Here is a 288,358-nt window from a genome sequence, read left to right on the forward strand (position 1 = left end):
CTAATTAAGATGGTTGAATAAAATCATTAATATTTCCGCTACTACATTTGTTGGTAGTATAGTTCAGCCTAGTTTGAACTGACGAATACTGGAGTTTAAATAGGCTGAATAAACTGTTAATGTTTAAATAGTTCAGCGAAAGTATTATTCAGCTTAAATAGCCTTTAATCTGCTTTTAATCAGCAAGTAGTCTTATAGTTCAGCTCCTAATGTTTGTTGGGATTCCCACCATTATATTGAACCAGTCATGGAATCGTAGTTTGGACAAATGAGAAAGGCACAATTGAGCCACTTGGTTGACTAAAACAAGTTTTTTTTACGATAATTGCATATTACGAAAACGAATTTTCAATTTCGATTTCTGATATACACGGATCCCATTTTTGATATATACTGAAGGAATTCCTGTTATATCTTTTGTAATTTTAACTGTTAACGAGACCACTACATAGTATCTAACGAAAAATCTGCACAAATTTCCGGGGAATATCAACAATCTTTTAAATATACTTATCAACGTATTTCTAAGACTAATCTTGGGCGTAAGGTATTATACTCCACTAGACGTATTCAGTTAGGTTTTAGGCAGTATCAGCAGAAGGAAACAATATTAACATAAACATTCATCACGAACGTCAGCTTATGAGTATCGAACACTTCAAGTGCAAATCAAACTGACAGTTCTATCCAGCTAAAGACTCATTCTTGTATTAAGTATCATTGGGGAGAATTTTATGTTACTTTATTCCTCATTATAAGCAGATTAACTGCTGACACGGTAGGTTAAGTGTCATGTTTCATCAAATGATGTAGGACAGTACGTCTCGTCTAAGGATTTATCCAACAGAACTTAATGCAATGTTAGCACCATTAATAAACCCCAAAAAGCATGCGTTATGAGCCGAGCTCGTGTTACACTTTCCTTTCCTACACCTGCTGGCAGAGGGCCAACCGACATTCAGCCGGTATGGTTCTGGTGAACTGCACTATACGCCTCCGCTGTCGCTTCCTCGTGTATTTCCAAACTATTGGCACCAGGGAAGAGGAGCTAGGGTTTCAAGGTAAAATCCTGCCTCTAATGGAACGTGCCACGTATATTTTATTATGTTGATTCCCTTGTTTGTACACCTTTCACGTTTCGAGGCACAACGTGTTTTATTCTAGGGGCTCAATTCATGGTGTACATATGGCAAAAATGCATCAATTGTGTTTTCAACCAGACCAGCCGACTGCAAAGGAAGAACGGAAGCAACCTGGTAGGTAAAGAAATTTAATATTCATATTGTTTTCCGAAGGATATGAGTTTCCGAAAGCGAGAGTCTGTTTTATCGGATATCTTCCGTTTTATGCGGTGCTGCAGATTCGATCACGTATTGCAGGCAATGTCATTTTCGTGTTTCGAGGGTGAACGTAAACGATGATTTATATATTGATGAATTTAGTCAAACCTTTTAAATTGACAGCATGCGTTGCTACCGCATTAATAATCTAGCATGACAGGGTACAAAGCTACTAGTTTATCACAAACCAGAGCTCCGCATAAACATATCGCGAAACTACAGTCAAAAAGCGCCAATCCATAATTGATGATCGAAAGTTGTGCGCCTGGGCCTGCATTCAGAACGATTCGCATCATTAGTTTATTATAATCAGATTTGTATTTTTTGCCAGGTTCCTTTTTGTCAGCCAAAGAGAAATACATTTCCATCAGGACCTCCGACGAGGGTGCGTTAGTTCAGGTTCACTGCGAATTCGACCAACAAAGCGAGGAAAAACGAGCAGAATGAAGTCACAATCCCATTTAATTGTGGGAGCATCATCTCCATTTCAGTCGCTCCAAACAAGATGCCATGAGGAGCCGCTTTTTATGCAGGCCGCCAACGATCGTAATGTTGTTGACTGGCCGGTTGGTCTGGCATATCAGTGCCCTGTTCCCTGTGGCTGTTGTCGACCACATGTTTCCCACACAAACCGTGGCGATTCCCGTGACGCTCATCAAACGTGAGATTTATTCGAGCGAAATTGTGACGGTGTATAAAGGAGACATCATTGCATATTACTTATTCGAAAACTTTTCCGTCCGTTTCGAGCTTTTGTTGATCAGAAGCAGTCTGCACTTGATATAAGTTTTAGGAACAGTTTGGTTGGGTCCCATTTGGCTAGGTCCCATTTTGGCTGTCCAAAATCGCCACAAGGATAATTTTAATTTTCTGATATTGACTTTCAAGCGTGTTTACCCCAAAATAGAAACTGTATGTACGTTTAACTTCTGAAACAAAAGTTTTTGCAGTTGGCTCCGATATTTCTATCTCTTGATTCCAGTCGATTCAAGCTGATGACCGCTAGCTTACTAGATAAGCACCTAACTCAGACGCTACCAGAAAAGGGATACATGGAAAGTATGATACCATAAAACGTGCATTTTATCGACTGTGTCGTTTGCCACCGTAGCAATTCCTTTCCTACTAAAAACCCATTGTATTATTGCTTGTTTAATGTGCAAGCGCCATACTGCATACGCACAATCAGAAGTTGTCGTGTCTTCCGAGCGACGTAAAATTGGACATTTCCCCATTGATCCTTCTGTCTCAAGATATCGAAACAAGTCGTAAACAATAATTTTTATTGAACCAGTCTCATCGCACAAAGCAAATGACAATCGTCAGTAAACACGGAATAGCTTCAATTTTATTTTGCATTTTATCACCGGACACTGATAATTTCGATTCTGATGAAAGGACTTCTCATCATTATGTAGGTGCGGAACGGCTGGCATGCTCGGACTGGATGACAACATGTGGCAAATAGTTTCGCTTTCGCTGGAGACGGGCACCGACCTATCGATGCCAATAGGGACAGACATAATCGGCACGTGCTTCAACCCGAAAGCGACCGGGTCGTGGACATGAAGGGCAGGAGAGTAGTTTTTATTATTCCTATTATTTTTTGCTGATTTTCGGCTGATCAGGAAGCGTGCTGGAAAGATGAGATAAAACAAACATGGATGCAGAAGGCGCATAAGGAGCCAACCGTGAGCACATTAGACAAATGTCACTCGTCAAAACGTGACGGGAAAGATCATGTCTGGCATTTTGTCAAAAGATGAGAATCCAAAAACAAATAAAAACCGTTCGGGGTAGACGATCTCGGCCGGATTTGATCTCATTTCTCGGCAGCTTACGCGTTAGATCTCTCTTAGCTGTTAAGACAGAGTGTCTCGTTTCATTTTTGTTTCCTTTCCAATAGGCCGTCAGATCTCAACTCAGCAGTTGACGATTTCTAGCGTTGCCAGCATCAACACCCATTTCAAACCTTTTGTAAACTTTTGCCAATTCAACCTACTGCAAAGTATCAGATTTATTGCCTGAAGATATCGTTGCTAATTTACAGCTGTGTCTCCAGTCAATAAGCGAACTGGCCAATCATTGTCATTATTGTGTTAGTTTTCCAGTGATTTATGGCACAGATAATACTGGATTCAAAAAACTCGTGAAATGTATGGAAACATTTTTGTATGTGATGAAGGAAATGGTTAGCTAAATGAAGTAGGTGTACTAAGCGCTGAGAATTATATTGGACACATTCTTTCGTGACGTTAAAACGATTTGACGAATCTTCATTCCACATCAAGAGCTGCAATTCCAGTTCTAGTTCTCAGATTGCAATGCAAATTAAAATAAACGCTAGTAATGATATGTACTTCAAATAAGTGCAAAAAATGTTTACCTTTTTTGGGCCAGAACATATGTTCCTAAAAAGAAATTCAGTTTTTCCACACATAAGGCATTGAATGAAGATCTTAAATATTTCACACACACAGCATTAGTATAAAGTGGATTATCCGCTTATTTTAAAGGGAATTTTTCGTTTTACCTTTGATTTGATTTGACTTTCGAAAGATGTTGTCCCATGCTAAGATGTTGTCCCATGCTAAGATGTTGTTCCATGCTAATTTGATCGATACAATATCCGAAGATGATGATTTGAGTGTTTTTCAGAGGCCTATAATTTTTTATCATTTTGAGCTAGGTAGATTGTGTTAAATAACAACACGTTGCATTCAATTACTTCATGGGTCCTTATGGAACGTGCTGAATGGTTTTCAATCAAATTCCATCTTAACCAACATTTGCACTATATTTCAGTCTCAATACCCCGGCATTTTGACTTCAACGTGACTTCAACGCGTACTCCATATTCGAACGCAAATTTTCGATATTCTTCCGGCAATTGCCCGAAGTAAATGTCCCCTGAATTGACGAGATACACCAGAAAAAGATTATCTTAGAAATAAAAATGTTGAAGACTATTTTCGCCCTTTAAATAGTAACGCCAACTTGCCCCGCGTGCGACACCGCCAACTTACTCCATCAACATTTTCAATAAAAAAAACTATTTAAAAAACAACTTTTGTTTGTGGCTAGGTACAATATCTATACATTTGCTGAAAGCTCCTTTCACGTACTGTCGAAAAATATAATCATTCATTGGATAAACTTAAAATGACCTCAAACAACACAATATGTTTAAAAATATACTTGGTATGCTCGAAAAGACAACATCGCCCACAACTTCTACAAAACAAAATGTTATGCAACAAAAACACATTGGACGATGTATATCACAATACTTGAGTTACACACTGAGAAAAGGTGCCATATGTCTTATAGAAACGGAGAAAAGGAGACTCCGTTAACTTACCCCAATCGTCAACTAGCCCCGGGCTCCCCTATGTATTATCAAAAACATCATATTGTAAATGTGATGACCGTCCAAAGATATCCACAAATTAGATCCGGGAAAAAAACAACATAGCCGAGATATTTCACACTTCCTTCAATGCAAATAAGTACTTTGAAATCTCTACCTATTTAAATCACGAAGCGTATTCCCTCTCTGTTTCGCTCTCTGAATTCCAAAACAAATTGAATGTTCCAGTTCACTAATAACTAATTAAGGTCCATCAATACAGTAGAAATACCAGATAATCTTAAACAACGCCGTCAAGAAAAGAAGAACGACAACGAAAAGATGAAAACGAAAAATAATGAAAACACTAGAAGGGGTATTGTATTTGCATCCTAATTAGCCATTTTTCAAATAAAAAGGCTTTCACATATATTTCTGAACTTTTTAAATCAATGGTACTCGAATTTAAATAAATCGCAGGTAAAAATCATATCATTCATTTATTTCATTTAAATCATTTCTTTTAATTTCATTATATATACTCATTTTTTTATTTTATTCACTCCATGAATTTCATTCATTTTGTTAATTTTTTCGTTTTGGATATTTTACTAATTTTGAATATGTGTATGACCATTTCATTATATTTTATTCTATTCTATTCTAACCCTTACACAGCCAGTATTAAAAAGCATCCTGGAAAACACTGCAGTTAGTCTGTAGTGTTTTTCTTGTCAATATTAATATTTGAAGCATATTTTCATATGTCGCAAATATTAAAACGGCCAGGCCTACTGTGCAGAACTGGGTTTTGAAGTTGTTTCAAAATTAGACGGAAGTTAAATTATTCATTTAATGAATAATTTAATTGACGAATTGTTTCGAATCTTAAAGCAGGAAGAAACGAGGACAACCGTACCGACCGTTTAAGTTTAAAGGGAATGCAATAAATCGTTGGGAGTGACTTGGCTAAGAAGGTTAATATCACTCCGTTGGTCCTTTGGGATGGGACAGAGGTATTTACACCTTGCCCTGGCTAATAAGCCTAGGTTATAGCGCCTTTACTCGCTCTCAAACTTATCGTGCAGACAATAATTTTAACAATAACTTCATAATTCCGAAGAATTAGGAAGTAAGTGCAGATATTATTATCTTTTGACTAAAGACAGGCGATCCACGAACCTTATGGATATACTTCAGATAATGAAAATAAAAAGCAATGAAATACTTAGAAGGAATAAATCACCAGCCACTATACAGCCCATGATCGCAAATCAGTCCCATAAAGATAGGAAATCTCATAGAAAACGGAACAACTATGCGATCATGAGCAGCATAGAAAAAATGACAACAATTTTAAAGTAGAAACAATGTAATCAGAAGGATCTCACCGGTAATTGCAAATAGATCACACTGCGTTGTGGCCCTGTCGTAATATATTCGGACGTCGGTAGTGTCAGTTTTGCTGCTGGAACTTGCTAGCCGCAAAGTATATTGCAGACGCAGCTGGGGTCTCCATCCGTACCACGGACCAGCACGCTCAATCTGCTCAAATGCCTTTCTAGTCTCCTGTACGAAGACCACATATGAACACAACCAGCAGCGGTAGACCGGCGAACGTTTCGCTTCACAACAGCAGCACAATGACGCCAAAACCGTTTTGGGAACTCTAAACTAGCTATTAACTGTATAGTACTCCGTGTTCCACAACCGAGAATTCGTCTGAAGCGGCCCAGCTGATAAAAACTACTGAAACTGCAGCAAAATAGTGCAGAGAGAAAAAAACGACGGAAAAACAGAACTGTCTCGAAAAAGACCTCGCCTACTCTATATCTACTATATATGATCATTTCATTATAATCATTTCTTTCATTCCATTTTTTTCGTTAGCTTTCATTTAATATGTTTCATTCATTTCAATCTTTTGATTATTTCTGATCAGTTTGTTCATTTCATGCATTTCATTCATACAATTCATTTAACTTATTTTGTGCACTGTTCCTATTTTATGTATTTTATAATTTTTTCCAGTTCATATATTTCTTTCAGTTTTTTCATTTCAATTTTCTGACTAATTTTTTCAGTTATTCCGTTTATTAATTTTATTTATTTTTTTAATATTGTTAAATTTTGAATTTAGTGAGCTGAACAAATCAAATTATCAAAAAAAATTTATTTCGATATATAATAATCATTCTTGTCATTTGATGAACTTGATAACTTTTCTTTATTTTCTGCCATATTAATTTCATTTGTTCATTGATTTTCTATAATTTATTTAGTTTGAGTTTGAGACTCGAATCTGTTCATCCCACCTATTTTTGAGTACCTACTTCGCATGAGGTCTGCAAACTAATGAATAATCTAAAAGAAATGTCTCATATCACTGCTAGGTGGATTAAATCGGTTTTTTTCTAAAGTAGTGCCTGACACAATTAATCGTCCATTTTAAAAATTTCTCTTGAATCAAAATGTTAAAGTGATCATTTAGTAGCAAATAACTACTAAAAATACATTATCCACATCTTCAAAACTAAACCACAAAATTAAGAACTAATTACTACCATTCTGTCTTGATGTTGTACCCTTTCATTTGAGTCTAGTTTGATTGAGATCGTTTCAGCCTTTCATAATAAACACGAATAAGAATAGGGCTTTCTCATACACATGAAACATACACACAAACGAGCAGCGTAACCTATTCGTCGAGCTGAGTCAATTGGTATATAAAAATCAATCCTCCAGGACTGTGACTGTCATACCTTTTTTTAATAGAACGGTAAAATATTTTAACATTCGTGTTCACGAAATAACAGTAATATAAATGAAGACGCTTCTAATCAAGCACGTGCTTCTTAACCACCTCTTCAACGTATGTTTCAGATACTGTCAGAGAGTTTTGTCATTTTATGTTCCACTTATGTGTGTACCCTCCGCGCTTCATAAAAGCACCGTTAACCAATTTAAAAAAAGTCAAAACATTATCCACTTTGAAAAGAAAATACATACATCATTCCCCTTTGCTCTATTCTGTAGCAGGGAAAACCTGGTGACTACGAAAAACTTGCCATTCACTACAAAACTCGAGTGACAACTTGTCCCCAGCATTGCCGGAAGAACAGTATGGCTAATGGAGTTGAGTGTCATATCCATTAACACATTCGGAAAACAAATTTTTCGTCCTTGAAACAGTTGAAAATTGGATTGAGTATTTCGCTTGGGACGGCCTAAGTTGAATATTTAAAGGGCATTTAAAATATTCATAGTTAAAAGGCAACCAGATTCACGGTATGATTATAATTATTTCTTTATAGCTTTCTACAAGATGTGATCCATTGGTGAAGGCACAACATGATTGATCAGCGGATCCAACTAACCTTATGGCGGAGTTGCATCACTCCGTGTGTCGGCGAAATTCATGCACAAGCTAACCTTATGGCACTTTTCTTTCTTCTGTGTGTTAAAGGATCCGAAGTAGCACATTTTTTATTATTCACCTAAATACCCATCACAACCAACAGAGCACCCGGCAATAGGAAGCATGACGTGTGCCAAAAAGTTGAAGCAAACTGGAACATGTGGCGTGTTTTCGGCTTCCACAGTTTCAGGAGTCCAAATTTTGACAGGCTCTACTGCTTCTCGTTTCGAGTCCCGTTAAAACCGCCCCCTATTTAATCGAGAGCAGCAGGATCCTTTGGAGGAAACAAATATAACACGAAGCGTTTCTCAAACAATATCAACGTGTCTGCATCTGATGCTCCTTGGAATAATCGCCAGATTGCCGTCAATGACTCATGCAGTTTTCTTTTTACGTTCTACTGGATCGCAACGAGCTATTTAGAAAATATGGTAGACTGACGGAAGCAAGCGAGAATCAATATTAATCACTTATTAGGACGTGCTAGCACGTGCTGTATGTGGAGAGACTGTACCATATGATGCAGTTGTTGCAGTCTGGCGAATCATGAGCTTTAGAACATTTTTCATTATTTGCTTCCCCAACCCAAGTAACAGAACACACTATGCTATATTTCAGCTCAGTTGAGAAAGATTTAGGTAAAAACTATTTTTCTCTACACAACCTCTATCTAAATTTGCTATGAAATTTGCGTTTCGTTTTCGTCTAATCAGGGTTTGCTCAGGCCTCAGAAACACAAATAGTGTTTTCGGTTTTTGGAGCTGGCGTCAACCCGGCGCTAGCTTAATCCTGTCACTAAGTTATGCTGTGAACTATTTGGCGATTTTTTCAACTTTTAATTAAAATTTGACAGTTCGAAAGTTATTTTCTCTTGAATGGAAAAATTTTACCGAGAGAGCGAACCATTTCAAAAGTTGACTTATGGATAGTTATTTAGAATTGACAGCTGCGATGACCACAAGTTGGTAGAGGTGTGAACATTTGTCGATATTTTAAAATTAGTTTTTTTCTTATTACATTAAGTATGACAGTCATAGCCTCGAAAAGTAAACATCCACATCATGAAATAACCCTAACAAATCTTAACACAACACGTTATCGTTTCCATCTTTATCCCTTAATTTTGTATTGAAAAATATTGACAACCTCAATTAGGTTCAGAAAATGTTTCAACCTTTTTATACTGCATCATGGGCAAAATTTTCACCATCGAGCTGTCAAATTTAACTATCGCTCTGTCAATTTTAACCATGCTCCAGAGTAGGGTTATTTTGCAAATAACTTTCGAAGTGTCAGCTTTCAAAATGGTTCACAGCCTTAGTGTCGGACGTTGATGAGACGAAGTCGAAACGCAAATTTGATAACTAATTTATCAAAATACAATTTTAATACAGACTCGTTCCCTCCCAAGCAACAATCAAAAGCTAAAAGGGTTTTTTTCATGTTGAATGGTAGTTTTGATATGACTAGTAAATCTGCTTTAACAGAATTTTTCGAGTAAATGTACTTTTGTTCAATTCAGATATTTAAGAAATATTTCAAGAAAACGCTTGTAGAAACTTCTATAAATTTCATCTTTAATCAGAGAGATTATAAAAATTTTAAAAACATTAATGATGCTGAAGTTTGCATGAAGCGAATTGACCAAAACTTTTGTGTATTATAATGTATGATTTCAATAAAATTCTGTGATTTTTTCGTGCAAAAATATCGACAAGTGACACGGTGATGAAGCTTTTTGTTGAACGTTTCTGATAAAAACACGATTTGCGGTTTTAACTGCCATTCAAAAACTACTTAACCGATTTATTTCAAATTTTGCGCTAAACGAAAAACTGAAAACATGACGTGACAAAAGTAGTTTAATAGTAACACGATTAATAGATTCAAATGACAACAGAAAACCCCTCTCAAATTACAACTTATTAGCCATACTCTATTATGTCCTCGCATTCTAGACTTGCCAACTGTTTTAGAAGATCCCAGTTTGTGGTTCGCATCCATTTAACCTTTAGTTCTTGCAATACAAAACATCTGCACAGCTTACACCATACAGCTTTCCAATATCCTTCACCACTAATGATCACAATCTTGTTCCTTTCTTCAAACGTCGTATCATTTTCATAACTTATAACCAAAGTTTTCCTCGCACACGTACTGTGAAACCGCGAAGGAACGCCAACAGCATAAAAAATAATAAAAATCAAAAATGGGCATGACGACTGTGCGTAGTAATTTCTCCCCCAAAGCCCATAAAACATATCCTTTCCAGCAGTTCTAAGCGTGTAAGCTGCATCAATGCACCAGAAGCAGTAGAGGCATGATTTCCAGAAGTTGAATCGGATGTAGCTTCTTATCGCGTGTGCCACTGAATGCATGCTGACTTACAGATCGAAGGCCGCGATATCCCGTAGCGCCTGCCACGGATCTCGGATAGTCGAGATGTGCTGGGTAGAGAAAGCAAGAGACAGGTAATAAAAATTAATTATTTAATTTTATTTCTGCTCTTTGCTAGCACCTTTTCTCGACAGTTTTGGGTTTCTTGCGGTTTTTTTTTCGTTCTATTTTCAATGAACATTTCTCTCGGCGGTCATAATCATAAACCTTTCCGGCAGTTATCGTTTGTTCAGAAACTAGAACACGCGCATAGCACGTATGCCTAACAGACACACACCGTGGTATTAAATTATACGCATGTGGTCCTGCATCCTTTTTCTGGGGAGGTGTACTGAAACGCAATACAAGAGCTCCACGTCTAGTTACGAATTCGTTAAATTTTACAAACTGCTTCTTTTCTTTATTCTATTGAAGTGAAGGATGTACTGTACTTATTAGCATCCGAAGTAAGAGGATTCATTTACATGTAAGTTCATGCAATGCACAGTAACATTACAACAATGTTATTGTAATAAACATAGTCTTTGCGCAGATATTCAGGTTTGAATTTGATACAAAATCAAGAAGGATGTGGGACTCAGATTCGTACGAAACTACTAAAACACCTCTTACTATCTTTTCTGTCATGCGGCTGTGCTTTTTCTCACTTCATTCTTTTGATCACGATTTTTCCACAGGTATCTCAGAACCTCACTTGATCCATTGTATTTTTCGTCCTTTGAACCATTTAGATCCTAACTTCCCTCATCATTTTCTGCATACGTTTGGCGGTTTAGTTTCAATGTGTACATGAGCCGTTAACCTCCGAACTTCTACTCGGACGGTTCCGGCGATGAGACTACCCTACTCGGGCGGAGAGTTCCCTGGGGCACAACACGATACACTGGATTCTGTTTTTGCACCATTTTCGAAAATAAAGTGTTCATGCACCCAAAATCCGACGGGTACGTTTTTATTACTTTGGGTAAGATTCTATTGTCTTTTCGGTAACATACCACGCAATTGCTCATTAGAGTGCCCTAGAAAAATAACGAATTTTTGAAAACTAAGTCGGCCCACCCCTGAGTTGATTCCTAGTCCCACCAGGAGTACTTGCTCCAAATTTGAAGCAAATCGGACAAGTCTAGCTACCGGACCAACGTGCCTGAAGTTTGTATGGGATTTTTCGACAATTTACATGGAGAAAACCCACTATCTCACAATTTCGCCGCTAGGTGGCACTATATGCATCGTATCATCACTGTAAGTGAAAATAATAAAAATAATTTAACTGCCTACAACTTTGTCGAAGACTGTTAGTCAATCCGGCTTTGGTAAAAGAAGTTATTAAACTTTTAACGAAGTGATGCCTGAGTCAGTTTTGCATGGGGCCTAGCAGCGCATAGTTGTGGATCGGTACTCGATTACCACCAACTATACATTTTTGTGAGATAATCGGCCCTATTCTGCGCGGCGTGTGACGTGAGACGACTAATCTCACCTCACTTTACGTGACTTTTCTCACCCTATTCTGAAAGTCAACTCGGGTGAGGTGAGATTCCCCATTGCGGTTAAATGGGCGTCTCACGTCACCCGAAGTGACTCTTTAGAATTGGGTGAGAAAAGTCACGTAGAGTGAGGTGAGATTAGTCATCTCACGTCACACGCCGCGCAGAATAGGGCCGAATGGTTACATTTAGCTGAATAGTATATTTACAAGAATTGTAGTACATAATACGAGTTATGTTTTGGTTAGAAAATTTTAGTTCCACCTGTAACCGCATAGAGGGCGCTAACACTAACTTTTCATAGGAGTGAGATAGAATATCAAGATGTTCGGAAGAATTATTTAAAAATACTTGCTCTACAACTTTGTGGAAGACACCTAATCTCTATATCTTTCCGTTGAAAAGTTAGTATTGGCGCCCTCTATGCGGTAAAATGTGGAACTAAAATTTTCTAACCAAAACATGACTCGTATTACTTACTATAAATCTTCCGAACATACTATTGACCTAAACCTAACCATTATTTCACAAAAATGTTTTGTTCGTGTTCAAGTACTGATCCACAATCATGCACTGCTAGGCCCCGAAAATATTTGAACGGTGACAAATTGTTGCACCATTTGGGGAGATTTTTTCCAAGTAGTCTAATTATAAGTAGGAATATGATTACATAATACATAATTATTTCACAAATTCATTACTTTAACTCTATCGCTCTGGTTTCAGAGGGAAATGTATAGTTCCTATACGATTCTGTATAAATGTGCCTGCCACGAAGTAGTAAGGATTTGTTAGGTTAGGTCGCAACAAATTTCCTTCGCAGGACTCGGCGAGAGAAATTATTCGTTATATTATCAATATACCTTTTCAACGATATCATTAAAGCGATCACGAATAAAGCGATCACGAATAAAGCACATATGGCCTATTTTGTTCCAAACGACCTGATCCTAGTTCGTCTAATCTAACGTGGTTTCGATTTACTTCAGTTAGTCTGCTGTCTCATTACCGGAGGATCGCACAGTGACGGCGCCGCGTCGAAGTAGCTTTACACCAACGCATCGCTTTTCAGAAAACAAGGGGCTTGATAAAGAGTGCCCTAACAAACTGTAAAGCTTTAGATTTGTTGCTTGGGTGCGGTGTTAAACTCATATTCCCGCATAGGCAGTAAACGGTGGAATGACGAATTTCGGTTGCTGACAGCGTTGCCAATGTTCCAGATTTTTCTGGAATCTTCCAGATTTTTCCCAACTGAACAGACATTTATTCAAGCCAGACATTGTGCCAGATTTTAAAATTTTGCCAGATTTTTCCAAATATTCTGAATTCTACGTTACACCCCAGCGGGGATACCATTATACCAGATTTATCTGAAACAGCCAAACAGCCGGAGTTTTTTAAACTTTACATCTCTTATTCTATCAGATTTTTAAATTATAGAAGTTGTTACACACAAATTTTGGAAATCTGAGTCATATTCGATAATTTCACGTTCTATGTAGACCAAAATGTATGCCAAATTTCGATGACTTTGAGGTCGTCGTCAAGTGACAGATTTCGCCGGACATTTGTAGTTGAATTGCCAGATTTTCTTCGGAAAATGGTGGCAACCCTGGTTGCTTTTCATGTATGTGCATCACACAACCAAACACTTTTTCATTATGTGCCAACCTCGGCTCTGTTCGTATGTAGGATAATTCGGTGGGTTTCTATGATAGTACTAGTATCGAGTCAAACCAACCGGAATCCTGACGGATTTCTGCCCAAATTCAGGTTGGAATCTCCCCAATATTGGCAGAAACCAGCCGGAATTACTAATATTTTACTGGGTAGGATAGTTCCCAATCCGGACCAGCTCCCGCATCTGGACCAGTACCCGGATCCGGACCAGTACCCGGATCTAGCCCATCCCCTTTTCCCTTTACCAGGTCTGGACCCAAACCAGACCCAGACTTGGTGCTTAGATCCAGATAAGTGTCTGTACCCGGACCCCGCTTCGCTTGACGCGCAATACAATGACAAGCGAAATGCTACACACTTTCAGACAATCCGACGCGTTAATATTTATTGTATAAGAATTGATGAAGCATGAGTGCGACGCAGAAAAGATTTGAATGTGTTGGTATTGCTGTGAGGGGAATTTTTTGTTTGGACCATTTTAGTATTAAACGTCTTTCTATGAGCATTTTTTTCTTATTACCGTAAAAGTATTACGGCCGAGTTTTGGGTGAAGAAATATATATAGTAATCATAGAAATCACAATTACACTACATCGGTATAAAGCTGTTCACACTTGCTCAAATGTACAGCTAATTAATCTTTTTATCTACAAATAGCAAGTTTTATACCACTCTGAACGCTTAGTCGCTATATTATAATTTACGTGTTTATCTAGGTGCTATACCTATAGAATGAGAAACAAAAGAGGTATATACACTAAAGTTTGGGAAAGCAGAAGAAATCCTAAACCAAACTAAACTGCACTGGTTGAGTGCTATTACCACAGGTACGATCACTGTCGCCAATGCGATAACCATGTGTTCTTCCTGAGATGTCACCATAATTCAGAGATAGCATAATGGTTCGTGTATTGGGCCGGAGTCCCAGGGGTTGCAGGTTTGAATCCTGCTTCTGGGGGGACTTTTTTACACTTAAATGCTTTCGTTCAACTCACATTACAACATTTCGATCTGTTTTCCCCGTTGGATACCATTAAAAAGTTTTAAATAATATATTGGAACTTACGCCAAAAACCAAACAAAAAATTAGATATTTGTCAGAGAATTCTTACAAATGAAAATGACCAAGGTACAGCGAGAAAACTTTGAATTGTTCGGTGATTATTTCTAGCGGTGGTAGTGAGAAAAATCAAATACAAGAAATGCCCCGATATCATCTTTTTCCTTTTATCGCGAAATAAAATTCGGTGGCTTGATTTAAACAGATCATTACTATACTGGAAATAGGCGCCGAGGGGTCATCCTCAAATAACATGCTATAACAAATTCAAGTAATTTTTCACCCATTATAATATGCAGGGGAAACTGGGCCAATTCGGACTTAGTAAGGGCTTATGAGCTATAGAACTGGAACGTGTTAACCGATTTACAAATAAAGACTTTTTCCTGAAAGCCTGATCAATTGCGCACTTTTTTCTAAGACGACTTTTTCCGAAATTTTACCGTAGGGGAATTATGGTTAAAACCGACACCTTAAGCTTAACACTTTTTCTAAGTTGCCACAAAACCAATAAAATTATAATTTTTATGCAGAATTCTTCTTCAGAAAATTCTTAACAAGACTTAATTTTTTCAGCGCTTCAAAAAATAAATTTTATTAAAAAATATTGGTTGTAAAACTTGGAAAACAAAGTGACTTTTCGTAAGCACTGCGGGTAAAACCGACACCCCATAGGGGTAAGATCGACACCCCCTTTAATTTATTTTCTCTCCACTTTATTAAAATCTCTATCTTTATTAAAAATGAGATATATGCATGATTAATAAAGTGTGAGTATGTATGATGCAAATATGTGCTTTTTATTGCTTCATCATGTAGTGAGGGGAAGAAAGTTCGAAAGCGTAGTACTATAAATAAGAGTATTTTATGCTATAGGATTATTTATTGATATGAGTATTTCCAAATAATCCTTGCGCACATCATTGCAACCTCCAGTGTCATTTTATTTCATAAGAGAAGATTTTCAAGTGTTCTACGTTCTGCTAATTGGATTCATTCACTTATAAGTGACACACACACTTCTTAGTAAAACTATCTTTTTCAGATTTGATTTTTCGGACTCTGATCATCAACGATCTATTGGAGTATACATAATATCATTGTCTCATTGTGATAAAATTCGTCTATGACAAACCAAGAGAACACTAGAAATTCGGTTTGATGACCTTTTTACACAAATAGCAAAAGCTACATTAGAATCAGATAAGCAAAAATTCCAATTTTTGATTTTTAAAGAGACTTACAAGAAATAAACACAATAAAAGTATTTCTGTGTTTTTCTGCTAATACTATAGTGTTCTAATAGGCTAATTGAAGTGTCACAAAGATCCCCAGTATTTTGAAATGAATCGCAACTATACACAACCATCTTAACAGGGTGTCGGTTTTACCCTAACCATAGGTGTCGGTTTTACCCCAACAGCGCACATTTTTTTATAAAAGCAATTAAAAATATTGAATTTTTCAAACTCGTCTTCAATGCACCTAGTTGATCATAGGACAGCCCGATAATAATAGGTACTGAAAAATGGGGTGATTTGAAAAGCTTTCGTTCGGTTAAAACCTTAAAATCTACCAACGAAATTTTACATCCAGACGAGTCTGAACGCTGCTGTCGAATGTTTTGTTAATTTTTATGACATTCGGCGCACTAACGTAAATCCAATTTTTCTTCAAATGCTCTAAATAAACGTACTAATAATATTGTATCAATATGAAATGAATAAAAATTTGATTTCTAGGAAAAGTTGTGGGGTGTCGGTTTTACCCACAGTGTCGGTTTTTCCCACAATTCCCCTATTATGTATAAACTGTTCTGCGCAAAAGTACATGAAAGGTCCTAATTACCCCAACCCTGTTCCAATTAGGACAACCCATTTTTTCTCATTTTTTGCAATCGGAATGAATTCTTTTTTTGGCCTATGTTATTCCTATTTGCTTTTCGCAATTTTTAAATGAAAAGTTCTCTTTGATATATGAAACTTTGTGGTAAATATACAATAAAAAATAAGAGCTGGGCCAGATTACTTATAAATAGGTTATGAGCTATAACGCCGAAAACCGATATGCGAAAATTTATGTTTTCCTGAAAGCTCGACTGACTGCGCACACTTGCTTATTAAAGGGTTTTTCGCGATCGCGTATCAGATCGTATACGGCAAAGGGTCCGAATTGGACCAACCTCTATTCTATAATTCCACACCGATTAAAAACGAAAAAAGGTGAAATTTTGTGAGATAAAACAGAGCAACATGACAGCCATGAAAATGATATAAAAGGGTCATCACTGTATATAATACGTGAAAAATCGTAATCATCGGAGTTGTTTTTCGCGCACGGAAGCAAGTGATGTACCCTACTTGGGATAATATAACGAATTCTCTTGGTATGTGTATTATATTTAATCAGCTGTGAAGACTTGCATGCAATGTTGCAACATCGGAGCAGCTTGTAGGCAATATCCACGATCTACGAGTTGGATTCTAATTATTGAGCGCAAGTCACTTGCATACTAGATGCAATGCTATGCAATGTATAACTTTTTCATTCCGTTCAGCAGGGTGACCAGAAGTTCTACTGATTTTTAACTTGCCAATCGATTCACAGACAAACGTCAATGTTATTTTATTATCTCTGCGCGAAAAGTCCAGGTAGTTATTGATTTTGGGCACAACCTATATTAATATTCAGTTTTTCTATATACGCATTCTTTTGGGTTTGGACTAGAATCCCAAGAGTGATATGGTGGGTTATGAGTTATCCAATCTTTTGTTACCCTGTTTCAATTTTTTCGGTGCATCATTTGTCGTTTCTGTGTTTCAGTGTTTTGCAATGGAATGTTAACCACTTTTTTGGAAAACTCGTAGTGAAGCTACAGATACACTGAAGTGTTTGTCGTGACTACACTTGCTAGGGCCCTTATAGAAATTTCGGAAGAAAGAGGAAGTAGTGTTTCTATACGTTAGTAACTTTTATGGTACTGAACGTAATCACACATTATTTGCACTAATCAATCGGAAAAAATGTGCATCAATATTGTATCAATTTTCGAAGTAGGTGTGACTTCTATAAACAACGCAAATGAAATGTGGTTTCATGCGGAAAATAATTTGCAAAGTTATACGATTTTTGGCGCATCCCTTGCATAAAAACCACCAGTGTATTAAGGTTCAAGTTACCTTTTTGCCTTTCTCATATAGAAAGGCTATGCAATCACCCTGAAAAACGTCAACCTAATCCCGGCCCGGAGGGCCGAGTGTCATATCCCATTCGACTCAGTTCGTCGAGATCGGAAAAAGTCTGTATGTGTGTGTATGTGTGTGTGTCTGTATGTGCGTATGTGTCAAATAATGTCACTCATTTTTCTCAGAGATGGCTGGACCGATTTGCTTAGTCTCAAATGAAAGGTGCAGAAAGGCTATGCAATCACTCTGAAAAACGTCAACCTAATCCCGGCCCGGAGGGCCGAGTGTCATATCCCATTCGACTCAGTTCGTCGAGATCGGAAAAAGTCTGTATGTGTGTGTATGTGTGTGTGTGTCAAATAATGTCACTCATTTTTCTCAGAGATGGCTGGACCGATTTGCTTAGTCTCAAATGAAATGGAATTCTGGTTCCGGAATTACGGGTTTAAGAGTGCGGCCACACAGAAATTTCTCATATAAACTAGAGGAAAAATTAAAAATAGAATTTTTATTTTTGATGCTAAATGTCTTCAAGGAGCATGAAACGTCGAGATTTGATGCAAACTCGAAAAAAATTTGACGACGATTCACTTTTTTGGATTTTGGCACTTTTGCCTTTCTCATATAGAAAGATTATGCAATCACTCTGAAAAACAAATAATTTTTTTTTTGACTCGCATAAGGTTTCTGATTTTGAACAGGGGCGTAGTTGATGGTTTAAGGAGAGGGGTTACACCCCCCCCCCTCTACTGTTCACTCCCCTCCCTTCAAAATCTTCTTAAATCACCCCTCAAACCACCACACCATCCAGCCCTCATACCCCTCCCCTTCAACCCCATCAACTTTAAACCACCACTAAATCACAAAGCATACCAATTTAAGCTGGGGAGTCGTTCGTTCATGGGACTTTCGCTCTCCTCACATACCCACCCCCGCATGACAAAATGAGTTAGCAAGCAGATAACATTGATCTAATGCTGATTAGGCTCATCAAGTTCGTGGCTGGCAAGCCATTGTGTATAAGTGCAAAGTGTACTAAGAATGTAATGGACATTTCCACAAATATGTTGAACATAAAAAGCCTCCGTGCCATAGTTTAGAGAAATGAGAAAGGCACAATTGCACCGCTAGGTGGATTAAAACAGGTTTTTGAGCATGTGCTACATTTGAACGCTGGGTAGTATGGGTAGGATTGTGTTCAGCTTTGCCATCGGATTATTCATTTAAACCTTTTCAAAACTCTAAAAGAAGAATATCAGCCGATTTATTAGATCACAACGATTCAAATCATACAAAATAGCTGCTGGAAAAACTATCGGTTTAGCTAAATGGTGCTTTTGAAAAAATGGCTGTGATTTTTTGTCCCACTACCACACAACTGCGCAATGAAAAAACCACAGCCACTTCTTCAAAAGCACCATTCAGCTAAGCCGATGGTTTTTCCAGCAGGTATTTTGCATGAATTGAATCGTGATGATCTAATAAATCGACTGATATTCTGAACACAATTTTTCTTACGCATACTACCAAGTCTTGAGGTAACTTGAGCCTTAAAAATACTATATTGTTAGGGTTACCACCTCCGGTGAGGCTTTCACTCGGAATTTTTTTTCTGACCTAGGATCCCGTATAAATTAATACCATTCCAGGAATCTTCGGAACCATTTCCTAACTATTCATATAATACTCACAATATTGGGAATACTACTGATACATTCCACCATTATAATTCAACTATTATACTACCATCCTCATTTAGTAACCAATTCCATTGCTTTCCGTGTATTCTATATTGAAGATTTGTACCTACTTTATTGTACTTTTGTGCCAGATGAGGATAAATTAAGAGTTGGTAGTCGGTTGGTAGTGTGTGAAGTGAAATCCCCAAATTCTTGGCATTTCGGGTCGTGTTTTGGGTGTTTTATCGCTGGAAAAGTGCACAAAGGGATCGTCGGATAGTCGGAGATTATGGAGTGCGCCGGAGATTCCTGGAGTGTGATGGCCCGAAAAAGCGCTTCTCGAAGATTTTCCTTTCCCGTAGAAGCATCGTCAGGAGCGAAAACAAGCGGGGCGTACGAATTCATCTCCGTGCCGACCGCTCAGCACTACTCTACGAACGCTGTTGCTGCGAACGAGAGTGTGAGGAAAACAAAGCTGTTACGAAAGCGAGACGGACAAACCCGCTGTAAAGTGCGTGTGCACACTACATGGAGAGCTTCATGGACACAGACGGCATGTTTTTTCTGCCTGTCTCTCGCTATGGAATTTGTGCGTTGGGCGTTTTCGGTCTGTTCACTCGTTGAGTGCTGTCTGAGAGTGTATTCTTGGGTGTGCATGGGAATCGTGGCAGAGTGCGAGCGACGGGAGTGAGTGATGATCGAGCTCTGTATGTTTTTGTTTCTCGGTGCACACTGCGAAACAGAATTATGGAGAGTTTGCATGTTTTATATTTCCGTCTCTTTTATTCTGCTGTGATTTTTATGCATTCTCGGGAGTGTACTTCTAGTGAGTATTCGGCAGTGTATAGACAGATTATGCCCAATATGTGCGGTTTTTTGGCACGGCGGACGAGGGGCGGATGGAGGGATATGCTGCCGAAGACAAAATGTAGTTCTCTGTGTATTATTGAAAAAAAACATAAAAAAACTGGTATATTTTTCTATAAACATACTCTAATTTATATATCAATTATATTCAATTAAATACACTAAATACGTGTCGATTTCTTAATCGTATTAAGTCTTAGTGTAATTTTATAATCCACTTGATACAAACATTACATTAAGGCGGGGCTGGGTAATGGAACGATTACCTCGGAAGACGATTTGCCCTGTATGCGAAATGGGTAATCGGAAAATTAATTGAGTTAGCACCCACCTAAATCCTGGAATCAAGTTATTTGCAGGTATGTATATAAATATATCGAAATAACTTTTTTCTGTAAACTGCTGCCGAACAGTGGAAGATAGGATGGTTAACACACACACATTGTACTTTTGTGCCAGATGTTAATATTGTTCTCGGGGTCTTTGCTATTCTTATATCTTTTTACGCTGCTCCAAAAATCTGCAGTTTAACATGGTCAAAAATCCTTGTCTTACAATCTTGCGGCGGTAGCTCAATTGGATAAAGCGTCAGTCCGCTTAGTGTCAACGAAGCTTTCTTCAGAAGATGGCGAGTAACAAAATGAAACTTCATCAATCGATAGAATCTAAATGTGAATAAGCAGAGCTTTTTTTCTCCACTGAATATTTTATGCATCGCTAGATCTAAAATATTCATGTCATCATATTCTGTTTGGTTCTTGAATGGTATGTTGTCAAAATGTATACGGAAAACAGTACATTTTGGTATGGTGACCGTTCTTAACAACCCGTTGTTTGTATGGTCGAGTATGGAAAAACGACACTGGTTATGTTCGATATTATACCGGGCAATGGTTAATCTATTGTTGAACGAACCATATTGAAAATGGTTTTTCAACGTTTGATCCAATGCTTGGTATATGGTACACATTGTCGAGGACTCGAGGTATTAATTACCAGAATTGTGTCACATTCACCGTTTAGTGCCTTGTTTTGGTGAGCTTTTCGCGATAATATGTAAATTTTTCGCGTGTAGGGGAGAGTGGGTACGCTTGAACCCACTTTTGTTTTTTACTCATAACTTTTCAATGAAATAAAAATTTCCATTGCACAATTTGCCATCTTGTAGTCAATTCGAATTGTAAGAGCTGTGAATGTTGTGTAAATCGGAAAACTATGTACTGCCAGTAATATGAACAGTTTTGTAAATCATGCCAAAACGAAGTTTTTGTAAAAACGTGTGGTAACTTGATCCCCCGCCTACTAGGGCTAAAGAAACAAAGCCCACTAAGACCTATAGATACGAAAGTTCAGCTAACCACCTATCCTGACAAATTAAATAATAAGACTACCATTTTAGATGCTCGACAAGCTTTAAACACAGTAGAAAGTCGAGACAAGTATTTGCGGTAGATCAATGCTGTTTATCTGGCTTTTTCAAGCTTCAATAACTTATACAATCATTTGTTCACGAAAAAAAAACATTTTAGATCAATTAATAGTGTCAGGTACGTTAAGAAAATGATGTTTTTCTAATTCTATACATTACGGAAGTGCTCAAAGGTACCTGTTGTATGAGGTGAACAAAATTTAATTTTTTTGCACGTAAAACGTGTTTTTCTAGAAGTAAGTAATTAGAAAGTTATTATACTTGAAAATATTCATAAATAATTAGTTCGACGATCTCATACAACCGTTCAAAAAATTTGTGAAAAGATGTTATGGTGAGGAGTCTATTACTAGGGGTTGCCCCATTTTCACAATATTAATGTGTGTTTGTGCAAATGGAATAGTTGTACAACGATGTTTTGAAATGTGTACCCGAGATACGTGCGTTGCAGATTCCACATTTTTGCATTGGTTTAAAAATTCGACTGGGTAATTACCCACTCGGTTATTCTCGAGTGGGTAGTACTACCTATACTACCCATTAGACTGCCCTAGAAAATAATGAATTTTTGAAAACTCAATCGGCCTACCCCTGAGTCGATTCCTAGTCCCACCAGGAGTACTTGCTCCAAATTTGAAGCAAATCGGACATGTCTAGCTACCGGACCAACGTGCTCGAAGTTTGTATGGGATTTTTCGACAATTTACATGGAGAAAACCCACTAGCGCGCATTTTCGCCGCTAGGTGGCACTGTATGCATCGCATTATCACTGTAAGTGAAAATAAGAAAGATAATTTAATTGTCTCCAATTTTGTCGAAGAGTGCTAGTCAATCCGGCTTTGTTAAAAAAAGTTATAAAACTTTTAACGAAGTGATGTCTGAGTCAGTTTTGCATGGAGCCTAGCAATGCATGGTTGTGTATCGGTACTCGATTCCCACCAACTATTATTTTTTGTGAGTTTATGGTTATATTTAGCTGAATAGTATGTTCAGAAGAATTGTAGTACATAATACGAGTTATATTTTGGTTAGATAATTTTAGTTCCACCTGTTACCGCATAGAGGGCGCCAACACTAACTTGTCAACGAAGAGAGATACAATATCAAGATGTTCGGAAGAATTACTGAAAAATATCTGTTCTACAACTTTGTAGAAGACATCCAATTCCTATCTCTCCGTTGACAAGTTAGTGTTGGCGCCCTCTATGCGGTAACAGGTGGAACTAAAATTTTCTAACCAAAACATAACTCGTGTCACATACTACAATTCTTCTGAATATACTATTCAGCTAAATCTAACCATTAACTCACAAAAATTAATAGTTGGTGGGAATCGAGTACACAACCATGCACTGCTAGGCCCCATGCAAAACTGACTCAGACATCACTTCGTTAAAAGTTTAATAACTTTTTTTTAACAAAGCCGGATTGACTAGCACTCTTCGACAAAATTGGAGACAATTAAATTATCTTTCTTATTTTCACTTACAGTGATAATGCGAGGCATACAGTGCCACCTAGCGGCGAAAATACGCGCTAGTGGGTTTTCTCCATGTAAATTGTCGAAAAATCCCATACAAACTTCGAGCACGTTGGTCCGGTAGCTAGACATGTCCGATTTGCTTCTACTACCCATGCTATCCGCCGGCCCTGATGGCCAGGGAATCAAATATCTCCAAGGATCAAGTGTCCTCACTCTCCCCTACTGTTTTGTTGATTTAGATAGGTGTGGAACTCTCGCTGTGGAGGATAAGTCGAACAAGGATTGCCCTCCGGTACACAGACTTGTTATAAACACTTCAACACACAATGAGGGCTGCTATCCCTCCCTCAGGATGAGGTAGAAAAGAATGATGCAATGGGAGCATCTCTACCGTTGTGTGTGAGGACCCGAAAAATGAGAGAGTTCCTCTCTTGCTCAACGAAATGATGTGGAAAAATATTTTATTACGCATGGGATATTTGCTCCGTGGAGGAGAGTGGGCTACACCTCATGATGATTCAAGAGGAGTTTGTGATGTCCTCACACGCCTTGTGAGGAGGTAATGATTAGTTGCTATGAGGTTTTGTTATATGGGTTTGATGCGTGTGCAAAGTTTATTTCTGATATATATTTTTGTTTTTGAAATGAATGTATAGTTAAGCGTTGCATGAAGCAATTCAACTGTTTAAATATATACATAGTTTTCAAATATGTATAGGGTCATGAGCCTCTTTTCGCCCTATTACAATTAGATCTTAACCCATTTGAAACCATTGGTTAGAGTAGCGTTTGCCATATATTTGTACTATCTTTTGACTTAAATGGTAGTGCGATATTTTGGGCACCAGATTAGAGTTTTCGTTGCACTCAAACAGAAGTATCCCACCATTCTCGGGCCATTTATTATTTTACTAGTAGTTCTTAGAAACGAAGCCAACGTGTTGGTGCCAATTTATAGAAATTTCATCGATTGTAGGCTTCGTAAGTGATAAAATAGTACAGTACCCTCCTTAAGGGGCCATAATTTGCCAAGCGATATATTATTAAAATATAATACTCGTTTAGGAAGAAGTAGTTAGGTATCAAAAATTGCTACGTTTTTTGACGTATAGCACCTAGGGTTCGTCGCGGTTGCGGTAATTACCGCAACCGCGCGGTGTTTACCGCACCCGCACCGCAATAACAGCGGTGCGGTGAGACACTTTTTCTCGCGGATGCGGTGCGGGAAATGAGCTTTTACCGCGCGGTATTACCGCAACCGCACTTCAAAAAATAATTGATAAAGTCTGCAGTCTGCATTAAAAAGTGGATTAAAGCTATGACTTTTACCATTTAAGAAGGACGCAACTAGATTGACTTTCTGAACGAATACTTAGCAATGTCATTATTAGGAACATCTCTCTCTCTCTCTCTCTCTCTCTCTCTCTCTCTCTCTTTCAGAACGTTGGAGTTTTATTTATTACCCTACAATAGAGAAACATGATAAACATTTAATTGCTCTAATTTCCATAGACTTGACAATGATTTGAAAAGAAATCTGAATATAATCTGTATTCGACCCATCGCTACTTGATTTTTTACATTTTGGTCATTCAAACATGATAAAACATACTGTTACTAAGAAATAAAATCTATAAGCTGTGTCCAATATAATTTGGCACCATTATTTTAACGACATATTTTGAAAACTATTTATTTTATACTTCAAAGAAAAAAATTACAAATAAACCTCTTCAAATACATAAAACGCAAAATCCAATCATTGAAAAACAATTGAATTTTACTGTCAAATCCAATTACAAAATGCATCATTTCTCCTGATTCCTCTTAGAAATCGTGGAATTATGAATCGTTTTCGATGACATTGTCTCAACTGTGAATTTTGGTTAATTTGGAGAATTTAGAGATAGACTAATGATAAAAACAATCCAAAGAATGTAATTATCATCATCAAACCAAACGAATTCGAAGGAATTTTTTTCGCGTGCGTCCATTGTTTGTCCAACTGGGAACATTTTCTACCAAATTAACAAATAATATTTTTCAGTTAGGAGTATTTTGTAACATTTTGAAAGTAAAGCTTTCGAAGTTAGTGTAGGGCATTGCGATTTTTTTTGTGTTTCTCAAAGTCTCCCTCAAGGTCTTCCTTCATATTGTGACAAGTCAAAGTTAGCCCAGATGCCAAATTTTGCATAGTTTGGAAAGTTTTTGTCTTAATTGAAAATTTATCTCGAAACTTTAACGTAGGGGTTTTTACATAGAATCTGTATACAAAGTTTGAAAGAAATCGGTTAAGTAGTTTTTGAATGGCAGGTAACACCGCAAATCATGTTTTTTCAGAGACGTTCTACAAAAAGCTTCGTCACCGAGTCGTTTGTCGATATTTTTGCATGGAAAAATTACAGCATGTTATTGAAATGATACACTATAATGTACAAAAGTTTTGATCAGTTCACTTCACTCAAAGTTTTAAAAAAATCGAGAAAAAGTGTTTTTTCACGCCAAAACCCTCACCCCTCTTAATAAAACTTGCAAAGTTGAATATTTTCATAAAAGTTACATTCTGAGGAGTCCGTCAAAGATAATTTTCGTGTAAATAAGAATAACATTTTACTATATATGGCTACTCAAAACAAATGAATAATTTTTCAGCACATTTTTAAAATACATGATTTTTACCGCATTACCGCGCGGTGCGGCGCGGTAAATGCAATGCGGTTGCGGTAAGCGGTGCGGTTTTATTTTTTTTTTTTGCGGTTGCGGTGCGGACTATCCATTTACCGCCCACATCCGCACCGCGACGTATCCTAATGGCACCCATAGCTAAGCTAAAACGTGACACACATGTTTCTATTGAAGCAACCCGTTTATTCGTTACGCACTGTCCAGGTGGATTAAGAATTTGTTACCAAAACTTCATCATAACTCATTTCACGGTGCTATAGTGATTTTTTAACTTTTCAAGTGAATTAGCATAGGTTATAGTGCAACACAAAATGTTTTGAAAAATGTTGCATGCCCCCAAATTGATTTATAACAGAATTAAATGTTCTTCCGAATTCTTATTAGAACCATAAAGGGCCTTTGGAAGAATGTTGAACCATTTGCATATTTGTCATGAAAAAAATGCAAAACATGACAATTTTCTTATTATTGTCGCAATTTAGCACAATATTTCTTGCATAACAGAATAATACAGCATACCTTTGGAAAGGTGCAATTGTTCTCTTTAGAACTTTCTAGAAATCGGCTAAGTCTGGACAACGTAACTAATGTTTTGGTGCCAAAGGTCTCAGAAAATGTTTTTTGCTATAAGTGAAGATGATAAGGAGTAATGAGAGCAGCCTTTATTTTTTCAAATTTTTCATTGCACTTTGAAGGCAATACATTCGTTAAGAAATCGGTTAACATGTTATTTAAAAAATAATAATGATGTTGTAAAGCACTCCCGTAGGTACCTGGGCAATGATGTGAGAAAGAACTCTGCGAAATTTCTAAACGATTAGTATAGGAAGTTTTAAGTTAGTGTGTACACCGCATTTTTTCGAGTTTCCTCCTGAAAATTCAATGCCACTCACCCAATTTTTAATACTTTGCAATGAAAATTTACAAATGTCAATCAATCTGTTTCAAACATTATTTCTCTTCTAGGGGGGATTATTTAGTGAAATCAGTATCAAAATATGAAGCTTCGTCTTCTGCTCCGAATATAGGGAAAAGAGGTAAACCTCTTACAAACCTATAACTAAACTATTTATGGAGAAGCGTTTCGAGTACGAAAACAAAATTTGTGAATCTGATTGAATTGGTATGAAAGCTGTAAAATGTTCGTATTTAAGCGCAACGAAAACTCGAATCGAGTGTTCCAATTATTGCCTTACCTTTTAATCCAATACGTTGAACAAAGATGGGAAACACTGATCTAACCAACGGCTACAAATTAGTAGGGTGATAATAGAAACAGGCCGAAAATAGGCTCATTACCCTAGCGTTGAAAGATGATCAGAATAGCATAAAATTTTCGACTATATATAATTTTAAATATTGCTGTCGATAAATATCTCATTTTAAAAATGTATAGCCCATTGGAAATTTATCCGCCCAAACTTTCTACTTTGACATTTAGTAATAAATAAACACAAATAACTATTTTTTAAAACTTCATTACTTGGAAACTAACCGGCCAAAACAATATATAATAGAGATAAAAACGAAACTATTTGATAAAAACATTTTTTTTTAAATTTTATTGAGAAAGAACGCTAGAATAGAATCGAATATTTTGCACCCATTTTACTTGGAAGCGATTTCATGTTGTATTAGATTTCAAAATCAAAATATTTATCTTCTATTATGGTGTTATTGAGTTTGATGAATAGGATTGATTTTAAATTTTCCGAGCTTAGTGTTGTCTGATCGTTAGTATTTTAGTTAGGCCACTGAATCCTCGCTGAATTGAAACCTGTGCTCAAGGCCGCTTGCCACAGTAGAGTCAAAACTGGGTCCTCCAGCCTCTTACATTCCCACCACATGATGATATCCATATTCCACGAAGCACTGATCTACACCACGAAAATTATACTTATATCCCCATCCTACGCAGCAGACAAAATTCCATTAAAACAAGAGAGGGAAACAGTCACTCTCGCGCTCCACACTCTCAGCATTTTGGAAGAGGGATTCCAACCCATCTTCAATCAGTTTTGCGTTCTCGCCTCTCCTGTGTGATGCACATAACATCCTCTAATAATTGAACAAGTCATCACCTCTGATGATGAGTTTGCTTGTTGAGTGGGAGAAGAGTTTTTTTTTCTGCTATTGGAGAGGTGTGTGAAGTCCTCCTCAGAATATTGATACCTCACCTCATTTTTGCATCATGAGTGATGCTCCAGCAAGCCAGGGTACAGCTAACAGGAGAAGTAGAATAAGGCGGTCACGAAAGCGGTAATGTCTAGGAAGCACATTGTGGAATCTTCTGAATTTTTTTGCTTGGGCGGGAAAAAATCGGTTATTCGTCATCGCAGTCGCTATGGAGGTTCCAAGAAAGTAACAAAAGTTTTCTCCTTGGCCAACTGTTAAGGACAGCTGCAGGAGCAACCAACATTAACACCGGAAGATCTCGTTCGAAACAAACAAATTCTGTTCAAATTATTCATCGTCTCACTGGACCCGGAGAAAATGATGTAAAACCGACTCCAAAAACCGGATTCTGCGGATTAAATCGGGAGGGGTGGCAACCCTATATTTGGTCAACCTGCCGTTTACGAAGTCACACATTTTTCTATTTCTAAAACTACTAGTGATAACGGGGAAAACTAATGATCTGAACTGAAGAAGTACAAACTCGATTTATCATATGAATTATCGTTATGATTTCTACTAAATCAGTGATTATCAACTTGCGAAGAAAAATATATTTTCCGAGTGGGACCATCCATAAATGACGCAGCATTATATGGGGGAGGGGGAGTTTTGTATTTTGTGATGATGTGTGACGACAGGGGGGTAGGGGGTCATGTCATGCTACGTAGCTTTTTTAAAGGGGAATAGGGGTTGACCTAATGTCACGACAATCTTACCCGTTTCATCTAACTAACATCGTTGTTGATTTTTTTTAAATCTTTTACGGGGACAACGAGGGGGGTGAGGGTTACCGTCAAGCTACGTAATTATCAGGGGGGTATATGGAATTTTGTGACGAAATGCTACGATGGGGGAGGGGGGTGTTAAAAATCACTCAAAAATGCTACGTCATTTATGGATCATCCCAGTGCATATTGGAATTTCAAGTCTTGTTGACTAACAAACTGAAAATAACATATTGATAGCATAAAAAATCGATGTTTATCTTTGGGGGTCCGTGATTTCTAAGGGGTCCGTGGTACGAAACAGGTTGAAAACCGCTGTACTAAATAATTAAAAATGAAATAAATTAACGTGAAATATTGGTTCGTGTTGGTGTATGGTGGAAGAAGAAAACACATTCAATTAACTTGATCACTTTTATTACACGTCAATTTTGCTGTTACAATAAGTATGCTGTGTTTTACAACCGTTTGCTTTTTTTGCTTTACGATATTTATCGAAACTTGGCAACTACTTGTTTATTTAGGCAGAATATCTGCTCTATTGGTAACAATGTAAATGGGACTGTTTGAGCGGAGGTTACATAATGTTTCAACATAAAATAAAAAGTTATGTATCCTAAACCTATGCTATAGGTTCATATAAATTACTATTTCTCTGAAATATATAAATATGATTGAAGCTAAACTAAAGAGAATAACTTAAGCAAGATAACAGACAGTTGTCAATAACAAATGGTGTAAGAAGCTGTAAGTGAGCTGCTTTGAAATTATACGGTGGCGTAACAACCAAGACAATACTAGTAGCGTTCGTTGCGCTCTCTGTTTACAACCGCGTCAAGTTAGTTATAATAGACATCAAATGTGGTAACGAATAAATATTTTTAGAATTCATAGTCGTTTGTTAGCTTAAGTTTAATTCAATATCTGAGCGATGTTTCGTTGGACCAAAGACGTCCTAAAAATTGAGCCGATTGTTTTGTGACACTAAAGTATGTACAGAAAAGCTACAGTGCAACTTAATAAATATGGAAAAAAATAATAATTTGGCCACCTCTATTCAGTAGTCACGTACGACTTTTCTCAGTCATTGAAAATGGGATAACTATAAACATTTGCAATTTTAACGCTTCCCATCTAACACGAATTAGAGCCAGTTCTAAAAAATAAGAGCTCATGCAATCATTGACATCATGTTTACCGTATAGTTCTCGAATTTCGTGCATCGGAAATTCTCAGAGATTCACTGGCGTGCAAAATTGCTTCATTCTTCAGTCGGAGCGGTCCACTCATGAGAATCGCCTTTTTTATTCTCGGCACCATCATCTTGCACTTCCGCCGCTACTACTGAAAATTATCATACTGTGATGAGACTGAAATAATGTGCAATGGTAGTATGTTACCGTCATTTGATTTCTTGCTGTTGTCATCCAGTTTGACCAATGAAAGTTTCATTTTTCCGCTGAGCACCACCTAAAACGAAAAAGAAATGTATTGTCAGATCGAACTTAAATTATTTGGTACAAAATATATGTACAAAAAATTGTTAGAAGAGGAGGAATTAATCTATTGTTGTTACTTTTTCGGGAATCATGTCGTTTGAAATGAATATGGCCTTACTGATTAACGGTTCTACTTTTCGGATATTCGATAAAGTAATTTTTTCGATGCACATTTTTTTCAATGTGGAGACTTAGAGTCTGAAAACAAAGCTGTATTTATTTGATACATGCAAACGTATATAAAAATTAAATTTTGTCTGTTCAATACTAATTACTAGTAAAATTTTTAATTTTGATTTAATCCTGTCTTTCACACAAAAATTTACCTAGGGCACGACATCCGACGACGGTTTTCCTTTTCTCCCGATTTTTTTGTTATTTCGAAAAAAATCGCTTACAATCTATTGATAATGCTGTTTCGATACGGTACAGATTTCTGCCGATGAAGGACAGATTTGTGTCGAAAATCATATATCTCTCTCATGACATGTACATATTTATGCAATCATTCGACTGAGCTGTGTAAAACAACATTAAAATTGTACTATAGAGCTTGCATTTTACATACTTGTTTTACTGTATAAATAAATAGTTAATTTTGTATCAGTCTAATGTATACATTGGACTGACACAAAATTAACTTTTTTCCGAAACACCGCTCAAACTAAAGAAAACTGGTTCCACAAGACTTATGCCAAATATGAACTTGATCGGTTGGTTCTGGTTTACTCACAAGTATTTTCAAATAAGTGCGTGGAAGTATATAAAAAATCGGGTATGAAATCAATCAATTCAGTAAAAGAAATGTCTTTATCATTTTTTACTTCCCAAAATCATCTGATATCAAGTTTAAGCTTTAAGGTCAACATCGTCAAAGACTCTCATTTGATCAGATTTAGCAGTGGCGGCGCGAGGTTTTTTGCCGCTCAGGGCAGAAAGTCTATTTTTCCCCTTTTATCACGAACGTATTAAAAGAGTTCGATTATTTCTCACCTTTTCATATGTGACAAATGTGATGAACGGGTGCCTTTTAGCCGATTGACTGAATGCTTATAATTATTAACCGAATGCAGATTAGCCAAATGAGTAATTAGGCCGAATGCTATTTTATTTATCTGAATAATCAAAATGGAAATCCATAGATACGTACCTACTTAATAATAACACGGTGCTACAAAATAAAAAATATTTAAAGTACTTTTGAAGTGGTCTGTTAACGGTTGTAGATCTCGTCAAATACAACACAAATCCACGTTTGATCAATTTAATATACCCTCAAAATCTTGATTCATAGCAAAAAAAGAATTTTCAGGATTTTCTGAACGAAATTTTTTTCTACGCGATCATTTTTCAACAGATTTTAAATTTTCTAAGTGTTTTTGGAAGGAAGAAGAAATTACTTTTCCAACGGTATGCAATGTTATGTTCTTTTGTTAAAAGTACTATGCGGTTTTGAGACAGCAACAGGAAAATTACCAACCATTATTTTGCGATGTTTTCATTAAAAATATTAAAATAGCTCTACATTTTTATTAGGAAGCGTTTGTTTAAATATAAATTTAGGGAGAACATTTATTTCCGTGTCCAACGACCTATTTATGATCAAAAACGGTTGAATTGAATCGGATGAACGTTTCATGTTCTTGGTTTTCTGATGGATTTTCCGGATCATTGTTCCAGTATTAGGGTATGATTAGTAAATTTTAATAATATCCTAGCAATATGGGTATTAAAACTTTTCAAGTTGTCTCAGAAAACTGTTATTTATTGTTTTGGTCCGGCAATTTGAATTCGGAATGACCACTCGCGGCCCCACGGGAACCTGCTCCGGAATGTCCGTTCCGGGGTCAAATCACCAAAACCATAAGTCACAGCCTGCTGGTGCAATTCCAAGAATTTTGGTGCCCATATTGCCAGTATTCACAAATAGTATCCCAGTACTGGTACGTGTCTCCGGAAATCCGGATTTCCGAGAACCGAATGAATTCGACCGATTCTTTTTTACCAATTCTAAAACTGGATGAGTTCCTGAAGCCAACATCGGTTGTAAATTACCTTAGTTATTGGTATTTCAGTTTTGTGAGTACACGGGCACCCTTGTCGGCCTGTTACGTAGTAAAAAATTCAGGAGCCCCTCCTCATTACCCCCTTAACTGCAACAACAATATTTTAACCCAAAATCTAGACTTAGTGAAGTTCTAAGATGTCACATAGTTCCAATTTCCAGCTATGAATAAAACATTAAAATTTAATTAATTGAAACCTGAATAAAAATGAAGCAGGAACTAATTTCTTACTCATAGAGCAATAAATTAGAGTAGTTGATGCGAAGATCATAGTGAGGAATTCCACGAAGATCCGTCCGAAAATTTTGATTAGATTCCGATGAAACTTTACAGGTTTAACCGGCATGGAAGACTAAACTTGTTGTATAGTTCAAGTGGATGTTTCCCATAATCCCTCCGTGGATACGTGGACGTTCTCGTGCTCCTTACCATCCCCTAGATTACTCAAGTAGTAGACGAATCGCCCCTAACGATAGAAGACATTTTCCCGAAGCATGATATGACCAATTATACCATAGGACTAGGAAGACCGAGATAGTACTGAAGCGATACAACCCTGCAACGAGAATTCAGTAGGAGAGGGTCAAGATTTAAAATGAAGAATGTGTCCGGATCAACTGGAATCTCCAATGTTATTTCTAGAGCACAAATTCACTCCGAAGTAGAAGGTGGTCCTAATACCCTAACCTTTCATTTAAGAAGTGAGGCCAATGACTTTTTTAACGTAAGGGGAGTAAAATTTGGACAACTCTTCCAGCATTAAAATAAAAAAGCACCATACTAAACGTCATACTCTAGGCTCGTATTGATTTCTACCTGCTAGTACATACCATGTATGTAAACAAAATGGCAGCAAACACCCAATCACAGACCTACCAGACATGACACTGACAACAGTTCACTGAATAAAACGTGATCATCATTTCAAATTCGAATTCGCTTGGCACACTATTGCCGCCTCGTGGCGATTCTTTGAACTATATCATCTGTTTGACACATGTGTCCATTTAACATGACGGTACATTGGTGTGCCTAAGTAGTTATTATGAGTAAATGCACCTAACAACAAACATCAATTAAACGAAAGTCAGATTATACCTTTAAATTTGTATTCCGAAATGAATGAATTCTAGGAAAGGTAGAGGCTTCTTTACGGGCAACTCCACTATATAAGGAAACTGAGCAATGCACACAATGCCATTTGATTTTCATTATTTTATTTTCAACTGGATTAGTTTTAACTCTTGACAATGTGTCAAATAATTTCCTAATCGACTCTCGTTTGATGGCCAGCAGAAAAACATGCTGAATTAATTGCGAACTCTGCCAAAATCATCGTCTTTTCGGTGCATTGTGATGAATGATGGCCACTGCTTCCTGCATACATTGCTCCTTGTTTACCCTCGTTTTCTTCATACAGAAAGCACCTTAAAGCTTTGATTTCAAGCAAACGGATACTACAATCAATTGTAGAGCACCAATTTATTTTTGTTTGTTCCTAACCTAGTTCATTTAGCACAATAACGGCAACAACAAAACGCGGACGCTTAATGGTATGTGTTTGGGTATTTTTGTCAATCATGTCATACGGTCGCGCGCCTCTTGCAGTGAGCACGGAAAGCTATGGGAATGGTAATCTAACGTTTGAAAGGGCCGTTAAATTTTTGCAACACTTTGGTGATCTCGAGTGTCATGTCTGGTAGATCTGTGGCCTAATCTTGTACCTAGCTATTATGCCAAGCAAATTTTGGACGCAATGGAGGATTATGGCATACCTTTTATACAAAAAGCTGATAACCCTCCAAATGTACAACAACTGCGTCCAATTAAGGATTTCTTGGTTAATTTAAATCGGAGGGTATATACCAATAATTTTTGACTAAAAACTTTAAAACATCTGATAATCAAAATTAAGAAAGAAATCAAGAAAATGTCAACATCAACTTTTTCGATTGCTTTGCAAAAAGTTCCTGCAAACTGCCGTAAAGCTTCTCGAATGGGCTCAATTTTTTAATAAAGATTTTTCTACAAAAAAATGCCTTTTGAATTTTATCCAAATTTTATTCCGCTTACGTTAACATGATGAAATTTTGGGACACGCTAGAGACCACGGGTAAACGGAAAAGTTTAAGAACTGGCTTGATGGCTAAGAGCAGTAGGCTTTAGCAGAAAAACATAAATGGAAACACATACCGGTTTCCTGGATCGGAGTAAACAAAAAGCATGGAGCAACCTTTCACCTGAATCAGTTCCTGTTCGGTTATAGTTACTTCAAATATTACATCGATCGGTTCAGACACACTACTAGAACTAGAGTTAATGTGTTGAGATCTTATTGTTCATCTCATCTATCTTTAGACTCTGTAAAAAGAAACTTGATGAATCCCTCTGGTTTCTGGGAATTTAGATTTCTGAAGGTGAATTTCAATGGAATGGATACCAACATTCATGTTTCCAAGCGAGTCTATATCTATTGATGACATGTGGACCTTAGACCGACAACGGCTTGTTGCTATCAGCCTTCTGCCAGAAGTAGCAGAATGAGAGGGTGCGAACAGGTTTAGCCATAAAAACCCCGCCGTAAAAATGAGCAGTTAATGAGATCAGTCCCAATACTATTTTAATCTGACTAGTGTCGATTATCTCGGGATAGATACTGAAAATTCGCCTCGTATGCATCTATAAATCTAATCTCAAATTTCGTTAACAAACCCGTGCAATATGCTACACACCAAAAAAATCTGAATTTTATCGTTGACGTAATTGTTTACATGACACAAATCAACAAACCGTAATTTACGAAATGACAGAACATTACCGTGTTCCATTTAATTTTACATGAAACATATACTTTACATGCGCAATGACATAAAATTACACTTCCTACCATTCAGAACAAACGCTGTATGTGGAGTAAAATTACATGATTTACGAAATTAAACGTCATGTAAAATTAAAATCAAACGTAAAACTAAGTTATTTTTGATGCTCGTATATGTCAGGGACAGGAGACGTAAATTTACATTATTATTTCTAGGTGTGTATCAATACCTTCACACCAAAAAAATCTGAATTTTATCGTTGACGTAATTGCAAACATGACACAAATCAACAAACCGTAATTTACGAAATGACGGAACATTACCGTGTTCCATTTAATTTTACATGAAGCATATACTTTACATGCACAATGACATAAAATTACACTTCCTACCATTCAGAACAAACGCTGTATGTGGAGTAAAATTACATGATTTACGAAATTAAACGTCATGTAAAATTAAAATCAAACGTAAAATTAAGTTATTTTTGATGCTCCTATATGTCAGGGTCAGGAGACGTAAATTCACATTATTTTTTCTAGGTGTGTTGTATTTCCTTTCAATGGTCGTTATTATTGCTTGTATACGCGTATTTCACAAACAATCAGTTATGAAGAATTGGAACTATTTTCCTTGATTTATAATATTTTGCGCTAACATAACTATTTTTCTATCTATACCCAATAAATATATCGTAGAGAAGCATTAACAACAGCTACCTAAATGCTGCTGCCAACAATAGTGATCTTGTAAATTACGCAGGTACACGGAAAACCCCGCAATCACAAAAAATGAATATTGCAATTTTTGTCTTGACTGTTTCAACTAAAAATTGTTGATTCAACTAACTGTCCTGTTGATTTTCGCATCATCAATTGGCTGAATAAATTAGTTGTTTTTGAAAGCTGTCAGTTTTCAGAAAATAAAGACAGCAAAAAGGAAACAAAAATTTGCAAATTTTATTTAACCATTCTTTAGTTGAAAAGGATACGTCAGTTTTCTCGCTATGTTCATTTTGTAAAATTTTTGAGGCTAACATAAAAGAGCTTGATTTTGAAGTTTAGATTAATAAACCAGTTATAATACTTAGAAGTGCCTACCTAATTTAGTGATATATATGTGAATTTATGGAAGTATTTTTATATAATACATCAGGTAGACAACAAATTGCATGATTCGACTGATGTTCGAACGTGAGCAAATCTTCTGGAACCAGGTGTGTATGTTTCATGTGTTTTTACAAATCAGCCATCCAATTTTCTCACATGTTAACAAATGTTAGACATTAGAATAGGACATTAGTCTCCATCAGTAAATTGATCTGTATATTCTATCATTGCATAAATAATTGTTCCATGCAAATAGAGAATCTAGTGGAACATGGAACCATAATTCGTATAGAAAGTCAATGCTATATTTTTTTTATAAAATAGAATAATTGTAAACGTATTGGCGCTGAACAGTGTTAATATTTATATTTTCTAGTGATACAACGCGTTTGGATAAATCAAGCCATTGATATGATAGCAATAAACTTCTTCGAAGATAATTTGGCTTTTTATTACTGGGTAACAAATCCTCCTTATAATTAACAAAATCGTTAGCTGTTACAACTGGTTGGGATATTTTTCAATAATACAATTGATTGAAACAACCATCTTGGTTTTTAGTTTCAACACGCACCAATCTTGAAATCAACAATTATATTAGTTGTTACAACTGGTTGGGAATTATTCCAATATTACAATTGACTGAAACAACCATCTCGGTTTTCAGTTTCAACTCGCACCAATCTTGAAATCGACAATTATATTAGTTGTTACAGCTATTTGATGAGCTGATTCGGATGGTGTGTGTCTTTGCTAACTGACAGCATCACATTTTCAACTAGATGATTTAGTTGTTTCAGCAACTGTTTTGTTCATTCAAAAACAAAAATGAAAGTTTAGAAAAATCAACAATTGTTTAGCTGTACCAAATTTTAACCAATCGATTTCAGAAATTCGACTAATATATTAGTTGCTATGCGATCGGGAGCGTTTCCGTATACGATTGGTTTTTCTAGGCAGCTGGCACGGCCGTCTGTTTGGATTTCAATTTGTCTTTGCTTAAAAATCATAGGATACTCTCGATAGCCGGCTACCCAGAGTTTAAATAATATCTCAAAAACTAAACTAAATCTTTAATTTTTTTAGAGTGATCGTGTACTCGAGGACTAACTAAACAACTACCTAATAAACTATGCTTTACAGGTCGCATCGCTTGCTTGGAGTGAATCCTAGACCTTAACCCTTCTAAACCTCCAACTCCGCGACACCTATGGAAGAGTCTGATGAGTCGTCGTCCTTCCGTTAAGTAGGTGATGCATCAACACTTCCCGTCTACCCTATCTTTTACCCTTTCCCGTGAACGTCGGAGATGAAGGCGGCCAGAAATGGAGGCTATCATGCTGTTGAGGTTTTAATATGGGTCGGATTGATATGATTTCCTATTTTCGATTCCCTAAGTAACTCTTATTGGATAATCAGCAGTGAAACAGGATGAAGTTAGTGTGCAACCCGCCAAAATCATTATCACAATGAAACGCAACGCTACGCTTCCTTGTATTTGGGTAAACCATCCTAAAACATCCAAATCGGTTAAAATGTCTATTAGCGGGTTCCCTAGAACTGTTGTCGGCTTGTTAAAGGTGTTGTTGTTGGACACACAAAGGTTAAAACAAACACCCACTCAAACAATTTTCTGGCAATTATAATAGAACAACTTATGTAAAACGCCAGAAAGGGTTGAGCAACATTTTTTTGGCATTTCTAAGGTCACATCTGAGCTAACTGTTATAAAACTGCCAGATATCGAAAAAAAATTGTAAGCTAGGCAATGTACGTTATATGGAAGTATAAATAACTGTTTTTTCCATGCCATGTATTTCATCGCATACTTTTATACCGATACCCCGATAGTAAGAAGTTTGATATTAAAGAACACTGGCAGGAAGTAATCCGCGTAAAGTAGACCGGACTATACATGAATTAATGATTCGGTTCCGAGGCGATGTACCATTTCGTAGAATGAGTGTACTAAGCATCTATGAATCGTTAGTAGAAGACATGCACTTGGGACTAATCCAACCTAGTCTGGTCTTGATATTGGTTTTATCCCAATGAAGCATATTATTGGCATGTAGGTCGCAACATAATGTGTTATCTGTACTAAACATTTTAAGAACGCTTTTCTATTCAATGGCATTTAGTAGGAGAAAGAATTATTCCATGGACTATCAATTCAACATTTCTTCCAATTCAATGTCACACAACATATGCAAGAGCTTGCGACACATAGCAGCCCTACAGTTTGCAGCTTACCTCCCTCGTTGGAGATGCCACTCGGGTCGCTGCTGAGGGTTGTACATTCGCAGTTGGTTCAGATCCTAACAGTACGTTAAGCTCCAAGCTACGACCTTGGTTCAGATTTGACACTGACTCAAACACGACTATCAGGTTCAAGTCGAACTATTACCAGCAAACAGACGAGAAAGTAAGTGTGGAGTTCAAATCAAGATAGACGAGTAAATTACTTACCGGCGCTTCCTCACAATGTTTGTGGGTGGCGTCTAGTGTTTCGATGGAGAGATCGGAATCAGCTACTACAACCTTCGATGCCGGTGGTGATTTTGAGTCTAGTAAGATACATTTAGAATCTGCTGTGTCGGCTTCGGGGTGTGACTAAAACAAAGAATGAAAACGTTAGAAAGTGTGCAAGTCGCAAACGCGAACGTCAAGGCGAAATTCTTACCGCATCCAGTATAACAGACTGCACCGGTGTAGCAGGACGGTTGGATTGCTGCCTACCCGTTTCATATTTGGCTTTTTTCTCCATCGGTATCACTTTCATGGTTCCACGATCTACGCTGGTTTCACGTTTCTTCGGTACCGCGCCGGTTTCATATTGCTTCTCGACCTTTAGCGCATCTTCAGCCGCATTTGGTAGTGACTTGAGTGTCTCTTCGGTTGCCTCGCTATCGCTGCTGTCTGGTGTTTTGACTACATGACCATTGGACTCGGGGAGCCTTTCTGCAGTCTCGCTGTTTTCGGTTTCTTCTGTTTCCTGTTATATTGGATTGACATCGATGGGGATTTCGCCGATCGAAAGGGACACAATTAGAACAATGTTCCAAACAGACTCGAGAGGCAAAAATAGAAGCCAAACAAAGATGTAATTGCCAAACAACTAAGGGTTTAGGGTCACAAAGTTTATTTATACAAAGAATCAAAACAGACAGGAAACAGTAGATACATAAACTGCAGGGTAAAATAGTGTAAGGAATTGTATCAATTTACAGACAGAGTATTGTGTATCAGTAGTGGTAACAAAAAGACAATTCACTCTAGTATTAAATACAAGTTTCACGTATTATTACTACTGGGGTTAACTTAAGATGCTGTCCAGATCAGGAAGAGCCTTCAGTTGCTGACGTTTTGTTTGTTCTATGGTACTCGAATGACTCGATTATAATTATTTTCCACGCTGGAGACTCTTTCCAAAACTATACCGAATAATTTTGTTTGGCAGAAAAAAGAAACTGGAGGTTCAAACTGTTGGAACAAAAGAGCGGGCTATTAAAACTTGATGAGAAAAGATAGGTGCAAAACTCTTGCAAAACATTTCTATGTTGAGCTCTAACCTTGCTTAAGTTGTTCGCCGACTTTTTAATGCTATCTATTTTTATTAACTGCTCATCAGCTGCGCTAATCAGGCCGTGAATAGCCGTGACGACTGTTAATGAGATAATCGTGCGCGATTGTATTTGTCGCAAGAAATGAGAGAGTGACGTATTTCATTGTGTTATTCAAAATGCATTGCAAATGTGTGGGTATGTGGAACGAATGTTGGGGAGTCGATTGTTTTTCACAACGGTTCGGAGTGTTCATTTCGAGAAATATGGAAAAGAAACGAAATAAGTAACAGTTTTAATCGGTTAGTTTTTCGTTGATTTATTGGCTATACAAAATAAGAAACAAATGCCTCCAGGATTGAAACATAATTGGTTGGTCAATGGAGCGCTATGTGGGACGTGGGAGGGGTTTAAATATACACGAAAGGGGTTTGTGTCAGTACTACTAATCCAGAGTAACTAAAGGTTGAAAACAAAATATCCAGAAATATGTCCTTTTCGACTACCTGATAAATAGTAGCACTCACCTAAATTACCACTTCATAACTTGCACTCTTTTGATTTTGTTTTTGTACAGGCATTTTGATTGTGATTGCAGTGGATATTGTTGATAAAACTATATAATATTTATGAGATTATGATAATGATGATCGGAATACCCTTCGAAATATTCAAGTATCTACAACAATAATAACGTTGCTATGAATTCTTTGGTAAATTCGCCTAAACAAAAACCTATTTTAATCCACCTAGCGGTGCAATTGTGCCTTTCTCAATCATGAATCACGAGAATGTGTGCGTTGTTTATATTCATTAAAAACTTTTAAATGCATATATTACATTTTATTATTATACATCACATGACAACTATATACAGGAAAATAAATCATTATTCGAGTTCTAAAATTTTGAAAAAGAAAAAACAGCCACGGTAATATTGAACTGAAAAAAGGTGCGAAATCGGCAAAGTCCCAAAAAGTCGATTTTTACAAAAAAAAATTTTTTCGAGATAACATAAAATCTCGACGTTTCATGCATTTTAAAGATGTTTGGCATCAAAAATACGAATTCGATTTCTGAAATTTCATGGGGTCCCCACTTTGAAAAAAATTTTTAGTTCCGGCTTATATGGGAATTTCATATGTGACCGGACGATTTAGTCTATATTTCCGGAACCATATAAGCGATCCGTACGAAATTTTATAGACATCTGTGGGGATATTATAGCTATCATTTGGGACTAAGTTTGTGAAAATCGGCCCAACCATTTCAGGGAAACTGATGTGAGTTCGTGAATTTTGAAAGATGGCCGCTTTTCCCGGGCACTTCTGGAACCGTGTATGGTGGTCATTGTAGTCAACGAAAGTTTGGTTGGCCGTCGGTGACCTAGAACAGCAAATTTAAGTTGTTTGAGAGACATTTTAGCGAAATTTTTACCTTTTTTGCTTTCATCGGAGTATCGGTTTGAATCACAATTTGCTATGTGATCGCACGCCACAACCTGTAACTCCGGAACCGGAAGTCGGATCGGGATGAAATTAAATAGCCATTTACGGGGACGCAATACCTTTCATTTGAGGCCAAGTTTAGTCGAATCGGTCTAGTCTCCGAGAAACCGATGTGAATGTTATTCTGAATTTAGATACTTCCGCCGGGGCTTCCGGAACCGAGGATGGTGGCCAATGTGGCCAAATAGACTTTGAATGGATGTTAGTGACCTAATACTACAAATCGAAGCAGTTGTGGTCATATTTTGGAAAAATTTTCACCTTTATACATTCATTGCAGAATTTATTAAAATCGACATTTTCTGCGTGTTCGTACTTATCACCCTATAATTCCGGAACCGGAAGTCGGATCCATTAGAAATTCAATAGCAGCCTATGGGAACGTTGCACCTTTCATTTGAGACTAAGTTTGTCAAAATCGGTTCAGCCATCTCTGAGAAAAATGAGTGACATTTTTGGTCACATACACACACACACATACACACACACATACATACATACACACATACATACACACACAGACATTTGCCGAACTCGACGAACTGAATCGAATGGTATATGTCACTCGGCCCTCCGGTCCTCCGTTAAAAAGTCGGTTTTCAGAGCAATTGCAATACCTTTCTATTGAGAAAGGCAAAAAGGTGCGAAATCGGCAGTCCCAAAAAGTCGATTTTTATAAAAAAAATTTTTCGAGATAACATAAAATCTCGACGTTTCATGCATTTTAAAGATGTTTGGCATCAAAAATACGAATTCGATTTCTGAAATTTCATGAGGTCCCCCCTTTGAAAAAAATTTGAGTTCCGGCTTATATGGGAATTTCATATGTGACCGGACGGTTTAGTCTATATTTCCGGAACCATATAAGCGATCCGTACGAAATTTTATAGACATCTATGGGGATATTATAGCTATCATTTGGGACTAAGTTTGTGAAAATTGGCCCAACCATTTCCGGGAAACTGATGTGAGTTCGTAAATTTTGAAAGATGGCCGCTTTTCCCGGGCACTTCCGGAACCGTCTATGGTGGTTAATGTAGTCAACGAAAGTTTGGTTGGCCGTCGGTGACCTAGAACAGCAAATTTAAGTTGTTTGAGAGACATTTTAGCGAAATTTTTACCTTTTTTGCTTTCATCGGAGTATCGGTTTGAATCACAATTTGCTATGTGATCGCACGCCACAACCTGTAACTCCGGAACCGGAAGTCGGATCGGGATGAAATTAAATAGTCATTTACGGGGACGCAATACCTTTCATTTGAGGCCAAGTTTAGTCGAATCGGTCTAGCCATCTCCGAGAAACCGATGTGACTGTTATTCTGAATTTAGATACTTCCGCCGGGGCTTCCGGAACCGAGGATGGTGGCCAATGTGGCCAAATAGACTTTGAATGGATGTTAGTGACCTAATACTACAAATCGAAGCAGTTGTGGTCATATTTTGGAAAAAATTTTCACCTTTATACATTCATTGCAGAATTTATTAAAATCGACATTTTCTGCGTGTTCGTACTTATCGCCCTATAATTCCGGAACCGGAAGTCGGATCCATTAGAAATTCAATAGCAGCCTATGGGAACGTTGCACCTTTCATTTGAGACTAAGTTTGTCAAAATCGGTTCAGCCATCTCTGAGAAAAATGAGTGACATTTTTGGTCACATACACACACATACACACACACATACATACATACACACATACATACACACACACAGACATTTGCCGAACTCGACGAACTGAATCGAATGGTATATGTCACTCGGCCCTCCGGGTCTCCGTTAAAAAGTCGGTTTTCAGAGCAATTGCAATACCTTTCTATTGAGAAAGGCAAAACACGTACAATGGGTAGTTTTTCCCATTCGGAATAACGAACCATGAATTGTAAAACACTTATAATCTTGCGTGGACCGTGGAAAAAATCATTTGAGTAACAGTTTTCATTTTCAGCCTATTCGTTTTGCTTGCTGTGAGCTTGTGCACAACTTTGTGAACGTTATGCAATTTGAGTTCTTTGTATAAAATTGTATACGATATGAACTATACGATAAAAGTGGAAAACTGTTTCATGGTTTTGCGAAATATTTCAGGTCAACGTATAGTGAATTGTGATCAATATATTATAAATCGGGCCCAACTCATGACTGAATCCATGAAAAATATTCTGGATTCTGTTAAATTGTCCTCCAATAAATATTAGGACTGTTTTGATTTTGTGAACTAATTCAAAACCACACAAACCAGTTTATGATCAAGATATTATGATTTATGAATCAGTTTGCTTCTGACCAGAAATAATTTTCATAAATCTATCAATAAAATCACGAATCAATACTTGATCTTCGATGGTATTATTGCTTCGGGAACTAGTTCTAGATTAACAGTATATTAATCAAAATTTATTTTACATGCTCGAGAATGAGTTTACTAATTTAGAAGATATCATAAAGTATATTCACTTTCGTATTATATATTATTCATGGATGTAACTTTTCTCGGTGGACTGGTTCCTGGTTCATAGTGTATTGATCAAGATCTGACATTCGTATTTCGTCGCTGTTGTGCTATCTTATGACAAGCGCCATTTAGCATATTCCGAGAAAAACGATTTTTAAAGTTTGAGATTGAATAGCTTGAAACTTATAAATGGTATAAACAATTCAAAGAATACAATTGATGCTTCTATCTATTCTGTATTAATCTCTCAAATATTACGAAGATCGGTTGATTATGTTGCGAGTTTTTACTATAAACGTAAACAAAAGTCGCACTCACACGTGTCATAGGTGTGCATTGATGGCAAAATTTGTATGGCGTGTCATAATCGCGCATGGAAAATTTTTCATGGAAAAAATTCACCAATTATGAACTTTTATTTATATCTTTGGCTTCATTTGGTCTATAAACAATCTGTTAGATGCATCTTGAAGGAAATGAGTCAGGGAATCTAGAAAAAATAGTTATTTTTGGTTACAGTGTCGCCAAACATGCTATATTTCCAATTTAAAATTTAAGCTGCTTTTTTCACACAATGTGTGTATTTTTATTTTTCAAAATTATTATACCATTGTGTTTCTCGGATAGTTTTAAACATAAAAACATCTTATACATCAAGATATCTTGAGCCAATCCCCATACACAGTTAATTGAAGTAAAAAATTGAAAATTTCTCAGCACGTTTCTCGCTATATCTCAGTAAGCAAGCAGAATGTCAAAATTCTGAAAACGCCACTTTGTAGAGATTTTTTAGCCAAATGATGTGGCATATCTAACTCAGTTTACCCCAAAATGGCGTTTGTCATAAGATAGCACAACAGCGACGATTTATGAAACAGTTAGGAAGACCATTCGATTCCGCCACTTTCATGATCTAGATCAGCGGCTCTCAATCTTTTTTCTTTGCAATCTGTTGCAGACCCCCACGGTTTAGCATCGATTTTTATACTATCAACACTATTTTCAGTCTGTTGCAAAAAACCAAAACTTTGACTTTCAACATCTATCCGCAAAAGATATTCTTCTTCGCGAACCCCCAGGAACTATTTAACGGCCCTCTAGGGGTTCGCGAATTTCCAGTAGAGAATAGAATATCACCGCGGTAACGCAAAAATAAATTATGAAAATGGTGACTGAGTTTATGAAATCATGAACATCGTGGTTAGGCTTCTAAAATTATTCACTTGAGTTACAAAAACAATGCCTGTCAATACGCTTACGCCTATTTTCGGCCTTAAACATTGTTCATGTTCGGACCATGTTACGTTGTTACCATGTTCGTCGAAGTGATTCAAAAAGCCCGCTGATGCACTTTTTGATAAAAATCGAGGGAACGTCATTTGGGCCCGGGGAACCAGCCGCTTTCAGCTTGGAATTGGCAGCAAGAATGGCAGCATTATCGACGCAAATTCGGTTGATGGGTCGTCCTAGAAAAGGAGTTAGATTGGCGGCGACAGCGACTTAGTGTAAAGGAAGACTCTCGTCGGAAAAAACGTTTGAAAATTTGTCGGAGAACAGTTGGAAAATTTCGTTAGTGTCGGAGTCTAAAACTCCATTAAATGACATGCAAGATGGTCAACCGAATTCTTTTCGCTGCTCGCTCACATACTTCCAGAACTAGTTGGGTTTAGATTGTCTGTTGACGCTCGACGCTCCGCTGGTGTCTAAAAAGGCGTGACTGCTTTGCTGTTTGTATTCTTGATTGAGCTGAGAGCAATGGTTCCGTAATGCAAGTGTCTCATGTTTTGAAAATATTGAAAATAACTGCAGCTGGTTTGGCAGTCTTTAATCGTCTAAGGACGGTTGATTGCTAAAGAGGGTGTTGATTGGTACTACTTGTTCGTTTTAGCACATGACGGTCGATTAGGTAGTTAAGAATACTAGAAAATATCATCAGTGCATCGTTCTCGTCATCATTATTAAGATTTTCGTCCCAGTTTATATCCAACAGCGTGCTAATGATGCTGCCGTAGTCAGCGATAGAGCTTGTGACGCCTTCAAAGTTCACTCCTAGGTTACCAGCGAGTACAAGATGTAGTGGGGAATTATGACGCACATGCTGGACTAAAGGAGTTGGCGTAGTGCAGCAGTACAGAGCGTAGTCCCGGGCACTTACAAAGCAGAGGTCCAATGTCCGGCCTTTTTAAAGTCACGTAAATAAAACAAACAAACAAAACGATGTACGTCCATTCTCGCTGATGACATTATTGATTTGCCGAAAAGTTGCGCTGCCGTAGCTTTCCAGAATACAACTGGCATTGTTGATAAGCGCAGATTTGTCGTAGAAATCCTTCACTTCCCTTGTACCACGTCAAGCCAGGTACGTTGTATTCGCCCAGCATAACAATATCATAAGACGGCGGCAATCGAAGTCATGAAAGAAACGGAGGAAAGATGTACATCGGTCAGGCTGAAATCACGAATTCTGTCAGGTGGAAAATACACGACACACAGGAACAGATTGCGATCGACAAAGTTTCACTGATATCCACACTTGCTCGGAGCTCGTTGATCACTTGGGTTTTTATACCATGGTCATCGTTGATTATTTGGGTTTTTATACCACGGCAAACGGTGATAAGCACACCACCACCTGATGTCTTGTGGCTGTTGAGAGCATTGCGGTCACAGCAGTAGACATCGAATGTTGAACCAAACATCTGGCGAGACAGGGTTCGGTTGTCGAGGCACGTCTCAGTCAAGGTGGTATCGTCATAACAGCAGCCCGTGATCGCCAGCAAATAGCTGTCCGTTGATGAATTTAAGCCACCAACATTCTGGTAGTAAACCTCGATGTTGTTGGAGGACGAATCAGGTTCAGCAGAGAGCGAAGCCATGTTACCGTTTCTTTCGTCAACCCCACGAACAGTATTGGAATGGCTCACGATCGCTTGGTCGATTGTGGTGGGGGATTCGAGGCATCCCGAATCAACTGCGTCGCGCCCCAGAATACGGCGATCGTCATCGGCGGGAGAAACAATGGATATCTGGTCACAAGATGTCTGAGCAAAATGCAAATTATCTGGAAGCGAAGCTTGAAATATTCGAATCAGATGCATACTTGCTATTTGTGGCGGGTTGGAAGACTCTTTCACCCATCCCACACACAGAAGCAGGACGACTGATGATCGCTGGCTTCAATTGCTCGACTGTGGCGGGGGAATCGAGGGCTTCCATAGCGCCAACTGCAATGCGCTCCAGTATGTGTTGAACCACGATGGTGCAATGTTGAGTGCAGAAACGGGACGGTAGTAGCTTACGGCGATAGTCAGACGATGAGCTAGACGCGTGAATCAGTTTAACCATTGTATCGTTACAATACTAATAGTATAATACTTGCCGAGAAAAGCCTGCTTGGAAGACCCCTTCTGCTCCCTCACATACAGGACCGGGACGACTGCTGAACGTTGCGAAGTCCTTTGTAGGGTCGTTGGTGAGCCAGCTTGCATTAGCGGAGTACATGCTACTTCTGGAGGTGGGGGAAATTCAGTCGGCGGGCACCAAATGTTCTGGGAACGGCTATCCTAAAATTCCCTGAGCAGTATGCCTTACGGCCATGTATCAGGGTTATGAGTTGCATCACGGTACTTTGGGTGAACTCCAACTTTGAAGGATATAAAGTTCAAAGTACTGACTTTTTTAACAAGCATCTTTGGAGATTTTTTCGACAATCTCCTTGCTAACGCTGGGATGAAACCGGGAAAGATACAATTAGAGCAACGGCGGCAAGGTGGAACCGTGACAATGTTGCTATTATCGACTAGTTTTGACCACCAACAAGAATATTGCTCGGATCAGGGCTATCCTCGTGACGACGTTTCTGAAGCGCGAAATTTACTGGTTATTTTTGAATAACTCGGCTCTCAGTTCAGAACAGTTCCCAGCGATAGCTGCGAAAACACACCCAGGCGACGAAACGGTGTCGCGAAAGCAAGTAAACCTCATCAGCTTGACACATACATTGCACATCCAAAGTAAATATGGGGTTTCGGCAAGATTTTCAAGAACGGCTCGTTAAGTTGTTTCCCGCACTACATATGCACTATATTTTTGCAAAATGCATTTGCATCGCCATAATGCGTACCAATCTGAGAATGCAGACACTGATATATAGATGGCCCTGCGTTCGGTAGAAATTTTTGGTGCTTAAGTCGCAGATGCATCATGTTCACTCGATTGCGTTCTTCGCTGATTTTTTCACAACACAAAAGCAAACAGAAGACGCTTTTACACTGTAAGAATACACTAAAAAAGTAAGAATACACAAAGATACACAAAAAAACAGGATTTAACAACTTAATAGAGAAAACAATCTATCGACCGGCCCCTCTCCAAAAATTGTCTTCTCAGGCGGTGTTAATATGTATTATCCCGGAGAGATGATCCATCCGTCGCCTTCGAGCAGCTGTCTTCGATTGGTTTAACAACTATTTAGCTTATGGTTTGAAGTTGAATACATTAAATAACCGGTCGCCAAACACGAAGGAGGCTTGGTCGGATGTTTTAAAGGTTTTGTATTTGTTTATGTTAATTTCCAACTATAAGACACAAAAGAATAGATCGGTAAAGGCAGGGCTATATCCGGAATGGAGTAGAATACATATGAAACTGTTAATTCGAGCGCAGTGATTTTTACTATCTTCCGAAAGTTTGTACTAAAATGAAATATTTCACGATTTCCATAAACAACGGATTTTAATATAATTTTAAGCAAGTGACAATATTCGAACATATTCATTACAGTCCGATATAGTGACCTGAAAAGTCAATGGCAATAAAACATCACTCTACAACAAAAGATAATGCTTTATTATTTCGATTATATAGGTTTTAAACTTCAGGTCATTTGCCTCTTCGGATTAGATAAATCTTTTAAGGAAAAATCTCGAACCCCATGTGCGGAAACTGCTTCTTTATTACGAACAAGTCAAAGCTAACCACTATTATTGCTAGTAAGAAGCAGGATCGTCTCTGTTAAAACTCTAGTAGAGTATTGTGTAGTGGTAGAATGGAAACTTATTTCAACGGGGTTTATCAAAGTTTACCTGATTTTAATGCAATGTTTAAGAAAATGATAATAAGCTTAGCATACGATTTAAAAGTTGAAAATATATTCTTCTTTACTCCGGTTGTGTCTCTGACATTACTTAGTAATTCTTCTTTAGGTGTGAACTAGTTTTGTGGAAACACAAAGTTTCAGGAATACGGGTTTCCATGAATTTAAGAACAGTTTTTTATTACATCTTTACCATATTTAGTAATCAACTTTCAACTACAATTCAGCTTAGCTGATGTACTAAAGCTCACGAGCCTTTGCTGATCTATGCTTGTAATGAGAGGTTACATACGTATTTGGTTTTCTTCGTCTCCTTTTACTGTCGTGATATATGAGAAAACTAAAAACGCATGCTTCTAGTGGCTACTACAATCACAATCAAATGCTTTATTTTGAATCCTCAGCTAGTTGGCCACATTTCTATAAGACGAGATACAAGTTTAGGTTGAACCTACGTGAAGTTCAGTGGTAAATTTACTGATTTTTGCAATAGTTCTAAACATACCTTTTTCCTACCTTATCAATCGAGTGCAAGTATCTATCAAGTGGGATACCAAATTTACAAACCAACACCGATATATATCTTCTTTTCGTAATCGTATCGCAAAATGTCGTAGTTTCATATTTTCGATAATTTTCTGTTTTTTTTTTGGAAGGGAGATGCCAAAACTCGTCAAAGCATTTACAAACTTCGTGTGAAAACGGAAACAATAATAATAACTAAGGTAACAAAATGTAAGGGAGGACAACAAAACCAAACAAAATCAGCTAACCTGGCCCTTCGGGATGGCACTTATCTTGGCGATTATTTTTGTCATGGCCTGTTCCGTTTCGTCCAGTTTCCTACGCAACAGATCGAGTTCCATGAGTTGGTCACCACTGTTCGTGGAGACGGTGGCGACATCAGCAGTTCCCGCAGCATAAGGCGACACATTCAAAGCGGATGTCGAGCGATTGCTATTGTTACCACTACTATCACTAGGACTATAGTTAACTAGATTCAGAGTAAGAAATTTGGGATTAGTAACGTTGCTGACACTGATCGGTACTTGGTCAATGGCGATCGCACAGCTGCTGCTTCCGGGTTGCTCCTGGGATGTGATAGCGAAGGAGGTGCTGCTACTGGATGAAATAGTGCTGTGCCCGGGGCTGACTGGATGTGCGAAGATTTGACTCTTTTCAATTAGGATAAATTTTTCTGTGCTATTTGATGTAACACTAACAGCCGAATCATCTTCCTGTTCGCACTTGGATGAGTTAAGTTGAATGGCGGGTGATGAAGATGATGGTGGTGCTGTTTGTGACTGATTCGAGGGACTAGCAGGTTGATTAGTATCAGAACTCGCTTTCAATTGGTTAATGCTGTTATTGGCCATAGCCGGACAGGAACTACTGGCAGGGACCGTTGGCGTAATGCTGCTCGTCGCCGAAAATTTGTCTTCGACAAGGATACTTTCAACTACTTTAGCAGCGGAAGCAGATAGTCTTTGTGGCTCACTTACTGTCTCTGGTGCAGATTGGTACGTCAAATTGGATGCATTGACCACTTGGCTATCGGCTTTCGGCGGAGTGGTATGCATAATCTTTTCTGAGATGATTTGATCAACAATTGTTTCAATTTCACTTGCCACAGCCGTAGCCTCGGTCAGCGTGCGATCAATTAGTGCTTCCTTGGCAGCATGCTCTAGCTTCTCAAGACTACAATGGTTCTCCTCAGTTCCTACCTGTTCACTAGGAATGGCTTCAGGGTTGACTTCCTTCGCTGATTCTATGAGCTGGATATCTTCTTGGTGCTCGTTTATAACATCCAAGAGAGGCACAACAGTCACTGCAGAAACTGACACCGGACTAGGCGTAGTAGTAGTAGTAGTAGTAATTTTAATGGTAGTAGTAGTAGTAGCAGCAGGAAATTCGTCAACTACTTCCGAAATTAATTCTGACGTGTTAGCTTTCTCCATCTCAATTTTTATGAAATGTTCTTCACTGGTTTGGCCCTCATCTATCGCTGTAACACTATCATCAACTATCTCTTCTATTGTTGGTCCTCGACTAGAAGATCCTGCTAATTGCCTATAATCATACTCAGGTTGTTTCCCTTCAGCACTTACATCACTTATAGTTACTACTTCGATGGAAGACTCATCGCCATTAACAAACACTGGTTCATTAGAACCGGAATCATTCCGATCTTCGGTAGTGATAATGGCTTCCGAAACAGTATCAAACTCATCATCTCTGGATTGATCGATGCCTTCGGTAAGAGGCGTGTCAATTACCGCTTTCATCAAAGTTTCCGTACGCGATTGAGAATCTTCAACGGTCGTTGTGCCGCTGTCGAGTCCAGTTTTTATAGTACCGATCAATTCTGTTTCCTCGTTAATTAGTGGAGAGGTAGACACAATCGATTCAGTTTTTAAAATAGGAGGTTGTATAGACTCATCGATTGTAGACTGAAAATCACTACCAACTATTGTTTCTTCAGTATCCTCTGACATGGTCGACTGTTCTAAAACTGCTGAAATTTCTCTTTCACATTCCTTCAACACTATATCTTCTACTTCGTTCTCGTAGTCAATTTGTACGATTAGCTCATCCGATTTTCCATTTTGAGAGCCATTAATCACAGGAACGAGTGTGTCTTGTGTGTGTGATTTTATTTCCGCTTGTGTAGAATCGGTGGGTTCTGCTGGCGGTTCTTCCTTTAGTGTCGCATCGATGTCTTCCACTGATTCAACATTTTCGTTTGGGGTTTGTTCTGAGTAATTACTGACTTCGGCAACAATAACGGATGGCTCCACGAAAGGGACCTCCGACTGATTTTCAGTTGCAACTGTAATCAATTGGGGTGTAATAGAAGAAGCAGGAGGCTGATCAATTATGAGATCCTGAGCCAAATCAATAGAATTTCCCTTGAATTCCGAGTCAGCCAATGAAGGTTCGACTTTCACTGGTGCTTCAATATCTGAAGCATCCACAATAGGTTCAGGATTATCAGCTTGTTCAATTACTTCACGAACGTCGTCTACATACTGCTCCGATTCAGGTTTTCCAATTGAGACTTCTTCGTGTGTACAATCAGTTACTACATCCAACTGAACTGGTAAAGCTGCTTTACATTCTTCCCGGTACTCTGGTACTTGATCTACGATGGAATCTGCTACTAAAGGAAACTCACCACAATTTCCTACATCTAGATCAAATGCAGGTGGATTTTTGATATCAAAAACTTCTGTGCTATTCCCTGGTAAATTCGAGATGTGTGCATTATCTTCCTCGTTGGTGTATACAGATTTTTCTTCGTTGTAAGCAGGCTGCTCTGTGCATTGTATTAAAACTGTTTCCTCGGAGGAAAATACAATAGCTTCTTCGACATCCTCTGCTGATGAGGTCTCTATAGGGCTACCAGACGAATCTTCCGATTCATACTCAGCCACTATCATAAATGAAACGTGCTTCTTAGTATGGCTTTCAGGAGTGGCCACGATTTTCTCAACTTCGGCAGGTTCAAAATTATTCACTAGTTCCGAAGAAGTGGAACCGTATGTCGGTGGTTCCGCAGATTCCAAGACGTTCTGCACCATCTGAGCAGATTCATCGATCAATTCAGTCGTTTGGGAAGCTTCTTCTACTAGCGAGATGATAGATTCTACAATCACGTCACAGGTTTCAGCTACTTTCAAAGATGCTTCTGCTGCTTCTTCAGAAATAGATACTTCTGGCTGTTCCTGACTTTCTTCTTGTTTTTTGAAAACATCAAAATCTTCTTGTACAACCTGATTCTGCAACTGCACTTCAATGTTTTGATTTGGTTCCGATCCCTCGAATACTGAACTACTAGTCTGACAGATAACTTTTTCTACAATTTCTTCAACAACTGGTTTAGTAGCGGATGTAGAATCTCCATAACCCTCTGCATTCGTATTTTTGAAATCATAACGATTAATAACTTGACCATCTACTAGTTTTTGGCTAGTAGGATCGAACCTTGGCAACACATAGGACTCTTCAGGAATATCTTCATTGGCGACTTCCTGTGCCTGCTCCACTACTTCACTCACCAGCTCTTCCGCAATTGCTCTAATCTCTGCTTCATCTGCTTCCTCTGCCTGCTGCGCTATTGCCTCATCAATTGTCTCCGCAATTGTTTTAATTGCAGTTTCTTCATCATCTGGGGTAGTTTCTAACTCGATCTCACAAATGATCAATTTCGTCGCATCATTCGTTGCCAATTCATTTGCTGCTGTGCTTGCAATGCCCTCTGCATTTTTTTCAATTGGCAGTTCAACGACTGACTCAACTTCTTGACATGATTCGGCATCTACCTGCTTTTCAAATTCTTGTGATTCGACGCTTGCCGAGGCTTTCACTAATTCAACTTTTTCGTCAGCAACATCCCTTTGAATGTTTTCGTTTGCTTCCTTAGCCATTGTTGTTTGATTTTCCAAATCTGGTGATTCAGTGCTGTGTTCAATAATCTCAGGCATTTCACATGGTTGATCTGTTGCATCTAGTAAGATACCGTCCTCAATAGGACTTATTTCGTCAACTACTACAATTGATACTGCCTCTTCTTTTCCAGAAACATGAGGTTCGAGATGCTGCTGAACTTCTATCGCTTCCAATTGAGTTCCGTCATCGCAAGAACTATCTTTCGTCTCAACTTTATTAGCAATGTCTTCTGCTTGCTCCAAAATCTCTCCAACAAGTGCATCAGCGAGCGTTCCAATTTCAATCTGTTTACAAAGGGTTTCATCTTCCAGTTGTACAGCAAGCTGCTTCACGACAAATTCTTCATCAATAACTTGTTCTGTGATATTATCGTGAACTTGTTCCACTGGTTCTGCAGCAGTTGTGTCAATCTCTTTACAACCTATATCATTTAGTTGTGTTGCAAGGTTCTTGATGACAGATTCTTCATCTAAAACATGGTCAACGGTGTCAACGGAAACTTGCTTCACTACTTCATCTGTAACGATTGTATTAATTTGTTTACAAACAGTATCTTCCACTTGTGCCGCAGGTTTCTTGATAGATGATTCTGCATTTGAAACCGTGTCAGCTATGTCATCTGAAGATAGTTCTTGTGGCTCATCTACATCAATTTCTTCAACAGCAGCCTTGCTAATTTCCGCTAGTTCAGCGCAGGACTCCAAAGGCACCATCTGGATACCCCTAGCTTCCACGAGTACTTCAGTTACTAAGTCCTCTGCTTGTTTGAGTACTTCGGTATCATCACATTTTGATTTCTCGCTCTGCACTTGTATCGCTTCCAATTGAGTCTCATCATCAAAAGACCTATGTTCCGGTTCAGCATCTTTGCTAATCTCTTTTAATTCATTACATAATTCCGATGGCACTTTCGAAGCATCCGTAGTCAGCTTCTCCGTATGCTTCAATACTTCAGCTATGAAATCTTCCGGTTCGCTATGCTGGATTACTAACTCTTCCATTTGAGTTGCAAGTGATTCAGTTACAGATTCTATATCCAAATCTTGGATTGCTTCGTCACCAGAAGCACCATCTTTCGTTCCAACGTCAAGAGATTTGTCAAAAGGAACAACTGATGCAGCATCAATTTTAGAATCTGATTGGGATTGTTTCTCAACTCTAGTAGCTACCAATTCTGATTCAAGGTCTGTTGGACAAGTTTCCCTCGCCATTTCTTCGTGCAAAGGAACCGATAGTTCCGATGTCTGTTGAGCAATAGCTCTTATTGCATCTTCTTCAGCAGTGTCATCGGTTCCTACTTGATCGAGCTCAGAAACAGATTCCAATGTTGGTGATTCAACTATTTCAGTTTCAGCAATCAGAGAATTATCCTTATTATCAGCATATTGCGCAGTCGCGAGTTCTTCAACGATGTCTGTATGCTTTGGAGTAATGTCCGAGTCTGTTTTCGACTCATAAATAAAAGTTTCAGCTTGCTCAATATTTTTTTCAACTAGCTCGACAGCTGCAGCTTCTGCTGCTTCGTAAATTTTGTCGTCCACTTCCTGTTCATTCGGTTTAGCTACTTGTGTAGCAATGCCACTACTTTTCTCTTCCTCGTCATTCCGTACAACCTCCTGCACAACGAATCCATCAACTACCTGATCGGTAGTGGGATCGTTGCTCGGCTGTTCAAAGTCATCCTTGGCGATAACATGCTCGTTGCAGCTCTCTTTCGGAGCTAGAGTAATGTGCTCCAGCTCTACTACGTCAGCGTCTGTCGTTGCAGGACGTTCCGGCTTGGAAACCAGCTGCTCATAGTCGCCACTGATTTCCGACTGTACCGAGTGGCTAACGTTACTACTGGGCACTGGCACTGCTGAAGCTGGAACACCGTTCTCTGCGTTGGTGATCGGTTGTCCTAGAATGAGAAAAGGTAGGATATCCAACAACAAAAACTAAACAAACAACAAACAATGGGGAGCTGGGGTTTAAGGGGGTCAAGGGGGAAACTATAATTACAATCGGTTAGTCTATTGTTGAAGTTAGAGGCTTCACAGATATAGTTCTTAATCACGAATGTTAGGTTTACGAGTTAATTGCTGTGGCAGAGATAAAAGCATTGCAGTAGTTAGAGGGCAAAAGCTTAGGTATGAATGATGGTTCAATTACACACATAATCTAAAAACCATATCTAAATAATAGAAACTTCCAAATCCATTTATTAATAGAACGTTGATCAATGTCCTTCATTTCCCGTGATTTATGTCTCTTTGATCGTATTTGTGTGCATAAATGGTCTAAAAAGACCATTTCACTATATTTTTACCACCTCTCCTTCACCACCCAGCACAAGTTTGATGTTCCGAAGGAAGGAGGGATACAGAAACTTTCAAAGTTTGCCAACAAATATATGATTTGGCAAGCGATCTGTTCTTGTGGCAGAATGCGCCGTTTATGACTACCGGGACCGTAAGCGCGAGATCTACCTCAAGGAGTGTCTTCAGGAGCGTCTGCTTCTTTTGTTGAAGCAATACGAGAGCCCTTCGCTCTTCTGGCCGGATATGTGCCACTAGGGTTCGTCGCGGTTGCGGTAATTCCCGCAACCGCGCGGTTTTTGCCGCACCCGAACTGCAATATCTGCGGTGCGGTAAGACACTTTTTCCCGCAGATGCGGTGCGGGAAAGAGCTTTTACCGCGCGGTTTTACCACAACCGCACCGCAAAAAAAAATTGATAAGGTGATAATTTTGATTATTCTAAATTGGTATACAGACTGCTATTACGGAAGAAAATTTAGCTGTGTCCGAAATAATTTGACGCTATTATTTTTACTATATCTTTTGGACACTAGTTATTTTATACTTCTAAGTAAAACTTCACAAACTAACCATTTCAAATACATAAATTGCAAGATCCAAATAGAGACAAAATCATTAGATCATTTAAAAACAATAAATTTGTACTCTTAAATCCAATTTAAAAGTGCATCACTCAAATATGACGACGTTCTTATTGATGAAATACAATATGTTTTTATTTCACTGTATTGGAATATATGCGCTACTTTTTTCCGTTTTTTATTTCAGATTTTCTTTTTTACATTTTAACGACATTCAATTAGCTAGAGATTACTGGGTAGGGAAAGTTATGAAAATTAGAGCCATAGTACTCAAGTGAGAGCAAGGATGAGAAGTACACAGATCGGAAAACTCGGTTGTCACGGCAAAGATAGACACGTCTACCTTTATCAGGACACATGTTAGTGAACTCGGGTGATTCGTAGTTATACTGCCCAAGCTCGACCCTCATTAACAGAAGACAAAGATTAAGCCCGTACAATATTAAACCTGTTCTAATTAACCTGCCACTTCTAGTTTTCCGATCTGTGTACTTCACATCCTTGCTCTCACTTGAGTACTATGGCTCTAATTTTCATACCTTTCCCTACCCAGTAATCTCTAGTTAATTGAATGTCGTTAAAATGTAAAAAAATATATGCGCTACTATAATATAGAAGTAATGGTATTTCGACTTTATTTTTTTTATGAAATTCCTTTAAGAATGAAAGGTTGTTTTTACTACGTAAATGCGAAAATCATCCATTTCATTTTCATATGTCAAAAACATTGAAAATATGAAAATTTAAAGAAAAAAAAAATATGCAACTTCATTTCTTATTACATTTTTATTCCTCTTTTTTCAATTAACTGAAGGGTTGCTAAAATAAAAGTTTTCGTATTACTGCAGTAGTACGTTTTTGAATGTATAATGTTTGCCTTGAAATGAACGGAATTTTATTAATAGAAAATGCAAAAGTTGATTTTATTCATAAACATTACATTCTGAGGAGTCTCTTAAAGTTAAATTTCGTGTGAATAAGAAAAACATTTTATTATATATGGTTACACAAATGAACAATTTTTCAACACTATTTTTAAAAATATAAAAATTTTACCGCATTTACCGCATTACAGCGCGGTGCGGTGCGGTAAATAAAGTGCGGTTGCGGTAAGCGGTGCGGTTTTATAATTTTTTTTTGTGGTTGCGGTGCGGACAATCCATTTACCGTCCACATCCGCACGGCGACGAACCCTATGTGCCACTATTAAAATGTTGTACTGACATGATACGAAGCCAACGGGGTCACATTCGTACCCAAGGACGTCAACGCATGATGCGCATCTACATCATATTAGACTTATTGAAAGCAGTTCCTGTACTTGTGATCATGGTTATCCCAATACAGAGCCCGTTGTCTGGGCATGCGTTAAATATTGTGGGGTCAGATTTGATTTATTGGGTTCATTTCGGGTCTGAATAGAATATTCCATAATTGCAGCTCAGAAAGTAGTTGCAAACCGTGATCTGCCCTATATGTCCCTTATATATCTGTCGTTAAACGTGTTCAATATCCAAATTTAGCCGCTCTTTTTATTCCCAATTCCCTGCCTATGTCACTTTTATGTGTACTGCCGATGATTTGGAGTAAACTTGAGACATCATAATACAGCTTCGTCATGTAAGCCAACCACCCTACAACATCATCATCATCATCATAGCTACTCGGTTTGATGTCGACCCGCACCAGACGCCTACTACGTGATTGTATTCATTCTTACCTCCGTGCCAACTAGCACTGGACGGATATCTGTAGCAGAAAAGTGCATATTTTAGGCTTGAAAATGAGGTTTGAACCCTTTTGAAGCATTTGGACAGGAAGAGTGGAGTAGCCAGCTTCCTATTGCTAACATTTCGTGGAGATTGGGCTCTTCTCCACAACTATTGGAGCTACCGTTCACTACAATGGCTTGCATTGCGATTGACTTATATGATCTTGTTATTGGAAGGAGATTCTCCTTCCCTCTTCGAATGCTCCCGTGGTACGTGTAAGCGAAGTTGCTTACCAACCACCTAACTCCTTTTTGGCACTTCAAACAGTAATATGCTGATTAGGGTCAGTGAGTAATGCTTGATGAAATTGTTGTGTTAGGACTGCTTAGTGCTGAGGGCGATGGTCCTGCAACAATAGGTGGTAGAAACACATCACATCACACAATTTTGAAGCATTTTCGGTTCAAAATGTTTTGACAGCCCAAAACTGTGATTGTGAGGGGTTAAGAAATTTTGAATATAAAATAACAGCGTTGCCGCCTTCGAACTAACGCAACATAGTGAATCAAATAGACTCCTACTTAGCGCACCCGACTGAAATTCCTGAATAACTTGAAACTAAGAATTGACATTTAATTATGTGTGCAACTGAATAAATTTGTGTTAGTAATGTATTATTCAACTCCATAATTATTATTGCTGATGATTGTAGGAGACATTCAATTTATGGACTTAGGATAAAAAACTATTTCAGAACGTTATTGATTATTCAAGATTTCAAAATAGGGACAGTTATGAACGAAACACGTAAAAATCAGATATTAACCACTATTAGTTTTATTCTACGGAGATTTTTTTGTGCAAAGAGGAACCAAACATTCAACAGTCCTTGCTTACGTTAGACATTAGTTCCGCTGGAAAGTTATTTGAGTACACAGAATTCATCATAATCTCCTTCATCTAAATATTTTGTACGAAACATTTCGAAAGGACATTTCTAGATATTTTTTCGGAACTAAAACAAATCATGGAAAACATACTCGCATGAAAAAGAGCACTAATTACTGTCGGATGTAAAATAATTGTAAAATAAAAACATTTCATGCTTCGTCAAGTTCGCTAAACGGTCCCCACTAGTAAATTTGGAATAACTATTTTGGAGTGGATAGTGGTTTCGCCCAGATGTACGTTCTATGGGTACGTGGAGAAACAGGTACAAGTTCTTTTTTTCTTGAAATGTCTTTATTTGTTATTGTTTGTCTTGAATCTGGATTCAAAGAAAAACAAAAGCTAAGATCATCTTACTTGCGCTGTGATCTTTCCAGGCTATGCATGTGTGTAAGGTAAGTAGTATCGTATTAATGAACGTATACGTTGTAACTATGGTTTTTTGCGTTATATTGAATGAAAGAGTCATGTGAGTGCATGGCATTAGCTGAATGCAAATTTATATGTACGACTGTTAGCTCTGAATTGGTGCATTTTATGTGACTGGGTGAAGTATGGGAAACTTCTAAGAAGAACATACCTAGCTTCGTGTTTCCACTTTCGGGTCGCTTGATGTACTGCTCTGTTGCGAATACCTCATTTCTGAAGGTCGGGTCTGGTTTAATCTCCGGATAAGGCGCGGTTGGCGTTTTCTTGAATACGAGCTATTGCGTAAAACAGGTGAGATGAAACAGTATAATAAATTAGCTGATCCGATCGCATATAATCATTATGATATCGAGAAGTGCCGAAAACAACCCCCAAAGTGCTTACTTTCAGTATTGTGTAGATGAAGAATGAGACAATACCGATGGTGTAGAGTGGCATTATGAAACCCATTGAGTTGGCGGATTTTGTAGGCTGATGAGATCCAGCTCCCATAGGCGGGCGCATACCAGGTATGGGACCGGGCTGTAAAGAGAGAGAGACAGAGACAGAGATTGTGCAACGATTTCATTAGAATTGCCGAAAGCTTTTACTGGCAAATCATGAAGGTGCTATATTGTATATGTTAATGACTGGCTATACCAACTCCAATAAAAATACGATTTAGTGTGTCTACTAGTGAAACTATTATCATACACGCGCAAATTCTGAAATAAGCGATGGACCATCAATGAATAACTTGAAAAAATGATTGGTGAGACATTCAATTTTTGAGGCACAAAATATATGTCGTTAAGTATTAAAATAGTCCTGGGCAATGTTTACGTTACGTAATTCATGAATGGTCGCCAATGGTGACTGCAGAATGAAAATTGCTGGCGTTAATTTGAAACCAGATATTATTTTCTTGGCGGGAGTGTAACCCAACAAGTCATGACATTTTTAGGCGTGTGATAAATAAGAGCGCGAGTTCGAAAATGGGTCGAATCATTATCGAAAAGGGATAAATTTTCGCTCAGTAATACTGTAATACTGTTCAAACCACCCTTTTGGTTTCTGCACACTTCATACTTCATAAATTTTTGCCCATCACCAGATGGCTTACAGTTTTTACAAGGATTGCATGCATTAAAATAAAGGACTCTTAAAATTAATTTAATTTAATTCAATTTTGTTAGTAGATATTTTGTTAAATTCTTTCTCTTATACTTTTTTGAGCAGCTTGCAAATATATAAAATATAAAACCATATAAAATTATAAATAAAAAAATTAGACCAGCATACTGCAGTACTGTGAAAAATTATGTGTGAAAATCCTATAACTGGTGTTAAATAATATGGTCTTTGTTTCTTATTAGCTCTTGGATTTTTCTATACATTGACTGAACCAAATGCCGACATATATGAATTACGTAATATTTTCATGAATGTAGTTAAGAGATGCGCTGCTTAGATGGTGGCTAACGCGAATTAAAATGTTTGGGAATGATTCGAAAATCTGAGTTTTTCAAGAACCTATTATACTATAGTTGTAAAATAAATACACGTTCGCTACAGAAAAAATATTAAAATAGTTTGTTTAGATACTAATTTTTAATATTTCGAATTACATCTGAAAATAAACTGTTAGCGCTCAAACATTATACCCATTGCACAGAGGTCCAGAATGTAAATTTAGCAGGAATTTTAGTTTTTTGCTAAAACTAAATCACTTATCCTTTTAATTTGTTTAGGGAAGCTGTTGTACTTTGGCTCTTCTTTTCGTTTAAACGGAAGCTAGGGTGGTTCAAATTATAGCAAGATTTAAACTTGAGCTTTTTAGCCGTTCGAAATAGAACTTGACCGTCTTCGATGAAGTTGTAGAATAACACATTTTACATAAATTTGCTGAAGACACGCAAGTTCTATCTTTTTTATTATCCATTGCAGGACAAATTCAAATATCAACTTTAGGGTGTTCCTTAAAAAACAGTTTTTTCTATAACTTCCGTAGTTTTATTTTACACTAAAGCACAGACTGACAGACATAACACTATGAGGAAATTCCCTCAAAAAACATCGATCCGACAATTTTCCCAGAACACTAGCTCCACCTTTTATTCACGGTCCCAAACACTCATTTACTGGTGGGTTACCCCTCAGGTTTGGGAGCAATTTTTCACTAGTGGTCTATCCCCCGTATGTTTCTTCATATGACAGTGGCACCATAATTTCAAATGTGGCCACAGTCCCAACTACAAATATATTTAAAATGACCGTTAAAGCGTGCGAAGCTTGATTTTAAAGTGTTATGTCTGTTAGTCTGTGACTAAAGTACCCAATATACAACTTTAATATTGTGTTTTGGCGCATAATTTGCTTTTAAACATCAACTACTAAATATTTTCATTTCAAGGTTAAATATCTTGTAATATTTACCAAAAAAATAGTTTGTTTTTAGTAAAAAGAGTATAAAACTTTCTAACGAACGAAGCTAGAGGTTCGGTATACTAAGACAAAATGTTCTCCTTCAAAATAGCTGCAAAAGTTATATAAATAAATCCATTTTTTAAGCAACACCCTAATTTTTTGGTAAATTTCTTGTAAAATACAAGACAAGAAGTTTCAGTGTCTTCGAAAAAGTTTTTAAAAATTTGATTTTCTTGTTTTTGCCTTTCTCAATAGAAAGGTATTGCAATTGCTCTGAAAACCGACTTTTTAACGGAGGCCCGGAGGGCCGAGTGACATATACCATTCGATTCAGTTCGTCGAGTTCGGCAAATGTCTGTGTGTGTGTGTATGTATGTGTGTATGTATGTATGTATGTGTGTGTGTATGTGTGTGTGTATGTGACCAAAAATGTCACTCATTTTTCTCAGAGATGGCTGAACCGATTTTGACAAACTTAGTCTCAAATGAAAGGTGCAACGTTCCCATAGGCTGCTATTGAATTTCTAATTGATCCGACTTCCGGTTCCGGAATTACAGGGTGATAAGTACGAACACGCAGAAAATGTCGATTTTAATAAATTCTGCAATGAATGTATAAAGGTGAAAAATTTTCCAAAATATGACCACAACTGCTTCGATTTGTAGTATTAGGTCACTAACATCCATTCAAAGTCTATTTGGCCACATTGGCCACCATCCTCGGTTCCGGAAGCCCCGGCGGAAGTATCTAAATTCAGAATAACAGTCACATCGGTTTCTCGGAGATGGCTAGACCGATTCGACTAAACTTGGCCTCAAATGAAAGGTATTGCGTCCCCGTAAATGGCTATTTAATTTCATCCCGATCCGACTTCCGGTTCCGGAGTTACAGGTTGTGGCGTGCGATCACATAGCAAATTGTGATTCAAACCGATACTCCGATGAAAGCAAAAAAGGTAAAAATTTCGCTAAAATGTCTCTCAAACAACTTAAATTTGCTGTTCTAGGTCACCGACGGCCAACCAAACTTTCGTTGACTACATTGACCACCATAGACGGTTCCGGAAGTGCCCGGGAAAAGCGGCCATCTTTCAAAATTTACGAACTCACATCAGTTTCCCTGAAATGGTTGGGCCGATTTTCACAAACTTAGTTCCAAATGATAGCTATAATATCCCCACAGATGTCTATAAAATTTCGTACGGATCGCTTATATGGGTCCGGAAATATAGACTAAATCGTCCGGTCACATATGAAATTCCCATATAAGCCGGAACTCAAATTTTTTTTTCAAAGGGGGGACCCCATGAAATTTCAGAAATCGAATTCGTATTTTTGATGCCAAACATCTTTAAAATGCATGAAACGTCGAGATTTTATGTTATCCCGAAAAAAATTTTTTTTGTAAAAATCGACTTTTTGGGACTTTGCCGATTTCGCAATATTACCGTGGCTGTTTTTTTCAAAATTTTAGAACTCGAACTCTTTTAATGAATATAAACAACGCACACATTCTCGTGATTCATAATTGAGAAAGGCACAATTGCACCGCTAGGTGGATTAAAATAGGTTTTTTAGGAAGACTTCGAAACTTTATTTCAAACCATTAAAAAAGTTATTTTCCGATTTGAATAAATTTAGAATCACCCTACCCACCACTTAAAACAATTGAAAAATCTTGTAAAAGGCAAAATTTTATCATGAAAACAAAGCTACAACAGTAAAAGTAATTTAAACATACTACCATGGGTCAATTTACCAAAAATCGAATTTTTAATACAACTTTTGCAGTATTCATTTTTTCAACATATCTTTTAAATATTTTTCAGAGTTTTGGAGGCGAACATTTTTTTCTTATACTCAAAAGTCTAGCTTCTACTATTCAAAAGTTATAAGTACTTATAAAATCAAAAATCGATTTTTTTAAATCAATTTTGTGAAATTTTAAAAAATTTCGTTCGCCCTTTTTTGCTCAATTAAAACTCGAAATTTTACCTTATATGTAATTGAAAAAAAAAATTATCTTTTGTTTGCACCAAAGAGTGATATTGGTATACCAAAGAATCCCATTTTTGGCTAAAAAGGGCTCATAGCTTTTCAACCATAATAGTTAGATATGTGGTGCCATAAAACAAATAATTCGCCTCAAAACAATTTTAAAGTTGTCTGAAGACTACTTCAGTTTTTAATCAATAACGCAAAAGTTATTTGAGTAAAACAGTTTTCCTAAAAAACACCCTAACTTTTGGCTTTGCATTTGTTGAGAAATGTTAAAAATGTGACAAAGCTTCAGCAAACTTTTCTAAAGTTGGTCGTTCTACAACTTGGCTGAATGTCGTTTGGCTAGAATGATCAAAAAGTATATTTTTTTATCTCGGAAAATTAGAACCACCATAATTATTGTTTTAGCAAAAAGAAGGGATCCACAAACTGTGTTTGTAGTTTGTGGACCCCTCCAAAGACCAATAATAAGGTTAAGTGGTTTAGTTTTAGTAAAATCACAAAATTCCTACTAAATTTACCTTCTGAACCATGCATTGGTTTTCACCAAAAAAAAAAAAAAAATTAAAATTAAAAATTTACTGGAAAGTGATATGCGTAGGATTTCCAAAAAAGCAAGAGACACCCTAAGGTAGAGTTACTAGCGATGAAAATGGAAAAGCAACATATCATAGAGAAGATTCATGTTTCAATCTATGCACGGTGTCTCTGGTAGAAAAAATATTTATGCAAAAAATCAGTATCGCTGAAGTACTCACTAATCGAATGCTAAGATGCTTTTCTTTCATCTGAGATTAAATTTAAAATGTTGTATCGGGGGGTCTAGAACACTTATTTTTTAACATTTTGATATTTATTTTTGAAGATTTCTTTTTAAAGAATAGTTCTCAGAAGATAACTCACTTTTAAGGGGAATGCATTTCTAGACATACAGTATCAAAACAATGGTGTTGTTACGTTATTAAGTAAGATCTACTCAGAAGCCCAAACAGCGTTTCAATTGTCGAAGACCCTTCATCTTGAAATGCATACATAAATGCGCCTTCAGTTTTCGTTTCATATTCCGGTCGCTGATGACACCAATGACTGACATTTATCCAATTTCGCGTTAATTCAAATTTTAAATTTGAATAATATTTATACTCGGGGTCTTTTTGTCTCTGGTAGAACAATATTACCACAAACAAATCAATATCGCTGATGTATTAACTATTCGGAAATTTGCTTTTCTTTTAAATGAGACAAGTTTTTAATTGTTTTTTCTAATGGTTTAAAACATTTTTTGAAATTTGATGAATAATTGATATCATATAACATTATATAATTTTCAGATGTCTCAGACCTTTGAGCCTGTACTTGGAGTATTTTGATCCTTTTTATCGTAGAAATGAAATGAAAATCTGTTTAATTATTTTTGATAAAGTGCACTTTAAAATTCAACTTCGGGATTCGAAAAGTAGGCTTTGCCTCAAGCGGTTGTGAAAATTTTTAGGCTGTCACAATTGTAGAAGATTTTTGTAACCGTAGCTTAAAAAGAATTTTTAGAAGGTTCATTTGCGAAAAGTTGAGTGCTAAATTTCATCGTGATGAAGGATTATTTGTTTAATCTTTCTGGAAGAAGTAACAGATTTCACTCAAGCTGGAAGAGGAACTTCAAAAGATCCGGTAGGATTACTTCAGTGTTTCGATTAATGGCGGACGGGAAACGCAGTCCGCTCGGATTGACTGAAAACAGCTGTTTCGAATAAACTTTCGTATCGAAATGGACCACTAATATTGCTAAGTATCTGTACCGTTTTTATTATTTATGAGTTTTTTTTAATATATATTTAAATAGCGTACATTATGGCACCGGAAAGAGCAACGACTTGTCCATCTCAGAGTCAGTTGTATTTTGTATATCTCCTTCCGCATTTGCCCTTGATTCCTTTGTAAGAGTTTATATTACCGCATTCGATCACTACACCGCAATAGTGGGACAAAGTTGGAAAACAATATTCGAATTAACGTGTAAAATTAATTAACCGACACAGAACTCCATATTTTTGCGATCTTTTTGATAGTGTAGTCGATGTGTTCTTTGAAATTTAGATTTTCAATTATCATTACTCCTATTTAATTTCACTGACACGTTCTAACACATTATTATACAACTTAAAATTAACCCAATCACTGTTCATTGGGTTTTTCTCAATCAATAAATTTTAACCAAGTACTCAAACTTCCTAGATCACTATTCAGTTTTCAGCAACAGCAGTAGTATTGTAGCAGGCAATAAATATCACACAGATTAGGGTACGTAGATTGGCGTCCCTAATCAGAAGATAATAATATTTGCAATGACTTCCTAATTCTGAGGAATTATGTACTTATTGCTAATATTCCCAGAGCGAGAAAAGGCGCTTTAACCTAGGCTCTTTAGCCAGGACAAGGTGTAAATACCTCTGTCCCATCCCAAAGGACCAAAGGAGTGACATTAACCTTCTTAGCCAAGTCACTCCCAACATTTTATCCTAACCCCCAATAATCTGAAACGGTCGGTACAGTTGTCCTCGTTTCTTCCTCATTAAAGTTTCAAAACGATTCGTTGGTTGAATTGTTCATTAAGTGAATAATTCAATTGCCGTATAATATTGAAACATCTTCAAACACAACTCTGCACAGTAGGCCTGGCCGTTTTAATATTTGCGACATATTATAATATGCTTCAAATATTAATGTTGACAAGAAAAACACTAAAGAATAACTGCAGTGTTTTCCAGGACGCTTTTCAATACTGGCTGTGTAAGGGTTAGAATAGAATAGAATAGAATAGAAGTGCACTTTAAAATTCAACTTCCCCATATTTGCTACAATAGAATTGCTACGTATAAACAAACCCTACAACCAGGTAACACCTCAAGATAGACCTCTCTGCTTTCAAACATTTTCCCGCAGACTAGATAACAGATAGCATGAAATGTTTTTGCGGAAAATATATGTTTTGCTAAAATATGGACCACTGCGCTTAAATGTGTTTTTAAAAGGAAAGTCTTTCGATAGTGTCAAAACTCGTAGTTTTCAATGAAATTAAAGACTAAAACCAACTAACACACTGAGGTAACACTGTACGAAGATTTCATAGAACAATAATAGAAGTTTGTATGTTATATAGGAATCTCGAGCAAAAATATATTTTGTTACCGTCCCTTTTGGTTTGTAACTATTGAGAGGCATATATGTTGGAACTTGTTTGTAGTATGTACTGCCCATGATCGCATATTTGTCCCGTTTTCTATGGGATTTCCTATCTTTATGGGACTGATATGCGATCATGGGCAGTGTAAGTATTAGTGTGTAAGCGTAAGTAATTTTGTGTTTGTTCATCTGACTCTGTAAAAATTTATATTATTGTTAGTATAATTTTGTTGTTGTAATATTTTCTGTATTTTTGTTTAACATAGAATAAGGTTACTAACTCCAATAAAAAAATAAACCTCTAATTAGGTAACGTAAAGAAGAAGAAAAAATTGAATTGAGCTAGTTGGGCCGAGTGTGTTAACCCGTACTTACAATTTCGAAAAAAAAATTGAAATAAACATTTCGTTTATTGAATTTAAAGGCACTTAATTAACAAAGCGAAACTGGCTAAATGGTGCAAATGATGCCTTTGATAGATTATTTTGCCGTAAGATGTGCATTCTCGTGACACTGTGTGTTCACTAATTTAACCTCCTAAAAGTTATATATCTGTTTAGAAGGTCGTCAAACGGTGGGATAACAAAATTCTCACAAGTTTCCTATCTCATGCCTCCACGCGAATCTAAGTCTATTGATGACATTTGGTCCTTAGACCGGCGACGACTGGGTGCTATCAGCCTTCTGCCGATAGTAGCAGAATGAGAGGGTCCGAACAGATCTAGTCGAGAAAACATTGCCGCAAAAATAAATAGTTGATCGGAAATTACCCATAATAAGACTTTAATCTGACTAGTATCGATGATCACGGGTCAAGACGTATTGAAAATTCGCCTGTCTGTTTTTATGAACCTAATTTCAAGCTCCGTTATTGCTAACAACATCAGGTTAACAATCCTTCATATTTCTCTTCAGTGTTCGTATACTTGTATTAAACAAACAATCCGATATGGAAAATAATAAATACTTTCCTTGATTTATAACATCTCGCGCTATCATAACTCTTTGCCTGTATGATGTGTTATCACTCGGTAGTTTTCAACCTAATAAATATATCGTAGAGAAGAAGTAGCGAATTCTGTCTAAATGCTGTTGCAATAAATAGTGATCCGGCCCATTACGCAGATAAGATTAACTTTTTAGGTAATACTTCCACGGTCGGCCGTGTGAAGTTCAAATTGCTTTTGTTTACGGAACATAGGATACTCTCGGTGTCCGGCTGCCCAGAGTTTAAAAAGAACCAAAAACTAAACAAGATCTCTTCTTTTTCGGGTGATCGTGTACTCAAAGACTAACTAAACAACTACCTAATAAAATATGCTTTACAGGTCGCATCGCTTGCTTGTAGCGAACTTAGATCTTATACCCTTCCAAACCACCAACTCCGCGACACCTATGGAAGAGACTGATGAATCGTCGTTCTTTCGTTAATTAGGTGGAGCATCAACACTCCCCCCCCCCTTATCCTTTATCCTTCCCCGTGAACCATGGAGATGGGGGCGGCCGGCAATGATGGCTATCATGTTGTTGAGATTTTAATATGAGTCGGATTGGTATGAATTCCTACTTACCATTTTCTAAGCAACTCTTATTAGATAATCAGCAGTCAAACATGATGAAGTTAGTGTGCAATCCGCCAAAATCATCTTCACAACGTAACGCCACGCAACGCAACGTAACGCAACGCAAAAGTGAGATATCTGTTTAGCAGTACTCATTGAAAACTATTTAAAAATGATCATCAAAATGTAAAACAAAAACGTTCTAGACCCCCCGATAGAACATTTCAAATTTATACTCAGATGAAAACGAAGCATCCAAGCTTTCGAGTAGTGAGTACTGATTTTTTGTGATAATCTTTTCTATCAGTGACACTGTGTAAGATTTTCAAGAAGATACATATTATAATAGCTAATTGGAAAGATAACAGGAAATTTGAAGGCTATAATTAAAAAATAATGCCTGGCGTTTCTCCTTAAAATTGTGCACCTTTATACAAGCGCTCGAGAGCCACGAACCTAAGGGTCACTATACTAATTACGTAAAGGCATATGGGGGGAGTTTCAAAATATGTTACAAATTCTTTTTTAAGGGGGAGGGAGGGTTCGTCCTTTCTCACATAATATCATAAAATAAGTATGAAAAATGAAATCAATAAGAAAAATATTCTTTTCGTAAGAAAGGAAGCTATTTCTAATTTGTGCCATGAACATTTTGAATATCAAACAAAATGAGCACATATTGAACATCATGGTCAAGGAAGGGCAGACCTCGAATTGCAGTGTGTTTGGAGCGCCAGTAAACCGGAAGCAATGTTCCACCAGGAATCGGACAGACCTCGGCACCTAATAACTAGTCCGTTCAGTGTACCTAGGTCCACTGCACTGGACTAGATCGAGTAGATTAGGACAAAGCGGGGATCTAAACAACTCACGGAAACAAGCATAGGGATCGAGATAAATCCACCGCCGGGGGATTCTAATTGGCTGAAAGCAGAAACAGATATCGGGAACGCTAAAAATTCCGCCGCCGGAGACCTCTCCAGAGAACTAGGGTAGATTCACCGTCAGGGACCGTCCGAGCACATCGCGAAAAAACCTGGAGCTAAGTGCCTCAATGAAATGGGCATCGTCATAGGGAGAAATTCCGCCGTCGGGAAGCTCTCAGTCGGTGTAGGGTAGTTTTACTACCAGGGACTATTCGAGTCAGGGATGCGAACTTTCAGTTCAATCTACCGCAATCAAGATTCAAATTCAAAACCTCCCTTGATCATTCACTTTGAAGTTAGCCAACCGAACGCCTTCATTTCAAATTGATGCTTTTTCATTCATCAACAAAGCCGATATCTGCTTTGTGGTGACCAGTTTAGATTAATTGTTGACATGTTTAGCATTTTCAAGCATAAATTAACAATGCAAAGTACGTTCAGGCAGTTTTGGTTGAAAATGCTAGTCAGTATCTCAGTAGAGAGATATTCACAGGACCAATGAAATTGAAAATGAATGGAAAATGATTGAGCGGCGTGGCTGTTTCAATGAATGATGCAACTAACAACTGCAGTTTGAATATAGTATGGCATGATTTGAGATTTGTTCCTTCTTCAAGTTCAAGCAAACCTGTCGAAAATTTTCAGCTCTGATCCGAGTAGATCGCGACAAAGCTGGGAGCTAAATGGCTCAAAATACTTTTAACCTTCCTCCGGAGCAAACGTAAATTCATAATTCCCCCATACTTATGGTCCAAATTAACCCTCACTGCATGGTGTTTTGATAGTGTTTGGAATGGGTTCAACCCATGAAATCACTATAGTCCAGAGGATCCCATTTAAAAACCATATTCTGGTGTATTGGTGGGTTTTGATACCATTTCATGGTGATTTGGTGGTTGTAAAATTTGGTGTGGACCATATTCATGGTATTTTTATGGGCTTGTATGGTGTTTGAACCAATTAGAATTTGCTCGGGCTAACAGTGTGATAAGACATTACTTATAATATGCCAAAGTAAAAATATGCCAAATTATGCCAAATATAAACTTGTTCGATTACTTATTAGAATTATTAAGTTTGTTTGTAAAAATATATGAACAATCGGCTATGGTAATGGCCCAGAGTTTAAAAAGAACCAAAAACTAAACAAGATCTCTTCTTTTTCGGGTGATCGTGTACTCAAAGACTAACTAAACAACTACCTAATAAAATATGCTTTACAGGTCGCATCGCTTGCTTGTAGCGAACTTAGATCTTATACCCTTCCAAACCACCAACTCCGCGACACCTATGGAAGAGACTGATGAATCGTCGTTCTTTCGTTAATTAGGTGGAGCATCAACACTCCCCCCCCCCCCTTATCCTTTATCCTTCCCCGTGAACCATGGAGATGGGGGCGGCCGGCAATGATGGCTATCATGTTGTTGAGATTTTAATATGAGTCGGATTGGTATGAATTCCTACTTACCATTTTCTAAGCAACTCTTATTAGATAATCAGCAGTCAAACATGATGAAGTTAGTGTGCAATCCGCCAAAATCATCTTCACAACGTAACGCCACGCAACGCAACGTAACGCAACGCAAAAGTGAGATATCTGTTTAGCAGTACTCATTGAAAACTATTTAAAAATGATCATCAAAATGTAAAACAAAAACGTTCTAGACCCCCCGATAGAACATTTCAAATTTATACTCAGATGAAAACGAAGCATCCAAGCTTTCGAGTAGTGAGTACTGATTTTTTGTGATAATCTTTTCTATCAGTGACACTGTGTAAGATTTTCAAGAAGATACATATTATAATAGCTAATTGGAAAGATAACAGGAAATTTGAAGGCTATAATTAAAAAATAATGCCTGGCGTTTCTCCTTAAAATTGTGCACCTTTATACAAGCGCTCGAGAGCCACGAACCTAAGGGTCACTATACTAATTACGTAAAGGCATATGGGGGGAGTTTCAAAATATGTTACAAATTCTTTTTTAAGGGGGAGGGAGGGTTCGTCCTTTCTCACATAATATCATAAAATAAGTATGAAAAATGAAATCAATAAGAAAAATATTCTTTTCGTAAGAAAGGAAGCTATTTCTAATTTGTGCCATGAACATTTTGAATATCAAACAAAATGAGCACATATTGAACATCATGGTCAAGGAAGGGCAGACCTCGAATTGCAGTGTGTTTGGAGCGCCAGTAAACCGGAAGCAATGTTCCACCAGGAATCGGACAGACCTCGGCACCTAATAACTAGTCCGTTCAGTGTACCTAGGTCCACTGCACTGGACTAGATCGAGTAGATTAGGACAAAGCGGGGATCTAAACAACTCACGGAAACAAGCATAGGGATCGAGATAAATCCACCGCCGGGGGATTCTAATTGGCTGAAAGCAGAAACAGATATCGGGAACGCTAAAAATTCCGCCGCCGGAGACCTCTCCAGAGAACTAGGGTAGATTCACCGTCAGGGACCGTCCGAGCACATCGCGAAAAAACCTGGAGCTAAGTGCCTCAATGAAATGGGCATCGTCATAGGGAGAAATTCCGCCGTCGGGAAGCTCTCAGTCGGTGTAGGGTAGTTTTACTACCAGGGACTATTCGAGTCAGGGATGCGAACTTTCAGTTCAATCTACCGCAATCAAGATTCAAATTCAAAACCTCCCTTGATCATTCACTTTGAAGTTAGCCAACCGAACGCCTTCATTTCAAATTGATGCTTTTTCATTCATCAACAAAGCCGATATCTGCTTTGTGGTGACCAGTTTAGATTAATTGTTGACATGTTTAGCATTTTCAAGCATAAATTAACAATGCAAAGTACGTTCAGGCAGTTTTGGTTGAAAATGCTAGTCAGTATCTCAGTAGAGAGATATTCACAGGACCAATGAAATTGAAAATGAATGGAAAATGATTGAGCGGCGTGGCTGTTTCAATGAATGATGCAACTAACAACTGCAGTTTGAATATAGTATGGCATGATTTGAGATTTGTTCCTTCTTCAAGTTCAAGCAAACCTGTCGAAAATTTTCAGCTCTGATCCGAGTAGATCGCGACAAAGCTGGGAGCTAAATGGCTCAAAATACTTTTAACCTTCCTCCGGAGCAAACGTAAATTCATAATTCCCCCATACTTATGGTCCAAATTAACCCTCACTGCATGGTGTTTTGATAGTGTTTGGAATGGGTTCAACCCATGAAATCACTATAGTCCAGAGGATCCCATTTAAAAACCATATTCTGGTGTATTGGTGGGTTTTGATACCATTTCATGGTGATTTGGTGGTTGTAAAATTTGGTGTGGACCATATTCATGGTATTTTTATGGGGTTGTATGGTGTTTGAACCAATTAGAATTTGCTCGGGCTACCAGTGTGATAAGACATTACTTATAATATGCCAAAGTAAAAATATGCCAAATTATGCCAAATATAAACTTGTTCGATTACTTATTAGAATTATTAAGTTTGTTTGTAAAAATATATGAACAATCGGCTATGGTAATAATATATTCAGTACAAAGCGCCAGAATCATATTGTGTATCACAAAAGTCTCAAATATCCAGTTTGAGGTGTAAAAAGGTTTTCTAATACAAAGTTATGTATTGCCTCTCTTTCTCACACATGTTCTGAAATTTATATTTTTAAAAATTAAGCATAATAACTTTTTTAAGGATATCGAATCAATATTAAACCATTAACAAAGTTGTTCGTAATAAAACAAGCCATGTTGCATTAGGGTTTCAAGTAAGCAAAGTCACTGTGGGATTTTTACTGAATTAAAAGTTTTCAATTTAAGATTTGCCATATATATATATATATATATATATATATATATATATATATATATATATATATATATATATATATATATATATATATATATATATATATATATATATATATATATATATATATATATATATATATATATATATATATATATATATATATATATATATATATATATATATATATATATATATATATATATATATATATATATATTACTATACAAACATGAAATCTCTTTGGGGTGAGCTAGAGCTACCGGAAAATAGCATATTTGGGATTTGGTTAGTGGAGTCAAATACCATTTGAATTAATAGTGTTCCGAAAAAATAATGAAAATTGTTGACGGTCTAATAGTCATTTATAGTCATTCGATCGATTTAAAGCCGTGTGATGCACACTTTTCCCTAATAGAGCCTAAATAAGCACATTGCCTCATGTCAAAATGCAAGCATATACTATATTGAAAGGAGCATAGGGAACATTATGCTACTGGCTCATTGGCAGCAGACATAATTTGACTCGGTATTTTACTCACGCAGTCCACAAACGTGCGATAAAAGAATCAATAAATTGTGCGAAAAAAGGTGCTCGTTTATACGGTTCGTTAACCATCTACAGTAAACAGTTATTCACTTCCATTCGATTTTACAGTTAATAATGATCACATACAGCTACTTGTTCGCACCCTTCTTCATGACACCTCTTTTACAGGTGTTTCATGTTGTTTAGCAATGTAATTTTATTGAATAACTAATTAATTCGCCAAGCACTCACTCTGACTACAATTTTTACTTTACTTTCTTCTAAAAGCTTTAGCGACACGCAATAATATTCTGTTTCACTTAGCACGCGCTTTTGAACTTAGCTTTCACTGTACAAATTGCCAAGTACACGAAAACGTGTATCACTAATTCACGATATTAGATCTATAATCTAAAACAGCATTCAATTTGATTTCAATGGTTCACTTGATTCGCGTACCGCCGCTGCTGCACAATTGCACTCCTTCGCTTCAAAAAGATCGCGCACGATTGAAATACATTTTCGTCGATTGCTGTTTTCCTTTCCCGGCACATGGCGTTGAAAGGGGAAAACCGGTACACGAAAAGGCAAAAAGAAAACCTCACCAAGTCATCACCTATACCGCGCCGATCACCTCCGTGGTCAGCTGCAGCAGCATAATGACAGTTAAACAATTGGTGATTTGCCGAACAAATTTAGAGCTATTCAAGCAATCAGCGTAAGTGCCTAATGCAAACCAATCTGCCTGTGGTGTCTGGTTTGATTGACGGTGTGATTTGGAGAAATCAGTTATTCAATTATTTCCCGATTTATCAACCCTCCGGAAGTCGCGTTGTGTACTTAGTTTTAGAGCTGCAGGCGATCGCCTAAATGTGTATAATGATGCGACTGCCGGAGGAATAACCGTTGTGAGAGAATTACACGTTAAATATTGAATCAAGTAATTGATTATTTTCTTCCAAACGATGTGACCGTTCAATAGAAATTCTTATAAAATAAGTTAGTTCGAAAAAAGCATTGATGTAATTAATAGTAATATACCCGATAAACAATTGGCGTTAGCTGATCTGGAGATCAAACTGGCACTATATTGAGCAGGCCTAGATATCCCAAGTTGATTGACTTTTGGCCCCAGTACTGAGACACTATTTGTGAATATCAGTAGAACACAAACAATATAAGCGCAGAATGAATTTTAATTTCTTCGGAAGTCGGCTTCTTACCGTAATGAAACCTCTTCAGAATATTTTATCCCGGAACGGTCGCTCTCGATAAGATAGCAGACTTCTTATACAGTTTCAAGATTTTCGACACCCATATTACTGGGATACATTGAAAATTTACAAATAGTATTAGAATCCGAAATCCAGATTTCTGGCATAAAGACGAACAGTTCCGTTGAGCAGTTCAAAAGTTTATTAGCTACTGAGTCCAAAACAACCAAATGTGTCGAAATGAGTTATGAATTGACATAGTAATAAACGGGAACCTTTTCGACATGGTAAGGAGCAAAAAAATTTCATCACACCTTCTTCATGTTCATAAATCAACTATATCGTCAAGTTTATTCCACTCAAAGCTATCATTCTTAGTGATTTCTTAAGATGTCGTAAAATTTTAATTTTCTACTTTAAAACATTGATTTGTCATAAACTGGTATTAGAAAAGATACCCTCTCGTTCACACAGGACTTTTGGTTCAAGGTTAAGAAAGTTTGGGGAACCCCAAATAGGTTAAGAACTATTTGGGGAAAAACCTGTTCTATATATAGGTACCATCAAATCTCAACCATTGCAGAATTATTGAACTTTTTATGTAATTGACTTGTTTGTCTTGAAATGCTTCTATATCTATTGGGATACCGCAAAAAAAAATTTTTTATTCCTTCATATTGTGATAAATGTCAATAGTGGCGTAGCCAGCGGGGAGTTTTGGGAGTTAAGCCCCCCGCCACCAAACCAAAATTAATTGGGTTGAAAAAAGGTAATTGATGCTGAGTAATTTAATTAAATATGGTACAAAATGTTTTTGGAAGAACATTGTCTGATCACTACATTGAGAACCTAATGTTTTAAACATCATGAGAACTTTCGGAAAATTGTGAGTAGGGGACCTTGTAACGTATCTCTTAGCCGAGATCCCATAGTTGTCAAATTACATCAATATAAAATACAATAACTGCGCGTATTATTATGAGCTCTTTTCCGAAGAGATGCTCAAAAATATGGATTAGTGACAATATTTTGAATGGGAAGCTAAGTTTGAATAGGTCAATTCAGGCCCGCACACAAGGACAGGGTTTTAGGGATGCAAACCCCTTCCATGAGGGTTTTGAATTACTTTTTAAAATTTAATAATTTCCTGTTCAGAAAAAAAAGATATATTGCGAGCCGTTTTGACACATCAAATGTCATTTAAGTTCGGTCACTCTAGATACAAGTCGTTGAAGAAACTAAGGAAACCTTGCGATGGTGGCTGGATGGGGATATAAGTCAATTTCGTCGGCTTCTCTGAATCGGTCCATGTTTCTATAAGTTCCGATATTGGCAACAATTGTGAGTAGACTAGTTACACAGCGAAGGTCGGTCAGCGGGAGGAAAGGAAGTAAAACACGAAATCGGAGAAAATCGGAATATCGTTGGCTGGAGAAATTTTACCGCCGATGATCTCTCTATCGAAGTTTCTGACAGCTAAATGGCTCGCGAAAACGGACATCGGTATCGGGAGAAATACCACCGCCAAGGAACTCTCAGCTCCAGTTAGCAGATAAATAGGAACGTGTAGCGCCAAGCAGGAAAGGAACCCCGGGGAAAAAGGGTGTAAAGAGATGTAAATCATTATGGACCTCTGGATGAATTTGTGTCTCAACCGGTGATGATATTTGCAGTAGATCTGAAAAACTCAGATATACCGCGTATGTTGGACAGGAAGCAAGAAAAAGCAACAATGGAAAAAAAACATGAACGATTAACACAAAATAAAAATAGCAAGAGCACAGTCTCTACTGAAGTAGCACCTAATAGTTGCCCCGGATAGATGAGAATTGCGAGATACCAGAGGTTTAGGTTTAGTCAATAGGTTTAACTACTAAAAACCTATCCGACACTACCACGAACCAGCAGTTAGCGGTGTCTGTTGAAAGTTTCTTCTCGATAATAGACATTTACTCAATTTGCTGCACTGAGTCGATTAGCACACGAGACTTGGCCCTCCAGCCTCGGCAAAAATCTTCAACGTTTGAGAGCTTCTCTATACCTTTCCTTTAAAAGAAATGTAAAAAAATCAAAACCCACCCCTTGAGAAGTTTCTGCGTACGGGCCTGGGTTGATTGTCTATTAAACATAAAATTGCTCACCGAAAACATGCATACATTTCTAAATTTGCTAAACATATTTTTTGAGATTGCGTAGCGTTGAGATAAAAACTCAATATGCTTAATAACAAGAATAACGTTTCGGAAAGTATATGGAAGTTGATGAAAAAAAACGTTAATTAATAAAATTAATAAAATAAAAATTAATTTTATTAATTAATTTAAAATTAAAATAATAATTAATAAAAATTTCAATATTTTTCAAGTTTGTGGGCAATAGTGGTTAAAATAAATTCTTGATAATTTTTTTACGGTAACGATCACATTCATTCGAAACTGTCAAATTTCGATGTAAAATATCATTGAAGAATTTTACAACGTAAAACAGCATATCTTCTGAAAAAATAATTTTGATGGTTAATCCTTCTTGAAATAATTATAGAAAATTTAGTCTTCAAGCAAATTTGGCTTTAGACTTAATGTCTTCCGCAAAGTTTTCGGGAATGCTATTTGGAATAACTTTGTTGAAGTCATGAATACTCCATATATTCAGAGCGAAATATAGTTAAAGTTATTCTGACTATACTGTATTTGATAAATCTCTTCTGCGGTTTATAAAACATAAAATTCACATTGCATTCAAGGTACGAATCTCAGAAGCTTACAAAAAATAGTTATATTGAAGAGAACTGGCTTTAACCCTTTATAAGGCAGTGGCAACTGTAAAGTCATCTTTTCGTTTCGTTCATAACGCAGGAATATGAAGTGAGAAGTATTCTAATCTTATGGAATCTACTTGTTAGGAGTCTGGCGACTCTACTTATTACTTTTTATCGAGATACAGATTGGCGAAGAGTGTTTTTTGATAAAAATTCGGTAATTCTCTTTTGGACAATAGAATTAGCTCGATTTTGGAAAAAAAAAACACTAGACCCTATAAGTTGGTGATGCAAATTTGTAAAAACAACTATTTTAATCCGTAACTTGGTTGCAAGTGGTAAAAATTTTAAAGAAAAAAAAATGAATAAATGAACGTCTGTAATCTGCGGTCTACTTTTATCAACTTTTCCTTACTATTAATCAGATTGTAACCAGTAACCCACCTTCATTTCTTTCTGAATTTTTGAACCAGCTCGATTTGTCTTTAAATTCGCACCAATCTCGTAGGAAACGCATCAAACATTAGGAAGACTGACATTTTCTAACGGACGGTAGCAACTATATTTTCAAAACAGTTTTTGTTACGAAATAAATGTAAATATATTCTAAACTTAGTGAAAGAACCGTGTTTCTATTAATATAACATTCATTAATAGCCCCAAACTCTGGGCCTTATAAAGGGTTAATCAAAATTCCTAAATATTGTTTTATATTCCGATATGCTGTATTCCTGTAGCCTTCATATTTTCATCAAAATTGTTTAAAATGACATTATTAACTACTTTGCTGAAGGTACCAAGTATTTTACAATTTTTGAAGATGTAGTATCTTTCTTTATATTTTTGAAGAGTTAATTCTCCACATTTACTATTAGGAGAATTAATCACTAAAATTTGTATCAAATCATGCACAGTTACATGTTAGAAAACTTCTTCGAAGATATTAAACCTTCAAAGTTAATGATTTCAAAGTTATGTGATCTTGACCGTCGAAAAATTGTTTTCAAAGATGGCTGTTTTTCGAGGCTTACTAAGTTGAACCTTAAGGCACTCTACCTACTACCTACTAAGCTGAGTATTGGAACTTTTCTAGATTTTAGTTTTAGAAAATAAAACGTATACTACCCTCGCTAGACAGCTTGTCACGTTTGCTCCAAATACTAAAATAACAGGTCCCATCTCCCACCTTCACTTTCGAGAGACTCTCCTATCATCTGCACTGTGGTAATGCTCGACAGTTATATATTGTGAGTTACACAAGGTAAAAGAAAAGCGAGAGGGCAACCAGCAATCGTTTTCGTGCAATTTCCGAAACAAAATCAATCAAATGTGGCGATACTCCGTGGAACAGTAAAATCTGGCGTGCAGCATCAATCGCTAATTTATCTTTTCTTTGCTCGTTTCGCCGCTGATCGCATTTACTCGCAAGCTCAGTTCAGCGAAAGGTGCCGTTTTATTTCGGTTTTCGTTTCATCTCAATTGAGCAGGCTTGGAGGGGTTTTATAGTTTATAGGTGGACGGGTAAGATTCAAAAAAATAATTAGGGTAAAAAGGTATATAACCCAACAAGAATTCAAAACCGCAAACCTTATCATTTCGAGAGGCAGATTGCAGAAATAGTTTCCATGTGTTGTTAAACGAACAACTCATGACGATTTCGTTTGTATATTAGTGCTACATCATTTGTTTTGTTAGGAATAGCCGAAATATAAAGTGCAGCATCTGTCTTCTCTTGCTCAACTCTACATTTGCTGCATGTGCTCGCGATGGAGAATACGAACGAAATGCAATAAACATGACGTTTTATAAAAAAAATAATAGTTCACCTATTCACTCAAAGATACTCATAAATACATGTATTTATTCATGCAAATGGCTTAGTTCCAGGCTTTGGGTAGGTGTTAGCTCGATTGAACTCCGGTGACCCATTTCGTATACAGGGCAAACCGTGTTCCGAAACCATCGTTCCATCAAGCAGCTCCGCTATAATATAATGTTTGCATCAAATGGATTTAAACATTAAAAAAGACTGACAATTGAGGGTGTCGATCGATTTTTAACCGAAATACTAATGATGTGAACATTAAGAATACGCCAAACAACCACAATTGACCCTCTTCGATTTTTGGCCTTACCAACGCGGGTGGCGTAGTGAAAACTATCAAATAGGAGTTGAGAACAGCTGCATCTTGGATCCGCCATCGAGACCAGTTTGTATACCGTACATAACTAGACTCACTGTTCATCCTTCACCTGTGCCAACATGCGATGGAATGCTTCGTTCAAAATAAACTGCTATGGTGATAAAAGCATCCAGAAAATTGTGGAATACTCGTATTTTGTAGAAAATACAAATCGAGTCGAGTGTTCCAATTAGTTCCGGTGGAATTCTTGTCTGTATTTCTACCGCATATTGCTTGCACCATCATACAATGCCTTGTTTTCTTTGCATGTATGTATGCTGTAACTCATACCGTTGAAAGCTGTGAATAAATGAGAACGATTTTCTTAGGTTGAGAGTAGAAAGATTTTTCAGTCGTAGCAGAAGTGTCCCGGTAGAGAGTGAGAAGGGTTTAGACCGAGAAAAGAAAGTAGCACTATCCACGAAGGTGTCCATAGGTCATCCGAGGTCAGCTCGAATTCCGAGAGTTATCGTTTACATAAAAAGTAAGATTCGGGCAAATCCCATGAGGAAAATGGCAAAAGAATATGAGGGCAGGGATTTTACGACACAGAATATCGTAACAGAGTTTTGTGGGGCGAAATCGAGGGCACAGAAAGAACGCACATGACAACTAACTGCATCCGGGAGCTACGAGTCGAGCGTAGTAAGAATTGGAACTTTCTCGAACGAAAAAATCCGGTGATCCTGTTCGCACCTAAACTTCTGGAGTAAACGTGTTTAATACGCACGTTCTAAAAGCGGTCCTTTATTCTCGCGTTTCAAAAAATCGATTTTTTTAATCTTTAATTTCAAAGTATATGTATCTGAGAATACGCCACAGAAAATATTTCTCTGCGGCCTCGGTATAGCAGTTTAACTCATAATTTACTACATTGAAGTTATACATCATAATTTATCTTTAAATGTATTTATCCAGAAAGTAGTGTTATTTAGCTGCCGAGTAAGACTTTTGGTTCAACGAAATGATACTTTTATCACTCATTTTTACGCGTCGGGCACCATCTTACTCTAACGATGTTTATATCAGTAGATACCGATAGATAAATGCAAAACCTGTTTTATTCCACCTAGCGGTGCAATTGTGCCTGTCTCATATGTTTTATAATTATGTTCAATTTCCCTTCAGTAACGCCCGCATAACGCTTATTTTAGTGAAAATATTTGTTTTTGTATTATGAACTTCAGTCACGGTTTCCGCCAAGTCATTTTCAATGCGATTTTCGATCCGCGAACTAGTTCACAACATTATGAACATCATTCATAAAATCAGAGGTTCACTCGTGATGATTTTCATTGATATAGGAGTCTTAGTTCACAAAATCAAAATATTCTGGATATGTTCTCGTGAACTATTTCACGAAATTCAAAATTTTATTTATGAATCCATTCAATTATCGTGAACTAATTCATGATCTCTAATATATTAAGTACGATCCAATATCCGTGCTCGTGAAATAGTTCATAAAATCATCAAATAATATTCACGAATTGGTTCATGATTCTTAATATATGTCACGATCCAATATCCGTGCTCGTGAAATAGTTCACGGAATCATGAAATATAACTAATGTATTCGTAAACTTGTTCATGATACCTAGTATCAGTCACATCTCACGTTCCTTTTTGGGGAATTTGTTCACGAAATCATAATATTATTCATGTATTCGTGAACTGGCTCATGATACCTAGTACATGATTTACAATCTATTTTGCGTGCTGGTGATATTTAGAAGATATCGCTAATCATTTACAATTTCATGCAACATGATAATGAAATTTTCTCGTGAACTCTTTCACAAAATTTGGAGTATTATTCGTGGAATTATTTTTATTCCATGCACTATTTTATGAAATGCTTAGCTGCTAGCGACGACCATAGTAATAGACCCGAGCATTAGATATAAAAAAACCTTTTTTAATCCACCTAGCGGTGCAGTTGTGCCTTTCTCATTTCTCTAAACTATGGCTAGGTGGCTGGTTATGTTCAACATAATTGTGGAAACAGTCATCCCATGAACATCGACAAGTTTGTACCCGTGTACAAAATTTCATACACTCGTTCAACCTCAAACATGCTTTGCCTTTGTGTACAGGTTTGCATCGAACACCGAACTCAAGCGAACGATGTGCAAACTTAGGTTTAAATACCATGTGCGTACATAAGAAAGGCATGCACAAAACAGAATGCGTCAACGCTAGTGATGATGATTTGGCGGGATTAGGTTGACGGTTTTCAGAGTGATTGTATAACCTTTCTATATGAGAAAGGCAAAAATGTGCCAAAATACAAAAAGGTGAATTTTAGTCAATTTTTTTTCGAGTTTGCACCAAATCTCTACGTTTTATGCACCTTAAAGACATTTGGCATCAAAAATAAATTTTATTTTTAATTTTTCCTATAGTTTATATGGGAAATTTCTGTGTGGCCGTACTCTCAAACCCGTAATTCTGGAACCAGAAAACTGCGCTGAGAATCCCAAATAGTGCGCGTGAAATAATTCACAGAACAAGACATCGAGAATCAATCACAATTTTATGATCCAGTTTATACTATCACGTTATTCCGAATAAAAAAAACCGATAATAGATCATAACTAGGCGAAGAAAATTTACGAATACCATGATAAAACTGCTGATATTATGAAAATTAGTCATATTACTCTTCGTGTCAATTTTGGAAGTAAGTTAAATTATTACGATAACATTAACAGAAATTACGAAAATCTAACTAGGTGACTAAGAATCACTCAACTTATAATTAAAATATCACGATAACGTGAATATAAATTACAAAAATCGCGACTAAGATTCTGAAATCATGAATTTTAATCCCGCTAGTCTAACGGCAAAATGCTATAGTAAACTCATGAATAAGATAGAACAATAACGTGATGAGAAATCACAAGAACCGCAAATAAGCTCTTGAAATCATGAATAACATTTGACTGTCGGCTGTGTATTCCCAAATTATGAACTAGAATCACAACAAAAACTAAACATATCCAGGGAACAACAACAGTACCCTAACCAAACATTCGACTGTAACGCCATGTATATATTCGGGGCGAACTAGTTTTTTGAAAACACAAATAGGTTTCAAATTCGAGGTTTATTATTAATAATTTCAGGAACTTGGTCATGGTTTTCGTAAATCGTTCAGTTCACGAAATCGCGACCTTTTGTACATGGATTTATAAACGGATTTTTTTCCGTGTTCGATTCCATGGTAGGCTACGCTCAATATAATGGTGGAAATGTCCATTACATATTCAGTACGATTTATACATACATACAATGGATCGACACGGATCCAGGAAAAAGGTTTGGGGGGTCCGGACCCCGCCAAAAATTCAATTTTTAAATTAGTTTCAATTTCAAAGCAGTTGTCAAACTTAAAATCATTTCAAGCCAAATTTTTCACTGGTTTTAAAGACCCACTAGTGAAGTTTATTTTGGAGGAACTAGGAAATTTTCTTGGGGGGAGGAATTGATGAGGGAAGGCAAGTTTAGGGAAGGGTGGTGTTTGGTGAGGGGGGTGGTAGCCCCTCACCGCAGGCCCCTAACTACGCTTTTGTTAAAATACAGAAAACCTATATTAGCCACAAAAAATTAGACCGGGATTAGGTTGACGATGTTCAGAGTGATTGCATAACCTTTCTATATGAGAAAGGCAAAAAATAAGGTGAAATAATATGGGATATAACTTTTTCACTTAAACTACCATAACAAACGAAGAAAACGTACCAGGGTTTCTAAATTTCGAGAAACATCGTTGATTAAGCTTCAAAAGAAACGCTAAATATTTGGTGCCGTTTGTTTGAATATAAAAAAGTTATTCTGAAAAATGAGGGTGAACGTATAAATGTGGGACACACTGTATTTTTCCATGAAACCATTATCAAAAACTTCAAGCAAAGTGGGCGGAGGTCTAAAATTGTTCAAATGAAATGAAATTTGGCATCTGAGCTTACTTTGCTATTTGTTACAATAGCAGGTCCTTGAGATTTGAAAAAATGAGTGTTTTTTGCAGTGCCCTAATGCGGGTGCAAGAGTAGTGAAGGCGTGGGGGGGGGGGGTGATGAAAGATGGAGGTATTAGGGTAAGAGGGAGGGGGGGGGGAGGTGATTCTAAACCCAACTGCATATTATATCTTCTATTTGAGACTTGTTTTAAGAAAATCGGTTCGGTCATCTCCGACTAACAGACGCGCGATTGTTGGTCACACACAGACATACATTCATACAAATAGACACGTTTTAATAAGGATGTTCTAGCTTTCATTTGAGACTTATTTTGTGAAAATCGAGTCAGACATTTCTGAGAAGCAGATGTGAATTCAACTCAGGAACATAACCACTTTGCCGAAGTTTCCGGTTCCGCCGAAATTATCGAATGTAGTCAACGTGGATTTAATTGGGCATCAGTGAGCTGAACTTATAAATCCAAACATTTTCGAACACATTTTATGAAATTTTGCATCTTTTAGATACCATGCTAATTCCAATTTATATGGGAATTTCATGGGTGACCCCACTCTTCAAACAGTAACTCCGGAACCGGAAGTCGGAATTAAATGAAATTCAATAGCAGCCTATGGGAACGTAGCTTTCATTTGAGACTAAGTTCGAAAAAATCAGTTCAGCCATGTCCGAGTAACCGATGTGCATATTTTTGGTCACATACATACACCGACACTCTCACACACAGACATTTGCATAACTCGACGAACTGAGTCGAATGGTATAAGAGACTCAGCCCTCCGGGTCTCGGTTGAAGAGTTGGCTTTCAGAGTGATTGCATAGCCTTTCTGTAGGAGAAAGGCAAAAAGGTCAGGCGTTTCCATTTGTGTTACAAGCTCGTCACCTCTGTTTAGCTCGTAGACTTACACAGACTCAACGGCATTTATAGAGGAGAGTGAGTACGGCATTTATAGGGGATATTTGATTCCCTGGCCATATCTCATAATCTATACATCAAAATTTACCACAATATAAAAAGAAAATGAAATATTTGGTCGTTTATGATGTTTAAAAAACAAATGTAACGTATATCATTTGGTTTGGATAAGTTGCGCAATATTTTAGAAAATATGTGTTGAAATCCATCTCGAAGATCTTTTTACAAATTTTTTAAACGGTTCTCTGATTCACTCGGCGAATAAATTATATATGAATATTTTCAAGTATGATACTATGTATACTTTCTAAGGACTTTTGTCTAGAAAAAAAACGTTTTTCGAATAAAACGTTTCACAACACACACAAAAAAAATAAATTTTGTTCACCTCATACAATAGGTATCTTTGATCCCTGTAATACTGGGTACACTTGATCCCTACCATTCGCTCTCTCAAACACTTTCGAAATGTGTAGAAATAGCAAAACATAATTTTCATTAAGTACCTCGTACTATTAATTGATCTAAAATGTTTTTTCCATGAACAAAATAATGGTATAAGTTACTGAAGGTTGGAGAAGCCAGTTAAACAGCACTAATTTACCGCAAATGCTTGTCTTGACTTTCTACTGTGATTAAAGTTTGTCGTGCATCTAAAAAGATAGTCTAATGAATTAATTTGTCAAGACAGGTGATTAGCTGAACATTCATGTCTATTAGTCATAGTGTGCTTTGTTTCTTTAGCCCTAGTAGGCAGGGGATCAAGTTACCACACGTTTTTACAAAAATCTCGTTTTTACATGATTTTCAAAATTGTTTATATTACTGACAGGGCATAGTATTCGGATTTACATATTATTCATAGCTCTTTCAATTCAAATTGACTACAAAATGGCGAGTATTTCAATTTAAATTTTTATTTCATTGAAAAGTTATGAGAAAAAAACAAAAGTGGGATCAAGTGTACCCACTCTCCCCTATACATTACTACACTACATGATAACTCGAATCCCACATTTTGCTAAAAACATTCAGCATTAGTTATTTACTTCAATATCGACACTTGAATTCAATTGCCAACTAGTCAATGGTTGAACACGTCTGGCTGGGTTTGTACATACATAATGAAACATTCGAACAAGACACTGAATGGGACTACCTATTCACTAGTCAATGTTATTGTGAGAATACCCATCTCCGAATCCATTCGTTTTCAAGGTTATACCGAAGGAAACGCACCCAACAGATTTAGCATGAGTTCGTTTAAAATTAGATTCCCGCAAGCTACTTTTCTATCGGTGATACGTTTCCTACCGATTGGGCGAGTAGGTGGTATAACGGCATTTCACTTTTCATGCGGATATCGTTATGTTATCCATTGTCGGCGTTGCGTTGGTTTGGTCACAACTGTACCGTATGCGCAATAATTGTAAAATCTTTTAACTGTAATTAAACCTCTAAACAATTATTGTGTGTGAATGAATGAAAACTATGAATTTATTATCGACTTTTGCCAACTGATTTCGAAAAAATAGTAAACATTTGGTTTATGCATGCGTTCGGTTTCGATTTAATGTAGTTTGGAAGGTTGATGAAAAGATGAGTGTGGGAGAGAAGAACTTTACAATATTTGATTGATTTCTATTCATCATTTGTAAGTTTTACATTTCGTGTTCGCTCATTAGTGCAAACATTGTGATTAAATACAGAAATTGGACCTTATTTCACGGTTTCTGCTTTTTCATGAGACTATGGAGCAAAACGATGTTCCATATTCTCAAGAAAAAGCACAAAGAAATTTATATTTATAGGAAATTTTCTAACAAGATTATACTTTCACGTGCGATATATTAAAGGTCTGTAATTTAGGAAAGATATTACAATGTTCGTCTAAATGCAACATGTCAGTTCCCGATTATCGAAAATATATGTGAACTATTAACCAATGTTTCACCAAAAAACGACTTTTTCTACATAATGAACTCACTGCCATCTGAACTAAAAGGTAAGTACCAAACTTGAAGAAAACACTGAAACTCGACGAAGGAATAACCGCGGATACGGTAAACACAAATGTCAAAATGCGATACGAAGTTCGGAGTGCGTGGGCTCTAAAAGAAAAACGAAAGTGAATGAGATAATCCTATTACCGTGACATCATTACCGTTAAAAAAAACTAACAAATAACAAAGTATTTGCAAATACATCCATAGAAGGTATAAAATTTAAGTGCATCTAATTGAATCGATTATTCGATAATTCCATCAAGTTCGCTTAAAAAATTTATATTTGGAAGCTTCTCGACAGTTTTAGTTGTCGATTGAAAACCGTATTACCTATTTATATACTTTTATCCTGTCACAAATTTTTCTTAAATTTGATTGCTTTACAAAAATACTACCAACCAAAGAAAAGTTATGCAATACCTTTTAATGAACTTATAAATATGAAATCATTAATCAATTATGTGATGGCACCGGTAGTTAAGTAGTAAGAATAACTGCTTCTCACCCCAGTTGGTCAGTGTTCAACCCCAGCCGAGGTTGTTGGGATTTTAAGAGGTTAAAAATCTCTGAAATGTTGTCTTCCTTCGGAAGGGAAATGAAGCCGCGTTGGTCCTAGTCCATGTGTTGAAAGACCGATATCCAGGGTCAAGATAGTGAAATCGCCTCTCTGGCATCGGTGATAGACAAAAATCAATCCGTTTTCGTGGACAATGTAATTTCTTGCCAAATTGTCGTTTTGACTCACCTTGTCTTAACAGACTCGTTCTTTATGTTTGAGTACTAATGCTATTTACCACTTAACTATAATTAAAAAAACATCTATTACATATGATAAATATATATATATATATATATATATATATATATATATATATATATATATATATATATATATATATATATATATATATATATATATATATATATATATATATATATATATATATATATATATATATATATATATATATATATATATATATATATATATATATATATATATATATATATATATATATATATATATATATATATATATATATATATATATATATATATATATATATATATATATATATATATATATATATATATATATATATATATATATATATATATATATATATATATATATATATATATATATATATATATAAATAATAAAATCCTGTGTTTATGTAGTGGAGCTTAATTTTACATTTATATTCGTGCTCCAAATATGTGCATGAAAATAAACATAAAATTACAAAATATTTTTTTCTGTGTGGCGTTTAGAGTGGGATTTTTTATGACGTGATTAACACACAGAATTACCACAGAATAGTAAATATCACAAATTCTGTATCTAAAAATACAAAATACCAAAAACATGAACCACCCTAACGTACCTACACAGAAAAAAATATTTTGTAATTTTAAGTTTATTTTCATGCACATATTTGAAGTACGAATATAAATGTAAAATTAAGCTCCACTACATATACACAGGACTTGTTGTGCTTTCTTAAACGAATTTTATTATAGTTTTGCGCGTGGATTGAAAATTACAGTTTCATTAAACGGTAAACCAATGCACTTCAATGTATTTTTATTCGAATATTGCTGTAAAATGAAGGGCATGTAATATTACACGAATAAGAGTGTAAAATTGTATGTTTTTGGATGCTCCAATTGAGTGCCTTGATTTTATAGTAATTTTCAATCAAATTTTTGATTCAAGCTTTGAATGTTCAAATTCGTATTAATTTACATGTCGTTTAAATTTGATTATTTTTTGGTGTGTAGATATACTTTAGCGTACATAATCAATGCTGTTATTTTATTTTTGTAAACACTTTAAATAACGGTGATGATGCACTCGAGCTGTGTAAGTACAGAAATTTACTCCGACTTCCCTATAAACAATGTTCCAAAAAATATGAAAATTCGAAAACAAAAGCAGAAGCTCTGCGAATGAATGTTTGAGACAAGTAATTAAACATGACGCAGGTTTTCTATGGTTTTCTATTCCAACAATGTTTGTCTCGGAGCGAAGGGAATTCAACATAATTCGTCAATTTTGCCAATTATTTGTGATATCAAATGAATTTCAAACTTCAACTAACTAAGTCAATAATTCCCAACCCGGGGTCTGCAGACCCCTAGGCACAGTGGTCGGAAACGCCAAAAACGTGAACTTAATTCACTAGAGGCCAAACCATCGAATATATTCACAGGGTGTCTTTGGAGGAATTGTTCGTATGAATATTCCCCACAATCTTATAACAATTGAAATTAGGCATGGCTTACTATGATGGAACTAAAAAAATAACTTTTTATGCTGACGAGGTAGAAAGTTGGTGTCTCCGACAAAGTTTTAGAAATGCACATAGTGAAGAATTTTGTTGAAGAACTTGCGCTTGTAGAACTAAAGATTATCGATTTATAAGGCGTTTTCTATGGCAACCCCCTTGAATCTAGTTTTTTTAATATAACTTTTTTCATTGTGACTTTTCGTGCAAACTATGATCAAGACAAATGTGTAGGTATCAAAACTACATAATGTTGTCGAAGACTGTATGTAAAAATACTCATTCGTTTCAAAGTTATTGAAGATTTTTACATTTTTTTACACCAACTTCAAAGGAACCAAAATGTACGAATAGGCACTTTTTTAATTGTCTAAAGTATGCACAATAAAACTAAGAAGGTTTGGTGCGTGGCACTCTAGAACCCTATGAATAGGGTAAGCTTTCTTTATCCTGCTTTTTTACCTTTTCCATACAAAAATCAGCACAAAAAAATTGTTTTAAGTATTTTTGCCCCAATTTTTGAAATTCTTGACTTGATATTCAATTACAAGTATTATTTTCACTTATACCTAAATATTTCAGATTTTATAAACGTGGAACCAAAAATGTGAAGTTTTTAATATCATTGGAGATCTTAAACTAATATATATATATATATATATATATATATATATATATATATATATATATATATATATATATATATATATATATATATATATATATATATATATATATATATATATATATATATATATATATATATATATATATATATATATATATATATATATATATATATATATATACTCAAATAGACAATTCATAATGAATTTGGTGCTTACCAAAGGCCATACCATTAATTACTAAATTTTACGGATAAAAACGAAAAAAAATTTTTTTGTTGATTTTTGTATGGAAAAAGTCAAAAAACATGATAAAATAAGCTTACCCTATTCATAGGGTTCTAGAGTGCCACGCACCAAACCATCTTAGTTTTATTGTGCATAGTTTAGACAGTTAAAAAAGTGCCTGTTCATGCGTTTTGGTTTGCACCTTTCTATCTTGTACGTAGTTGAAGTGGGTGTAAAAAAATGTAAAAATCTTCCATAACTTTGAAATGAATGAGTATTTTTACATACAGTCTTCGACAATATTATGTAGTTTTAATACCTACACATTTGTCTTGAACATAGTTTGAACAAAAAGTCACAATGAAAACAGTTATATTAAAAAAAAACTAGATTTAAGGGGGCTGCCATAGAAAACGCCTTATAAATCGATAACCTTCAGTCCTACAAGCTCAAGTTCTTCAACAAAATTCTTCACTGTGAGCATTTCTAAAACTTTGTCGAAGACATCAACTTTCTACCTCGTCAGTATAAAAAGTTAATTTTTTTTAGTTCGATCATAGTAAACCATGCCTAATTTCAATTGTTATCAGATTGTGGGGAATATTCATACGAATAATTCCTCCAAAGACACCCTGTGAATATATTCGATGGTTTGGCCTCTAGTGAATTAAGTTCACGTTTTTGGCGTTTCCGACCACTGTGCTAGGGGGCCGCAAACAGGTTTCTTGGGGTCCGCGAAGATAACTATCTTTTCCGGGTGGATATTTAAATTTGAAGCTACTTCGCAATAAACTAAAAACAACATATTGATAACGAACAAAATCGATCTTCACAAACAGTATTATATCAATTCCTCCGGCTCCGCAGGGAAATTAACCGCCAAAAGAAATTAAAAGTTCATGTAAAGCAGGAACATACAATTTCGATTGACTTTAAACAAATTTGTCTTTGACCTACGGTATATGACGTTAAATTGTTACTAAAGGTGAAAACGGATCTTAATCTTAAGGAAGTTTACATATATACAGTCACACCACGTGAGGAACTGTGTATAGATAACAACGATTGGTCTAATATCTCCAAACCAACACCCAGCACAATAAGTGTCGATAAGATTGGATTAACAATAGCGTTCCGTAAGATCAAGAAACAAATAAGAATTTCCGACTTCGAATATCATTAATGTTGTTCCGGCGAAAGGCATGAACGTGAACGATAATGCGAGAGAAGGCAAATTGACTGGCTCTTAAGTTGTGGTGGACAACACAGACAATGTATTACCGACAAAAAAGGTACTCAACACGCAACAGCCAGCTGCATCCGCAGTAACTTTGTGTTATTCGTGTGTGTCGTGTTAAATTTAACGAAAAAAAAAAAATAAAATAAATGTTAAACCATGGGGGTCCACAACAACCCAGGGTGATAGCGGAAAGGTCCGTGATAAGAAAAAGGTTGAGAACCACTGAACCATCTTAGGTCTTAGGTACTGACAAAACAAGATTTTGCTTTGGTGAGATCACAATAGATTAGACAACATTTCTAATATTTGACTGACCTTAATCCCATCCTTGGTACAAGTCAACCACACTTTTTGAACTTGTGCATAACTTTTGTAATAGAATCCTTGCAAAATAGAAGTATCTCGCCATCGGTTTTGACGATATTTTTTCAAATACTCAAAAAAATTGATTCATATCTGTAATTTTGTGCGAAAATCAGAGTAAATTTATGTGTGTTTATACAATTCCAATAATGATGACAGCATCTACTATATGTACGCTACAGCGTAACTAGGAGATATCCTTTTCGCGTCGGTTTATTACCTAGGGATCATCCATAAATGACGTAGCATTATATGAGGGAGGGGGGAGTATTATATTTTGTGATGATGTGTGACGACAGGGGGGTAGGGGGTCATGTCATGCTACGTAGCTTTTTTTAAAGGGGAATAACTAACATCGTTTTTTTAATTTTACGGGGACAAGAGGGGGTGGAGAATTACTGTCAAGCTACGTAATTACCAGGGGGGGGGGGGGGGGTATTTAGAGGTTTGTGACGAAATGCTACGATGGGGGAGGGGGGTGCTAAAAATCACTCAAAAAATGCTACGTCATTTATGGTTCTGTCCTACTACTATTTCCAATAGAACAGAATCTCACAAAAGGAAAAATGCTAGAATTTTGTAATGAATTTGATAATTTGGTGCATAAGAAACAAAATTTGCAAATAAATACGTACATTTGTACGAGCTTGTTAAAAAAATTTAACAAATACTGATTTTGATACGAGGTGGATAAACTTTTTTTAGATACTTAGTTCTCGGAAGCTCCGACCTCACCTTCTCTCATTCGCAACGTAAATGGTCATCCACAACTATTGTAAACAGAAAGATCAACAACAGAGTACTATCAACTCTCAACACAGACATCGTTGTTACTCAATTTAAAAATAGAATTAAGCCAACAACGTGTGGACTGTGTCCTACAGGTCGTTAATGACTTAAGGGGTTACACCATCGAGAACACGAAAAAATAGGCATATTTCGGGAGATTCAGCATAAAAAATATTTTTTCCATGTAATTTTATCACAAGAGGGTGGCTGTGCAGTTTTTTGCCGCATGCGCAATTTTTTGGAAGGTGTTCACGGCCGTAAATCTATCTCCCTTAATTTTGAACCTGAAGCAAAAACCAAAGTTTTTTCCGATTCGATACGACAATAGCAAACGACGTACGTAAATTTCATAAAAATCGGCACAAAATTAAAAAAAATAGCAATAAAAAAATTATATCGTGCGTACATTTTGTATATGCAGTAAAAATTTCAAAACGATCGAAAATCATTTATTTGAGTTACATTTCCATCCAATTCAAAAATTTGGTTTCGAGAAAAACGAGACTAATGTTTTCAGTACACGCAGGATATACATAAGTGCCGTGGTGACAGAATTGAAAGTTTGAACATTTAAATATTAGTGTCGCTTTGTCATGGGGGAACCCCACCGATTTTTTTTTCAATTGTTAAGATATTTTAAATTAGCTTCGATTTTATATTAGCATCGAACTTAAAATCATTCAAAACCAAATTTGACTACCAAAACTGATATTCAATACATATGTTTATTACGTATTATACAATATTCATATCGCCCCTGTTACACCATTTTTAAATGTAAAAGTCACTTTAAGGTGAAATTCTGGACGAACCGTTACTCGCCGAGAACAGCTGTTGATATCAACAAAAGAAAAACGTTTTCTTTTTCGTCAACTGCGTTGTGCACTGTGGGTAATAATGTTTTTTTCCAGAATTTATCCCCCAAGTGAATTTTAACAGTTGACTTTAAGGCCTTAATCATAGATTTGTCGAGATTTTAGATCAATAAAAATGGCGATTTCCCTAAAATTCTACACTGGTGTAACCCCTTAATGCAACCAGCTAACGAAGTGGCAAACAACGCAACGAAAGCGTAAAGAAGCACATGGCATTTTTGATCGAATAACAGACGCGTTACTATAGTACGAAGATTTTTGCCTGACTGTTGTCTTCACCGAGATGACTCGTTAATTTCGGTATCGTGCTCCCTTGACTGAACCACAACATTTCGCTGCGTATTACGGCAATGAATGCAGCTATTTTTAACCGCTAATAGATTTAAAATGAGAAACCACCGGCGTATGACATGACGTTCTAGTTGATTATTCGCATCAACCACATTTGTTCAGTTGACCACATTTTTCGATATTAATGTCAACAGTCTAGGGAGAAATATTCCCAAACAGGTAGCATGTCTAACCACTTGACGAGTGGTTACTTAAATGATATAGTACACCAACAGCAGTTTATCGAATTAGTGTTGGAAAGTAAATTCGGTCAGAAATTTTCACAAGCTCTTTGATGTTTGCATCGAAGCTGGTACCATTGGACACACGATACGTTTACAATAAAAATGTTTTTATCAAATTTTAACAAGATTGGTATCAATCTTCGTAGCTCTTAACCTTCCGGAAGTCGCGCAAATGGCTGACTGAACGAGCAGCCACAGCTGCTCTAAGACGATTTTGCTAGTTCTTTTTGGTTTGATTACCAAATGTAGAATAAATCTCATATTAGATTTTATTTTGTACATGTGTATTATTTGTTTACTTGGATCAGATACACATATTACAAATAAAACTATGTAATAGAATTGTAAGTGGGACTATCTTATTTTATAATGATAAAGAAATATGAATCACTTAGGGACCATTCATAAATTACGTAACGCTTTTAGGGGGGGGAGGGGGTACGACAAGTTGTGACATAGGGGGGAGGGGGTGTTAACTAGATCGTTACGTAACATGTTTTCATCGAAGAAAAAAAATTTTTTCTTGGGATTTGTTACGTAACAGGGGAGGGGGGATGGAAAAATTTGTGACAATTTGTTACATAGGGGGAGGGGGGTCAATTTTGGGCAATTTTTGCGTTACGTAATTTATGAATGGTCCCTTATTATAGTGTTCGAGTATGATTACCCTGCTCACAAGTGTGGGGTATTATCACCTCAACATCTGAAACCAACTAATGAAATAAACTACCTTAAACTGAGCAATACCGGAGTCTAGCATGTTGTGTCTTCACTAGCCAGTCGTGATTTTACTTGTAAGCTATTTTGGTATCGAATGAATGCTGCTCATACAATATCAAAATAGATGTGCTTCACATAATCTCCTACAATATGTGGATTTCAATATTCAACCTCGTAGTCTTCGATTTCATCCCTTTTTAAGAATACCTTATGCCAGGACCAATTACGGGTATAATGAGCCATTTGCTAGTATGTGTCGTCTATTCAATCGTTGTTCTAATGTCTTTGATTTTCACTTGTCCCGAGATGTTGTAAAGCGATTGTTCCATAATACCCTGTCATATCGATAATAATCTCAGTGTTAGTTTGTAAGCGTAAATATTGTACTCGTAGTATTAGTTATAGTGAATCGTTTATATGTATCATTTGGATGTTTGTAATCTGTTGGTACAAAAGATGAGGAGGTTTTATGCCTGCTGGAGAGCGAGATTGAAAGGATTTCAGCTCCAGCGGGCTTTTCCCTGCTCCCAAATAAAACAATAATAAACAATAAAACATAGTTTCATCAACAGACACAAGATTGTTTGCATTCGTTGTGTTCGAGGCGCCAGTGGTCAAATCTTTGAACTTCGATGCATACGTCCGGTATACACACAGCGGTAGGTTGAACAGATGAATGTCAATCTCGGTCAAACTTAACCTAACTACCTGCTTATTCTAACCCTCTATGTGCAGAATAAGATGTACTTGCACTCTGCGGGGAGGGTATCGGTGTTTCCGATTAGAGAATGAATTAGTGAAGTTGGCTGTAAGGGATCATTCTACATCAAAGATCAGATGAATTGTTTGATGGGATTTTTGTGCCAAATCAGGTATTGGTTGAAGGAATCTTAGTGTAATCACAGATAACAGACGTTGCATTATTGCCATCTACACAACTGCTTGCTACACGTGTTTGACAGCTGGTCGCTGTTGTGCTATCTTGTGACAAGCACCATTTAACACATTTCGAGAAAAACGATTTTTTATAGTTTGAGATTGAATATCTTGAAACTTATAAATGGTATAAACAATTCAAAGAAGACAATTGATGCTTCTATCTATTCTGTACTAATCTCTTAAATATTATGAAGATCAGTTGACTATGCTGCGAGTTTTTACTATAAACGTAAACAAAAGTCGCAATCACACGTGTCATAGGTGTGTATTCATGACAAAATTTGTATGGTGTGTTAAATTTTCCATAGAAAAAAATAATCAATTATTAACTTTTATTCATATCTTTGGCTTCTTTTGGTCTATAAACAATCGGTGAGATGCATTTTGAAGGAAATCAGGGAATCTAGAAAAAATAGATATTTTTGTTACAGTATTGCCAAATATGCAATATTTCCAGTTTAAAACTTAAACAGCATTTTTCTCGCCATTTGTGAATTTTTATTTTAAAAATGATTATGCCATTATGTTTCTCAGATAGTTTTACACATAAAAATATCTTACACATCAAGAAAACTTGAGCCAATCCCTATACACTGTCATTTGAAGCAAAAAATTAAAAACTTCTCAGCACGTTTCTCGCTATATCTCAGTAATTAAGCAGTATGTCAAAAGTCTGAAAACGCCACTTTGTAGAGATTTTGTAGACAAGTGATATGGCATATCTAACTCAGTTTACCCCAAAATGGGTTGTCATACGATAGAACAACAGCGACGAGCTGCACTCCAACTGCATTGCATCGATCACTGCGCCACTTCCTAGTGAGTGTACAATGAAAAATCTGGCTTGGAAAATGTAGCATAGATACGTTTGAGCGAAGTGAAAAGTCGAGTACAACGCAGCCTTATTCATCCTACCATTTAAGCTAATGCGTTGAACAGATATATCGGACACTACTCTAACTAATTTGTTCAAGTGGGTGGAATGAATAAAGGTGCTAATAAAAATTAGAAATTGTTACACTACTAACTATAACTTAAAAACCGATTTAGTCCACCTAACAGTAAGATGAGAATTACATATCACTGTTAGATGAATCATTAGTTTGCATAGCTCACGTGAAATTGGCACCCAATTAGAGTTGAGATGAACACAGTTTTGAGTCATGCACGAATAATACCTCTATAAACTGAATAAATTACCTAAAATCATTAGAATAAATAAAATTCGAAAATTTATGGAACAAAAAATTTAAAAACGTTGTCAAATTCACGAAACGGGAAGAATGATTAATATAAATAAAATTAACAAAATAAATTAATCAAACAGGTTCAGCTCAAATAAGAATTAAACAATATTGAATAAAGGTATAAATTATTAGAAAAAATTAAATTGTTTCAAACTAACAATGAAATGAAATGAAAGGAATGAGAAGAATGACTCAAGATTAATAAAGTTAATAAAATGACGAAACTGAATAAAATATATTAACTGGAAAAAAATAAAAAATAAAATAGAATGAGTAAAATAAATGAAATGGATAAAATGAAAGAAATGAACAATAGGAATAAAACAAAAAAATAATTTGCGGAAAACCTATTTTAATGAAGATTGATATTTCTCTAGCCGTGCTAGAAGCTGCTAAACTCATCAGTACTCATCTTCTGCAAAATTTTCAATAGTTCAATTGAGCGATAAGGGTAGTAAAAGACAGTCTAAGTTGATAAAATATATCAATTTTCAAAAATATTTTAAGACAACCAAGATATATCAAAATATTGTTTTTCACCGATAACTGAAAATGCACTGCTCCAGTGGAATTCAACCAGAACAATTGCAATAACTTCAGTTCTGCGGATGATTCTGGTAGCAGCAAACGTTCAAATAAAAGGTAGGGGAGAGTGAGCACACTTGATCCTTGGGGATATTTGATTCCCTGGCCATATCTCATAATCTATACATCAAAATTTGACACAATACAAACAGAAAATGAAATATTTGGTCGTTTATGATATTTAAAAAACAAATATAACGTATATCATTTGGTTTGGAAAAGTTGTCCAATATTTTAGAAAATATGTGTTGATATACATCTCGATGATCTTTTTACAATTTTTTTTTAAACGGTTGTCTGCTATCGGCGAACTAATTATACATGAATATTTTCAAGTACGATTACTTTCTAAGGACTTTTGTCTAAAAAAAAACGTTTTTCGAATAAAAAGTTTCACAACATATACAAAAAAATAAATTTTGTTCACCTCATACAATAGGTATCTTTGATCCCTGTAACACTGGGTACACTTGATCCCTACCATTCGCTCTCTCAAACACTTTCAAAATGTGTAGAAATAGCAAAGCATAATTTTCATAAAGTACCTGGTACTATTAATTGATCAAAAATGTTTTTTCCGTGAACAAATTATGGTATAAGTTACTGAAGTTTGGAGAAGCCAGTTAAACAGCACTAATTTACCGCAAATGCTTGTCTTGACTTTCTACTGTGATTAAAGTTTGTCGTGCATCTAAAAAGATAGTCTAATGAATTAATTTGTCAAGACAGGTGATTAGCTGAACATTCATGTCTATTAGTCATAGTGTGCTTTGTTTCATTAGCCCTAGTAGGCAGGGGATCAAGTTACCACACATTTTTACAAAAACCTCGTTTTGACATGATTTTCAAAATTGTTTATATTACTGACAGGGCATAGTGTTCGGATTTACATACTATTCATAGCTCTTTCAATTCAAATTGACTACAAAATGGCGAGTTTTTCAATTTAAATTTTTATTTCATGGAAAAGTTATGAGAAAAAAACAAAAGTGAGATCAAGTGTACCCACTCTCCCCTAATAGCCACAGTAATTAGCTTTACATGGTTTTTGAAAAATCTGGCCTAACCCAAAAGTTATAGCTGTTTGAAAACGTTGTTGGTCATAAACAACACGGACATGCAGAGGTTAATGAAATCAATAAAACAAATACAAATACACATAAAATGATTAAAATGAAAAATTAAATCAGTTATAAAAAATAGAATAAATTAAATTGCGTCTACTTAATATTCTAGTTGAAATGAATAAAATGAATGACCGAAAAAACAACCAGATTAATAAAATGAAGAAAGTAAATCAAATATTTGAGCTGCAAAAATAAATAAAATGCATAATATGAAAAGTGAACTGAAGAAGATTTTACGAAACTTTCGAACTTTTATAGAATTTTCTAAAATTTCTCACTACATACTATATTTTTACATATAGCATTCCAGAAGAATGTAAAGTATATTAACGCGTTATTACTGAGCTGATTTTTTCGTTCAACTATATTTTTACTAAAGTATGCTGAAATAGATGCTACGGGTTCACTTGATTCCACAAATTTGTTGAGATTTGATTCCCTTCGCCATGATTCATACACATCACTGAACATCACAATATTAATCACGCCACAACAACTGAAGCAAAAAAGGAAATTAACAAAAATATTTTGTCGAAAAATAACACTTCATCGTACAGAAACTTAACTGTAATTAGGTTTGTTCCAGTACACGGAAGTAAACTTTACTCCGGTTTGCTAAGCAGAAGATGAAAAAAGAAGAAGAGAGTACAGGAACGATATTCTCCGGAGTACTGCCAGCTGCTCCTGGTACTGGAACGAACCACTGCAGTATAAGTAGCAATCATGGATCCCACATTTGAAGTTCTTCAAATATAACAACATATAGCTTTCGAATAATTGATCGAATTTTTGGGAAGTTAGTATAAACAAGTCAGGTGAGAGATGTATAATATTTGATAACAAAAATAACAATATCTAATCACAACAATCTAATCAATACCGCAACCTATTTAAAACATTGAATAGGGTAAAGAGCCTATTTTGTTCCTATTAAGGCTGGTGCCCCCACTATTTCATTAATTATTAATTTCATTAACGCAGCGTCTTTGCTGTGCTCCAATATAATAACAAAAATGGCTTAAGAATAATGAAAGTTTCTATTTGAGCGCAGAGAAATTTCGAATCGTTTGCCCCAATTATCGCACTACCATTTGAGGCAATGCGTTGAGCAAAGATGACAGACACTGTTCTAACCAAAGGCTCCAAATGGGTCATAATAGAAACAGAGAAAAAATAGGTCATTCTCCTACATGCTCTTTTAAACATGTTTTCAAAGAGGAATCAAGTGTTCTCAAATTTGGAGTTTCCACTAATCTAGGCATTTTTCAATTGTATTTTGTCAAATCCATTCCAGAAAAAACCCATATTGCTGAGATTATAGAGAAATTCGCTAATTTGGATTTCAAAATGGCCTGAAACATTGATTTCCGTTATCCACTCGAGTTCGTTATTTCGAATTTAGTTCGAAAAATAGAAAATCCCATCCCAAAGAAGTGACATTAACCTTCTTAGCCAAGTCACTCCCAACGATTTATCATATCCCCTTTAATCTGAAACGGTCGGTACGGTTGTTCTCGTTTCTTCCTCCTTCAATATTCAAAAGGATTCGTTAATTAGATTATTCAGTTTGTCTTCACATCTCGCCCTGAGCAGAAGCAAAAAATCGTCCCGCGCAAGTGAAACAGTCAATTCTACCTAAAAATCAATGGGTGCCTATCACACAAGCAGTCCATATAACAATAGCCTATACCTACTGTGCGATTTAGTGATGAGTGACGGTGCCCAGCAAAAAGCAACCCAGATGCGGCCGAACTGTGTTGCTGTTGATTTTTCAAAATGCCCCGTAAGACCAGCCATTCGGGAAGTGCAACAGTTATTAAAAGTGTAGATGGAACTCAATCTGGCTGAAGTGAAAACCCTACAAATGCATCATATCAAACATTGCGTGCTGATTTCGTTCAAGAACATTAACCAAGCTGAGTCATTCGCCTCGCGAAACAACATGCAGCACACCGCCGAATGCGGCAATGTTAAATATAGCATTCCCGTATACATCGAGAACGGCACTGTAGAAGTTCGTGTCCATGATTTGGCTACGCGTACCCCTGACAGCGCGATTAAAAAATGCTTGCAAAAATACGGAGAAGTAGACTCTGTTGCACATGATACATGGAGGAATTTTTCCCGGGCATCCCTAACGGTGTTCGTGTGGTGAGAATGCGTGTGACAAAGCCAATTCTCTCTTACATAAGCTTCACAGTGTTAGGAAGGGACGATGCTCTCATTCAACAGACATCACGTACCCAGGGCAAATTCCTACGTGCCAGTTCTGAACGAAGAAGCTGCACCTCGGAAAACCTTACGTAGAAACTGTTAAGGAAAACTCAAATCCAACTGAAATCAGCACACAACCATCTTACGCCAAACCACTAACAGCTGCAAAACCAACATCTATGGATCAAGCACCAACAACCAGCAACAACAACAACGAAACGAATGCCGATAACGAACATACTAAAACGACCCTTAAGAGTAAAACACAAACTGGAACATCCGACTGCGAGCAGCAGGAAAGTAGTACGGATGAGGACATGGACGTGAACGATAACGCGAAAGAAGACAAACGAAATGAACCTCAACCTGCAGTGGACAACACTGGCAATATTTCGCCCCCTAGAAAAAGGATCTCAACACGCAGCAGAAAGCTGCGCCTGAACGAGACCAAAAATTTAACATAGCTGTTTTTTTAAATTTATTGTAAAAAAAAAACAAACAATCGGCCTCGTCGAGCTACCGCATTTGGGCCTAAATAAATCTATTAATTATAAAAAAATAATTAGATTATTCATTAAATGAATAATTTGATTGCCGTCTAATTTTGAAACATCTTCAAACAAAACTCTGCACAGTAGGCCTGACCGTTTTAATATTTGCGACATATTACACATAATATGCTTCCAATATTAATGTTGACAAGAAAAACACTGAAGAATAACTGCAGTGTTTTCCAGGTTGCTTTTCAATACTGGCTGTGTAAGGGTTAGAATAGAATAGAATAGTTCGTAAAATAGAAAATAGAATATTACGCAAACAAAATTGTTTATAAATGGAGGTTTCAGTGTACTCGGATCGAGTGCCCGAATTTTCACCCTACCGTTTGAGTCAATGTGTTCAACATAGATGATATACACTGCTCTCACCAACGGCTTTAAATGAATAGGTAGATAATAGGAATACTGCATGAAAATAGACTATAACTCTATAAATAATTACATTTTAAAAGAAAAGGAGTCGTTGGATAAAAAGATAACAAATTTGCAATTTTTCATGACTGGACCCGCCCCATCGATAGGCGTCGAGATTTAAGTCGAAACCACGGTTCGGGCCGGGCATGTGTAACTAATAAATGTGAATTTACATTAGCTTTCATAAGCGAATACTGGAATATGAAAGAATAACACAAACTATTGTTTTTGCTGTTGTACGTAAGTTGTCTAACTTTATCATTGTTAGTTTTGATTTCAATAGTAATTCTTCAAAAGGGCTAATGAGACTTTTGTAAACAAACTTATTTCGCTCATTTTTCCGCTACAGAGTTGAGTTTTATGAAAAATACACATGAATCAACATCTTTGCCCTTGGTAGAATCAATTTCAAATGTTTTCTGTGTTGAAATGATAACAAATTAAGAGAAATCAGCAAAACAAAAGTTTGTTTACGAATCTTATTAGCCCTATTCAAATGTTGATATGGATTTGTTGTTTTCAATTCACCTCCACCAAAAGTGTGCCCAAGACCATCATATCATTGAAGCAATTATTACTATACTATACTTTCTAGGAATACTGTGCCAAAGAATTGCTACTGATTTTCAAAGAAGTTCACTATGCAACTTAATAGGTGATGTTGAAGTTGGTTTTCAAAATGAGTTTCCGTTTTGTGCAAAGAAGCGACACAGTGTGCTAGGCTGGGTGAATCATTTATCAATTAAATTATTAATGTTGACGAGCTCAATTTGCTTACCCTGCCTTCAACTATCCTTGGCTGCGACGATGGCCGTTCGCTGTGGATCGATCCCGCTTGTGGAATGGCGCGACCGCGTTCTCGCATGGCTGGGTGTACCGTTTCTGGCCGAAGGTGCGGTGGTCGTTCCTGGCGTATACCTGGTGTGAAATAGTTTTATATTAATAGATTATTTATGGATGCTATGATGTATAGTTCGGGTTTCAAACCACACAGTTTATACAAATAAATATTAGCTATGTTAGCTGATTCAGTAGAACTCTTGAAGATAAAGTTAGTATTTTATTGTAAGGTATAGAGGATATAATGTAAAATTGCACAAAACGATGCATTTATCATTACGAGCAGTCAGGCCGAAAGTAGGGCGACAATTGAATCGGTTCATGGGATGCACACAAAAGATTACATGCATGAAACTTCATCCTTTTCCATTTTGAATGACGTGATGCTGACACGTTGTTTTTTTGTTCGTTACACCGCCGTCATTTTAATGCTTTACAGCTAGTAACGCGACGTGGGATTCGTTGCCGATTATTTCAATATGTAGTAGATTTTTTTTTTGCACGAGTAAATCTTTATCGATTCCTGTAAAATCAATGCAGAGAGGTGTGTGACGCATAGATGAATTTGTTCTCAGTTTTGTTTATCACTATTGCACGACACGCAAGCGATATGTTGAATTTATGTTATATTAGCTTATTCATAATACGACTATTCCTACAATATCAATATATGATACCGACATTCTTTTAATTTATTCTTCGTACGTTCGCAACTAGAATTATATCACTACCGAAATTTTGAGTGGATTTTATCAAAATTCTGGCTCTGTTTAGTTCATGCCCACTGAGGAGCCCAAAAAATGGTCTCAAAATCGTTCAACGCAAGTTCAACAAAGAAAGTTGTTTGGACGTCTTTCAACGGTAGTGCAACGATTGTGCGATTTTGTATCCAACCATTCTTAGGGGGTGATTTATCGAAAGGTTTCCTCAGAAAGATATGCACGTTACAAATTTGAATCTATTAAATTCCAATGTTCTTTTCCAAGCTGGTAATTGATACTTAGTGACATCTTAGAACATCACCAAACCAGACATAGTTGGTAGACCACAATTTACGATAAAGTAAGGGGAGCTAAGGAAAAGCTTGTTTAGCCATATGAATTAATTAACTTTCCATTTTACAAGGTTACAATCCGTACTAGCAGGTTGCGCGACTATCGTTATTATTCGTATAATTGGCAGGTATTGTTATTTGTAGCTTATTAATAAAAGCGATTGTTTGCATCAGTGGGTGGCTAAGCAGTTTCTGTACATGAAAAGTTAGTCTAATATAGAGATTGGACGCAACTCAGATGATGGGAGGGACTTGCGATTCTGGCTAAAGTGGTACCCGTTAGTGAAAGCCACCATACAGCAACCACTCGATAGCAAAATAGTAAATGTGCACCTACTTATATGTTCTTCCACCGGACCTATAACTCGTTTCCGAAACAAACTATGCTGGCTGGGAACATTGATGGACGCATTGGCAAACGTTTCCTGATCTAACACAACATCGCAACAACCTGTTTGGAAAATTGAAAAAAAAGACAAACTGTCGATTATTAAAAAGGAAATCATAAAGTTACACTGCCGCAGTATAATCGAATAATGCACTATTTTCGACCATCTCTTTCCATATGCCGGTTGAAACGGAAGTATCGTTGGATTGGTTTACTATTATTTCAGCTTCTTTTATCTCGTCAAACATCTTTCCTAACAGATGGCTGTTAAATTGCGCATTGCACCGGCAGTTATTGCGCTCAGTTGAAAGTCAGTGAAGGAGAACAGTGCAATTAACGGTTCGGAAGAAGCCATAAGTGAATTTTATCAAGTGAAATTATGGAACTTCGTTATATATAATGGTGCCCACTCCAGTGTTTGTGATTCGATACTCGACGCACTTCACACATTACATTTTAGCACTAGTTGATATTTTCCCGGTGCCAAGCAGGAAATATCATGAAATGAACTCAAAAAACAATGCTTATCTAACACGAAGCTTAAAATGTTAACGAGAAATGTTCGGTAAATGATTTGATTTGATGAAGCGGCCAAATTATAAATGAGTAAAGCCATGTCAAGTGATCCTCGATTTTTTCGAAAAATCACCGATCTTCATGAGGTATATTTTATTGTATAGGGATTGTGGTGAATAACTTTTGGTATAAATATTTCGTTAAAATTCCTTTTTTTCTTTACGTTATTAACCCTTAAACTTTATTGCATCATAAAATTGTAAATTTCATATCTCAAAAAGTACTGAAGACAATTCAATGAATTTTTGCACACTTATGGAATGATACTTGCACTATATTATAAAAATGTTTTTACTTTATAATTGTGTGAATAACGGTACATTGCATCTATTTAAAATTTTCAATTGCATTTTTTCTTATGTTCTTCACGCTAGAAATTTTTAAAACGTATGTAAAATTATGCGGCAATCTTTCACCTTTAATAATCTGTATTGATAATTTTTCATTTTTGTTCCTATCGTGAGTTATAGAGGATTTTGTAACAGTGCGCTCTCTCAACGCACGGCCCACCTTGATGCAACCCGCGAGAACGTACATATTGGCAACGCCGCACGTCGCAACGTCCTAATGCGCATCGCTTTGAAGGAGCGTATCTCATGTTCAAAATTGGCATATCTGAGATTAAAGCAAAAAGACAAGCTTTTCTTTATGGATAATTGAAAGTGAATGTTTTCTGAGTAATTTGCACGCTCTTTAGCGTTATTATATTGTTCAGGAGTTATTTAATTTTCTGTCACTCGGACAAGCGCGCTCGGATGTTGCCAGCCGATGAGCAATTGATATACTTCACCACGTTTTATTTTCAGTTGGTTCTGTCTGAGAGGAGCATGGTATATTGCGAATCTTTTCTTAAATCCACATTGCGACTTTTCAGCCATGCGCCATCGGGTCGTGCGTTAAATTACGCGCTCATTTGATTTGCATCAGTGCGAGTGAGAAAACGTTTTGACGTTTGTTTTTGTTTCGATCGCACTTGAGTGTTTCCAATATAGAGAGAACTCGATGAAATGCTATATTATCTCAAGATATACAATATTTGCTCAAAAAAACATTCGATTGATTTATGCTATGTCGATCACACGAATGATGTATTATGTTAAAAAATTTCATCAATATGTTCGTCGTATTTTGTTTTTGTGGCATCCATGTGGAGTGATTTATATTGAGTGATAAATTTATATTGGTCAACACATGTGTAGCATATGTCGTAATGGGCGCAAAAAAAACAACGAAAATAAATATAAACATGAACAAAACACAATGTTCGTTAAATTTTCAATTTTACATCCCATGTCTATATAGCAAAATTTACACGTTTAATTTTCCTTCTTATAGTGTTTGCCAAAGTAATGGAACTGGAATATTCGATGACTCAACAAGTACATGCGGAAAACTGTAACGATGATTTTGAAATAAAGATCGTAGAATCGTTAATTGAAATTCGATAAAGTAAATAATATCTTACTAGAACTTAGAGAACCACCAATTAATAGAATTAACAGAAGCAATAGTGATAAAAACCCCAATATCGATGCGATTGAACAACAGATTTTATGTAAACTTTTTTCAAAAGACACATCGTTGTTTAAAGGTAATATCACTCGTTGAAAAAAGTGAAATAAAATGCTGTTGGCATAAGATTTTCCATTTTCATATATTAATGTTGTAGACTAAAAATGAATTTGGATATAACGTAGATGTATTTTGACTAACAAAAGTGTTTTTAAAGATGTTAATTGTTAGTAACGTTAAATTATAATAATAAAAAATATATTAAACAACTATAATTTTCGTTGTGGACTTTGGTCAAAAAAAAATTAATGCATCTCAAAATATCCGGAAAAAAATTACCGTTGATAATCCGTATATAAAAGTTTGCCCTTTTGCGCTAATAGAGAGATGTGATTTCTTTTAGACATGCGATGCGCACTTCCCACGCGATGCGCATTCTGACGTAGCGACGCGCGACGTTGCCAATATGAACGTTCTCGCGGGCTGCACCAAGGTGGGCCGTGCGTTGAGAGAGCGCACTGTTACAAAATCCTTCATAGCTCTCGATAGAAACAAAAATGAAAAATTATCAATACAGATTATTGAAGATGAAAGATTGTCGCATAATTTGATACTCGTTTTGAGAATTTCTAGCGTGAAGAACACAAGAAAAAATACAATTGAAAATTTTAAATAGATACAAAGTACCGTTATTCACACAATTATAAAGAAAAAAACATTTTTATAACACAGTGCAAGTATCATTCCATAAGTGTGCAAAAATTCATTGAATTATCTTCAGTACTTTTTGAGATATAAAATTTACAATTGTATGATGCAATAAAGTTTAAGGGTTAATATCGTAAAGAAAAAAAGGAATTTTAACGAAATATTTATACCAAAAGCTATTCACCACAATCCCTATACAATAAAATATACCTCATGAAGATCGGTGATTTTGCGAAAAATTCGAGGATCACTTGACATGGCTTTACTCAAATGGAACTGACTTTAGCGTTAGTTGCACTAGCCTGTTAGGCTGTATTTCGTGTAGTACCGGTGAATGACGATGTTGATTTATTCTACGATTTTAATCAATGCGATTATGATGAAATAAATTGGGTTGAGATATTAACGCAGGGTACTCTGGATGAATCTGTGAATAGATTTTATCACGAACTGGAATCAATATTTCAACAACTTGTGCCTAGGACAAAACGCACGCGCCGCACAGTGGCGGGTCTTTAAACAAAAGTCGGACAAAACCTCAAATATTACTTAATTTGGCTGAAAATCACAATTTAAGCTAATTTTGAGATGCTGAGCTCATTTTTGATGTCAAAAGTCGTAAAATATTAAATGCATATTTCCATACAGTGTCATTGAACCTTTCTTATAATTATGATTCCGTTTTCATGATAGATTTTCCGTTACTGTTCACCAATGTCAGCAATATCATAAAAAATGAAGAACACTACTTGAAATCCATTGTATAACGTGTTGGTTTACTGTAGATTGTCTAACTATTTTACACAAAACACCATGCGCCTCCATATCAGCAACCAAGCTTCAAAATCTCCTTAAACCTTTTTGCGCACCTAGGCGCAGAACGAGACCATGATATTCGAAAAGTAGAGGTTATTTACCATAGAATGTATACTATGTGACCGTTCCGAAATGATTCCGAAATTTGTACAGAATACATTAGTGAAAAAAGTATTTTTGATCTGACCACCTCAAACCTATTTAAACTAAAAAGTCATAGTTCGAAGCAAATTTACCAAATGTATTTTATTAACTAACCAAGTTCTTTTGTTCCTCTATACAATGAAACTAGTAGTGCTAAAATCGGACTAAAATGAAAAGAGCAGCATGCATTTGAAGTGAACAGAGCAATAGTGGTTTCGGCAATGAAAATCATTAAAAAGTCCGGACTTTGCTGCGTTTAAACTCATATTAAAAATCGTGTTCTTATCCAATGTCCATAAAATTTTGAATATACATCATTCAATACATGAGAAATTTAGGAAAAATATAAAATATCAATATTCCAAAAATAAATTTTTGAGGTTTTGGCCAGCCTCCAGCCACTGTGCGCCGCCCAGATAACAAACGACCTTGGTGGAATGCTGAGTTACGAAATCTTCGAAATCGTCTCAGGAAGGCTCGAAAATGATTTTTTAGAACAAGAGGCGAAACCGACAAAACGTCCGTGCGGGAATTAGAACGCCAATTCGAGCTCGTGAATGCAGCATACATACTTTCGCTCATAGGTTTCCCGAATTGAATGCAGCATGAAGGCAACCCAAAGCAGTTTTGGTCTTACCTGCGGAACAAAACGTGTTCCAGTGGAATTCCGGAATGCGTCAACTATCGAGACAGGACATCAACGTCACCAGCGGAGTCAGCAAATCTATTCTCGACATTCTTTCAAAACGTGCTAAGTAATAACTCACCATCTTTGTCTGAATCGTACTTGAGTAGTTTGCCAATGTTCACTCTGAATTTGCCTGCAACATCATTCACCGAACATCAGGTACATATTAATCTTCGGGGGATTGACAGTTCCAAGGGCCCGGGGTCCGACGGGCTACAACCATCGTTCATCAAGAATTGCTCTTCATCTTTGGCACAACCAGCATCTCTATTATTCAATCGCTCTCTCGTTGAAAATGTTTTCCCCACGAAGTGGAAAGAAGCTTTGATAACTCCAATCCACAAAACAGGCAACGTACATGATGTCACCAATTATAGAGGAATTTCAGTCTTAAGCAGCCTCCCTAAACTCTTCGAGAGTATGTTGTTAGATGTTATCTACCCCGCGTTAAAACACATCATCACTTTGGACCAGCCTGGTTTTATAAAAAAGCGCTCGACAACTACAAATCTGATGAGCTACGTGTCGTCGCTGATTAATAAATTGGAAAAACGACAACAGATCGATGCGGTGTACATCGACTTCTCGAAAGCTTTCGACCGTGTTCCTCGTCAGCTTGCTGTGGAAAAGCTAAGACGGACTGGACTGCCGGACTGGCTGACTAATTGGATCTCCTCGTATTTTGCGAACCGTAGCGCCTCGGTGCGACTCGAAACTACACTCTCGGATCCTTTCCACATTTCATCGGGCGTTCCTCAAGGGAGTCATCTCGGACCTCTTCTATTTGTGCTCTTTGTGAACGACCTCTGCAGTGAATTATCGTCTTCTAAAGTCATGTATGCTGATGATCTGAAAATTTACAACTATGGTAGACTGTTGTGCATTGCAAATGGACGTCGATAGGATCATTGACTGGAGCGATAGAAACGGAATGAGTGTGAATATTCAAAAATACAGTACAATCACTTTTACACGAGTACATACTCCAATTAAGTTCGAATACTCAATGTGTTCTGCTCCCGTAGAATGAGTTGTATCCGTCAAGGACCTTGGTGTCATTCTCGACTGTAAGCTACGCTTTACCGCACATTACTCTTCCGTTATAGCTAAAGCGTACGCTGTACTTGGGCTCATCAAACGCAACACTCGTGATTTCAATTATGTGTATTGTCTAAAAAACTATTCATTACACTGGTACGAAGTATTCTAGAATATGGCGTTACTATTTGAGCTCCGTATCACACCATACACATTAATCGTATCGAACGGGTACAGAAGAACTTTATCAGGTTTGCACTTCGTCGGTTATCCTGGCAAAACCGTTTCCAGCTTCCTCCATATGAAGATCGCTATATCCTCATCAATCTCCCTACGCTGCGAAACAGACGAATCTTTCTGCAACGACTTTTCATTTTCGACCTTCTGACGGACAACATAGACTCTCCTGCGCTTCTAGCAAAACTTAACCTAAACGTTCCGGGAAGATCTTGCCGGAGAATTGATTTTTTCCGACGCTCAACACATCGCACGCAGTACGGCCAGAATAATCCTTTGGATGTTTGCTGTCAACTCTTCAATAGTGTCTATCATTTGTTTGGTTTTGATATTAGTAGAGAATCGTTTTTTTAGATTAAAAATAGGATTAAGTTAGTGTTTAGTCTAAGTCTGTGCGATGTAACTTTTTCAAATCGAAGACAATACAATACAATAGATTTCGAAAATCAAGGGAAAATGGACCATTATTAATACTCAAATGCCGGTAAAGAATAAAAATAACAACACAACATCGTAGTTAAAAATAGTGAGTTTAAGTTTCCGTGTGCAAAAGGAAAACAATATAGTTCTAACTTCGTGAATAAATCGTCTTGAAATCTAAAACAAGCACGAGTTTATACTACAAAACACACACAAAACCAAAACTATGTGTTTTATAGTTGTGTTCAATACATCTTCCCTATCACCTACTAACACCTTTATTTTATTTTTAATTTCAGTTGTCGTTTCCGCTGTCATTATGAAATTATTCATGAACCAAATGCTGACTAGTGAATTTATTCACTGATTTAGGAATATTGTTTGCGGTCCAGCTATACAACGCGAACTAAGTCATGATTCCTTACATCTTGATTATGATCGGGTTTCTGTGGTTATGAATTAGTTCGCAAAAACAAAAGTATTTGTATTTTCTCATAACTTTTCCGCAACATTGAGAATATTGTTTGCAGATTCAAAATTTAGAAAATTTTGTAGTTATCGAGATATAATAAATTGTGTTTCATCAACAACAATTATTTCGTTTGCGATTTTTTCATAAGTTCTGCGAGTTTCTTCATCAAATACAATCTTCTGTCTATCGGTCGTCAAATGGGGGGATAACAAAATTCTCACAAGTTTCCTATCTCATGCCTCCACGCGAGTCTAAGTCTATTGATGACATTTGATCCTTAGACCGGCGACGACTGGGTGCTATCAGCCTTCTGCCGATAGTAACAGAATGAAAGGGTGCGAACAGATCTAGTCGAGAAAACATTGCCGTAAAAATGAATAGTTGATCGGAAATTAGCCCCAATACAACTAATCCGACTAGTATCGATGATCACGGGTCAATATGTATTGAAAATTCGCTGCGTCTGTTTTTATGAACCTAATTTCAAGCTCCGTTACTGCTAACAAGCCCATGCATCAGGTTAACAATCTTTTATATTTCCCTTCAGTGTTCGTTATTATCGCTCGTATACTTGTATTCCAAAAACAATCCGATATGGAAAATAATAAATACTTTCCATGATTTACAACATCTCGCGCTATCTTTGCCTGTATAATGTGTTATCACTCGGTAGTTTTCAAGCCAATAAATATATCGTAGAGAAGAAGTAACAAATTCCGTCTAAATACTGTTTCAATAAATAGTGATCCGGCCCATTACGCAGATAAGATTAGCTTTTTAGGCAATACTCCCACGGTCGGCTGTGTGGAGTTCAAATTGCTTTTGTTTAGGGAACATAGGATACACTCGGTAGCTACCCAGAGTTTAAAAAGAACCAAAAACTAAACCAGATCTTTTCTTTTTCGAGTCATCGTGCACTCGAAGACTAACTAAACAACTATCTAATAAAATATGCTTTATAGGTCGCATCGCATATTTGTATTTCTCCCACTGCCAATGGTTGATGGGAGTGGACCACGAAAGGGGGGAAGAGGGTTCTGAAGTAATCCTTATCTATTCATGCAATGTGATTTTTGGCGATGAATTCAATTTTGACATAAGTATTCATTCCACTAAGGAGATGGTCATGGGGTGGTCTTTGTGCACGATGGGAGGGTGAGAAATACCTAAGCCGAGGAAAGGGAGAGGGGGGAGGTGTACTGAAGAACTTTTTTAGCTACATATATTATATATGATTTGGCATAAGTATTTCATCCACCAAGATGGTGGACATGGTTGTTGGTTTCGTAATCTGAAGGAGAGGGAGGTTTTCTGATGCAGAATCTATCAATTACTTCAAAAATCTAATATTTTGTTGCATGTATGTTTACCAGCACATAAATGGAATGGCAATAATTTATTTGATAGAGATCTATTATGCGAATGACAATATAATACTGATGAATTGCATGAATTTGTCGAAAATTAAATTGAAAATAAAATTGAAAATTGAACTTGCGATCGCTTCATCCGAAGTTAAATCAGCATTGCTGGATGATGGACGAACAGCTCTGCCCTGAAATAACCACTAAATCTTGCACTTGCGGAAAACGTTACTTACAATATCAATCAAAATTCGGGTGTAAGCAAAATGCTGAAAGAATGCAACACTGTTATATAGGACGAATTCACGATGACCCATAAAAGGAACCAATCGAATATTTGGTGGCGTGGTCGACGATCTTCGTCAAATTTTACCTGTTAGTCGACACCTACTGATGAAATCAGTTCTTGCTTAAGGGGGTAGGATTATTGTTGAAAAAAATAGCGCACTCAAATAAAAAATTGGCGATACCAAGAGTGTTAGTCTATTCAGTCAATAATGCAACATTTAAGCAATATTTTCCTAAATGTTCACCGCAAAATATTGAAAATTGGGTGTGTTACAGTGAATCTTTAGGAGACACCTCGAATAAATGCGATGTACAGCATAACTCATCTACTGAACCAAATTGTTTGATTTTGCATAGTTCTCCTTCATATCATAACATCATTAAAGACCATAACTTTGTTCACAAAAATAAGTTTCATTATATTTTAAACGAAAATTGCATTTTTAGCTGCAGAATGCTACGAAAAATTCAAATATCAAGAAAAAAATAAAAGCTTCGATCAATACCTGGAGATACGTAGAAGAACTGTGCAAACCTTGAAAACGATTGGTCCAATATATTTTAATTTATGATGTACACCACAAAGCAAGTTTTCAACGAGATACCTCCAGAGATTCTCTGTCACTCGCTCAATTTTCAGTATTGTGCTATGATATTTGAAGAAATATTGTTCAATTGTGCAGTGATTATATGGAAAGTGAATGAATATACTAACACTCTCTGTATGTAAAATATTTTTTTAAATGTGCCATTTTTTATGAATTAACTTTACCCACGTCCACCAACACTTATTTATGTCTTCGTATCATTGGAAATATGTTTCGAAAACAAAACTTTTCACTATATGTGCATTCTTTTAATGAATGATTCTTATAGTCACCTTCGCAAGTCAATTCGCCAAATAAGTTAGATATATGGATTGGTAAAATGTTAATCGATGCAACAATAAATTGCACCACATTTCCACATGATTTTGTAAAGTAATACAATCCGTTGAAGAATTGATAGATTGCGTATATTGACTTCAATTTCATACACTACTCCATCCAAAATAAAATCGATGGAAATTCTGTTACGCATATAAATCTATGAATTATCGTGTTGAATTATTTCATTCAGTCAATCCACCATGCTTTCAGGAGTATTGGTTTTATACGTAACCTACCCAGCACTCTCTGTCAGACGAAGGTTTTTATATTTAATCGAAAGAAAAAAATTCTTTCTACGAATTTTTGCGATTAAGGAAGTTGCTTAAGGTGCAAATTGACCTAAAAATATTCAAAAAATGACTATAACTTTGTTGTTTCGAGAGCTACAGATTCACCGTTGTTATAAAAAAATGTGTATTTTATAGCTTTTAACAACTTTGTAGAAGACACTTTTAATAATAAAAAGTAATCGTAAAAAATTATATTTGAAAAACTGTTTTTAAGGGTTCTATCCCAAGCAAACCTACATATCTCGCTACTGTTACTATATAGAGCTTTAGTATCTTCAGTAAAGTTTTTCACAATAATATTTTCTAGAACTTTACTGAAGACAGCGTGCTTCTAGCTAAATTATTTGGGGAAATAAATTTTCCATCTCACTTTTAGAGGATTAATCACTCAATCCATTATATCAAAAGATGCATCTATTTATATCTAGAAACTTCTTCGAAAAAATCCATTCTCCAAAACCAATGGTTCAGGAGTTATTGGATTTTGATCGTGAAAATGTCGTTGTGCAACACTGTGCACCGCATGTGTTGCAATTGAAACTTTGTGTGTCCATTATATTAGTTGCTGCGCAACATCGACCCACCACAACTGTGCTTTGGTTGAAAAATTTCAATTAAGCTACCATTGTAACTAGAAAATATAAAGAAGCAGATGTACTGCTACCTCGATTTCGAATGATACCAAGGGATTTCAAACGATTGTGTGTTGGAAAACAGAGCAATTTATTTAATTGTGCCCCAGGTGGTCAAACTAAGAACATTGTCTATCCGCGAGAATTACAATAAGTTTTTTCTTTGTAACAAAAATATTTGTTATTTTTAGTACATTTAAAATATTTCGTTTAGTCCTGATGGATGGAGCGAAGCGCACCGGGTTACAACTAGTCTATTTATATTCTATAATTCTATATTATATTATATATAAACGTCAATGTTTGTACGATTTATTGACTCCCAAACGGCTTAGGCAATTAAAATTTGTATAGTATATGTTCTGGAGCGTGTTTGTGTGCTATTGGTTGGGGATTATCTGCCCGCCAGATGGCGCTTCGGCACAAATTGTGTTTTCGTCCTATTTCGTTAAAAGTCGCAGCAACGCGCGAGGTGTATTAGCTAGTAGGTTTATGAAAATGCTCACAAAATTGCCTGTAACTTTTCTTTTGATATCAATGCGGTATTGTAAACCATTTGAAAACTGCTCGAAAACAATAAAAATATGATTCAATTACATAGTTAGATCATCAGAACTGATAGTTGAATCATTTATTCAATGTTTTCTTATAGCTTTCATATAGTTCAGAATGTCGCTTTGATGTCAAAAGGAAAGTTATAGGAAATTTTACGAACATTTTGAAAAACCTATTGCTCTTGATGAAGAAAAACGAATAGCCTATGAAAAGGTCGCAATCAACCTAAACAATTGTATTTGTTGGAACAATATTTAAAACATTTCGAAAACTAATCCATTATGAATTGTTTTTGGTTATATGAGCATTTGGATTTGAAGAAAAAGATGTTAATAAAAGTTAATAAAGTTTTTTATTGACAGCTTCTCCATAATACAAATACACTGAAAAGATAAACATTAGATTGTTAATATTTCATGATGTAGAAACGCAAATAACTTACAATAAGGGCATAATTTCACGAATTAATTGTTTTTGTTGAAACAGAAATCCAAATATCTCGAAAACGCATTTTACGGAAATTTTCGTTGAATGAATTTTGAAAATTCGCTAAAAATCAGCAAACATGTTAATGTAATTTTGTGAAAACCTCCCGTAGCTACCTGGGTAATGATGTGAAGAAAACTGTGCAAAATTTCAAAATGATTCGTCCAGAAGACTTTGAGTTTTGGTGTAGGGGAGACCGGAGCTAGTTGACGATGTTTTCAGTTTTCATTTTGTACCGATTTGATTTAATAATAGTTTAATAATAGTTCTTGCAAAATAGAACACGTTTCATAATCGGGCAGACTGCTGTCAACATCTCTGAATTTTATCAAAGTGTTTGTTGCCTTGTTTTTGTTTTTATAGACAATAATATATGATGCGAAAAACCCACCAAATTTTCGAAATTCTTCAGGCGGATTCACTGCATTGATGAGATATACGAGAAAAAGATTCGCTTAATTTGGAGTGAAATCCAGAAAGTATTTGATAACTACTTTTGCACTGTAAAAGTATCGCCAACTTGCCCCGCGTGCGCCACTACCAACTTACCGAAACCACATGTTTTAGAAAAAAGTAAGTAAAACATCACGATACCGTTAATAGAAATTACGGAAAACGTCACTGAGATCCTGAAATCATGACCATAAGTAACGCTGTTCTCTAAGAAAAATTCAACACGAACTCGTGAATAAACATCGCAAAAACGTTAATATAAATTGCGAATATCGTGACAAACGCCCAGAAATTATGAGCATAAATCGTGCTAATCTGCCAGAAAAACTCGATAGTAAACTCATGATTAAAATGCCATGGTAACGTGAGGAGAAATTAAGAAAATCGCGAAAAAGCTCTCGAAATTATGAGCATCGTTCAAATGTCGGTTCTTTGAGTTGATATATTTAATACAAACCAATGTATCCTCAAAATATGAATAATAATGTTACGGCGTCGGCAGAAGGCAAAGGATTCTTCACATTTCCTTTCGATCATGTCCATATGAACCTGCTTAGTCCTAGTTTTCCGTTCTAAATTGATAACTGATTCTCTCTAGAATACCTATTCGTCTTTCAATTTCATTAGTTTCGTTTCTCTTAGTCTTAAATTTGCCGAAAATAGCCAACAAAATCGATACAGTAAAACTAAACATGGCCAGAGAACAACCACAATAACCTAACCAAACATTGCGATATAACGATATAACATTTTTGCATTTGTTCGAAAACACACGTATAGTTTTATGAATATAAGGTTTCATATTCATAATTTCAGGAACTTGGTCACGATTTTCTTAAATAGTTCAGTCCACGAAATCATGATTTCTGGTTCATGAATGTATAAACGGATTTTTTCCCGTGAGATTGCTGAAAGCTCTTTTCAAAAACATCATTGAATCTAATCATTCGCGGAATAGATTGGAAATCACTTTAAATAACACAATATGCCTATCTCCCCTTTTAAATACATTTTTAAAAAGAATTTTGTAGAAATAGTGTAATTTTACGAAAACTATTTTATTTCGTTGTTACAAGTATGTTGACACGTTAAAGTATTTAAAAAAATGTGCACTTTTAAAGCTTTACATAGGACTAGAAAATCAGGTGTCATACGTTAAGATCAACTTGAACTTTATGAGAAATAAATTTTTTTTTAGAAATATACAACTTCCCTGTAAAAATAAATGATTCCAAAAAAGGAAGCCGCGAAACATAAATAACTAACTGCTATAATAATCGAATCATAATAAACAACATAATTATTAAAATCAGCAGAATTTAAACCGCCCTACTCACCTGGTCCGCGATGATCCTTGATGACAGTTTTGGTCTGTCCAGGACCAGTCATCATTGGGTAGAAAACTTTTGGCCATAGAATCGCGATACACCCAACCACCGTCACCATGATGATCAGCGTTTTCCGCGTGCCTAAAGTGCCACCACTCGACTCGACCCGATTATTCACCGTGGTTGCCATTTTGGTGGCAGTTTGGGAATTGGATTTCACTTTTCCTTTCTTTTCTTTCCTTGTCACCCTCCGACAGCTAAGACAATCACTTCTCGCTGCTCTTGCCGGTTTTCTTCAGATTTTTTAAATTCACCTCTATTGCTTCTCGCTTTGCCGAGAAAAACAGCGGCCTTTAGGCGTTTCGACAATTTTTGCTTATTTTTCGTCGGTTTCGCGCACCACTGACCAAAATGAGCAGACTATCGCCGGCTGTTTCATGCGCATTCGGTAACCTTTCTTCTCGTTTCACTTTTTTTTCGTTACTGCCACGCTTTGCTCCGTTTTGGCAAAAAACTGTTACATAATCGAATTCTTCTTAAAAATGAGAAAATTTCATACATTTTCAATCACATTCCTTTGTTTCACTTCATTTCTCGTGGCTACTTTGCTGATTACAGGATAGGACCAGCCGGCGTCGTGAACGATTTTTTGCTATTTTCGTATCAACGTACACATTTTTGAGGGAGAAAAATATATTAAAATCTACACACTTGAGTAGGCATTATAAAAATAGAGAAAATGGTTGATTTCATCGCCAAATTAACGCGATTGTCATAAACGCTATTGGATTCTACGATCAAAAATTCGATTTTTAAGCGCGTCGGGCTATTGCGGATATCTAACCATAGCTTCTATTTTTAGTATGCCATTTCTGCTGCGAAAATGTGCAACCGACGTTTTCTCCAAAAAGCATCTTATTATATTACGCAAATTCTAAATTTAATTCCGATTTTCGAGAAATTCACCAACAAACGAAATTGAATATTATGTGTAAAACCGATAAGGATTTCCAATGCACTACAAATAATAACTGATTCCAGAACTGTTAGGTCACTTTTCACGTAGTACTAGTTATGGTTGGTTATGGATGGGAACTAGCGAACTTTCAAAAATAAACCTGTCCTCTGTGAAGGGGAGAGAATCGTGTGGGTCAAGCTGCAACGACAGACTAAAATTACTTTTCTGAGATTTTACTTTTAATAAACGGACTACGCGTCCTTCTGGTGACGTTGATGCTGACCGAGAGAGTTGAGTTTGCATCGTGCAGGAGAATAAGCCATGCTGATGATCACTATACTGAGATTTGCGAGATAAATTTTCGTAGACTTAGAACACCGACACATGCCACCATAAGATATGAGCAACTTAAAGGCTTACCTAGTATTGGCCAGGGATTATACAAATATGAACAAAGGTACAGTAAAAAAGCACGGTAAAATTTTTCCGGTATATTTACATCAAAGTTTATAAAGTTAATTTGAGGTTGATTTACTTTACATGACATTTCCAAATGCTCTGCGTTTTCATTTAGCTATTTTCCAATACACCGGACACGTACCGCCACCCCACAGTGGTCGGCAACGCCAAAAACGTGAACTTAATTCACTAGATGCCAAACCATCGAATATATTCACAGGATGTCTTTGGAGAAATTGTTCGTATGAATATTCCCCATCCTATTCAGCTGTTTGAATTTCTTTCCTGTTATGCTACAGGTATACCTCGATAGTACGTACTCTCGAAAGGTCATACCCTCCACAGTACGTACATTTCCCCTCGATAGCACGTGCGCTTAGCAGCAACTATTTTGTTTGGTTTTGCAAACTTCAATAAAATGAGACAATTGCTATGGGTTTTACTTTGCATACTTTTAAGACATTCATTGGAACACAGAGTGGTTGTACAAACTCCAGCAAAGTATTTCGGACTTTCAGTAGACGATAAAAATTTATCAAGTGTGACAAGAATCGTACAAGCGCTGCATGCGTTCTTCAAGTTTCTGGAATTTCTCAAACATTTCGGTAGATTGCTAACGTACAGAGCGATTTCAAACAATTTGTACGAAACTTAGGTCAGTCATCGTTTTTTGTCAAAGTCCAGAGTATTTCAATGAACCATAGGTCGTATTGAATTTAATATTTCAAACTTCTGAAAATTTCACGTATATTCTATAGTTCTGCGAGTTTCAAAAATGTTTTCTGAACTTCATATTTCATGAAACTCACTAATCATTTCAATGAAAAAATTTCAATTTCGAGAAAAACTTACAAAATTAGAAAAGTCTGACCATTATCAAAAAGAACGTGTGTAAAGTGTAAACTACGGTATGTCCCTCAAGCTACAAACAAGTCTTACTAACTTCTAGTGAATCTGCAAACTTTAGAGAAGTTTTCAAAAAAGTCCATAAAATTTACGTTCTGTGTTCCATTTATTCTATCAGATGCAATGTTTTGAATGGAATCCAACCTTGGTGCTCGATGGAGCCTCGTAGCAGGGTTCCCAAAAATACAGAATAATCTGTGTTTATGCAGATTTTTCAGCCATATTCAGACCAAGAATCTGTATGTACAGATATACAGATTTTTGGGTGTATGTGCAGATATACAGATTTTTGAGAAATGATGGTCGAAAAACTACTGTTAGAAATATATTTTTCAGTTTTGGTGATACTTCTCCTTGGTTTCTCTCAGCTTGGCCCTCTATATTAAAATTATCTTCACTTTTGAGAGTGGTCGCTCCTCTGAAATATAAAGGTTTGTAATACACTCAGATTAGCACCCACACACTAAATTCGGCTCGGTAATTTCCCAACAGCTGTGTAGTCAGCAAATTTAGAAACTGATATCCTAGTAAAGTGAGATTAGTGTGCTGCTTTCGGTGAAATATTTTCTGAGTCACAGCACTGAAACGTTACTTTAACTGAGGTCTCAGCAAAAAATAATGTTTGCTGAATTTCAGCTGTTGAGATTTCGGCAAAAGACGCAAAAAGCTGAGATTCCGCAGAAAAAATTAAGTGTGCAGCAAACGGGCGATGGCCAGCTATTTTCGTTCGCGTATCTTTAAAAATGAACCACCTTGGTTATGCGACTATTTTTCCGATCTTTTTAATGAACATAATAAGGCAGTCTTCATTTTGTTATATTCTGAATTGCACAAATTTTGTCGCATTTGTAATTTGTAAGGGAACACGTATCCGCCGTATGCCAATCGAGTTACATTTCTTAAGACTGACTTCAGACCAACTAGGAAACGAAATCACTGCGTCTTTCATGCGGGTGAAAAATACGCATGGTCTTGTCCGAGTTAATGATGCCTTTTGAATTATGAATGAGAGTTGAGAATTGACAATTCGCAAGAACAATTCAAAACCAATATACCAATTTGCGGCAATCATGTCAGCACGAGGAACAAATGTTTTATTACCATATTCAATGGTTTACTTTTGGTCCATTACGTCATCAGTCAAAAATGAGCTAAGAATAAGTACGTACTATTTGGAGACGGGGTGTGTTTGATATCGTTTAGGAACGAAGCATCGATATTTTTTCTATTTCGCGTCTTCATTGTAATATCGCGATGTTTACTCGAACAAGGGGGGAAATTTCAAATTACGGGATCTCAATATCCTTGTGATAATACCTATAATATAATATAATATAATATAATATAATATAATATAATATAATATAATATAATATAATATAATATAATATAATATAATATAATATAATATAATATAATATAATATAATATAATATAATATAATATAATACCATCTAAAAATTCTGCCACGCTATTAAGGGGAAGAGCTATGACAAATTGTGACATAAATGGGATGAGGAGCACGTCATGTGCTTTGGCGCAATCGGCCGTTTTAGATTGTGTCATGTAAGGGAACATGGGGAGACTTGACCAAGCGCAGAATTCTATTATTGGCTATGACGTGTTCTATAAGGCTCTTAAAAAATTTTCAAAAATATTTTTATGCTTGTTTCGATCCCTTAAGGTAATTTTAAAAGTTTGGAATGAAAAATCCTTTCATTATAGAATATATTCCGTAATTAATAATTTTGCATTAAATGATGCAATTTTTTATCAAACTTCATATGTACATATCTACTCGACTAATAATTATTTTTGAAGTACTCATATAACATCTTATTCCTTATGAAGTAGTTAATTGATTTTATATAAATCGGAACATTGAAATAGTTATTATTAAAATTTGCATGACATTAAACGCAATAACAAATGTTGGGGAAACTTGACCAAGTGGTAATAAGCTGAAGAAAGATACAAAATTTCTGATATTTACTACCTATTGTTAACGTTAATCACGTCACAAAAAATCCCAAATCCAATATCAGTCTATATATTTTAGTACGAAAAAAACAAAGTTGGCTTTAATATGACTGATTTCGTGACGTGTAAACAGGCAACAGTACAGTTAATCCTTAAAAGGAAATGCAATAAAAAATCGAAATTTATGAAATGCAACCCTTTTATATTTTTTAGTGCTACCTAAAGATGTTGACAATATGGAAAAAACGATTACAGTATATTTTGCGTCATTTTTTTTTTTCTGATTTTTCTCTCTTGGTCAAGACTCCCCAGGTCTTGGTCAAGTCTACCCGCAGTTGGGAGACTTGACCAAAAAACTGTTCACAGAAAAACTTTTATAACTTTTGAAAAAGTAAATAAAAAATTCTGAAAAAAATCATGAACACGCACAATACCTTTGCACATTAAATCTCAATGAGTTTTGAAGGATTGAAAACGTTTTTGGAGATTTATGTAGGTTTAGCTGAAAACCTGGTCAAGTCTCCCCATTCTCCCCTATATAGGAAATTCCATAGAACATGGAAGGCTTGTAGCGGCAGTACTGTGCTCCTACAAAAAAAGGAAAAACTGAAACCATTGGGCTCGTATTAGACCAAGGGGATAAATAACGTGGTAATATGAGAGAGGGTGAGTTAGTATTGGCCAATCTTCGCGTGACATAATTTATGAATGGTCCACAATGACACTTTTAAACTCAATGTTAATAGTCTATTTTATATTGTCGACAATATTCCCGACAGCCGGCTGTCCGGAGTTCAAGTTGTTTTCGAGGAAAAAAATCTAAAAACTTCAGTTTCCAAAATATATTCAGTCACATTCAGTGTGTCCAAAATATGCTTGGAACAATGTGCAAATTAGTGTGGAAGAGTCCGAAATGTGAAAAATTTATGCTGTGAAGACATGTCATTTTCGAGTTTATGTCAACGTATGAAACATCCATTGACAGTTTTCTTTCACTAACAGTAATTTTGGAGCAGACTCGTGCATGTATTGCATTAAAAAACATAGGCAAGTATTTTTTGACGTTCACGTAATTTCACTTCCTCTAGGGGTCCAAAATTGGTTACCCTAGTAGTTGTTCCATGCCTGTGTAGAACAGAGTTTAATTGCCAATAGAATCTTTGTACTATTATCTATTGTCCATCTGGAAATGGTACTATCCAAAACAAACAAGTTTTGTAGCGAAGTGTTGTACCAATCCTTTGTTTTAGCGATACTCACTATTATATATTATAGGAGCTATGCAGCCCCTATAATATGAAATGTTTATCAAGACGTCCACCTTGTGTAATGCCTTGGTTCGATTCTTACCATCGTCAACAGAATTAGAGGAGTTAACCCAAAAAAACGAAGCATTATTTTCGAAAAAAACACAGTTATGACGCGATTTTGTTAGCCACAAATTCCGAACAATTTTTTCTTTTTTTTAATCAAAACTGGTAAAATATACCAATAACCAACTTAAATTCTAATTACAAAGAAACGAGCTCAAAAAATTCACACGAACAACTGGTTTAAAAAATAGTGTTTTGTCAGCCAGAAACGTCCAAATACAAAGCATTTTGTTGTTCCAGTTCGATTTAGAGCACAAGCTTTGTCAGAAATCTTCAATAATTCTCTTTCTTTTAAATCTATCGTAAATTAGCTACGGCTATGATCGCATCAGTTTTAATAAATCGGGATCTTTCAATACTTTATTTTGATCGAGTTCAAAATCTGATCAAAAAGTAGATAGAATGAGGGGCAAACCAAATCAGGAGCTGACAAAATCAGGTCTTTGCTGTAAAACAAAGTTAACATAACGATATAAGATTATACAAGACATCTATATCGCAACAGCAATTGGTTTGGAAAACATGCCTTATAAGTAACGATTAACTTTCAGGATCGGCTTGCACTGGTATGTGTCGGGGTATAACTTTGGCGTCCGGAAAACCTTCAAACAGTGTGTTGAGTAGTAATATTTTGAGTAAAACCATTCATGAATGCAAAATCAACATACAGGATGTTGTGATGATACAGAGGTGATATACCGATTCAGTACTTCTGTCAACAAAGAATACGCAATAACCAACACAGTTAAGAGTTCAAAATACAATTTTTTGTTCAATTTTGGCTCCCAAATTAACACTGAAACAGATTCATAGGTTCCACCATTTCCATATTTTGATTATCAACAACATTTCATCTCGCTTTTGGCTCACAATATTTCACACGAAGCTACTGACCATAGGGTACGTCACCAAAAAAACACACCTTACGAACTAGAATGTATCATTAAACTAACGAAGCACATCTATTTTCCTTGCAGACAGTGTCGCACGCCGCAGAAATTTTCCCACATCCGGAGTCTGCGCATAGTACACGCACATACACTACAATACCACCCAAAAGGAAAACCAATCCACCCGTTTTGACAGTTACTGCGGCCTACAGCGGGGTCGATGTAAATCATATGGTGGTTGTGTACTTTCCGATCTGGTTGGAGAATAGCCGGTCAAATAAATTTACATTGAGGCATATTACTATAGGACATGCCATTCCATTGGGCGAGAAAAATAAAATAAAAATTGTTTTACGAATACTTCCAAACATGAAGACTAAAGCTCATACTATTTTAATTACCCATTACTGGAAAACCTAATTTATACAAAGTTCTGTTGTTTTCAGAAAAAAAACGTCCATAAATCATTGCCGTTGTGCTATCTTATGACAAACGCCATTTAGCACTTTTCGAGAAAAACAGTTTTTAAAGTTTGAGATTGGATAACTTTAAATTTATAAATGTTAGAAACTTTTTTTTTAGAACTTTGCGTGAAGCGAATTGATCAAAACTTTCGTACATTATAGTATATCATTTCAATAACATGCTGAAATTTTTCTATGCGAAAATATCGACAAACGACTGGGTGACGAAGCTTTTTGTAGAATGTCTCTGGAAAAACATTTGTAGAACGTCTCTGGAAAAACATTTGAATTGAATGGCAGCTACCACCGCAAATCATGTTTTTCCAGAAAAAAACAGCTTCGTCACCGAGTCGTTTGCCGATAACTTTGCATAGAAAAATTACAACATGTAGTTGAAACGATACACTATAATGTGCATAAGTTTTGATAAATTTGCTTCACGCAAGGTTCTAAAAAAATTCTCAAAAAAAGTGTTTTTTCTTCACGCTGAAACCTTTACCCCCCCCCCCTTTAAAATTTCAACCAACGTCGCTCGCATACGTGTCGTAAGTGTGTATTGATTATAAAATATGTATGACGTGTCACAAATGTGCACAGAAGATTTGATATAAAAATTATTCGTAAAATTTTATGTTATATATCACTATGCCCAATATTATACTTTTCTACACGGTAGCGGCAATATAAGTTACCAAATGATGGTATTGGAACACAAAGTTTTTACAGTTTTCCTCCTTTATTCGGGAAAACCAATAAATAAATGTTGGTTTCACTAACAATTTGGAGACAATATAATATCAATGTTATTATTGACAGGCGACTAGACGAAACAAATGTTCTTCTTGCATAAGGGTCAATTCATAAATTATGTATCGCTCTCAGGGAGAGGGTAATCAAATTGTGACATGTTGCGACAGATGGGAGAGGGGGAGTAACTAGAACTAGATCGTAATTCCGTAACGTAACGCGAAAGTAAAAGAACGTAAATAACGTAAAAGAGCTAGAACGCAACGTAACATATTTTTACTGAAGAAAATTTTGTTTTAAAGAATTTGTTACGTAATGGGGGAGAAGGGGATAGAGACATTTGTGACAATTTGTTACATGGGGGAGAGGAAGTCAGTTTTGGCCAGTTTTTGCGCTACGTAATTTATGAATGATCCCTAATTCATCATTACATTTCGTGCCCAGGGATGCGAGTAGTTTCGTGTCATGTGCTATTTCGCACCGAATTTCGTACGGAGTTTTGCACGGCATTTCCCATGAAATTTTCGGCGGAATCTCGCACGAAATTTCTGGTAAAATTTCACCCCTCAATACAATATTCACGGTAAAAAAAACATTACCCATTTTATGTATTCAAATTGCCCCTTTTTCGGAAGTTGTTCGAGCTGTCAAAAAAATGGGTATTTTTTTGTTTCTAACAATGAGTACTTTTTATCCATTTCACAACTACTCGATGTGGTAATGTCAATGGGTATATTGATCTTGATAATGGGTGAAAAATCCCTAAGCATTATTTCAAGCGAGTTAACCTGAAAACTAAGGATCGGAGTGGAACCTGCAAATTATCGCCCTGCATCGGAGTCCGTGGCGGAAACGGAACATTTCGGCAATGTTCCGAAAACAACGTCTGTTTAGACTACTGAGGATGTTGAAAATATGCGCCAGTTCGGCATTTTTAGAGCAGCCAAAAGTTCCAGCCATCATAAATATATCCAGTTGGCGGTTTTATTTTGTTAAGTAGTTTTAGAATAGGATTTCTATCTAGATTCCTATACTTTTATAAGGAAACAATAATGTGAAATGAATGTTATTTTATGTTTTTCTTTTAATTCAGAAATAATTCTATTGACAGTATTTTTCATTCTGGCGCGAATTTCATGAATGGGTATTTTTTACGCATTTTGTTGTAACAGTTCTGCGAAAAATAATGGGTTAAACATACCCAGGTTGACGTACAAGGTCTGTACTCATTTATGGGTACAAACGCTTTACCCATTTAGGGCTTGTTCAGGAGCGTTTTATTTTATATAGGAGTTTCAAAGTAGAACTGGAACTAAAACATTGACATCCCCAGCAGAGCGTTTTGTTTTATTATTTCGAACAGTTTTGTTTCAAAATTTAATTTAAAACTGTTATACGACGCCGTTCTATTTGTTGCTGATTTTAAAACACGTTTAGAACTGTGTTTTAAATACATGCAAAGTTTCCAGCACAGACACTTAGAACCGATAGACTGGGGAAAAATAAATTTGAATGCAGTAACGCTGAAGGCATGACGAGAAATGAATTTTAAACTGAATAGAACACTCGCTAAAACTGCTGCTGGGGATAGAAAGTTCCAGTTTTAAAATTTTCAGTTTTATATTATAGAACTGTCAAAATTATAAATCTAAAATTTAAACACTCCTGAACATGCTCTTAATGGGTTATTCCACTTTTATTGAAAATGAGTAGTTTTCTACGCATTAATGGGTACTTGATTTTATCAGTGTTGCCCAGGAGGCGATTAGTTTTAAGAATTTCACGTGGAATTTCGCGCAAATGTTCACGTGGAATTACGCGCAAAATTTAGCACGGAAATTCGCACGGAATTTCACGCGGAATTTCAGGTGAAATTTTACGCCTGAGTACAATAGATTCCAGGGAGACGAGTAGTTTTATGAATTTCACGTGAAATTTCGCACGGAATTTCGCATGGATTCTCGCAAGAAGTTCGCACGGAATTTCATACAGAATTTCGCACGGAATTTTACACGAAATTTCATGCAATATTTCAGCGGGATTTCGAACAAAGTTTCAGGTGACATTTAACCACCCAATACAATAGTACCCAGGAAGACGAGTAGTTTTTGTAAAATTTCGCACGGAATTTTCACGTGGAATTTCGCGCGGAATTTCTCACGGAATTTCGCACGGAATTTCAGGTGAAATTTCACCCCTCAGTACAATGGTTCCCAGGTGAGTAGTTTTAAGAAATTCACGTGGAATTTTGCGCAAATTTTTATGTGGAATTACGCACAAAATTTAGCACGGAATTTGGCACGGAATTTCAGGTGAAATTTTACGCCTTAGTACAATAGAGTCCAGGGAGGCGAGTAGTTTAATGTATTTCTCGTAAAATTTCGCATGCAATCTCGCAGGAAGTTCGCACGGAATTTCGTACAGAATTTTGCACGGAATTTTACACAAAATTTCACGCGGAATTCCGGCTAAATTTCGAACGAAGTTTCAGGTGATATTTAACCCCTTAATACAACAGTGCCCTCCACACCACCACCAATAAGGAATCAAATACCGATGAAGAAGGATTTGCAATAGCAACCCGTAAGCACAAACCATTAATAGGAACATCCGACCGTGAGCAACACGAATGCAGTACCGATGACGACATGGACATAAACGAAAACAAGAAATAAGACGGACCGAATGACCCCGAAGGTGCGGCAGACAACGCACCTAATATTTCACCACAAAGGAAGAGGATCTCAACACGCAGCAGTAAGATGCGTCAACAAGACCCGACGAACAGACTGTAGCGATACTTTTTCTGAAATTTCACCCCTCAGTACAATGGTGCCCAGGGATGCGAGTAGTTTTAATAATTTCACGTGGAATTCCGCGCGGAGTTGGAAACGAAATTTTGCGAAGAATTTCGCACGCAATTTTACGCAGAATTTCAAACGGAATTTCGAAGAAAATTTCACAAGGAATTTCGCGCGGAATTTTACCCGGAATTTCTGGCCACCAAGATTACACGATTTAGATTTGTTCCATTAGGTCTATATCTACGTCTACGTTACCTCAGAATCTGTATTTTAAATAAAATTCAAATAATACCTACTTACAGAAATAATGCGAAACATAAAATTAAACTTTATGTGAAATACTAAATAATTTCTCTGGTACTTCAAATAGAATTCAACGCAAAAATTTCCCATAACACTAACGTTGAATTCAATGAAGTGTGTCGACGATGACTATGACATTAATGTTTCAAAGATTTTCTTCCATTTAATTCCACTATGTTTTTATAGTTAGATGTCTAGACTGATACAAACATTGAAGAAGATTACAAGTAGTAATCGAAATACCGGTATCTGTTAAATAGTGAAGTGCAAGTGCATCTAACTATAAAAACATAGTGGAATTTAATGGAAGAAAATCTTTGAAACATTACGTACATTCCACTAAGACCTCCGTTCGCGTATATATTGTATGAAATTAACTTAAAGTTCAACGCCGGCAATGGCGCTGAATTCATCGTTATTGGCGGTAAAGTTGAATTCAACGTTAAAACCCTGTTCTGTACGCAAAATTATCCAGGTTGATGTCCGGCTCTCCCGTTTCAAGCCTCTCCCTGCGTGTCGTTTCGAACCTCAAAGACCACATGCTCCGGTGTCTCCTCGACATTCTCGCACTCCAGGCACAAAAGTGAGCGAACCGATGAAGATACCTCTCCGTGCTTTAAATTTACCCGCGTCGACAGGTTTGGGATGAGCCGGTAGGTCCACCTTCCTTTCTCCGTATTGTACCACTCCAGCTGCCACGTCGCCATCGAATCGATCTGCATTATTACAGCGATAACCCATACTACCTCCGATGATAGTCTTTTTTACGCACTCGCGACTCGTATGGCCATCAGCCGGAAGGTCCAGTTCAGTTTTTCCCTTAGTATTCTGCGCTGCACCCCAGGCAGGAATCCACATCGCAGTATCGAAGACGAAACACTACATAGCAAACATCTCTTGCTGCTTCTCGGACTGCCGACGTTTGGAAGCGCTGCGGCGATCTCCTCTTCGCTTCTGTTTAGATGCCGTCTCGTCACTCTTAAGCCCTATCCGAACTGCATACACTGTCGATACTCCTTTGCGGAAATCGAACTGCATCTTGGAAAGTCCGCGCTCACCCACCGTGCATTTCGTCAGCCTGCTATGGTGAATCTAGCTTACGTCGACAGAGAGCTCCCCGGCGAAGAAAACTCTCCCGATACCGTTTCTTCTTTCGTTTTTGCACCGCAACTTTTTGAGCCCTTTCGCTGAAATTACAGCAATTCAAAACTGTCAAAGTTTGCTGAACTATCAGTATGATTTGCTGGAACTCAGCAAAATTGCCATTCTTTCACTGATTGTTACAGCAATCAAATTCTATAGATTTGCTGATTTTCGTCAAAATAATGGGCTTTACTAAAAATTAGCGAAACAAAAATTGCAAAGCTGAACTCTTACCAAATCCAAAAATACAATGTCTACTCAACGGATCAGCCAGTAGGTGCTGAGGTCCATCCAGTGTTTCCGTGTGTTCCTACTCGTTCCAATCCCCGGCGGTGGATCTAGCCTACTCACGAGCTACCCGGTAGTGTGTCGAGGTCGAATGTCTTGTTCACTGGGGCCCCGACGACCCAAACCCAGTCCTACGTCGCGTACTACTCGACTGGTCCCCGGCGGTGAACCTAGTCTACACCGACGGATAGCTCCACGGCGGCGGACTTTCTCTCGAAATCCGATTTGTGGCTTCACAGCGACTTTCAAGATAATGGCGTGGTGGCTTTCCTGTGTATGTGAGCATGTGTGTGTCATTTAAACTCACACAAGTTTCTCAGAGATAAGTGAACTGTTTCACTTGAATTTTAGGTTGATTGGACCTTTGGTTCCGGAGTAACAGTTGAAGACTTCGGTCACATAGCAAATTCCAAAAAAAACTGGCACCACCATGATGTCCAAACGATGCAATATTTATTAGATTGCTTTTTTACTTTTCAACGACATTCAATTTGCTAGAGATTACTGGGTAAGGAAAGTTAAAAAAATTTAGAGCCATAGTACTCAAGTGAGAGCAAGGATGTGAAATATACGGATCGGAAACCTAGAAGTGGCAGGGTCATTAGAAACAGGATTAAAATCTTACGGGCTAATCTTTTGTCTTCTGTTGGCAGAAGTCGAGCTTATGCAGCATAACTACGAACAACTTAAGTCTACCAACATGTCTCCTGGTAAAGACAGACTAGTCTCCCTTTACCGTGAGAACCAACAAAAGAGAAGCCACGTAAGATCACCACTGAAAACCAATGCGTTAATGTCTTCTTGAAGAATATAACAGTCAGCTGCAGACGAGATAATTTTGTAGATTTTCAAATCCTCAGCGTACATCAGTGCCAAGCAGATGTCGTTGATGAAAAGCATAAAGATGAGTGGTCCTAAAATACTACCTTGCGGTACTCCAGAACAAATAACAAAAGCTCTTCAGTGTGAATCATTTAACTTGACAGGCTGTTCGATTTGAGAGTTACGAATGAAACCATTTCGTCAATCGTGCTGGGAAACCGAGCCTTTTATACTTTTCGATTGTAAGTGCGTGAGGCACATTGCCGAATACCTTCAAAAATTAAATAGATTGGGTTCATTTTTTTGCTTTTCCACATCCTGAAGTTGTCTGTTTACACAGCGCTGTTGAGACTTAGAAATGATCGATTGTAAAGCGTTATAAAGGGCGTTGTGCATAATCTTCCCAAAAACCTTTCCGAGGCAGATATACCACTATAGTTTTCCACTTTGTGTGTATTGCTAATTTAGTGAATCGATAGATTGAAACCTGTCGATCGATTGAAGATTAATACGAGGCGGAGGGTCAATGAACGAACACAGTCAGGCCCTACTCCATTTAAGGCGTCTACATTTTTTAAGATATCCAGAACTTCATTATTTTTAACGATAAGCGATGGCAGCCATATTTTATGAAATGGTATCTGATACAGAGTAACTGAGTGATTTACTGGAGTAGCCGTGCTGAATGCGCTTTGGAAAGTCTGCGAGAAGCTTTGCTGATTCATCCAGTGAATTGGCAGAAACATCGACAAACTGGACATCATTTGGTACTTGAGCATCTCTTCTAGTACCTAGTACGAAGGCTCAGAAGCAAAATGGATTCTGCTTAAGACTCGATTGCAATCGATTAACATATGCTCGATGGATGGTTACAAGGCACTCATTGTAGCGCATTTCAACCGAGCACAGACTTTTTCTGTTCTCCAAAGATCTGCGTCGAAAAAAATGTTTACGAGCTTTACGAGCGCGATTTCCGCGAGTTCACTAGAGCTGATTTCGGTTTGGAATTGCCCGGCAACGTTTACGGGTTACATCATCTGCTACGATGTCGTGGAACAGATTATCTAGCGATCAAAGTCGAATTCCGATCATTGTTCGTCAACAGGACTAATTTATTCGCCAATTTTTTAAACTGATGGTTTATTATGTTGTTCACTTTGTAAAACAATCACCGGAAGCATTCTATTCACATCTTCACCAAACGTCCAAATAAGGTTTGGTAGATTATAATCGCGAACAACAATAATCGAATTCTCAATATTCGCAGAATCGACAAGATGCTGCACGGCGTGGGAATGTGCAGTGTATAAATCAAATATTCAAAAAATTAAAAACCGATGAGCCGAGAAATGTACAGATTACTCTAAATTGCTCATTTCAAAATCTAATTAATGACTTTAGAGAAGACATTGAATACAGACAAATACAAATGAGTCAAACCACGTCAAGTGGGCCCCAAAATTTCCACAAAATCACAGATTTTCATGATTTTTTTTTTGTGTAGGGGTCATTGAGTGTAACTTTATGTATACATGTTTTGTTAAAATTGCTATTTTTGTTTAAACTTTTAAAAACAATAAAATTATAATTTTTTCAATTTCTTATATCTCAAAAACTACTCCATATAATTCAATGAAATTTTGCACACTTATTGAATGATGCTTCCACTTTCATATAAAAGTATATTTATGGAATGCTAGCTAATACCCATCGCGCGTTGCTGCGACTTTTAACAAAATATGAGAAAAACACAATTTGTTCCGAAGCGTCATCTCGCGGGCAGACAATCTCCAACCAATAGCACACAAACACGCTCCATAACATATACCTACTATGTACAAATTATTACGGCAAACGGATAAGCCGTTTGGGAGTCTATAAATCATATACATACGAACATTGACTTTTATATATATTGCTTTGTTTTAATAGCAATATTTTACATACATTTTTAATAAACAATTTAAAATATTTTCTTGTTCTCGGCGATAAAAAAAAATTAAAAATATGTCAAACGACGCGGAAAACGTTCACCTTCAATAATCTGGAAAGATATTTTTGTCTTTTTGTGTCTTTTTTATGAAGTGTTTTGTCACACGCCGCGCTCTTTCAACATTTCGATGATGCCCACGATAACGCACTAGCCACAGTCCATGCGAACTCGACCAACGGGCATGTTCAAACTTGCGTTCAGCATATTGCGGAATCTATCATTTAGCACACGGCAACTTCTGTTGTATAGCAAATGGTAACTTCTATTGTTTAGAACGCCATCAGTTCTATTGTTAGCATTTAGTTTAACATGTGTTAAATAAAATTATTATCATAAATGAGGTTTTCTAGTTGCAACGAGTGCGATATATATATATATATATATATATATATATATATATATATATATATATATATATATATATATATATATATATATATATATATATATATATATATATATATATATATATATATATATATATATATATATATATATATATATATATATATATATATATATATATATATATATATATATATATATATATATATATATATATATATATATATATATATATATATATATATATGTTGTGACCAAATCCTTAATAGCAATCTTGCAGAAAATGAAAAACCGTTTCTGCACTTCTATTATTTATTGTCACTAAAATACACGAACTGCCGAGCTATGGCTTCTACCTCAACTGGTGACTTTATTCGAACAGACTACTCATTCCTTCAGACAGATGACAATCAGCTAATATATGTGTATACGTTCATTCGAGAGTGAAAGAGCCGAACGGCTTACCAAGAAATGGTGCGATGAGCGGAACACTGGAAACGAAACTTCACAGGGTGGTACATTTTACCGTATGCATGACAGTGCCGACCAATAACTTCATCTGACCTACAACATCGCCACCACCTTGAAATGTCAGTTTCAATTATTTTTCGATGCGGCCTCGTTTGCACTTATTTGCGTACAACCGGGCGGACCTATCAGCTTCTAGCAGCATATTTCTTAAGATAATTTTAAACAACTAAGCGAATTAAGAAAAACTTAATGACTATATAAATTTTCTTCCGCAGTGCTGTGATCCGGATCATCATCTGTTGGGACTGGTTGTGGGATGTTTTCCTTTGTTGTGGATGTGTCTGCAGACGCTGTTTCATCACGCTGTGTTGGTAGCAAGCAGATTTTTACTACCGGTCGTTGAATGACGCCTTTAGCAGTTCGCAAAGTAACTACACGAGCGAGATCGTCGGGGCCAGGATGTATACTGATGATGCGCGCCAGCGGCCATTTTAGCGGCGCGAGGAATTCGTCGAGGATGACTACCAGCTGTCCGGGTTTAATGTTCGTGTTTGCTGAATGAACGCTCGTCTCGCGTTGCAGTTCCTGCAGATATTCCGTTCGCCACCTATGCCAAAATTGTTGATGCAGCAATTGCATTCGCTGATAATGGTCGAGGCGATTAGTTGGGATGCATCGGACATCCGGATTTGGCATTGAGTGTATCGCGTTTCCGATGAGAAAGTGCCCCGGAGTGAGCGAGTTAAGATCGTTTGGATCCTCTGTTAATGGTGTCAACGGACGGGAGTTCATGCTGGCCTCGATTTGCGCCAGCACCGTGCACATATCCTCGAATGAAAGTCTCGCGTTGCCCAATTGGCGGTGAAGGTGTTTCTTGGCTACCTTTACTGCTGCTTCCCAAAGACCCCCGAAGTGTGGAGCCTTTGGTGGGTTCATGTGCCAAGTAATTCCATCACTGGCAAGCTTGGATTGGATTTTGCAAATTTCGTTCTCATTTGATAGCAGTTGATATAACTCCTGTAGTTCGTTTTTTGCTCCTTGAAAATTCTTTCCATTATCGGAGTGAACGTGGGTGGGTAAACCGCGACGAGAAGTGAATCTCCGAAAAGCGGCTAGAAAGGCGGCGGTTGTTAGATCGGAGACGAGTTCTAGGTGCACCGCCTTCGTTGAAAAACATACAAAAACGCTAATATATGCTTTTGGTGGCGCGGCTCGTTTATGCGGTGCTCGTAGGTAAACTGGTCCAGCGTAGTCAACGCCAGTAACGGTGAAAGGTCTGCTTGCAGTGATTCGGGGTACGGGCAATTGACCCATACGCTGTTGGATTGGAACTGGATCTGCTCTGACACATTTAACACATGATCGTATAATGCTTCGCATCATCCGCCTTCCATTTAGGGGCCAGTATTCTTCACGCACAGTGGCTAGAGTGAGTTGGCCACCACCATGAAGTAACTTGAGATGGTAGGATGTGAGAAGTAATCGGGTAAATGGATGATAGCTTGGCAATAGAGCAGGATGTTTTGCGTGAAAGGATTCGTCAGATAATCTCAACCTACCCCCCACTCTGAGTGTTCCCCTCTGGTCTATGAAAGGGCTAAGTAATCGAACCGATGAATGTTTTGACACAGTATTTCCTCTTTTTAGGTCTTTCAGCTCATCATGGAATGCATCCGCTTGAGCAAGTTGTACCAAGTGTGATTGGGCATCCGATATTTGTTTTGCCGATAAACACTTGCCAGGGAGCAAATCAGTCGTAACGCTAGGATGCGTGCGAGTTTTAGAGCGCATGTTACCGACAAATCGAAGACAGTGCGCAGTTACGCGAATCAATTTATCAAGCGACGAATAGCGGGTAAACATTGGATTAACCCCCGGTTTGTTATGAATCACGGCGACGAAAACTTTTTTAACCTCTACGTTGTCGGTTAACGCCGGGAGCATTGTCGGAGCAGGCCATTCATTCTCTGCTTGACGAAGCCAGTGTGGGCCATGTTTCCATAAATCGCTTGAAAGGAAATCGTCCATTCTCATTCCTCGGGATATCAAATCTGCCGGATTTTCCTTACCGGAAATGTGACTCCATCGTGCGCCGTGAGTGCTGGATTGTATTTCAGAAACCCTATTGGCAACGAACATCTTCCATGTGTTTGGTGGAGACTGTAACCACTGGAGTACCACCGTCGAATCTGACCAAAATCGAGATTCGCTAATTTCGATTTGAAGAGCATTCACCACATGCGCATGTAGCTGGGCGCCAATGACAGCAGCGCAAAGTTCAAGTCTAGGCAGAGTAATTCTTTTCAAGGGGGCGACCCGAGACTTAGATGCAAGTAGCTGTACTCTTATGTTTCCTTTGGTATCGGCTGACCGTGCGTAGACACATGCTCCAAAGGCTGCTTCTGAAGCATCACAAAACACGTGCAGTTTAACTGAAGCATTCGGCAAGAAAGCATAGCGTTCGGTGCGAAATTCGGCAATTTTAGGAAGATCCTTATAGTACGCGTACCATTTCTCTTTGATAATCGTTGGAACTGGTTGATCCCATTCACTTTGCATCAACCACAACTCTTGCATAAGCAGCTTCCCACGTATCACAACTGGTGCTATTAGTCCAAGCGGATCGAAGAGCTGCGAAATGGACGATAAAATCGACCTTTTGGTTGCAACATCCTCGGGGTGCTTTACGTTGGAATCGAAACGAAGCATGTCGTGTTCAGGTTCCCAGCCTACTCCTAATGTTTTGACCGTTTCTTGGGAGGTGAAAGTAAGAGATGATTGTGTGCCTACTTGCTCTGGGGACAGGCCATGTAGAACTTCTAATTTGTTGGACGTGAATTTTCGCAGACTGAATCCACCTTTCTGAAGTAGCTCGATTAATTCGTCACGCAGCTGAATTGCCTTTTCAACCGATTGTTCACCGCCTAAACAGTCGTCTACGTAGAATCCTTTGCGTAGAATTGGCTCTGCGATGGGATAAGCCACACCTTCGTCGTCGGCTAACTGCTGCAAGGTGCGTGTGGCTAGAAAGGACGATGGTGCAAGTCCATATGTAACGGTCAACAAATCATAAGTTTGAATTGGGTCTGCTTCATTGAATCGCCACAATATTCGTTGGTATGGGGCATCAGAAGGATGCACTGAGACCTGGCGATACATTTTTTCAATGTCCGCAACCACAGCTACCAGGTACGTGCGGAATCGCAAAATTATCGACAGGAGGTCGTCCTGGACAACTGGTCCAACATAAAGTGAGTCATTCAAGGAAAAACCGGTCGAAGTTTTAGCGGATGCGTCGAATACTACGCGGACTTTCGTTGTAGTACTGGACTCTTTCAGCACGGGATGATGAGGAAGGTAGTAACCTTTGAAATTTTGCTCATCGTCCTTGGGGGTTTGGCACATATGGCCGAGAGTGAGGTATTCTTTCATGAAGTCGTGATACTCTTTCTTCAGTGTGGGATTTCGATCGAGCCTTTGCTCTAGAAGTTTGAATCTTCGAAGCGCCGCCAGTTTGGAGTTCCCTACCCTGGCATCAAAGTCCGGATGGCGTGGTAGGCGCACAGTATATCGGCCAGTACTGTCCCTTGTGACGGTTGATGCGTAGATAGTCTCACATTGGCGTTCTTCGACAGAATAATCCGAGTGCGGGGGAAGTTCCTCTATTTTCCAGAAGCGCTCTAAGTTTTCTTCGAGAGAAACGAGACAAGTTGTTGAAACATTGCACTGCACTTGATCAGCAGAGTTGGGAATATGATCACCTGAGCCTGCGACAATCCAACCGAAGACACTGTCAACTAACTCGGGTAAATCTTGTGCCAAATGCACGCGTGCAGCAGTTTTAAAGCAAGCAAAGAAATGTGGAAGGCCGATTATCATATCAACTTCTGCTCGCTTGTTAAAGTTTGGATCTGCCAGGAAAAGGTCCTTGGGGATGCTCCAGTTATCAATCGAAATATCGCTCGCAGGCATATCAGCTGTTACTCGCGGTAGGATCAAGAACTCTACGTCACGCGAAAAGTTTTCTTTCCTAGAGTGAATTTGGGTGAACACTGAGTCGGTGGAACGAACTGCGATACCACCTGGACCATGAAGCTGAACGTTCACCTTATTTCGCTTGAGCCGGAGAATTTGAGCCATTCGTTCGCTGATTATGTTGGGCTGTGATGCGCAGTCTAACAAGGCTCTAGCAAAATGATTTTGACCGTAGGCATCAACGATGATTAGAACTACAGTGAGCATAAACACATTCTCATTTCGTGCTGCGTGCGCGAGAATTTTCGACCCTTGAATTTCGTTGATAGCCGCGATTGATTGCGGTGTGAAATGCTCGATAGTTGACGTTGCCACGTTTATTTGTGCTGAATGCTGTGAATTTCCACCCGTGTTGCTATAGCCTCGATTCTGGGGAACATAAGAGTTATCAACGTAACCTGGGTGTAAAAGTGTATGGTGACGTTTTCGACAAATGTGACAACTAGTCTGGCAGGGACAGTTGTTGACGAAGTGGTCATTATAAAGACAATTGAAGCACAGCCTCTTTGTGCTCACCATATTCATTCTTTCGTGTAAAGAGAGCCTTTTCAATTGCCCCATGATGGCTGTCGGACGGATTGGGGAGTTGACATTCGTAGCTTCTGTTACCGCATGTGTAGACAGCAGTAACTCAGTTGGACGCTTGTATCGTTGACTGACTCCTGAAGATCCAGAAATGGATGGTGTTAAAACGGATTGCGCAGAATCGTGATTTACCGAAATCGATTCTAACACCCGCATGCGACGCTGAAGGAATTCGACCAGTTTTGGGTAAGAGGGCTCTTCCAGAGTAGAAGCGTGATCTTCCCACATATTGAGAGTCTCATGATGTAGTCTTGTGCAGAGCAAGTGTTCCAAAATTGTACTCCAGGCATCCGTAGGCTCTCCCAATTGCTTTAGCACCTTTATATGCCTTTCAAAGTCGTCCACGAGGCCGTGCAAAGCGACAGCAGATTCTTCCCTCATCCGTGGTATTTCTAGTAGCGCTTGCATGTGTCGTTTTTTTAACAAGTACTCGTTGGAATATCGAGCTACCAAGGCGATCCAGGCAAGAGGATAGTTGGCTGCGCTGATGGGTATCGACTCGATTACCTGAGATGCCTCCCCTTTGACAGCTGCCTTTAAATAGTGGAATTTTTGTATGGCAGCTACGTCGGGATTTGCGTGAATTAGCGCAAGAAACGTGTCATGAAAGCCAAGCCACTCCTGGTAGTCACCAGTAAATTCAGGAAGAGATATTGTCGGCAACTTTAGACCAGAGAGACCAGAGTGAATTTGCGGTGGGGGGTTTAGAGGGAGCTCATTTATAGAATTAATTGCTGGAGGCAATTTACCAAGCAGACCAGCTTTTATTTCGAAAAGTTTGGGTTCGAAATCAGACCTGAACTGCAAGTTTCTCACCATCGCTTCGTTATCTGTTTCCATCTCCTCCAGAGCCGTTTGAGTATCCTCCAGACCTTGCCATAAAACTTCTAAATTCTCCAACCGAATGGCCACTTGCAGAGCATCGCGGTCGGCCACGTACCCCTGTAGAAACTGCTGGGCTCGGCTCAGTGACGCAAGCAATGTCGTTCGCCGAATGCTGAGCTGTTGCTTACTCTTAGCTCCATCCATCATGAAAAGCCGAAACAGGTGCCGCAGCGCCCGCACCACTCGAGAATACTCGGCCTGTGAATATAAGACCCGATAGCACTGGCGGTGGAAACTAGTGAGCTTGGAAAGGTACTAACCTGACCAAGGCAACAATATGCCTTGAAATTTTCAAGAAGTTGCTCCGAACCGACTCGAAAGTAGATAGATTTCTACACGTATCGAAATTGCCAGCGACCGAGGACACTCAACAGTGTTGGGTTGGCAGCGATTTACACACTACGAGACCAGTAGTGTCCTTCAGTGAACGGTAACGCCTGTAGCTTCCAACCGTCAGCGACGTTGAAGGGAATCCGACAGAAAGTAGAAAAAGATCTAAACGTACCAGCATAGATTGTACAATATGTTGGACAGCTAATTACCTGCTGCCTAAATCAATTAGGCCTTGTAATATTTATGATCGACAGCAGTAAAAAACGGTTGGCTTCCACGAAGTAGTGTGATGGCGGCCCCTTTCTTCCCATGAACAATTGGTTGCTTTGTCCCAATAACGGCGTCTCGTGATGGCGGATACGGTATGGCTCGGTACAATGTCGGGCGATGTTGTAATGACGGTAAATTGCCACGTACAGGCCGTAGAATCCTGGTCACGGCACCAAATTATGTTGTGACCAAATCCTTAATAGCAATCTTGCAGAAAATGAAAAACCGTTTCTGCACTTCTATTATTTATTGTCACTAAAAGACACGAACTGCCGAGCTATGGCTTCTACCTCAACTGGTGACTTTATTCGAACAGACTACTCATTCCTTCAGACAGATGACAATCAGCTAATATATGTGTATACGTTCATTCGAGAGTGAAAGAGCCGAACGGCTTACCAAGAAATGGTGCGATGAGCGGAACACTGGAAACGAAACTTCACAGGGTGGTACATTTTACCGTATGCATGACAGTGCCGACCAATAACTTCATCTGACCTACAACAATATATATATATATATATATATATATATATATATATATATATATATATATATATATATATATATATATATATATATATATATATATATATATATATATATATATATATATATATATATATATATATATATATATATATATATATATATATATATATATATATATATATATATATATATATATATATATATATATATATATATATATATATATATACAGGGTGTTTGGTTCATGGTTAAGAATCTCTCGGGAGGTGATAGACTGCCATATTTGGAGAAAAAAATTGTTCTACACATACCATCAAATCTCAACCGTTACAGAGTTATTGAACTTTTTGTGTAAAAAACTTATTTGTCTTAAAATACCTCTAGCTTAAAAAGTATACTTTGTATTTTAAATTTTTCAGTTCCATTCGAAAGGTGAGAAAATTTCCTATTGAATGGTGTTTTCATATTTTTAACTAATTAGTTCTAATTACTTTTTAACTGTAAAGTAGTTTAAAGTTAGTGTTTTTGAGGAGGATTTTCCTAATTTTCTCGAAATAATGAAGTATGATTATAGCAATATCCATTATTCAAAAGTTGGGTTTTAGGACGATGCATGATTTGTTCTTGGACGTCATATTTCTATCTCTTCTCATTTCTTTGTAATTTCATTACTATACTTTTCCTGTAACCGACTTGCAAGTGCTTAAAAGACTCTAATCTAAAAAATATGCTTTATATCGTTATTAACAAGATTTCATTGGAAAGCTGAGAAAATGTCCTATCAGTGTATGTACAAATATCTTTTAGTTAATTGTGATAAATGATTTTTTACTAACGAAATAACTCAAAATTTGTGTTTTTTGGAGAGATTTTTAATTATTCTAATTATTAATCAGCAAAATCTATCGTAACTATTGTTCATTTGATGCCCCTTAATGTTCTCTATAACTTTTATTAGACACTTTGTCTATATCTCTTTTCATTTTGCTGCTATTCAATAGTTAACACAGCATGAGCTCCCTACAAATGTAGTGGGTTCGAAATCATTATTTTTGCATATGAAACGATGTGATAAAAACGATTTTGCGTCGAAACCAAAAGAGATAATTGAATGGAGTCAAAGAAAGAACTGTAGAACTTGCTGAGATGCATTATTTCCATGATAATAATGGTGATGTTTATTATTTACTATTTTAAGAAAATTAAAGAAAATGCCAATAATAGCACTAACTTTAAACTAATTTACTTTTAAAAGAATACTAAATTCACTTAACTGAAAGGTATTAATACATTTTGCACACAGCGCCGAAAACACAAAAATATTTTAAATTGTTTATTATAAATGTGTGTAAAATACTGCTATTAAAAAAATATTCTGCGACTTTGTGGAAATTTCGAGGCCCACTTGATGTGGTTTGACTCAGATTTTTTATAACGAGGATACAGATTTTCAACAAAATCATCTGGCAGCTCTGATGAACGGCAGCTCTGGTCGAATCTGAAATATTGAGTTATTTTGAATAAGCGTGTAAAATTGCTATCCGTCAAATGACAGCTGTATTCATAAAGTACGATTTACACGGCACGTTGGACTTCCGTCACCAGTACAGTTCGTCAACTGAACATTAAAATTAGTTACATGTCAAGTACATGTAGTTAAAATAAGGTTTTTAAACATATCAATGGCAGAGCATGTTTTGAAGTACACAACGTGTGAATGGGCACAGGATAAGCGCATTTTACTCATGCTGACGGAACGGTGACATGTCGTTGACATCGTTGACATACCCTTCCGTTACCGTTCTCTCCCATTGACGGTATCGTATCGTCTGAATGGGGCTGAAAACAGAGCAAACAAAACATTGCTTACTCCCGGTAAAAAAGAAACAGTGCCGAATTATTTCGTGAGGAAAACAAAAAAAATGCACTGTAAAACCGGTTGAGGTTAGATATTTCGTGAGGCAAACAAACCAAACTCCTTTGGTTGGAGTTTGCATCTGTGGTTGTAAATGAGCTGTCAGAAATCTTAATTCGAAGTCGCTTCCTTCAATAAATTGTTGATTGTGCTGGGGCAAGTAAATTTTTTGACCGGTTTCATAAAAAAGTATATCTTCAAAAAATCAATTAATTTGAATTAACAACTGCAACTAATTAGTAAACAAGCTGTAGACCGTGATAGTATATTTTTGTTCGGTTTTCTACATTCGGTACGAGGTGAGTTCATAGACAAATAATATAAATTTAATGTCAGCTAACACATCGCCAATATTGCAAAATTTAGCTTCAGCATACAAAAATTGAATGATTGTTACCTAGATTACCATAGGTTTTGCCAACTGGGTGTACACGACGACTTAAAACCACTTTCCAATTTGTCTACAGTTTCGGCTGTTTTTTCTTTATACTCTTCATATGTAGCGTCTTTTTGAGGTTCATGATTGACATCTTATGGTCGACCATAAGATTTTGTTTGGTCTAAATGTAAATCCGGTAAATCCATTTTGCCTTGATCTGGCCTATGGTGTACTAACGAAACCAACAGGTTATCTTAAGCTAAAAAATTACCATGTAAACATTTAAAGTGCCTATTCCTAGACAATTGGCAAACGCATATCATAATGATTCAATTATAAGCTTGAACTTTAACAAATTGATCCCAATTTTTGATAAATAATAAACGTTTGTTTCGTCAGCACAGGTTCGGCTAACTATGATACGAGATATCCCAGTTGTAATGTCATCATTGAATAAAAACTCTCCCTTACCTACAATGAATACAAAGCAAGTAGACTACAAGTAAGTGTTTTGATTAATTTAGGTTTTTGAGAACTAGTAAACATCTTTTTTCCTCATTTTCAGAGCAAAGAATGTAAAGGGAATGCCAGAACGTTTTTTATTTGAATGTTCGATTAAACTAGGTATGAAACCACTTTCCTCAGCAATGGCGGCAATACTATTCCATCGTTTTTTCCGAGAAGTAGACGAATCGGAATACGATCCTTATGTAAGTACAACCATTCATAACAATAGGAATGAGCACCACCTTAATACTCAGTATATCATTTTGAATTACATTTTCTACCACGAGGCTGCTGCATCCCACAGTAGCTTTTTAGCAATAATACACAGAAATCTATTACGTGGTCTACTCTCAAAATGTTCTATTTGATTAACAAATTACATGCACAGCGTTTTATTTTTACATTGACGCCACTACACAGGTGTAGTGTAAAAAGTGGTACACTTAGTACCACTAATATTGTAAAAGGTACAGCGTTTTGAACGAAACAGACGAGATACGAATTACACGCGGCAAAACGGTCTCTTTTTCTCGGAACGAATCATTCGGGCACTGTTACAGAATGTTACAACCGCACTTTAAGATGCATACAAACAATTACAATATAACTCCATTTGAACATATCTACTAGGCACATCTTATTAAACTGGTTTTCATTCATTACCGTCGAATTTTTCGCGGAACAAATTATATTAATACTTTTGGCCAGTGTTTTGATACGAATACTCCGCGGACGAGGCAACAGGACATGCCACAAAATATTCACTGTGGATTTTGTTTTAGCTATACTAATATCAACAGCGTACGAATAGCTAGAACAAAATCCACAGTGAATATTTTTTTGGCGTGTTTCCTATAGTCTCGTCTGCAGACAACTTTAAGCATGTTCCTTTATCGATTATTTTAAATCATATATTACTGTTAATGAAACAAGTTTCCCATAATTCCCATTTAGCATACGTTTGATTTATTGATCTACAATATTTGGTTTCAATCTTTTCAGATGATTGCTTCGTCTTGTCTGTACCTTGCTGGCAAAATAAAAGATGATGCGGTCAAAATTCGCGACGTCATCAATACAGCTCATAATACCATTAATCGTGACCCACAGCCACTGGAACTAGGAGACGAATATTGGTCTATGCGAGACTCAATCGTACAAGCCGAGTTGTTCATCACGCGTATCCTGAAGTTTGATCTGACAACGGTGCACCCGCACAAATACATGCTGCATTACATGAAATCAATACAAAACTGGTTCGGTGTAAAAGAGTGGAGTTCTTTACCAGTAGCCAAGACAGCTGCATCATTTCTTCAAGATTTTCATCACAGTTCAAAGGTGCTTGATCATAAACCGGATCACATTGCAGTTTGTTGTTTGGCACTTGCTTTTCAGGCGTACGGTGTACAGGTGCCGCTAACCGAAGAAACCGACGAGGAAACTGCATGGTACAATGTAGGTTTTTATCTGTATTCGATAACATCAATCAAATAAAACATTTATCGTTTTCAGTTATTTTGCAAGGATTTAACTCGGGAAAAGCATTGGGAAATAATTGAGGACATCATGGAAGTATATAATGCTGAAGCTGAAATAGACGAAGACGACGATTAAGAATGGGTATGTCCAGACTTACTATGCAGCAATTTCTGACAGCGTTACTATGATCACTGCTAATATAATTGTATTTTTAAGCCATATTCCGCGTTTAAAATCGTCTGTAACATTTTAGATGAAAAGTATTACGCAAACTAAACTTACGTGCAAGTCGTACACCGAGCATGTTTTCAGAAGAGTGCTTCCCTGAAAATATCCACAGATAATGGTCAAACAACCTAAATATTGTTTGTAAGTGTGCAGAACGTGATAGTGTTTTCGAGCCGGGATTGGATAATGTCGTTTTATTCGACTTATGAACGCTGAAACTGAACATCTACCGTTAAGTATCTACTCATTCAAAGGTCCACCCTGAAATGATTGCATTTCCTCCATTCATTGATGAAATTAATCATTATTTCACTTTACGTATAATAAGAAAAAAGAAAAATTATATTAAATCAAGATTTATGGTTAATATTGTGCTATGTAAATTGGAAAGAACTTTCAATCTTAGGACTCGACATGTCCAACTTTTCCATCGTTAATGTTGTGATTTAAAAATACCAGAGGGGACCTAAACAGAGTTGTCCAAATATAACCTGAAATACAAATCTGGAATAGGACAATCGTTTAGATCGATAAAAAATAAGAAAAAGTTTCCAAAACATTAACAAAGGATGACGTCCTTAAGTTCATCAATCTTGCTAAGAGTATTCCAAGAGTGACTAGACATCAGAAAACGACAGCAGCCAACGGGTAATTAATCGTGGAATCTATCATCTGCCCTGGGATTACATCAAAGTATTATTTCCTGGGAAGGCTGAAGTACGATTTACACAATACTCGACCTAGTTCCCGGCGGTGGACATAGCCTAACCAACGGGCCAGCCAGTAGGTACTGAGGGCTGTCCAGCGATTCCGGGTGGAGCGTAGCTCCCGGTTCACTGGCGATCCAACGACCCACTGCTAACTCCCCGGTTGTGGATATAATCTTTTCACGAGCTACCCGGTAGGGTGACAAGGTCGGTTCGGCGATTCCGGTGAAGCCTCACATCCGGTTCACTGGCGCCCCGACGACCCGAACCCGGTGCTATCTCGCGTACTACTCGACTGGTCCCCGGTGGTGAACCTAGTCTACACCGACGGAGGGTTCGCCGGCGGCGAAATTTCTCCTGAAGCACGATTTGTGGTTTCACGGCGGCTCTAGCCGATGGCGCTACTTTGTTGGTCCCTTTGCCGCTGCAGAGCTCGGAAAGTACACTCGTAATCACTCTGTTGACAGCGTCTCAGGTATGCTCGTCGTGGCATATTGTAAACCGCCACACCAGGTATACCCTACGAACTTCTTCGAACCTAGAGCATTTGAGGTCCACGTGTTCCGGTGTCTCTTGCACGTTCACACACTCTGGACACAGGGGTGACGAAGCATGTCGAAACCGATGCAAGTACTTCCGGAAGCATCTGTGCCCGGACAAAAACTAGGTTAAGTTTACCTCTCCATGCTTCCTATGCACCCAAGCTGACACATTTGGGATGAGACGGTGGGTCCACCTTCCTTTCTCCGACTTGTTCCACTTCTGCTGCCACTTGGCCAACGAATCCGTTTGGACCATTCGCCTTGCATTTCTTGCATTTCCCCATTGGTAGCCAGAGTGATGCAGAAGGTAATCATCCCAGAAATTACACATATCGCCTCCGGCGATATCGTTTTTACGCACTGGCGACACGAACAGCCATTAGACGGAACGTGCTTAACAACTTCGTCCGATACTGCTTTGAGTTCAGCGCAGCAGCCCGTACCGGTACGCCATACCTCACTTGCTGACTAGCACTATCTCGGTCTTGTGGTGAGTCAACTGCAACTTGACGTCGGCCATCCAGGTATTCACGATGCCTATTGCCTCTGCCGTCAGCATCTTCCCCTCCTCAAGGGTTTCGCCCGTTATCGACAGGTCAACTCCGTTGTGCATTATATTCCAGAGCGTTGGGCCAAGTACGGAACCCTGCGATATTCCCGCCGTGACCATTATCAATCTCTGCTCCATCAGTAGATCAGTACTCTGTTCTGAAAGTCACTTTTCAGGACCTTCAGGTCTCCTTCTGGAACCTGCTTCTGTGCAGCGCTACGGCGATTCCTGTTGAACGCATTCTGCACGTCGATCATAACCACGGCATAGTAGCGATTACCCCTTCTCTTTTGCTTCGACGATTTCTCCGCGTTCGCGATGACTGCGGATGGCGTCCACGATCGATATCCCTTTCCAGAATCCGAACTGCCTTTGCGATAGTCCGTTCTCACTTTCAGCGTAGTTCGTCAACCTGTTGAAAATGATTGTCGCCGACGCAAAAACACAAACAGCTGTTCGCAGCGAGCAAAACCGTTCAGCATGATCAAAACAAACCTCCGCAACATAGAACACTTCGTTCTGACCTAAAAAGGCTGAAGATAAGGGGCCATACACTAATTACGTGAGGGCATATGGGGAGAGGGGGAGTTTCAAAATATCTTACAAATTCTTATCTGAGGGGGAGGGAGGGTTTGTCCTTTCTTATGTAATATCATAAAACAAGTTTAAAAAATTAAATCCACTTTTAATAAGAAAAGGGAACTATTTTCATTTGTATCATGAAATCCATGTATATCAAACAATATGAGTAATTTTTTGGTTCTTGGTTGTACATTGTTCTGTTCGGGAACTGGAGTCACAATATGCCTTACAAGTTAAGAAGTGTTGATACCCTTCGTGTTGTTAGACCGACTTTGTTCTTTTCAAACGTTCGATTCAAATCCGCAGGGTATCTGGAAAATGTTCTAACATGCGATTGTCAAAGATCTTGAATGTCGAATATTTGAACTGTATTTTAATTCAAGAAAATTCGAAGATGGTTAACTCGGAGCTATGCGTACGATAAGCGTCACAGCTGGAACTCAGAATAGATTCATGCCAGAAGAGGTTATAAACTCTTTTAAATTCTACATTGCAAGAAAATAGATTCAAAGGAAGTGGAATATAGCAAAGCAGATCATGTGGACCAAATTGGAGTTACTGGTTAGTTGACAACAGTTATTCTTTCTACTGGGCGAGATTAGCATGCAATTAAAATTCTGCAGATGATTACAGTTAAATTTTGTTATGAGTTTTCTTGTAATAATTCTATACATATCGTTTTCGCTATCTTATTATTTGATGAATGAACAATTCGATTTTTTAATTACGATTATCATGATAAGATCTTAGGTAGAGGGAGGGGGAGTTTACCAAAATCTTACGAACTCTTATCTGGGGGCGGAGGGGGTGGTTTAAAAGCTCTAAAAAAGCATTACGTAATTAGTGTACGGCCCCTAACAGTCGAGTGCGCCCAACGATGAGTCAATGCGCGTTCACGCAGGGGTCATATATGCTTCGTCGGTATTCTCGGTGCCGGTCACAGCGCATTCGAGGATAGTAATTATATCGATATTTGCCTTCGCGCGGTGGCTTGGACAATAAAACATTGGTGCAGAGTGGACAATAAGATTTGTTGTTAACATTCTGTACCAAAACAAAATAAAATCGATTCAAAAATCGATTATTTGTAAATAGCTAGCTTTAGGAAAGTAGGTATATTAACCAAAAAATTGTATAATAAAATCAAGTTGAAATCGAGCAATCGACAGTATTACTTCACTCCAGTCACAAATCCTTTACTTCGTGTCCAGACCCTGGAGTTCTTCGTTGGTTATTCCACCTTGATAAATCCAAAGCCAAATTACTTCCTTGTTTGTAACGCAAGCGGGGAAGCAAATTGTTTTACGACCAGAATTAGTATTGGTTTGTTACGCAGAGCGATACTAACTGGACGAGGAATTCCCGGCTTATTAAGCTATAGCGTGTGGTATTTGTAACACAGGTTCCACAAACTATACTTAGTCTAGAATTAAAAGTGGCTTGTACCGCATGACGCTTCTAACTAGACCCAGCACCCCTTCTGCGGCGTAAGATCGTTCTGCGGAACGATAATGACCCTTTCCAGAAGTTTATCAAGAGTATCCAGCAGGCATATAGGCCGATACGATGCTTGATCTCTTGGTGGATTCCGTGGTTTTGGCAGCAATACCAGCTTCTGGATCTTTCCTCTGTTTGGAAAGTAGCCTTTGCCCAGGCATTTCTGTAGAACTAGCCTGAACATGTCCGGAAACGCCAAGATCGCGGTCTTCAGTGCCACGTTGGGGATACCGTCCGGTCCGATATCTTTCTTCGCTTTCAGCCATTTCGCTACTATAAGGAGCCCGTCGGTCATGCAGTTGTCTCGTGCTTCGGGAAAAGACCCTCCACGATAATTTTCAATTTGCCAGCGCACTTTTCAGCTGGCCTTGTTGGACCCTTAATTTTAGCCATCACGACACGGTAAGCGTTGCCCCAGGCAGGCAGGCCTCACGGTGAATGCTGAGCCTTTCGTTGCACCATTATGCCGGACGCCGGCAGGTCCTGGGCTCCATTTTCCTTGGAGTTGATACGTCACACGCCCTCGCTAATGTTTCCGACAGCTCATTGGCATTCGAAATCTGATCGAGGCTGTCAGCACGAAGTGTTTCCACAAAAAGGTCCTTGTTGAAGTCCTTTATTTTCCACTTCTGCTCACCAGTCCTCACTCTCCGCGTCACAATGCTATTCCGCCGACCAATGGTGTAGTGGATTGCCTAGTGGTCGCTATGGGTGTATTGCTCACTAACTCGCCAATTCATGTTATCCATCAGCAACGCGCTGCCGAATGTTACGTCTATGACGGATTCCCGGGCGTCTTTATGGAATGTGCTAGCGGAATCTTCGTCGCACAGCCTTATATCCAGCTTCGCCAGGACTTCCAATAGACTGTAACCTCTTGCATTGGTCAGCCTGCTACCCCACTCCACGAGCCAAGCGTTAAAATCTCCTCCTATAACAACCGGTGTTCGCCCGATTAACGTCGGTTAATGTGTCCAGCATCCGATTGTACTGCTCTGTTGTCCGCCGTGGAGGAGCATAACAGCTACATACGAATACGCCTGTGATCCTGGCGTTAACGAAGCCTTTGTGTGTGCTATACACCATCTCTTGGACAGGGAAACCGCCCATCACTTGGATTGCCGCCTTCCCTGCACTATCCACCACTCAGTTACTGTTATTGGGAAGAACACGATACGACTCTATAATAATTGTATCGTCGCACTTCGCTTTTCGCTTCTCCTTTTTGTACTCTGGGTGTAAGAAGACTCCCGTCATGTAGTCTTTTCCGCCCTCATTTGTGCGGTTGCTTTCGTGCAGTCGTCACTAGCAATGTATCTCTTATCCACACTTTTCCTGCACAGATCAGATCTATCCGGGCCTCCAGTTTTTTGCCTGATAGCCGAAATCCAGACACCTGAAACATCTCTTCGTTTGTTTAGTGGATCTACGGATCAATGGTAACGAGCACACCGACCATCCGATTTTGATCTTACCGGTCGACATAAGCTTGTTGGCTGCTGGCTGTTACTGCTGTCTGTGCGTCACTGTACGCCTTCCTGAACCTGATTGATATCTGCTCTGTCTCCAAGCTGCATTGCTCTATTAACGCACTCATTACTTCGTCTTCCTCCTTTTCTTTCTGCTTTTTCCTCTTTTTGACGGTTTCTACGGTTCGCCATTCACTTTGTAATTGTCGGCTGTTTCGCTGTGTTTCACCTTTTTTTTTCTTAGGCTTCTTCGGTTCCTCCTCCTCTCTTGGTGTTTCCCTTACTCTTTTCACAGATCGAGAATACCTGTCACCCTCCGGCGTCTCATAGGCTTCTGCTTTCGCCATCTCCGTGATCTTCAGCGCCTTTTCGGCGTTACAGCTCTTTCTAATGACGACATCTGCTTTTCACGAATTCGTAGAGTTCTTCGACTTTTTGCCTCAACTTCGTCACTTTATGTAACTGCTGGTCTTCTTGGGTAATGCTTGGTTTCGGCATGCGCACCTGAAACCCTAGCTTTCCTTGGCGTCCAATTAGTTTGTCGTCGCTCGTGCTCGGTATGGCCTCTCTGTGTTGCGTTCGTTGCTGCTGTTGCGGTTGCACTTGCTGTTGCACTTGTTCGTTTCACTTGCTGTTGCACTTGTTTCGTTAGCCCACCTTTGGCGAACACGTTCACCACACTTACTCCGTTAGTTTTTTTATTTTTATTCTTTTTATCTTCTTCCATGCTTTTGGGTCCCAACTCCATGTCGCTAATTTCATGGATACAACAATTTGTCAATTTGGATGACGTCGCGAATACGACAAACTCATTCATAGTACTGTCCTACGAGGAAGCTTGTCCATTTCGTACTGTTAAGGTGAAGTTATGTGGAAGCCACGTTGCTAGGCACCGGCTCGCTTGTTTACATTGAGAAAAACTGAAATCTGAAGTGAAAATTCAAACGCACAAATGAGAGTTTCCAAACATTTTCCTTCGGTCATCTGCACATTGGCAGAACATTTGAAGTTTTGTTAGTAAACGATCAAAGTTTCGCGAGTGTTTTTGCAGTGTTGTGTGAATAAAGTGCATTTGAAAAACTGCAATGAAAACGAGAAGAAGAAAAATAAGAGTGTTTCGAAAAGAAACCCCAAGTGAAGAGGGGTGATATTTTCGCACAAAATAGGAGCTACAGATGGCATTCCGTCATAAACTCGGATTGATTGTATAGGAAAATGTTCTAGCTTCCTTAAGTAGCAGTTTCGTGGCACACCAGCAAGGTTAGTGTGTTGAAAAACGTATTTTTATATTTGCTCATGTCAGATACATGGATAGGCAGGGGAGAGGGGTGTGTGCGGCGTAGCAGCTATGTTTTTTTAATTTTAAATACGTTTATTTAGGCCCAAATGCTTTAGCTTAACGAGGCCGATAATTCATTTTTTTTAAATTACATGTCACATGTTAGTGGGGGAAGGGAAAGCCGTATTTAGGGGCGGCTTGCTCCCCTCTTATGTAAGTAAAGGAAAAAGGTAGGAAGTGGGATACATATTGTGTAATTGGCATCGTCGTTTGCTGATTGATCATTGTGGCGGGTATGCACACTTTGTTGTAGTGTTGTAGTTTCCAGACTGTAATCGCAGGGGCGAGGGGAGGGTCGATATTTCGGATAATTATTGGCACTCTGATGCTGTCATGATGTTCTCTATATCATCTGCATGTGAGGTATGTCATGATGTTCTGGGTAGACGGTTATCAAGAAGGGTATGCACCGAAGACTCGTGAAGCAATGCCATATTGTAGATACAGGGATAGGTTGGTGAGATTCTACTGTGAATGAGAGAGGGGAAAATGTATTAAACTTGGACATCAATAGTTTTCGAAAAGATAAAGATAAGAAAAATATAGGTGTGGTCACGGCTTGCCAGGACTTTCCAGACTGGCACATAGGGTGATCTACCTCGGGCCCGAAGGGAATCTATTAGTTGGGACCTGGCAACACAGTACTCTGCGCACAGCCAAACAACATGCTCGATGTCGTGATAGCCGTTCTCACAAACACAATGATTACTTTCAGCAAGCCCTATACGACGGAGATGCGCGTCAAACGAGTAATGGTTGGACATGATCCTTGACATCGTACGAATAAAGTCCCGGTTCACATCCAACCCCTTAAACCAAGCATTCGTTGATACCTTCGGGATAATGGAATGTAGCCACCGTCCCAGATGCCCATTGCTCAATGAGGTTTGCCAACTATCGAGCGTACTCTGACGAGAGATACTGAAAAATTCGTTGAAGCAAATTGGTCTTTCGTAAGTGTCGCCTTCTAATGCGCCCACCTTGGCTAAAGAGTCCGCCTTCTCATTGCCCGCAATAGAACAATGTGACGGGACCCAAACCAAGGTAATCTGGTAAGATTTTTCAGATAAAGCAATCAAATATTCCCGTATTTTCCCCAGGAAATACGGTGAGTGCTTTCTAGGCTTCGCCGCACGGATGGCCTCAATGGAGCTGAGACTATCCGAAACGATGAAGTAATGGTCTGAGGGCAGGGTGTCAATGATCCCGAGAGTATACTGAATGGCAGCTAATTCTGCGACGTAAATTGAAGCAGGATCATTGAGTTTGAATGAGGCAGCAAGATTTTCGTTGAAGATACCGAAGCCTGTGGACCCGTCGAGAATTGATCCGTCAGTGTAGAACATTTTGGCGCAGTCGACTTGATGGTATTTGTTATAGAAAATATTTGGGACCACTTGTGGGCGAATGTGATCCGGAATTCCACAAATCTCTTCCTTCATGGATGTATCGAAAAATACAGTTGGATCAGTATCTAAGAGATGAGCACAGTTGACGTTATACGTAGATGAATCGATGTTCTGTGCCATGTAATCGAAGTACAAGGACATGAATCGGGTCTGAGAATTAAGCTCGACAAGCCTTTCACAATTTGCAATCACCTATGGGTTCAGAATATCGCATCAAATGAGCAATCGATATGAGAGGTCCCAAAATAGATTTTTCAGTGGAAGAACGCCCGCCAGCACTTCGAGACTCATCGTATGGGTCGAGTGCATGCAACCCAAGGCAATGCGCAAGCAAGGATACTGAATTCGCTCCAGTTTGATGAAGTGTATGTTCGCAGCGGAGCGAAAGCAGAAACATCCGTACTCCAACATTGATAATATCGTTGTTTGGTACAGTCTGATTAGGTCTCCTGGATGGGCACCCCACCATGTTCCAGTTATTGTACGGAAAAAGTTGATCCTTTGTTGGCACTTCTGTTTCAGATACCTAATGTGACATCCCCAGGTACCTTTAGAGTCGAACCATACCCCGAGATATTTGAACGTTGAAGCCTGAGCAATAGTTTGATCCATTAATTGAAGCTGTAGTTGCGCTGGTTCACGCTTTCTAGAAAATACGACTAGCTCAGTTTTCTCCGTGGAGAACTCGATACCCAGCTGGAGAGCCCAAGCAGACAAATTGTCCAAGGTATCTTGCAGTGGTCCTTGCAAGTCGGCTTTAGGACCTGTAGTAGAGACCACACCGTCATCTGCAAGCTGCCTTAGCGTGCAGGAATTGACAAGACATTCGTCAATGTCATGCACATAAAAATTGTAGAGGAGAGGACTGAGCCCTGGGGAAGGCCCATGTAGCTAAATCGTGATGTCGATAAATCGCCATGCGAGAAATGCATTTGTTTTTCAGACAACAGGTTTAGCAAAAAGTTATTTAAAATTGGCGAAAGACCATGCTGGTGCAACTTCTCATAAAGAATGTTGATAGAAACTGAATCGAAAGCCCCCTTAATATCCAAGAATACTGATGCCATCTGCTCTTTGTTAGCATATGCCATTTGAATTTCTGTTGAGAGCAACGCAAGGCAATCGTTCGTACCTTTGCCTTTGCGGAAACCAAATTGTGTATCTGACAGTAAGCCATTTGTTTCGACCCAATTATCGAGGCGAAACAAGATCATTTTTTCGAATAACTTCCGGATACAGGACAGCATTGCAATCGGACGATACGAATTGTGGTCGAAGGCTGGTTTTCCTGGTTTTTGGATGGCGATGACCCTCACCTGTCTCCAGTCATGTGGGACAATGTTACCCTCAAGAAACCTATTAAATAAATTCAACAAGCGTCTTTTGGCAGAGTCTGGCAGATTCTTCAACAAGTTGAATTTGAGTCTATCTGGCCCCGGGGCTTTATTGTTACATGATAAGAGAGCAAGTGAGAACTCCACCATCGTAAACGGTGTTTCGTTCGCGGTATTGTAAGGCGACGCGGCGCGGTAGATTTTCTGTGCCGGGGCGGAATCCTGACAAACCTTCTTGGCGAAATCGAATATCCAACGGTTTGAATATTCCACGCTCTCGTTAGTACTGTTTCGGTTTCGCATACGTCGGGCCGTGCCCCAAAGAGTGCTCATCGATGTTTCTCCTGTTAACCCGTCGACAAACCGGCGCCAGTAACTGCGTTTCTTAGCTTTCATTAAATTTTTCATTCGCTTTTCTAATATCGCGTACACTCGATAACTAGCAACTAACCCGTCGTTCCGGAAGGTTTTTATACGCGGCAGCTTTCTACGCGTACACGTTTGAGCACTCTTTGTCCCACCACGGGTTGGGAGAACGTTTTTGGGTGTTCACGTCGGGTACTCGTTTCGTCTGAGTTTGAATTGCGGTATCGAGAATCGAGTTGGACAAAAACTTATATTCTTCCTCCGGGGGAAGTACCGATAGTAATCGATAGTTTTGGATATCTCAGCAGCGTAGCTCTTCCAATCAATGTTTCGTGTGAGGTCATAGGGAACATTGATTGGTGCCGATGGTCTTGAACCAGTGGTGATTGCAATTACAAATGGTAAGTGGTCACTACCGTGGGGATCAGATATTACCTTCCACTTGCAATCTAACCGTAATGATGTCGAGCATAAAGATATGTCCAGTGCACTTGCTTGCGCAGGTAGTCTAGGAATCCGTGTCATTTCCCCTGTGTTCAGAATTGTCATATTGAAGTTGTCACAAAGGTCTTGAATTGTCGAAGATCGATTATCGTCGTATAGACAGCCCCACCCCGTACCGTGAGAGTTAAAGTCTTCAAGAAGCAGGCGGGGCGAGGGAAGGTGTTCAATCACGTTGGAGAATCTTCGATATCCCATCATGGCCCTAGGAGGAATGTAAATAGAAGCAATGCAAAGATCTTTGCCTTTGATTGTTGTTTGACAAGCGACAACTTCAATGCCTGGCGTCGAAGGGAGGTTGATTCGATTGAAGGAGTAGCACTTTTTGATCCCTAAAAGTACCCCTCCATATGAGTCTTCTCGATTCAAGCGGATAATGTTAAAATCGTGGAAGTTGAGGTTTATATTAGAAGTTAGCCATGTTTCACATAGGGGAAATGCATCACAATGATTGTAATTTAGCAAGTGTTTTAATGAATCAATTTTGGGGATAATACTTCTGCAGTTCCACTGTAAAACAGTGACCAGATCCTTGATTCCGTCTAATAAGTTAGCCATCGAAGGATACGATCGCTGTAAGGAGGGGCCATTGTTCAGTCAACTGTTTTAAAAATGTTCTTACTGTTGGTAGAATAGCAACCAGCAAGCTTTTCAGAGGATCGGTAATGTTGAAAGCTGTGAATATCCAGTCCACAATGTCAGAAAATTTAAGGAATCCCGTTTTAGGTTGAGTTTCTGACTGTAAAATTGGAGAACTTGGGATTTTTGGTGCCCCGGGGAGTGCTGGGAACTCCTGGTTGTATCTCAATTTCCCAAAACCAGGAGGTATTATCTTCGGATTTGTACCAGCACTTCCAGTTGATGAATTATTTTTATTTTGTACCCTTGTTTGCGACAACCTAGGATCCTTACAAGGAAGTTCAGGTGAGTTTTGATTAGGTCTTTTCCTAGAGTTTCCAAGCGGAGCCAAAGAATGCCCCTCGCAAGGGTCGATAGAGGCGTTATCGTCAGTTGGCAAGAGAACGAATGGGTTTTCGGAGATAAGTGGAACAGCTCTTTTAAGCATTTCTGCGTAAGAGCGTCTGGAGCGATCTTTGGCGGATCGCTTCAGTTTATCCGCGCGAAGTTTGTACGTTGGGCATGTCAAAAGTGCATGCGGATTCTCCCCACAGTAAACACACGTCTCAGGGGGCCTACTGCAAGTATCATCCGCATGGCGTTCCCCCCATTTACCGCACCGTTGCTTGTTGCTACAGTAGGTGGCCGTGTGACCTAGCTGCTTGCAATTGGAACAATTCATGACCCGCGGTACAAACAGGCGTACAGGTAGACGAGCTTCTCCCACTTCAACGTATCTCGGATGTGCAGATCCGGCGAAGGTTACGCGAAACGAGTCTGATGGATAGTAATTCCCATCTTCGATGAACTTTGAGTGCAATTGCTTGCACTCCAAAATCTTAACTAATTGAAGGTTAGGGTCCTTAAAGCGGCCAGCCCCATCATCGACAGTTAGACCCACATCACTTACCACACCGTCGATCTCCACATCACGAGAAGGGATGTAGACGCAATACTCCAGCGTAAAGAGGCTATTGCTAACGATATCATTGGCCTGTTTCAAGTCAGTAAAGACTAGGCGCAGTTTATCTGACTGAACCTTTTTAATTTTGGTTACGGCCGAGTAACGTTTTGTCAGCTCCCGTGCAACAGTAATGCTGTTTAACGGTTTATTTTTGGGCCGAAAGTATACCACCCAAGGACCAGCGGATCCATCCTGGTAAACCTTGACTCGGGGGGGCTGTGAGACATTGGGGGAAAGTGAGGGAAGTGGATCGACCATAACATTATCTGTCTCCGAATCAGATATACGTTCCTCTTCCCCATAAGATTCGTATTCGGAGGGTGATCCTTCTGTTTGTTCCATTTTGTTGCGGGAGCAACACGCTCGACCGCACTGTTTAACTTAAATCAAAATAAAAAATCAAAAGCAATAAAAAGAAAAAAATCGATAAGAAAAGTAAAAAACGAAACACTTCACCAGTTGGTTTCTGACGAGCTGGTAGGTGAATTGATCCTTCGTTTGTTTTATCCGTCACCCGCGTGACCTTCACACAGTAGAGAGCTGATATAGCTCGTCTAAACAAAGCCGTCTTTCAGGCAAGAAAACTGTTTAGTAACGCACTTCACTGCACTACCTTCACCGATATCGCAGGTAATAATTATCACTCGCGGGACTGTTTATTAGTAATGCTTTACTGCAGCCTCTGCCACAGCAAGCACCTTCGTACTACCGAAAAAACTAAACCACACCGGAGAGAACAAAAAGCACTTGTTTCTCGGTACAAAGTTCGGTTACGAATGAAATAGCAGCTATGTTGTGGCTCGCATGTATAATGTCCTTAAATCGACTAGTGGAACCCCTTGGTGGAGGGCTGAGCTTGAAAGAATGAAGAAGGGTATGAGATGCGGTTGGAACCGGCGTCAGCGTGATGACTCCAGGGCTTTCAAGTCAGCTTGTAGTACATATAAGAAATGTCTGCAGAGCGGGTTGGATGGCAAAACCTATGCCCTACTGTCTCTAGTCTAGCAGGTTAAATAAATTTCTCTCAAAATTGAAAGATTTTCAGATGAACTCCTTAAAAATTAAAGATGGTGCATATTTTTTTATGATTCGTTTATTTGACACGGCTCATAGCGGTAGCTTAACGGAGCCGTGGATCTTTTATATGTTTACAAATGTAAAAAGAAAAATATAAACAAATATTATAATATTGGATCTCGCGCGACCAATTTTTTATTGAGAGCGGAGACCTTCTTTAGCGGGGTCTGCTGACATACTGCATCTGGGGGGTCATTTAATTCTTTTTTGTTTTTCACGTCCAGGTCGAAGCCGCCTTGGTATCCGCGATCAGATTTTTTCCGTGTTTTTTGCACTTATTAGGTTTGTTCCAGTACCAGGAGAAACTGGAAGTACTCCGGAGCAAACAGGGAGAAAAACGTTTCTGTATTATCTTCTTCCCTTTTTCTTCTTTTGGTAGCAAACCGGAGTGAAAAGGAGCAAGATTTTTTTTTGCTCCGGAGCAACAGGGAGTAACTTCCGTGTACTGGAACAAACCTATTATTGACCAGTGTAAATCCGTCATTGCTATTACTTTCCTTGCCGATGTTGCTTACAGTTGATTTTGTGGTGCTGGATGCTTCTTTTGTGGTTGTCATTATGGTCTGAGCAACTGCTGCCACAAATTTGGCCACCGTTTGTGGTTCGGGCATTGGTATTGAAAACTCTGTTTTAGGTTGGTTTGCCGTAGATGAGTTGGGAATCGGTTGAGATGCATCTTCGGTGCCAGGATGTCCATGATGTGCTGTCTGATTACAATATTTGCATGTAGGAGTTTGCCACTCATGGGTGCATAGCGGAGTTTTTTTAATTGTAGTTCCGTGAGTTTTGAGTTTTATTGTCAAGTAGGAGGGGGCCTTTCGACTCGCATCCTCACTACAAAAACGCCATTAGGAGTACCCGGGTAAAAGTTTCTTCAAGTATCAGGTGTAACGGATTCTACTTCTCCGTATTGCGACATGCATTTTGCAATTGACTCGGTAGAGGTACGAGGTGATAGGTCATATAGCTTTACATCTATATAATCATTTTCAATATAAACGGGAATCTTAATTCCAACGTTGTCACTTTCAACCACGTGTTTTAAGTTGTTCTGCAAAACGAAACGCTCAGCTTGTGCTAACGTGTTGAACGATATTAACGCTGCACTGCGAAGATGATGATACTGAAGGTACAACACTTTCGTAAGTCTAAGTTGCATTTTTACCTTTAAAAGGTATTCTACTTCACAAAAACTCGGGCGCGTTGAACAAAATTTCAAGTCAACTACCGCGGCGTTGGGTCGGAGTAGAGCTTTTTCGTCAACTTTACTCATGGTAACAAGAATAATCCGATGCTTTCTTTGTTCTCGAGACAATGTACACTAGATCGAGAGGCCTGTTGTTCACTTGGCTCGATTGTTGGTCTGACAGCGGCAGAGGTAGAAAGTAGACTGATGGTGTTTATGTGACGGACGAAAAAGATGTTCTTAAAATTTGTCTCTTCGAGGCACACTTTCCAGGTTGTATCGATCCGGAGCTGCACAATGTTCACATGTCTCATTCTGGTAATTCGGATTCTTGGGCGTTTGCACGTACATACATTGGTTGCCACTGAATCGATCAAGTGGGCAGTTTGCTCCGTACAAATCGCCTGGAAAAGTAGGAATCTTTCCTGTGCTACTGTAAAAGGGATTTGATATTTTCAAACATGTCTTGAAAAAGATTATGCTTTCAAGTCTTGCTACATGTCCCGAAAGCATGGCGAGAAATAACTGTAAGATTTATTCCCAAAGATGGGCGCACAAGCTATGAAGAAGTCAAGAGTTTTAGGCCCATCAGCTTAGTTCTTTTCTTCTAAAAGCTTTGGAACGGATAATCGATCATCACTAAAATAATCAGTGTGAGAAATTCACAACCACTCTGTTTCACGATATCGTTTACAACATTTAGAGCAGCTTCAGGCTCAAGCAATCGAGCTTGGGTTTGCTCTTAGATATTGAAGGTTCTTTTGACAATGTGCCCTTCTAGTCTATTCTGGAAGCGACGCGCGGTCATGGGGTATCCACATGTATCTGGGGTTGGAAAAACGCAATGCTTAGTAACCACATTCTTTGCTCATAACTGAGACAGCCAGGGATATGGATGTTGAGTATTTGCGGTTGTCCTCAGGGTGGCGTTCTATCACCTATGTTATAGAACCTGGTTACCGATGGCTTGTTGAAGGATCTCAATGAGCTAAGATTTCCAACCTACGGGTTTGCAGACGATAACCAAATACTAATTACTGAGATGTGCATCGGAAATATCATTGACTTAATTCAACAAGCATTAAGAACAGTCGAACAGTGGTGCCGACAAGTTAAATTATCAGTTAATCCAAACAAAACTTCACTGGTTCTTTTCACGAAGAGGCGAATAAGGGAGCTCGTCTCTAGCAGTTTTTTGATTCTGAGCTACTTTGTGCAGATCAAGTCAAATATGTTAAAGTTATGTTGGATTCCAAACTGAATTGGTCTACTCGCATTGAGTTCAGAGTCCAGAAAGCGTACATGGCATTCGGGCAGTGCAAGCGAACTTTTGGAAAGATCTGGGATACCCAAATACATCTATTGGATTTAAACCAAAATTGTACGTTCAATACTGCCATACAGATGCCTTGCGTGGTGGTAGAGGTGATGCTGGTCCAATCAAAGCTAAACCATCTGCAAAGAATGGCGCTCATGGCGTTGACTGATGCTTTCACCATGACTCCGACTGCTGCCCTTGAGACACACTTTCATTACACATTACATATTACACATACACCTCAAACAAGAAGTACTGTACATACAGACTGCAGGTTACTGGGCTTTGAAATAGTAACCATGTTGATCTTGCTACCAGTCACACACGACTGTGGTCTCAAATGATTGCAATGGCGGGAAGATATTCTTGCTTCCAGAGATATTACACTCACATGTAGTTTTCCTTACAAGACATTCCATGTGAAGATTCCCTCTCGAGAAGAGTGGTTGTTTGTCTTTCCATACAACAACAAACGAGGGTGGTTTGCTACACTGACGGTTTCTTGACGGAGGGACGTACTGGTGTCTACTGTCGTGAAATGGAATTGGAACAATCTCATTCGCTAGGTAAATACTGTGTTGTATTCCAAACAGAAATCTTCGCGATTATGTGCGGGGTACAATCGGCCCTTCAACAGAGCTTGTTCGGCAAAGTTATAAACTTTTGCTTCGATAGTCCGGCTGCAATCAAGCTAGTGATCGCGTTCCAAACCCCAAATTAAAGAATTAAGCATTATCAACACTATCTACCTTGTCTGGGTGCTCGGACATTTCGGTATTACTGGTAATGAATGGGCCGATAAATTGGCCTGAACAGGTGCAGCGATTGACTTTGTTGGTCCTGAGCCCGCACTATCAATTTCGACAAGTTAGATAAGAGAAAAAATACCGTCCTAGGCTTCGTTCGAGCACCGTAATTATTGGAAAAAATTTCAAATGTGTCGCCAAGCAAAGGCGTTTCTAAAACAGCCATGCCCAGTGATTTCGAAAAATCGAATTTTTCGAAACTCCATTGCGTCATGCTGACTAGGGCTTTAACCAGCCACTGCAAACTCAATTATCACAAGGCAAATATTCAGCGCGCTGAGTCATTTTCATATGGTGCTTGTGAGTCCGACTACGGAACCTCATACCATCAGCAATAGCGCGATTGTGATTTCGAGTTTTCGGCCGTCCTTACATAGACGACACCGCATCAGAGACATACTAAAGTTTCTTATCCAATGCGGTAAAGAGCTTTAGACTTACTCGAAAGCGATTTGAACTACTTTGAGCTTAACTTACCTGCTTGTTTTTGTGCTGTTATTTTTCTCGCCCTTCTAAATCTACTTCCTCCCTCCTTCTTTCTTTCCGTTCAGGAAATGATGGGAAGACACGGAAAGGTACAAATCCCCGACTACATACGGGGAACGTGCCATTTGAGCCAATATATTCTGATTATAAAAACCTTTTCCGCAAAACCTGTGTAAACATTTAGATGAGAAAAACGTTGAAAATCGCCATCGCACGAACTCAGTAAAGTTCAGTAGGAAAATAAGCTGGGATTCTGACCTGTTATAGTGAGTATTCCGGCTTTGTAACTAGAATCGGTTGTGTCATTGGAGCCGCAATACCCGCATTCCGTTTCATTTTCCGAGTGAGCTCCGGCTCCAGTGATTCTAATTAATACTATCTAGAACCAGCCAGAACCACGGTTCATTTCCCAGCTGAACTTACTGGGAAGTTCGCATGAGTGAATCATTATTGTATGCAAGCTTGCATGTAATACCCATATAACGATTGCTAGCCAATCGTAGCACCGGCTAGTGGCAAATTGCTGCTTGCTGATGATCTGGGACGGGACGTGCCAAGTGAAATAAAGTAACCAGCCTCCTGTCAAGGACGACGTCCCTGTGCAGCCAGCATCACTGCCATACAAACCAAAACATTAACTTTGAATCGATTGATTAAAGCTGTAATTAGTTACTAAACGTAGTTTTTCTGAATAATACGGTGTAAAATCATCCCACAAGGTGCAAAACGTCGTGTGGAATGCTTGAATGTCGTGTATAGCACCGAACATAATTCTTTGTTTGGGGCTTTATAGCTATAACGCCCCATATATGTAGGTCGCTGTCAAACTCCATATAATGGTATAGGGTTGCCAGAGGGCTGAAAGTAACTGTCACCGCGAACCGGCAATGGCCTGTCATTGCGAACCGGACCTGTCTTGACGATTTTCATTTTCTTTCTGATTTCATTCTTGTCTGGGTAGTATCGTAATATCCTGGCTATAAAAACAACGTGTTTTTAGAAAAATTTTATGTTGCTAATACTACGTTCACACTACAGAGTTAAAACATGTTATAATAATTAGCAACAAGAAATATGTCATCAAGATAGCGTTAAAACATGTTTTAACTCCTAGTGTGAACGTAGTATAAGATGCATGTACATGAACCGAAACAAATATGCAAAGTGCAATGACGATACGTGCAAATTTATTGTTCTGCTCAACAGTTATGGTTAACGTTGTCCTACACAGTTCAGACGAACGATAACGTAATTCATGTCATGTTTGAGCTCTATTATTTTCGACGTTAATCTCTACCTCATCGGCAGAAATCTATGCCGCATCAGCACAGCATCATCATCGACATTTGCTTGAAATTATTTTGCAAGCGGATTTTTCCCTGCAAAATAACATCGATATCGGGAGGGAAAAAGAAGACCGTCTTCGCATGTCCCGTCCCAGCTGATGACACTTCCATTTTACTTCTTAAACACATCGAAAGCTTTAATTGGGTACCAGCGCTCGGTGATTCAAAGCTCAACTGAGAATGTCTCAGAATGCGGCATTCTTTGGAAACGAAAAAAGCAAATTATTCGTTGCGCTTTTCCAGACTTTTTCATTTAAACCTTAACTCTGCAATGTGCAATCTATACAATGGATTTACTGATATTATAGTTTCTTTCATTGTAATAAAACCTTTCTTTACATGTTCTTAAGCTGATTGATATTTTATTATTTCCCCGTATTTTCGTTAAAACATATGCATAATATCAGTTTGCTCTTTATTTTATACAAAAAATTATTTTGTATTTAATTTTTCGAACAGTGATCCTCCCATCAACGTAGTTTATAAATGGAGCAACTTATAATCTGTTCTGAAGAGATGGTACTTAGAAATGTACAAAAAATCACTATTTTTACAAAACATGGCAATTTATGAAATTATGTCTAACAGTACATCTATCAACTATCAACTGATTTTCGGGTATCAAATCCAGGCTATGCATCCTGTAAATCGTAACGGTGTTTTACTGTTCTACTGGTTATCAATTAAATGTTCAATAATTGATTCAAAGAAGCACAACCTAAAATGGATAGCCGAAACATATACTGAGAAGGAACTTAAGCTATACTCCGATAAAATTGCTTCCTTTTCTTGTTCTTCGCATAATTCAAACCCGATAACAATAATAATGATTCTGTTCGAAAATGATGTTTGTCTGGCGAAATAAGTAAAGTCCTAGATCGCACTCCTTGTTATAGTTATTCTTGATGTGTGGTTGAGCTTCGCTCCTGCTGGACCCTATTAGATGTAAACTAGTAGCAGCAAAAATGAAGCCACTTTTATAGATGATGGTTCAAAGCTCTCATTCTCTTTATGTTATTGCCGCTTTCCGGATCCATTACCCGAGCTTGGCTCTGGTATAAAAGACAGAAGTTTTTTTTTTGCTTTTTTGAATGATTTGTCTAGTTTCGAGAGAAAATACTGTCTAACGAGGAATGTTAATAATTTACAATTTGCTGTATGTGTGATAAACGCAAAAGGAGCAGTGTAATTTATTGATAAAATTGTTTTTCAAACTTTCAAAACTTTATTGTTTTAATGTCGTTCATAACAATAAGTGGTATTCGCTGTTATGCAATGGAAACAGTTCGCGAAAACTACAGATCATCAGTACTATCAGAACCCGATGTGGAGCCGAGAAACAAAGGCGCAGAGACGGGACTCGCTGGATCTCTTGTTCCAAATGGCAACAACTAAAGCTTATAACAGAAGTGAGAACATCCCAAGAAATATCTCCTTAACTATCGTTGATCGAACATGTTTCTTCACTGTTTTTCCTTCATCATAAATCATAAATAACTAAACGTAAATGTGTGCTTTCTGGACTAGAAGTATATTTTTTGAAAATATAAATACATTAACGTAAAATATTTTTTTCGGTTATTGTATTTTTGTCATTGGAGCGATGAGTCGTTGGAATAAAATGAACAATGCTTTGAAACGTTAAATAATTCGTACACTTTCTATCTCTTTATGTCGGTCAGGGGAAAGTAACAACAGCCAATTTTAGCGAGAACGTCGCTAGTAGTATCGCTACCTTCCCCCAACTACAAACAATCCAAACTAGTAAACATTTTCTTTAGTTTTCTTCAAACATATGACTGCAATCACTCACAATATTGTTTTTAATTACAAACCATAAAAATCACACTCCCTAACACGGATAAAACGGCTCATCTTGACAACTTTGTAAGTCAGTTTTAAACATTAATAGTTATAAATAAATATTTCTTTATCAGTTAATTATGTACACGATGGCTTTCTCCTATTCCTTCCTCTTCAGTCATTGATTTTTCTACTTTTCCGAAGAAGGTCTAACCAAAAAAGCAAAACTTACAAAACAAATTGCCTACGCTCTTCCTACATTATAAAATATCAGGATTTGTTCATTTTTTAAATGTAATAAAATACAGTTACAGATGAGAATCAACATGGCAAAATTATTTTTTCCCCAACATTTCGCGCCACTTCATAAACTTTTCCTCCTCCTCGTCCAGAAATAACGCTTCCACGCAAGCCAGAAAGTATTCTGTTCCGAAGCAGTCCTCTCTGAAAAAATAGAGAATTGATGCGAAATTAGAATCAACAGTATGAATGGGACACCGAGTTCGTTAGTTTCAAAATAAGTATGCTCTACAGGGTTAGCGTATCAAAACCAGCCGCTATCAAAATATAGCAAAGGCACGACCCGGCGGCTGCAACGATTCGGCGGGAAATATTTCACACATGCATGAAATATTTCGCATACACGCTGGAAACGGAGCCAAAAATGGACGATCAAAAACGCAAAAAGACCGTACTATAGAGTAATTCAAGAAAATAAACATACCCGATAAAATTGTAACGAAACAATAACGGAAATCAAAAGCGATAGAATTGTACTCTGCTTTAGCCCCTTAGATGTCGGATGTCTGCCGGTTGCTTCGCAATCAACGGTCCAGCGCCAGTTTATGAAGATAACTAATACTTTCGAATAGGAAGCAGTTTAAAAACAATAGAATTGCACAATAATCGGCCACTGGTATGTTTCTCGGTGTCTGGTTGGGGTCGTGATGATAATGATGCTTCGTCGTTGTGTTCTATGTTGTTGGCACTAGCGTTACTAATTTTTTTTCCTCTTCTAGCAACGACGATTTATTCTGTTGATACTGGTTGTTGTTAAGCACTTTTGCGCGCAAGTTTAGTACATTCCTCCTACTCAGTCACGCGGTAGTGGAATTCTTGGGGAGGAAAGATCCCTTCGTTGTTCTTAGCAGGTTTTTGTTTCCTAACGGCTGCCACAGTGAAGCACTTATAAATTGTTCGGATCGGCACCGTTTAGCACCTTGATAAACGGTTTCAATGTTTCGACTTCGTCCGTCAGCTGAAGAGCATCTATGCAGCCACGGAAGTATTCTGTCGTGAAGCACTGTTGTCTGTAAAATAACATTTGGAGGTGAAAATCGTTAGATGATTTTTATTTAGATATTATTTACTCGTTGTTAGTAATACCTGTGCATTATTGTTATTAAACATTTGGAAGTACATTTTCTAATTATTAGTACTTGGTTGTTAGTATTTGGTACTTGTTAGTAAAAGTGTATAGGAGCAGTAGTTAATACATTGAACATAGTACGCAACAAAACGTATTTGACTACTGTTGTTCCAGAATCAGAACACCGAAAACGGTAGGCGATAAGTAGAACGTATTCTAAATTTAATTAAAATCAATCAATCCACTTAACGAATTGCTTATTTGCGTCGTCGTCTCGTGTTTCAGCGAGAGCATTTGTTCTGCCAGCCGTGGATATGACCATCAACCCATCAATTCTTAAGGCATGATCAACGTGTGTGTGTATTCACTAGTCTGCTTACATATAGATGTTGAAATCGCGTTATTCGGATCGATTTGCGTGTATTCGCAATGCAACGCTTCGGCAGAGACCATGTTTTATCGGTGATCACGAGTGGAAAATTCCTTTGCACCAAGTTCCCACTCGTCAGCAACCCCTTCGAGAGTGCAAAAGGCATCACTCGAAGTCTTTACCGTTGTCTTAAAAAATGCTTACCCACAGAGCCTGAAAGCCGCCACAATGTCTGCCAGCTTAATTTCAGTTTACCACCACAGCTGGCGGTGTGTGCTTAAGCGATGTAGTCGCTGTGTCGGCGCGACATCATGGTGCAGTTCGCTAGCTAGTAGCGTCGAAGTTCAAGCTGGTCTCGCGCTCGATTTGGCAGTAGAATGGCAACTTCATTGGTGGGAAGGGTAGTACTACCCACATCTAATGTGTGGCGAGAGCTCGGCACTGACGATCGCAGCCGCCTGCAGCAGTTGCTGCAGTCAAAGTTGCCAGTTTGTGGTAATTTTTTAAATTTTGTTCAAAGTTCACAATCTTGTTTTTTATAGTAGAACGGCGAGTTTAACTTTTCGCTATCCAAACTGTAAAGCTAACACTTTTAAATCAAATGTTTGGAAGTTTGGGATAAATGGTGTGAAATGCCAAACTTCTATTTTAAGAATTTCTAAATTAATTAAAGCGTGAAATTGGCTGATAGGACATCCAACCACAGATCCAACTATACTGATTTAACAAGCTATGCACTCTTGTAATTTTTGGCTTTATTGCTACAAGCATTACAACCCAATTTGCAGTATTCGACAAAGATGTAGACAATAAAATTATCTTTCAGATTCGCACTTTTGGTTGTAATCTGATTGATACAGTACCACGTAGCGGCAAAAAAACGAGTTAGTAGATTTTCTCCATGCAAATTTAAGAAAACCGCCAACTTTATGCACATTGGTCCGGCTGCTAGATGTGTCCAATTTGGTTTAAATTTTCAGCAGATACTCCCGGTGGGGGACTAGCACACCCTACCGAATATGTAAGGCAAGTCAACTTGCTTTTAAATCGTGCTATCGTTTTCATGATCCACACTGGCAGCACGGAAACCAACCAGATCTCAGCCAAACTGCCTTGATTAAGATCGCGTCACGAGAGAATGAAAACTTATCCCAGCAAACAGGTTGTTGTTAGTTGGCTAACTGATTGGCCGTCGAGTGTAGACTACAAGGGGTGGAATGTGGGTGGTAGTTGGTAGTCACTGCCAGCAATGGACGGGGCAGGTAATTGATGAAGACGTGAATGCCGACACGGTGGAAACTATCAAAAAGTGTAGCTCAGTACGAGGGGTTTACTGTCGCTGCAGCGGTGATCAGGTACAAAGATGAAACCTGAATTTGTGTTGAATAAGCAAAAAAAAGGTTGCACCCCGGCCGACCGCCGGAGAAGGAGAAGGAAAAGCTCGCCGCGGCTTGTGCAAAACATCAGAAAGCGAGGCCTCACGCGTGGATTTCTTCTGTCTTATCGCGCTTACATAAATTTCCAGTTCTGGTTGCCTCTCCCGTCAGGCTGGCTGCGGGAGATTGCGGTTGTGTTTTCCTTGTTTCACTGGTTTTGGTCCAGTTTGTTTTTTTTACAAGCGAACAAGTATATTTTTGCATTCATTATCTGTTGTGTACCCGATCGGTGCGCTTTTTCCGATTTGTACCTTTTTGATCGGTCAATCTGGGCGCTGGTCGGCCGGTGGTATATTTCTCAGAACTGCCAAGGAAGTTTAATCCGTTGGGGGTCACAATAAATTTGTATGCGCACAGTCCTTGTGATGGAGAATAAAGATTCTGTTTTGTTGCGGCGCACCCGATATTTATTTAGCTTGAACTGAGGCCACCCGTTGGGCTTTATTGAGCGAGATCCAATCTACAGCACTGGGGAATAGTAAGGACGGTGTGAGTTGCAAATCGGAAATGTCACGTGAGAAATTTCATATGTAGCGGTTGGTATTATTAACAGCGCGTATTCGTAAGGATTTGCATAAATTCAGAACACCTGCGGGACTGGATACTCCGGACATAAGCTAAATTTCCAAACATTAGGTGATTTTTAGAAAATCTCAATCTATTCGTCAAGGACTAACTATAATGAAGAAATTATCGAGCTAAGGCATAGGTAGAGTAATGTGGGGTCAAGTAGGTCAGTTCATTTTGGCGAGCTCGTGCGATGGTATTTTTGCACTAATTTTGACAAATAAGCACTCGTTGGAAAGTAATGTTTTGGCAGTAATGGTTTTATGCATGGCTAAATATTTTTCAAGCTAAAACCAACAATGCGAAGGTACTTTTTTATCAATGTTTTTGAAATCTGGGGGTACGATAGGTCACTATATTCGATGTTAAATAAAACATTGTACATGCCTGGAAAGTCAGCGGTTCAACATTTATTTGAAGAGTATGAATGCTGCAAATTATTTAAAAATTTATAGCACAAATAATACATGCAATCCATTGACGTCATTCAGGTAAGAAAATGAGGAAAAGGGCAAATGATGTGAAAAATCACGAAACCGCGGAAAGAAATGTTAAAAAAAATGTTGATAAAACATGGTTGTGCCACAGCCTTGTCCAACTAACGAATTTGATTCGCTAGTTGGACCGAGTGACAAATGTCAAAAACTCTCCACAGGAGATGTTGGCAGTGTAAATGCATCTGTTCACATCTCTAAATATTGCCAAATTGATTGTCAAAGTAAATCTGACACGAGATTTCGACGTTCAGATGCTTTTTAGTTGGACAAAGGTCCAACTAGCGGAGGTCCAACTAAAAAGCGGTCCAGTTAAAAAGTGTCCAACCAGCGAATCACGACTGTACAAGAAAAGAAATCATTATTCGAGTTCTAAAATTTTGTAAAAGAAAAAACAGCCACGGTAATATTGAACTGAAAAAGGTGCGAAATCGGCAAAATCCCAAAAAGTCGATCTTAAAAAAAATTTCTAGAGATAACATAAAATCTCGACGTTTCATGCAATGTCTGCAATTATGCCCACTCGATTGGGCAATTATCAAGCGGAAGTAAATAAAAACCAGACAGATGACTTAGTACGCTGTACAGATGACTCGTTGTTGAAAAAATAGCCGCTGGATTGCAGTAGATGATGCCGGGAATTCCATAGAGTTCAAGCGAACGCACAGTGGTTTAAAACGCGAAAACGTGATCGTTTTGAATAGCCTTGAAATTGCTATCACGAAAATTATGAATGAGCAGAATCGGCAGTTGTAGCCATAGTTCTTGCAGCTAGAATCAAAGATCATCATTTATTAGTCAAAAATCTTGATAGGAAATATAATATAGGGAGAGAGGGTAACAGTGGATCAGCAGGAACTATGAAACATTCGCAATAAAATCATAATGCATGATCGGAATCGTCTCATTCCCTCATATTCCACAATTTCTAATTCTTTACACGTTTTGCTATATTTTGTAAGAGATCTGATAACTCTATCTCTTTTAATGGATATTTGTTTGTTTTGTGATAGCCAGAGTAAATTTGCAATGATAAACATTATTCCATCTTTATGAATTACCATTCATTGAATAAATGTTTAGTCTATTGCTATTTATAGCTAATTTTATGCTCAACATTTGCCGCGAACACAGTTTTTGGTAACTACTCATGGTTCTGTGTAATTTCACAATTTTCTTGAATAGACTCATTGGGTAACTGTGAAACGATGGCGTATGGGGAACAGTGATTTTTGTTTGTTTTTGTGGTCTGTCTCAAAATATCAATGGGTTCCGATTTTCCACAGTAAATACTACTCATATAGTGCAAAATTAGTAAATTTGAGCAAATTTTGTAGAAATTGTCTCTTATTTCAGGATTGCAGCTAATATGCATATATGGTAGTTCGATGTTACGCGATGATATAGTGGATTCTTTTGTAAACAAACGATTTTCGCCTCAATATAACTTTAATTCAAAGCGTTAGGATCATTCTTCGTCAAAACAAAAGAATAAAATTTATAAGTAGAATATTTCGCTATAGACGACATCGTGTTTCATAGTTCCTACCCATGGGGCACACTGATACATTTTATCACCAACTGTTTATTATCCAAAAAATGTTATTTCCCGTGAATTTTACCAGCTGGAAAAAATATATGTATTAGTTAACAACATAGTGGCACTATGTATCACTTTTGATTACACAAATAACATGTATTATCATGAAAATTAAATTGTAGAAAAATATGTTTCATTGTTACCCTCTCTCCCCTACTAAGTTTTTCGGAGACATATTTCGCTCTTCTGTACTAGACTTTTGAAGACACACCTATATTTACTTTAAAAGTGTCAGATTCATCCTTATTTTCACATTGCCTTAAAGGGTGAGTCGATATTTATTGCGACACTTTAGATTTAGAATCAAAGTTTTAAAGTAGTGCTGTATTGTATTTATTACATTTTACATAATGAGTGACCGAAACTAAAAGTCGCAAGGACAGAAGATGCTTTGAATATAACAGTAATCGGATCTAAACATCAAGCGTAAAAATCGGACCGATATCCTTTAGCATAAAAATCGCTTAAATATTACGTTCAACTTTAAAAGTCGGATTTAGAAAAGAAGTTTGTAAGAACCGGATGTATATTTTTATTGTGGATTACTGAAGGTTTTTTTAAACGACACTTACATCTTCTACGCTTGTCGTTTATATTTGATTTTTACATTGTAATATCTTTGAAGCGAGTTTTACTAATTATGTTCCGTTCTTGCTACTTTTATTTTCGGTCACTTATATGTCGGTTAAATTTAAGGTTAGGGGCAATGATGTGTACAAGAAGTGCGCGTAATTTTAAAGCAATTGGTCCAAGAGATATTGAGTTATGATTTACACCGCACCGGAAGATTCACTATCAATATTTTGCAATGAAAATTTGGGAAAAAATGTTCAAATGTTGTATTATTGCATGGAAATTGACTCTGTATACCAAAAAAAAGTTATGAACCATATTTTTTCACCAAAAACATCTTACCACACCCTCCTACCCCTTTAAAGAAGGAAAACAAGAGAATTTAATACTATGGTTGTGTTATCGCAACGCACCGAACTGCTAATTGACATATCACGTATCCCATTGCGTTGACTGTGTGTTAAGATGTTAGCTAAATGGTATGAGCTTCAAAAATACTCACTTGCAGAAGGACAAAATCTGAGGCTCACGGAACAGAGAGTAACAGTCTTCGCATATCCGGTCCAGCCGGTAGAAAATCGCTTTGTTGAACTGTCCCTTACATTCTAAGTCGAAGAACGAGCTGCGCTTGGCGACACTGTGGTGAGGTAACGCTACAACTGCCAGTGGTACCAGTGCGATTATCAGTGACCACGCGAGTGCTAAGTTACGGGAACACATCTGCAGAGAAAAGGGAAAAAACAAATTTATTAATTAGATTTACTCGACAGCTATGCAAAAAAAGAACGAGTACATTTCTACAAATCGTAAGTTCAGTTAAGTACATGAACGCAGTTATGTATTTTGCTCAGATTGTAAAAAGTTAGTCAAACAGGATGAAGTGAACGATAACATCGATGAAAAGTGACAAATATAAATATTTTCAAAAGCCGATAGCATTCTGTAAATATTGTTATGCTCAAAATTGCGTTACATTCGAGTTGTGGATATTATGACGTACCAAAGGTTTTAGATTTAAAATAGTTATTCAAAATTCGTTAAATTTCATTATTTACCATGAGCACAGCACTTTCGATTGCACTTAGAAGACCAATTTTTTTTTTCAAAAATACACGCTATTCACATGCATTCGATAAAGCGATAAATAGCGTTACTAAATTTGCAGCAGCGGCGGTGGCGACTGTTCTCTGTCAATCTGGTCAAGACCCTATAAATTATATCATTATACAACACGTTTCGCCTTTCATCGTCATCGGATTTTCCCACCAACAGGTCTCGTGAGACCAACTGGGGGGGAAATTTATTGCTGTTTTTGATCATAATTTTAATGATACCGTCGTTATATTATACGTCTGTCACGACACACGTATCGAAGCCGGGCAGCTGCTGCAAATTTGCGATGCACAGCTCTAATAAAAACTAAATATTGAAGAAACCCGAAAATGTTAAACTCGTGCGTTGTTGGAGGAAACGAAAGCTTGTTTCGCATTAAGCCCAAAATTGATTGCCATCATAAAACACTGCGCGCCCGTTTACCGGTTTATTGGAATCATGAGTGCAAATATATGCATTCGATTTTAGTAATATGGTTGAAAGTATCTTATTTGCCACAAATGGAAATTTTTGATGCAGTTTCGAAATAATTCTATTGAACAGAACTTGTCTACAGTAGACGCTCCTTAATTCATCTCAACCCCTCTATTCATCTATCTGTCTGATGACTCAACCAGGAAACCAATAAAATCAAATTACACTTTTTCGGTGGCATTTGTTCCATTTTTCGATCGTTCAATATTCTCTATCAGAGGTTGAAATATGTGCTCATTTTCACGCCTATCAGTTTATTGCACATCATTTTCATCTTTAGTAGACAGGGACCCAACCTTTCTCATTTCAAGAAATTGCGAAAAGCAGCTGACAATGCAGCATGGAAGCGCGATAATTTCGCGGCGTTGAACCTCGTGATAACTTAAGTTCAAGAAAAGCACCTAATATATTACGTTATAGAAATTATTTCTCCACATCATTGCAGTATTTTGATTCCACGGATCAGTATCAACTAATTTATGTGAATTTTTGCGGAGCCATTGTTTATTCGACAGTTTTATATTGGACGCGAAAATATCATCTCACATTATACCGCGAAAAGATGAGGTCGGCTGCTATATTGTCACGAAAACTAGAAGAGCAAACAATGTTAAATCATTTGCTCGTTTTTCTATTACTGGTCGAAGTAGGTAAAATACCGCCTATTGCTGTTCACGAATGCGAATATTTCAAACTTTGTTCGCTATTACATTTCTCCCATAGGCTCATGTATTGCAAACATCGTGCATTAGTTCGCGCATTAGTTTTAAAGAATCTCTGACCTCCGGTGGTGCATCTCTGCCCTCTGGTGGTGCTAGTCGTATCTATGTATGTGTTCGTCTAAGTATTTGGAATAGCTGGGTCAGGAAATGGATGCAGAACTGGCATATATGATAGAATAGTGGGTAATTTGTTGTCTCGCGAGCATTTTTTTCCTTCCTAAGATTTGTTGGTAACTTTCATTTCCAGTGTTCAATTCGTGAAGATCGAATTGGATAAACTAAAGAACGATTACTTTACCGATGCTCGCAAATTATCTATTCCCGGTCAGAATAGCATGATAAAATCCTAATAGAATGCATTTGTCGTTAATGGTAAATAAATCTCATTTCCTGGCATTTAGACGGGTTCAAGTAGTTTGATTGCATGTAACATGTGTTCATTAGGCTCCTTCTGTTTTACCTATTAGTTTGAATTACTCGTGTATACCAAAAATTATAACGGTCCATTTATACGCTCTTACTTAATTTTTTGCATATTGTATATCTTTATTCGGCACATTCTTTTACCTTCTTTTACTCTATTTTAAATTAAATTCATACTAACACTCACTAACACACTCAATGGCATATTCTCTCATATACTACGTATACTTACGTCCACCATCTCGCCAACATTAAAACACCCTGGTAATTAAGTGAACGTTTTCGCACTTATAAATCTACAAACACGGTCTCAAGCATTAACCCACCGTTCGCGCGATCATGAATCGGTCACGTCCGGGAGTCCCTACCCTCTGTCCTAGCAGCCTGGACTCATGCCTTCAGTTGAACAAATAAAAAAATGTCGCTCATTTCTACTAAACAACACCATGGGACATGACCGGGAACTCTAGAGATATAGGGGTTCTCGCTCTCTGCTAGCTTCCAGCACGTTAACATACAAACGCTTAAGACCTTCGCGATCATCCACGCATACCAAAGCCCATGGACTCGCAAACATGAAAACACCCCGTTGATTAAGTAAACGTTTTAGCACTAGTAAACTTATAAACACGGTCTCAAACGTCCAAGTTCGCGCGATAATGAATCGGCCACTTCCGGAAATCCTTTGATCCTACTAGCCTAGGTCCATGTTTCCAGTTGGACAAATAAAAAAAAATTGACGCTAATATCCACTAAACCATACGTTCCATGGCGAAATGACCGGGAAATCCATTGATCAGTCTATCTTCTGACCTCGCACAAAGCAGAAGCAAAAAAACTCGCTACGCTATAGCAGGCTATAGGCACCAGTGAATCAAGCTAGCGTTTGTTCTACATCAGTGCACAAACAAATTGTATCGTTGCCCCCGGCTGCGAAGTGAAATGAGTTTGCCAAATGAAACAAAAGTGCCCGTGCTACGGGATAACACGATTTCGATCGACTTTAATAAAACTCGTGTTAGACCCACAGTTCAGGAAGTGGAACAATTAGTTAAAGTTAAAATGGACATCACGTTAAAAACTGTGTGTCACATTTAGAAGTTTAGCACAGGCAGAAAACTTCATTGCAACGAACAACATGCAACACAAGGTGGAATTGAATAACACCAGAATCAAGATCCCTATGCGTGCGTATCTATGATTTGGCCCCGCGCACTAGAGAAGATTACATCAAACGAATCATGTCGCAATATGGAGAAGTAGAATCTATTACGAATGACACCTGGAGAATTTTTTTCACCAGCATTCCCAACGACGTTCGTATTGTGAAGATGCGAGTGACTAATCCAATACCTTTTCACATGACTATCAAATGCCAATCACCGAAGGAAGGCGTGACCTATAACAAACAACCCTAATCACATATCCCGGGCAGACCCCAACATGCCAATTCTGTAACCATACAGCCCACTACGGAAAAACATACGCCGAAGCAACTAGTCAAAACTCATCTACTACAGCCAACTCTAACAAGCAGCCACCGACACCTACAGATAAACCAAAAACAATTATCCAATTAACCAATAATGCAGGTACAACGACCACGACAACCGCTCCCAAACCAACAACTAGCATCGCCAATAACGAAGCAAATACCGATGAAGACGGATTTACAACAGCGACCCGTAAGAACAAGAAACAAATAAGAACCTTTGATCGTGAACAGCAAGAAAGCAGTACCGATGATGACATGGACGGGAACGATAACGCGAGAGAAGGCAGACTAAATGACCCCAAGCGGCTTCACCGCCAAGGAAAAGGATCTCAACACGCATCAGCAAACTGCGTCAATCTGGCAGACCGACATTCTTAGCATTTTTTTTTAATTTTTATTTATTATAAAAAAAATCAAAAGACCCACGACTCAGTTGTGCTAACGCATTGAGTCGTTTCAAATAAATCTTAACAAAACTAATGATACGTGGAAACTTCTTCTCTTAGAGTATCTGATCCGTATACTGAAAATTAAGTATCAGATGCACGGTCCACGCGATCATCCAAGAACACATGCGAATATGGGAGTGGACACACGATAATCGACACACGGTAAAATCGAATTTATTCACGCGTCACAATTTTACGAGAAAATTCTCTAGAATCAAAACTACCTGAATATATGTCTGAAGCAGTCGTCGGTTACGGCTCCCTAGAGCATTGAAAGTGTGTCTCCAAAAGACTGTTTAGGTCATCAGACGAGTATTTACTATTAGCAGTGCTAATTGATCTGACAAAGTAAGTCTTTCGATTCCGAAGGTAAATTATCTAATTTACTAGCCTCGTTGAGACTTCAGGCATTTGAACAAAGGCCTTTCAAATCACTTCGCTCAGAAGATCGAGCCGGTTTGAATGCCCCCGATCCGTCTTTTGAAAGCGCTTGAACAAGCTAACTAAATTTAGAAGCAAACTGCTCAAGTTGCGGATCATTACAATTGTTTCAACTTGGAACCGGATCTCTTTCGTGTACATTCGGCTTATGTTCATTAAAGTACTAACGATCATGTGATCAAATTCATTATTTTTAGACAATAAGCTCAATTTACGTCACTGACATAACAAAAAGTGTACATGTGATTAATGAAGCTACGACGTCATCGTCAGAGGAGACGCGTTTCAAGTCGCGGCCCTTTTAGATCTCTCCTGGTTCGATCTTTGTTCGGTGTGCTAAAAATAGCGCATGTTTCACCTGTAAGTCGATCGGCTACGGACGGAACCAAGCAGCATTATTATTAGTTCTATTAAAATATGAAACCAGATTCCAACCGAGTTGTAAGCATCAGCAGACATCAGTGGTGTGCATAGTTAGCCTTTCGCGGATCAGATGGTGTGTGAGGACGGAGGACAGATCGTTCCAAAGTAGGGGGTCAAATAGCTCAGAGGCCGGTGGCGTGCAGGCGGTTCAATTAACAACGGCATATAAAAGTGTCTCAGGGAGTAGACTGTTTTGTATGGAAAACGTGTTTTAATTTACTTAGGCTGATGGTCAGGGCGAGGAACTGTTTAGGCGCAATTGCAGTTGCTATTTTTAGAGTTGCTATTCATTCAAGTTGAAGATGTTCGTTGCATATTATTAACTTCTTGTAGCCACTATTATTTGGTCTTTTTCCTTCTGGAATCAATCACTAAACTGCATCAATGCAGTTCTACACCATTGTGCGTAATTGATTCTCATATTGCGAGCGGTCATAACAAAGGAGAAAGTTTCCAATCCCAAATGAAAATTCGAGTATGTGTGTGTCAAAGAGATAGCTTAGTACATCATCTTCATCAGACAAGTACTTGGTATCGTATTACAACCATTTTGTTGAAAAGCCCAGTGATATCATAAATTGGCAATCTTTCGAAAATAAGTATTTTTCTTAAAGTGTTCCAATGCAAATGACGGGCCTCCTTGAGATCTCCAACCAACGATTTTCTGTAATAAATCGTTGATGTTGTATTTATCGTCCATAACATTCAACTATTACACGAACCGACGTCTGCCACAACACCCACGGAGTGATCAAATGTCAAGGGGATTAACCGGAAGCGTGCGAAAATTGTCCAATTTACACTGTATTTCTCAAACGCATTAAGACGTAAATTGACGTAAAACCTATCCAAACAGGTGGCTTGATAAATGGACATACGAAGCGGAATAAACATCACATTAATCATATGGTAACACGCGTTTCGTGACGGTCGCGTTTCGCGTGCTCCAATCTTTATGAGTATGTGACTTTCCTCAGGCATCGCCACCAGTATAAAAATCCACATGACGACGCACCGCAATAAATGGCGCGCCGACAAAGCGTCTAGGCTAGGCATAGGCATTTCCTCTGCAATATCTCACACATATAATGCTCTATTTCTCTTTGATCCGTCCGGAGAGTGTGACCTGCGGGTGGTCAAATAAAACAGTCCTATACGTATACACACCACTACTGTACCCCTATAATTTGGCCTTATAAAAATACAAATAGGAAGAAGGTGGCGGCGAATCTTTTATTCGAAACGCGATTTCGAGGTGATGATTATTGGACTCGTTTGGACACATCGACCAATTTAGTGGTTTAAAATGTCAATTTATGAAGTCAAATCGAATTCATGAATATTCACCGCTATACAATTCCAGAAATCAGAACAGCAATCGACCATCTGGCAGAGAAGGAGCAATCAACGTATCACAGTGAATTTGGCAGCGACCTGCCACGAACTGCACACCTGTTAAACATATTTCATTCATGAAAATGAGTTTGCTCGTTTGACGTTTTTGCGAAAGTTTACTGCGCTGCCACCATCCAATAAAACCACCGAGGAGGTGCTGAAGAGGGCAGGCGCAAAACAAAATCTGAAAGATTTACGAAAAGATGTTTTGGAATGAAAAATGGACATATTAAATCCTCCACTGGTTAAATATTCAGAAACACTTAATTTCTGCCGTGCGAAATCGGTGCCTCCTTTGAAATGGAAACCAGACAGGTCTATAACACACTGTTTGGATTTTGGCCTTTCTCATATTTTTATTACGAGCACTGTGATATTTGTATAATGAGAAAGAACCATTTGGAAACGTGAAATTTCATGTATCGCTAGTTTTTGAAGCTGCATCTCGAAAAGTACCTTTGCACGTGTACGCCTCCATTTCGCGCATCTGGCACTCGTATAAAGAACCATTCACCTCCATCGAACGGCGCCACCCGTGGCGACCGCGACAGTCCGCTTAATCGTTTTTATCCTCCATTTCCTTCCGCTCTTCACCTGCTGGCTATAACGAAGTGTGGTCGGCTTTTCTTTGAAACACAAATCTCGCCCCATTCACGAGGACCGACCGATTCTTCCGCCGGTTGTCGTTTGCCATAAAGTTAATTTAGCGGTTTATTTATAACCACTTCGATTTTTGTCCGTTCTTCTTTCGGTTTAAGTTTGCCAAATTTTCCTCGTCTTTAGCACCCCAAATCGGAGGTAGAAGGTAAGATTAAGATATTAAATAATGCGACCGCACGTTCATTCAGGTGTGTTCACTCTTGGACAATTAATGAAACAGTAACTATATTGTTGCGGTATATTATAGGGGAACATGAGGAGACTTGACCAGGTTGTCAGCTAAAATTGCATAAATCTCTAAAAAAGCCTTCAATCCCCCAAAAATCATCCAGATATAATGCGCAAAGTTATTGCGCGTCTTCATGATGTTTTGCAGAATTTTTAATTTAATTTTTGAAAAGTTACAAAAGTTTTTCTGTCATCGTTTTTTCTGGTCAAGTCTCCCCATTGCGCGGAGACTTGACCAATGCGTGGGGAGACTTGACCAAGAGAATTTTGAAAAATCATAACAAAAAATAATGACATAAAACATACTGTAATTATTTTTTTCCCTATTGTCGAGATCCTTAGGTAGCAGTAAAAAATATAAAAGAGTTGCATTTGATAAATTTTGATTTTTTTAAATGCATTTCTTTTTAAGGATTAACTGCACTGCTTGCATTGCATGTTCACACGTCACGAAATCAGTCCTACTATTGCTAACTTTGCTTACAAATTTTAAAATATAAAGACTTATGTTTGGGGTGGGATTTTTTTATGGCGTGATTAACATTAACAGTAGGTACCAAAGCATAATAAATATTAGGAATTTTGTATCTTTCTTCAGCTGATCGCAACTTGGTCAAGTCTCCCCAACATTAGTTATTGCGTTCAATTCCATGCGAATTCTAGTAATAACTATTCAAATGTTCCAGTTTATGTAAAATCCTTTCACTGCTTCACAAGGATTAAGATGGTATATTAGTCCTTTAATAGTAATTAGTAGTCGAGTAGATATGTCCATACAAAGTTTGATAAAAAATTACATCATTTGTTGCAAATTTATTAATCACGTAATATTTTCTGCAAGGAAAGGATTTTTTACTCCAAACTTTCAAAAAATATTTTCGAAAAAAAATTAAGAATCGAATAGAAGACGCCATAGCCGAAAATAGAATTTTGCGCTTGGTCAAGTCTCCCCATGTTCCCCTACATGACAGTTTTTGTTTGTACTACATAGACTGCAAATTTGTACACTTCTTTTTTAGAATTATTTTCCAAAAGTTGTCGAAGATTTAATGATGGGGTGAGCCGTATAAAAATATTACATTTTGTTTAACAAAGGGATTCAGAGATATTATCTGAAACGAGGCATAGCATAAGTTCCGAGGAATTGAGTTGGGTGGGTATTGTCTTGGGTATAACCGGAGAGTTGTGATTGTTAACTCAAATCTAATGATACTTTTGGAGTTCTAATCAACTAGATGGTTGGAAACAGTCTATTAGCTTTCTCCGGACGAAACCAAACTAGAGGCTGTATGGCATCCGGCGGGTTGAAGCATCTTAGGCAAGAACCGATCCACTGAGTTCCTGCTCCCATGTTATAAGAGGCGACTGCAAAATGAAGCCCATAAGTCAAGATGTATGGCTGTGCCGAAGACGGAATCGTCCGTCTTCGAGCTTACAACAAAAAATGGCATCATAAATCGTCGTGAAATTCACTGTGTATGTCTTATATCAGCGGTTCTCAACCTTTTTTGTAGCATCCCTTAGAAATCACCGTGGGTTGTTGCGGACCCCCACGGTCAATCATCGATTTTGTATGCTACCAATATATTCTTTTCTGTTGGTTAGGAAATAAGACTTGAAATTTCAGTATCCACTCGGAATTTTTTTTTTTTCGCGAACCCCCAGCATAGACTTCACGGCCCCGCGGACCCAGCTTGAAAATCACTGTCTTATTTCGTGAAAACTGTCACAGTCAAAATGACTGTTGATAACATAGACATGAAATGCGTCTGGGAACGGGCATAGCGTAGTTGGTAAATCGATTGCCTTGTACGCAGCTCACCTGGGTTCGATTCCGAACCCTGCACATCGAGTTAGAGATTTTTCCAAAAAAGTTTTCTCTAACCCGAAAAGAGGTGAATGACACTAAGGTTAAAACATCTATAATAACAAAAAGGGTTATAAATGCCTGGTTCCGATTTAGGTCCAAAAACCAGACCTCGTATTCGGACAGACCACGAACCATAGATCCGAACAGATTTTGTGTGGATCAGGATCAGTTCCCTGATCTAACCCATCCCCGTTCCCCTTACCACCCGAGCTAGATCGCGCACTTATATCCAGACTGGATATACCCTCCGTACCCTCAGTTCGGATACGTAGATCCAAACCGTAAGTCTTGCTTCCAGTATAAGTATTTTATGCAGTCGCTACCTGCTCTTGACGTTCGGGATAGAAAAGTGATTTAAGCTTAACACGACACGAACTACCCCACCACTATTCGATTCGGTTTTTCGCCTGACTGAGCTTCACAGTTGACCGAGTGTTCGCTTTGCATGATGCACATTACATTGACTAGCAAAATACTACACACTTTCAGAGGATCCAAAGCGTTAATATGTATTGTATATAATTGACGAAACGTGAAGGATCTCATATTCCACATGAGTGCGGAATATGAGATCCTTCAGTGTGGATTTGAATTAGGGTTGTTATATCGGTAGTACCGGTACCAAAAATTCCTGGAATGCCGGCATATTTTGGATACCACATTACCGGTACTACAGAAAAATAAGTTCCGATATTTTCGATACTGTGCAAATCGTTTGATTACATAATCTATAGCTAAAATTAGACGACATTCGAAATGCTACCATCCTCAGAAATATATTTGGTAATAACGGAAGTCAAATGACACACTAATAAGTAAAATTGGGGTGTGTCCCATTATGCATAAATACGTTAAGCATACGGATGTTTGGCATACGTACGTTAGGCATAATGGACGTTAGGCATAAAGACGTTAGGCATAATATACGTTAGGCATAATGGACGTTAGGCATAAAGGACGATTAGCATAATGGACGTTAGGCATAAATTAGCATATTGAAGTATCACTTAAAGCAAATCACTTTTTGGTGGTGACGACCGGGTGGTAAGAGAGCTAATGTTTGAAATTTTTTGATGTTGTAGAATTACTCTGGAAGCTGATCAAACTCGACCAAAATTTTATTCCATTGTATATACTTTAAGAAATCTTCACTCAAACAAAACATGCAGAACGAATACTGGCATGCGGAAACTCAGCTTGCGTTAATTTCTCGGAGAATAACCGATAAATTGTACATGACTAGAATAGGACAAAGACTCTTGTTTAAAATTAGTCTCATTTGTATTAAGATATGAACATCAACCCCTTCATGCCCAAGTTGTTTATATTCTCTTTAAAGTTATGCGAAGGTATGGTATAGCAAAGAGTATTTTTTCTAACCCGAAAAAACAAGCGTAAGGTTGAAATCTATAATAACGAAAGCATTGCGATTATTTTTAAATTTTTGTGAATTATGCCTATCGTCCATTATGCCTAACGTACATTATGCCAATCGTCCATTATGCCTATCAGCGCGCAAATTTGAAAGGATAACGAACAAATGTACAGTAAAGGTACTGATTTCTTCGCTTTTGAAAAAAACTGAATTTGCACGGTGAGATTAGTTATGAGTGCTGTCAGATTCTCTATAGATGCACTTGTAGTGTATAGTTCAAAACTCGAGTTTGAATCTAAAATTGAATTGAATCTAATGCTCGCGAAACCTCGAAATCGAAGAAGTTGCCGCATTAAAATAAAACCTGTTAAAAGTGACATATTGCACATACTTTGTTGATCAGGATACTTACTAAGCATACGAAACCTGATCAATAAAATCATTATTTTGAACGTTAAATTTCACTACGGAGGGATTATCGCTCTTTGAACAAAAATATTGAGTAGCAAAAATACGCCCTTTTCATAAGTTTTTCACAACTATCAAACATAAAAAAGAATTATTATTATATTCATTTCGTTTATTTGATAGGCACAAATGCGTTAGCTTGGCGGTGCCAAATTCTTTTGTTTTTACATTTTGTATATTTTAAAACTAGGAGGTTACAATGTTGAAATATTTTTTTAAAAAAGAAAAATTTTACAGCTATCTTAAGACTAGAAATAAGATTCTATATACAAGAGAGGGGGCGAAAGATTTTTTTTATGAAAAAATTTTAAAACAAGGAATTCAATAGTAATAATTTTTAGGAAATATTTACAGTTATCTTAAAACTAACAATATAGTTTGGTACACAAAAGGGGGAACAAATTTTTATGAGAAAATTCGCAGGTGTTTTAAGACTAGGGATACAATTCTATTTACAAGATGGGGGACAATAGTTTTAACAAAGAGGTAAAATTACAACTATCTTAAAACTAGGAATACAGAATACAAATTTGAACTTTTTTAGCGGAGACTTATGCTTGGTCAAGATATTCAGAGGGGGGCTGTAGAAGCAGTTGCATCAAGGACAGGGGAGAGAAAGCGTAGATGGTGACCGGGAGAGAAGAGCAAAACTTGCAACTTTCGCTCAAACGGGAGATCAGCAAAAGATTACCGCCTCAGTCTAGTAGGTCGGATTGGCGGATGGTATTCTTCGGACCCGCGGGGAATCCTTCAAAAGTCATCGGACCTTGAGTCGCTCTCGCAGTTTCCGTAGTGGTAAGTGCGACGGCGGTTACATAGTTGCAGTCTGGAGCTGATCGGTCCCACAAGGCAAGAGAAAGCTTCTAAAACGAGAAATAAAAAGAGAGGGGCTAAATTGGGATATTTGTCGTTTTTATGAAAGTATAAATAAGGGACATATAGGGGAAATCACGATTTGCCAGTATATCTCGGACTGGGACATTGGGTGGTCTACCTCGGGCCCGAAGGGAATCCTTTAACTGAGACCTGGCGTCCAAGTACCCGGCGCATACCCAGACAACGTGCTCGATGTCGTGATAGCCCTCGTCACAAGCGCACAGACTACTCTCCGAAAGCCCAATACGCCGCAGATGCGCATCCAAGGTGTAGTGGTTGGACATAAGTCGGGACATTACACGAATAAAATCCCGACCCACATCCATCCCCCTGAACCAAGGCTTCGTTGATACCTTTGGGATAATGGAATGTAGCCATCGTCCAAGTTTACCATTGCTCCACGAGGTTTGCCAACTGTTGAGTGTCCTCTGACGACAAATACTAAAAAATTCGTTGAAGCAGATTGGTCTTTCGTATATGTCACCATTTAATGCGCCCACCTTTGCTAATGAGTCGGCCTTTTCATTGCCCGGGATAGAGCAATGAGAGGGGACCCAAACAAAGGTAATTTGATAAGATTTTTCAGATAACGTACACAAGGACTCCCGTATCTTCCCCAGGAAATATGGGAATTGCTTTTTGGGCTTCATCGCACGAAGAGCCTCGATGGAGCTGAGGCTGTCCGAAATGATGAAGTAGTGATCTGTGGGCAGAGTGTCGATGATCCCAAGGGTGTACTGAATTGCAGCTAACTCTGCGACGTAAACTGAAGCGGGATCATTGAGCTTGAATGAAGCGGTGATAGTATTGTTGAAGATACCGAAGCCAGTGGACCCATCGAGATTTGATCCGTCAGTGTAGAACATTTTGTCACAGTCGACTTCTCGGAATTTATTATAAAATATATTGGGGATCACTTGCGGGCGTATATTGTCCGGGATTCCACGAATCTCTTCCTTCATGGATGTGTCGAAGAATACAGTAGAATCAGAAGTATCTAGGAAACGAACACGGCTGGGAGTATATGAAGAAGGATTAATGCTCTGTGCCATGTAGTCGAAGTACAAGGCCATAAATCGGGTTTGAGAATTAAGCTCGACGAGCCTCTCGAAGTTTTCAATCACCAACGGGTTCAGAATGTCGCATCGGATGAGCAATCGATATGAGAGTTCCCAAAATCGATTTTTTAGCGGAAGAACGCCCGCCAGCACTTCGAGACTCATCGTATGGGTCGAGTGCATGCAACCCAAGGCAATGCGCAAGCAACGATACTGGATTCTCTCCAGTTTGATGAAGTGTATGTTCGCAGCGGAGCGGAAACAGAAACACCCGTACTCCATCACCGACAATATCGTTGTTTGGTATAACCTGATCAGGTCTCCTGGGTGAGCACCCCACCATGTTTCAGTTATTGTTCGGAGAAAATTGATCCTTTGTTGGCATTTCTGTTTCAGATACCTAATGTGACATCCCCAGGTACCTTTAGAGTCGAACCAGACCCCGAGATATTTAAATGTGAAAACCTGGTTGATCGTTGCACCCATTAATAGAAGCTGGAGTTGCGCCGGCTCACGCTTCCTAGAAAAAACAACCAACTCAGTTTTCTCCGTGGAGAACTCAATACCCAGCTGAAGAGCCCAAGCAGACAAATTGTCCAAGGTATTTTGTAATGGTCCTTGCAAGTCGGCAGCTTTGGGCCCTGTAACAGAGACCACCCCGTCGTCTGCAAGTTGCCTTAGCGTGCATGAATGGGCAAGACAATCGTCAATGTCATTCACGTAGAAATTGTAGAGCAGGGGGCTTAGACATGAGCCCTGGGGAAGACCCATGTAGCTAAATCGCGATGTTGTTAAATCGCCATGCGAAAAGTGCATGTGCTTTTCAGACAACAGGTTTAGCAAAAAGTTATTTAAAATTGGCGAAAGACCATGCTGGTGCAGCTTCTCTGACAGAATGTTGATAGAAACTGAGTCAAAAGCCCCCTTAATATCCAAGAAGACTGATGCCATCTGCTCTTTGTTAGCATAGGCCATTTGGATTTCTGTAGAAAGCAACGCAAGGCAATCGTTCGTCCCTTTGCCTTTGCGGAAGCCAAATTGTGTATCTGACAGTAAGCCATTTGCTTCAACCCAATTGTCGAGGCGAAACAAGATCATTTTCTCGAACAACTTCCGAATACAGGACAGCATTGCAATCGGCCGATATGAGTTGTGGTCGGAGGCTGGTTTTCCTGGTTTTTGGATGGCGATGACCTTCACTTGCCTCCAGTCATGAGGGACAATGTTACCCTCAAGAAACTTGTTAAATAAATTCAACAAGCGCCTTTTTGCAGTGTCAGGTAGATTCTTCAGCAAGTTGAATTTGATTCTGTCTAACCCTGGGGCGTTATTGTTGCATGATAAGAGAGCAAGTGAGAACTCCACCATCGAAAACGGTGTTTCGTTCGCGGTATCGTGAGGAGACGCGGCGCGGTACGTTTTCTGTACCGGGACAGAGTCCGGACAGATCTTCTTGGCGAAAGCAAATATCCAACGGTTTGAATATTCCACGTTCTCGTTGGTACTATTACGGTTACGCATACGTCGAGCCGTACCCCAAAGAGTGCTCATCGCTGTTTCTCTCGTTAACCCGTCGACGAACCGGCGCCAATAACTACGTTTTTTGGCTTTCATTAGACTCTTCATTCGCCTTTCTAACGACTCGTACTGTAGATAGCTAGCGGGTAACCCGTCTTCCCGGAAGGCCTTATATGCAGTGGACTTTTCCGCGTACAGCTCTGAGCACTCTTTATCCCACCACAGGGTGGGAGACCGTCCATGGGTATTCGCGCTGGGTACTGGTTTAGTCTGAGCTTGATTCGCACTGTCGAGAATCAAGCCAGCCAAAAACCTGTACTCTTCCTCCGGAGGAAGTTCTTGAGTGGATTCGATTTTAACGGATATCGCGGTCGCGTAACTCTTCTAATCAATGTTCCGTGTGAGGTCATACGATACATTGATTGTTTCCGATGGTCTTGAACCGTTAGCAATTGAAATCACGATAGGCAAATGGTCGCTACCGTGGGGATCAGGGAGGAATAAAAAAGAATTGTTTTAAATATAGTTGCAAATAGATTTTTTTATATAATTGCATATAATTTTTTTTATATAAGTTTATCTAACGAAAACACTAAACATATTTTAAATATTTATTTAGTTTGCAACAACTTTAAATAGTTTACTTCTTATAAGTTATTCACGTTTCTTCATCAAATACAATTTGTTTTTCAAAATAATCATGAATTTTCCTGTAAATACCCAGTTCCCAGATCGCGGATGTTTTGTGTGCGACTGTACTGTACTGTATTCTTTATTTAATAAAAATACACTCAGGTTTTTTTTACGCGGGGGATACGAGCCGCGTAAATGAAAACCGCGTAAATGAAAACCGCGTAAATTTCAAAATCCGCGTAAATGAAAACCGCGTAAATTTCAAAATCCGCGTAAATGAAAACCGCGTAAATTTCAAAATCCGCGTAAAAAAAAACCGCGTAAAAAAATACCGCGCAAAAAAAAACCGCGTAAAAAAAAACTTGAGTGTATACAAGTGTGGCGTGACCGATTTTGGTTGTGACGCGACGAATAATTGATAAATCCGTAAAATCGTAAAATAATTATTGAAGAAAACGATATTTCACACTCTTCTTAGTATCCCAGCCTTCAACTTAGGGCTATGATCATTGATCACGCAAGGCCAACGGACCAGACTTTTTCAATTTCGTCGGGAAACCACAAAACTCACTGCGAAAATCGCGATACGCGACAGACGTATTAAAACGTCAATAAAGCGAAAAATTATCATTTTAGGAAAAAAAAACTGTGCAAAATGTAGGGCTTAAGGACCTTAATAATTCGCAATTGTGGTTGAATCTGATGGCAAAAATTTGTTTTACTTTCTAATAAAGGAAAAAACATGTAGGAAAAGTTATGAAAATGTAGAGGTATAGTACTCAAGTGAGATCAAGGATGTGAAATATACAAATCGGAAAACTAGAACAGTGTCGTAAGCAACAGTTTAAAAATCTTACAGATCTTTTGCCTTCTGCTGCTAGGAGGCGAGTTTGGGCAGCGTTACTACGAATCGTTTGTCCCTCTTTACCATGAGATGCCGATGTACAACTTTGCCTACTTTATCGATTTTGTTGACTATTTTCGGCAAATTTAAGACTTTAAGAGACAACGAAAGCAATGAAATTGAAAGACGGATAGGTATTCTAGAGTGAATCAGTTATAAACTTAGAACGGAAAGGACTAGGCAAGCTCATGTGGACATGATCGAAAGGAAATGTGGAGTCCTTTGCCTTCTGCCAACGTCGGCGGTAAAACATGATGAGTTGTTCCTTAAATGACCATGCGGCAGACGTGGGTGCAACGTCCAACTCCTACTTAGCAGAAGGCAAAGGACTCTTCACATTTCCTTTCGATCATGTCCATATGAGCCTGCCTAGTCCTAGTTTTCCGTTCTAAGTTTATAACTGATTCACTCTAGAATAGCTATTTGTCTTTCAATTCCATTGCTTTCGTTGTCTCTTAGTCTTAAATTTGCCAAAAATAGCCAACAAAATCGATACAGTAGAACCTTGCGGCAATTGAAACATAGTAACACTTTCCCTACTTAGTAATCGCTAGCTAATTGAATGTCGTTAAAAAGAAAAAAAAATGAAAAGGTGTGACTAAATATTAGTCGAAATAGCAAAAGGAAAACATATAATGAAGAGTCCACAAGAGCAATTCTCACACCACCGCCTTCTCTCAATGTACAAACATAGCTTTTTTGAACCCCCATGGCCTTTAAGGAAACATACTTTTGAAACCCCAAATACGCTAAAAATTACACACAGCAAAATCTACAACCCATTTATGAGTCAACATCGTGATTTATTTATTTCATTCATGTTTTGGCGTGTCCATTGCTACCAATAACCAAAATATTAATGACGTGAATAAATAATACTGATAAATAATAGAATTAAACACTCGTATTTTGGCAAAACGAAATATCGAATCGAACTTCTTTTAAAAATATACGAGGTAGAAAAGGATTGATCAGAAACCGAGCCAAACACCTGAGAGCGAAAATTCTCGCGACATTCTCATTTAATCCCCTTCATAAAACCCCATAATCAGCTGAACCATCCATTTGCAGAAAGTTGCATTGCCATAAATCACACAGCAACGAAAAGCTATAAAATGTTAATGGGATGTAAAATAGCAATTCTAGCAAAGCATAAAGCAGCAGTTAAGTCTAATGCAATACCGAAATGAGAACACGAACGGAAATTATTGTCACATTAAGTCATACAAAAGGAATAACCAGATAATCAGTATGTATGGGAGGGGGGTGTTTGACGTCATTCGACTATTCCCATGGATGTGAAGGTTACTTTTAGGTGGTTGATCCAACGATTCATGGTTTTGAAGAAAGAAGCTTATACGTAGCAATATGACTATTTACGAAATAGGCTTCTCTTTGGACTACTAACAGTCCTGAAAAACGAGCCTTCGGAGATTCACGATCACCCGCTAAATTTTCACTGTATGGAATGGAAAATTTAGAAAAATATGGTTCAAAATTTTGCATCATTATATAGAAAGAGCGTAGATCGCAGCAGAAAAAGGAAGGAATGTTAGTCCCACACTTTTTATTACTAGAGGCCGTACACAATACTTCACACACCGCATGTGTCACGGGACGGGGGAGATGGTATTACAGATCGACATTCAATTGAAAATTGAGCTGAAATTTGCAAGCGATTCAAAATTTTCGGATGCGTTTGGCCACCATGGGATTCATGAAAGCTTTATTATTCAAAACTACATTCGACCTTGATGAGGGGCTACAAGGCGCAACGATTTAGCAATCGGCGTCCGGCATGAAATTTTACACATAAGTTTATCCAAACTGTGTGCATAGTTACGTTTCAAATGATTTCCATCGGCTATAGAAATTCCACCAGCGGGAAAAGTCGCCGCCATTGTCCGATGCCTCAACTATTACACCCATTCTGATATCACACTACGTCTTTCTATTTCTGCTGGACCAAATACAACTCAAAAAGGTTGAAATAACAATCTATGTATCAGCTCATTATAATTTATTAAAAGTCGGCCAGAAATCAAGGCAATTCATTATTACAAATTTGTATATAGTAAACTTGAACGGGAGTCAAAATACTATCAGCTTTGTTTACACTAAGTCATGCTATAGTGTCTCATGTTACAAACACTACCGAGTGCAAATATTCTTGTAGCGTAAGCGTACACCGCAAAGTGTTTTGGTAAACAAACAACGGTTTGTAGGTAAATAAACTTTCTCTAGTTTCGAGCGATGATTAGAGTGTTTTGCTACCAACAAGCAAGTTGCCATAATGACTCAGCATCACCCAAGTAATGGATCGGCCCACTAAACAAGAGTACAAATGAATTGAGTTTGTGTTGAAGGCAAGTGTTCTGTCAGGTTGGTATTGATTAGCGATGATCGATACACACGTGTTGTCCCTCGGAGTAACTATTTTTCACGAGCTTGCTGATATTCACTGCAAAACAAGTTGTTTCTTACCTGTCGACCAGTTGTAATTCAAGTCGAGATAGGCAGGGCCGATACAGCTGCCAAACGTTTGACATCTCAATGATTTATGGTCTAATTGGTTACATTTGCACTGGTAATTCAGGATGTACGAAGCATTTTTTTATTTCGCATGACGAGCACTAAAGTACATTAACGCTAGATCGCATTTTCCTGAACAAACAATTAGACTATCGTGGGGGTGGAAAATCAGACATATTCACATTGTTTAGCATTCGTGAGCTTACCAGACTGGTATTTCATTGAAAAATAAATAGACACCTAAGCTAGCCAGGTTGAGCGATAAATTTAGCGAGCTATTTTTAGTCGATTGCGTCGAACAGAAGGTTTCCCGTTCGAGTAAGCCACTTCTGTAACCTTGGATGTACTTCGCTATTTTCCTGCATGCCGGTAATAGGATATATATTGCAACGACGTAGTGAGAAATGTTCTAGGGAACGGTACTATCGACAGTTTGTATGGTCATTAACCGTTATTGTGATAAATTATTGATAATGCAATGTAATGGGACAATATTAGTCAGTGAAACATTCAACAAATATTTTTAGAATGTTTGGCTCGATTCAAAGTCAATCCGGTCAACAATACATCCATCTCAAATAATCTTTTCCTGCGTTCGACCACTGTTAACGAGGTAATCTTAGTAATAAATGAACTATATAGTAATATTCGCCTTTTTTATTGCTATTTAGTTCATTTATTTACATATAACAATCAAATCCTGCAAAGCAAACAAAGTCCTTTGTTCGTTTTGACATGTTTTGTTTGATAAGGCTAGCATTAGTACGCGGTGCCAGGCCATGCAGCTTTACTTCAATAGTGTCATTATACATATATGCTGGAATGTTGTATAAAACGTCATTATATTCAACAACGTGTTTCAAGTTTTTCTGCGAAGCAAATGATTCATCTGGACTAATGTTTTTGAACATAATCAGCACATCATGGCGTAGATGATAGAATTGCACAGTCTTAGCTTCTGCTATGTTTCGCTTCATTTTCACCTTCAACAACTACTCCCCACTTCACGAGTTGATGATCTTACTGGACATTTCAATAGCAACACAGAGAGAAAATCACGAAAGTGCAAATAAATGCAAATTATAAGAAATGTAAAACTGTTATTGTGACACGGATGTAGCCATTATTAAGTTTCTCAATAACTTTTATGGTGACATGAATGAAACCGCGCGATCCATGCATCTGTTCGTGATCGGAGGTTCCCAGCGCGAGTTTTTTGGTATGGGAGTGTGTGGTGCATTATTTTAAAAAGAAAAGCAATAACGAAGTGCATGAGTAAATGCGTACGGATAATATCCTACTGCGGCACTAAAAACTCACATTTTCACACGAAAAGTTATTGGCACTCACACAACTTCTCCGGAGAAATGCAACGTGTTATTTCTCCGGATGAATGAAACCGCCGGAGAATATGCGAATGAGTTTATCACGGTATCCTTTTTGCGCTCGCTGCCTTGCTATCGCTATTCCAAAACACGAAAAAACAAGTCTGTCGTACTTCTTTGCCGCTTTCTTTGAAATTAAGTGTATATTTTGACGCTTTCATTGATTTTCACGAAATTAAAATATTATCACCTTCTCCGGTGAGAAAGAAAAAATCAAATAAATTTTATCCGGAAAATTATTCTCACGCCATTTGTGGAGACGGAGAATTTTGCGACTCATCTTATCTCGGAAAAGTTGGACATCGGATAAGCCTCTTCTCGCGCGAGTGAGTGAGAATTACAATGCCTGCTTACTACTATCGTACAAGAAAAATTCCATGAAGATTTTTCCGGAAATCATTAAAATCGTTACAGACCATCTTTGATTCCGATGAACCTTTACACGTTTCACCGGCATGAAAGACTATTCATTTTCATCAGTCAATAAGACCATTTTGAATCAAGAGCAACTTTTTGAAAGCGCATAGATGTATTATGTATGCAAAATTTTCAAAAAAATGTTCAATAGTCTTATTTTTTACAATAAAGTTATTTGAGAAAAAGTTACAGGAAATGAAAACTTCCGCACGATGTATATTTTACACATACATTTTGACATATTTCACATAAAAAAAACAAAAATTTATATTAAAAATTTAAATTAAAAAAAGTCCTATTTCTTATTTTTTGTCATTTGTTAATGAAAACCTAAGAGAAAAGAAAAATGTTAAATGGAATTGCGGAATGGAGACACTATCACTGCTTATTCTAGCAATAATTTTAAACATGTTATCAAATTTCATACAAATTGACAGATTGAATTATACTTTTATTATGAAATATTGTTTGTGCCAGTTTTGGAATTATATTGATACAAGATAATGTGACTTCACTGTTACGGGACAGTTAGCAATCACACAACGAACCAAGTAGTTTAGGAGGTACGGAACAGTTTGTTGCGTTTCACAACTCATACTACAGTCAGTTTCTATGACATTCTCACTTCCTCAACAACTATTTTCATCTTTTCTACTAACCTATATGTAGTTCTACCTATTCACAGATCAGTTCGTCGTTGTAAAAAGTTATCCCCAACAGTTCAAAACAATCATTATAACAGATCAATATAACTCGATCTACAGAACAGTTTAAATTCCCTTTGTAGTGCATGTGCATGCAGTAACTACTGTGAATAAAACCTCTGAATTTGAAAGCAGTGTCTGCGAGTTCTGCTGTACGACGAATCTAACAGTTTCCCTACTGATTAAAGAACCGACAGCTGTTAGACCGTTGATATGCGTAATTTTCTTATAAAATATTATTTTCAATTTTATTTCAAATCAAAATGCATTTAACGAACATCCCAAGTAGCACTTGTAATAAACAACGACTACGATTAGTTGCATAGGCATAAGCTTTTATACGTGCGCTTTTTTTGGTTGCTAAACCACCTCAATAATCGTTGCCATATACCTTTATGTGACGAATTATGTTGCTGAAAGTGCTAGTCAACAATCGGTGTCGCTCGGGATCTTCATAAACGCGATAGTGTTTGAGATATTTGAAATTTTATTTCAACAAAAACAATAGATTCGCAAAATTACGACCTTTTTATAAACTATTTACGTTTCTCCATCGTTACTTATCACCATTGAAATGTTTATTGTTTTAAGTAAAAGAGATTTTTTCAGTGTATTTGGATCATGAAGAAGCTAACAATAAGAAGGTGGCGGTGGTCAGCTATTCTCGTCCGCGTCCCTTATCACCTATTTTTATTGGGTGAGTCATCAACAGTGCTATCTTTGAAAATGAGTCACTTTGGTTATGTAACTTTTTTTCCGTTCTTATTTTATTGCAAATAAGTACCTAGTAGTCTTGATTCTATTATTTTCAAAATTGCACATATTTGATTGTATGTAATTTTAAATGTTCTCCGCTGGCTGATGCCAATCGAGCTACCATTTCTTTGGACTGAGCAAAGGCGTTTCTTCGTTTGTTGACGAAACCCAAATAGTAATGTGCATTGGGAAGGCGCATGGTCCTGTCTGATTGGAATGATGGTTTCAATCATTGACAGTTCGTGAGAGGGTTCGAGGGCCAGCTACCAATTTCCTCCAGTAATATCAGCACGAAGAATAAATGTTGTATTGTCATGTTCATTGATTTGCTTTCAGTTCATTAAATCAAGTTCATTACATCATTACAACTTGGGATTACCAGGAATTGTACATTGAAGGATGGTTTGTTGCTTCCAGCCATTATCATCTATTGATTCTCTGTGAAATTTCAGGTAGTCCTGATCAATAACGGAGTAGCAGCCAGGGGCGGTAACACAAGCCCAAGCTCATGAAGAAACCAACAATAAGAAGGTTTTCTTTTTTTATAAATAGTTTCTCCATTCCGTAATTACATTTAAAATATTTTTTCTTTGGGTTTTTATTGACAAGAGATAAATAATTTGGAAACATGTTTTTTTGTGATTTTTTTTTAGAATAAATTTTTGTTTTAGTGAAAAATGTTACATTATTTTTTTCAGTGCGTAGTTTTCCGTGCAGAAGTTTTCATTCCATACCAAGTTTCCTCCTATAATTTTGCTATATAAAATACGATAATGGCGCTTTTTTTTTGGAAAATATTGCATGCAAAAACTTCTAGGTCCTTTTAAAATATTGCTCTTGCGTTAAAATGTTCTAATTGCTAGAGGAAATCATGGAGATTAATGATTCGAACACAACTGCAAAGTTTTGTTTGGCCACATTATAATCCCAAATTGCAATATTTTTTTGAACAACAATCACTTGTATATATTCCTTGCTTTGATGTGAGTCTTGTTAAAAATACTAGTCAATCACTTGACTGCAATATTTTAAGCAGTCAATTAAATGTTGAATCTATGATAGCATCTTCAGATACCCTACCCTTCGTATAATCACATTCTAAACGAATGTCTGTTTTCTGCAATTTCAGTAGAAACAGTTCTATCCGATACTTCCAACGACCAAGAAACGTTCTAAAAATAAGCACTAGTATAATTATCATGTGTATAACTAAATTAATGCCTGCCTGTTACCATCGTCAGTAGAACCGGTTCTGACTGGTTTTAATCCGATGCATGAATGATATCCACGACTATCAGCATAATCATCATCGGTACAACTGTTGCACAGTGAGCGAGACAAGTATTATCTTTCGTGTGATTGTGAATCGGTACTGCACAGTAGAAAATAGTGAAATTTAAAAGACATGTAAAACAATACACTACATTAATCGACAATTTGATTGCAAATAAACTTAAAATCTATGCAATAAATAGAATTTCAAAAAAACATTGATTTCGTACTTTTACTACTGATATTACCGCATCCATTAATTTTCAACCATATTGATGAAATTGTAATTTTCAATCAAGCTGTGAAATTATAACATAATTTGTTGTCATGCACAAAATGTGTGCATAAAAATAAAAGTAAAATTACAAAACAATTTTATCTGTATGTGCTTATGGATCGTCTCACACATCAGCACCACTTCGACGGTAGATGAGCAGGAAGTGATCCGGAGTGTGAGTCCATAAGCCGCCACGCCGGTACGATAACTGTGGTGGTTGCGTACTGCGCGATTCTAGTCTTGAACGCTAATGCTATGTATGTAGCAGAATGGATCACCCTTTTGCAATGGTATGCAATTCCCACTTGGCACAGGCGCATTTAACATGGCGCTCTCGAGCAATTCGAGCATCTCGATGACGATGGTAAGTCATAGTACTGCCACTCGATACAATGTGCTTTAATATAGTCTAGTCCACTAGACATGTGTGGTCCAGAGAAAACAATAATGGGAACTTCTTACTAGTGCAAACAGTTTCGAGTGGACTTCAATTTATCTCACATCCCACCTGTACCTAACCACCTCCAGGTCCTGTAACAGCAACTGGTGGCCTCGATTGTAGTGTTAGAAGTTCAGACAAACCGCGTACGCGCGGTATCGGAAACAAGGTCGAAGAGGCGAAAACTTTACGCCAGCTGAAAGATGATAATATTTGTAACTGGATGCCAATTATTTCGCCATAAAAAAACGAAGACGACACACGGTGGCGGTGGCCATGTCGATAACCGGCCAGTGCTGGTGCGGGCTACGTACTTGTACGTATGACATTATTGCCGTCACGAGATGAAACGATCTACTGCGAGCAGCGCCGTGGGGATGTGCTATTTTTAAAATCACATTCATTCGACGCATCGAGCCCATCACAACTTCATGTGCGATCGCCTATTCGGACGTACAGGGCCTACGTGCCGGTGGCGCGGCGATAGACATTTCTGCTTTAATAACATTGATTGATTTGCCGCGGAATGTGCCTGCAGTCGCAACAGAAAATCGAATTCAATTGAACCAATTAGGTTGCACTCCCGGTGCGGCAATCAGCAGACCGACTCCGTCAGTGAGAGCGAATTGTGATTTATTATATGATGATGAGTGAACGAATAGCCGCAGTAGAATCATCGCAGTCTCAACTTTCATGTAAAAAGTACGTGTGTATGTGTGCGGTGCGTGTCACCGACCGAAATGAAAGTAGGAGAAGATCAGAATTTCGCTTATCACCTTAATGATGTCATCCGCGTGAAATGTACTAGATTGAATGAATTTCGCGGATGTTACGCGCCAACTGGCTGTGTTCAACGAACAGTTAACGTTCTAGCGATAGCCGTTTTACTAATTCATTACCGACTATAAAATATTAGCACAAGTTCAATGGGTGTGGATGAGTTTGTTTCATATGCTTTTCATGTCAAATGTATATTACCATATCACATTCTCGCTTATGGGACAAATTCGTAAATTTGGATTATTTGTCTTCTAGTTGCACCTATTACAAAAACATCTAGCAATCTAGTTTTTTTTCTGTATCTATATAAGAAAGGTATAAAATTTGCTTCAACTATCATGAATAATTCCGAGGCCCGGTCGGCTTATATACCATTCGATTCACCCCGACGAATTCGGGCAAGTCGTTATAAGATTTAACATTTTGGGTTAAATTTTTCGGTTAAAATAAAAGAAGAATCGGAAAATTAGAAGGAAAGCTTATCTTTTTACGCCTATGGCATTCTAAAAGAATAATAATTATCAGATAACTGTTTAAGTTTTGCTTTTTTGTGTTTCGAATCCATATTGTCATTAACTAAGCACCATCTGAAATCGTTTGAAGGGGTTATATTTGCACAAAGTTGAGCCTCACAAAACCGAAAACAAATTATTGCATATTCTGAAAGTACATACTTTCGATAATATTCAGCGTTGAAAAAGTTCCAGATTTATCTGGAAACTTCCAGACTTTTCGCAGGTGAACAGACACCAGGTAAAGCCAAACATTTCGCCAGATTTTTCCAGATATTCTGAATTCTACGTTTCACTACGGGATGACACTTTTGAAGATCGACTCGACTCTCGTAGTATTGATTAAAATTATCTGAAACGACCCTTTAAAGAAACTGTATCTCTTCTCTTATACTTGTCCTTTGTATTAAACCGGGATTGAATCAATTAGGAATGTAGCATAGATAAAGAATAAAATTAGGGGCGGGTATAGTGTAGTTGGTAAATTTATTGCCTTGTACGCAGCTCAGTTGGGTTCGATTCCCAGCTCCGCATATAGGGATAGTGATTTTTCCAACCACAAAAAGGGGCGAATGACCCTCAGGTTTAAGCCTCTAGAATCAAACTAAAAAGATTAAGGTTAATTGTCAATACTCTTCCATTGTGACTTCAAGAAGCATTGCTCCTAAGATCCAATGAAATCAAAAGCCTCTTTTTTATCGTTTATCAGTTTAATCGAAAACTTGAAAGCGCTCCATCATTTGTTCATTGAAACTTGATAAGCACTCAGCGCGGATAGAGGCTGATGGAAACTAAACACGAATAAAAATCCATTTTAATCCTCCGAAAGTCATGCAGTGCACCTAAGTTAAAATTAGTTGTTAGCGTTTCGGATTCTCCTCATCAGCAACTAGCACCATCTTAGTGTCAATTAGATGATAAAATCTAAACTAGCACCAAAATTAGCACTAGTTAGACGCTCAATCCTAAATCCAAAAAGTCATACGTCTTTCATGAACTAAGCAACTAGGATGTTACGAGTGATGTCCCGGAAAACAAGCAAAGAAGCTCTGGTTTACTGCGCATTTTTATTAGAATGAGAATGATGAGAATGCGCAGCAAACCAGAGTTTCTGTGCTTGTCTTTCGTGACATCACTCGCAACATGCCAGTTGCTTAGTTCATGCAAGACGTATGACTTTTTGGATTTAGGATTGAGCGTCTAACTAGTGCTAATTTTGGTGCTAGTTTAGATTTTTCATCTAATTGGCACCAAGATGGTGCTAGTTACTGATGAGGAGAATCCGAAACGCTAAAATCTATTTGTTTGTTTTAAAGGTTTTTTCTCATATACAATCTAATCCTCCAAATCTAAACATCCAAAGTTGACTGCTTCGTAAAAATGTGATCGTGACCGAAAAAAATGTTTTCACGAATTTTCTTCGCTATGAAAGCTCGCAACTTCAGAACGAGTCCACTTATACAAAATGTTATTACGCCAATTCATAACTCAAATATACATCATTAATAGCCACTAACTTGAAATATTTTAAAACCTTTATTATTTTCAATCCTGCCTAGAGGCTATTTAAATTATTGATAATACAACAAAAATCAAATGCTCATAAAACTGACCTTTACCTGCTAGGGACAAACGGAAGACGCCATTTTTCATCATTTTGAGCTTTCCAAAATATTATTGTCGTTGTTAACCACGTTGAGTTCTTGTCTTAACTCTACGCATTTAAAAAAAAAAAACATTTTAGCAAATATTAAAATGAATGCCATTTTTCGATGAGCAAGTTTTTCTTTAACTTAATCAAACTTCGCCTCCCATTCGGAACATTGTCCCTAATCCATATTTCGGAACATATCTTCAAAAAAGAACTCAGAATAATTCGACAACTACGAGACCTTGGCTAGAGATCAGTATAAGACCCAATTTCCACAATTTTCCAAAAGTAGTCATGTGGTTTAAAACTATAGGTTCTCAATGAAGTGATCAGACGATATACTTCCAAAATTATTATTATTGAATATTTAATCAGATTAGCATTAAGTTTTTTTTCAATTCAATTAATTTTGGTTTGGGGGGGTTTGACCTCCAACACATCCCGCCTCCCTGGCTACGCCACTGATCCACATTGAGAAATGCAATAGCCTTTATGCTCCTAAAAATGTCGTATCATGTGTTATGAGCGAACTGTATGAACTTAGGTCCAGCGATGATATACACTACACATGATCCCACACTTGTCCCGTTTTTTATGGGATTTCCTATCTTTATGGGACTGATATGCGATCATGGGCAGTACAGGAATGCACTAAAAATAACATATTCTGGACAGGTGAGGTGGTTAGTAAAAAGATTCTATCAGGTGCTTTCACAGAGAATTGTTACGTATCCGATGTTTGTTACAAAATTTAATCTGAAATTACACTGTCCAACTACGACTCACAATAAATCAGTTTGTTTCCATTCAATTGTATCAATAATGTTCGTCGAATAACATCATTCCCAACCAATTTAAGCACAACATAGACCGATCATGCGAGAATCAAGTGCACATTCCTCCACGAACTTCCCCCGATAGAAGCACTCGCCATAGCCGTGGCGGCGTCAGGGCGGAGAGCGAAAGCGGTCAACGCTAACGCTCGTGCATCGCGTCCCGCTCGTGGACGGACGAAAGCAGGATAGCATAAAACCGAGCGCATACAAGCCCCCGTGCCGTTTAAATACTGCTGGCTGTTAGTAAGAGTGAGAAAGCAAGCGAAAAATGTAATCGGTATTAACGATCACTTACAACTCTCTGAATTTATGTGTATGAGCTGAGCACTGCACCATCGGTACAGTGTCTAACTTGATTCGATCGCGACAGACAGTATGGTACCATCAGGCGGCAACTGGCCGTAGAGAGGAATCCGAGTGTATAGGAGAAGAGAAGGCAACAAAGTTCGCCGAGCGCGCACTCTGTCGGTTCCTCAACCAAAACGAAAAGAAGAACGTCCCGATGGCTGAGGTAGCAACTAACGGTCGGTGGAGGTAGCGGTGGTTTATATTATTTTTGTACATATTTTATAAGACATAAATATGTATTGCCAAACGAACATATTGCACTGAAAACCCGCTTCATTGCTGTTCCAACTGCGTACTTGGGTTACGTGCTACTCCCCGTAGCCGAATCAAGGCTTTTAATTTTCAATATCTACTCGTGACTGACGCATTGAAACTTATAATAACCTAACCAATGGATAACAGGTAGATTACAGAAGTGTAAAACTATGCAAATCAACTGTACGATGGATTAAACGTTTGGATTCCTCGCTAGCACGACCGGTGCATACGAAATTCAACCCCACCCACTACAAACGGTCGATAGCTAAGATATTTTGCATTGGGCTCGGTCAAAGCCAGTAGTCATCTCGCTAAATAATTCGTCTCGAAAGTACCTCCTCCTATAGGCCACACACGGAATACCACTTACTTCATTCACTTGTTTTATACGCCTCACAGATTACCAGATGACTTTTTCTGCTGTGTAATCAAATACGCACACACGTCTCGCGATTCAATTCGGTTCGTTTCGTTTGAAGGATACTTTAAGACTGAATGCCGCTCGACTGAATAGTGAATCAGATCACTGAATTCGAAGAACGTTTTATTTTTCCAAGTTGAACTGTTTGTACATTTCGGGTGATGAATTGAATCGTAATCCTGAACAAAGATGGGAGAAAATTGCATTTTTGCGCAGCTTACGTAAGTTCTACAATGTAAATTACTTTCAGCTAATTTTATTGAGTTTTACTGTTCTTCGTTGGAAGAATTATTGCAATCACCGAAAAGAAAACTGCATAATATACTGCTACTCACAAAACTAAAAATTTTAGGATATAGCACAATAAAATCTGGCGGCCGGAAAAGATTGCCAGGAAGTAGTTATTGAGAAATTGGCCTAATATGTCGATCCTCACTGTTAGCAGTTTCATAAAACATTTACAACAGATTTACAAGTTGTTGATATAACAGCTCAATCAATAAGGACTCTCATCTAAACCGACAGTAATCACTCGAGTAAACATATAAATTCCTCAGCAATGGTAGCATGCATTCTAATTTCGTATACTGTAAAGTGGTGTATTAGATCACCGCGCAAACAAATTTTTACCTGTCAATCATCGTGAGGGCGAATTTTCACCCTTGCACTGAAAAGCCGGAATGTTTATCAGGCTAGCTAATGAAATTTGTAAATATTCGAGACACTGAGCTAAAATAACATCGAGTAGAGTAGAGTACACATCTTGCACTATGTTCCACTTAATGTGTACTTGATTGAATAGATGTGTTTGCATTTCAATAACAGCAAAGACTAAAATAACTATGGGCGGATGACCTAACGGTTAAAACCCGTTTATTTTAATACTAAAATAACTGAGGCTGATAGTTTATAAAACAATTGCGTGCATACTACTTAATACTTTTTTAATAAGTTAAAACACAACTACGAAGCGGCACATGATGCTTCAAACACACCCCATTCCACGGTCCCGATACCGTTCGTATATTTAACGTTCATTCATTCACCCAGTCGCTCATTCACGGGAAGTTCTAGAACCAAGCCCCCACAATCCATAGACAGACAGACCAAAATAAACCGCTAGCTTCATGCGTCCGTCGTTAGACGACCCGCTTTTTCAAGGCGCCATAATTATCGCTAGTTGTCGACAGATATCGCCAAACAGCGATCAAACCACCAGGCGCAGTAAAAGATATTACCCGTTGACGGGACCGCAATCTCAGACACGTGCTCGAAAGAGATGCCCGAGGCGCCAACCATCATCACAGCGCCTAATAGCAGTCAATTATCGTTTCCATTTTTGTGTATATTTGTACACAAGTATAAATAACTCTTCTTTCTTTCCCTGAATAAGTATTTTATTTGCTTCATCTATGAATGACAATTGTTAGCCAAACAACACGTAAGTGCTAATTTTAGGAAAAGTCGAAATGAGGTTTCTTCAAAACAGAAGCCACGTACGCCGGTCCAGTGGCCGGAGGGCGATTCGTATAGATTCATCCTTTCCTGTGTGTAGGCAATGACGAAGGCATGCAGCTTGTTAATTGTTTGACCAATTAGCTCACAAAATACTGACATAAAAAGACACGCTGCGGTTTGTCCAGCCCAGGGTATTTTTGGCATGTACAAATATAACCATTGGTCATCGCTTTGCAGGCGGTGACATATGTCGTTTCTTAAACATGAGATAGCGTCCGGCGATTGATGGCTCAACATTTGCACGTTTCAAAAGTGTGACTGATTTGTTGTTTTTCGATGGAAAGTAGAATTCGCATGTTTGTTCAGTAATATCGGTATGCAATGGAAAATTTTAAAATTTTGTTCATCCATTTTACTCAAAAATAATGTTTGGAAGTATGGTTATCCATAACATAGTTTTGCATGCAATAGTCTGCATCCTGAAATAGATGATAGATACATAAAAATGAGTTATACTACGAAACTATTTAAAGTATGTCTTTTCGACTAATATTGAGTAAGATTTCTTTTTTTGCTTTATTCTAACGACAATCACTACGCTTGAAATAACTAAGTAGGGAACTAGGTAGGTTCCCTTGATATTCTCGCATTGCATTGTGACGGAAACTTTGGCGGAATGCGTACTGACTTCAACACGTTTCACTACTAATTATCCCACACGAATCAGACCCATATCAAAACCTCCTTACTCCCGGGATTCATTACGGATAAAGTCTATAGCTCTTGACCACATTGGGTTAGGTACAATATAATATCCCCTGTACGTTTGAAGAACTAAACAATCGGATACACAATTGCATTTCTGTATGAGTAGGACACTTAAATATCAAATAAAAGAAATTCCGTAATCGGATTCACAAAGATCAAACGAATAACACTCAGCACGCTGAATAATAGCCGTGTGATAATTGAGTTTACAATGTCCAGTCAGTGCTTTAACTAGAATGCTGCAATTGTGCTTGAAAAAATGCAACAAATTCTTTGACATTTTCAGACTCGCATCCGGCAGAAAAGTTTTTGTTTAAATACAAGTTTGGCAGCTACGTTGTCAGGGTTGGCATGTTCGGATGCAACCCAAAAGCGAATCTTGTGCTTTACCCAACTAATCGACAGTGATGAAATTGGGTCTGGACCTACGAAATCAGTCGCACTTATTTACAGCAATACAGATAGCATTTGAGAAGCTGAGTTCTTCGATTTGAGTTCGACATACGTTTACTAATTTCGATCTCGAATCTGCCAAACTAAGTGCCAAACTTTAGTGCACTGTTCACAGGAAAAGATTCATTGAGAACAAGCTTGATACGAATTTAATCTTTTGTCTTTTACTGGTAGGAGTCGGACCTAGACAGAGATACTGATCACTCGAGTCTAGTTTTGGAAGGAAAAACAAGGTTTTCATCGCTGTAGCGACTGTAAATGTAGAACTTTGCAAGCTATTCGATTCATTCAATCCCATGTAGTTCTGACACTACTTAGTCAGCTGCGACTACAGCCGAGGTGTTGTAGAATGAGATAATGTCGATTTTGTTAAGGCTGTGAACCATTTGGCGATTCATTAACTTTTAGTTAAAATTTGACACTTCAAAAGTTATTTTCTCTCGAATGGTAAAATTTATCCGAGTGAGCGACCTATTTAAAATGTTAACATTTGGATAGTTATTTAGAATTGATAGCTGCGGTAATCGTGATTTGGTAGAGGTGTGAACATTTGTCGAAATATTTAAATTATTTTATCTTTCTTAGTCTAATAAAATTCGCTATATTGAATCTATTGATTTCACACATGATTTTTTTTGCAATTTGTAGCAGAACCTAAAAATTAATGCGCATAAATATCCTGTGAAAACTATTGAAATTCATGTTGCGTGCATCAAAATTTTAAAAGTTTGCCACACAGAAATTTGTTTCAATAGCGATTTATGTGACAAAAGAACAATTTTATTCTTCAATTATGGACCTATCCCGAAGGATGCATCCTCATGAATGATGAAACTTATGTCAAATTCAACTTCAAACAGCTTTAGCGGCGGAAGTTTTCTTTTACCAAGGATCGCCGAGATATTTCCAAGAAATATAAATTTGTTTTGTGGACAAGTTTGTCGATAAGCTGAGGATCTGGCAGAGAATCTGCAGTGGTGGTCGAAAGACTCCGATTTTCATCACAATCAACAATATGCCGTTTATTAGGTCCCATTCATTGTGAATTAATCTGAATGGGACTGACAGGACCGTAATGCAAACTGAAAACTTCTAGAACAATATAAATTCTTTTTAAATGTTCTTCTTAAGTTTTGGGGAAAAACAATGTTTCCGTCTTATGGCAATCTTTCGATGTTTTTCACTTCATTTTGAGAGAAATCTTCTGAAATTTAATCAAATCTTCTCATGTCTGAAATCATCTCTAACTTTATGAAATCTTTTCTAATTTAAGGAATTTTTTCGAAATAGTGTGGAATATTTACTAATCAACAAAAACCTCAATATACAATATTCCTCACTAAGGAGAAAATTAAAGTAAACCTACTTTATGCGTAAGGAGCGCAACTAGGGTTGCCATCTCTGGAGAGGCTTTGACCCGGAGATTTTCACTGATCTGGGGGGTTGTGGATTTTGAGTGGAACGAGACAGAAATTGAATCAAAGCGATTGCTCGGCATTTTAGAGCACTTTAATCGCTTTTTATTACTACGTTGCGTTTCCTAAGCACGGTATACTTCGTAGATTGCAGACTGATGACTCTCATTTCCAGCCAGACTACTTGAGGAGCATTGTTTGGGAATAACAATTGATCCAGTCCAAGCGAGAGTTTCGCCTGAGAGCCACCATTGCGGGCCACGACCATCTTTACCGTAACTTGGGATGAGAAAGGAAGTGTTGATGTGGTACTTACTTAACGGAAGGCCCCGACTCAGTGACACTCCCATAAGTACCACGGATTGGGTAGTGGGTGGGTTGTTAGTCAGGATTCGCTTCAAGCAATCGATGCGACTGAGACTATATTTTCGTGCATGTTTGAATAGTTTATTGACGGTAGGATACGTAAATCTTCTAGGCGTTTAAACTCTGGCTAATCGTTTATCGAGATTGTTTCATCGAAAACAACTTGAACTCCGGACAGCCGGCTGTCGGGAGTGTTGTCGACAATGTAAAATGGACCGTAAACAATGAGTTTAAAAGTGGGATGGTGGAACATTAAAAAATTATGTCACGCAAAGAAAAATCCGCTCAACATTTGTACTATATAGAATGAAATAGATGCTAGACGTAATTTTTTGCTCCGACCGAATTACGTATGACTTGGTAGACTGGTTAGTTCCTAACAAGTTCGTACTGTTATTATCTAATCATAACTATTTTTAATAATCATTTTAACCTTTTGCTCGATTTCGTCATATCGTAACTCTAAAATCTACTAACTGTAACGAGAAGGGCTTGAAGACTAGATTTTTGAGGTAGTTTGCAAATATTGATTTCTCCAAATGATTTGAAGGAGGTCGAAAACCTCACTCAAAATTTCAGCATACGGGGTGGTTTATCCGCTTCGTGATCATTTTGGTGAAAGGCCAAACTTGAGAAACTCAAAACATACATAGTAATTGTATGTCGATCGAACAAATTCATTTAAAATAATGTCGTATTTGGTGTACCAAATTCATCTTTTTCAATAATTAGTACCAACGGAATATTTCATAATATAATGAGCAAAACAATACTATGTTCGTATTAGCTACTTTGAGAATGATTTCAGAATAAAAGTATTTACGCACATATAAATCCAGTAAAAACTAGTAACTTCCGAGTGATTTTAGTTTAAGGGTACATTTTTACTCTACGAAACCGCTTTCGCTCAAAATGGAACCAAGAGGCCGTTCTAACTTTTTTCCCTTAAACAAGTAACTTAATTTACTTTAGCCAATTATTATCAACCCCTTTTAAGAGTAAGAATGGACATATGTTCATTCATTTCTAGTTTAGTGGAAAGTAAATCTTTTCTAATTATTTTCCGGGCAGTTATAAAGGCATTTAGATAACACAAGTCAAAAGTTAGATCGTAAACTACGCTTAAAATTTTACTTTAGTAGAGTTTAACATCAAATCCACAAAAATGGTTCAAAGCACACGTAAGTGATAGTTTTGCTATGAATGTAATCGTTACGTCCTTGTCAAGCTCCGTTCCAAGAATCAACATGAACATTAACCTATCGATAAGAATTCCCGTTGCTCATACGCATACCGATTCCTCAAACAAATCGTCTACAAAAAATATTCCATTAGTGCGCACTGTCACATTTCGTGATAGTATCGGTTATATTTATCTGTTGCTCATTTCCTCTCTTAAACAAATTGCTGCCTGACACAAACCGTAAAAACGTGCTGTAACCTTAAGCGTACATGAGTTATACAAGGTTCACGAGACCTATAATGCGTGCTCGTATACCTGCCTGATTCAATTCGGTGCTATTCCATTTTGCCAAAATAAAAATAGCATCATGCTGATACGACTACTTAACACCCCGTGCATACCGGGTTCGATCATCAGTTTATATACATATTAGCAAAACAACTTCCGTTGATTGCACGTTCGTCTTTATGCGTCTTGTCAGTTTGCCAACAGGAGGCTGATGGGGAGCAAAAACCTGTCCCGCGAAAATAACTTGTTTTCCCATAGCTCGCAACAAGCGGTTGCGTCCTTTAGAAGCAATGAACATACTTGAACTAAAAAGAGATCTTTTGATGTTGCGCCTCGGTGCGAACATCATAAATTAGTTCGGAAATTTCTTGGAAGCATTTCATCATCCGTCAACGCGCAGTGATGGTGGCAGCATATTCTCAGAGTAACCTGGGGCCAAATGCACACTCAGAGGAGTACTTGTTGCTACATTCGAGAAAAAGGTTTGAGTAATATGTTCAATTTTCCATAATCATATTCATTGAATTGTTTCGTAGTTCGATATCATCGCGACGACATGTTATGCTTATGGATTGATTGACACAAAATCAATTATGATTATTTTGCATCGAGCATCCGCTTTGGACTGATTTGCCAAGATATTTCGAAAAACAGTGACACGCCCAGCTTCAATTTCTTGCTAATTCATGTTACATGAAGTATGTATGAGTGCACTGATTGTCGGTGTTGGTACGGAAATGAGCTGTCCGCACTCGTGAGATTGAGCCAGAGCGACAGTGTGTATCTTTTGTCAGCATGACTGACATCCTGTCTGCATGCTTTGGCCAAGATTTCGCGAAACTGTCTTCGAGACATACTGGCCCAGAGCCGCACTAGGGTTGAGGTACGGTACGAGACTTGTCGGCCCTTTGAACCCCATTGCAGTGGCATTGCTGTCACCAAGTCAATGCTGATGGTTGTAAATTATACTACTCACATGTAGGCCACTCTGCTGCTGCTGCTGCGTACGATGAGAACAAGATAGACGGGAAAAGATATTTTTGGAATTCGCGGATAATTATTTTATATTTTTGGCCGTAGCCCTTTTTACAGTTTTTATCCTTTCTCTTCCTCTGGATATAGCGCAATAAAATGTATTTCCAAGAAACGATTGAACAATTTGGGTTAACAATGATTAGAACAGTGTGTTTATTGTCAGGTTATCATCACTGAAAGGTCAATTGAAATGCCGCTTGTTTTATTGCGCAGTTTGTGAATGATTCGGTTGTTGAGATGTGTTAGAAGAGGAAAATTGGCGGTTCGCAAGAATTGCAAATACTTTCCTAGGTTTACGCACCCACTTGCTTAGACCACTATTAGTCGTCCCTTCATGTTATTTTATGTTGTTTTTCGCTCTCTGTTGTCATAGACAAAGTGATTCCTTCCTGTGTAACGTTTAAAGTACGTTAATTGAGTATCAGCACCGGTAGGAGGTTTTCAGTGTAGGTGCAGCATGTGGGCACGCGCACAATGCCACAACACGAGCCTTGTAGCATTCGATTTCAACGAGTGTAGAGGAAGGTATGAAAAATAGATAAAAAGACGGCATATAGGGTCATGCGACGAACAAATGTTCTGAACCATGACCGAATGTATTAAGGACTTTCAGGTTGTTCGAAATTGGGCCGCTACATGATTGTACCGTGACCGCATATAATACCACACAGTACCATAATCAAACATTTCACTTTGCAATTCAGACTAGACTTTATTTTCTTTCTTTGTGAGCTATTATTCAATCAAGTATTCTAGCTTAAGTTGTACCTTTCATGTCCTATCGAGAAACGAAACAGAAAAAACGGTGCACAGAATTTCAAACATCATTCCTTAGGATCGCGGAATATTATACTTTCACGGTATCCTTGTACGCCCGGTGCATGTATTTTAAGTTGTACGCTGCGGAGTCTGCCCCGAAATCGAAGCAGCTCCGAGCTCTTATCTAACCCATTCCAATTACGCCCTTCAGATAAGTAAAATATGTTGAACAAACACTTTTCCAAATGAGATCCATTTCCGATCATGAGCATAATAATTAGCACTTGATCAATTGCACTCGATGCCCAATAGAAACCATCGCACTGGATGCTGATTACCATAGATGGTAAAAATAGTCCCAACCAGTATTTGCGGCGAAGTAAATCTCACTCTCAATCATCGCAACATTCGAGAAGATCGGGGAGGCAAATAAAATGCAGTGGTACTTTGCTCTGTAAGTGATCTGCAGTGTCATTCCTTCTAATATGATATTCCCCCTATCGTGATCCCACGTTCCAGCAGGGCTTGCATCGATCATCAAAGTTACGCGCCACAGTTATCATTAGCTGGTTACTCTTTCCGCTCGGGCCATTCCCAGTTTCCATGAATGACACGAGAAGATAAATAAATCAATTATTTATAATTATTTATCTTGTTATTTTCCTCCTTCCCCGCTACGAATGACTTATCTACGGTGCGACGAAACACTAAATTGCGCATAGGACGGGGGGCCTTGGAGGAACATGAGAAAGAGATTGTTGCAATTTTGCAGTTGATTTTCATTTTCTAGAAACAACAAACCAGACTTGATGGGTTCGCCCAGCAACTAGAAAGAAAACCCTTCTCAACGGCAGATCAAGTCTAGTGCGTGCTTACGTACGTGTGTGTGTCTTTGCGCCTGTAATGGCGTAAAACTTACGCATGGACGATGCGCGGCAAAAAAATGATGTCAACGACAGAAGTGACACACCCCTTTAGGAATTTACAACGCAATCTGAACCAGTTTATCGAGATGGATCACTCGAGATTGAAAACAGTTCCAGTGAGTCAGCTCGAATCTCTCGACACTGCTGCTTTGCCCTAGCGATCGACGACCAAATCTGAAACAATAAAATTTAAGAACATTCACATCTGCTGGCATTCTATAAACAAATGGCAGTCTAGATTTGAATTGCATTTTCAACTGCAACAATCGACTAAAGGTCAATGCATTGCTCGAAACGCATAGCGAATTATAGCCAAGTTTAGTGATCTCGGTTTGAGCTCCGTTGCATTGTATTTAAATGAGCGGCTACGACAGGAATTCGAACAGTCTAAATGTCAAAGCCATTTGTACTGGGTATAAGAGAGCAACATGCATAAAATGCATAAAAAGTTTCACTATAATGTGAACATAGTGAGCACCGTATTTATCATATCTAGCATTTAGCTTGGAGCTATGACGCGTGTCATATTATGTTTCAGTCAACTTCTATAATTGTTCTCCGTTGACGGGGGTATCTTTGATTTGAAATGAAATATGCAAAATATAGATCTGCTAAACAATAAATTTTCAAGGATTCGTTGATGTATAACTGTCCCGTTCATATCGTTTATATGTATATGGATCTTCCGGCCACGGCTGCAGATTCCCTGCCAGATCATAGTTTACCGTCACAATTATCCGTTTAAATAAATTCATATTTCTCAGAAACATCTCTGCGACCCCGGCAACATAATACTACCGGAAGCCGTTTGCAGTACAACTTCTCATACGTTTCATTGTCCATATGGATGCATCCGTTGAATTTGGTCAGTTCTTGGTCACTAGATTGCCCAGAAAAATACAAATTTTTAAGAGTCAGTCGACCCACCTCTGAGTCGATTCCTAGTCCTACCAGGAGTCTCTGCTTTGAGCCAAAACGAACAAGTCCAGCTACCGGATCAACGTGTTCGAAGTTTGTATGAAATTTTTCGACAATTTACATGGAGAAAATGCACTAAGTTGCATTTTCTCTGCTAGCTGAGACTCATCAGTTTATCATTGCAAGTGAAAATAACAAAGATAGTTTTATTACTTACAACTTTGTCTAGGATGATATTTTAACCACTGATCTGCCAAATCTATCCACAAGCTGTAAGTAATCACTTTTTTGTGATGATATTAGCATTCTTGTCTCAGGTAAGAATCTGAAAATTATTTACGACAAACCCTGTTGATTGTGCAAAAAGCTAATGCGGCAAAAGCACATTTTTTGTTTTTACGCATAAGCCGAGTACTTAAACCAAATAATAACCATATCATTAAATTTAATGGTTTCATTGTAACGTGCTCAGAACAAATTAAATATTTGGGTGTGATTTACAATAAAACGTTTTCTTTTGAGGATCACATTGAAGGTATCCAAGCAAAATGCAACAAATACACTACCGGTCAAAAGTTTAAGTTCGCTTGCTTTTTTTAGCTTAACATAATTGAGTGGGTTTCTCAGTAGACTTTGTCCAGCACGTGAGTCTTGTCTATATCATGTTGCTAAACAGGTTGTATTCTTTTGATGCGTCGAGTACACAATACGCGTAACATCTTAGTGCTGCAAGAGCTCTCCAAAAATTATATTCCAAATTGTTTTCTTATATTTTTCTTTATTAACAGGTAAGTAGAAAGATTTTTATATTGGAAATCATAACTGTCGAAGCAAAATATCTATTCAAATTGACCTAATTCAAAGATTATCATCTCATTATTGAAAATTGAAAAAACTACATACATATTTTTGTGTCTATCGTAGAGAAATGGGTAGAAAAATAATTATAAATAATAATAATTAATAACAATATATGAAGAAAACCATAGCCTTTTGAATATTACATTAACATTGTAGGGTGAACTTAAACTTTTTTGAATTTTTATGCCCTCTTATAAACAGGAATTCAAGGCTCTGCCAGAAGAACAAACTATTAATTTATAAACACATATGTAGACCGGCAATGCTACATGCAATGCCAATTTGGGTAAGTTGTGCTACCAGGTACAAAACGCTTCTGAACAAAATTCTGGAAATGATTTTGAAGTGCCTGCCCTGATTTAGCACAAACGAATTGCGCAGAATGGCAAGCACAGAAATAGAAATTATGAAGAACAGTACTATACCTTATCAATTTTAGATAAAACTTGTTACAATCATCAATTGCAACGATTGGCTGTCTTTTTAGTTTATGAGTTAGTTTTTAAAATTTGTTTAGTCCGTTATTCACATGACACATCGTCGCTGTTGTGCTATCTTATGACAAACCCCATTTTGGGGCAAACTGAGTTAGATGTGGCATGTTACTTAATTTTAAGATCTCTACAATGTGGCGTTTTCAGAATTTTTAAATTCTACTAGGTTACTGAGATATAGCAAAGCACGATTACGACAAGCGCCAATTTATCGAGTGATCGAGTTGTGCTGTCTTGTGACAATGAAAAAAGAGACAACAATCCTAGCTTGTTGGCTTGCTTTAAGCCAAAAAGCTTATAGCAAGCCAACAGATATCTCTGATGACGTACATAATTCCTAAACAGATCAACCATAATCATTAGCTAGGTTATTATTGTCTTGGGAGCGAAACTTTTCCCACCATGGTTTTTTTCTGCGAATTGTTGGCTTATGTTTTCAAGATTATTGAACATATTTTTTTTTAAGATTTCCACTCTTTTTGGAAAGTTTTACGAAATGTAATGAAAGATTATACAAGAAGAATATTTTTTTCGTCTAGTCGCCTGCCAACAATAAACTTGTTCGATATATCTTGTCTCAAAATTATTAATGAAACCAACTTTTGTTTATTGTTCTTCCTGAACAAAGGAGGAAAATTGTGAAAACTTTGTGTTCCAATACAATTTTGTAACCTGATATTGCTACTACCGCATGGAAGAGTACAACATTGGACATAGTGATCTATAACGCATAATTCTACGAATCAGTTATGATTCGTTTTTATATGAAATCTTCTGCGCACATTTATGACAAGTTATACAGTTTATCAATCAATACACACTTATGACACGTACGCGAGCGACTTTGATTTACATTTTAAGCAAAAACTGTCAATATAGTTAACCGATCTTCGCATAAATCGAGAGATTACTACAGAAAAGATAGAAGTATCCATTGCCTACTCTGAAAAGCTTCTAATATTTATAAATTTCAAGATATTCTATCTTAAACTTTTAAAATCGCCTTTCTCGAAAAGTGCTGAATGGCGCTTGTCGTTAGATAGCACAACAGCGACGACATGGGTTAAAATTTCGTGCAGCAAAAATCACTTAACTGTGAAGGCATAGAACAATAAAGATCAAAAGTCACTACTTGTGGCTGAACACCCAATATACTGAATTAGAAGTGTAATGTAAACTAAACAATATATTGAAATACAACAATAAATACAAAAAAAACTTTATTTTTTTTGCGAAATAATAATTGGGTTTACCTGAATAGTATTTTGGAACTTATTTAGTAATCTATTGATAATAAAATTTTAGTTACATATCTCACTGTGTAGAGGGCACCAACACTAACTTTTAAAGGAAGAGAGATGAAATATGGACATGTTCACAAAAATTCTGAAAAATACTTGTAGAAGACACCAAATTTCTATCTTTTTCCGTTGAGAATTTATTGTTGGCGCTCTCTATGTGGTGAAATGTAGAATTAACATTTTCTAATTAAAGGATTACTCATAGAATTTTTTATTCAAATATGCTTTTTAGCCAAATGCAACTATTATTTCGCTTACTGAATAACTACCATGTGCTGTTAGGCCCCATGCGAAACTGACTCAGATATCACTTCATTAAAAGTTTAACAGCTACTCTTACGGCAGTTCGATTAGTTTGCAGCCTTCGACAAAGTTGTAGACAACAAAATTATTTTTCTTATTTTCACTTGCAGTGATAAACTTATGTATAGTGTCACTTACCGGCGAAAATACAAATTAGTGAGTTTTTTCCACGTGAATTGTCGAAAAGTCCCATGCAAACTTCGAACCCGTTGGTCCGGTAGCTAAACTTGTCCTATTTGGCTTAAATTTGGAGCAGACACTCCTGGTGCGACTAGGAATCGACTCAGTGGTGGCCCGATGAGAACCAGACCATAAAGCAAAACGTTCGTGCTAAAACGAGGGCCAGAAAGCTGGGTGACTACTGGTTTTGTGTGCAATTTCGTTGAAGATTATTAGAACTGAATTAAAACTTCAATCACGACACTCCGGTTATATCACAGATATTACCTACCCGTCGTCTTAACTTATTTCTATTTTTAAATAACTGTTTAACAGGAAGATGTTCTGGGCTCATTAATCTAGTTTTTAACTGATTATCATCCGTCGCATATATGTTCATTATACGATACACAAAAACTAAGAGAATATTCATAACTAAATTCAAGCTTCAATTCTACCCCCACTGATAAAAACATAGCTTATGAAATCACTGCAATAAAAAACGTAATAAACGTAAAAAGTACCGAATCCAACTAAAAAACTGAGATGCGATTTTGTATGCATTGGTTGATTTTCCTGTTTCGCAGCAAACCTGGAAAACGGTTGAGCATAAAGCAGAACGTCTTCTTCGTTGCCGTAGCTATTTACATATAGGATCGCGATTGAATGCCGCCACTCAGTCTACGTGATCAAGGCGGTGCCACAAACTAGTTCGGTGGCTATATTGAAAAACTTCAGGCTTGCAGTCAATTTAGTTGTTACTGTGCAGGCAAACACGAATGTTATAATTTGCATCTAATTTGCAAGTCATCATGTAAAACACGCACCGAAAAAATGCTGTTTATCAAGTTCTGTCTTACATGAGTTACGATTTTTGCAAATGAAGTTAATAAGGACAGGCTTTGTGGTATCCCAGTCAAGTGATCTCATACCATTGTAAGAGATCACTTGACTCTCTAAACCTTCACTGTGATAAGATTGAAATTCAGACTTACAAACAATAGTGGCTGATGCAATGGCTATTCAATACAAGTGAAAGCATACAGAATCTTACGTGTAACATTACTTACATGCTAGGTAAGAAATAATAACAACAAAAACTCGCGTGCGTTTACTTACATTTGTATCAACCCGTCGGAAGTCCGATTTCTTCAATAGCGAAAAAAATTAACACCACACAGCAGTTTAATCAACTACCAAGTAAGAACGTGGTGCGGATTTCTCCTTAAGTGATGTGACCGTCGTTTTCCACAAACGTGATGTGACCGTTCTGTGAGTCGTCTTTAAAGCACTTCACTGTAGTTTTTTAGCTTGTTAAAACGTTTGACTCTTTGCACTATTCCAGATTGCGGTTATTTTACCTTCTTTCGCACAAGAACAATAAAATTGTTTTATTTATTTACAACAATCATTAAGATTGTAACTGAAGGAGCTGGAGACGACGGGAAGGACGGAAACACAGACTTGATTTCCTGCCTATTCAGCGATCGCTACCGTACGCTGCTGGAATTGCTCTTTGGGTATACCACCGCTACGAGCACCTAAGTATTTTCCGTCACTTGCGCTTTTCCTGTTTATATTTTTATAAATAAGTGGCTCTCTAGCTTCGTGCTGGTGACTTCTTTATAACTGCGGCACGCACAGCAAAAAAATCGATAAATTTTAAACTTAACGAGCTCGTTCTGCCCCAGCAGATTGTTAACTCGAATGCACTTTCTTTGTGCCCATAAGGGGATCTCGTCACAGGATCGCAAACTAATCCTTCCAATTGTTCAAAAAGTTATATGTAGCTTGCACTTGTTTATATGCTGGGGAAAATTGCACCGAAATCACAAATCGCGTGAATCAACTTTCAATAATTGATGTCCCTTCGCGTTCCGTCGCTGTTAAGTACTTCTTTCATTGATAGGCGCAAAATATAGTAAGCAGAGCAGAAATTAAACCAGTTATTTATTTGCTGCACTTAATTGCTGTATACACGATGTATGTTGCTCAAATGGGAAACTTCAATTAACTTCTGATATTTATTTTGTATACTCTGCGGCGGTAAACGATCGCTCTTCGAGCCGCGTTGTGTGTATTGTATGTACGGTTCTCCTTCTTGTAAAATGTATTTTTATTGCACTCCAGTCGGCTTCAGCCTGCTTTCCGTAATGTGTTGTGTTGCAGTAGACTTCTCGGATACAACTGAACCGACAGTTTTATCTTTTTCTCAACTTATACTTTTCTTCTCACTTGATCATTCATTTTGATTCACACTTCTCCGGCCGTGTCCGTTCTCTGGCGGCGCGCTTGTTGTATACCTTCGCCGATGCTGATGGGCTGCGAGGGGATATCGTTTTTATCGTTTATGTCTCGTTCTCTCCTTTACTTATTTGTCATTACTAGGTGGGCTCGTTAGCTGCTTTGAATATGTATTATTTTGATTATTACTTGCCGCCCAACCAAACCTTTCATGTTGTATTATGATAACCACAATATTGCAGCAAAAACTTCCTTCTGGTAATCACATAAAATGAAAACTCTCCACACATAGGCTGTTCGCTCTCAGAGATTGAACTGTTATCGATTGCTCATCAAAAATTTTCCCACCGAAGGGGGGTGCCAGCAAAAAAAACACTGTCACCATAAAGTAACCGGATCACTTCAGTCAAGCAATAACCGTTGCCACTAATTCCCACCCGATAAAATTCCGTAAACTGTGGACGATTAGTCACTCCGCTGATCACTAGTCGATTCCTCAAACGACATAGGCATGACATAACGCGAATAATCTACAATTTGATTTCAAATCGCCACCAAAACCGAATACACTCAACCGCGAGGCAATCTCGACGATTTGTGTCTTCACTTGTTGCACCGTTCTTAAGGACTAAGCATAACTGAATTTAGCGCATGCAGGCAGATAGAAAAAAAAATCAGAAAGTGAGAGAATAATTGAACATTGCAATGAGAGAGATGGGAGAGAATGATCATTAATGGTAGAAGCCGACCTTTTCTGTGCTCAAACTGTTGATGTTACACATGCACTTACGGAGGCACGGCACTAAATCAAACCAAAGTGTTCCTTTTTGTTATGTTAGCTTAAGGTTGCACGGAGAATGCGCAAAATTCGCAAACGAAAAAAGCAGTTTTTTCCACACCGTATGTCAGATCTTCATAAAAATCAATCAGCGTGTGTAGAATGTTGTTACAGTACTGCTGATTGATTTTTATGAAGATCTGACATACGGTGTGGAAAAAAACTGCTTTTTTCGTTTGCGAATTTTGCGCATTCTCCGTGCAACCTTAAAAACGTGTGAGACATCGCGCGAGGAAACACCACAATAAACTGATCACTATCGATCACCATTCGAATCTATACCAGATCAATTCAAAAATAAAATAAATAAGTGAAATAAGCGTTGCGTCTTAACAGACTGATCCCATAAGGATCACCATCTTCCTAATTTGGGGTAAATTGAATAACTCCGGCATTTTCCGACCCATTTTGATCAATAAAATGTCATTGGACGCGTAAATAAATGAATTATTATTAAAACAAGGACGTGCCATTGGAAAAAAAATTGAACCGTTTGCAAAATTTGCATGAAAAAATCGCGAAAAATTGCAATTTTCATATTGTTGTTCCAAAATTACACAATATTACAAACCAGTATAATGTAGCATACCGTTGGAAACATTTATTTTTATTTTTACCAGAACCGTTGAAAATCGCAAATCGGCTGAAAAATGATAACGTAGCTAACTTTTTTGCTGCCCATGGTTCCAGAAAAGGTTTTGTTTTGTTTATAAATCAAGATTTTGGGGGTATATTAAATTTACGCTTCTTTATTCGGATTACAAAAATTTCGACCCTGATGTATTAAACTTTTCAAACGTGGTTTTATGTTGTGTTTGACTAGTCCTACATGCTAATTCTCTTGAAAAGTTCATGCGATGTTTAATTTTTTGTAGCACCGTGTAATGTCTCATTAATTATTAGTTTGATAACGATGTAAGAATGAGACTATTATTAATAAATAAGAAAAATAAAAAAAGACTTACTTTCTTAAAAATAAAAGAATAAATTTAAGTTTTCAAACTTGATTGATTGCATGTATATCTCTAGAGCTGTTTTTCATTACACCATATCTAACAGAAACGTCAAATGAAGAAAATCGCGTGTGAAAATTCCCTTGTAACTTTTAAAATTATTTAACAATTAAAGCACATAGAAGGCTATTAATTCAACCATTACCTCTGCATTTACTCATTACAGGATCGTATAAGCATATTACATGGTTTTACCTCGGATAATATAGAGATAATTGATAATAATTATTTTATTACATTTTGCCGATCGCTTTTGCTATTATGCTCTTTTACATATGTGGTCACCGTTTGTAGATGGCACATTTTACTATGACGTTTTGACAGGCGGGCTTGTAGATGTGATGTGTTTCCTATGCTGTATTGCAATCGAGAGTGTAGATATGAGGCTTATTTTTTGAAAAAAGATGCTAAGTACAGTCGACTTGGCAAAACATCACAATGCAAAACATCACATCTACAAAATGTTAGCAAAATTTTGGTACACAATATGTGGTATTTTGACTTAAGATTAAACCAACACGTAAAGAGTTATTATCTTTTTCTATTATTTGTAGATTATCAGAGTCAATCCTTAGCTTTTATTTGGCATAATAAACTCAGTTTGTTTACATTTGTTAGATATGACGTTTTGAATAAACGGTGCGCTAGAACTCTAGACGCACGACCAGACAACATGTTTAATATCACGATAAACTGTCATCACAAGCGCAGAGACCGCTCTCCATGACCCCAATACGCCGGAGATGCGTATTCAATGTAAGATTGAACATGACCCGAGATATCACCCGAAGGAGGTACCGACCATCATTAACCAAGGTTTGTTGAAGCGTTGGGGATTCCTAAACTTCCATTGTTCTCCACTAAATTTTCCAATTTTTGAGCGTTCTTTGACAAGAAATACTAAAAAATCGTTGAAGCTACGCGATCTTTCATAAATTTCACCTACTCATTACCATTCTAATCTAAATGTCCCCTTTCTCATTACCCGGAATGCAGCAATGCGAATAAACTCAAAACTAATATTTGTATCTGGTACGATTTTTCAGATCAAGAAATCAGGAACTCCCATATTTTTCTCAGGAAAAATAAGGAGTGTTTTCCATGCTCCATCGAACGAAGAGCCTCCTTGGAACTGTAACGATGTGGGCATGGTTGTTGATAGGAAAACATAAAACCATAAGTTTTTTGGGGATAATGTTTGAAGAACAGCCTTTTTTATGATCGATCTCACCACTACTGTCATAATAATTAGTATAGAAACTATTCATAGCTCTCATCATCTGACGAACGTTACGGTAATATGCGCACTCGCTTAGCGCAAAACGTCTAACGTTTGAATGTGGATCTATTATCGTGGAAAACGGTTCTTGGTTCCGTGTATTCCAATAAAAGTTTTAATCGAGTACAAAAAGTGGGCCTAGCCACCAGACGAAATATTGTTTCTCTCGGTAATCCGTCGACGAACCGGTACCAATAACCGCGTTTTTCAGCTTTCATCAAGTTTTTCATCCAGGCGATCGGACGTTCAAAAAGTCCTCTTAGGACCATTCGCGTACAATTCTGAGCACTCTTTTGCGCACCATGCATTGGGAGACCGTCCACGGTTGTTCGCGCTGGGTACACGTTTCGTCTGACTTTTAATCGCACTGTAGAGAATCAAACCAGTCAAAACGTTGTGCGCTTCCAGCGGAGGAATTTCTTGTTTTGATTCGATAGTTTCGGATATAGTGGACGCGTAGCTCTTTCAATGAATGGGCACACTAATTGTAGCGAGGTCGAGTACAACGATAAATCTAACGCGCTTGACCGCGCTAGTGGAGTAGGCATTCGTGTCATTTCCGCCGTATTCCAGATGATCATATCAAATTGTCGTGAATGTCATGCAGTAAGATAGATCGGTTATCATCGTGAAGACAGCCTCATGGCATACCGTGGGTGCTGAAGTTTTCTATGTAAAACCAGCTGAGGTGCGATGTATATGGACACAATGTCAATGAACCTTTGCCTTTGATTCGGACATGACAAGCGACAACTTCCATACCTGGTAGCGAGCAAAGTCTAAATCGATTGAAATAATAGCACATTTTAATCCCCAAAACGCTCCTCCATAATGTTTTCATAGCTTTGGCTAATAATGTTAAAATTGCAGGAGATCTACGTCGGAAGATAACCAAGTTTTATACAATGCAAATTCATTGTTTAATGTCTAGGAAAATAAAAGGACTGAAATATAGAGAAACTTAGAGTTTTGGATGTCCCATGTGGACTTTTCCAGACCAGGAGCCACTTATTTACACACCAATTTTTTTTCGGCCGAAGGCAGCAAAATTGTGCTGAATTTTCATCAGCTGAAAGTTTCAGTAATCTAAGTTGCCAAAAAATCAGGAATTTGTATTGAATCCATTTGACAAATTCACTTTGCCGAAAATCAGCAATTGAGAAAATGTCAAATTGACAGTATTTCTGGCTGGATTATTGTGAATTCGGTACTCGCGCTGTCAATTTGACAATTTGAATTTCTGAATTTTCTGGAAAGTGAATATGTCAAATAGATAAAATTCAAATTGCTGAAGATTCAGCGTATTAAATTGCTGAAACTTTCAGTTGATGAAAATTCGGCAAAAGTTTTCTGAAAACGACAACTAAATTTTGGTGTGTAGGTATTGTGAAAGCATCCATCAAGGAACACTCATAAACCTTTACGAGGAAGCTCACCCGAGCAGAAGAAAATAACTGCGGAATACTAAATTTAGGTATCAATACCAACGACTGTTTACCACAATATGGTATAAATGAGCTCTACATAAGAGGTAAAATACCAAAAAAGAATAACACAGACATGTTCTACAAATAACTATTTGATGATGAAACGAGTTATTATAATACCCGAATAATAATAAAACATTTTTCAACCTTCCAATAATAAAATTCACTCTATGGAGGTATTCAATAAGGTATTGGTTTGGTATTTGTAAAATTAACTGGAATACATAAATAATACTAAAATAAAGTATCATACCTCATTGAGGTATTAAGCAGGTATTGAAAAATGTTTCTTCAATACCTGCTTAATACCTCAATGAGGTATAATATTCAATTAATACTAAGTTTTGGTATGAATACCAAAAAATAGTATGTTCGGGTTATTGCCCAGTTATTTTCTCCTGGTCGGGTAGGAGAGGAAATGATTTGCTTTTATGAAAATTAGAAAATGTTCCCTCAGTTTTTCTCCACACCGTTCCTTGTTTATACAATGGGTAACTCTATGGCTCATTGTTTTCAGCGACGGCAGTTCATGCCCCGCAACACAGAAAAGCAAACAGGTAGACGAGCTCCGTCCAAAAGAACAAAGTTTAGAAGAACAGATCCGGCGAAAGGCTCGAAATGAGGCTGATGAAAAATAAATTGTTTTCTTAAACTCATCGATTTTTTGCATAACGCAATTGCTTGCATACCAGAATTTACACTGACTGAAACAAAGGGTTCTGGAGGGTGCCAACCTCAACCCTCTCGGACACAACACCATCAATTTCTACTTCCCGAGCAGGTACGTAGACAAAATACTTCTTCGTACGCGGTCGAGTATTGTTTAGATAGATCACACGATATATTGATGATGTTAAATGGCTTATTTTTGATCCGGAATTAGACCATCCAGAGGCCGGTTGTATTAGATGGATATAATTTGTATCGAAAAGGAAACTTATCTGCATTATTTTCGCCATCTGGGAAATATTCAAATCGACGTCTATTAAGCCTGAAAGGATGTCGGTCTTCGGAGATACCTTCCCATTAGTCAACACTATCATGCGGGTTTCAGTACTCGCGAAAAAAGGGTTTTATCATAAGGAACGGAAAATGTGACGAAATTTAATAGAATGGAGTAATTGGTATCGTAAACGGGGTGACTTTGATCACTCGAAACTTTTTTCGTAGATCGCTTATTAAGCCAGAATAGTCTACCGAATCATTTTAATTTGAAATGATTTTTACTCTAAACTTTAAAATACTGATTTGTTATACTTTTTGAGTATATTGTTTGGTTTTTGGGTACAAAAACTACAAAAAACCGAAATTTGACTTTTCCTTATTTTTACGAAACTTCGTAAGGGACCGTTCATAAACCACGTAGACCGAAATTTGAGAATTTTTAACCCCCCCTCCCCCCTAGTAGACCATAATAGACTTTTACTAACCCCCCCCCCCCATCCCAAAAGTATACGTAGACTTTTAATTTTTTTTTATTCGCGGGAAATGTGAAGTTAGCAAAAAGCACATTATAATGTTCAAATAAAAATTAGTATTCAGATTTATTTCAAGCTTTTTAAATATTAAAGAAAGGTTTTTTGTCTATGACTGATCAAATTAATTGACGCCAATTCAAGATGCTTTCCAACGTTTGTGTAGCGGAATATTTCTTTTCAAGGTTAGGCACTCAAGTATATGTAAACAGATATATTGCTATAACTAGTTCAAATTTTGACCGAAGTGCGACCTACACCAACAATGCAGAATTATTTATTTATTTATATGATTTAAAGGCACTCAGCACTTCATAGGCTATCAGCGCCTGATTACTTTTGTATACAAAGTTGAAACTAATACTAATTAAAAACTACTAGAAATACAACATATAATGGAATCTGCTTACAATATGTTAAATATCATTAAACTCTCGCTATTCCCTACAGTGCGAATAAATACTTTTATATTTCTGAGTATAATTGGATCTCTTTTAAATATTCCATGACGCTATCAATCATTTGTGAGTTATCTCCTAAAGCCTGTTCTGTTATTTTGAAAGTATTTCGCTGTAGCTGATATTTTTTACAAAGGAACATTAAATGATTCACTGTTAGTGGTACGTCACACTCTTCACAATGAGGAGGAGGGTCTTGGTTAAATAGGTAACTATGAGTCAATCTGGTATGCCCTATCCTTAATCGTGAAAGAACGACGGCTTCTCTTCTATGTTTCCGATTAGAGGAGATCCATTCTTGAGTTATGGCTTTGATATTTCTAAGTTTATTGTCGGTGACATCTAACCATTCGTTATCACGTTTCAATTTGATTATAGCTTTCGCGGTTTTAGTGGCATCGTAAGTTGTTGTTGCAACCTGCATTTCCTGTTCATCTAGAGATTCTTTTGCCAAACGATCAACCTTCTCATTTCCTTCAATTTTCTTATGCGAAGGCACCCAAAGAAAAACTGGGTTTTTGAGTTTATATTGGGGAGAGTTCAACAAGTCGTGAATTCTTTGCACAATTGGGTTTTCGGAAAACAAATTTTCCAATCCTCTGAGAGCACTCAAGGAATCTGATACTATAATGAATAAAGACAAGTCGTAGCAAGATGCAGATTTCACTGCCTCTTCAATTGCTATCAGTTCAGCCGTGAAGATTGAACAAACTTTTGGTAGATTCCTTTTATATTCATAATTTTGGCTGTAGGAAACATGGGAAGACTTGACCAAGCGCAAAATTCTATTTTCGGCTATGGCGTCTTCTATTCGATTCTTAAATTTTTTTCAAAAATATTTTTATACTTGTTTCGATCCCTTAAGGTAATTTTAAAAGTTTGGAGTGATAAATCCTTTCCTTGCAGAAAATATTACGTGATTAATAAATTTGCAATAAATGATGTAATTTTTTATCAAACTTTGTATGGACATATCTACTCGACTACTAATTACTATTAAAGGACTAATATACCATCTTAATCCTTGTGAAGTAGTGAAATGATTTTACATAAACTGGAACATTGGAATAGTTATTACTAGAATTCGCATGAAATTTAACGCAATAACTAATGTTGGGGAGACTTGACCAAGATTTTATGGGGAGACTTGACCAAGTGGCGATCAGCTGAAGAAAGATACAAAATTCCTAATATTTATTATGCTTTGGTACCTACTGTTAATGTTAATCACGCCATAAAAAAATCCCACCCCAAACATAAGTCTTTATATTTTAAAATTTGTAAGCAAAGTTAGCAATAGTAGGACTGATTTCGTGACGTGTGAACATGCAATGCAAGCAGTACAGTTAATCCTTAAAAAGAAATGCATTTAAAAAAATCAAAATTTATCAAATGCAACTCTTTTACTGCTACCTACGGATCTCGACAATAGGGAAAAAAAATAATTACAGTATGTTTTATGTCATTATATTTTGTTATGATTTTTCAAAATTCTATTTTCTATATCGCATATCCAACTGATTCCCCAATTTTCGAACCGTCAGTATAGATGAAATAATAATTTTTATAACGTTCACGTATTCTGTTAAACTCTGATCTAAATACCGCACACGGTGTAGTGTCTTTGCGATGAGTGGTCAACGAGTAATCGATTCGTATATTTTGACCGCTCCATGGCGGAATAGCGTGAAAATTTCTGTTTTGAATATTCGATATGTTTAAATTATATAGTTGTCGAGTAGTATCGAAGCGAGCAGCGAAGTGACGTTTTTTCGTCTGTTTGAAATTATTGATCTGATTCTTTAGTATTAGGTGGAGGGGATGGTTTTCTAACGATAGGATCCTGATTCCATATGTCAACGTTTGAAAGTCTCTTCGCAATTTCAACGACATTACTCCAGCATCTACCAACAGACTTGTTGTGGGACTTGTCCGGAAAGCTCCCGTTGCAAGACGAATTCCTTGCTGGTGGACTGAGTTGAGTTGGTTTAATAACGTCTTCCTAGCTGTGCAATATATTACGGATCCATAGTCAAGTTTAGAGACCACTAGTGTTCTGTGTAATATTAGCAGTGTTTTTCGGTCACTTCCCCAATTTGTATTGGACAGTGTATGCAAAATTTTTAACGCGCCAAGCGCGTTTGCCTTCAACTGTCGTATATGGCGATCCCAGTTCAATTTGTTATCGAATATCATACCAAGGCACTTGTGGGTATTTACGACCTCAATTTTTTGCCCATTTAAATATAGCGCTGGATCAGAATTGCAGCTGGTCAATTTGCAAAAATGAATGATTTTGGTCTTGGAAACCGAAAATTTGAAGCCCGTCTCCATGCACCATGTGTTAAGTTGGTTTAACAGGTTCTGTAAAGTTTGTTGGATTTCTATCATTGACTTCCCTCTCAAAAATGCTACCAAATCATCTGCGAAAATCAAGCGGAGGATAGGGGGAGCAAAGCATGATTTTATTGAGTTGATTGCTACCAAAAATAAAGTAACGCTCAAAACTGACCCTTGGGGTATCCCGTTCTCTTGCGTGTGACGGATGAATATGTATTTCCCAATGAAACTCTGAAGGTTCTATTCTGCAGAAAATGTTTAACAAATGCCAACATATTTCCAGTGACGCCTTTATCCGATAGGTGTTTGGTTATGTTATGCCTCCATGTCATGTCATAGGCTTTTTCTATGTCAAAAAATATACAGACTGAATGCTCTCTTGCAGCAAATGCTTCTTGGATGGCGGAATCGAGGGAAACTATACTATCAAGTGTGCTTCTGTATTTTCGAAAACCGGACTGGTTGGGATCGAAAAAATTTTGTGATTCAAGATGCCATACAAGACGTTTGTTTATCATTCTCTCCATGACTTTACACAAACATGATGTTAGGGAGATTGGACGGTAGTTGGAAGGATTTAATGCATTTTTAAAAGGTTTTTTTATTGGGATAATCAAAGACTCTTGCCACTCTTTGGGGAATTTCTGCTATGTCCAGAGTTCATTATACATTTCTAGGAGGTAGTATTTTACGTCAACAGTAAGGTTTTTAATCATGTCATACTGAATATTATCAGGTCCTGGGGAAGATCCACTACAGCTTTGCAGAGCATTGTCTAGTTCATTCATGGTGAAAGGATGGTTGAGTTCTGGGCACCGATCTGGCAATATTCCAATAGGGTCTACTTCTTCCGATTGTGCTTTGAACTGAAGAAACTGTGCGGTGTAATTCTGAGAACTGGACGTAAATGCAAAGGATTTAGCTAATTCCTCGGCTATACTTTGGGTGTCTGTTATTATTGAGTTATCGATCTTCAAAGAAGTTATGAATTGGGGTGCGAATTTTCCGGATATTTTTTGTATTTTAGACCAAATTTCTTTAGAAGGCGTATTCAGGGAAATTGAGGGAACAAATTTCTGCCAGGATTCTTTTTGCGCTGCACGTATCGTTCTACGAGCTTTGGCCTTCGCTAATTTGTATGACATCTCATTTTCTGTAGTCATATATTTGTTGTATTTTCGTAACTCTTTTTTCCGTTCTCTAATTGCCTGTGCGATTTCTTGATTCCACCAAGGGGGTTTAATTCTTTTGACAGTTGACGAGGTTCTAGGGATAGAGTTTTGAGCCGCGTTAACAATGGTTTTAGAAAACGTTTTGACTTTAATTTTCACATCGTTCTCTGGAGCAATATTTGCCGATATTTGATCTTGGAAAGTTTCCAGTCTGCGGCTGACGTGATCCATCTCGGGCGTCTGCTTATTTGCAAGGAACACTTCAGTGGTGAGATAATAATTGGGAAATGATCACTAGAGCATAAGTCTGAATGTATGGTCCATCTAAAATGTGTTGGTAAGCAAGGAGACCCGAAGGAAAGATCGATTGCTGAATATGAGTTATTCGCCAAGGAATAATGTGTATTTGAACCGTCATTTAAAAGATTTAGATCATTATCTTCAATGTGCGATTCAATGAGTTTTCCGCGACAATCATCTTTTTGAGAGCCCCACATTATATTATGTGCATTAGCATCCGTAGTGAATAAAATAGGAGGATTTAGTTGATTGATAAGGTTTTGAATGTCTGATTTGGCTATGTCTGTGTTAGGCGGTAAATACAGGTTGCATATAGTCAACTCTAACGGGTAAAATACTTTAACTGCCACTGCTTGAAGGTTCGTGTTTAAAGGTATCTCAATAGAATGATAGTTCTCGTGGACACAGATTGCTACGCCTCCAGAAGCGCGGAGGTGGAAATTATCAATTGAATAATAGATACAGAAATTTTTCAAAGTTGGTTTTTTCGAGTGATCGAAGTGTGTTTCTTGTATGCATAGCACATACGGATTGAGTTCATTGACCAATAACTTAATTTCATTGAATTTGTTATAGAAGCCGTTCGTATTCCACTGTATAATTGTAGGGTTCATAAGATAAAAATTAGTGGTGAGCTAGTATCCCTAGCGGTAGCGTTCATTGATCGGGGGGGTCATTGAGGAATATTGAGTTTCTAACTGCTTGGTATACTGTGTCAAAACTGTTTGCTGGTGTAGTTAAGGGGTTCATCGTTATCGTACTATCATAAATGGTTTCAGTTATATTTCTATCTCTGTCATATGTGCTTTCATTGTTCGTACCTTGCGTTCGTTCGTGTGTGTTTACTCCATTAGTTGTATTCGAAATCGGTTGGTATAGCTGATCGTCGCTGTCCGTTTCGCACCTCATTGCTATTGTTGTTGTCGTCTCTTGTCTTATCTCTGGTCGTAGTGTTGTTCCGTCTGATTGCTTGTTGGGTTGGGGTTGTATTTGTTGCTTCGGGGTCTTCTCATTTTGTTGGATCGGCTGGTCGCTGTAGTTGTCGATCGTGTTACTTGTGATCGGCTGATGTAGCTGGTTGTTTCTGTCTGTAGGACTTCGTATCTGCGTCTCTTGATTTTCATGTAATCCTGATGGTGGTGTTGTTCCAGGTGATTGTTTCTTATGATGATGGAGTGTTTGGTCCGGGATATTTTGTGACTGGGGCTGCTTGAAGCTTTGAACGTTCATATCATTGGAGCGGTGCCTCACGACCTCGGAGAAGCTTTGGTTCAGCTGGGGAACGAATACGGCAGGGGCCTGGAGCCTTCGTTTTCTTCTCGCATCTTTCATGTTAACGCGATCAGTGACTCGAATTCGTTGGATTTCGAATTCATCCATGAAAACAGGGCACTCTCTGCTTAATGCGGAATGAGAGCCACGACAGTTAGCACATCTTTCTTCTTGTTTACACTTAGTTTCATCGTGGTAGAGCTCAGCACAGTTGGCGCAGATCCTATTTCCACGGCAACGATCTTTTTTGTGTCCAAACTTAAGGCAGTTCATGCATCTAATCGGTGTTGGAACATATTGTCTTACTCTGCATGGGTAGAAACCGACATCGATTGAATCTGGTAAATAGCTTAAATTGAAGGTCAGTACAAATACTGAAGTATCTTCCAATTCTTTATTACTGTTCTTTCGTTTTATTCGCTGGATCCCCACGACATGGGAGTCACTCAATCCTTCTAGAATTTCCTTGTCCGTTAGGAATTTAAGGTCGTAGCAGCTGATTGTTCCTTTCGTAGTATTCAGTGTGGGGTGATCGGTAATTTTAATTTTTATCTGGTTTCCTAATAAACTTTGCTTTAATAATTTATCTGCCTGTTGTTTGTCCACCGTTTGCAGCAGAAGTGTTCCGTCTTGTATTCTAGTGATCCTCACATTCGGAGTAATTGCATAAATCGCCTTCTTTATGAAAAAAGGGGAAACGTTTTTCATACTTGTGTCTGGATCTACCCGCGAAAGAATTAGATATCTGGGGCCATTATTTTTTCCATCTATCCTAAGATATTTGGTGAACTGCGTCTCGTTCGTGGCTTCTCGATTTGCCAGTCGTTTTTTTGTTTTTTGTCTCTGGACCTTAGGTGTGTCGTTATTATCGATTTCGTCGTTGTTTAACCACTCGAATCGAGAGCCAAATGATGTAGATGGCCCTCCTCCTCCCGGATCGTGGATCATTTTCTCGCACTTACCCGTCAGCACGGTTGTGAAAAAAAAACTTCAGCAGCAAACAATAACCTTTTGTTTGGATGTATAGATCTTTCGAAACAATAGAGAGATAACCTTTGATGTGTCGATAAGCAGAACCAATAGAAGTAGACTGTCTCGTACGATGGTCAAGACCGAACTGCAATGCAGAATTGCTAAACACTTTTTGGGCCTTACGGGTACATTCAAAATTGTTAAAATATAAGAAACAATTACAAAATAATACTGTCGATGTGTACTATCATCTAGACTAAAATATTAAACCAAACATGTACACAAATTTCACTTTTCGTGAACAAATTTCAATATTTCTAAGATAATAAGGTAATCTAAATTGTCTTATTTGATTAAGGGAACGAAACTTTTCAAATCTTCCCAAAAATATTTATTTTTGTAATTAATAGCAATGTCATCTGAAAGTATTATTGCAGAATATCAAAGCTTAACTCCGGTTTGCACGGAGTTCCGTAGGGTCAAGACATAAAATTTAACGGGTGTTTAAAGATTTTGAAATCAGTGTAAATGATTGCAAGAGAAACTGATTAACTCGACTAAACACTTTGTTGTAGAAGTTTAACTACACTACTGCTTTAACCACCGAAATCAATTTATAAAAAGTAAAAAAAATTATCCACTTATTGTTAAAAATCGGGTGTTTTGTTGTTACAATGATGGTTTTAATGCTTAACTTTGACCATTTTTGAACTTTTTATGGTTCATGCATTTAATGGTCCATGCATGTCTGCTAACTAGTGGTGTCTCAGATGATTTCACAGTCAAAATCTTCCGTCGAGAGGTATTTTGAGCGATCGCCTTTAGAACTGTCATTTTGTATTATTCCTAGATCAAAACTATGTCAAAATATACGCAAGAAACAACAACGTGTGTGGTGGTCCAAAAAAATCGTGGGTTCTGGGTTGAGCGGTCGCTTAACGAGTAGTTACCTCAACAGTGTACTAGCTTTGAAGTGTCTGCATAAATACACCTAGCTGAATAGACCGATATTTTGAATACAACTCTCTTTAAATCCTATTTATAATTAGTAATACAAGAATAACAAAAAATAAAAGTCCACGTAGATTTTTTCAAAGACCCCCCCTCCCCCCTCGTAGACAAACATAGACTTTTGCTAGACCCCCCCGTCCCCCCTATGAGTCTACGTGGTTTATGAACGGCCTATTTTTTATAAAACAAATAAATCTCAGATTTGAACAAAAACGAACAAGAGTAATAAATTACAAGCAAGTTTTTATTTCCTTTAGAGTGGGATGTGTCAAATGTACTTTTAAGAATTTGTTAATTTTAAATACAATTTTTTTGTGAAACTAGTTGGCAATTATTTCAAATTATTTTAAGCTAAAATTTGCAACATTTTTTTATTGTTCAATATTCCAACGTGTTAAAATGGATGAAACATGTTGTACATTGATAAAGCAATGAAATAAAACAATTTTAGTAGATTTAAAGGTTTTCAGAATCTTTTATTCTAGTTGGACAACAATTATACAATTTTGGTTACTCAAACTTTACAGTACATTGAAATACTTTGTATAATACTAATTAACATCTATTTAACTATGAGTATCTTTCCAGAATTAGTTTAAACGAACATTTGAATGAAAAACACCGACATCAATAACTGAATATAACTGGGTGAACATGCAGGTTATCAAAGTCACCCCGGAATACGAAAACGGACTTCAACTTGAAATCATTTTTGGAAAAATAGCTGTAAGCGGACAATTTTAGTTAAAACCATCCAATCTTGTTCTCCATACATCAGTACATGGTTTAAAAATATTAATCTCGAAAAAATGACGTCTAAAAATATGTAATGATTACTTCGAAAAGTGATCAATGTCACCCCAGTTTACGGTATTTAGCAGTGAAACATTTGTAGTACAGTAATCAACAAACACATTTTCGCTGAGCCGTCGGTCATACAACCCGTTACCAAAGGGTGTTTCCAAATAGCCACCAGCTATTATTAGGGAATTTCATTTTTACTTATACAAACCACGTTTAAACTTTCGTTAGCACAGGTAGAAATCACTCCGAATCTGTCAACCCATTCGGGAAAAAAAGTGTTCTGCCGGCCCTGTTAACAAATAGTTTATTGTGGCACTTGAGGTGTATCAAAATACAAAAACGATTATATGCTGCCAAGAACATGTTATCTGGAGAATACAAGGTCGTTTGGCATTGATAATTGTATTTGCATCAAAATGGTAACGGCAAATCCCAATGTGGTGTCTTCTTTTCTTCTTAAGAGGTTATATACAAAGTTGTGGCGGAAAAGAGAGCTAAGTTCGTGATTTTTTAAAAGCGTTTTATGAAATTTTTATTTGAAAAACCGGAAGACAGTTCGTTGGTAGCACTATCAAAGATAGAAAAAACAAGTTGAATTAAAAAAAATATTCAAGGTTGTCGGAGTTATGGCCCATCCCCGAAGCGTGATTTTTTAGCGGAGGTTTGCGGTGAACGCTCTCCAAGCTGAACCACTCAACAGAAATCAAAAAACTAAAAAGATTATTGAAGAAAAATGAATTGCGGTGTACTTGAACGGATCGGTTTCCTAAGAAAATTTTTTTTGTGCAAAAAAAAACACTTTGGCTAAAAAATTGAGCTTTTCGGTGTTCCAAATTTTAAACAAAAATTCATTGCAAAGAATCCAAAAATATTTGATAAAAAAGGAATCGTTCAAGTACACGAGAATATAAATGCAAACAAATCAAAAAAATAATTATGAAAATCGGGTGAATAGTTTTTGAGACATCACGTTCACCGCAACGGTACTTTTGAAAAAACTTCATTCCGAGAAAATTGTGTTTCAAGTTTTGTGTTAACTTCATGTGTGGAAGAACCAGTCGCTGCAAACGGCTGTAATTTAAAATCTAGTGCTCCGATATGAATGAAATTTTGCACAGATATTTTCAAAAGTATGTACTTTCAGAATATTCAATATTTTTTTTTCGATTTTTTTCATTCAAACTTTGTATATAACCCCTTAAGAGGGGGCTAAGGGTTTCGGCGTGAAAATAAAAATACTTTTTGCGACCTTTGTTTTTTTTTTTAATTTTAGTGATCGAATTGATCAAAACATATGTGCATTATAATGTATCATTTCAATAACATTCTGTAATTTTTTTAATGCAAAAATATCGACAGGCCAGGTAACGAAGCTTTTTGTACAACATCTCTGGGAAAAAACACGATTTGCGGTGTTAACTTCTATTTAAAATCTAATTAGTCGACTTAATTCAAACTTTGCATACACATTCTATGCTTAAAATACCTAACCCTTACGTTAAGTTTTCGAGTAAGGGGTATTTTTTGCTCATAAAATGGCGAAACCTTTCGTAAAAATAGCATTTTTATTACAAATAAATAAGAAAACCCCTTAATTGAACAATTATCTCAAAAACTCAACAGGGTTAGGTATTTTTTACATAAAATGTGCAAGCGAAATATGAAATAAGTCGGCTAAGTAATTTTTGAAATGCAGTTAACCCCACAAAGCGTGTTTTTTCAGAGAAGTTATACAAAAAGCTTCTTCAGCGAGTTGCTAGTCGATATTTTTGCATGAAAAAATTACATAATGTTATTGAAATGATACACAAAAGTTTTGGTCAATTCGCTTCACCCAAAGTTCTAAAAAATTCACATGAAAGGTATTTTTTCACGTTGAAACCCTTAGCCCCCCCCCCCCTTTAATGAATGATATCTCTTTCTAAATGAACATAATTTAGTAAAATATATCTATGATAGTTACAACATTCGCCTTATTCTTAAACGTGGTCTACCAGTCGATACAGGTATCATATGATATTATCATACTACAATTTTGCATGAAACCTTTAAAGTTTTTAGTAATTTTCAGTTACATTCTATGAAACATGAGAACATTTTTAAGATATTTTTTCTTAGTTCTCATTAAAGGTTTAAAATGTCGCAAAGAGAGACGAAGCTGCGCACATTTTTTATATACACGCTAACAAAGGTTCTATACTAAACAATCTATTCCTCTCTCGCTTGAGTGTTAATTGTTTCTTAAATGCGCTTGTTTTATATCATAATTAAACTTTAAGGACCTAAGCATAACTAAAAATGTTGTATGAGCGTCCTTTCACTGCTGATGTCATAAGATCCAGCATCTTTTCCAGCAGCTACTTTCTTTCATGAGCCACGCGGCGTTTACGACACATAGACTGTGGTGGATTGAAGTGTAATAAAACTTTTTATGACTTAACAAGACGTGCAGCAATACAACAAAACCGCCTGTGGAGTGTTTCTTATTTGCTCATTTGACTCAAGTTCAACCGTAAGAGACTCTATAGCGGCGGTGACTCGAAATGGCTATAGGTTAAGGTAAAGGTTTACGTAGTATGCAAAGTGTAACTTGACACCTTTGCTTTTGATGGGTAGTGGGTAAATGAAAGTTTATAATTATTGTGCTGAGCGAATGGAAAGAGATTCCCTTGACGTCATGACGACTACTCATTCAATATAGTCGAAAACTTTGCGCTGGTTCACATTATTGACTTGCAACACTTCGACCGCATGTTGCAGCAGCCGTACCACGCTTTTTTTTTCTTCTAATTCTCAAGTGTGGTGTACTAGGCTTAGTAAGCATTCTTACGAATATTGTATTTATTGTATCCGTTAAAATTTCCAGAGTATCTTTCCGCCTGAAACATACAGATCGGTTAATCCAGTAGTCCAACGGAACCTATATGCTGTCACTTTGGTTTTACCAGTTCCACTATAATTTGCTTTATATGGATTAATAATACAAGCAATTTTGTAAGGCAATTTATTCTGATGCAATAGGTGGTCGCGAAATGAAATTCATTATGATAATTTATTTTTATATGTAGGCACACGTCCGTCATTAAAGTTGCAGCTTGTTGCCAGCATTTGTCTTCCATTCCTTTTTTCTTCGGTAGATCTATGTACTATTAATATCGAAAAACTTATTTTTATCTATAGTATGACCACCATACACTCAAAATTTACAATCTGCTGTAGTAGCACAATGTAATTACAGGTCTAACAGGTCTAACATCACCGTTTTTCGAAACATGTTATATAATGCGTTCAAATTTAAATAATTTTGGAACCCGTGATTTCACTAGGTAAAATGCTAAAATTTTTCGTAAATTATATCATAAATGATGAACATAGGCAAAAACCAAAAAGATCATTTTATAAGACTTTGTCAAGACACTACCAAGAGAAAACAGCATTTTCTACACCACATGTGATTCATGTCAGTTGGCTGTAACAGTCTCCACAATTAAGTCGTTTGTAAATCAAACGACGAGTTAATCACTATTTTCCATCGTTTAATTATTGACTCAATTAGATTTATCGTACGGCAGTCATTTACAGTGGTGACAGTGCATTTAGCTACTGATCGATTGTCGTACAATCTCTATAAGCCGGTTCCTTCGAATCGTGGCATTGTAGATACCAATCTGTCGGGAAGGTAAAAAATCCCCATTCATAATCGTCCAGACAGTCTACTAAAACCAGTGACGACTGTATGCATAAGCCAACTGGGTTTGACTCAAAAGTGTCCGACGGTGACTTTTGAATTTCTTGGGGGGGGGGGGGGGGATAGGTTAAGGGTTTCAGCGTGAAAAAAAACACTTTCCTGCGCATTTTTTTTAACTTTGCGTGAAGCGAATTAATCCAAACTTTTGTACATTATAGTATAGCATTCCAATAACATGCTGTAATTTGTCTATGCAAAAATATCGACAAACGACTCTGTGACGAAGCTTTTTTTAGAAAGTCTCTGGAAAAGCATGCCATTCCAAAACTACTGAACCGATTTCTTTCAAAAGAAATTCTACTTGGATGACTCCTAGCGGCCACTTCACGGCCTTAAGGGGTCCACGGACTCGCAGTTCATGCCTATGAACAACGGCAAAAACAACAACGGTGTTAAGCTGCCATAACGTTCGGTTTAAGCAAAATTTGCTCACAAAAGTAAGGCCAACAACTGGGACTGTTTTCTTTCATTTGAGCACTAACTGTTATAAGTATTATCCGTACAACCGAAGTTATTATAATTTGTCTGATTGGATCCATTCGGAACAGTGCCACGTACATGTCATCATCGTCATTACTTTCTTGGTGCTATCACTCAGGGATTCTCGTTTTGTTTCTCATTATTACAGATCCGTTACAGCTTATTCGTCTTCTTCTGGTTGTGACTCTAAGTTTAGTAGGCCTAGTTGTTCATTTAGAGGTCCCGAATAAATTCTCATGGGCTCATACATCATACAGCACCTTCAAAAGGCCATAAATATAGTCCGTGCCAAATTTCACAAGAATCGAAGCATCATAAAATGGTCTCAATATGACCAAAAATATGGTTTTTATATGGGATCTACCGCACTATGGTGATGATGTTTTCATGGGTCGATCTCACATTTCAAACACTATCAAAACGCTATGAAATGAATGTGGACTAAGAGCATGGGAGTAATATAGGTTTTTGGTTTCCTCTGAGTAAGGAGGTTCAATCGTTTTGTAGTTATATCATAAAACAAATTGGATGTGGGCTTAGATGTAGAAATCTTACTATATGTAACACCATTGGATTGGATGAATAAATATGAAGTTTTCTCAGTGAAAAAGTTCCGCCAAGGAGCTTTCATAATGGTATCCACTTTTTTGTTATGCGGTGCCTAATAACATTATCATTGGTACGCGGTGCCAAATCGTGTAGTCGTACCTCGATTGTGCGATCGTTTATGAATACGGCGATTCTGTATCCATAGTTGTTACACTCTACATAGCGTTGCACGTTGTTCCGCCTAGGTAATAGTCTATATCTAACAAAGCATGCTTCGTAAAACCTGCTTCAAATATATTAGAATATGAAAACCAAATATAAACTTCAAGCATAAAAATCGGACTGAGACTTTTCTCTGCAAGAGTCGGATAAAAAAAAACATTCTGTATAAAAGAAAATATGTCCGATTCTTACAAAGTAGTTTTTGTTAGCCGACTTTTAATCTTGAACATCGCGATATTCGGATGCTCCTGCGAACGATTTATTTATTTTTAACCGGTTTTTATTCTGGAGGCTCATTCTTACCGAGTTTTACGGGTGAACATTTTTAAGCGATTCTTATGCAGAAGAATCTCCGTCCGATTTTTACGCTTGAAGTTTATTTCCGATTTTTATATAATATATTTGAAACGGGTTTGATTATAACTCGGAGGTTCTGTTCGGGATGCCAAAGGAGACGGTTCGTTTTTGGTTGTCTCTCGCAAGGATGCAAAATGCCTACCTTTTCTGCGGCTGTAATTTTTCTGCCTACATTCTCATTTCTCTCTCGATGCTGCTAGTGCAGAACGCCCAGCGCTGTACGGCTGCCTGTGTGCAAAGCAGTAACATGACAAAAAACTACTGTCCCCAGTACAGCCACCAGACGCGAGCGGTACAGCTTCTCTTTCCTTATTTTACATTTTTTAATATTTTCAATCTTTTTAATATTTTTATTCGAAAATTATGACAATAAATGCGGCTCATTTACGCCACGGCCGGCATCAACGCTTTCGTGTGCGGGCCTCTCCCTTTGACTATGCAGAGAAAAATGTACAACGCGAGAGAACAAACTTTACTACGCCACACTCTCACCGAGCAGTCGGAGTACAGCAGCAAAACAAAAATGTATTCAACTGCTGTACGGGAAAATGTATTCGGTTTGGCTACCGTTCTGGCAAGAGCTGTAGTGATACGTCGCTGTAGCGGGCTGTACGGCTTGTGCAAATGTAAATATACCGAAAAATATGTAGTTTATCGGTACCGTTGGCATCCCTGGTCTCTCGTGTGTTTGTTTAGTTCGATAAATCATGGCTGGGTGGCATAATGCGGAATTTTTGTTTGTGCTTAGTGAAATTATTTTGAAATACAAGCAAATTGTTTACTTCGTGTCAATTGTGTCCGTGTTATATTGTAAAAATGTGAAGTTTTGCGACCAAAATGCTCTACAAAATGAAACACAAAAAGAGACAAGGAATGTAGAGTCCCAATAGTATGGAGAGTTACGTGATTATGTTTAGGCGATAACACCACTACATATGAATAGCAGTCGCAGGTGTAAACCGGTAAGGAAATTCGAATTGGACTGTATAAATTCTATTCCTTTTAGGTTGACGTAAAAGGCAAAAAATGCTTTGAACGCAGTCGGAAATGAGCTGCTCCATATTTGTTCCTTTTCTTTCTGATCGATTGATTCTACATTTCATTCTTTACCATTTTACCATCTCAGTCGAACCGCTAAAAAGTGTCGATTGTGGTCCAGAATTTCTTCTATCCCGGTCCACACTGTGGTATGTGATGTATCCTCCTCTCTATCCATATTAATATGATTTCAAAATATTATTTGTCAAATATACATGACGGTAAAACTAGAAATTCAGCTGGTTTGGCATTTGACAGCTTTATTTCGACGCTATGTTGTATTCCTCCCAAAGGAGGAAAAATTGGGGAAACACCAAAATTTCTCCCCAGGGGGCAAATTTTCGGTGAAACCACTCTTTGTACGTAAAGGGCACAAATCCTAACTTAACAAAGTCATGGGTGTGTTTCGACTTCGTTTCATCAGAAACCGACACTAACTTATTGTCGGAATAGATTAGCGCCGGGTTGACGCTAAATCCCTAAAACGGAAACACACTTTGTGTTTCAATCGAATCACTGGTCAAACGTGATATCCCATCCGAGCAGAAGTTCTGTTTATGCCGATGAGACACAGCGAAGCCGAAACTTGTCTTGGCTTAGGAGGCCATTGCGAAAGCACTATGCTATATTCCTCCCTAAGGAGGAAAAATTGGGAAAATTTCTCCCCAGGGGGAAAATTTACGGTAAAACTACTCTTTGTACGTAAAGGGCACACATCCTAACTTAACTTCTCATCGGCATAAAGAGAATTTCTGCTCGGACGGGACATCACGTTTGACCAGTGGTTTGCGTTCATTCTAAAGCAACATTTGTACTGAATTTGAAAAAAGTTTCATGCAAACTCGAAAATCTGAGTATACAGTATTGTTCTGTACATATCGATGATCAAATTGCAAGTGTAGGTAGGACAATCAATATTTTGCTCTGTTTTCCACTAAGGTGACATATTTACCTGTCGGGTGAATATATACATCCTTAAAATCAATAAACATATAACATTAACGTTGTGTTAGGACTTTTAAAGTATTCAATTAGGTTTTAGAGCATACGCATCATACGATTTTTTAAACGACGCACAGAGGACTAACTAGAACAAACGTTTCGGGAGTATTCTAGAAAATGCCTATCTTCGAGACAAAAATTCACAACCCGCAGCTGAGTCGGACCTCCGAGAACCCTCGTGTCTATCCATCATATCAGTACCTTGAAACATTGGCAACGTATAATATCAACCTTCCTCTCCCTAACGTTAATGATACCAATGTATTGAGCGCTCTGTCCAGCGTTGATCCGCTGAAAGGGCTTGGTCCGGATTGTTTGCCTCCTGTGTGCAGAAAATATCATTTTCCAGCGTTAATCTCAGAAAATGTTTTCCCAAGTGTATGAAAGGAAGCTGCTATAGTTCCTATTCATAAGTCTGGAAATACGCACAGTAATAGATGCATGTTGCTAGATTTGCCAATGCTGGAGTCGCGCCGCATTTTCTTGAAGAGACTATTCATTTTTGATATGTTGTCGAACAATATTGACTGTCCCGACATTCTCTCAAGGATTCATTTATTTGCTCCTCGGTGTGGTTGTTAAGTCAGACCGGACTAAATGACAATTTACTGATTTCGAGCAAAACGAGTGTAAAGTTTGAAATACTTTACATTATAATTGGAAATGTTTGCCATAATTCTTGCGTGATGTTGTTGAAGAAATTCTTTATCCTGTGCTATCATTATCTGCTACGATCCTTTGCTACTTAGTCCGGTCTGACTTAACACCGACCAGATGTCGTTGCAAATTCAACGAAACTGCTTTAGTTTATGACTTCCATACCACTAATTCTAGTTATGAGTTAGCAAACTTTAACATTGACACTAGCAATAGCATTAAGTGTAATCTGTACTGTATATACCGAAGATGTAATAATAAATAGAAATCAAGCACGCGTTATCATTAAGACTCATTAAGGTGTGACATCCAAAACCGACCCCATATTTTAATAAGTTGACTTTTGTAGATAAGAACAAACAAAATGTCATTCAGTTCAGGTTGGTGGAAAGGCATGTTTCAACATTTTAAATTTAATTGCCAGAAACAAAAAACAGCTATTAAAATTTTGTTTTAAACATGCTTTAAAAGGTTATGCAAATACGCACACAACAAAAAATGACATTGTTTCTATTAATACAGCCGACGATAATGAATTTTAAGTAACAGGGGATTTGAAGGAATTCTGTGAATTATTAATGTATCAAACTTTAAAAAAAAAATTTTTAATATCCTGAAATGAAATGTGAAACAAAACAAAACTATTTCAATAATTAAGTAAAAGTGTGTAGTATAATCGTCTGCTAATAAAACGTGAGCTTTACTGATATCTTGCAATAACAAACAAAATTATACGATTTGATATCAATACATATAAATACAAGAAATAAAACGTCAGTATAACTTTCTATATCCTGAATTCAAAACCAACACATTTATAATAATCCATCTACACTTATACTATTGATTTTTCGAGAGCTCGATGAAAATTAGAACACGTAACGTGGCGCTTTAAATTGTTTGTGTGTGCGGTAGTACTATCTGAATGACAATATAACAAAACTCTGCCAAGCCATTTTTCGACTCTTGACCAGATTCTCAGAAAAACTGGCCACTATGGACTGATCTAAGTAATGGAGTCCAATTATTTTTGTGACATATTACGCTGAGATGAACAAGGCCTAATCCACTCTATATTTTTTTCCGATAGACCTATGTCGAATTAGTTTGCAATATGAACCATTCATGAAAATCGCGAATTAAACATATTCTTACTCACTCTTAATATGTTCGCAAATTTGTCTGCTGCACTCGGTAGATGTAGTATATTCCAACACCTCTCGTACTATTGTATATATTATTAAAAATACGGTTCGTTTCAACATTTATTTTGAAACCCAATAATTGTTATGGATTCGCCACTTGTTTGATTGGCCTATTTTAACAGCATTTTTTACCAACTCTAACAGTCACATCTCGGTAGATGCTTTTCCAATCACTTAAACTTCAAATGACCACCTTTTAATGCACACAACTTCCTGTCTTCATGTATGGCAAAACACCCCTATTAACGGTATGATCGTACTCTCCCTTGTCGTGATTTCAATGTTGGCCTCCATCATATATTGCAAAACACACTATTACTTCCGGTATTGTCGAACGAATTTATTTTTTACCAAAACTACCCCAAATGCGGGATCAGGCGCTACTTTCAAATATGTTCTTTGTACACAATACAACACTGATCTATCTCCGGCAAGATTAAAATAAAACTATTACTCAAGTTACTTCACCCTATAATTGCAATGTGCATTTTTGACTATCAAATTTCACTTTTGACTAAAGAGCTCAACAGGTGTCCGAACATACCAATAACTAACGCAACACAATACTTCGATAACAATGCACCAAACAGTAAACTACAATTCGATTCACAGCTCAAAATTGTACCTCGTTCTGATACTGGTTAAATCTAAACTAAAAGTATTATTTCGTTGAACCGTCTGGCCTACCGGAGCACTGAAACGCACACCAATCTGAACACTCCATTAGAGTTAATTTATTTGTTTTGAGAATATATCTGATTGCGTTGCCGTGTGCTGACTACCAGAGTAGTGCGAATTGTGGACTCCATGTGGGCCATTTTGTGGACCGATTTGCACTTGCAGAAGGGTGCCATTTTATAGTTTAGGATGCGATCGACAAACGACAAACGATTAAAACATACGCAACTCTTTCAAGATGCGTAGTGGCCTTTAAGTTACAAGACGAACAAGGATATATGGTGCAAAAAGATCAATGTATCAAACTTCAAATTGATCACGAATATTTTATTCATATACTCAAACCAGCAGCACCCTAATAAGGTAAGCATGTGAATGTTGCCTTGTAGAAGTTTAAGGATATTGCTATACGAAATATCATATATGTAGATACTTTGCCTATAACATGAGTCTTTGCTGGATCAGAAGCCCGTTTGCACTTACATCCGGAAGTAATAATCGCATTTCCATACCCAACCCACGTCTGTTTGAAGTACTTTTCGTGAGACAGGATGTTTTTATTAGCAGGTTGGTTTGGTTGTGTGCAACGGTTGACATTCCAGATTCCACAGTTTATAAAATGCTAGTGATAGTGAGATCGTCGCTTTAGAAACTCACTTTCACTGTCTGATGATGATTGACCGAACAACGGTACAGTTTGTCTGCAAACGGGTGTGCCCGAAACGACCAGGAGCACACGGTAATTCATAAACGTTGATTGGATAATTCCATTAGGTCTCAAAGCCATAGATAAGTGCTACTGTACACAGAGTGGTTCAGAATCAAACGCATTATCCAGCTTCACTAGGTCATTCCAGCAGAAAGTGCATGTTCGCGATGGTGTCACCCGGTGCTGTGTAAAATACATTTCATTGATACGATTACTTCAGATACCTCAGCGCAAGGTTGTACAAGTAAACGGCGTGACGGTTGCACCACGTGAATCAGACGTATTCGTCGCATGATTCGTTTAAAAATTAACGTTCCCTCATAATTAAAGAAATTAGCCGTGTTCGTATTCTGGAAATGGTTGCTGGTGTTGTACTTACCTATCATACTCTAATCCATAACGTATTTAAAACTAATAGCTACTAACCAACTACTGAAATATGGAGCAGCGTGGTGGTTTAATTAGTGCACAATAATTAATTGTACCTATAGATACAAAAATTGTATGATTTTAAATTTATTTTCATGCACATATTTGGAGCAATAAAATTAATAAACAAATATAAATAAAATCTTACAACTAATACACAAGACTTGACGTACTTTCTTAGACGTTGTTAAATTACAACAAAATTTTTACACATTGGTTGAAAATTACCATTTTACATATTAACATATTGATCCTGCCTAACCCACTATATACAGTAGGTAATAAGAATATCTTCTATTACTCCAGTAATAACGCAAAAAAGACATCATCAGTGCTAGCTAAAAAAACTTGTAACTTTGCATTTTGCAAAATACCCATAAAAGTATTTACATAAATTTTTATTTAATTGCATGTAAAAACGTAAGTTGTTCATATTTTTCTAATTTATTTAGACTGAATTATTCATCGAAGGGGTCACTATATCTCATGTTACATATCAGAACACGTAAAATCCTATTATCAGTCAGAAAATACGTCACTCGTTGTTTAAGTCAAATGTAATTTTCACTTTTTCTAAGTGTGTATATATATTCTTGCTGAATACATTTGGACAAGTTAGAAAAACCGGTATGTTTTGTTTTGATTCAATTTTCCCTTAAAGGGTTATATTATTAATTTTTTATTTTTGAATATAGAGGTTTTATCCTTAGGGTCATTCGCCTCTTTTCGGGTTATAGAAATTTCTTTTGGAAAAATCTGTAAACTCTATGTGCGGGATTGGGAATCGAACCCAAATGAGATGCGTACAAGGCAATCGATTTACCAACTACGCTATGCCCATCCTCAATTAAAGGGTTATACGTTTTTGCCAGGTTGAATAAAATCGATGTTTTTCAAATTAGATATTCTAAAAATACAAACGTTGAGGAACATTTCCTTACAATTACAATTTCATCAAGGTCGGAAACTACAACTTGTGTTACAATCACAGTTAAAATTCGTTTTTGTCAACTTCTTGTCAGTAAGGTGGTAAGGGCGATGGTCAGCTATTTTCGTCCGCGTCCCTTATCACCTATTTTTATAAAGTGATTCATTAGCAGTGCTATCATTGAAAAAGAACCACCTTGGTTATGCAACTAATTTATTCCGATCTTTTTAATGCACATATTTAAGCAGTCTTCATTTATTCATTGCTTCGTTTTATTCTGAATTGCACATATTTTTTCGTATGTAATTTCAAATGTTCTTTGATTTGATAGCATTGTAAGGGAACACGTATCCGCCGGTTGATGCCAATCGAGCTGACATTTCTTCAGACTGAGCAAACTGATTTATTTGTTTGTTTAGTATTTATTTACCAACTGGGAACGTCATTCCCAAAATGCAACAAATGAATGTCGTGTACAGCATCCCGTGTGGTGTATGGGAAGATAGAGAGTATGTTGGTCAAACATCGTAAACCCTAGAAAAACGTCTCCCCCAGCATAAGAAGTCGGTGATAACAAACACTTCAGTGACAGGGCTGACACAACATACGAATGGCACTGGGCGCCATTTCGATTTCTCTCGCACCACAATGAGAATCAACAATGAGCGCAACAGACTAAACGCAGAAGTTCTCCACATTGAATTGAGAGAGAAAACTGCGATTAATCTACAACGGGATGCGATGGGGTTCTCTACCACATACAACGGCTTGCTCAAGAAACTAAATTCGGTAGGAAAACACTCACGTCTCACAACAGCTGTTCAAGGAGAGGCAGTAGATTTAGAGTAGTTAGAAAAGCAACCCAATGGGGAGTAGAGGGCAGAATAGCTAGGTGTGTTAAATAGTGACTATAAAATACTAGCTAATACCTATCGCGCGTTGCTGCGACTTTCAACGAAATATGAGGAAAACACATTTTTTTGCGAAGCGCCATCTGGAGGGTAGATAATCCCCAACCAATAGCACACAAACACGCTCCATAACAAATGCCTACTACGTACAAATTTTTACGGCAATCGGTTAAGCCGTTTGGGAATCTATAAACCATATACATACAAACTTTCTCTTATATATATATATATATATATATATATATATATATATATATATATATATATATATATATATATATATATATATATATATATATATATATATATATATATATATATATATATATATATATATATATATATATATATATATATATATATATATATATATATATATATATATATATATATATATGCTTGTTTATATAGTAAAGTTCTGATTAAAAGTAAAGTAGGCTGAAACGTAAACCAATTAACCTCTTTCCGTTCTTTTTCACTGAAAAATATCAATTAAAATCCACCAAAATAAGTTCACGGTGATCTAACATCGATATTCAAATATGTTTATATTTGAATATATAAATATTTGTTTACCTTTTTATCTCCTTGCGGTCTTTTAGTCATTTTCAGGTCATGCAAGAAGCGTCAACAAATTTTTATAAATGACAGGCATAGAATTTTTTTCTGGGCTCATCATTCATATTTTTAATATTAGAGGTTATATACATACGGAAAAAACAGTTTGACGCAAAATTTCACAAAAAAAAATTCGCCTGTGGTTGCCATTTTTCGATCCTTGACCATATACGTACATCCCTTGCGATGCGTTTATGCAACTGAAATTTCGGTCCTACCTCAAAACCTGCAACCGTCCGCCCGAGACACATGTGTGGCAAAATTCAACTGCTAGGTTTGTTCCCAAGTTTCCAGTGGGTAATTATTTTTCAAGTGGATAGTACTACCTTTACTACTCACATTATTGAATATTTCATTACACATATGTATAGTGGGATCAAAAGGCATTCGTCTAGCTGCTTTATTTTAGAAATAGGCCACTTTAAAGCATGGCACAAATAAAATAAATTAAAGGCCAAATCGTATAACAAATACTATTTGGACTAACTGGGAGTTAAACTCACTCCACAGTTAAAAGCCAGTAGACGAGCATTTGCGCGTGGAATGTCAGCGTTAGAGAGTTCAGGCGAATGTCCTATAAAAATAATATATTCAAACCGTAACCAACCAGGTTTCTTCGCAATAACCTTGCAGTTGTCACGTATGATAATAACGGACAACAAATGTAATACCTGGACATTACTTTTAACGGATCATTTCACTTGTAGAGCAGTGAAATTCGCAAACAAAAGTAAAATTGAAATCCCGTTTCACGTTTCCCAGTTTGCCCCCAGTATCAAATCATCAACAGAAACTTATATCAGTATTCAACAAATCAACATAATCTCCTTCAAATCGTCAATCGCAGCCACACTACCGTTTGCTAGAAGAAAACTAATAAATGAGCACATTCCTTCGCAGTGCACTCTGGAGCACGCGCCGTGGTGAATTCATTTGAGAACGCCACACATAATTGAAAGAGCAAGAAAGCGCACCCAACCACCCCATCGCTTTGAAATTCGTTTTTTTCAGCTTCGAAAGAAAGGGCGTTCTGTTTTTTCTGTGGTCTGTGATCATTGTAGGCATAAAACTGGCGCGCCCGTACATCGATTTTTTCTTATGTGCTGCTTTAATTTGTGTGTCGCCGTTCATTGGATGGCTAAGAGGCGGTCCTAGCAACGCTCGCTGCTTTGTTGAATTGTTCGGACCAATCAGCGCTGATAATTACCACTTTCACAAAATACATTATTTTTGTTATTTATAGTAATCGTACATTTTACGAAATCAAATACAATATACGTGCACATATTGCCGATCGGATAGTGCAAAAATATAGCGATTTCGATCAGTACAACAGAAGTTGTTCGCATTTAAAAACTGGGAAAATATCTCAGCAGTAGCTTTGAAACGGGACCCGTATATTGAAACGTTAGAAGTAATCCAATTTTAAAAGATGTTTGCTGAGATTTCAGCTGTTACAAGTTATAAAATAGCTGAGATTCGGCAGAAAAAATCAAGTGTATGGGGGCATTAACATATATTTCAGATCAGTTGAAGATCTTGTGACACTCCTTAGAGATGTATAGATGTATAGCAGGATAGATGTGAGTGGTGACAGTTGCCACAAACAAGAATAGAGGGGGTTGGGTGGACCTGTGAATGATAAATGATGGTTATTTCTGTGACATTATTTGTGTAAATTGGGTGATATTTTGATTCCTGACATCCTTATTATAAATAATGAAACTGGTAATTTTACACCACAACCAGAGCAACGTAAATCTTGCAGCAGAAGTTAAATCTTCACTAGAATTTTGAGATTCCAAAAAACCGATGCTATCGCTGATGCTACGAGTATAATTTGAATATAAATTATATAAGAAATCTATTTTATTACTACTAGGTGGATTACTTGATGATTCATATACTACCCCATCTACATCACGTCTGAACGCAATGCTTAATCCTACCGGTAGTTACATTGTCTGGACGAATTTTCAAAGTTTGAGCGAATCCTATACATTTCTTTTGTAGGAAATGTAAAAACACACGAATACGAATGATTCGAGAATCAAGCGTAATGTAATGATTCCGGAAAATTAACACTACTTATTATAAATTGAAGAACTTCGAATATCAAATTACAAACGAGAGTAACTCAATTATATTGCCATACGACAAAAAGCACCTCGCCAATCAGCTACCAATTATAGTGAGGTAGGAAGTCTACCACGTTTTTAGTACGGTGAATAATTTGAAATGTAATTTTCCGACAGACACATGAATGGGTGACTCAAACATGCCGGCAAAGGAATGACCATTGTTCGGTATGAGATAGTTGTGTGGAAAATCCCTCATTTGTAGTAAGTCCTTTCCTTTAAAATTTCTAGATCATTCAGATGCAAAGCCATGAAATTAAATACACACATGTTCAACAATATCTGATGATGTCGCTCACATGCAATTACTTAAATAATTACCCAACACAGCACGTTGCACCACGTCATTAATTGAGACACCATGGCTGCATAGTAGCGTCACTGAATTGTTGAGAACTTGATGAGATGTCTTTCAACTCAAAAGACATTGTTCTGTTGGGATAGTTTAGAATTATCAGCACCGATTATATAAACTGATTGTGAATAATTGAACGGGAAATCATTCTCTTCTCATATGTATGTACAACGCAGCACCTGCTCTACGAGTTTTATCATTACTTGGCAGACAACTAGGCGCGATTGTGTGCCACTCTTACCATTCGCAGGCCTGTCTGTGATTGATTGAATAATGTTTTGCTTGCTCCGACGGACCTAGTCCGTTTATTAGAAAACCTATCCTTGACATAGAGTAGTGAGTAGTGCTGAAAACTTTCTTTACATCTTTTGATACATCCTCAAATTAAACTTGCAGCCAAGGGAGAGAAGTTGAGTTCAGACAGATAGGCTTTTTAAAAATATGATTAGCCGTAGTTGAGAAAACTAATTCAACGAAAGAAAGCTTCGATTATATGGATGTCCGAGTTGTTAAACACATTGAATGATAGTATTTTGTAAGGAGGTGAGGAGTTTTTTACTCTGTTTCTGACAGTTTTAATTTTTGTTTCTCGCTAACGGGAAGGCAAAATAGATTGAGTTTTTTGTATGTTACCAAACACATTTTAGCCTTGAATAACAAATTTTAATTGCACGCGAAAATCCCTTAACCACTCCCCTCCGATACTTTAAAGTTGCTAATGAAAAATATAGATGAAATGCGGTACCATGGATTGAGGCTCGCACGTTCATCGGAATTTATTTGCATAAAAAATACTTACAAGTAAAATTTTACAAAAAATATCAATGTGGTACATATAGATAAAAACTGAATCGGTTATAAAATGAATATAGATAAAAACTGAATCGGTTATAAAATGTAGTCATTTTCTATATTTTCTTTCGTTGAATATCGAGTTGTTTTTACACAAACCAATTAATTTGTTATTGCTTTTTATGAATAACACGAGGGTAAATCAATGGATTATATGGATTAATGATCCAGTTTGAAGTTTCTGTCATTAGAATTTGTTAGTATAGTTCATTTTTCTAATTATTTATGGGAATCTGCTCGATATTGACTAAGCCACAGTGCGACATCTTAACTACTGATGGTGGACCATACTTCTCGAATACCCATCCACTACTCTTCTTTATTTCGTGGTACTTCAGGGCCAATCGATACTTTAACGATCTGTCAAAAGTTTTTATTTGGATCAAGAAGCGGAAATTCAGCTAACCACTTCATTACGTGAATGTTAAGGTCATCCAACTACTTTTTAACGATGTGAGCGTTATTATTCGGTTCATTATCTTGCATAAATTGATACTTCAAAGACATTTGACGGGTGGATATTCAAAGTCGTATAAACGCAGTTTCCAATTTTTTACCGGACAGAAAAACGCTCGCCTTTTTTATTTATGTTGTTAAAAGAACTCACGATTGTTTGTTCATTAAAAAGTAATTCTACACTTATTGTAGTTTGAAACGATTTCGTTTTAAATTGAGGAAAATACGACCACTTGAAATTTGAACACGTATAAGTCGAGGGGGTCTGGTGGTTCAAAACCGTATATCAACCATCAGAGTCACGAAGTGGAAGTCAGTGAAAATAGCTTCTTGAAAATTTTGAATCATTTTTGGCTATTCAATAGTCAAGATACTTTTTTATCTATCTATTAATTTATTTTCGTTAATTCACTGGTCGATATTTCGAGATTGTCGATAAAACGAATTTCTCTTGGTACTACTTTGCCGATAAGACGAGATTCGAGTGTGTATGTATTATTTCTTTGAACAAACCTTATTAATCTCTTAATAATTAATAATGCCAAATACCACAGAAAACGACTTAGGCCTTTGGGAATCCCTTTCGCCGGAAAGCGTTTACCCAAAGCCGCCGTGTACTCTTTGCCACTGATCCGGCGTTTCTTGTTTTTCGCGACGCAATTAACCATGATTCGGAAATAAAGAACCTACAACATTGTTTCATTACCCAAAATATTTGTAAACTAATGCTAAAATATAATCAAACGCATGATTTGACGATTTTCAACATTCAATTACTTTTTTATACGTCAAAAACAAGACAGAAATGTGGTTGAAAAGGTTACAATTTTTGAAAAATTCTCGCAGTAAATCTATTGCAAATTTTGATTTGCTTTTCTCACCAAAATGACGGCATCAGCTTAAAGTGTCAAAAAATAAACACATTTCGAAAAAATGGTTATACGACTTTGAATATTCACCCTTCATTTATCACTCAGCATATGGAAGTAAGGAATCTTTAAAGCTGTTATCATAACAATATTGGTCCATAATTAGAGCTTCGATTACGGGAATTTGAGTCCCGGGATTTTCAAATTTCTCGGGATTCCCGGGAAACTATGTTTTCTCATTCCCATGGAATACCGGGAAGATGATTTTTCAATTTATTCGAAAAGAGTTTCGTTCTACAAAAAAATTCTGCAAGAAATATCTCGACAGGCAAACATTTGGAGTGGGTTACAATGGTCAAGTATACCTTTTCGCAGATCAATAGTATTGTTTTTGAACTAGGTGCAATGCGGATATTTTTCGTGATGTTTTCAGGTATATAGCCGAGACCTTACTCATGTCACTGTTGAAGAATGTTAATTTTTTTCTGATGCCGAAATAGATAAATTTGTCACAACTACTCCGAAGCATTTTTTTTTACTACAGCGTATGTGTTGCGCATGATATCTCCGATGCATCGATTGATTGGATTTTATAGCAGTCTTCCGGAGCAAATACTCATGGGTTCAAACACAACACAGCCCCTTGAAAAGACCATGCATATGGTCCGTTTCTATTTTTACAACCATTAAAACACCATAAAATGGTCTCAATAATCCATAAATATACCAACACATGGTTTTTATATGGTATCTACCGGACCATGATGATGGTGTTTTCATGGGTTGAACCCATTTCAAACATCCCATGAGTATGGGAGTATTATGGGCTTTACTTTTGCTCGGGTTTCTTATTTGATTAGGTAGATCTGGGGCCTGTAAAACAAAAGTTTGTTATGAAAATTGTGTCCTGTGATTCCTTCAAAAACTGTTCATTTTTTTAAGTTTAGAAGCCGTCTAAATGTCTAGATATCGTGCTCAACGCAAACACTATTAAAATTAGGAAAGCTTCTATAACTTCTGCATAAATTTTTGCTGATTTTTGTATGGAAAAAGTCAAAAAACATGATAAAGTAAGCTTACCCTATTCATAGGGTTCTAGAGTGCCACGCACCAAACCTTCTTAACTTTATTGTGCATAGTTTAGACAGTAAAAAAGTGCATTTTGGTTTGCACCTTTCTTTCTTATACGTAGTTGAAGTTGGTGTAAAAAAATGTAAAAATCCTCAATAACTTTGAAACGAATGAGTATTTTTACACACAGTCTTCGACAAAATTATGTTGTTTTGATACCTACACATTTGCCTTGAACATAGTTTGCACGAAAAGTCACAATGAAAAAAGTTATATTAAAAAAACTAGATTTAAGGGGGTTGCCATAGAAAACGCCTTATAAATCGATAACCTTTAATCCTACAAGCTCACGTTCTTCAACAAAATTCTTCACTATGAGTATTTCTAAAACTTTGTCGAAGACACCAACTTTCTACCTCGTCAGTATAAAAAGTTAATTTTTTTTAGTTCGATCATAGTAAGCCATGCCTAATTTCAATTGTTATCGGATTGTGGGGAATATTCATACGAACAATTCCTCCAAAGACACCCTGTGAATATATTCGATGGTTTGGCCTCTAGTGAATTAAATTCACGTTTTTGGCGTTTCCAACCACTGTGCAGTGTTGCCAAATATTCTATATTTCCAGTTTAAAACTTTAACTGCATTTTTCTCACAATTCGTGTGTTTTTGTTTTTAAAATGATTATGCTATTGTGTTTCTCAGATAGTTTTACAGATAAAAACATATCATGCATCAAGATAACTTGAGCCAGTCCCCAGACACAGTCATTTGAAGCAAAAAATTAAAAGTTTCTGAGCACGTTTCACGCCATATCTCAGTAACCAAGCAGAATATCAAAATTCTGAAAACGCCACTTTGTAGAGATTTTTTAGACAAGGCATATCTAACTCAGTTTACCCCAAAATGGCGCTCGTCATGAGATAGCACAACAGCGACGATATATGTATAGAAGATTGGAACTGTAATATTAATTTTATTATAAATTATGCATACAATTTTGTATTCATGGGACATTTAAATTATTGGATGCATGATAAGATATACAGAATGCCACATTTGACCAATCCCCAGCGCTTCAGAACTGTAGCTTTCCAATTCAGGACAGTTACTCCAACAATAGCATTCAGGATATTGTCTTACTGGGGATTTTTACAATTATACATATATTCAAGAAAAATTATCCAACAGATGAACAACTCCGCCATGTTTCAGCCGATTTTCACAAGTAAACAATTTTTTATGGATATTTTATGCCATTTATTATAAACCCACGTTTAGAATATAATGTCGATTAAATGACCACCTCCCTTTGATACACAAAAAGCAACTCTTTTACGGGCAGTTTGCATGACATTGGACAGTATTTCGGGCTTAATAGCAGCAATTTCAGCTCGTATACCGTAAACCGGGGTGTCATTGATCACTTTTCGAAGTAATCGTTACATATTTTTAGACGCAACTCATTTTTTTTTTTCAAGTTTAATATTTTTAAAACATGTACTGATGTATGGAGAACAAGATTGGATGGTTTTACCTAAAATTGTCCGCTTACAGCTATTTTTCCAAAAATGATTTGAAGTTGAAGTCCGTTTTCGTATTGCGGGGTGACTTTGATAACCTGCATGTTCACCCACATTAAGCTATTGATATCAGTGTTTTTCATTCAAATGTTTGTTTAAACTAATTCTGGAAAGATACTCATAGTTAAATAGATGTTAATTGGTATTATACAAAGTATTTCAATTTACTGTAAAATGCGAGTAACCAAAATTGTATAATTGGAGTCCAACTAGAATAAAAAATGCTGAAAACCTTTAAATCTGCTAAAATTGTTTTATTTCATTGCTTTATCGTGTTACACAATGTTTCATCCATTTTAACATGTTGGAATATTGAACAATAAAAGAATGATGCGAATTTTGGCGTAAAATAACTTGAAATAATTGCCAACTAGTTTCACAAAAAAATTGTATTTAAAATTAGCAAACTCCTAAATGTAAATTTGGCACATCCCACTCTAAAGGAAAATAAAAACTCCCTTGTAATTTATTACCCTTGCTCACATCTGAGATTTATTTGTTTTATAAAAAATAGACACTTTTCGAAGCTTCGTATTAATAAGGTAAAGTCAAATTTCGGTTTTTTGTAGTTTTTGTGCCCAAAAAGCGAACAATATACTCAAAAAGTATAATAGATCAGTATTTTATAAGTTTAGAGTAAAAATCATTTCAAATTAAAATGATTCGGTAGACTATTCTGGCTTAATAAGCGATATACGAAAAAAGTTTCGAGTGATCAAAGTCACCCCGATGATCAAAGTCACCCCGGTTTACGGTATTAGCTTTGAGTTCGTCAAGGTTCTTAGGTTTGCTAGAATAAACTTTATTTTTCAAGTAACCCCACAGGAAAACACTGGTACCGTTAAATCCGGAAAAGGCGCAGGCCCAAATCACCATTTTTTGAGACAACGCGTCCTGGGAATTTGCTCTGCATTCTGCAATAAATTGATTGTAGCGGCTACGGTGTGGCAAGGTCTTGTTGAAAATAGAAGTTTTTTACATCTTTTTTGCATTTGTGGACAGACAAAGTGCGCCATAATCCAATGGTAGCGTGTGCCGTCTCTCCCTCTTTGAAAAAATAAAGACTAATGATTGTTTTGGAGCACACTCCGGTCCAAACAGTTACAGCGCGTTCTTTTGGTGTAAATCGAATCATAGCTAAAATGGCACTAATTGACGTTTCAGAATTGCGTTTATCTGTCAAAATCGACTGGAAAATGGCGAAGTTGTTCAATGTTGAAATAGAATACATCCAGATGGTGCACCCTGTATGCCATTGATTGGGTTTGAAAACGTTTCAATTTATTCTTGTTTTCACTTCACTTTCTTTATTTTTCTTCTGTATTCCCGAGATCCCGATATTTCCTCCAAAATTATTTATTTCCCGAATCCCGGGAAACTGAAAACAGTCGTGAAATGGAAGCTCTATTCATAATCCCTTTGATCCGGCAAATAGGATCAACTCCGTACCAAGAGAAAGAACTCTAATCCATAATATTCTCTCCTCTATGTTTGAATGTGTTACGACTAACATTCAGAATTTTCTCAGCCTTCGAACCAATCGTTCCCCATTAAATTCAACTATTTTGTCGCCTTTGTTTCATCTGACCAGAAGATGTCTTGCAATTTTTTATTTTATTTAAACCCACTTTAGTAGTTACTTGGAGAACTACTGCCGGGGGCTCCTACCAACAAGTTTATGCTCCACAAGCCTCCTCTAAGGAGTTCTGAGTGACACTGGTCATTTCAGATCATCCGATCTTCGACACTGGTTTGAATGTATCCATGGTCGAAAATTGTTTGATATAAGATTCATCAACGGAGGTAATTTTACTGAGCGTCCCTTCGCTACACGTGGTTTTGCATCACGATGAACATTGAAAACATGTTGTCGGTCTTTCTGGAAGACGAGAGAAATATCTTGCTGCGACTATCTTTCACCAGTTCTTCTATCAAAATCTGTCCCTTCTTCGAAAATGATATATTCGATCCTCTTTCCTGTAAAAACTTGCCACGATTTCACTAAAAATAGGCTTTTAATGCAATTTCCATTGTTTCTTCTAAGTGGAATATACGTGTAAGGGTCCATTCATAAATTACGTAACGCGTTTAGGGGGGAGGGGGTACGAGAAGTTGTGACATGTTGTGACATATGGGGGAGGGGGAGTAAGCTAGATCGTTACGTAACATGTTTTTACTGAACAAAAAAAATATTTTCGGGGAATTTGTTACGTAATAGGGGAGGGGGGGATAGAGAAATTTGTGACAATTTGTTACATGGGGGGAGGGGGAGTCAATTTTGGGCAATTTTCGCGTTACGTAATTTATGAATGGTCCCTTATAATATTTAAACTGCAAAAAATTGCGTGATAGTATTTAACTGCTAAAATTTCCTATTTTCACGTCGCGTAGTTTTTATAGCATATAAGACAAAATATCGAATCAATTTGCATCAAATGACTTTTGATGCCATAAAGTTGGTAACGCTCATTGACACATCATTACTAGTGGCCGTTGCTAGATTACATCATCTTAATCATAACGTGGAGGTTGGTGGCGCAAAAAGAAATGCCAACGTTGCAGTGGTCTTATTGTTTTGTCTGTAACTGTATCACTTTTTTTGCAGTATTGTCTTGTTATTATACGCGTTGTATCATAAATCATTTTTATATTGATAACAAAAATATGTCTGGGTTTTTAATAAAATTCTACATATTCAAGAATATTTACAATTACAGGACTAAGGTCCTAAAAATAAGTCCTAGGTGGGACATCGAACAAATGACGATTGGCTTGTGAGAACAGCGTAGTAAAAATTCATAAATGTAACACGTCGAATCGAAACCAACATGTCGTTTCTCTCACCTTCCGTTCAAACAAGTTAGGTATGGCATGATGCATGACACCGTTCCGTCTAATGCAACGCGGTACAAGTTCACAACAGACAAACACATGCCGTATCTGTGCAGTACAGTGTACAATTATAAAATCGGATCACTGTCTCTGTCGTGCAAGGCTTCAGAATGCGCAAATAGCTGGTCGCACCACTCAAATTAACTTATTTGTTTATCCAACCGGTCGTTCGAAAATGGAAATCCGATACCACGTGATTGGAATGTTGCGATAAGGTATAATTAAATTTGGCCGCCTGAGGGTGTGTCAAGTGCTTATTTGTGAGGTGTTGTCGTACTTACCTTGGTTCACACAATTGCACAAGATTAATCCTCGAAACGTTAGTTTTCACTGATTAGCACACACAATGAATTGAAAACACCTTCAACTGTAACGGCTTACCGAATCCCCAGACTTTCACTGCTCTCTATAGAACAATCCCAACGATCGGGCAGAAATTCCAGGCTAACTCTTCAGCTGCGCACGATTTTGTTTTTATCAGTAAGCATCTACCAATAAAATACTTGCAGCCTCAAATTTGTTTTCTTATTTATACCAAGGCAAAAAAACAACCCCTAATTGACTCCCGACGAACAGCTATAGTCATTTTCGTTAAGATTTCCGAAGCGTTATCTGAATCCGCAATGGAGCTTTTCTTCTTTGATCAGCAATCGAAAGAGGAAGGAATTGGAAAAACATCCAAATACATACACAGTCCATTCGGATATACATCGGATTCGTGGAAAAAGGGTGGCTACTAACAGTTAAAACTCAAGTAGCATACATTGGCCATACAACTTTATAACCCCGACTGCATCCACATAGCAGTGAGGTGAAACAGATCACATCTTAATGAATAGTCGACAGCAGGCCCGTACGCAAGGAGAGTTTTTTCCGGGGTTCAAACACCTCCCATGAGGGATTTTCAATTACCTTTTTTTAAATTTTTTAACTTCCTAATCTGGAAAAAATTATACTGTGAACCGTTTTGGCATACATATAGAATGTTATTTGTTCTCGGTAATTCTAGAAACAAGTCGTTAAATAAATCAAGGAAAAACCCTTCCGAGGATGGCTGGAAAGGGATGTAAGTCAAGTTGGTCGGCATCTCCGAATCGATTCACGTTTTGACAGGGTTCGATATTAGGAACAGTTGTGAGTAGACCAGTTACACACCAAAAGTCGGTCAGTGAGCTAGCAACGAGGGCTAAAAAGTAAAAACAAGCATTTCAAATGTTAAAATATCCTGTCTCCAGCGGTAGAAGAAAAAAAAATAAGTCGCTGGGAAACGCCAAACTTGCTTATATGACCCTATTCCACGCTTTTCTAAACTGTCTTCCTTCAACTCCTTGCTTTTCCTTGAGTACTATGGCTTTTAATACATGTCAGAAGTTTTGACTCAGAATTTACTAAGCAAAATATTTACTCGAGCCTCAACTAGAGGTGCAAATGTGCCTTTCTCTTTTATGCAGAATACGATTTCAGGTCTGATTAGGTTTATGATATATTTGAAAATGTCTATTACATTGTCATAACACTTGGTTAGACGTGTATATGGACAGAGGCATCCGATTCAATGGTTGATTACATCCCAAATATGCATTTCGGGAATGTAGATATTTGGTATCTTATGATGATTAAAAGTATAGTGATGGCGCCGTTGATTGAGTGATAAGTGTGACCGACACGTCTGGGTTCAATCCCAGCCGAGGTCGCTGAGATTTTTCTGAGGTGAAAAAATCTGTGGTCACGTCTTCATTCGGAAGGGAAGTAAAGCCGTTGGACCCCGGTTGATAAGTCGATATCTGACTACTAACAAATATCCTCCTCCTGTGATAGGGGAACATGGGGAGACTTAACCATATCTCTTTTATTCTGCTGTGATTTTTATGCATTTTCTAGCATATACTTCTAGTAAGCATTAAATGAGTGGATAGACCGAATATGTCCAATGAATAAAATTTACAACAGAAGAAACGAGAGGCAGATAGAAAAGTACGCTATCGCTGCATAAAAAAGTTCTGCGTGTACCTAGTGTGTGAAACGTGAATAAACAATTAGTGACAATACAAAGCAAGAGTATGTCCCGTTGCGGGCAAACTGTGTTGCTGTAGACTTCTCGAAATGTCCGGTAAGACCATCAATTCGTGAAGTGGAGCCAGTTAGTAGAAGTTAAGGCAGTGCAATTCCATCATTTACGTCATGCGGTACTGATTATGTTCAAAAACACAAGTCAAGCAGAATCATTCGCTTCACAGAACAACAAGAAACACGTCGTCGAATGTAATGACATTTTATACAGCATCCCAACGTATAAAATGTCAATATTTCAACGTATGACAGTATTGAAATAAAGCTACATGACCTGGCACCACGTACTCATTCCTCCGTTATCAAAAAAAATCATGTCAAAATACGGATAGGTGAATAGTGTTACGGAAGATACTTGGAGGAACTTCTCAACAAACACTAACCACGGGCAGATTCCTACATGTCAATATTGTGACCAGTCACTACACCACGCGAAACCTTGCGCAGAGACTGCTAAGGAAATTCCACGTGATACGACCAAAGCCGGTATACAGTCGTCGTATGCTAAACCACAACAGGTTGGTAAACCAACGACTGCGGACCGGGCATTCACTAACGCCAGTTCAACAACGTTCCGGCCTGGCTGGCGCCGGTATTGATCAATAAACACATTAGGATTACCAGGAGTTGCACATTGAAAGATGTTTCGCTACTTTCACTAGCATAATTATCTACTAATTCCCTGTGCAACTTCAGCTTGTCCAGATCAATAACGGTGTAGCAGCCAGGGGTGGTCGTACAAGCTCAGTCTCATGCTCGTCTGATGATTAAATGTGTAGTACTATGATCGACAACGGTTAGAGTAGCATAAATCAATCTTCAGTATAAACGTACGCAACTATGAATCTATCCCACCTTGTGCAACAATGAAAAGTTTTCCCAGCATTCAAGAAGCGTATTTCTATAAAGGAAGCTAATATCATGGAAACCTACTTAAACCCCGTTTTCGTAGCTTTCACAATTCGTAGTTGCTACTCCGCGATTGATCAGAACAAACGAAATATCACAGAGAATCAACGAATGGGGCCTAGGAGTAGTTATCCAACCTCAATGTGTACCTTTCAAGAGTTCTATACTTTTAAATGCCTATAACGGCGCCGGCCACGTTCTTAGAGTCATCGGGGAAGGGAAGGAATGTTAGTGTAACAAACGTTGTTATGGAGATCGCATATACCTCTACATCTCCACGTTTCCCGCGGGAAGGAGTTTTTGTTAGTAGGAGTTACTCAAATTTTTGGATTCACCTTGTTTTATGATACGATATGTATAACTCTCAGTAGTGTTACCATGTTCTTATTGCTCTGGGTAACCGGCTGCCGAAAATTTATGATAGATTTATCGTTTATTGAATTAATTTTAAAATACTCAGTTTGTACAAAAAGAAACTTCGGCTCCGGACAGCCCAGATTTGGGAGAGTTGCTTATGTTTAATTGAATTACACGGCAGATAAACAATTTTATTATTCCTTGCTTCTTCATTCCAGCGAAAAACGACATTCCAAAAACAACCCAATAGAATGAAAAGCGATTACTTTTAGTGTCTCTAGATATTTGTCGATATATCTATGTAATTATTAGTTTCGTATTACACGCAATATATATCGTGTATTAATTTTAGTATTATTAATGACAATGATACCAGCAGAGAAATTTAGAGACGGATCTTGGCGGGAAATCGTGCCTACTTTGGATTCCGGAGGACGCTCCGGTAGAACAAAATTCGCCGCCGCACGAAGTTGATTATCTACAAGACGCTGATTGGAGTTTTCGAACGAAAGGTGTTGCGTACCATCTATAGTGGCGTGCAGATGGAAGACGGAACGTGGCGCAGGCGAATGAACTATGATTTGCATCAGCTGCTGGAAGAACCATACATCGCGCATACCACAAAAATAGGACGTTTGCGGTGGGCTGGACACGTCGTAAGAATATCGGACGACGACCCGGTGAAGATAAATTCAAATAAATGAAAAAAGTGTCTTTGGGAATGTTTTCTGTATGACACTGTGAAAAAAATAATCCTTGCCAGAAGAGCAACAAAGTCAAAGAGTCTTTTGCTCAGAATAACTGGTATTTATTAGTACTACAAACTTCATAGACATTTAATGCAATTAATGTGGCGAGCATGGCGCAGTTGATAAATCGATTGCCTTGTACGCACCACAGCTGGGTTCGATGTCCATCCTCGCACATAGGGTTAGAGATTTCTGTAACTCGAAAAAGATTCGAATGACCTTAAAATTAAAACCTTCATAATTGAAATAAAAAAAGAAAATAAATTAAATTCAATGAGGTTACCAAAGATGTCAAAAAAGCAACCGCATTTTCATCCATGCAAGTTTTCTTTCTTTTCTTATTTTTTGAGAAGCTAACATTTCACAACAAGTCATGTTCTTGTCAAAATGTACGTACACAATGATAGTGCAAAATTATAAGTGATATTTGTATCAAAGGATCTTTCTCCACTTTTTTGTTTGTCTTTGAAATACGCTACAATCATGTCCTGTCTTATGACGAAATTTTGTGCTTAGGTTTGTCGGACGTAACTTGTATTCAGTTCCATCATGTGAGAAATGTAAAGTTAATGTCAAGATCTACTCACATATAGACGATAAGCCAATCGACTACAAGGAAAAAAAATATTCCCAAAATCGTAAATAAAATGTCAAGAAATCTTAGACAATCACGTTTTACGTTATGAAAACAGGACCTTGAACAAAAATCATGGGTTTTGTAATTAATTTACGTTTAAGAACGTCCGCATAATGCTTTTATTAGTGAAAATACATGTTTCTGTTCACAATTGTCAAGGTTTGTGCCTTGTTATTACCAAATTGTTTTTGTACGCGAACCAATTCACAACTTTATAAACATTAATCATAAATCCAAGAGTTGACTCGTCATTTTATTCATTGATTTTGGAACATTAGTTCACAATATCCAACATTCTGGATATTTTCTCGTGAACTATTTCAAGAAACTCGGAATTTTCTCAGGAATACATTCAATCCTCATGAACTAATTCATGATTCTTAATATATTAGTCAGTAATATATTAGTATCCATGTTCGTGAAAAAGTTCACAAATTTTTCCCGAATATTTTAATCGTGCAACTTGAGCTCCGGACACTCGGCCATCGGGGGTGTTACTTCTAATTTATACTTCAATGATCATTTCCAGATTTTTTTGTTATCATTAAGCTTAAACTTCACGTTATTAAAGAGCGAGAAAAGGTTTTTTACAAATATTTTTGACAGAAGAACTAGAAAAAGGAAAAAAACGTTTGTTCCCCTTCTCTGTCAGCGTACGAGTCACAGATCTTCAGTAATGTCACTTCCGCCCAAAACGGATCTTAGCCAGGCTCCAAACCCCAACCGCTGTCAAAACGTATGAACTAGCAGCGGTCTGGGCCAGAACCCGACCCAGCCTCGGATTCAAAAAAGCAGCACAAGGCGGCTCGTACCCCGGTTGACACCGCGGGGAGGTGAGGAATAGGAGTTCCGTATCAGAGGTGAATGACGACATAGTGTGGCCTCATGTGGCACAATTATACAACTTTGCCAACCTTACCATTATCGAGGAATAGTTCACAAAATCATCAAATGTTGTTCATGTATTCGTGAACTGGTTCATGATTCCTACTACAATAATCACGACTTACCAGTCGTGCTCGTGAAATAGTTCACGAAATAATAAAATATAATGTATGTATATGTGAACTAGTTCATGATTCCTAGTACAATAGTTACGTTTTACCATTCGTACTCGTGAAATAGTTCACGAAATCATACAATGTTCATGTATTCATGAACTGGTTCATGTCATATATGAGCGACAGAAAATAAAAGTCGCAAGGACAGAACATGCTTCGCAAAACCCGTTTGAAATATATTAAAACATAAAAACCGGACATAAATTTCAAGCATAAAAATCGGACTGGGACTTTTCTTGTAAGAGTCGGATAGAAAAAAACCTTCAGTAAAAAACCGGAAAAAAGATTTCCGATTCTTTCAATGTAGTTTTTATTAGCCGACTTTTAATCTTGAACATCAAGATATGCGGATGCTCTTACGAGCAATTTATTTATTTTTTATCGATTTTTATACTAGAAGTTCATCCTTGCCGAGTTTTAAGGGTGAGAACTTTTTAAGCGATTCTCATACTGAAAGATTTCTGCCCAATTTTTATGCTTGAAGTTTATTTCCGATTTTTATATTCAAATATGTTTGAAACGGGTTTTGCGAAGCACGTGTTATCCCTTGCGACTTTTATTTTCGGTCATTCATATGTCCAGCAACTAGCGATCAGTAATAGGTACGAGCAGTAGATGTGAGAACCTCGAACATCATATTCATTTGATAAGGTTCAGAATGATGTCTGGACAGAAAACGAAAAGTGTGCTGAGGATTAATAATACATTATAGAGTTACAAATCGTGTTCGTGATATAATTCACAAAACAAGATACCGCGAATCAATCGCACTTTTGTGATCCAGTTAATATTGTCACGTTAATCCGATAATAACCAAAAATGGCATATCGCGATAAGGCGAAGAAGTGAAGTGAAATTACGAATATCACGATAAAACTACTGATATCATGAACATGAGTCACATCATTACACTTATCAAATTCGAAAGTAAGCTCAAGAATAAAATACCGTGATAATGTGCATCTAAAGTACGAAAATTGTGACTAAAACCCTGAAATCCTGAAAATAAATCACAAACATAGTATAACACGGATTTTTTGATGAATAATCTATTCATCAGGAGTCGCATTAGGTTCATTTCCAGCCGCCAGCAAAAGCTTTCGATTCAACTGTTTCTTAGTCTCAGCTGATGCCGTAAATGGTACTAGAAAGAAGGTCTTCGCGCTAGTAAATTGCATACCAAGGGTTCAAATGGACACCCACTAACTCTTTTTTATTTTTCAAAAAAAAACCCAAGTGCAGCACGACCCAGGCAAAGAGCCCCGTCAAATAAACGACACAATCCAATTTTTTCTCTATTTCACGAAGAACAAATATCAACGTCGTAGACTTGCTCCAAAAACACGTCAGTAATTGTAAAAAAGGATACAACAGATCAACCCTACCACAAAACCCCACTGCTTCATGAAATCTTTCACTGGGTTTTCGAAAAATACTATACTCGTGCGCTCTCACTGGGTGGTAAATTGCATATCAACCGTTATTAGCGGCATGCCTCAACAATTTTCTGTTATATTTTTACACGAGGTATACTGTTTCGAGAATACAATTTGCCTCACATTGTCGTTCGAAAAATATATTTAATGAAATTTGGTGGAAAATACCAAGATTCTCGAGATTAGGTATACTTTAAAATAACAGCTTCCTACATGAATGATATTGACCATGTTTAAATGTTTTTCTTTGTGAATGAAAGGTTGCAAAAAATATATTAGAAATGAAGAATTCCCGCGGAGCGAACGTGGGTAATCAATATCATATTGACCTTGCAATTATAGTCTTGACGCCACACAGTGTTCTTTATCTTTGGCTTTGAGCATGGCATTTCCGCAACGGATAGACATGTGTAATTTAAATTTTATTTCTCTTCATGGGGGTTTGCCTCTTTTGCAGTAGATGAACTAGACCAGTTGTGTGTATGCTTCTTTGTCGCCCTAACTCGTGACGAGGATGATGATGAATATCATTCCAAAGAAATGTTGTCAGTCCCGCTGGCAAAAATAGATGTTATTGCAATACGCAAGCTAATAAAATTGTAGCTTTCGTCCATAAAATTAGCAGCATTTCGCAATCAAGATGAAATGGAGCATCGTGTAGTTGTTATGCATTCTACTAAATAAAGAATGCCTCAACGAAAAAATAATCTCAGTTTCTTAGTTGAACGGATTGTATAATTAACACGTTAATTTATTATACAAGTTGGTGATCGTGGATATAGAAGAGAGTTTCAACAGTTTGGCATCTCATGTTTCGAACTCCTTTCACCGACTCGCGGCTCTGGTGCCAATCAGTCTGGTTTCGTCAAAATTTTAATTACCATTGCTTCCTTGCCATAAATAGCATTCCAATGACTCACGAGTGCAAACATATGAATAAGATTATTGACTTTGATTGGTACCAAGCCGGCTGGCGGAATATTGACTTTTGATATGCTGGTCTAACCTAAAATGAGATTGCTAACAGATAAAAGCATACCTTGATTGATAGATATTTTGGTTGATGAATCCATGCAAAAATTTCTATCATAAACACCTGTCTGTTTATAGGCCATTAGTATCCTATTAGCATAAACATGTGCCGTTTTCCTGTTGTTTCTGTCATTATTGCCAGAAGCTGATAGTGTATAGGCGGTGCCACCATGTCTACCACTTGTTGAACGGAAAACCTGATTCGCCGGCAACACATGCGAACACTCAGCGCGCTGGACTAGGTTTAAAAAAAGTAGCTGACAGCCACGTGATTAGCTGCCGAATAGTCAAGAAAGTCATTAAGGTCAAAACAGCGGCAACTTCAGTATTCGGTTGCCCTGGGGCTATTGACGAAAATCATTAGCATCCTAGTGATTGCAAAAAGAAGCTTTCCTGCCTGGCGGCATTTACTTAGAAGGTTATCAAACGGCAAAATGACCGCCAGCGATGATGAGTCATTTGGTCCAAAATGAGCAACCTATCAGATCTATGAATTAATTATCGACAAGCCAAACTTGCCAAACCAAATCCATTAATCAGGGCCAGTTCTATCGACTCAATGAGCGGAAGATTTTGTTTAATTCACATACGCCTAGGCCAACCAATCAACAATTCATGACAGAGGATGCTCGTGTTTCAGTTAATGACTAACCATGAAATACGAATAGATCGCCGCAGATGAATGACTAGAGAAACATAACAAGTTCTAGACAAGAACAACGCCCATTTGGATTTACAGAATTGTTTCCTTCAATCACTCAAGATTGAAAAATGTACTCCAAAGCATTTGAATTTCTTTATCAGCAAGCGCGGATTCTTTGATCTACAAATTAAAATATGTTCCATTGATTTTCCTACTTTATGCGATTGATGAGAGAGGACTAGATTCTCAAGCCCCCCAAATATATTTCCCTAGTTAGGATTCTATGATATATTCCCATATGAATATGGATATGAGGACTTAGTACATAAATTAACTACGCATAACTTCGAAAAACGGTTTCACATATATTGATGATATTTGTTTATATGAGGATTTTCTATGTGATCGCATTAATCAGCCCGTATCTCCGGAACAGGAAGTCGAATCAAATTGAAATTGAATAGCGGTTAATTTTAATTTCTTTTAAGCCTAAGCTTGAGAAAATCGGTCCAAGAAACTCAGAGAAACTGATATGGACAAATTATATCTAGATTTAAGATTTGAATGTACTCTTCGCATCATAACTCTGGAACTTGAAGTCGGATCAAAATAAAATGCAATAACCGATGAGAATATCGCACAAATCGGTTCAGCCATCTCCGAGAATCCGATGTGAACATTTTGCTAACAAGTCCGCACATACACACATACATACACACGGACATACACACATACATACACACGAGAGGTAGACGTCAATTCCTGGGGTGACGCGTACCGAGTCGTGATGGCGAAAATGAAGGGCTCGTCAACGTTAGCAGGGATGCCAGGTGCACAGATTTATCTGTGTTTCACAGATTTTCAATATGCTGCACAGATTGCAAGAACTGCACAAATTTCCACAGTTTTCTTGTTTAACGCACAGATTTCCACAGCTTTCTTCTAGATTAGCACAGATTTCTCAATTTTTTACCTTGCGCTTAATTTTTGAGTCTCGCAAAAACCATACATTTTTTTTCAAAATATCAACTGGCATCCCTGAACGCCAGTCAAAAAATACCCGGTAAGCTGGGTAAGTAAGGGTCCCGACTATCTATGCCAGATCCTGAAGAGCTACTTCCATAAAAGAGTTCTGCTATACGAAGCGAACGAAGGGCAGAAGTCAATACGAGTCACAGCGGGCGTTCCTCAGGGCTCCATTATTGGTTTAGCTCTTTGGAAAGGCATGTACGATGAGGTCTTAACACTGCGGCTGCCTAGGAAAGTGGAAATCGTTTGTTTCGCGGACGATATGTCACTAACGGTGATGCGTGAAACACTTGACGAAGTGGAGGTTACGAAGGCAATATGCGTTATCGCTGGGATGATCCCCATCTGTATCACCTTAGTAGAGGATATCGAGCGCTACAATCTAAAAAAGATGGGTGGGTAATGTCAGAGACATAATCAGACATAATCGGAGTGAAGTAAAATACAAATGCTACAGTTTTGACTATATTCTGATCGGTTGTTTAAAAACCAGTTATTTCGTTATTTCTAGTGGAAACACCGAAATATCGGTACACGTGCATCGAAATCTTAAATATTCGAACATATTTATCCTCATATTGTAAACCTGAAAAGAGCATTTAATGAAAGTGATACTTGTACCGTTATTTCAATATTTCTTTTAGATATACAGAAATAACTTATTTTAATAAAACCTTTCAGAAATTAGTAAAAATTGCAGCATTCGTATTAACAGCCTAAAGTGTATGCTACTTCATTACGGCAATGTCTCTGACTTTACCTACCCATCTTTCTAATCTGAAACAGAACAATTGTTCTGAAATGCAATAAATGCATAATCAAAATTACGTGTTTGTTGAACGAACTTTCTGTCTCGTTGTGGTACTGAATTATGCCCCCTTGTTGTGGTGAAGTTAACCCACCGACAATCTGACATGACACTCTATTTTTAGATTTGGCAAGAGATTATTAGGGAGTTGACGCAAAAATCGGTAACTCGTACTGTCAAACGGACATTTGTATTTGACAGTACGAGCTACAAAATTTTGCCCCAACTCTCTAGTAATCGACAAAACTGTCGTGTATCGTTTAGAGTTCCTACATTAAAAGTCTGGTCAAGAGAAAATTGACAGCCATAGCTTCAAGAAATGTGGCTCAAAAAACTTGAAATTGTTGAAGCGCGTAATAATCTTAGCAATATATATGCCAATTTTGTTGAACAGTTGACAATTATCTAATATTTAGTAAAGATAGAATGATATTTGACAAAATATTGAGGAATATGCTAAATTCAGAGTAAAAGACATATTACAACGTCCTTGCATATACTGCATTTTCAACGAAAAATCTTTGAAATCTGATAGTAAATCGTTTCATTCTCGAACAACTAAAATGGAAATGGTTTATCAAACAATGTGTTTGAAAAATGTTGTTTTTTTCGATTTGCTTTTCATGAAGTCAACCGAAGCACAAAGTTAGTCAATACCACTGTACTTTCTACTTGAAAAGTTTATATAAGATGCTCATTTGAACGCAAAAAACTGCTGCTCGTTGGAATATGACAAACTCATCTGGTCTAGACTTTTGCTACAGTACATTAGTGTTATTTTATGAAAGACATGTTACGTAATTATGTGTAACTCATTATACGGATGGAGCTACTGTTCCAACGTAATCTAGTTTAAACTATTTGCCAAAAATTTTCACCGAAATCGTTCTAGTTCTCATATCGGTTTCTCGGAGATTTACCCCCGCACAAGTGCGTTTTGGCCTGACCATTTTCCAAAGTGTAATTTATAATGATTTTGAAACATTGCATATCTTACATTGTTTTCTACATTTTGCAAAGCGTTATGATTGCGATTACAGGGAAAAATGTTGGTTGAATGATACTTATTTAGTTCTCCAAATGAATATTCTATAGTTAAGCTATTATCCTATTTCCTTAGGCGCATTCACCCCATCTTTTCGTAAATAATAATATGCTCAATCCTTAACCAAGCAGGTTTCTTAGTGGAATTTTCTCAATAACCCTGCAATTGACACGTATGATAATCGACAACGAATGCAGTACAAGGACATTACTTTTAATGGAGCTTTTCACTTGTTGAGCCGCGATATATGCAAACAAAATAAGTAAAATGCACATTGCGTCATCTAGCCGCACATAAACTAAACTTAAACATTGATGATTCGTAAAACTTTTTCCCAATTTGCCTCCGGAACGCGCGCCGTGGTGAATTTATCTGTACACGCACCTGAGCAAGAAAGCGCGGTTCTCTAGCACCAAAAGAAAGAGCTTTCTGCTTTCCTGTGGTGTGTCATCAATTCATCATTGTATCTTCCGTATGTATTATCTTTGTATTACCTACCACCTACCACCGAAGAATGCGAGCTTACATGAAACGCAGCAGCTACTACGCTTACAACACCAGAACACAAACTAACGATTTTTTCTTATGTTCCCTTTTCATACCAGATAATTACTGCTTTCATAAAATCCATTATTTCCGTTATTTTCAGTAATTGTAGATCGTACGGAATTTGATACAAAATTGTTGTACATATTTCCAATCAGATAGCGGAATAATCTTAATTTTTCATTCAGTACAACGGCAGATATTCACGTTGAAAAACTCGGGTAAAATTCCGGCAGAAAGTTTTGAAACGGGGACCCTATATTGAAACGTTAGAAGTATTCTACTTCAATAAGAAAAAGACTAATTGAGTTTGGAGAAAGACTGATTGTCGAAAAAATATAGGTAGGCTTGAGAAAGACTGATCGAGCGAAAATATAAGTAGTCTTGAGACTGTTGCTGATGAAAAACTCTAGGTAAACCAGGAGCTATCAAGATTTGAGACCGAAGCGAACGAAGATTCAAACCGGACTGTTTATCAGCTTGCTGTTTTTCATTATGGGACTCTTATGCTTTAATGGGCAGCAGGAATGTCCCAAAATTTAATTTAAATTCAATTGAAAATCGTTGCGCTACATGAATGAAGAATAGTCAAGAAATTTTAACCGTCTAGGTGTAAAACTTGAAAGGTTGTTGCATTTTGAAAGTGTATTTTGTGCGTTGCGTTGTGACGATGATTTTGGAGGATGATAGCCATCATTGCTGGCTGCCCCCATCTTCATCGTTCACGGGGAAGGATAATGGATAAGGTAGACGGGAAGTGTTGATGCTCTACCTACTTAACGGAAGATAGACGATTCATCAAGCTCTTCCATAGGTGTCGTAGAGTTGGTAGTTTGGAAGGGTATAATGTGTAGGATTCGCTCCAAGCAAGCGATGCGCCCTGTAAAGCATAGTATATTAGGTAGTTGTTTAGTTAGTCTTCTAGTACATGATCACTCGAAAAACAAAAGGTCTTGTTTAGTTTTTTATTCTTTTTAAAGTCTGGGTAGTCGGCTACCGAGAGTATCCTATGTTTTCTAATCAAAAGCAATTTGAACTCCACAGGCCGACCGTGGGAGTATTGCCTAGAAAAGTTAATCTTATCTGCGTAATGGGATCACTTTTTATTGCAACAGTATTTAGACAGATTTTGCTATTCCTTCTCTATATTTAATAGGTTGAAAACTACCGGTTGATAAGACGTTATGCAGACAAAGAATTATGATAGCGCGAGATGTTATAAGCCAAGGAAAGTATTTCCTATTTTACGTATCGGATGATTTGCAAAATACACGTATGCGAGCGATAATAATGACCACTGAAGAGAAATACAAAGGATTATTAACCTGATACACGAGCTGGTTCGCAATAACGGAACTTGAAATGAAATTCATAAAAACAGACGGGGCGAATTTTCAGTACGTATTATCGATACTACTCAGATTAAAGCCTTGTTGCGACTGACTTCCGATCAGCTATTCGTTTTTACGGTAGTGTTTTCTTGATTAGATCTGTTCGCACCCTCTCATTCTGTTACTATCGGCAGAAGGCTGATAACAGTGGCGTAGCCAAAGGGGGGTTTTGGGGGTTAAAACCCCCTCCAAACCAAAATATTTGAATTGAAGAAAAAAAGTTTGATGCTGACTAGTTTATTAAATATTCAAATAATAATTTTGAAAGTTTATTATCTGTTCATTACATTGAGAACCTAATGTTTTAAACGTTATTGGGACTTTTTGTAAATTGTGAGAATGGGATCTTGTAACTAATATTTTAGTGAGGATCCTATAGTTGATAAATCATATAAATATCAAGCAAAATAGCTCAATGAAAACGCCTACATAGAAACTGATGAAAATGACGTTTTACACTTGTCTCTAACAGGTCGGAATCGGTTTTTATGTGCATTTATATAAAGTGCCACTAGCTAAAATTGGAAATAAAAGATTGAAAAAAATTCACGTTTTTCGCTATTTATGATGTACATTTGGGTATCAAATTTAATAGCGCCAAGATTTCATAATTTGGAAACCCTCAGCTTTTGGAGGTTTAGTATTTAGCAGCATAATTCTATTGATTAATTTTTCCAGTTGGATGCATTACTAATTCCAATCAAATTTAGTTCGAGACTTAATGTCTTCAGCAAAGTTTTCAAGAATGTTATTGCAAATAGCTTGGTTGAAGATATGAATGCAACCCGTATTTGTTCATTATAGGCCATATTGCACTACGAATTTCCTTACTAACGGTTATAGGCAACAACAAAGAATTTGGGAGAACACCTATAGATGACGTTTACTATCCTAGTATGTAAAAGTGACTTCAACGCCACTTTAGTCAAATTTAACTTTTTCGTATTTTTAAGTTCACTACGAAAATTCGCATCTTTTAGTGCAAACGAATTCAAATGAAAATAAAAAGTTACCTGTTGAAATGCGAAAAGCGAAGTGGCGAAAGCATGCTTTTACCCGCACCATGCAAGATTTAGAAAATTGATTTTCTGAAAAATATACTGGATGGCGTTTACGTCACCTTTGCATACAAGGGCAGTTCAGTAATGTGATTAATCGGTAATTAGTTGCAAGAATCCCGCTTAACACCATTTTTATAGATGGGACATACTACTCCCTACCTCCTATACTTCGGTGAAATCCGTTCCTTCCAGATCTTCAAAAACACACAGTGGAGTGCTCTAGCCAATTCCTCTACTCTGTGTTTGCGCAGCTCACATGACAGTTGATCATTGCCAGCGGTTCAACCGTTCTATTTTTTCATGAATCTTAAGTAGATCCGGAATCTGTCGTCGACTGCGCGCGTCTCCAAGCCGGTTCTTGCAATACTCTTGTCGTCTACTGCTTCGCTATTTAGGTGTTCGTCATAATATACTTATCAATCGTGAGAATTTCTGCACATTATTTATAAAGTGTACAGACTATCCTGTGCGATAACCGGTTTATACAATGCCCCCGGCCTATCAGGATGTTTATGTCACCGATGACGAGCTTAACATTCCGCCATAGGCAGCTATCAAAGACATGCTCCAGCTGCGCATAAAATGTATCTTTCTCGGCTTCATGAGGTCAGTGCACATTGATAATGCTTTAGTCGAAGAAATGGCCTTTGATCCACACTACACACATCCATTCGCTGATCGGCTGAAGTGGCAGCTTGATCACGCGTTGGCGCATTTTGCCCAGCTCTTGCGCCGTCGCTCGATCCCCGCATTTCCACACCTTCTGCCCCGTCTATCAAAGCTCCTCCAATGCTACGGTTTCGAAGTTGCGAGTTTTCAGCTCATGCTTTTGTCAGTAAAGTGGTGTTTTGCGCCACTCGTTGAACTTGACCTAACCTGTCTCGTAGTCCGCCACCCAACATAACTGACACCTGCGACAGGTATTTAGTTCCGCCTACGGTAGGGTTATAGCGCCCATGCCCGCTCACACCGTCCCATTTCGCTATTACTGCAGAACACGGTAGTACCCAGTCGATCGCGGCCTACAGATTAAATGTCATCAATAGACTAGCCAACATTTTTGAAAAATCTAAGATTTTCGTCAAAACCCCCTCCAAACCAAATTTCTGGCTACGCCACTGGGCTGATAGCACCCATTCATCGCCGGTCTATGGACCAAATGTCATCAATAGACTTAGACTCGCGTGGAGGCATGAGATAGGAGATTTGTGAGAACTAAAGAGATTAGAAAAACAAAGAAACGACATGCTCCGTCCGGAATCTGGTCTCAGCTGTAAGCTTCTGCAGCTGGATTGAAACTCCAAACGGAACGTGGCGTCCCCTTGCCATTCCAATCTCTTCAGTGAAAACTATGTTATCTCACCATTTGATGACCGCATTTTGAAAGTTCATTTTGTCTCAAAAAAATTATTTTGTGTGGAACAAATGATTTAAATTGATCGATTGCTATATAATGTAGTGTATTGCGAATTTTTTCTTAAATCCACATTGCGGCTTTTCAGCCATGCGCCATCGGGCCGTGCGTTGATAGACGCGGCGATCTGGATTGCATCAGTGCGAATGAGACAAGGTTTTAAGATTTGTTTTTGTGTCGATCGCACTCGAGTGTTTCCCATAGAGCAACAACTCGACGAAATGCTAGATTATCTCGAGATAGACAATATTATTTAAATTTTCAAAGTTTTATCTCAAAATGTCTCCTCTATTTACATAAGAATTTCCTTCCTGTTAAATGGTGTTATCCCCCTTAATGTTGGATCCGTCGGAGTGCATCGAGTTTTCTAGTTACATTGACGAGTTTTGAGAGCAAAAAGTGATATGGAATTGTAATTTACTGAGTTGAAAAATAACCGACGTACGAAAGCAAAAATCCATGCCATTGCACCAAACCAACGCCAACGGGGCAGACAGCCTGTCTCTGGCTACGGTTGCGACTCGGGCAAAACCTGCAAGGCGTACGCATAGCTGTAACATTTAAAATTCAGCTGACGACGCAGTGCGCAGTTTGATTTAGTGCAAGTCGCGTAATTTACTGTGCAGTTCATTGAAATATTTGCGCGTATACACAGCATGCATGTTCAATTCAGGCGGTGTCGTATTTTGCAAAGATGCTAAGCTGAGTAGTCCAGTGGCATCGGGTGTAATTTAAATATTAATTAAAAATAATTAACAGTTAGATTGTAATGCGTGCTACTGCTTGAAGTGCGCAATTTGATTCCGATGCAGGGCGTAGTTCAAGATTCGATCAGACGGATCTTTCGGCGAACTGTTTTTTTTGTCCCCAATCGTGATTGGAAAATATTGTGTTGGAACATTGAAAACATATTGATGTTCATTTGATTGAACCATCCTGCTAACCAATGGTCGGAATTAACTGGCGGTGTGTTTGATCATTGAGCTCGCATATATTTTATTCACGCAGTCTAATTGAATGCTGTCTTTCTGATTTGTATTCCGTCGATCCTCTCATAATACACTCGTAGAAAGTATTCCTTTCATTGATAGAGTATGGCATGTGACGGAGTCCAGTCTGCATGTTGCCAAGTGATATTTAAACTAAAAAAATGTATAAATCGCATATCGAGTGTAGCAAGTTCATTCAACTGGTAACGTCATTTCACAGTATTCTCCCCTCAACCAAATGCATTTTCCTTCTTGGTCATTAGATCAACAAAGAAAGGAAGCCACGTTTATAGAGGTTAGTCTCGCGCATCAACGAGCGCGAGGCTCTATCACGGATATGTGCGCCAAGCAGTCTGAGAGTAAAAACCGCCGCCGAGTACTTTGTAATACTTATCGTCAGTCGCTTTTAGATTTGGTCGGAGCTTGGTCATCGGATGAAGGGATGTGTGTAGGGAAATGAAAGCGATTAATTTAAAACAACAAGGCGGCCGGTTCATGATACGACTAAACGATTGAAGAATAAATCGCAGAATAAATATGAAGAGGACAGTCTATGTAGTCGATAGTGGTATATATTTACATTTTCACCGATTAACCTTAGAAGTTGCAGTCACTAAAAGATTATTAGTGTTCTTGCTATAGATAGGGTGAAGAGCCTATTTTGGTCCTATTAGGAAGAGTGTCGCACTATAAATAAATTGGCATCTGCTCCGCTCCTTACAACCAATATACTAACATAAATACCGAACTCGAGTCGAATGCCCCAATTATCGCACTGCCATTTGAGGCAACGAGTTGAACAAAGATGGCAGACACTAACCAACGCACAGAGATGCCACTGAGAACAAAAGTTCGCCAAAATCTCTAAAACTTTCCAAATCGCGAAACTAGGTTATTTCAGTACTCTGAGTTCAATTGCGGTATATATGATATAAAAATGATTTTGGAATGACTAGGGTGGTCCCAATACACACGTAAAGAAATTTCGTACCAATCTAGAAAATGTCAGTTTTGGCTTTAGTGTTGCAATCTGGTTGAACGATTTATTGTTCAAACCAATAAATTGCAGGCATATTTTCAGGTACAGTCGTGATTCGCTGGTTGGGCCACAGCCTTGTCCAACTAACGAATTTGATTCGCTAGTTGAACCGTCTGACAAATGTCAAAAACTCTCCAAAGGAGATGTTGGCAGTGTAAATGCATCTATTCACATCTCTAAATATTGTCAGATTGATTGTCAAAGTTAATTTGACATGAGATTTTGGCGTTCAGATGCATTTTAGTTGGACAATGGTCCAACTAGCGGAGGTCCAACTAAAAAGCGGTCCAGTTAAAAAATGTCCAACCAGCGAATCACGACTGTACAGGGTGGCACTAAAACACATTTTTTGTATTGATTGTGTATTGATTAAGATTTATTTACTTATATTAGTTATTTAGTAATTAGACAGTAATGGAAGTTAGTCAGTCTTGTACTTCTTGTGGATATTCGAATTTATCACTCTCTCACGCCTCAAAGTAGATATAATCCAGAGAAAATATCTTCGTTAATGCACGTGATGATTTTCTCGAGTGATCCCTTCTATACCTCCGAGTTTCGTTATTGGAAGGCTCTCGAGCTTCTTCGGACAAACGGCCAATTAGAAGAATAGACCTGTTTATTGTTTCTCTCAATCTGTCAATGAACGAAGGGTAAATTTGAAATGCCTTTACATTGTCACGAACTCCTTAGACCGCTTCGAAACATTGATTAGATTCAAAAACAGTTATGGGTCATAGATGCGCTTCATCTTCTGTTATTATTTAGCTATGACATATTTCTAAACAAATTTATTGTACAATTTTTCAACATACTTGAATGTAATAGAGTCAAAATCTCCCTGTGCAAACAATTTTCCGTCGATCGAGCTTTTTCTGTCAAAATTTTTTTATGGGTTCACAACGATAAATAAAAAGTACAATTTGAACAGTTTTTCGAAATTCGAATTATTTTCAAAGTTATGGCTATTTACTTTTTTTAACATGAGTTTGGATTTTATTTTATTTCTCACGATTGGTAGCATCAATCCTGCTTATTTTTTCACCAGTTAAAATTGATGAGTTGTTCTTCCTGTTAAAATTTTGTATAATGGAAAAAAGTTAATTGCCAAAGTTATTAACAATTTTTATAAATAAATTGAAATAACGGTGACTTCTCAATCGATTTTCAATGTTATTTCGGTCTAATTTTGTTGTACATTTGATAATAAATCATATGCAAAAATATAAACAAGAAAACTTCCAACACGACAAAAGTTATTCGCGTTTTTCTATTGACGCGCAACAAACACCACGCCTATCGGGCTTGTCGTGCAACCCAAAAAATTGTGAAGGATGTGGTATATAATAGGGGAGGGTGGGATACGAATTGACGGTCTTACCGGACATTTCGGGTCGTCAACAGCAACACAGTTTGCCCGCAACGAGACATACTCTTGCTTAGAAAAACTCTAGAAAGAGAAATGCGGAGACTCCATTTTGGATCGATTGGATTCGGGTTTAGCTGTCAAAAAGCGAATCCAATCGAACATTGCCTATCCTTATAACATTGGACGTGTTGCCATACAAAGCCGGGGCATACGTTGCTGTTTTTCTCTCCGCAGTTCTCTTTCTAGAGTTTTTCTACTCTTGCTTTGTATTGTCACTCATTGTTTGTTCACGTTTCACATATTGTAGGTTTCATTGGAAACGAGCGATTCAATCATTTTGATGCGACGAATTGAATTGGCTCATTCGATAATAAATGCTCAAAAACGTCGAAAAATATGTATTACCCAAGTTTAATGTGTGCTAATTATTTACTTTAACTGAATTTGTCAATAAAACTGACTGAAAACTGTTCTTCTATAGTTTCAGGTTTTCGTACGTTTTATTTACAGTAAGGTTTTTACACAAAATTGCGCCACCTTTTATTAAAGTGTCATTCATCCCGTAAGAAATACATTGCGACGAGTCGTACGCCGACTAGCGCTACGAATCTTGCTCCTCCTTTGGAAAATCTCGGACTATACTAGGTAAAAGGAATCAATTTTTGCCTTTGCAAATAGACCAAGCGGCGCGCGGGTAAATTTGATTACTTGCCCTGCTATAGCAGCGGAGCGATTTCTAGCGTCTGGACTGAGCGAGATGAGAAACCGAGGATTTTTTTTTGCTATTAATCATGTTGTTAAGTTGTTAGGAATATTTGATGGGTACAAAAAATGTGGATAGTTCCAAGGATGAACCTGTTTTTCAATAATTTCATCCGAACTTTGGTTTTAAACTGTGAAGCTACGTTTATGTTGTAGTCGTCGTATAGCTTGGGTTAGTGTGTAATGTGAGTCAACTTGATCCCGTGATCAATGCAATAGTCTTTCATCTCTTGGCTTGGGAAATTTCTAGCATTATCGAAGGTCATCACCTGCGAAAGGCCCATCCTAGTAAAGATATTTGTCAAAAAGTCAATCACGTCACGTGATGTAGTACGAGTTATTGGTTCAACCAAAACATATCGACTGTAGAGGTCAATTAACGCAAACACATAGCTATTATGCGGTAATGGTCCGAGAAAATACCCCGCCACGTGAACTCATGGGGCGGCTGGCAAGTCCCGGATACATAGAGGCTCCGGCGAATCGAACGATGCAAACAGTTGGAAATCAAAACACTCTCGACAAGTTTTCACTGCGTCAGCATCCATAGCAGGCCACCAAACCGCAATCCTCATTCTTTGTTTCATCTTCTCACTACCTGGATGACCGATGTGTGCCAACTTTAGACCGTTTCTCGTAACGCCCCTGGGAAAACAACTCTGAATCCTCTCAGCAGTATATCGTTTGCAATGCATAGCTCGCCCTTGAATGCCGCGCATCGTTTCAAATCGCATTACCATTTATCCCCCTGTAGTGCCTTTCTAACCTTTTCTATCTCCGTATCTTCTTGCGAGCACTGTATGATCTCGTCCATCGTTACTGCAGCTGGCTTGCGAACCTCCGCTATAGCACACAGTGCTTCCTCCACACCTTAATCGAATGTTTTAGATTTTACTTCTTCTGGTAGCCGTGACAACTGATCCGCAATGTTGGTCTTCCCTGGAACATGTTTTATTCGATAGCACTGCATCCTTAACACCCACCTTTCTTGTCGCTTGTTTGGAGATGATTTTTCGCTGAAGATATCAACTAAAGGCTTGTGGTTCGTTATTACCGTGAATTCCAGTTAGATGCCTTTGAAATCTCCGGCTGCCCAAGCGATGGCCAAAGCCTCCTTATCAAGCGTCGAGTACTACTTTTCCGTATGGGTTAAGCGCTTGCTTGCGTAACTGATCACTCGGGGTTTGTTGTAAATGGTCTGTACCAAGAAGGCACCTAGCCCATTGTCACTGGCTTCAGTGATAAGCAGTGTACGATTCTGTGAACTATAGTATCCTAAGTGCTTGAGGCATGCTAAAGCAGTTTTTATATTCTTGAAGCATCGTCGTCGTTCACTTGTCCATTCGAATTTAGCTCCCTGGACTGTCTTTTGCCGTAATGTGGTTGACATCTCCGAGAGATTTGGGATAAACTTACCAACGTAGTTCACTAACCCTAAAAAACTACGCATCTCGGCGGAGTTCTGCGGATTTCTGAAGGATTGAATGGCACCTGATTTTAACGTTCATTGGCAGTTCACCTTGTTCCGATAAGGTATGACCCATGAAATTCGCGGATCTTTTCCCAAACTCGGACTTGTTACGATTGATTGACAGTCCATGTTCGTCGAGTCGCTTTAAAACTAGTTGTACTCTGGCGTCGTGATCTTTCTTCGTCCTTGCGTATACGAGAATATTATCAACAAACACTCGTACACCTTTCAAGCCTTTCAAAACCCGCTCGATTTCCCTTTGGAATATTTCAGCGGAGCAGTTCATTCCGAACATCAATCTTTTGTAACGGTAATATGCGTTCGGTGCCACAAAGTAGTTATTTCGCAAGAATCAGGAGCAAGCTCGATTAGGTGAAATGCATTCACTATGCCAATCTTGGAATAGTATCTACAACCATCTAGGTGAGGCATTATTGCATCGAATGTAGGAAACGCGTGTTGTTTAGGCTTTATTTGCCATCCGTATGTCAAGACACAAGCGTACATTTTTCCACAATCTTTCGGGATTACTACCAAGGGTGATGCCCAAGTAATCTTTAACGGGGAAAATTCGATGATATCCTGTTTTAACAGATCGTCCATTTTTTCTTCGACTATGTCTTGCAGAGGGATTGGTAAACGCATACATGGTTGCTGAACTGGAATTATCTGTTTGTTGATTTGTAATTTCACCTGTAAATTCTTCATCTTTCCCACTTTTAGGTCCTGCTTTCCTGGAAGACAAAACACCTCTGCATGAATCTCCAGAATTCTCAACTCCAATGATGTATTCTTGCACAGCAGGTTAGCGCCAGATTCGTTGTCCACAACATACACTTCGTGGAATGCGCTCTTTGAACTATGGCTATGACCGTATTGAATGTTTTGTAAACTTTTATTTTACCATCCTCCTAAACGCTGAGATTTTTCCGTGGCTTTCGAACAGCACTGAATTTACATTCATTTTCCTTAATGTGGCGCCATGTCTTCAGTTGATGAGCTCCGGTGTCTACAATCCACTGCAATTTTATATCGCCTGTGTTACCAGACAGGAGCGGATCCAGAAAAAAATTCGGAGGGGGTCCAAAATTTTGATTTTGAAGTGTTCGTTGTACAATACGTAATATGTAATGCCTTCATTCAATTACGATCAGTTTTGTTGGTTGAATCTGGTTTGAAGTGATTTAGAAATCAATATGAATTTAAAATAATTTTTTTTTAATTTTCTCAATAAGTTTCGGGAAGGGGGCTCCGGACCCCAGGACCCTCCCGCTGGATCCGCCACACCAGATCATGTCACCCCGGTGCGGTGACATAAATCTGTTGCACATCGTCGTCACTACCTTCGCTACTCAAACCGCTGCAGCCCTGCGCACCATCCTCCTTTTCGGAATCTTTGGAAACTTGCCACACTTTTTTCTTACACTTTTTGTCTTTCGTTTTGCGATTTTCCGGCTTAGTTTTGCATACTTTACGGAAATGCCCAACTAGCTTACAGCCATCACACACTTTGTTTTTTGCGGGGCAACACTTATCGTTCGCGAAATGTCCATCATTCCCACATCGAAAACACTTTTCCTTTTTCGTCCATTTCTTGATTAAGTTTATGTTATTTTGTTCCGCCGAAATTATATTTCCTTCATCTCGTCTTTATTGCGATGCACTGTTTCCAAGATGCGTGCTTCTCGCTCGATTTCCTCCAAATTCATTAGGTTATTCTCAATAATCACTTCAAGTAGCTGATCTGCTCCGCCAAACACCTGTTCTATAAAACGCATATCGAGTGCATTGCCATACTCGCACTAGTACTCGCACAAACGTCCTTGCTCTCGAAGACGAGCGACTAATTTCTCCACAGATTCGTCATCCGTTTGCTTCATTTGCCGCAACACCTACGGAATGTTGGAAAATGGAGCAAAATCAGCATCCAACAGTTTTATCGCCTCTTTGTAAACCTCGGTATTAGCTGGAGGCGGCTGGAGAGAGTGCGTCGTGTTCAGGTGTCTCGAAAAAATATCCTGTACATGTGATCCACCGAAATGAAACAAATAAGACTTCTTCCTAGATGCCAGAGCAACGCAATTCACTTCCAGAAAAAACTCCGGTGATCGTTTTCATTTCTTTCAGTGCCTTCCAATGGATACAATGTTAGAAGTGTCAAAGGGTGGTAATGTAGATTTGCTGTTCTCCATCTTCTTTTGCCCGACTAAGGCGAAACACTTTTTGTTTCCCTGTTCGCAGCAATGTTCTCCTTCACCGTAGCAACTATCACCTATTGTGGCTAGTAGAACTCCTGTTGCCCTCGAGCTACGGTGTCAGTTAAAGGTTATGTTCGGTTTCACAAGCAATCTTTTTTCAGTCTATTTTCCGTGTAGTTTTGAGATTCTGCACCGAAACTCGAATTTAATCAAAGACCTGTTGTATTTACAAACTTCCTCAACGATTTTTTTCCATTTTCTCCAATCGTCGCCATAATCTAAGAACTCCGGAAAGAAACACACGCGTACACGAAGAAGTAACTTTTTATTAGGTCTGTTCCAGTACCAGGAGAAACTGGAAGTACTCCGGAGAAAATTGTTGATTATATTTCAGTTTAATACGCACTATGATTTGACGGGATGCTCATTTCGATGCTGTTCGATCACCTGAAGCAAAAATTGATGTAGGGATCTGATGGATTTCATGTTGAAATCCAGAAATTAGCTTCACGCCTCGTGATCGAACGGCATAGAAATGAGCATGCTATCAAATCATAATCTTATTTTGGAATTCTATATGAAATTCCATTGGTACACCCGCAGTGTTGGCAATAAAAATGATTTTTGGCATTTAATTCGATGTATTGAACTTTGAACAGCTATAACTTGGCTTAGAGACATTCTAACACCATACATCCTTCGGCAAAGTTGTCCTGGACTACACTACAGTTGGCAAAGCATATCCTGGACTACACTATTTATCTATTTGTTAGCATACTACAGGAAGAATTGTAGTCTGTAGTATTAAAAATGCAAAAATGTAGGTTTTCCCATACTAATCTCCGTACAAATTTCAAACGCAATACGCTACGCCGGGTCAACACCAATCGACCCCAAATTTTGCACAGTAGTTTTGGACCCCAAAAGGAACCAAAAAAGTGCTGTGCTGAAAAAACGATCATTTTGCCCCACCCTAGTGTGTATGTATGTGTGTGTATGTGCGTCTGTGTGTATGTACGCGAACACAATCTCATTCACTTTTCTCAGAGATGGCTGAACCGATTTTCACAAACTTAGTCATAAATGAAAGGTGCAACGTTCCCATAGGCTGCCATTGAATTTCTAATGGATCCGACTTCCGGAATTACAGGGTGATGAGTACGAACACGCAAAAAATGTCGATTTTAATAAATTCTGCAATGAATGTATAATGGTGAAAATTTTTCCAAAATGTGACCTCAACTGCTTTGATTTGTAGTACTAGGTCACTAACAGCCATTCAAAGGCTCTTTGGTCACATTGGCCACCATCATCGGTTCCGGAAGCCCCGGCGGAAGTATCCAAATTCAGAATAGCAGTCACATCGGTTTCTTGGAGATGGCTAGACCGAATCAACCAAACTTAGTCTCAAATGAAAGATTTGCGTCCCCGTAAATGGCTATTAAATTTTATCCCGATCCGACTTCCGGTTCCGGAGTTACGGGTTGTGGCGTGCGATCACATAGCAAATTGTGATTCAAACCGATACTCCGATGAAAGCAAAAAAGGTAAAAATTTCGCTAAAATGTCTCTCAAACAACTTAAATTTGCAGTTCTAGGTCACCGACGGCCAAACAAACTTTCGTTGACTACATTGACCACCATAGACGGTTCCGGAAGTGCCCGGGAAAAGCGGCCATCTTTCAAAACTAGCAAACTCATATCAGTTTCTCGGAAATGGTTGGGCCGATTTTCACAAACTAGGTCCCAAATCCCAAGGTCCCAAATCCTAGGTCACATATGAAATTCCCATATAAGCCGGAACTCAATTTTTTTTCAAATGGGGAACGCCATGAAATTTCAGAAATCGAACTCGTATTTTTGATGCATGAAACGTCGAGATTTTATGTTATCTCGAAATTTTTTTTTATAAGGATCGACTTGCCGACTTTGCCGATTTTGCACCTTTTTTAAGTTCAATATTACCGTGGCTGTTTTTTCTTTTACAAAATTTTAGAACTCGAATAATACGAATAATAATTTATTTTCCTGTATATAGTTGTCATGTGATGTATAATAATAAAATGTAATATATGCATTTAAAAGCTTTTAATGAATATAAACATCGCTCATATTCTCGTGTTCATGATTGAGAAAGGCACAATTGCACCGCTAAGTGGATTAAAAAAGGTTTTTTCATTAAAATGCTGAATTACGATACTCGTCTGACGAAGATGAAGTACTCATTTGTCCTTTTGACTCACACCTTCCAGGCTGTAAGGAGCCATCACCGAGGACTAACCTGAGTTCTGCCGATATATTCTAATTCCTAATGTTGTTTCCCTTTAGTGCATCTTTGCAGTATTTGTGGAATGATTTCTTCTCTGACTCTGACCAATTACAAAGTTAAATATCGAATATCAATCCTTAATATTTTTTTTTTCCTTTCGGTTAACAATCATTCAATGACGTATGGCGGAACGATTCATGGGGCGAAATGGCATTAGACAAAACAACCCATTTGGCGAAATGACCTTCAACGAAGCGATATTCGGCGAAATAATCCAGTAGCATTTACAATGCAATCAAACTCTATATTAGCATAGTAAATGCATACAGGAACAGTCAAAATATAGCGAAGACTACATATCAAAAAGACTGATTTCTCTTTCCACCCCTCATACAAATGACAAGCGACAGCAGTTACAGCATTGTACGAAATTAGGAAGGCTTAACGTAAAAGTATATATGTGTTGGCGCATCACTATATGAAAAGTACTACATTTACCCGCAAGAGGTGTTGCTGTCGTTGTCTCTAGATATGTAGTTTTCGATGATAGTAATATTTTCTTTGTCCGAACATAATAAGGTTGATTGCCCTGATCAACTGGATTACTGCTATCATGCCGTAAAAGGTGATCCTTTCTCCATTCTCTAGATTTTTTATACACTCATAATTTAGTATATTAACGGACTACTAATACTACAAAGTGATAAACAATCGGGTAAGATCCGAGCAACGTAACTCATTTATATATAAAAATCAAATAATTACATCAATAACACTGGTCGACAGCCATTTTGGTGCAGGGTAGCGATAGTAGTTTTTAGGGTAAATCGGGTGCGCTGAGTTCAAAAATAACCATAGTTTTTACCGCCGTGCTCCTGTTTTTGAGATTTCTCCATTAATTTGTTATTTTTTACCAGCCAGTGTTAATTTTTTTTCTAAATTTTTCGAATTTACAAACTGTATCAAATCTGTTATTAAAATGTGCTACAAACATCTGACAAATATTTGGATATCTGGAAAGGCACATTGAATACTGCCAAATTCGAAAAAAAAACATGCGTGAACAAACAAAAATGCCACCTTTTACAAAAATTTGACATTTTGCAAAATTCAAAATGCTGCCATTTCAAAAGTTCTCAATGGATTTCTATCAAAGATAACTTTATTGGTAGCTGTAAGCCTCTTCTTTCAGACAAAAAAAAGCTAGACAGACGAAAATTGTCAGAGTTCTGATCAATTTACCTAATTGAAGAAAATCTTCAGAATCAACTCTTTTTGGTATTACTACAGACACGACAAAAACTTCGGAAAATCTATTGAAAACAAATTTCTTTTTATAGACTTCGATGCTCTGGATATAAATTAAAAGTCAAAATAGTTTTATGACCACATTTTAACATAACCTATGTTATAAATATTTTTTTTTGTAATAGACAGCAATTCTTGCACCTCACCTCATTACGATCGAAGGCGTTTGGCAGTTTAGCTCTATAGTTCTTGGTGTTTCATTTGTGATACCGGTTGAGTTTGTTGCCTGCATATTTCTTGGGATGTGCGAGAAGTAAATACGAACAGGTATTTATATATTGCATTTATTCAGTACTTTATGCCTAGCTCACCGAAACAAAATTGCTTCAATGAGAAATATGGCGTCTTCACGGAGACAGCGTAAGAATGATACAAATCCGCCGACAGTGTTTCAAACAGAAATATATGTCATTCTAGAATGCACTTACGTATATCTGAAAAGAAAATAACGGTACCCAAATGTCTGCATTTTCTTAGATAGTCAGGCTGCGCTCAACGCATTAAGGGCTCCTGCATGTCTTCGAAACTAGTACACTCCCATTCTTGCTCTCCGACAATTGGCGGAGAAAACCCATGTTAATTTATACTGGGTTCCAGAACATAGTGACGTTGCAGGGAACGAAAAAGTCGATGAGCTAGCAAGAATAGGGTCTTCCACTAATTTTATCGACCCAGAACCATTCTGTGGGTTCTCATCGAGTGCCCTCAAAATGGAATTGAAAAGTGGGAAATCACAGCTATAAAGAACAATTGGAGTACCACACCTGGGCAGTACCGTCTTTACGCATGGACATACTGGGCCAGGGCCAGGGGTCCCGGGCTTTTAGGGGCCCCCAACTTAGGATGAATATAGAATCATTCAGAAGGCTATGTTCCAAAAAATAGTAGCACTTAATAGTTTATAAGTCTTTAGCGTGTGGGTAACCATGGATCAAATTCGCACATCGCATCTTAACCCATGTGACGTTTTAAGACCATCAGATAATCAAGCGGATGGTATTGGACCAATCCAAACGTCAATCCAACATTTCGATTGAAGTTTCAATTCATTTTCAGCAAAAAAATGAAATGTTTTCCAAGCAGGAGCGGCAACCGACAAGGTGGCAAAATTTTCACAAGGAAGCTGTACAGAAAGTGGAAGAAGAAGATGTCGAAATTCGGTATACAATCCTTGTTTAGCAAGCGATCCGCGCATGTGGCAAATTTTCATTTCTTCGTCACATCAAGGATTGTGATTGAACAAATCTACGTGAAAACCTTCAAAAAGGACTCCTGGACTTCTTGAGTTCTCACGATACTTCCACGGCTAGATTGGGCATTTTCCACTATGCCGTTGTCTGGTATAGAACCAATTACGTTATTTTTGTACGACACTCCGCCTTATTAAAAATATTTTAGGCCGTCAGAATTAGGAATCAGAATATGCTGGGTCAAATTGAACGTATCCCGTAGGTAGTTGAGGATTTGTGCCTCACGCCAGTGTGCATTCGATATGTTTCCCATTTCGACTGTTTTACATGACTAGTAAAGAAATGAATTTTTTAACTCAAATTTTTATTCATTTATGTTTGGGTTTACATTTTGTATAATATTGCAATCTAAGTTAAAGCTATATGCATTTGCTTTTCATCTTTGATGAGCTTCGTTGGTAGATGGTTGCATTTCTGTTTGTGGTTGATTATGAATTAACTCCTAATACTTGTGGTAGTGAATTATTGAAATGAATTCCTTTTTTTTTAAAAAAAAAAAGACATATCTACAATGAGGGACTCTCATTGATTACTTTCTCTTCTGTTAATAATTCGATCGCTTTTACATTTATTCTTCAACTCTAGTAAAAACCACCGTCTTGCAATCTGTACTGCAAAGTAAGTGAGAGGTGCTATAGTGACGCCGTAAAAATCAAAAGAGAAAGGTAAACAAAAATACTCATTGTAGACATGACGTTTTGAATAAAAACTCTAGAATTGTGTTCTCATTTTAATAGGTTCGAGTAATTTCGACGTTTCGCTGTATTTATTTGATTACGTAACAATGAAGGTACTTTGTACTTTCGAAAGGTGATAAGGCTAATTATTGTTATTATTTTTTTCCTTCGGTCTCTTTCTGTACTGAGTGCCTATCTTTCACACCAGAGAGGCGTCTCTACCATCAAAACCCTGCCACTTAACTACCGGCACCGTCTTTGAGATACTAATTCGATGAATATAAAAATATTAATATCACTTTAGTGAATTTTCGGCTTTTACGGTCTTTTCCACATTCCAAATTAATATTACTATTCATAAATTACGTTTAGGGGTGGGGGTTCGACAATTTGCGACATATTGTGACAAATGGGGGAGTGGGAGTAAGCTATAACGTTACGTAACATGTTTTTACTGAAGAAAAAAAAATTAAAAGAAATTTGTTACGTAATAGGGGAGAAGGGATAGATAAATTTGTGACAATTTGGTACATGGGGAGAAGGCGAGTCAATTTTGGGCAATTTTTGCGTTACGCAATTTATGAATGGTCTCTTATAATATATTTGTTTGATTTCTCCGCCTCTGCGAACCGTTCACTATGTAAGAAAGCACAAAGCTTCTGTCAGAATATATAACAAAAATCTACAACCACCAACAATTTGTGCATGAAGAGACACTATTTCAAGAAATAGTTCTATTCCTGCAGCGAAAAATGCGAAAATTTAAAATGAATGAACCGAGGTTTAAGGCTCACTTAAGTTCGACATAATATTGATTGATTTCAATGGCTGCAACATTCAATATTGTTCAACTGTAAATGTAGTTAAATTATGATTGAAAAAATGTGGCTTATTGTTAAGCTGGCAATTGACTTTTTCCAGTTGCATCATACCAGGAACAGTAAGAAATCGATAACAACATTATTGTACGAATTAATGTAACTTTTTTAAATCAAGTAGTCATCATTTATTAACAAGTTGAATTTTATTGGCATATTGCTAAATATTTTTCCTAGATTGTCATAGTGTAATGACAATAATTGAATGAATCGTCGACATTGTAGTGTTGATGTTTAACCCGCCTTAATGCACCATTTCTCATTATTGACGGAGGCACTCTTCCGCCCTAAACAACGTCTTACTACCATGAAGGTCACATTATATCATATGGGAAGGGAATAGCGTAGCTGGTAAGTCCATTACACTGTACGCAGCTCATCTGAGTTCGAACTTCCACAACCGCATATATCAAAATAATCTTCCGTTTTTCGATAGTACCTGGAAATCTAATTTTTTTTTCTCTATATATTTTGATTCCTAAAATATTTTTCAATACAATCACGTAGTTGAATAATTTGACTTAAAATGGAAAAAAAATCAAGGTGGCATATATGGCTCCCTGATGCTGGGGATCATTTTTTTGATTATCCTACTGTACAGCAGTTGATACCTGTTCAATAAGAGCGGCCCCTCAGCTCAGTTGTGCCCATGGATCCCGAGTGGTCTTAAGACGGCCCTGCACCTGGGCTACGACAATCAAAGAAATTTATCTCACCCAATCGAGAAAAAAAGTTTGGAGTTGCTTAGACTAAACAAAAAAGAACGATGTATCATGACAGGACTACTTACCACACACTGTCCGAGTAAATATCATCTTAAAAAAAATTGGTAAGCTTACAAACGATACATGCCGCGTCTGCGGATCTGAAAGTGAAACACCAGAGCATCTGCTCTGCGAATGCTTTGCATTGATACAACGCAGACTAAGAGTCCTCGATAAAAAAAACATTGGAGCCTTTTGATGTTTGGATTGTAAATCCCAAGCAGGTAATAAACTTCATACGAAGTGGTGTGCCTAACTGGAAAGAGTGTGTATCTCAAAAATGACAATCACTCATGAATAGTGATATGTCATAGTAGATAGTACACTTAGATTAAAGAAGGGGCATACCAGAATAGATCTAAATACTGGTCGCAGTGGTTCGTCTCCAACAAAAAAAGTTTAATTTGCTATAATGATATGATATAATAAAAATTTTCATATATAAAATAAAATATATTCTGTGATCACTGGTCGTTTCTATTCCCTTTTCGAAATTCTATTCGCAAACGTCATTGAACATATAATTGAGTTAGGTTATGTAAGCTGACCAAAAGTAACAAAAATACGACTTCATATTCAGATTGAGTATGTCCAAATCTATTCGCTGTCTCTTTCTAACTCTTGAACTCCGTATTTTTGTTTATAGTATAACTATTATAAAATGAAATATTTTTAGGTTATTTTGAAATATGATAATAAAACTACTTTATGGCTTTTAATTTATATCCAGAGCATCGAAGTCTATAAAAACATTTATTTTTAATAGATTTTCTGAAGTTTTTGTCGTGTCTGTAGTAATATCAAAAAGCGTTGATATTGAAGATTTTCTTCAATTGGGTAAATGGATCAGAACTCAGACGATTTTTGTCTGTTTAGCTTGAGCTTTTTTTGTGTGAAAGAAGACTCTTACAGCTACAAATACAGCTATTGCTGATCGAAATCCATTGAGAACTTTTGAAATGGCAGCATTTTGAATTTTGCAAAATGTCAAATTTTCGCAAAAAATGGGCATTTTATTTTGTTTACGCATATTTTTTTCGAATTTGACAGAATTTGGAGAAATCTCAAAAACAGGAGCACGGCGGGAAAAACTATGGTTATTTTTGAACTCAGCACACCCGATTTACCCTAAAAACTACTATCACAACCCTGCACCAATTTTTTTTTCTGATTTTGTAGACCAGTGTAATTCTTCCTTACCTACTAACAAACAATAATATTCGTAATACCTATGAAGATTACGTGGTTTCCCCGTATCTTCATACATAGATATTCAACTAACCTACCCTCCCTATATTCCCTCATAATGATCACATGGCCACTACTATACTAGTGAACTATTCTATTGTATAATTTTACTGTATCCGCCACCCATGATAAGTGCGGTCATTTGTGCTATGCTATGCTATACTACAGACCACTTTATTCATAACCCTGATTATTGTGTAGCTCACAATCGTCATTGTGTCGGCTTACAGCTTATTACCAATTTCAGGACTTCGAAGCTTCCATTTGTCAACGACAACTCGGTTTGCTTGCAACTTCTTCAAGATGGCTGCATCTGTAATATTCAATGATTCAACTATAACACATTAACACAACATATCCAGTTATTTACCATTTGTTTCGCAATATTCCTTCACAATATCGTAAATATCGCACATGGGAATGCACATATTATGGTGGGGATACACTTTGCCATCGTAACAACTTTTGAAATTGGAAACCATTACAGCTAGTAAATTGTCGTGAAGATCAAAAATTGGACCACCACTTTGACCTACTTGCACGGGACAATCGGTAACTACGAGCCCTTTTAAGTATTTTGCGACTCGACCTTTGAAGATAGTGGGCTTGAACGTTTCTCTCAGACCAAACGTTTTAAAAAGGGGAAAGCCAACAGAGTATACCTGTTGCCCAATGATTGGAATGTAATCTGCGAGTTGACAAACGGGGCGTTCTATGTCAAATTTATTGCGAACCTCGAAAAGAGCGACATCGTAGGCACTGTCAAATATTTGGTTCTTGAATAGCAACTCTAGTTGTAGTTCACAATCCTTCGCATATCCGATGAAATTTTCCTGAAATGCAAGATTTTAGGAATTTATTTTTCAATATCTGATTCCTTATTGTAGTATTACACTGCCTAAGACATGCGAACACGTAAGCACGAAGTTTCGATTATTCATTTTAAATACGCAGCCTGTTCCCCAAAGATTCATGGTGTCCACCAAGCACACAGATGCAATCATCTTTGAAAAAAAATGATCCGCTTGGACATTGCACGAAACTTTGGTAATGGAAACTTTGAATATCTCCGTGAGGTTTATGGCCAACGGAAAGCAAATGTTATCTCCCTGACGCATAAAACAGGATCCGAGCATCATGCTACGCAGGTTCCTGAAAAGTATTTTAGTTAAAACTTATGCATTACATGCTTGATTAATGTTCTAACAATTGTTTGTCATAAACTCCTCCTCCTTCACATCCAAATGCGGTTGGAACATTCAATAAAGTTAAGCAGTTATTTCTACCAAAAATATTAGCGACATGCCCATAGGTGATACTATTAAGAAAATGCTCATTTCCAAATGGAGTGTTGACACAAACTATTTCGTCCATGATTTTCAGATCACTTTGTATATTATTGAACAAGTATTCGAAAAAGTTTTTTATATTTGCAGTTGATAGATTATCCTCACTATATTGAAATAACAAACAAGTCGAAAAATAGTGGCAGCACTCTGTCATATATCTATACTTGTCGCCATGTAAAAATTGCAAGCCACCAAAACTGAATTTTATGACCTGTTCTACAGCTTTGGAGCATAACGTGAATGCAATTCGTGCCGTTTTTTCAATTAATTGACCATGAGCATCCTCTTTGATTATTGTAAAATCGATTGCCTGCAAACTATGTAGCTCTGGAGTGTCGTTGATACATATAAAATTACGGTCAAATAGTTTGACCTCAACTTCTTTGGAGATAGGTATTTGCAAAAGTATAAGGCCTGTTGTAAGTACCAATCCGTTTGGAAATATAATTGCTGAGTATTTTTGACTTCCCGCTCCGCAGTAGATGATTCCATGTTGCGGTAATCGCATCTGAAATATAAATTACTCATTTATCCTATTACTGTTTAGATATATCAAAATTAGACCTTAATTCGGTGTATAAAATATTATAACTAGTCACGTCAGGCGATTTGGTGGTTTCTGCGAAGCATATTTTGGCTTATCAAAAAGATAACATCGATTAAGCATTCTGTGGGTCGTTTCGGATCAGCTGATTTTTATTTATTGCATTTGACGTTTTTCGGGTGAGGTTGATCCCAAGGCGTTAAACAGAGGTGTGAACTTGTCTTTCAACGCTTTTTGTGAAAAGGGCGAAGCTTAAAAATGCAAACAAATGGCATTTTCTATACATACGAACACTCAAAAAAAAGTAAACGTTATGCCTATTGATTTTACACATAGATTTTTGCAATTGACGGAGGCATATAGACACTATTTGCTAACACATAAACCTAATGTGTGTATTTACAAGAAATATTAGTCTTATGGCGATTTCGCTTGAACCTGAAACTGAGTCAGGTTCTAACCCCAACTGCTGTCAGTTCATACATTTTGACAGCAGTTGGGGTTAGGAACTGACTCAGTTTCGCCTCAAACGAAAACCACATTACATTCACATTCCATAACTATTAGGCACATAAAACCCCATTTTATAACAATATGCACATATAACTTATGTGAGTGCATACATAGTTTATACAGTTGACACATAGAAGGTATGTGTGAGCGTGATAACAATAGCATTTCTTCTTCATATGAATTTTAAGCGGTTTGAAGCAAATAGAATTAACGTTTGGATTTTTTCAGTGAATAAAGGCTTTGAAACGCAACAAATTGACCTAACAATTTGGATTCTACGAAATTGCGTTCTTAAACTACAGCAAAAAATACAACGGGCGAAACTGTATTTTTGTTTGTTTATTTAAAGTTTCGCCCTCCACACTCCATGCAAACAACCAGGGCGATACTTTTTCTGCTACCAGTTTAGGGGCGAAACTGTTTCGTATTTTTTGGCGATAATCAAGCTGATACCAGTTGTAAATAGTAATAATGATCGCTATTGAAAAAAAACTCGGACGAAATCGATGGCCTAAAACGGGAGTTGTAAAAAAACGTAAGGGCGATACTTCAATGGTGATTCGTGGGACCGAAAAAGTAAACAATCGATTTATTCGTTCGTAGTCGATTTATATAGTTAAAATAAAATGTAATTCAATAATTTTGAATGCTTTATGCTTTATATTTTGAGTTTCGATCACTGATCATGATGCAAAAAAACAATAGTTTTTAAATACATATTAAAACCGAGATTAAAACCAAATCTGAAAATATGCACTGTTGATTTTATTTGAATGGTGTCACTGCTAGTATTGCCCTTTTCAAGAAAATGCGTTGAATTGTATGTGGACCTTAAAAAAATATTCCCTGAAGATTCTTCTTATCGTTTGCACTTATGGTAAGCGCCACTTCCACCATATCGTCGCTGACAAGCGCCATTTAGCACTTTTCGAGAAAAACGATTTTTAAAGTTTGAGATTGAATATCTTAAAATTTATAAATGCTAGAAGCTTTTCGGAGAAGACATTCGATACTTCT

At 37.6% G+C, this 288,358-nt stretch overlaps 6 protein-coding genes and 1 long non-coding RNA gene across 31 annotated transcripts; 1 reads left to right on the forward strand and 6 right to left on the reverse strand.

Moving 5' to 3' along the window:
- Positions 1-29,363: 29,363 nt before the first annotated feature.
- LOC131693064 (uncharacterized) lies at positions 29,364-123,638 on the reverse strand. Of its 18 annotated transcripts, none has more exons than XM_058980543.1 (13): positions 123,520-123,638; positions 116,959-117,601; positions 103,963-104,076; positions 102,510-102,649; positions 59,882-60,019; positions 59,649-59,772; positions 59,426-59,446; positions 53,138-55,428; positions 39,143-39,454; positions 38,929-39,072; positions 38,713-38,859; positions 30,364-30,433; positions 29,364-30,307 (listed from the first exon to the last, which is right to left on the reverse strand). In XM_058980543.1, the coding sequence occupies exons 2-13, from the start codon at positions 117,137-117,139 to the stop codon at positions 30,225-30,227; spliced, it is 3,765 nt and encodes a 1,254-aa protein (XP_058836526.1). In that variant the 5' UTR covers positions 117,140-117,601; positions 123,520-123,638; the 3' UTR covers positions 29,364-30,224. The 18 variants fall into 18 exon arrangements, with proteins under 18 accessions (XP_058836526.1, XP_058836536.1, XP_058836525.1 ...); XM_058980553.1 differs by having other exon boundaries at positions 29,364-30,304; positions 123,548-123,631; XM_058980542.1 differs by having other exon boundaries at positions 123,548-123,631.
- LOC131693066 (uncharacterized) lies at positions 40,031-49,842 on the reverse strand. Its single transcript, XR_009306151.1, has 2 exons — positions 43,365-49,842; positions 40,031-40,757 (listed from the first exon to the last, which is right to left on the reverse strand). It is a non-coding gene; the product is annotated as an uncharacterized LOC131693066 (long non-coding RNA).
- A 9,503-nt stretch (positions 123,639-133,141) lies between the features above and the next one.
- Positions 133,142-138,911, reverse strand: LOC131687963 (uncharacterized). The gene is made up of 3 exons (XM_058972069.1): positions 138,906-138,911; positions 137,447-138,598; positions 133,142-137,299 (listed from the first exon to the last, which is right to left on the reverse strand). Exons 1-3 carry the CDS (start codon positions 138,909-138,911, stop codon positions 133,142-133,144), a joined length of 5,316 nt encoding a protein of 1,771 aa, XP_058828052.1.
- A 2,603-nt stretch (positions 138,912-141,514) lies between these two features.
- Positions 141,515-144,370, forward strand: LOC131692103 (cyclin-Q). Of its 4 annotated transcripts, none has more exons than XM_058978973.1 (6): positions 141,515-141,709; positions 142,189-142,291; positions 142,355-142,499; positions 143,299-143,751; positions 143,809-143,916; positions 143,992-144,370. In XM_058978973.1, the coding sequence occupies exons 2-5, from the start codon at positions 142,206-142,208 to the stop codon at positions 143,908-143,910; spliced, it is 786 nt and encodes a 261-aa protein (XP_058834956.1). In that variant the 5' UTR covers positions 141,515-141,709; positions 142,189-142,205; the 3' UTR covers positions 143,911-143,916; positions 143,992-144,370. The 4 variants fall into 4 exon arrangements, with proteins under 4 accessions (XP_058834956.1, XP_058834954.1, XP_058834955.1 ...); XM_058978971.1 differs by having other exon boundaries at positions 144,029-144,370; XM_058978972.1 differs by having other exon boundaries at positions 142,194-142,291; positions 143,809-144,370.
- Positions 144,371-162,430: 18,060 nt separating this feature from the next.
- Positions 162,431-253,018, reverse strand: LOC131686761 (ion transport peptide-like). 5 transcript variants are annotated; one of them, XM_058970730.1, is made up of 4 exons: positions 252,807-253,018; positions 170,815-171,032; positions 164,628-165,213; positions 162,431-164,347 (listed from the first exon to the last, which is right to left on the reverse strand). In XM_058970730.1, exons 2-3 carry the CDS (start codon positions 171,030-171,032, stop codon positions 165,090-165,092), a joined length of 342 nt encoding a protein of 113 aa, XP_058826713.1. In that variant the 5' UTR covers positions 252,807-253,018; the 3' UTR covers positions 162,431-164,347; positions 164,628-165,089. The 5 variants fall into 5 exon arrangements, with proteins under 5 accessions (XP_058826713.1, XP_058826716.1, XP_058826715.1 ...); XM_058970733.1 differs by lacking the exon at positions 252,807-253,018 and adding an exon at positions 237,990-238,675; XM_058970732.1 differs by lacking the exon at positions 252,807-253,018 and adding an exon at positions 213,232-214,950.
- LOC131687964 (uncharacterized) lies at positions 214,366-226,938 on the reverse strand. Its single transcript, XM_058972070.1, has 2 exons — positions 225,565-226,938; positions 214,366-214,434 (listed from the first exon to the last, which is right to left on the reverse strand). Exons 1-2 carry the CDS (start codon positions 226,936-226,938, stop codon positions 214,366-214,368), a joined length of 1,443 nt encoding a protein of 480 aa, XP_058828053.1.
- A 27,259-nt stretch (positions 253,019-280,277) lies between the features above and the next one.
- On the reverse strand, positions 280,278-287,011 carry LOC131690278 (uncharacterized). The gene is made up of 5 exons (XM_058975927.1): positions 286,849-287,011; positions 286,143-286,792; positions 285,829-286,087; positions 285,306-285,768; positions 280,278-285,248 (listed from the first exon to the last, which is right to left on the reverse strand). Exons 2-5 carry the CDS (start codon positions 286,790-286,792, stop codon positions 285,160-285,162), a joined length of 1,461 nt encoding a protein of 486 aa, XP_058831910.1. The 5' UTR covers positions 286,849-287,011; the 3' UTR covers positions 280,278-285,159.
- Positions 287,012-288,358: the final 1,347 nt, after the last annotated feature.

The sequence above is a fragment of the Topomyia yanbarensis genome, chromosome 3 (genome assembly GCF_030247195.1).
Source record: "Topomyia yanbarensis strain Yona2022 chromosome 3, ASM3024719v1, whole genome shotgun sequence".
NCBI lineage: Eukaryota > Metazoa > Arthropoda > Insecta > Diptera > Culicidae > Topomyia > Topomyia yanbarensis.

Coding starts and splice junctions, on each gene's coding strand:
- LOC131686761 (XM_058970730.1), bottom strand. CDS start 171,032: ATGTGTTCCCGTAACTTAGCACTCGCGTGGTCACTGATAATCGCACTG. Junction 165,214..170,814: donor CAGATTTTGTCCTTCTGCAA/GTGAGTATTTTT, acceptor GTTATTTTACAG/ACAACAGTGCTTCACGACAG.
- LOC131687963 (XM_058972069.1), bottom strand. Junction 137,300..137,446: donor TACACGAAAGAATGAATATG/GTGAGCACAAAG, acceptor TATGTTCCCCAG/AATCGAGGCTATAGCAACAC.
- LOC131690278 (XM_058975927.1), bottom strand. CDS start 286,792: ATGCGATTACCGCAACATGGAATCATCTACTGCGGAGCGGGAAGTCAA. Junction 286,088..286,142: donor GGAGTTTATGACAAACAATT/GTTAGAACATTA, acceptor AATACTTTTCAG/GAACCTGCGTAGCATGATGC. Junction 285,249..285,305: donor GGAATATTGCGAAACAAATG/GTAAATAACTGG, acceptor TGAATATTACAG/ATGCAGCCATCTTGAAGAAG.
- LOC131692103 (XM_058978973.1), top strand. CDS start 142,206: ATGATACGAGATATCCCAGTTGTAATGTCATCATTGAATAAAAACTCT. Junction 142,292..142,354: donor ACAAAGCAAGTAGACTACAA/GTAAGTGTTTTG, acceptor CCTCATTTTCAG/AGCAAAGAATGTAAAGGGAA. Junction 142,500..143,298: donor AATCGGAATACGATCCTTAT/GTAAGTACAACC, acceptor CAATCTTTTCAG/ATGATTGCTTCGTCTTGTCT.
- LOC131693064 (XM_058980543.1), bottom strand. CDS start 117,139: ATGGCAACCACGGTGAATAATCGGGTCGAGTCGAGTGGTGGCACTTTA. Junction 60,020..102,509: donor CAAGGATAGTTGAAGGCAGG/GTAAGCAAATTG, acceptor CTCTCTTTACAG/CCCGGTCCCATACCTGGTAT. Junction 38,860..38,928: donor AACATTGTGAGGAAGCGCCG/GTAAGTAATTTA, acceptor TGCTGGTAATAG/TTCGACTTGAACCTGATAGT.
- LOC131687964 (XM_058972070.1), bottom strand. CDS start 226,938: ATGATCCACGATCCGGGAGGAGGAGGGCCATCTACATCATTTGGCTCT. Junction 214,435..225,564: donor TTTCGAATACAACTAATGGA/GTAAACACACAC, acceptor ATCCCCTCGCAG/CCCATCAGCATCGGCGAAGG.